General features: G+C 44.9%; 2 protein-coding genes across 5 annotated transcripts; both read right to left on the bottom strand.

Moving 5' to 3' along the window:
* Positions 1-80,034: 80,034 nt before the first annotated feature.
* On the bottom strand, positions 80,035-206,535 carry INSC (INSC spindle orientation adaptor protein). Of its 4 annotated transcripts, none has more exons than XM_070624376.1 (13): positions 206,409-206,535; positions 172,846-172,946; positions 146,239-146,584; positions 145,183-145,235; positions 143,947-144,070; positions 130,593-130,706; positions 122,941-123,066; positions 104,185-104,356; positions 99,946-100,124; positions 91,195-91,261; positions 87,782-87,937; positions 86,133-86,209; positions 80,035-80,647 (listed from the first exon to the last, which is right to left on the bottom strand). In XM_070624376.1, the coding sequence occupies exons 2-13, from the start codon at positions 172,899-172,901 to the stop codon at positions 80,519-80,521; spliced, it is 1,599 nt and encodes a 532-aa protein (XP_070480477.1). In that variant the 5' UTR covers positions 172,902-172,946; positions 206,409-206,535; the 3' UTR covers positions 80,035-80,518. The 4 variants fall into 4 exon arrangements, with proteins under 4 accessions (XP_070480477.1, XP_070480478.1, XP_070480479.1 ...); XM_070624377.1 differs by having other exon boundaries at positions 206,308-206,424; XM_070624378.1 differs by lacking the exon at positions 206,409-206,535 and adding an exon at positions 202,808-202,904.
* Positions 206,536-231,140: 24,605 nt separating this feature from the next.
* Positions 231,141-236,149, bottom strand: LOC103565273 (calcitonin gene-related peptide 2). The gene is made up of 5 exons (XM_008541274.2): positions 235,941-236,149; positions 234,753-234,847; positions 234,365-234,508; positions 232,176-232,360; positions 231,141-231,594 (listed from the first exon to the last, which is right to left on the bottom strand). The coding sequence occupies exons 2-4, from the start codon at positions 234,836-234,838 to the stop codon at positions 232,201-232,203; spliced, it is 390 nt and encodes a 129-aa protein (XP_008539496.1). The 5' UTR covers positions 234,839-234,847; positions 235,941-236,149; the 3' UTR covers positions 231,141-231,594; positions 232,176-232,200.
* Between the last annotated feature and the right edge of the window lie 48,841 nt (positions 236,150-284,990).

The following is a 284,990-nucleotide window of genomic DNA, read 5'->3' as shown; positions in this document are numbered from 1 at the left end:
GAGAATGGCTTGGTCCCTTTTGCTTCTGATAAAGAAATTCAATTACCCATTATCAGAGTCACACTGCCTAATACTAAAACGCCTAAGATGAGTGCTTTTGTATTTAGTAAACTGCACAGCTTGTGAAAACCCCCTCCAAACATCTGGCAAGAGGCCCAGCAGAGGTAAGGCTGAAACCTCTAATGACAGCAACATGTAAACAAGTGTTTTGTTTCAACTGATAATCATTAACTTCCAGTGTCAGCTCTACCCCCAGAGGTCTGGTTCCTCAGCTTTGCAAAGGCCTCTGGGAAACAGCAGCTGGGATGGGGCCTGTGCACAGCCAATGGGGAGGGAGAGGGCAGGCAGGCCTGTCACTACCAACCTGGAGAGGCAGGAGGTGACAGGAGAAGCCTAGGAGCAGCTGCCTCTGATGAAAAGGAGCAGAATCGGTGAGTCCTACTCTCCGTTTCAGGGACTTTGGTGCTGGGAAAGGATTGACTCTCAACCATGCCACTGGCTGATCGTGTGACCTATGGAAGGAAGCCTCAGTTTCTCCATCTCTCAAATGGAGTTAACAAAGGCTCCTACTTTATAGGACGGTCGTGATCGGTATGTGAGAAAAGATGTGCCAACAAGGCTTCTGGCACCATGCTGACTCACAGACAGCAGGCGATAAAGCAAATTTCTTTCTCCATTCTTCCCTTCACACACTCCTCACTGGGACCTAGGCCAGTCATCAGACCCCTTTCCTAACTCAGTAAGTGAAAGCCGTTTGACCCCAGGATCACCGGGCTGAAGTTTCTGGTGTGCATGCACATAAAAACTTAAACAAAATCCCCTAAGAGAAGAGCTGGATTTTCATTCTTTCTAACTATTAACAAATATTGATGTTGCGTAATCCTTCACACTGTAGCTCGAACCCAAATATCAGTTCATTCAGCAAACCCTAATTGGGTAACTGCCACGTTCCAGGCAGTGTGTGCAGGATGATTTAGAACTGTGTCTGCCACGTGGGCTCTCCTGAAAGCAGACACTAAGACAGACATTAGTCGGGGGAGGTTATTAAGGGGTGTGTTTAGGGTCTACACCTGTGAAAGGGAGACGTTAGGAATTGAATTATGTCCCTCCAAAATTAATATATGGAAGCCTAACCTTTCATGTGACTGTATTTGGAGAGAGGGACTTTAAGGAGGTGATTAATGAAGTCATAGGGTGGGGTCCCAATTCTACAAGACCAGTGTCCTTATAAGGAGAGGAAGAGACACCAGAGCGCTCTCTCTCTCTCAGAGTACAGGCAGCAGAAAGACCACATGAGGACACAGCAAGAAGGTGGCCATCTGAAGCCAGAAAGGGAGATCTCACCAGAAACCAACCTTGCCAGCACCTTGATCTTGGACTTTTAACCTCCAGAACTGGGAGATAACCAATTTCCACAGTTGAAGCCACCCAATGTGTGGTATTCTGTTCTGGCAGCCTGAGCTAATTGATGAGATGAAGGAAGACGGAAGGGGCAGAGGTGGACACTGAGCTGTAATGCAGGCCCAGTCAAGACCTCAAGTGGCCCCATGGGAGCTCTGGACCTGGGATAGCCCTTCAGATGCATCTCCAGCCTCTGAAGTGAGGGGCTGGGCCTTTACCCCCACTACATTGGATGCAGGCTGCGGCTGAAAAGAGGCAGTGTCTTTCAGCAATCCCCCCAGGAGGCTGGCAGGACTCAGTGCGCCACAGCACCCCATCACAATGGAGTTCCCTACAGAGCTGGTGAGTCGTGCTTCTTATCCAGCACCCACCATGTGCCAGAAGCCTCACAAATGTCATTTTATTTGATTTTCACAGAACTCCTGTGAGATAATACCGATTTCACAGAGAGGGTGAAATAAGTTGCCCAAAGCCACAAAGCAGATAACTAATGAAGGCAGAATGGAAGAAGATGCCTCTCTTTTCCAGCAGCCCTCCCCTTGCCTTTCCCTCATGCTGCCTGCCCCTGGACACCTTCATCTTCCGCACGAAGTCCTCCCTGTCTGCCTCCAGCAGCTAAATGTGCCCACCGCACCTTGTGCATCTCTCTTCAAAGCCTATATGACTTTGCCTCATAACAATCAAATTAGTTGACACTTAATCTGGTATTTACCATGCCTGGGGCACTGTTATAGCGCTTTTCATACATGAATTTATTTAATCTTTCCAACAGTCCTCTAGGTATCATTTTCATTATTCTCATTTTACTGATGAGAAGGCTAATGAGACACAAGGCTGTTAAACAACTTTCCCAAGATGCCCAGCCAGGATGTGGACCCACACGATCTGGTTTCAGATACACTACTACCCTGTCTCGGGGTTATAGTGGTCGTGGCTGCCTCCCTTCTGGTCTGCCTATCCTTGGAGAATATGGCCGAGTTTTGTTCATCTTTTCCTCTCCAGTGCCTCACCTGAGAAAACATATATCGGGTTCTTTGTAAGGTTTTCCTAAACAATGGAATAATGACTTGTGCAAGAACACATTTAAAATAATTTGATTTAATTTATATGGACAAAGCCTGGGAGAAAAGACTGACAAATAAACTCTGTTTGTTCTGTTGAAACATTGAGATCGTGAACGAATTTTGAGTCTTTTAATATCTGGATGTCGATAGAATATTGGTTTTTAGGAGCTCAAAATGGAAGACAGCAAATCTCTTCACTTCTTGTCACCTTTACAGAGCAGACACCTATTACATTTCCGATGGCATTGCTGCTGGAATGCAGGCTTCCCCAGGTCTATGAGAATCTGACCCAGATCACGTTGCAGGCATCACAGTACGGCAATGTCTTTCCAGGGGTCACATAAGCTATTCCAAGATGAAAAGATCAAAACTCCCATCACCATAACACAGAAGTTATTGATAGCCAGCAAGGGTGTAAAGAATATCTCAGTGGCCATTTCAGCCCGCTTCTAAGTGAACTCTAATGACTGGACATATTCCCAAGTCTTCAGACCTTCTAGCCACTAGGATGTTTAGATGGCCAGACCCTTATGCACACCATGCAGCTGACAGATAATCAAAATGAGCCAACAGCGGGAGAGGCTCTGACAGAAAATACACAGACTCCTCTCATCTCTTACACTTGAGGTTCACTCTATATTCGTTCATTCGTTCATCAGAGATGCTTAGAGTCCTACTGTGTGCCAGGCAGTGTTCTAGGCTCTAAGGAGACAGCAATGAACAAGCCAGACGAGTTCCTTTCTTTCAAGGAGTTTATAGTTTAGTGGGAGCAGACAAACAGTATCAAACAATATAATTTCAGCTCGTGATAAGTGATCATTTCTATACAGCAAATCGAACAGTGTAACGTGATGGAAAGTGAACGAAGTGCAGGGAGAAACTGGTTTCTGCAGGATGGTTGAGGAAGGATTCTCTGAGGTGACATCTGAATTGAGACCTGAAGGACAAGAAGTAGCCAAACTTCAGAAAATCTGAGAGAACAGCATTTCGGGCAGAGAAAAACATGAGTGCCAAGTTCCCGAGGCCAGACTCAGCTGCCAGCCTTCCTGGGACAGGAAGCCGGCCAGTGTGGGAGGGGCAGAGAAGCAGGAAGGAGAATGAGATACACGGCCGGAGAGCAGGCAAGGGACAGACCATCCAGGCCCTTCCAGGGCAAAGGTAAGGAGTTTGGATTCCACTCCTAGCATAATGGGGACCACTGGAGGGCTTTAAGGAAGAGAGAAATATAATATGATTGAAGTGTTTAAAAGGCCACTCTGATGGCTGAGTGAAGAATGAGCTGTAGGTAACAAAAATGGAATTTCAGAGACCCAGTTCACTTTCTACTATCTGGTCTGCTGATTTGGCTCCTGTTTCCAACCCTGCCAAGGAATTCAGATTCCCCGGTTCCTTCCACCCCAACCCCCAGCTGCCCAGTACACGCTACTCAGCTGTTGCTGCTGGGCCCTTTCAACCACCGTCCCACCTGCCCAGCTGGCTCTGCACAGGTGGGCATCGCAAGGGTCTTCTAGATCCCAAACGGCAGTGGTTTATCTCTTAAATGGCACTTGTAAAACCCAAAAGTGTCAACTGCAGGATTCACGAAAACAGAGAAATAGCTGATACTGTTCATCGAGGTTTCTCCAATGCTGTGCAGAGTGGGTGCTCCGAACATACTGGTTGGATGAACAGATGGATAAAGACGTGCTGGGTGCTCATCGCCAGATTGAAATGGAGGGAGCCTTCACTGATGGAGGAATCCTGGGGAGAAGTTGCAAAGAAGGTGCAGCCCAGCAAACACCACCTTATCTTAAAGGCTCCACATTGGCTGGGGTGAAACTGCTCAGAGACCCTTCCTTGGATCAGGTGGGACCTGCTAGGCTGCCAGCCTGGTTCATTAGTGGCCTGACATCACACATCTGCAATTGGGTAATTTCTATGTTAACTACCACCTCCCGCCATAATGAGAGCTCATAACTATGTTTTATATAAGGCCGATTATGCATTTGCACAGAGCCCATAAAGGTGCAGGGATTATAAACTGTGCTGGGAGCCTCTGGTACACCCATCAACTACTCCCCAGGCCAGCCCTGCCCGGAGGGATGCTTTTGAATGAGAAAGGATGGGCGGGTTGGGAGGGGAGGAAGCTGTGAGTGCAGGACTCCTGGCAGACCAGGAAAGGTTTCCAGGATATGTCCCTCTCCTAAAGCATCCTACTACTAATTTATTCTAATTCAAGACAGACTCAGAGCTTGATGAAAACATTAGGGCTAGGAGAGGGTCATTTTTGAAGCTCCTTTTCATTTTCTTAATTTCTCTCTTCCTCTTTCCTATTTACATATAAATGTATAAACATATGCAATGTTAGATTCTGCTTTTATTGAATTTCTTTGGAAGGAGGAGCCCTTGTGTCTGGGCTTGGTGATGGGACAATAAAGGATTTTATAGGACTGGCATAAGGTCTAAATCCATAGACTTGGGTGCTGTTATCATTCCCACACTTACTAGCTGTGTTACCTTGAACCATTTGTATACCTCCCTGGGTCTCAGTTTCCTCATTTGTAAAATGGGATCACCATAATTCCCATTTTGGACAAGGTTGTTTTGGAGATTAAAGTATAACAACATGTATTGAGACTGACTCGTTTCAGGCACTTTCTGTGTAATTCATTTGAACGTCTCAATAATTCTTTGTGGTGGGCACTAGTGATCTCTCCAGTTTTGAAATGTAGAAACTGAGAAGTTAGGGGGTTGGCTCGAGGTCACAGAGCTGGTTAGTGATAGAGCCAAACTCAAGCCCAGTCAGTCTGACTCGAAAACCGAGAAGCCAGTACAGTGCCTGGAGCATAGAAGACACTCAAAAAATAAATGACAGTTCCTGTCATCATTTTTACCAGCTTTAGGCCAATTCCATGAGTGAATTTTTGTTGTCGTCATCAGACCTTGGAGATGGCTTCTGGTCCTTATTAAAAGCGCTGGAGACACACTGAGGGGCCCTTGCAAAGCAGAGCCAGGGTTACCTGACACCCCGGAAGGTGGATCCCTGGGCTACTGAGGGGACAGATAGAGCTCCAGAAGTGAGAAGAGACAAGGATGGCAGGAAAAAGACCAAAAATCTGGACTCTAGTCTCCATCTGACATTTGCTTACTGTGGGACCCTAAGCAAGGTCAGCTGACTGCAAGGTTCTGCCCGGGGGCTGGCAGGGGCTGGCTGGGCTTGCTCTGGGACCAGACGTGAGGAGTGAAGCACAGGGCAGAGGAGCCAGGATGCTCACACTGAAATATGGCCTAGACTAAGCAGGGGGTCATGGGCCCCATCCTGCCTGGTTTTCTTCCTAGAGGTCACCCACCATGTTTGGATGGTCCAGCCTCGCTGTCCTGAGGCAGCCAGAACCTCAGCTGCAGAGACCTTGGTAAACAGGGTCAGGGAGTCAGAGCTCTGGCCTGGCCACCAAGGGTCTGCGGCATACCCCAGCCCAGTCACAGCCTCCCTCTGGCCTCAGTTTTTCCCATCTGAAAAATATGGGGGTCAATGGCTCTAACATCTTGAAAATTCCATGTCCCCAGCCTGACTTCATCCACAGCCCTATCCCAATATCCTTAGGGCAGAGCGATTTCATTTAGGTCAAATGATTTCCCTGCATATAAACAGGAGTGAAACAAAGGCCTCCTTTCTTTGAGTTGTTAGCTCTCTCACACACAGCCACACACACACACTCACACACACACGCATGGACACCCTCATAATGCTTATACAGCCCACCCCCCACCCCAGTCATGCACAAAGGCACACACACACAGGGCGCAGAGGCACAAACACCTGGAATCTCTAAGCTGCCCCCTCCCCCGCCCCACTCCTGCTCACTCCCCACCCCCCACCCGCCACCCCTTGCCAGCTCCCCTGCTGGGAAGCTGAGTCCAGAGCCGATGCCTCTGGGAGTCACCTAACCTGGTGGGCTGGTGCCACCCAATGGTCAGGATCAGAAATGCATCCTTGGTTCCAAGAATCAACAGGGATTGGAAAGGGTCCAGGGTCATTGGGTCCATTCCTCTCCCTGTAAGAGGCTGTATCCAGAGCAGCCTTAGACAGATGAGGCTTTCTGTGGTCTTTAAAACCTTTCAAACAAGGATTTCCTTACATAACACGCCTAGTTTTTCTCCAAAGACCAGGGGATTGCCATTGATACTCTGGGCAGCCTCGCACTAGAGCCTAAAATTATCGAGTACAAACTGTGTGTTCAGCACCATTTTAGAAGCTTTATATGCACTATCTTTTTCATCCTCACAACAGCTGTCTTTGTAGGGCATGCGTTATTGTCTTCATTTTAAAAAGCTACAATAAAGAAGGAATGCCACTAAGATATGACTCTGACCCTGTCTGATTTAGCAGCCACTTGGCCATCTTGGACCTCAGTTCATCATTTGCATATGATTGGTTCCAATCATTCATTTAATTGTTCGTTCCTACAGTGAGCATGGATTGAGTACCTACTGTGGACCAGGATCTGTGTTAGGGTTGAGAATTCAGCATGCACCAAGGCGTGGCCTTTGCCCTTAAGGAGGTTCTAGTCTTATGGAATCAATGACCGCTCAAGTCCTTCTAGGTCCCCGACTCTGTGACCCTACTGCCTCTTCTTTGCCTGACTGGACAAAGGCCCTAAGGAGAGGGTGAGGCGAGGAAAGTGAACAAGCTATAGCCCAGGGTAATGAGGCAGCCAGCCCATAGTGCAGGCGAGAGGTCAGTGTCCTTGTCCCAGAGTCCGCCGATCACACCGTGCTGGTCTGAGGCTGGAGTCTGGAGTTGCCTCAAGCCTGTCTAGGGCCCAGACTCACTCAAGAAGGAAGGGGAAAAAGCTGTGGTTATCTGGCTTCAGAGCAAGTACCTTTTGTGCATCACCAGAGGCTTCTGGGAGTACATCAGAGAGATAAGAACCAGAAGTGGGGAAGCGTGTCAAGAGCTGGAAGATGAAGCGATGGGACAAAGCTTCAATAATAACTGTGGTTGTTACTACAGCTCATTAGTATGACATTCGCAGCCCCTGTAATTTGATTCCAATCTGCTTCCCTAGTCATCTTTCTCTCTGTTTCCTCACAGATTCACACTGCCCCAGACTCACTTCCTATGCCCCTAAACACCCCACAGTTTATCAGTTCTTAACATTTGCTCTTTCTCTTCTAACTAATGGACGAGGTAATAGGATACCAGAATCCTAGAATGTCAAGCACTCGAAGAAATCATCTAGTCTAAACCTTGCCAGTGAGGAAAATAGGACCAGAGAGGGCTTAAGACTTGTTGAAGGTCACACAGCCAGTGAGTAGCACAGCCGGGCCTAGAATTTAGGTACTGCTTTTCAGTGGGAAGTCTTTTTTATGCTTTCCCTCTTCTTTTCCATCCACATGCAACTAAATACTGCTGAGAGTCTAATTCAATTCTTAGACATCTTTTTATCCTTCCTTTCTTCTTCACCTCCCCTATTCAAGCCCCACTAGAGCGTAGGCCCCTTGAAGATAGAAAATCTCTTTCCTTTTTCCAAAGTCTTAATACTTAGCACAATGATTAGCATGTAAATGCTTAAGATTGGATGAATGGATGGATGGATGGAAGGATGGATGGAAGGATGGATGGGTGAAGTCTTTTACATGGGATTTCTACACTTGCCTCTTACTTAGTCTCCCTGTTTCCAATTTCCCCATAATTTTCCTTACCCTCCACAGTGGTATTAGAGTGACTCTTTTAAAAATAAAACTGAGTCTTTGTCTTCCCTGTGCAAAAGCATTTGAAGACTTTCCTATCACCCAATGGGTAAGTCAAGACCAGTTACCCTACAATACTGTCTAATTGGGCCTTTCATCTATCATACCAGCTTCACGTGCTACTAACCTTACAAACACACATAGGTACACATCTGAAACTCTCGAAACACCTGACAACTTGCCATTCCCTGAATGAAGAATTCATTCATCTCCAAGACTTTCTTATCCCATTCTTATATCCTCAGATTCCTTTCCTGCCAGCCCCAGAATCTGTTAAAATCCTGGCCAACCTTCAAAGCCCAGTTCAAATGCCACTTCCATGAAGTCTTCTCTAGCTCCCCTGAGGAAACCTTTGTGCTCAGAGCATGCAGTCCTTCAGGCTTTGGTAAGCATGGAACTCCTCCTTCTGCCCCTCCTACAGTGACTTTTCAAGACCTTTATCCCGGGCATTGTAGTTAGTTGTTTTTATGTCCATCGCTCCCAATAGACTCTTGCCCACGGATCTAAGGATTTGACACAAAGTAAGTGCTTATTCGGCATTTGTTGAATCGTTCTTCTTACTACACCATATGCTCCAATTGTCCCTGAGGGTGCAGTTATATTTCATTCTAAAACCACTTAAGTTCCTTCCTAGGCCATTAGAAGCAGGGGCCCTGCAGGAGCTGAACACAGTGTCTCCAGAGAGCCACAGCTCCAGGGCGGGGACAGGAGGAGATTGTGAAGTTGAAAACAGTATGTAAGCAAAAGCAGGTCACTTAGGGAGAAGGGAGAGTCCAGGGAAAAGAACTAGAGCCTGTTGTTGGAAGACCCAAGGAGTCAAATTTTGGCTCAACTTAAGATCTTGTTCTTGATGAGAGCTGTACGGAAACAGATCAGGTTGCCTCAGCAGGTAGTGAGGCTCTGGTCCTGCGAGTATCTAAGTAGTGGCTATAGATGACCTCTGAGGACAAATCTGAGAATATAGGGGACCACAGCAATGGGAGTGAGGTCAGACCACATGACTTCTAAGATCTACTCTGGTACTGACAGCTTGGGATTCCATCAAACTTCTCAGGAGTGGCCCAAGCAAAATTACCAAAAGCTAGAGTTGACCATCATTGCTCTCCCCCACCCCTCATTTCAGTGCTCCCTCTCACCTCTCTCTCCCAGGTCTCTGCCACCACAGAGTTGCTAGGGGCAGAAGATGCTCTTGGTGCCCCTCTCATATGTCCTCAGCCCACCCTGGAGGTCACCTGTATCTTGATGGATAATTCTCATATACACTGACCTCTCAGAAGGCCCCAGTGGATTGAGTAGGATAGTGGGATAGTGTGAGGCCCAGGTGCCCAAAGTGGTAACCTGCTTACTAATGCCACTTTCATTGGCTCCTCTCCTTTCCTTGTTCAATTCCCCACTATCTTACTGCTTCCCGGAATCACTTTCTAGTCTACTAAAGGGGAAGGCCACGTGAAGGTGGAGGCAGAGATTGGAGTGGTGCAGCCACAAGCCAAGGGATGCCTGGCGTCATGAGAAGCTGGAAGAGGCAAGGAAGGATTCTCCTCTAGAGCCTTTCCAAGGAGCTGGAGTCTGCTGACAGCTTGGTTTTGGATTTCTGGCCTCCAGAACTGTGAAGGAATACATTTCTGCCATTGTAAGCCCCCAAGTTTGTTGTAATCTGTTATGGCAGCCATGGGGAACTAATACAAAGGCATTATTGTCCTTATTTTACAGAAGGAAACCAAGGCTTACAGAAAAGGGACCTACCCAGAGTCATCCAGCCAGAATATGGCAGAGCAGGCATTTGCATCCAAGTCTATCTGATGGCATAGTGGCCACTCTTAACCATCACATCAAGAGAAATAAGTTTACAATGTGCCCAGGACTGTGCCAGGCACGTTGTAGATGCTCATAGACTGTTAATTGGCTCAGTCTCTCTAAACTTTCTCTTCCTCTTGTCCATTCTACTCACTGACTGTTACTAGGTAGTCAAGAGTTAATCGATATCCATGTTCCTGCTAATCCATAAGCTCTCCTGAAGTGGACTTCCACATACGATACAATTACACGTCTAGAAGGTCCTTAAGAATCAGCTTGTCTAGTAAGCATTTCAGCTCCATGGCAGCTAGTAGAAAAGATAGATTGGGGCCTGTACCTTGAGTTAACGTCAGTCTGAATTGAAGATGTGCCAGCATCATCAGGATAGATTCTTTAATTAACCTGCTAATCCTGTCAGGGATTGGGTTCACTCTCTTTCTCCAGAAATGTGCTATGTGTCTCTCCTTTCACCACTCTGTCATTTGCTCTATTTTAGATTCAAGGTGTCCTTTCAGCTGTGCTTTAAAAGACTCTCTGTCCTCTAAGTCAACAGCTGTTGGAAAAGTGGCCCTTCAAACAGTATCTCATTGCTTAACCACCACAGCTCTTCTCACAGTGTCTGCAGAAAGCAGATATTCAGCAAGTTCGAAGCAATAAGTACATTTTGAGCAACTGTTGTGTGCTTGGCCCTCATCTGTGCATTACAGAAGATGCATAAGACAGACCCAGATCCTGCCTTCAGGCACCTGGCTTCAGAGAGGGATGAAATGAAGCAGGTAGTGTTTCCCAGTCTTTTACTTCATGGTAGGCACAGAAAATGACAATAATTTTAAGGAAAAACTGTGATAAATTCACAAGGCTGCTAGTAGTCACAGACAACCAGCCCAGGAGTTCCAGCGCCCCAGGTCCCACAAAATCACCCCACAGGAGGGGGGAACCAGTCTCCCCACACATTAGTAGTCTATTCACCATATACCTTTAGGGAGATATGCTGGTAGAAAACCATAGTTCTCATCTTTGCTCTTTGCAGGCATTTGTGTTCCACCAGTTGGATGTGAATTCTGCAGTTAAAACCCAACATCGGCAGTAAATTTCCAATTCTGAGACTAAATCATATTAATAAGGAACGTTTCTTTAGTGACATCCTTTTCTCCCACAATTTTTTCTTTAAAAGTTCAGATCCAGCTACCTCTAAACTGCTAGACTGGGCTCACAGGAAACAGAAGGAATGGGCAAGGAACAAGTTACGAACAGGAACTCAGAGACAGCTGAGAATGTTGGGTTCTATAGCTTGTTTTGTTTCTTGTTTTGTGTAAGGACACGGGAGCGGTTTTATACTTTGTAGTCTGGTATACGCGTTTAGAAAGAAGTTCTTTCAAAAATTCATAGAAGGGGCCCCGATTTCCAGGCATTCCATAACCTGAACAGTGTTTGAAATCTATTGAGAGTATAGAGGCTAGCGGTCCAAAGTCAAGGTGTCAGCAGGGTTGGTTTCTTTCTGAGGTCCTTGGGGGAAGGATACGTTCTAGGTCTTTCTCTCCTTGGCTTGTAAACGGCCATCTTCTCTCTGTGTCTTTCCATATCATCTTCTTTCTGTGAGTGCCTCTGTGTCCAGACTTCCTCTTTTTATAAGGACATCAGTCATATAGGGTTACAGCCCACTCTGATAACCTCATTTCAACTTGATCACGTCTGTAAAGACCCTATCGCCAAATAAAGTCACGTTCTGAGGTATTAGGGGTTAGAACTTCAACATATAAATTTGGGGGAGGGGAAACAATTCAACCCATAACACGCATCTGTGAATGTGGAGCCCTGGACTCCTTTATCTCTAAAAATCCTTGTAGCATTAACATTTTACATTTCTAGAAGTCCAAAACCCCCAATATCCAATCAGTGCATATTCGTTAGCCGAAACTCAGCTCCAACCCACTCCAAAGATGTGGAATTTTACATCCCCAAAACTGCAGTGAGGAAATAAATCAAACTTTGGAGAAAATACATCAGCTGCCCGTGTCTACCATGTTTTGAATTTTGAAAGCAGTAATGTGGAGATATTGAAGAGGACCATCCGGGCTTGATATCCACCACAGTCTTTCTAGCATATTTCCTGTGGCTGAAGGTTGACGAGGTAGCAAATTTTTTCCATCATTCTTTGCATAAACACTTATCAAGTAACTATTATGTGTCAGCAACTATGCTGGTGCTGAAACAAAGGTGAACAAGACCAACATTCCAGTGGAACTTACATTCTATTGTGAGTGAATGAGGGTCATACTTATTGCTGGCTAAATCCTTCTGTTCAGATGGAGTGGAGAGGACAAGAAAAGGGGGAGATGGGGATACTGAAAGATAATTACTTCAACGTGAGGCTATTCCACCCACAATTAGGGTGTGCCCTGGAGGGAGCCTGAAATGGGCAATTGCCCTGAATCTACTATTCTGAATTGGCTCCGTCCCCATTGGCATCTCATAAGGAGCTTCTCAACTTTCTTGAGTGTGATTCTATTGGATTTTCAAGGGTAATTTTGACTTTGAGATTTTTGTCTTAAACTTTGGAACCATACACACACACTTCCTGAGGTAAAATCAATTAACGTGCCAGTTTATGGACCTATGATCAATGACCAAGTTTGGTGGTTAAGGGTGCGAGAGAGAGAGAGAAGATGAACAGTTTACAAAAAAGGGTTAGCAAACTAATAAACTCTCCATTCTCTTCTCCAATCCCACAAACTAGTGTTACTTGTTTAAGGAAGCAAAGCCCTGTGCTTAGAGTGGAGGTTCTGGACATCATGGTGCTGTGCTGGACTTGACATTCCCAAGTACCAGTTACACGGTGCATGAAATGTAAGCCTAGGTGCAAATCCATACACAGTTTGGACAAAAGTCACGTCGAGACTTTTATCTCAAAGGCATAAGGATTCTGTCCCAGTTCCGAGTCCACAGTAGGCCCTTGATTAAAATCTCTTGGTTAAAAAAATTACCTTTCATTATGATGCGTTTCCTCATTTTTCTTCCATATTGAGAGTGACAATTTCCATTTGTGATGATCAGCCACAACATACATGCAAATGTGCTAAGTAAAATTAGGTGTATCAGAGTCGCTGTCTTATAAAAGACCGTTTTACATCCTAACCCAGCAAGCGGAGAATTGCTTCTGCTCTACGTACTGTATGCAAATGCTCAGATTATAGCTAATTATATTGTTGCAAAGCAGAGCCAAGAAACTGCTACAATACGCCTAGTCTCCTTGGGGAACACGCCATGAAAAGAACTTTTTTTTCTCCTTTGTAAATTACACTATGATATAATTGGGTCTCACTGTTCGTGTAACACCCCGCTCAGGGATAACGCAAGAGAAACGAACAATGTCTTACTAGGTCCCTGTTAAGATCATTAAATGTAGATCACAACACGCTAGCAGGCGCCCAGATCTTAATGTGTCACAGTAACAAAACCAGGAAAAGAAAAAAGTGACAAGTTGCGTTATATTATTTTTCTCTTACAATGGAATTTAAGGTAATAAAGTGTTAATGAATTCGGCCCAGTGTAGTTGGCACTGTGAGAGAACTTTTTTTTAATTTTTTACTACATTGTAGGAAAAATTGTCATATTCTGTTAGGCAGCTGTTTAGAGAAAAGCTTTGACAGTGTATAATTGACTCTATTTTTACTGCATTTTCATACAGCATTGTTAGGATTATATATGTACTGTACTGAGTTCTGCTTTTCAGTTTTACACACTAAGAAATTTTCCCCTTAGACAATTTTTTGCTAGGGATGAACGAGAGCCCAGCTAGCCAGTCAAAAGTGGCACATCCCCAGCTTCTCCCGTTGGACATCCTGGCGGCAATTATGGAATTATTGTCGGAATGCTTTCCGAGGGAAGGGACCTCTAAGATCGACCCCCTCTGCCTACAGCTGGAGTAATACATAAATATACTTCTAAAATTACACACATGTGCACAGCGCACCAAAGTGGCAACAGTAGTTCTCAGAGGTTTTCTCTAGGAGATAAGAATTTGACAATTGTGGGTGATTTTTCTCTCGCTCGTGTTTTTATTTATTTATTTATTTGCATTTCTCGATTTTTTGTCAATAGCCTCTTTCTCCTGGGGGGAGGGAGGCGTGTTTGTAATTAGCCAGGTCTCGGCCTCCCATCACAGGGGTTCTCCTTTCTGCCATGCTGATTACGTGTTGCAAACACACGGGATGACCACTTTAGTCTAAGATCTTGTGCATTTTAAAGCTTAGTTTTATTTCCCTTTATTTCAAATCAAGGTGTCATAGGTTCTGAGAAGATATTCCACGTTTGTGTTTGTGTCATTTTTTCTTCTGCTTCTCACTGTAACAATGCCTCTCAGTTGAGAGAGCAGTGAGAGAAGAAATCTTTGACAGCAGATCGGCAGGGGCCCCACCCATCAGAAAGGACATGGCTACAAACTTCCTGTCCTGCCATCCTGGCATGTCTGGCTTGTCATCAGCCCCAGGTAAGACCATGACCTTTTGGAGTCAGAAAAGCTGTGTTCTAGTCTTGGCTGCATTATATACCAACCGTGTGACCTCAGGCCAGTTAATTTCTTAAAGCCCTTTCCAATGGTACCAACCACTGAAATACCCACTAGGGTATTATGAAGGTTAAATGAGATAATGCATTTATAAAGCGCTTAGCAACATGCCCAACACATAGTGAGTATTCAATAGTGATTGCTATAGCTGCTATGATCCATGACAGACAAGGACCCAGTGTATTAGTTGTTTTTTTTAATAAAAGGGAGGCATTAATACTTTCGTCTTGACAAACTGTAAATTGATTCTCTGACTTTCCCACCCCCACCCCCGTTTGTGCACCTTCCCCTTGTCTATTCATATTTTCCCGTGAACTTGTGGTTGCTGCCAAATGAGTAGAGTGAAATGGGAACTCAATTTAATTGAAAATGCATGTGTCAATGTCACAATGTGAGAAAGGTGCCATCGTTCAGGCCATCACTTCTTATCACGCACATGTGGGTGTTGACACACACACACAAACACATTCACACACACACACACACACAGAGTAAAACACACTGCCTGTGTCTGAATTCTTCTGTGGATCTCCAAGGAAGGAAAGGCCGCTGTTTCTCAGTGTGGAGGTGATCACATGCTGAGGCGAGATGACGACTTTTCTAAGAGTGAGAATAATAGTACAACTTCCATAGCGCCGTTCCATGCTCTTTATACAGTTACTGGATTTACCACTCACTGTTACTCTACAAGGTAGGCAGTATCATGATTCCTGTCTCACAGATGAAGAAATTGAGGAACAGGGAAGTTCAATGACTTGTCCAAGATCACACAGAGAGTAAAGGACTGAGCGGATATTCACCCAAGAAATCTGGCTTCAGGGAATACACGTTTATCCTTCTCTTATAATCTAACATCTACTCTTATTGAGCATTTGCTCTGTGCCACCCTCTCTGCATTTATGGTATCTCATTTACCTACCCTTACTCAATATCACGGAGTTAGTAAGGGCCTATCTGACTCCAACATCATGCTGTTAGCACTTGGAATGTGCAAGTGAATGACAGCTTTTGAGGGAACTCTGGGAGACCCAGCTCAAGTGCCACCTCCCTCAGAAATATTTCCATCAACACCTGCCTATGCTTATCTCACCTTGTTGGGAACCCACACAATACTTAACACCTGCATCTCAAGAGTTTGATGCCTTTGAGGTCCACAATTGCAAACATGAGTTACTTGAAGCTCCCTGAAGAAAAATTTAAGTCGCTTGAAAGCAGGGCTCATCTCCTGCCCCTGTCATATCCGCAGAGCATCTGGCACAGAATTCGGTACATACTGGGTAATCTCTCATCTTGGGGAGGACTTGATATGAAATCTAAAGAATGGGAGTACCACATAAAAGATCTAAGCAGTCTTTGCGGCCCAAATTCTCATGCTTTGTCCATGCTCCAACCATCCCTTCAGCAAGACAGAACCTTGTCACTTTGCATCAATAGCAAAACTCACAGAACAGCAGAGACAAAGTCATCCTCAGAATAACTTCTAATGATGAAGCAAGAGCAGAGTCAGGAGGCATCTCTGATGCAAGTTTCATGCTAAGTTGGTTAAAGGACTCATCGAACTAGTGCATTATTACGTGACTAATTTCTGAGTTGGTAACAGTCTGGTCCAATTCTCTTACAACCCTGTGGCCATTGCTATTACCTTGGTACTGTGTCTCATGAATTCTTCTAAGTGGTCTCCCTGTCTTAGAACATGACCTCTCCTTTCCATGCCATCTATGGTGAAAGCAAAAAGCTGTATGATCTCCAAATTCATTTCCTTTTCCTTCTGGGCACACAGATGGATAGCATTCTCTGCCCTTTTGCAGTTAGCTGGGACCGGACTGGATTCTGACCAATAAAATGTAGACTGACATCATGCATGCTACTTCCAGTGTGGCCCATAAAAATCCCCCACCTGTGATCTTTCACTCTCCTCTCATTTCACAGTGATCATATATTGATATGGAAAATGGGATCACAAAATGGAAGAGCCCAGGTTACGGAGTCAACATTCGGCAAAGAGCTGCCTGACCTCACTGAACTATGAAGAGAGAAAAATAGAATTTTATTGGTTTATGTCACTGATCTTTTGGGGTTGCTCATTATAGCAACTGGTGGTTAGTTGCTCTAGTGATCTCTCCATCTTGGCAAATTAGTCAACTTTAAGTAAAGCTCCAATCATATACACTTCCAGAAATTACCAGGACTTTTCCTTCCCACAGAGGAGAGTCTTCTGGCTGAGGACCATGTCTTATTCATCGCTGAATCCCCAGTGCTAACATACCACCTGACCCAGAGAAGTCGACCAGTAAACCTCTCTATTTAGTAAATATTTGAGAGTGCCTACTGTGTACTTGACATCCTCCCAGGCACTGGGAAGACCAGGTGAACCAGACGAATTCCCTGATTTCCCAGAGCTTCTACTCTAGTAAGGGATACGGACCACAATATACCAACAAAAACATATTTTAACATAATTTCAGATACTCGTAAGTATTGTGAAGGAAATGAAATGAAGCAGTGGTGTAGGGCTCAACATGGAATGGAGGGCTGTTGTCCATAAGTTGGTTACAAGAAGGCTTCTCCAAGGAGATGACATTTAAACTAAGACTTAAATTCATTTATCCATACATTCATTTAACAAATACTTCTTGAACGCTTAATATGCGTTACTCACTGAGCTAGGAACTAAAAACTGAAAGATGTTTGCTGAGTGTACTAATGAATAAATTTAGCATGAAATCCAATTCTTTATCTTGGCCTTCATGACCTGGCTTCAATTCACTTTCAAGAAAGTAAGAGGATCAGGGCAGTGAGAAGGGAGAAAAAGACAAGGACTAAAGGTCAAAGTCAGAAACAGAAAGGAAACAGAATGAGAGGGAACACAGAAAGAGGAGTGGTTTGACCCCTTGTCATTCTATTCTCTTTGATCTGCTGCCTCTGCAGCCCCAGATAGCAGGCTTCTCCCGAGAGATCTGGAGGCTTCCGTCCTGGATTGTCACATCCAACTCAGTGAGAGCACCTGGGATCCCCTTCCTACTGAGCCCCTTCATGCCAGACCGGCATCTTCAGCAAAGTGCTCCCTAGACCCATCCAACTCTTGGGGTCCAGATAAGTCCCCATTATCTGAGCTGCCTACACTCCTCAGGTTTCTTCTGAGAACTGGCTGCTTCCGGATCCATCTTTAAGCATTCCCAGAAGGCCCTGGTCCATGGCCGCTAAACAAGGGAGGGATCTCCCAGCGACTCTTGTTGAGGGAATGAAATTCAATATTACCCTAGAGAAATTCTCAGGTCTCCAGACAATGTCCAGCCTATAGTCTTGGGAAAAGTTGTGCCTAGTGCCACGGGTATTTATACCAAGTTTTCCTTCATGCCCTGTAGGGTTCCACTTATGGGCTATGACTCTTGAGGATATGACTTCCAAATATCCCAATGACACATCATCCATTCCACAAGCAATAGAAATGTCCTAAAAATGTTATTGTATGAGAGTCTAAACCACACACCACGGCCTTCTTTTTTACTTGAAGGACAAAATATTCCTCTCTGACCATATATTACTCTTTATTTGTCCTCCGCTCTCATCATTTCCTGTCTGATGCCTTATGTTCCAACCACAGCAAACTATTCCCAGAACAATACTAGCCTTTTCCCTCCCCCTCTCTCTTTCTTTCTGCCCTCCCTCCCCCGGCTCTTCCTTTTCTTCCTTGTGCTCTCTCCATTTCCAAGTGTTTGAAAATGCTATCCTTCTTGCTGGAAAGTCTGCACCAGACCTGTTCTTTATTCAGTTAAATTTTTATCCTTATGGACCCCATTCAGTATCTCTTCTTTTCAGAAGCTTTATATGACCCCTCTAGATCAGTAGCACTAGATCTCAACAGTAGCACTATTAATGCGTTGAGCCACATAATTCTTTGTTGTTGTGTGGGGCTGTCCTGTACATTAAAGACCTTTGGTAGCATCCCCAGCCTCTACCTTCTAGATTTCAGCAGCAAACCTCCACTCCAATTGTGACCACCAAATATGTCTCCAAACATTGCCAAATGTCCCCTGGGGACAAAACTACCCCCAGTTGAGAACTACTGCTCTGACTGGAAAAGGATAGTCCATCCCTACACCCCTATAACATAGGGAACTCCTGTAACACCCCTCCCCCGTCTTGGCATTCATTATACTGGGCTGTAGTGTCAAATTTCCTCCCATTATATTGTGAAAACACAAAGGTAAGGATCTATATCAGCACGTTGATTATACCTGGCACATGGCAGACTCTCAACAAATGTTTATGAATAAATAAATGCATGAATGTTAGATCCTCAGGAATAGAGCTGATGCACCTCACCTCCCCATGCATCCCTTTAGAACCAGTCTGAGCTGACTGGAGCTATCCATTCTTCCTGATTCGGGTCCTCTCTCTTTACTGGACATTCTAAGAAATTGGACTTTTATGATTATAGCCTGCCTCTCACCCTGTGCAGACCCTTGTCTTCTGTCAGCATCCCAGTCACCAAGAAAGTCAAGTTTTTAATTGTCTTTATAGGACTTAGTGTCAAATTTAAAGTCGAGCTTAAAAACTTTGGTCAACCCCTCCCCAACCCCTTCATGGCAAAGTACTGCTCCTGCAACCTCAGTTCCTTGAGACAAGCAGCCTTGCTCTATTCATTTTTGTATCTCTACCCACACCTAGTTGTCCACCACTGTTTCCTGTGCATCCACACTCATGTGGGAGGTCAACAGGGCAGTATTTGCTGAGTATGTGACAAGCACATGCCACTCTAAACTCTGTGACAGCAAAGAGCTTGTATGTTCCCAGTGAATCTCCAAAGCTCTTAGCACGTAGAATGAATGAAACAATGAATGAATGAGTGGTTGGTTTATTAGATGAAGCTCTGTTCCAAGTGTTTCATATATGTAGTTTAATTCCATCCTCATGGAAAACCCATGATTCAAGTATGGCTGCCCTTTGTAAATCAGATGAGAAAAACTGAAGCTCAGAGCGATCATTTGATACTAAATCACACAACTAAGAAACAATAGACCCAGAGTCCAAACCTAGGTTGTCTTGACTCCAAAACCCATGCTTTAAATGTTTGCCAAATGAATTGAATTGAACTGCATTGAACCTTCCAGGACTGATGATAACTGATCATCTTGACTGGATTCGAGGTCCCCAGTGACTTCAGGGACTCTTCTTCACAAAGGTCCCACTGGGTGTAGAGGTGCTTCAAGAACACAACTGGGGCATAACAAGTCTCTCTTGAAATACATTTTCAACTCTGAACTGCTGCTGAGCTCTCCTCACACCCAGCTAGGAAGGAAAGGGTCAAGAAAGCCATACTTGAAGAGAGAAATTGACCAGCTTGATTTGTCTGAGGAAGACAAGATGGGGAGGGGGCTTGGAATGAGGTCAGAGGAGGAAGAATTGAAGCTAAAAGGTCTGGAGAAGATGCCACTCTGGGGGCAACAACCTCTGATTTCACAACTCTGCAGGGTGGTCTCACAGAAGCAGTTTTGGGTTTGTTTTGTATTGACCCATGAGGCTAACACAGAACAAAAGACTCTGGTTGAGGGTCAGTAATAATGGAGAGTTCTTTATGGTTAACACTAGAGAGGGAGGGAGGAAGGGGAGGGAGAGAGAAAAGGGAGCAAAAGAAGGAAGGAAAAGGGAAGGAGGTGGAGGAGAAGAGAGGAGAGGAGAGGAGGAGAAGGGAGGGGAGGGGAGGGGAGACGTGAGCTATCTTGGAAGAGTCTCTATTCCCTGCAAGCTATCAAGCCTATCAGAACGACTTCCTGTGAGGCCGGTAGGAGCTCAACATAGTAGCTAGGATTATAGTCATTGTCATTACAATTAATATTGATGGAGGGAATTTGAGCGTGGGGTGGGGTTGGACTGATCTTTAAGTCCCTTCACACTCAGGAGCCCTGTTCTCACTCAGGAAGCCCCGAGTGGGATGCTTCCCTTCTGTGTAGCAATTTTGCCATCTCACCTCCACTGCCCTTCACTGCTGTCTCTTCAATCTTTCCACCTCACCAATTCAAAATACTTTCCTAACACATGACAATAAAGTGCAAATAGCAAAAATCAAGTCCCAAGTTTCTGTCAAACCACCTAATCATAAAACTGCCAAAGTCAAATGCAGAAAGTCTATGGAGTAAAACTCCCGTTACCATGAACACCTGACCTGGGGCTCCGGCAGACAGCTGGGAGTGACCTGGGCCATCCTGACTCTGGACCTAAGTGATTCTTACAGAAATGTCTTCTGAAACCCCCGCCTTTCCTGGGCCTCCATAGTGGCTGTCCCAGCACCACCAGAGACTGGCTGGTTGGGCGTGAGCTGGGTTTTTTTCATGTCAAGGGATCAAGGTAGAATGAAGCCTGGCCATGTAGAAGCCCAAGACACAACCTGAGATGCCAACGTGTAAATGCTTTAGGAGGAATGGAAGTATGAGAGTAGTCCCCACCTGCAGTCCAGTTACAGCCAAGAGATGTCCCAGCAGGACAGTGCCATGCAGAACCAACCCCTCCTCTTCACACCATTCTTCCTAAGTCACTGGGTCACTGGCTGTACAACAGACATGCACGCATTCTGTTGTAGTGCAGTATACTCATTCTGAAAATATTTATTGAACAGTTACTATATGCCAGGCAATTCCACACACAGATTTGTATACCCTAAACATACCTATGTGGCTGCGTATGATTACCAGGACACACATAGATACACAAGGATACACAAAGACACGTATTCCACAAATGTCAGCACATACATGAATATCTACGCAAACACAGAGCAGTGTCATGTACGCATGTACATAGTCACACAAAATTGTACATCTTACATTACAGTCTTGGTGCAACTGACAGAAAACCCAACTCACATTGACTTTAATTACAAGGAGAATTTATTGCTTCTAGAATCAGGTTGAGGTGGGACAATGAAGCTGATTGCAGAGCAAGGATGCAGCTGGGTCTCAGGAACAACTGAACTCAGAACCTTGGACTCGATCAATTTCATAATCCACTTTGGTCTCTATTTCTCTCTGTGCTGGCTTCACACAAAAAACATATGTGTGGCCAAATGTGGGAAATATGACTTTTATGTATGGGAGACATGGACACACATTTCCTGGTCTGTAACCATAGACCATGGTAGATAGAAATTACTACAAGTGCTTTCGGGCTCCAAGACCAAAAGTCCAAGGGACAGGACAATTGATCCCAGTGCCCATTTGTTTTAGTCAGCTTAGGACAGGTTATGCTACGGTAACAACAACAAAAAACACCCTAAAATCTCCATGGTTTAATCCCACAAGGTTTATTTCTTATTTGTGTTACACGTGTATCATGGGCTGGTTCTGGTCCATGACATGTCCTTTCTGGGACCCAGGATGATGAAATAGACTTTATCTGAATATTGCAAGTCTCATGACAGAGGGAAAAGAGAAGAGATGGCAAGTCATGCCAGAGCTCTTAGGAATTCTGCTCAAGTGTGGCATGTGTCACCTGGGCTCTCATTCCATTGGCCAAAGGAAGTTATTCAGCCATTCCTAACATCATTGGGGGAAAAGAGACAATGAAAGCTTTGAATAGTAATCCAATCTACTACACCGTCTCCTGACCATCTGTGATCAGGTGAGTGGGAACTAGAATTGGCTCACCCCTTGACAAATTAAATTGGGCCAAGAAGCAGGACCAGGTTGTGCTACTATTGGCTCCAGCAGTAATGCTGTGAATAAGATGCACCAAACGGGGATTGCTGGCCCGATAATACCACTATGCTATAGAGATATCTCAGACGAACTAATTGCAGACATGTGCTCAGCCCAAAAAAAACCACATGATGTACACACACACTCATGGATATGGACACACATATGCATGCATATGCACACCTATGAACCTGCAGCGGTGCCTGTGTGTTCACACATACATGCACCCTGCACATGTTGGGGTCCAGTCTGTCCTCATTTACATGTTAACCCCCACACACACGCCACCCTCAAGCACACATGCACACTCCAGCTCAGCGGGAAGTGGCTGCTTCTGCCGCTGGAGAGATCAAAGACAGCTGCTCCCTCTGCATATTTAAGGAGCCCCTGCTGCTTCCCTGTAGCTCTTAGCTGAGCCCCCTGCCTAGCGAAGCCCCACTCTGGGAAATGCCTCAGACCCCCAACTCCACCCCAGGGGAAAGGTTTTGGAATCTAATCACTTCCCCAAGCCTTTTAGGAAGAACCCAGTGAGAAGCCCCTGCAGCCTGGAGGGGCAGACTGGCCCCCAGCTCTAGAGCCCTGTGCTCTCGTCAGGCCTATCAGGTAGGGTGGACAGTGCCCCCGGGGCAGCCCAGCTCAGTCCCAGGGAAGGAAGGACTGCCATTGCCCATCCACCGAGAACTTGTATTTCCTCCTGAGGAATACTCATGCCACCCAGAAACTTGACTTCGGATTTGAGTCCTTGTGGAACAAGTCCCAACAGGGAGCTGAGCCTCAGGCCACAGTCCTGACTTTGCCACAAACTCCTTTGAACCAGTCACTTCCCCTGGGGGCCTCAGTTTCTCAGAAGAGTCAACATTCATCGCTCCTAGAAATCATCCAATCCAGGAATGGCAAACACCTGGCACACTTACTGCTGCAGTGACCCCTCCAACCCTCGGGGGACACGGCCAATCTGCCCCAGCACCCCTTCTAGCCAGGTCTGAGTGCAACTTCTGAATAATCATACACAAAATGCTCTTTGTAGAGATACTGATTCATGAAAAGAAAGCTATCACCAGTCCAGATCAGTTCCTAGGCCTTCATTGAATCATGAAGAAGAGGAAAATCTTCTTCTAATCTCCAGAAGTAAATTAGGAGGTTGAAATAGATGAACTCTCAACCCTGCCCCCAACCCAGCTCTCATCCAAAAGAGGCAAATGGGTTTCATTCTATTTTCAACTTTTGATTAATTGGCAAGAGCTGCGTGAGACGGTTTTGAGAAGACGCCCCAAGACAGTGCCTGGTCTGGGTAGGACAGGGCGTCATGATCAATTACCGACATCTGCCATCAACACAGGCATGCAGAGTGGGCCACCAGGTCCCACTCTGGGCTAAGTCACATTTATAATAGGGGCAAATGATGCCCCCTCCCACACATGCAAGATAATAATCCTGAACTATCTGTAAAAGGAAATATGCTTTTTCCCAGGAGTGGCGATGCTTTGGGTTGAGCCCTGGGAGATGTGTAGAAGTCTGTTTAAAAAGCCACTGCCAAGGACGAGCTAAGTCCTGGACTCAGTAGCCAACCAGCCTTCCCTTACTGTCTCGGGTCCCTGCAAAAGTCCGTTTCTATTGCTGATTCAACCTGCCCACCAGAAAAAACGGGCATAGTATCCATACTCTCTGGTTCCTTTATGTGATAATAGCAATACCGAAACAATAACAATGTAATAACAACAATTTATTGAGTACCTACTGCATGTCGGGTACTATGTGTGGCTCTTCACACATAGTGTGTCTAACTCTCGCAACACTGCTGCAAGCTAGGTTGTATATTCACACTTTACAGATAAAGAAAAGGACCATCAGAGAAGTTATGTGACTTGCTCAATATCACTCAGATAGTAGGAGGGTAGGATTTGAGCCCATATCTGACACCAAAGCCTCTTTTCTTTGTACTAAATAATGATCAGATCTGTTTAGAACCAAAATAAGAAACAACACAAGGGGCCGTCCGGGTGGCGCAACGGTTAAGTTCGCACGTTCCACTTCTCGGCGGCCGGGGGTTTGCTGGTCCGGATCCCAGGTGCGGACATGGCACTCCTTGGCACGCCGTGCTGCGGTAGGCGTCCCACATATAAAGTAGAGGAAGATGGGCATGGATGTTAGCTCAGGGCCAGGCTTCCTCAGCAAAAATAGGAGGACTGGCAGTAGTTAGCTCAGGGCTAATCTTCCTCAAAAAAAAAAAAAGAAACAACACGAGCCCTATGAGTAAGAAACTCAGATAGCTTTGGGGTGTGTGCAGAAAGAACGGGATATTAATACCCAAATCTTGACAGCATTTCTCCCATCCCTCACTTCTTAAATTCTGCACCTACTTTTCAATCAAATTTAAAACTAGAGCATAGGTATCATCCAGATTTCCAGGTTTTATTAAACAGACATTATGAAAATTTTATTTAAACTGCTGAGTGCTGTTTATTAGGATTTTTATTCTCTTTTATTTTTTACCACAAAAGCATTACACCACTAAGAAGGAAAATGGAAAAAAATATTAATAAACATACAGAAGAAAATAAGAAATACTCCTAACTTCCACCAGAAATAGCCGTTGTTAATACTTTAGCGCATAACTTTCCAGAATTTTTCTGTACATACTTTGTTTATGTGAATTCCTACTACAATACTATTTTTATAATCTTCCTTGTCTTTTCATGATCTCGTGTTATTAATCTACTCTATCATTTTAACTCACTGGTTAACAGCACATTGTGTGGATAGATCATATTTTATTTAACCAATACCTTTATTGAACATTTAGGTTTTTTTCACTTAAATGTCATCATCATAAAAAATATTATGACTAAATCTTTGCTTATCTTTGTGGTAGGTAATTTTCCTAGAACATTCTCCTAGAATTTGAGGGTCAAATGTTACCCAATCCAAACAGCCCTTCAGAAAAATTTGCATCAATTTACAGCTCTATCAGCTTCTTCTGATCTTTGCCAATCCTGGACATTGCAGTTTTAAATCTCTGACTGCTTCTTAATGCTTGTGAACATGAAAGCAGAGTGATGCACTTTGGAGGGGTCCCATGGGGCACCCCGCGGGTCATTGGCTTTGATTGTGAAAATGGACATGTTGATTTATTGAAGTGGACAAGTGTTAGCCTCACTTGAAAAGAAGGTGTTGATACACCGGATCACATGACAACACTCCGCCACACACACCACCGTATGGACCCAGGCGTTATATCCTGGCGAGCGCCGCCTTCCAGCCAGAAAGCGAGCTCTGTGAGGGCAGGGTCTAAGCCATGTTTGTCTCTGCAACCTGCCAGGGCCTAGTGCTGACCCTGCACCAGGGCAGTATCTCTGAATCTGTTGTCTTCATCTCTGTCAATCATGAGATAATCAGGGGTGAAAGCATGCAGCCTGAGGTCCCACTCAGAAAACTGGAGAGGAAGATGGCCTGGCCCAGGGAGCAGGCCTGTGGTTTGGATTCAGGAATTATGAGCTCAAGTTCTGGCTCGCCTACTTACTTTGGGTAAATTCCTTAACCTCTCTGAATCTACTTGCCTCATGTAGAAAAGGGGGCATCAACACAGACTCCATACAGCTGGGTTAATTAATTAATGAGATAATATAAGTGAAAAAAAGCCTTGCAAATGGCACTGTACTCATGTTGGACTATCATCATATCAAACACTTGGAGTTGTTTTACGAATGTCCTTCACTGGGGAGAAATGCAAACTCAGAGTTCATCACTTCAAATTTTTCTCGTCCTTTTAAAGATTCCAACAAGTAGTCAGAGTTTGGATCTTCAGACAGATCTGAGTTGGAATCCTGACTTTATTCATCGCTAGCTTTCTGATCTTGGAGAAGTAACCTAAATTTTCTGAATCTCAACTCTCCTTGACGGTAAGATGAGGACAAAAATAGTGTCAATTTCACAAAGAAAATAATGTGCCCAGTGTGAGGACCAAAGCAGACAATATATGTGTAAGTGCCTGGCCCAGTCTGGAGGTATAGCAGGAAGTCAAGAAATATCCCCTTCTCTCTAAGAACTGTAAGTAGGATTCCCCTACTAATAAGCCTCAGCCTTATAGCTGTCATTTTTTGTTGTGTAACAAATCACTCCAAACTTATTGACTTAAAATAACTACCGTGCATTTAGCTCAGAATTCTGTGCATCAGCAATTGGGCTGGGACCTGCTGGATGGTTCTTCTGCCAGCCTCTGCTGGGCTCATCCATGTGGCTGGAGTCAGCTAGCAGTGAAAGGCCTCACTTACATGTGGGCAAATGGCTGAGTGTCAGCAGGGGCAAAGGAGGTAACTAGGCCATGGCTTGCATCATCCAGCAGGCTATTTGAGGCTTGCTCACATGATGATAAGCGCAGATTTCCAAAAGTAGCAAGAGGGCAAGTCACTTGGCACACATTTGCTACTGTCCCTCTGGCCAAAGCAAGACATGTGGCCAATCCCAGCTTCAAAAGGTAGCGAAATAGACTTGGCCTCTGGATGAGAGAAGCTCCAACATCGCACCGCATAGGGGTGTACGTACTAGGATGGGAAGAATCCATGACCACTTTTGCAGTTTGCCTCACAGGTGAGTGATTCTTCCAGGGCCATGTGCATCTTATGGCCCACTAGCTCCACAGAAGTAAATATCCTCTATGCGTCTCAGGAAAGGCTTCCATACCTTTCCCAGCATTCCTGAAAATCAGCGCCCAAATGGTGCCGTGATCTCCAGCCTAGAAGCCTGCAAGCAAGAGACAGAGACAAAAGAACAAATGCTTAAATTATCTGATGAATGTCAGATACATTAAACTAATTTATGTAATAATGTAAGCACAGCGATAGGAAGGTAATATGAGAGACATAAATTATACATTATTATTGTCAGCTCTAGCACTTATCTTAGTAGCGTGTCAAAATACGTCCTGATACGTTAACATTTATAGAAATGAACAACAAGTGCTGTGCTCAGGGCTCCGGCAGTGGGAAGCTGGATGTCATTTGCATGTGTGCACCAAGCCATCAGTGCCTTTCCTGGGAGTGACAAGGTAACGAGAAGAGGGTGCCCCTGAGCTTAGCTCCCCTAGAGAGCGCTGGGCTCGAATCCCCCTGGCATGGGTTCCAGGGGGTGGTTGATGTGGGAAGCCATGAGAGAGCATGGTCTTGGTGTCAGACTGACAGCTTACCAGCTCTTTGATCTATGTCATTTCACCTCTTCAAACTTCAGTTTCCACATCTGTGAAATGGGAATAATAAATCCGTCCTCAAAATATTGCCATATGGATAAAATGAAATAATTTTGTTTTTCTTCCCACTGAGGCACCTCTTGGCTAGTGGTGATAGGGGATGTATCTAAAGCAGTCTTAAATATTGGGAGCCTGAAGGAAGGCTGTCCCGCTCACCTCGAGCACTGTTAGTGACTTCCTAACTATGGTTTTGTTTACTTATCTCCATTTTATCCACAAGATACGGTCTGATGTTTCCTTTTGCCTGTTGTGTTATAGCCAGACTATAATCCTCATGCCTGGAGTAGAACACCAAAGTAGAAGACTAACAGCATCCTCCCAGGGCTGGCAAGGTCTGCAGGAATTGTGGGTTGATCTTGGACACATCCAGGGCCTGGCCTCTGAGGCAGGAGAGACTCAGAAGTCTCCAGATATTAGAGGAACCTACAAGTAGGATAGCTCCCACAGGGACATGCAACCGCAGGGAGGGGAATCCAGCCTACAGGGCCAGGCAGATGGGCAATCATCCACAGCAGGGACAATCCAAGAATGACAGCCCTGCCCAAGGGAGCCAAGGGTGGCCCTCCAGCTAAACCAGAGCCAAGTCCTGAGCGTAGGGAACTCCAGGGCAGGGGGACTGAGAGGAGGAGACGGTAGGAGCTTGGCAGACAACTCCAGGAGGGACATTGTGTCCAGCCCTCAGAAGCTCACGGTGTCCAGCATGGGCAGAATGAACCAAAGCAGTTTCAGTCCTGCCTGCCCTGTGTACCCACTGGTCACGTGGGTAGGCTGAATCTATAAGGGGACACAGGGGTCACTGAGTCCAGAAGGCTTGAGTTGGAGAAGTAGAAGCCAGAGATGGGGGAAGAGCATTGGCCCTGAGGCTGGAACCAGGACCCCTAGAATCTACCTCCTTTCCCTGTCTTTTCTTAAGACCCCTACCTTCTAGGCCTACTATTCCTTCCATGCTTTGAACTCAGGTGAGTCCAGATCCCCTTCCACACCTCCGTCACTCCGTTCAGAACAGGAGTCAAAAGGTCGTTCCACTTAGTCCATGTGCCTTCTGGACCAGCCGCCTCTCCGGGGCTGGGACTGGGGTGAGGCAGGCAAGGAGCTTAGAACACACATTTAAGGAGGCGCTTCATCTCAGGTTCACACAGGTGCAGGCCTGGCACCTGAGGGAAAGTGCCTTCTTCCATAACATACCCTGCTTGCCTCCCTTGCCTCACCCTAGTCCTAGCCCTGAGCCTTCACCCCCCAGGGCCTGTGTGAGGAGTCCTGGGGTTGCAGCAATGAGCATCCTTAGAGTTTCCAGGTCAATCCTCAAGGCTACAGCATGCTCTGCTCTAACAGGCCACATTGGGAAGAGGAGAGCCACTCAGATCCCCACCTGGGCAGGAACACTTTCTGTTGGCCCCTTATGGTTCTTGCAGAAATAAACACAGACACTAATGCTTAAATCCAGTCCTGCCCCTCCCCTATCTAGGAGGCCTCCATGGCAACCCCATCACCCACGGACTAACATCCAACCTCCCTAACTTGGCATTCAATGCCACTGTCTGTTCTAGCTTTTAGCATGCTCTGTTGTGATCACTCACTCTGCAAATGGACCGGGTGGTGAGCATCTCCAGGGCAAGCATTACTCTCTTTCCCAGTGCCTGGCAAGAGGTATCTGATGAGTTACTGAGCGCCTCTTCTGTGCAGATGCTGTGCCAGGTGCTGGGTAAACTAGAGAAATCACAATAGACTAAGCCCCTGCTTTCATGGAACTTATGTTTTATTTGGGAAACACAAAGGAAGTACAAATTAAACACATAATCTGCCACATGGTACACGTGCCGAGAAGAATGAAAGCCTAGCAAAGGGACAGTGAGACAGAGTAGGGGCTGCTGTTTCAAATATAGTGCTCAGGGAAGGCCTCTCTGCGCAGCTGCTATTTGGGGAGAGAGCTACAGGAATGAAGGGAGCAAGCCATGTGCATATCTGTGGGGAGATCGTTTCTGGAGCGCAAACAGCAAGTGTGAAGCCCGACATAAGTGTGTGTGAAAGGCACAAATGCACGCCTTCCCTCACACTCCCCGACAAGGCCCGCACTTCGGTCACATCAAAAGTGATCTTCCATAACTAGAGAATCGCACATGCTGTTCCCTCGACTGGATGTGCCTATTACTGTCTCTTGTCTGCCTGGAAAACACCTACTTGTTCTTCAAAACTCGTCTTAAAATCACTTGTTTGCAGGCTTTCCTGACAGGTAGGTACAATTGGCTTCCTTCTCTTCTGTGCTCTCCTAGCATTTTGCACATCCTCTATTATAGCCCTTTAATAGGTTTGCCTCCTCTATGGCCCGTGAGTTCGCCAACATCAGAAATCTTACCTTATTTTTCTCCATTTCCCCCATGCTCCACATACAGCCTGGGCCATAGTAGGTCCTCAGTCAAGATTTGTTGGACGAATGAATGAACAGATGATTCCGCTTGGTCCAACATGCAACCTTATTTATAAGTATTCCTGTTAACACTGATCAAACTTACCTTCATGACTGTTCCTTGGTTTCTAAGCAAATTACGTGTCTTCCTCTTCCATGGTCTGCTTTGCAGGATGATGAGAAAGGGCTGCAAAGAGAATAATAAGAAATGACTCCCTTCCATAGATGCATTTCCAGGTTAATCCTGGGCCGAACATCATAAAAAACCAGTCTCTAACAGACTAGCCTAATTCAACAAGTGAAAATAAATAAATCCTAGCACTATGATAGCAGATTTCAAAGAAAGAGCTCCACTATTAGAATGCGACCTCCTTGAGGTCAGGATACTTTTTTAAAAATGAACTTTGTATCACCATTTGTCCAGCAATGCCTAGTGCCTTAGATGAAACCAGAAATTGTTTGATGAATGAAAAGTCATGGGTCCTTCTTAGGAGAAAATTAGTGGAGAAAAGACTCCTTTTTGTTGAATGTATTCTAGTTGGTGCGACCAGCTCAACACGTGACATTCAGCGAGAACAGGGGTCAGCAAACCATGACCCTGAGCCAAGCACGGCCCCTGACTCCTGTTTTTGTAAATAAAGTTTTATTGGAACACAGCCTCCCTCATTTGTTTACCTATTGTCTGTGGCTGCTTTCACATTATGATGGCAGAGTTAAGCAGTTGTGATAGACTGTACGGTCTTTTATAGAAAAAGTTTTCTGCCCTCTGAATCAGAGAATCATGGAATACGATGAATAGCCCAGCGCAGATTGCCATGTGAGCAGACCCTGAATCCTGAGGTAAAGACTCTGTGCCATTTGTCTCCTCTACTGTAGAGACGGTGCCTTCCTCAACTCAGTGTTCTAGGCACGGTGTTGGTGTAATGACACAGACCCTTCACCACCCAAAAAGCAGGCTTCAGCTGGGAGACACGCCAAGCCTCTTTGCATCTGATCCACAAGCCCCTGACATCCAACCAGCAATATCATTTTCCCCATCTCCTTGCAGAGCCAAGCAACTTTGCCCACCCATTTGCCATTCGACAAAGTCTTTTAAACAGATGACTTTTAATAAGTTAATCCATTCATTGTCTGGAGCTCTGAAAACTGACATAAAAGCACAATGACGCCTAATTAAACTTGTTCTGTGAAAACTAATTTGTCAAACCCAGAAGCACAGTTCATAGATAAATGCTAATATTTGAAAGTCAAATTAAAGTTGAAAAGGTTTGTAATAACAGTTAATTAACTCTTGTTTTGTTTTCCTTCACTGCAAACTGGAACCAACTGCATTTGCGGGCGCCTCTTTAACATTTTGGACCACAAAGATAAAATTCAAAGCTTTGAGATACGCCTTTGATGTTGGTATTCTCTGCAGATTTGATATTATTTTAAGTCTCTTTGTTTAAAAATTCATTTTTATTATCCCTGCATGAAATGCATGGCAATTCCCCAAATAACGAGCCATCAGTGCAATTAACATCGCCGATCGACACCAGCGTCCTGATAATTAATACAGACGCGCTGCCTCCCCAGCGAGAACTGTGAGGGCTTGATTTTTCAGAGCAACTGTTCATTTACAGACTCAGCTTCAACCTAATGAAAATGGATTGTGAAACTTTAATGAACAAGACTTTGCTGTCATAATAATAAAGACTTTGAAACAACGCGGAGGCCTCCATAGCAAGCGTCTGGCGCTGTGCTTGTTGCTACGGTACATCAAACCAATTAAGCCATATGATGAATATTTACACCGAGGTTTTTTTCAACTCTATGACATAAGATAAACTCGTAAAAGTGAGCATTAATTCTGCATCAACAGTTTCTGACATTACATCGCAGCAAAGACGCATCTGCCCAGCCAAAAGCCTGTGTCTGCCCACCTCTGTTTTGTCTTAATAAATGTCAACAAAGGATTAGAACATTCTGAAAATCCAATTTGCATGCATGGGTAGTGAGTACTGTGCAAGGAAAATATCTTCCTTGAAGTGCGTGTACGTTTGTGTGTGTATGTGTGTGTGTTTTGCTTGTGGGTATGTGTATAATAGTACCCAGGTGGGCTTGTTCTCTCTGCCTGCTTCTCTGTGCCTGGGGGAGTGTGTTCCTGCCTTGTGCACACAGATCTGTGGCAGTGTGTGGGTGTGTAACAGTGCACAAACTCACTGCTCTGTGCATATATCCTATTTGTGTGTACATTTCTGTCTCTGAAGCTGTGTATCAGGGAGCGATTTTCTGGGTTTGTTTGGATTTGTATGACTTTTCCTACTCTCCATTCAACAATATTTACTGAGCATCTATTGTGTACTAGACAATGCGAAGCTACAATGGTTATGAAATCATTGAAAGCATCTCTTCTTGGGGAGCTATGGTCTGGTGGGGGACTCTATACATCGATTAATATCCAATCACAGTAAAGCATGCTAAGTGCTAAGATGAGAAAAGGAAAGAGTGTTGTGGGTGTGCATGGCAGGGAAATAGAACATAAATAAGAGAAATTGGGAAAGACTTCTCAGAAGAAGTGGAACTTAAGCTGGGCTTGAAGATAAGGAGGAGTTATTCAGGCAAAGAAAGGAAGCCAGATTGTATGCATACATGGACTGTGTGCATGGCAGATAGATTTTTTCCAGGGTCTGTGTGCATTCCCGTGTGTGTGCTTTGAGCAACACATGCATGCATGCACTTCTGTGTACCCAGGCCTCAATGTCTGAGAATCATAGCACTTTCTGGCAGGAAATATCTCAAAACCAGACACCATTCCTCTGCATTGTGAATGATGCAACTGGAAAGCAAAGGACCCTGGCTTTGGGAGGCCCAGGGCAGCGACTCTGGATTCAAAGATCTGTTACCACCATTTCTAATCTAACCTAAGTTTGCAAGTCAAGCTTTCAGGTACCCATGATTGCCTCAGGTTCTTATTGACAGAAGCGTAGAACTTCCCAGAGGCTGATGGAAGATGGAGTGACCCTCTGATTTTGAGCACAAGTTCAGTAGCTTAGGAATTTTCAAGTTGGGAATTTCCAAACAACCTTAGCCCAGCAGTTAGTGTCAGCCACAGACAAGTCAATCAGACTACAGTAACTTCTGAATCTAGCTCTACTCCAGCCATACCCAGTTGTGCAAACACATATGGACACAAAAGAACAAGTCCTGACATGAGCATGGTTAAAAAAAAAAGTCAAGGAGTTAGCATTGCTCCTCAGCTGCCCCAACGCCTCTCAGACAAGCTGTCTCAGAGCAGAGCAAGAGTCCACAAGTCTTCTAGTTGGACGATAGTTTGTAACTTATACTATTTGTGCCCAGAGTGCATCCAGGTACAAGGAAGAACGCAATCAAGATGCGAACCAGCCGAAAGAGCTGTCACAAACCCATATAGTTTATCCACAGGAAGCCCTTCAGGCATTTGGAAACTCATTTTACTCACGGAATTCTTGGAGGTTCTGTTCCCAGACTACAGAAGAGGAAGGCAGTCAATTAAATTTGTAGAGAAAGCTACTATTCGCAGATGCATCAACAGAAGTGATGAGGTTTGTTCTGGGGCCGTTTATCATGGAGGCAAACAGTCCTACCCATCCTCCCAAGGGCCTCTCTGAGTGGCGGATGGTGTTCATAATGACAACACCGAGTCCCCAGGAGAAGGTTAAATCATACTCAGTTTCCACTGGTGAAGAAAGGTACAAATATCTGCTGCAAAGCAATTTTTAAGAGATTTGACTGTTTAAAGGGTTAGCCCTTGGCGCTCCAGGCAGTTCAACTATCCAAGTTCAGACTCACTAGCGTACACCGAGTGCCAACCAGGCATTGCACATCTGGTGGTATTTTTACCAGTCATAGAATCCTTACCAAAATCCTGAGAAGTAGAATTTATTACCCCCATTTTAGAAATGAGGAAATCGAAGCAGAGAGAAATTGGGCAGTAAAGGGCAGGAACACTTCTGGTTCTCATTCTTTATACTTCTAGATACTTCTTGCAGAACAATTGCCCCAGGGTTTCAGAGACATGAGGTCTTACAACAGAAGCTTAAAATTTTCCCACACATCAATCAGCAGGCAACACCATCACTCTTTGAGGGGCTGTCTTTCTTTAGCATTTATAAAAATCCTCTGTCAGCATCATCCTCCCAGCGTGGCCTTCCTCTCAGGATCAGCAGAAATAGGGGCTTCTGAAAACAAAGCCTGAAGAAACATTAGTTTACTTGGAGTGATGCATAAGAGGACACAGACCGCCTTGACACAGCAAAAGGGTTCAAGGAAAGGAAGTGATATTTATGCTTTCCCATGGGTTCTCTCATTTAGCCTGCACCACAGTCCTATAAACATGTACATCTGTAGTGTGCATATGTACATAAATGCACACTACAGAATTGATCTATGCTGTGCCAGGCACCATGCAAACGTTATCTCTACTCTTTATGATACAGCAAGCGGGTAACATGACCCCAGGAAATCTAGGGTGCAGAGAGGTTTAGCAAGTTGCCCATAGTCACAACGCTATGAGTGGTAGTGCTGGGATTTGAAGACAGGATGTCTGACTCAAAATCCAGTGTTCTTTCCATTATGTTGTGCTGCCTCTGAGACTAAGTCCCCAGGCCCAAAGCAGCTAAGCCTATCACATCTTCAGAAAGTCCTTGCAGTCTGAGGTTCATGATACGGGAAAGAGGATTGGTTGCTTCTTATCATGGGCTACTGGTGCAGCCCAGCTGCCTGGCTGTCACACCCTGAGTCTTGAAGGGTGTGGGGAGAAGACCTAGCTCTGTGCATCCTAAAGGCAAAAGGGGCTCGTCACCCATTCTAGAGACTTAGCACAGAGGCTCCCAGGGACCTATGGACCTCAAGCATCATCTTGTCTAACTCCTTTGCCCCACCCCAGGGGCCTCTATTGAAAATTCTTCATGGCTACAAATTTATCTCAATGAGGTCCATTCTACAGAATGAGTTCTTGTTCTACAGAATTAAACTAGAGGTAAAATGCCTCTCTATAGGTTCCACCCGCTGGGCCGACACCAAGTCTCTCCTCCATGGGACCCCCTGGTCACTCAGGAGGTGGAAGCAGTGAGGACATGTGCTCCCCCTCGGGATGTATACCTGGGATCTGTCAGTGGTCTCCATTCTCCTCAGTGAGCTTCGGTGTGTCTCAGACTTGCAGACGGGGAGGCAGGCAGACTGGTGCCGAGCCTTGGGTGATCTGACCAGCCCTTTCTGCAGTGGGGCTGAAGGGAGGGCACGTGCTCTGGCCAGGATTGAGCCTCTATAGCCTCTGCTGGGCAGACCCTCTGAGAAAGTCTCATTCCATTGGACAGAGCCTCCTCTCCATCCTCAACAATGGGATCTAGGACCCGTGTGAATCATCACCTGTAGGGGCCATAAGATCTATCAAGTGCTTAGCAAAGTACCTAGGAAGGTGTGCCCACTGATGTATGGCATTATTATTACTATTGTTGTTGCTGTTACCTGGTGATAGCATCTCAGGGCAATTAGCAAGGGGGAGGTGCTAAGGCTCACCAAAGCCTCCACACTGCCTTTGATGAACATAAATTGTACTAATAAGGAAATCTGGGTTTTAATTACAGTTCTACCATTAAAGATGAGGAGGAGGAGGAAGAAGATGATTTTGATGGTAAAGTCCACAACAAAAGCAATCATCGTTTCTCCCACATTATAAACACCAGGCACATTGAATCGGATGCTTACAACAATCCTGAAAAGTGGATACTATTCTTTATGCCCATTTAACAGATGAGGAAACTGAAGCTTAGAGATTACATGACTTGCCAAGGTCATGTAAACAGCAAGTAAAGAGATTAGAATCTTGGTGGTCCAGGAGTCCCTGAGCCCTTGCTATTAATGCTTTTGTGATAATTCTTGTCACCAACTTGCTGTGTGAGTTTGGGCAAGACCCTTCCCCTCCCTCGGCCTCAATTCCCCATTGCCCAGGTTTTCACAGCCCAGTAGGCCTAAGATTGACTTGAGAAGGCAGTGGAGGTTCCTGGGAAGACCGAGTCTCCCCACTGAGCATGCCACCCTCTACCTTCCTGCATATGAATTCTCTCCTGGCTGCCAGGGCAGCAGTCAGGCTCATCTGAATATGTAAATCAGAATTAATTATTCAAGACTGGGCCTACTTTGCATACCAATTCCATTTTCTTCTGTGTGGGAAGGTTCTCACCCCTTTTAACAGTTTAGAATAATGTGCATCAGACCTCGAAAATGAAAACAAAAGTCTAAAAAAAAAAAACTGGAGGAAGAAGGGATAAGCTGATTTCTTTTTCTGGTTGCTCTCCCTGGCTAGGGCTAGGCTTGGATGGGCTGCCTGGAAACCAGGGGGCAGAGGTCCCTACAGGCCGGGATGTTCTCTGCCGTTAATGGTGAACAAAGGGTTCTTGAATTTCTGGATCATGGATGTCTTTGGGAATCTGATGAAAGCTGTGGAGTCTCTCCTCCAAAGAACAAAATGCAAATCTACAAATGTAGCATACAATCATGGAGTGTTCTCTGAGAACCTGGAACTCAGCCCTGGACCCCTGGTTAGGAAGACAAGAATGGCTCAAATCAGAAATATTGTGGGGGATGAAGGCCCATTGGATTCCTGGGCCTGCAGGTGTGTCACTGAGAGTTAAGGAAGATGCCTGAGGCAGTGGCCTTCTACCTGATCCAACACAGTTTACCTGAGATGCCTAGAGACGCCTATGGCCTTCATTGAGATCAAGGTGGACAAGGGCTCACCCCGGGGCACCAAAGCCTTGATTGGTTCACCTGAGAGTATATGCTGAAGAAATATCTTCAACTACATTTCTGCAGAAGATGTAAAAATACTATTTATAAATCATACTATTTCGTATGATCACAACTATAAAAATAACCACACAGAAACAAAGATGAGAAGATCAGTAAAATTTTTGTGGAAGTTATTGTTGAGTATAACAATAGGTGACAGTTCTCTTTTTGCTGATTTTCTACATTTTCCCAATTTTCTTTAATGAAAAATTTTGTCTTATGATGAAAAACATGTAAAGCTTACATTAAAAATTACAAAGCAAGATCAATGGGTGGCCCATGATTAGTCTCGGAGAACAGAGAAAAGAGGGGTCTATCTACCAGGACATTAAAAAAACAAATAATAGAAGTTGGATTAACATGGAGGCATGGCTGTGATACCTGAATCCAAGCAGAAGAAAGGAAACTAGTCAGAGGAGAAACAGAAGAATGAACCATATGCTCAGAGAGAGGCAGACAGCAGGATCCATGCTGCCACTCCTCTGCTGCAAAAGAGAGAAAAAATCACACCCTGGCTCCTGACTCCCCAGGAGACCCGGCTGAGTTCTGTGATGCACCTTTAACCTTTCTTTTTGCCTAAGCTGGTTTGAGTGGGCTTGGTCCCATGTAACCAAATAATACCTAAGACAGTGTGAAGCTGGACAGAACAAGTGAGTCTACTCTACGATTGAGTGTCTGTGACATCTGAGTGAGTGTGGGTGACATCTGAGAAATTATGTGTAACATCTGCATGGGTGTGTTTGTGTAACAGGCTGAGTGTGTGTAACATCCAAGCGTTTGTGACATCTTGAGAGAGTGTGTGTGTGAGATCAAAGTCAGTGTATGTAGCACTGGAATAAGTATGCATAGTTAGCTGGAGTCAATAAATGTTTAAATCTGTGACCTGTCAGTTGTAATTTCTATCAATTTCCCCTACACAATCTGGTCTTATACTCAGCCCAAGGGTCTCATCTCTGTAAATCTCACCTGGGGCCAGGGCAGACTTTCTCTGCACGCTTTTCTGCCCAGTTCCACAGGCGTGGAAAGAAGAGCAGCCAGTCAAGTTCATCCCCTCCCTGCTCTTCAGACAATGTCAGCTGATTGTCAGCAACTTCTTTGGGAAACTGAAGCCCAGAGCCAAGGAGCAGCTCCCTCTTGATCTCAACATCAGGCTAGGATCTCATCTGATGTTCAAAGCAATCCTTGGGTGTTGTCTGGCACAGATGACTATTCCCATGTCACAGATAAGTAAAACTGAGGTCCACAGTGATGAAAAAACTTGTCCAAGTCACACGGGTTAGGAGCAACCAGGAGATGAACTCAGTTGTCCTGACTCCAGAGCCTGTATCCTTCCCAGTATGCCACACTCCTCCCAACTAGACTCTGCAGATGTCATGGTCAGTTTCTTTCAGCCCTAATCTAGTCTCTGTTCACTTCCATTTTCCCGTCAAGAGCTCCCAGATGGGCATCCATTGCAACACTGAGCCTGTGGCAGCAGGAGTAACCACAGACACTCCTTGCTGGTGGCTTTGAGCCCACTGGCACAAGAGTTGACATAGGGATGGACACTGAGCCTGCAAAATGTACAGGCCTATACCCGAGCGGCGCTGGCAAGGCAGGTTCATTCTGCTGCTTTCTTGGGATTGATTTTATTGGGAGAACTGATGACACAAAGATTGCTGCATGACAAAGCCCTGATAAAAGTGTTTCATCAAGGCCGATGCAGAATCTAGAAAGCCTAGGAGAGATGACCTGGTTGAGCACTGTAGCAGGGATATGTTTCTAAAGCTCTTTCGGGAAACTGGAGAGACTCTAACTGTATCCAGTGGGTGTAGGAAGGCATCTTACTTGGCTGAAGTCTAGGAGAAAAATGTATTGTGCTGAAGCCACTGGGGTGTGTGGCATTGGGGGCTGAACTTGTTTCATGCTGTTTCCTTCCCTGTTGGTCCAGTGAGACCTGCCCAGCCATGGAGCCATCTGCAATGATCAGTAAAATTGTGTGGGGAACTCCAGTTCCATTCCCCAAACTATGTCTGCTTTTCCCAGAAGTAAATGCCTACAACTGTGCCTGAGACTCCAGTGGGAGTTTTCTCTCAAGGGGACCCTCTGGCTCCAACCCCATCCCCACCTGGAGATCATTCAGAACAATGTCCTTCCTTATCATCTCACTGTGAATAAATCCACCAGAGCCTTTCCTGAGAGCAGGGTTTTATAGGAAGGATGTGGGGAGCGTATAAGGAAGCTGGCTAAGGCGGGAGAGATGGAAAATGTGGAAAAGTAAAGGCAGCAAGCTGAAAGCCCAGAAGACACTCTTCCAACATCTCAATTTGCAGAAGGCCTGTCCACTCACGTTTAAAGTGGAGACGCTTGTGGCTGAGCATTAATGAAATGATTTCGACATGTTGGGCACAGTTATAAGCACTTTGTATCCATTAACTCTCTTAATCTCTTTTTCTCTCCATCTCTTCAGCTCACTACTTTGCACGGATAAAGTAATTCATGGGCTAAAAGATTACCAAAATGGCTAAGATAGATAGGCATGATAGTGAGACAGTAAGAAGAAAAAGAAAAACAGGTATCTCATTTGTGTCACTGCCATTAGCTTTGAAAACATTTTCTCCATAAACTATTTTCAGTGGATCTATTTTATCCTTGCTCTGTTTTTCCCACCTGGCTAGGAAACCATCAAATGAAAAATAGTAGATTTCTACTAGAAATAGAAGACAAAATCACAAGCACCATTATTAATGAGGTGATTTAAAAATATACATATTCAATCAAGAGTAATTGGGGCTGAGCATAGTAAGTCATGGAAAATTATAAGCTCTGCCCACTCTAGGGCATGACTGACTATTAAAATTTTTTTCACACCATTGCCTACAGAAAGCAACTGGGCACCATACCACTAGGGAGGTGACAGCAGAATGGCCTCACTCCCTAAACAGGCTTACAAAAAAGAGGACAATCGGTTGGATTGCTGAAACAAACTTAACCCTTTCGTGGCACGCCAAGCGGATTTTTGACAAGGAACTGTCAAGAGTTAACTCCTCAAGGGCAAGTCATAAAACAGCTTATTCATTTGAAAAACGTTTATTGAATACCCATTATGCACTTTTGCATTAGTTATCCAGTTTCCTTTAATTCTGAAAACAGATATATGTAGCCCATTTTATTCATCCTTGTTCATAAAGGCAGAAACTGGAGTTCAAAAAAACCAAGGTTATCTGCTCAAGGTCACAGAGAGAATCTGCTGTTGTCTATTTCGGCTCCACTCCCAGGGATCTTCTCGAGACCCCATAGACACCTGGTTTGCTCATTCTGCTTCCTCCAGCCACAGTTGATAAAGACCAACAAACCTCGGTTAACCAGAACCCCTGGCACCTGGGGATTTTCTTTAATGTTCTTCTCCGCTTTATTTAGAGTTAAAGACATAAAGACAAAGGCCTGCTATTTCAACTTTGGTAGCTGAGAAGTTTGGAACAGTGTCCGCATCTGTTTTTCGTACTGGCTCATGCAGAAAACCTGGTGAATTTGAGTCTTTCTAGGAAGGTACTACTTGCAGAAATGGTCTCTTTGAACATAATTTCTCACTGTCCAGGACTAGGAGTGGTGAGACTCTCTGAATGCCCAGGTTCTCTTATCCCTTCTTCCTGCCATCCCTTCCTTTTCCCCTATCCCCATCACATGACAAATTGGGATCCAGAGAGAGGCAGAGAGTTGGCTGACTTAGATATGGGCTGATCCTAGCACATATCTTTTCTTTCTTACTAATAAATCCTTAATATGAGGCTGCTTCATTGTGTTATGCCCCATATTCCAAAAAAAAAATGCAGAGGGAAAATAAAAATTCTGTATCGGTGAAGTGTTTGATTAGCTAGGTTCTATGTTGTCAAGGTTGGAGGCCATGTTGTAGGATGTAACGAACTCTAAACCAAGAATTGGTTAATGAGGGTTCCAGCCTCAAATTCACTGTCTATTACAAGGGTGTCCACGGACATTTATTTGACCTCTATGAGTATAAATTTCGTCAACTTCAGGTGGAACTAACAATACTTACTTCTCAAGATGGTTGTAAAAATCAGGTTATATAATGAGTATGGAAGTACTTGGAATATTTAGAAGTGCTGTCAAAATTGCAGGTGATTCGTGCTTGTGACCTGGCTCAACAGCATCCCGTCTCTGAGATGTGGAATTCAAGCATCATCAGGACCATAAACGAGTAGCACGAAGAGAGCAAAGGCTTTGGGACTGGATTGGTGCTGGTTCAAATACTGAATCTACCACTTGCTAATTGAATGCCCTTGAACAAATTAATTATGCTCGCTCAGTCTCAGCTTTTCACCTATAAAGTGAAAATAGCAATACTTTTCTCATTGCGTTGTGGAGAGGACTACAATGGTGTGCTGGTAAATGTTTGACAACCACCCTTCTGAACTAAAAAAGCCCTGGTTTGTAACCCATGGTATAAACACTCGCACTGCAGCTGACTTCAACTTACCAACGTGGAGTCACCAGATGCTGAGCCGGGAAGCTGTGCGCACTTGGATCTTGCAAGCTACCCTGAGCCAGTGCCAGCCCACCTCTCAGATTAGATGAGTTAGTGAATGTGAAGACCCAGGACAGGTTTCCCATTTACTGGGAAATCAATAAATGGTTATTGACTTTATTTTGCCTGGGCCTGTCCTCCGAGACTCAGAGTCTGAGGCAGACACTGAAGCAAGCTGAAGGGGAAAAATCTTCAAGCAGATTCATTCCTGGGGTAAAGGAAATGAGGCTGGTAACCGGAAGGAAGGGGCCTGGTGCTGCTGCGAAGACAGATGACCACAGGAAGATAACCAGCAGGAAAAGGAGTCGTCGTCCCCCAAGCCCTGAATACAGTGAAGGACTGGAATTCATCCTTGGTCTTGGTATCATCCAGATCCTCTTCATTCTACCATCACCTAGGTAACTGGGGCAGTGTGGGATTGGTTGCCTGGCAACAAAGCCCACCTCTCTACTCCTGTACATAGCCACATGCCCTGACCTCTGGTGACATTCCCTCCCCACAGGCCACTGCCTGTCCCAGCAACACACTTCTCCACTGCTAGCCCCTGCCCCTGGCTGAGCCAGGCCCAGGGCCCATTTAACCTGAGTACTCCAGCCCAGAAATCCACAAGGCGGCCTGCACTCTTGGAAGAACAGCACCAAAGACAGAGAGTCCAGACCAGGAGCCAGAAGCCTTGGAGTCTAGTCTGAGCTCCATACACGATCAGCTGCTGTGGACTCTTCGACATGTTGCTTGAGTTCTCTAAGTTTTTGTTTCTTCATCCCTCAGAGGAGAATTCCCTCTCCTCTGTACAATGGGAATTTTCTTTCATCTGCAAAATGGGGGATTATAATGCCTGCTAGGCCTACACACAGAGCTGTCCTCGGGTCCATGTGTGTGGAAAGTCCTCTGATGTACATCGAGTGCAAGGGGAGATGAGGTGATTATGACAATCGCCAGCAGTGCTGGCATCAAACAGGCTTCCACCTCTTCAAATTTCCCTGAAGTTAGGCTGAGGCCTTGGCACCAGGAAACCAAGGGATGAGAGAAGCCAAATCTCTTCCAGGACAAAGCGGGTAACATATTCTAATGGATTCTGAGAGGGTTTGTGTTCCTGCCCTTGACCATTGTAGAGCCATTTGTACAGGCAGCCCAGAATCCTGCCCAACAGCTCTCTCTCCGAGAAGAAAATTGGCAGCCCTGGGAAGCGAGCAGCTCTCAGGTTAGACTTGATTAGGGACCAATTTGGGCCTGTTAGCTGAGCCTCCAGTATCATCTCAGCCAATTATTGGCCCAGCCTGGCCTGCAGCTGGCTGCTCCCTTCCAAGCTGGACACTTTTATTTCCAGCAGAGCTCTCCCTGCGCCTGAGGCAAGAGACCAGGGTCACTGTGGCCCATTAAAAAGATGGAGAGAGAAATAGCTCACTCAGTAAGGTAATGGTGAGGGTGGGCCTTGAGCTGGAGCTTTAATTAAAAAAAAAAATCCTCAATAAACAGTCTTGTGCCTCACGTGTAGTAAGTATGGGAATTTATAAACTCTCCCCAGCTATGGGGCTCCGATGACTATTAAACTTCTCGTCTGGCAGAGGAATTTCACCCTTACGGGCTAACTGTGCTACTCCATCTCTGCCAAGCCAAACAGGCTGGCAACCCAGGAGGGAAGCAGTAACACTGTGCTGTGACCGCCCCCCACCCTCCGAGAGCTCCTGGGGTCCGGCTGCCCCCGCAAACAGTGCTGGCCCTTAGGAAAACCAGTATCTGCCAAGACTCTCCTTCCTGCTCCTCTCCCTGACTCTGCGGGAACCTGGCACTCACCCGGCCTCCCTCCAGTCAAAGCACTGCTTCCAGCAATGCAAACGAGAAGGGTCAAATCTCAGAATAATGTGTTCGCTCTTCCCCTGGGGCTGGGGCTGCCTTATATATTTAACAGCCGTCATTTTTCAGCATGGCATTCAAAGCCCCCCACAGTCTGGCCCCTTCTTCCTCATTTCTGGCCACTCTCTGCTTCCCACCTACCCCTCTATGCGCTCTCCTTACTGTCCCCTGCCCTTGGACCTCTGCTCGTGCTGTTCCCTCTGCCTCGACGCCCACTCCCCTATATTCTCCCCTGGTGTAGAGTGGTCGTTAAGTGCACGGACCCCAGGGCCAACCTAGAGTTAGCACCCCAGCTCACCAGCTGTTTTTCTTTGGTCAAGCAAAACCTGTTAATACTTCAGTCTCCTCAATATAAATTGGAAATTATGGTACCTACATCACAGGGTTATTGAGAGGATTAAACGAATGTATGTGCGCATTGTGTTTGGCGCCTAGTAAGCATTATATAGCTATTTGTTGTACTATTATCCTTTAAGACAAAAGCAAACCACAGACTGCAGGACAAACCCAACCACCTGTTTTCATAGATAAAGTCTGGCTGGAGCACAGCCACAGCCTCACCCACTGTGCCTGTCTTGTCTAGGATTGCCCTCCTGCTACAATGGCAGAGGTGAGCAGTTGTGACAGAGGCTGTAGGGGCCCCAAAGCCTAGACTATTTACTATGTGCCTCTTTACAGAAAGCACAGAGCAGTGCTTTAAAGACTCAGTTAAAGAAGATGCTGACTAACTCCCAGCTCCAGGCTGCATTAGGTACCACCCTTTCTGTCCCCGCGGCCCCAGCCTTTCCCTTTTGCACACTTCTCACAGCACTGCGGTGATCTTCTGGGGTGTCTGCTTCCACCATTGGGCTGTGAGCCCCTCAAGGGAAAGAATCCCATTTTCTTCACTTGTTTTTCTTCTGTAGGTCATAAGAAATAAATTATGAATAACGGATGAACTAGGAAGGGGTCATCTCTTGAGCCACAAAGAGACTCAAGCACGAACCTAGCAAGCTGAACAGTGCTGCCCAATTTGGGATGCGGCAGACCCAGCTCCTGAGGGGGTTCCTGTGACTCTTATATAGGAAAAGCCTCAGCCTTGTCTGACCCTTGTCTGTGCTTCCCAAAGCAGAGCCATTTCAGATTGAAACAGCTTCAAAAGCGTGAGTTGATGATGGAGAAGGAAGAACAACCTGGGTATCGACTCACAAGTTTTCAGTATGATTAATTCTCAGTGTTTCAGAGTCTCATCCCTCCTCCTTCACATCTTTCGGTAACTTGGGTATATTGCTCAGCAGCGGCTCACCAAGTTATTCACAGGAGCTTTCAGGGAGTGTGCGGTGAGGAGGCAGGAACAGAGCTGGGGGCCCAAGAAACACAACAGGAAATAACATTCCCAAGTGATAAGGAGGCTGAGAAAACGGAAAGATGGCCAAGTCTGAGGTTTGCTAGAACTTTCTTCTGCATAGCCTTCAGTTAAGAAGGACTTCTAATCTGGAAGACAAAAGTGGTGGGAGAAAGAATGCTATGACCTTGATGAACACCTAACGTCACATTCATACAAGCAGGAGCTATTAACTCACAGCCTCTGTCCTGACACCGGATATGGAAAGTTCTCTATGCATGATAGAGATTTAGTGATGGGCAGGCAAACAAACACAGATTAAAAAAGGAAACTCAGTCCCTGCCTTCAGGGAGTCCGTCATCTAATGAGAGGTTAAAACCAATAGGATTGTAATTGTCCTTGTAAACCTGAGCAAAAACCCAACCAACAGTGTGCACAATGAACCCCAGAGACTAACTCAGTTTCTACTACTGTGAAATCTCAGTCTAACCAAAGATTCCCAGCCAGTGACGCACTGACTGTAAGCAATATTTGAAACAATAAAACCTCCTGTAACAGGAAAAGAATTCAAAGAAGCCCTTGGGGTCTTTGTAAAAAGGTTTGGCCTATATAAACACTTGCTGCATAATTGAGTACCCAAGAACATTGGGCAAAAGATTAGGTGATGTGGAACTTTGGCAAAGTTGCCAAGAGGACCAAGGGCAGCAGAAATCCCATCGGAAGGTGCCACAAGCTCAGCATTTTCTGAAGCGTATTTCTTAGGATATTTCTAGATATTTTACTTAGAAAGTGTTAAGTAGGTGTCTTGACAGTAGAACCTTTAGTGTGGTCTTATTTAGTGTGACTCTTAGAAAGAAAGAGAATGTACGGCATTTCTTAAATAACTTATATGTATTTGATCAGGGAACACGTTTTCTATAAAGTATCACCTGGCTCTCATGTCCTGCAAGGCACAATTAGGGAAACGATAGAAGTGTTGGTAATAATGTGAGCTCTTTGAGGAAAGAGAGACTCATCTCTTATGGTATTGCCAGTGCCCCGGACAGAACCTGGCAAAAAGCACTTAGAAAATATTAGTGGAATGAACGGACCTAAAGTAAAAGCTGATGTCCTGAGTTTAAGGCACAGGTATGTCATTGCCTCAGGCTTCCATAGACTTTCTGTAGCACAGAGAAGGTAGGGAGAGGTTCTCCAGTCTCTGGTCTCCAACTGAGCTCAATTTATAGCACAGTGTTTTCTGGAAGAAACTAGGATAGCTTGTTCATCAGCTTCAGATAAAGGCTACCCCTCCTTGAGAGATGATTCAGTCAGATACCTCTGAAACAGGAGAGCCTGTGGACCCTCATTCAGAACCTGAATTGGCCCACCAGCTCACAGCTCCGCTGAAGGAGCCGTCACACAAGGGAAATGTCATGTGTCAATTTCATCTGAAATTAGCAGGTTTTCCCGGCCGCTACCATTTTAAAGAATCTTTTAGTGGAAATACTCAGGCCAAATAATTTTTAATAGTCTACATGAACAAAATTCTATAACACTCTTGCTGCACCCTTATATACACTATTAAAGTGCCTGAAAATTATAGAAATTATTTTATCGGCTACATTAATTTCCTCTTGAAACATCTCAACATATCAACTCGAAATTAAGCATCAGCATTCTGCAGTTGCATTTAAATATGTTAATAATCACAGGTAAATAAACCCAAAGCTGAAATTGTCTACAAAGAATGGAGGGCAGCTTGCTGCAGGTTCACAAACACAATGTAGGATAATTATATGCTAAAACACTTAACCTTGGGAACACACAGAATATTTACAAAGATCAATTGCTCATAATAAAAAGAAAAAAAATTTAATCAAATGAGAGAGTTATCTAGTAAATGGTTAGCAAACTTGATGGGAATTCCTTTGATAATACCATTTCGATATGATTAGTTGTACTATTTTTACATCTTTAGTAAACAAAGTTTGATTATACCACTGAGCTCCCTTTCTGCAGAAATATTACAAACCCATTAGTGGCTAAGAAGAAAGTGTAGAAGGAAGATTCAAAAAATGGTTTTAAAATTACAACCCACCCTTATCCCCCTTCTCCTTGTTTTCGGGATTTACTGGTTGTGAGGGTAGCCGTAACACAGTCCCACAGACTCAGTGCATTAAAAGACAGAAATTTATTTTCTCACAGTTCTGGAGGCCAGAAGTGAGAAATCAAAGTGTCAGCTGAGTCGGTTTCTTCTGAGGCCTCTCTTCTTGGCTTGTAGATGGAGTCTTCGCCCTGTGTCTTCACGTGGTCTTCCCTCTCCATCCATCTGTGTCCAAATTTCCTCTTCCTGTAAGGGCCCCAGGCACACTGGATTAGGGCTCACTGTAGCGACCTCATTTTAACTTAATTACCTCTTTCAAGACCCCACACCAAATACAGTCACATTCTCAAGTACTAAGGTTTAGGATTTCAACATATCAATTTGAAGGGAACATAATTAAGCCCTAACACTAGTACACCTAACTAGTACACCTAACTAGTACACCTAACTAGTACACCTAACACTTCTCTTCCTCCATTTTTTAAAGGAGACAATATTATTGTCTTAAAAAATTTCCTCTTAAAAATTTACATATGCACCCTTCGAATCTGTCATCCTATCAAATTACAAACATTTCTATTGATTTGATCTCCTAAATTTCTCTCATCCCTCACTTAGGTTCTCACAGCAGCTTTTTCCCTGATTGCTCCCGACATCCAGCAGCCAGAGTGATCTTTCTAAATATAAATCTTACAGCTTCTTCTCCGTTTAAAACCTTTCCTGGATATTCAAACATCCAAAATTCTAAGAAGCTAAAAATTATACCCCTGTGGATTTATCCAAAAGAAAGAATTGGAAAATTACACAAGTATGTACTTGCAAAGATTTTTGTTACAGAATTGTTTACAATAAAGAAAATTGAAAATCGCCCAAATCCCTGATAGTAGCAGACTGGTTAAATAAAATCTAGATGTGTGTCCACGCAATCAATTACCACGCAGCCGGAGTATGTTTGCTGATAATGAAAAAATGTCTGTCCTCTATCAAATTGAAAAAAAAATGTAAGTGTATATATAATATGTTCTTATTTAACATATAGATGGATGAAAGATGGATAGATTGTGAGATAGAGAGACAGACAGAATTCTGGAAAGATATAGATCAAATTGTTACCAGTGGTTATCTTTGGTGGTATTACAAGTGATTTTTTTGTGTCTGTCTTATTTAATTCTTCAAAAATATATATTGTTTATGTAATAAAGAAATTAAAGTTTAAAAAGCAAAAACTCTGCTAATTTCTCCTTCCTCACAGATATAAATTCAAACCTCTTAGGATGACACCCAAAGATCCTCACCTGGAGCCATCGTACGTTTCCAGGTGCATCTCCTGTTACCCACCCTCACCAGCCCCAACCCCTCCACTCCACCTCTCTCTATTCCCCTAGCGTGTCATGCTGTCTCCTATCTCTGTGCCTTTTCGTTTGCTTTTTCTCTACTGAATTGCTTTTTCCCACACTTTTTACCTGACAAACTCCTATTCAATCCTTTAAAGCCCATATCAAACATCACCTCCTCTGTGAAGTTTTCCCCACCCCTCAAAACATGGTTCCTCCCTTTTCTGGGTCCCCACAGTTCTTTGTTTATGCTTCTACCACGGCATGTAACTTCTTCCATCTTGATTATTTTTTATGTTCCTTTCACTACTCTTTGGGAACCTCAAAGACTATGTGAGGATCTCAGGAGTTAAAGAGCCCAGGAGAAGTTAGTCCCCACTGCTGATGTCGTGTCCTTGCTGGAGGGCAGAGTGGGAGGACTAAAGGAAGTCTTTAGAACTCAGCTCCAGTCCCTCTTCCTTGGGCAAGCTTTCCCACACCACTGCCACCCTTTCCTTAGGCTAGACCAGGTCCCTGTAACATTCTCTGGCTATTCCCTCACCGATTACTGCCGGCCTCCCTCTTGAGACTGTTTTCCTTCTGAGGACGGGGTCCATGCATGCCCACTGTGCTGCCCAAAACATCCTCAGTGCTCAGATAGTTCTTGAATAAATGAGTAGTGTCCAGCCTGGTGCCTGGCCCACAACACTCTCCAGGCGATGTGTTCTCTTCCCTTGCCCTCACCTGCTATTACAAAGACTGAATATTTCACACTCTGTCCTGAGACTAGGAAGTCCCCGCCCTATACAGGGGACCTAGAAGAAATCACATCACTGCTCACCTTGAGAATGATTTTGAAATATTTCCACCAGAGAAGTTCTTTTGAGGCTGGAAGAAGCTCTGGCTCATGCTTTGTAATGGACTGTGACATTTCTCTGAGTTTTCTTTATAGCTTTTCCAGGAAGGACTCCTTTCAGGACCATTAGAAGAGTGTGGACAACGATATACACACCGAAATAAAAGCACCAGAAGGAAATATAATAAAGTGTTAACCCTGGCTTTCTCGGGGTGTGGTGCAGTATGAGAGATGTCTCTTCATACATTTCCGTAGTTTCTAAATTTTTCATATTGAACATGCATTGTGGTTAGAATAATAATACAGCATTATTATGAAGAAGAAGACAGTCCTGGTATGTCTGCAATGACACATGAGTAAATCTCAAATTGCATTTTCTCATTGATACACATGGATATAACCCCATATCGTGGGAGAGTCAGCCTTTAGTGGATGTTGGGTGGGGGGTAAAGGGAGAGAAAATGACCTCGGGTCAGTGTCCTTCATGGTCACCTGCCTGTGTGGGGCAGATCAGAAAGCCTGGGCCAAATAAGCCAGAGATGGTTTCCCTGCCCAGGAAAGCTCGGTGGGTCTCAGGATGAGAGTCACTGAGCCTCCGGGAACAAGGAAAGGTCTCTGAGCCCCTGCAAATATTTGAGAACAATTTTCCTGGCCTCCACTCTCAGGTTGTTTTGTTTATTTTTGTTTCATTTTTGTCCGACTAACCCCCTCACTTGAGTCAACAATTTTCATATGACCTTCTTTCCATCACTCTGCTTACCTGCATCTGGGGCAGCCCCCAGTATCAACTCTCTCTCTTAAAATATGCCTCCAGGTCTGTCTTGACTGCAGCAGGCTGTATCAGAGCCATCACCGCCCTTGTTTGGAGCATATGCATGCATTAATCTTACGACCCAGCTACAATGGAGAGGATAAGAGCAGAGAGTCTGGAACCAGACTGCCTGGGTTAAATCCAGCTCTGACGCTAACTGTGTGACATTGACCAAGCTCTTTGACATCTCTGGGCCTCACGTACAAAGGTGAAACTAATGGTACCTAGCTCAGAGGGTAGCCAGGAAGATGAACGGGGTTCATCCGTGTAGAGCACTTAGAACAATGCCTGGCAGAGGAGAGTGGTGCAAGCATTAGCTGTTATTATTATTATGACCAAAATTGCTCTGGCTTTCACTGAGGTTTCTCTGTTTTGTTTTCGCGAGGAGAGAGGAGTTTAGCTGCTAAACTCTCCCCCCACCACCACCATTGACTGACATAAAGATTAAGGTCAGGCCCCCTCAGATCTTGGACTTTCCCCAGATGGGAATTGCACAATTGATTTTTGAACCCAGAGGCAGCAAGATGAATTCGCATATTTCCCAAAGAAATCTGAGAGAGAACATGAGAGACAGGCAGAGAAAGAACAGTGACAGAGAGAGGCAGAGACAGAGAAAGAGAACAGATTGAAACTGCTAGTCTGGCATCAGGAATGAGGGCCTTGGAAAAGCGGTTCATTTCCCAGCTGGTTTTTCTTTCTTTTTTTTTTTCTTGGTGCTTTCCTTTTATTCATTTGTGTTCACACTTCCCCCTCTTGTGGATTATCAGAAAATCACAGGTGCTCTTTGCTTTCCAGTGGATTTCGAAGCTGGTGAACTCTCAGGGCTGGCAGTTCCGGCCAAGGCAGCTGGGTCAAAGCAGGGAGGCGAGGCGAGGCTGTGTAGTAGCCACACACATCACCTGCTCCCTATCCCAGTGTCATGTGAGAAGAGAGAAGCTGCTTCTCCAGCATCGCTAAAGAAGAGCTTGGTAATGAATGACAGTTCCTCTCAGGATGCCCCCAAAAGGCTTTGAGGAGGGCGTGGACTCATTTGGGGACAGGGCAGTAAGAGGGAAAAATGATACAGCAAATCCAAAGGAGGACTGTGTCCCTCACTGCTCACAAGCACCTTGTTCCAAGCTCCTCTGTGCCTTTGCTCTCACTGTAACTACACCAAGTGCCCATCCTTCAAGAACTAGGATAGATGTCACCCTTTTCATATTTTTTACCAACTCCTCCTCAGACACTTACCCCAGTGGAAGTGTTTTCTCTCCTCGCTCCTCACAGCACCTTATCTAGGACTCTAATGTGACACTGGTCAGATCTATGGCAATTATAGGTGCCGTTGGCTCAGCATCCCACAAGACAGTGAAGAGGAAAGAGAAGAGGCTGGGTTTCATGACTCCCCAAAGACCCAGCCTCCAGCATAAGCCTGCTCTATACGACGGGCTGAGAGAACACTTGATGAATGTTCCATGGTCATGCACTTGGATGTGTGGCCTCAGCCACGTGCAATGAGTGTCTCCATTTCATGATAGAGGGGCCAGGTGAGGCTGCATCCGAGGGTAAACTATAGTCCCAAAGTGCATTCATTCCTTCCATGAGGACTTCCTAGACAAAGACAGTTTCAGTTACCTACGTCTCCATTTCAAATTTATAGCCCACCTGCATTGGAAAAATATCTACATCTCCACAACGTATTCTCTAAACGCCTCAGAAGAAAAGGAAGGAAAGGAGGGAGGAAGGAGGGACAGGAGGAATGGAGGAAGGAAGGAGAGGAGAAGAAGAAGGAAGGAGAGGAGAAGAAGAAGAAGAAACAGCAGAAAAGGAGATGAGAAAAGAAGTGGGGAAAAACAGAGAGAAGACAGCATAGGTCGCAGTTGGTGAACCTAGTTGCAGGGTATATGGATAGCTAGTGTACCCTTCTTTCCATTTTTCTGCAATTTTGAAAATTTTCAAAACAAGAAGTTGGGAAAAATGCAAAGAAAACCCCAATATTTAAAGTGGTTTGCAAGTTTAAAAATAAAGTAAATGGCAAAGTAAGAAATAAAATCAGGACACGGATAAAAGCTAGTCTCTCAACCTAGGGACCATCAATGGGCTTTAGGGGTGACAAACCTCAGGAAATTTTAAGTACAAATGCTATGTTAGTGCATTTTTCTAGGAAGGAAGTTTACATCTTTCATCAGATTCTCCAGGGGTTTGTAACACCCCATGCCCCTCAAAATTGTAAAAGCAGTCACCTAAGGGAACTGAGAGAATTGCTCATACCAGACACAGGAGACTCAGTGGCTGTCGAATGACTGAAGTAATCAAATTTGAGAGACAAGAAATACCTTGGAGATCATGCAGCCCAGACCTCTACGTCCAGATGGGGAAACTAAGTCCAAAGAAAGGTCAGTGAGCTTGACTCCAACAAATTTAACATGTTTCACTGGCTCATAAATGACAACTGGGCCCACAATGCTCTCCTTATGCCAAGGGAAATTTTTTCCCCTAGAAAAGCCATGGTGAAAAACATTAGCAGACAATGGTCATTTGTTGGCCCTCCTGGAAACGGACATGCATCTTTGTCCCAAACCAGATGACTGCATTCTTATGGAGCTGATTGCAAAGGAAGCCTTGTCAAGGGGGTTATGGGTGTCTCAGTGGGACTGGGGACTCTCTCAGCTGTAGGGGAGAAGGAGCCGGCCGCTAACTAAGATTGATGGGTGGTACGAGCCCTGGCAGGCCAAACACAATGCGGGACGGTCAAGTGGGGGAACAAAATTAGTTTGCAAGATTAGAACGTATTAACACAAGTCAGACAACTGTCATGTCACAGCTCTTCACTGTAATGCTGATTGGCAGGCAAGCATTTCTGATTCTGATGGCCATGGAGCCGAGGCGTCTGCAATCTGTCTCGCATGACATCCACCGGCTGGCAAATCCCCCCTGCCAGAGAAGTCAGCTTTTCTTAGAAAACTGTGTCCCTTGGGTCTTGTTTGGCAGGCCCCCAGGCCAAAGGTGCACGGTAAGATGGAGAAGGCAGGGAAGATATGGTAGCTGTCAAGAATTTCAGCTGAAGAGGAAAGGTAGGCTTCCAAAGCTCCATGAGACAAGTACTTCCGGATCGCTCAGAGGCCAGGAACCCGGATGAGGATGTCAGGGAGACGCAAGAGGCACCATAATCCCTGCCTTAAGGAATGATCAACTTCACTGGGGAGCCAAGACCTACACACGTGGACAAGTTCAATAAGGAGGCAAAGCAGGCCAGAGTCAGCAAGGCCATTCCCGCCCAAGCCCCATCCAGGTCATTCTAATGAATGCCTGAGACCTGAGATAGATGTTTAAATGGAAGTTGGAGATCAGCAGATGTACTCTTGAACTCACTATGGGTTGCCAGAGGAGGGAAGAATCAGGTATCAATCTAACCCTTTCAGCCTGAGCGCCTGGAAGGATGATGCATCACCATCTGAGATGAAGGTGACTGTAGGAGCACAGGACAAAACCTTCCTGGATATGAAAAAGCATCCAGGTCATCTGACATAAAGACTTTTATCTCAAGGAAAATGTTTACATGTAAGTCTTTAGTGAAGAATTTCAGAATAATGAAAAAGCTAGCGCTGTGAAATTCTAGAAGATCATCTGTCTTGAAGAAGACCTCAAGGTTGATCAATTATACAAAAGAACCATGATGATTTACAAAATTTCGTGTATACAGATGGTCAACACTTTGGCCCTGGGGAATTTGAGGATAACCTGGCCCAAGGATGCAGTGTTGGATAACCCCAGGGCGTGCCATTTAACTATGCTACAATGTGAACAATACGCCCTGGGAATTGTGCAATACAGTGGCCTTGGCTTGACCAATCCAATTCTACTTGGAAGGGTTGTGGAAAGAGAGAGAGGAGTGAATCTGTACGAGAGGCACCCGGAATGAAAAGCTTCCTTGGTGAAAGTGAACTGTTGTGTACTGGAACTTGCCGTGGAATCAAGTCTTGAGGTTGGTTTCAAAGCCAACCTGATAAATAATGTAGACAAGTTGCTCTTTTATTTCTGGAAAACCACAAATCTTGGCTATTAGGCAAAACTTTGACTCCCATGGAGCTGAACGATGAAGACTGGTTTTTTTTTTTTGGTTTTTGGTTTTTTTGTTGTTTTGAGTACTCTGAGTGCAGGAGAGAAAAATGTGGCAGTGCTTTGGCAGACTCTGTAAAGCTCAGTTCTCCAATTGATGGGACTTGTAAAGTCCTGACGGCTTTGTTGCCCGTGTTGTACATAGCAGCATGATTTGACTGGGCATATGCCATATCTACACTGATAGAATTAGTGTCATTAGTATTATTAACATGCATGCATTCTCCTTTTTGTTCTCTGGACCTGTTTGGAGTTTTTAGACAAGCAGACTACTGGTGAGACCTCAAAGTGATGACCGTGTCCATTTTTAGTTTTAAAATGAAAGCATTTTATTAATAACCATGCTTGGGACAAAGTTGGAGAAATAGAAAAGACATCTTAAAATAGTGTGTTTCAGAACAAAGTGAATTTGGCTTTTGTATGTGCAATTTTGGTATGTGATATTCTTTATCTCATTTGTTACAATCTTTTGTTATGTTTTAGTATTTTGATACAGCTAATTATAATAAGCTCTGAACAATGAAGACTTGAACAAAAGAAATAGACGAGAAGATGTCACGTGGGATGGTGTTCAAAAGATGACCTATTTTATGCTTTGCAAACCGTCTTTGCACAGTGGGGTCTTCCTCACCACTGCTATTGAAGAAATTTTCATGAGAGTCTTTGAAGAAAAAGAAACAAAATCCAAAAGACACCAGTAATTCCAATTGCCTACAGGTGGAGAAAAGAAGCACCATGCCACAGCTGAGAAAGAAAAAAAGGCCTCCAGAGAATGGAGAAGCTGAAGGCATCACACTGCAAGTCCCTAAAGATGCTTGGGGGGCCTTAGCCATTTGATTACAGATTAGAAAAATAGACATTATTGCCTCAAAAGGAGGCTCAGAAAATGTAGGAACAGCCTTGAAGTCTCATAACTGTGGTTAATTGAATATTTAATAGGCTACTTTAATATATAATAGGCAAAGATTTAATCAAAGTACCCATTCCAAAAGGATAACTGAGTATTCTGAATGTTCGAGCACCTGGAAGGGAAAAAGTATTACTGTACTGATATAATAATAACCACTAATGAAATATCTATACCTTTGAAGACAAAATTGTTGACATACTGAGTAGAGTATCATTGTTTCACAAGCAGTGACTGCTAGTTCATTGCGATATTTTATCACAAGGAATTCAGATTCAAATGAACGCAAAAATGTAAAAATTGCAGATTACCCCACATTTCTCTATGAATAACAGATGTGACAATTTCTGTACCAACTTGAAGTTAGCAGTGTAGGTATTTAGAATAATTCTTATTTTCAAACAGCATTTTTTCAAGAAACTAAAGCTACGAGAAAAACTGCCACAGTATATGTGCTGTCCATATAATTTTATAAATTTCGGCTTCCATGGCCACTGTTCAGAAGGGTTACATTGAGGTTACAGGACTGTTCTAAAAAGGCTGTGAAAGAGTGACTGAAATATCACATAGACAGAGCCGGGACAACCAGGGAACTCAGCCAATCATGAATCTTTCTTTTGTAAACTTACTTGAAAAAGTTCGAAGTGGTTGGAAGAGTGGACTGGATGTTACAATTGGGACTTCTGGAAGATTTGGAGAAAACATACTTTCTTCTGAGACTTGTTCACTTAATGATGAAAAATGTCCAAGTTTCTCATTAGCTGTGTGTGCTGGAGCATCCCATGGCTCACTAATCTTGAATGCCACTGTAACAGTGTGCTCTTATGCCAACAGGATGTGCGTATTGTGACAGCTTGTAATTTCAACATGGGATTTCACACAGTCTGCAGTAGCAACCAAAGCATATGGAGAAAACACTGGCCTTTTTTCTGGCCCCTAGTTCCACCCATTTAAGAGAAGTTCTACTTGCCTTTCGTAGCTCCCTCCCTGTAAACTTAGTGATCCATTCCTCACATAACCAGGAAGTCGCCACTTAATTAAATATAGAAAACAATAAGTGGACTGAAAATTGCTAACAGACTCCTATGAAGTCCAGGGCAGTTCCTAAGGCATCTGGAAAAGTTTCTGTTCTGATGGGTGTCCCTGACATTCAAAGCTTGAACAATGTGCAAAGTGGCTCTTTGAGATCGCATCATGTCATCCATCAATTAAATTCTATCCCTGACCAAAGATGAACACATGTGACATGTTCCTTCAACGCGTAACTTAAAAGGTGGGTCAAGAACTGGTCTGGAGAATGGAGACGCCTTCGTTACTTCCTAACGAACATCTGGAGAATATGAATCCACAGCTGCCTTCGTCTATTTCAAAGCTTCCTTGATGACTCTCTTGTCCACAGCCCTTCTTTGGCATACTCCCTGTGAATGACCATGTTATCTCTCACTGAAGGTGGATTCAACTTTGAACTTTCCTTCTATGTGTGTCCAAAATCAAGGCTAGACAAGGGCTTCCCTTTATTCCAATGTAGACTTTAAAAAAACCTGCCTCTTACCTTGATCCTATCTGGTCTTTTCTAGGTATAGTCTCATTAATGAGTAGTGATCAATATTTCTTTTTAATGTACTTACTCTACTGTATTCCAAAATTCCATACTATTGATGTAAAAACTGTGAAGTCTCACTCTTCTACTCTTAATTGAAAAGAAAAATCCAAGAAATGATCTAAGTACTTTATATGGATCTTCTTCTGTCCCTATGAAGATATCAAAATGACCTCGTAAAACATCTTACTTTGATGTGAGCCCTAATGGTAACTCTTTGGTGAACAATTGGTAAGATGCTGCTTTTGGCCCTGGTTTGGTATGATATGTGGCAAAACTGTGATGTTTCTTTCTTCTACTCTTAATAGTAAAAAAGTACCTGGGAATGCTTGTATATAGCCTTAAAAATATCAGAGTGTTCTTCAGTGATGTTTCAATGAAACATTTAGACAAAGGATATCATGTACCTTTAAGTTTCAGATATATTTTACTGTGATGACTGAAAAAAATCTATTGCTAAAATATAAGGATACAGGAAGATTAGATGTTAAAGAAAAAAGAAAGAAAAAAATATCTACCTAAAAAATACCATACTAAAGTAATAATAGGGATTTTTAAAATAAAATATAAAGTAAACATAAATTGAGAGAATACACATATACAATGAAACATCATTGAAGAACAGTGGTCCTAATATCTCTTTTATCCCTTCTTCTGTTAGTATTGGAGTACTTTTTCCCTCATTAATGATGTACAGATGTGTGACATTTTTCTTTTCTTGTGACTCAGAGGAGCATACCTTGTATTTATCATGAGACTTCACCTTTCTGTAGACAAATAATTTTAGAGCCTACGCAACAAACTGCTCTGTTTTGGGTGTCATTCTAGAAATGTCTTTATTTTAAGGTATTGTATTCCCTTCTCCAAAAATACAAATAATCTGCCTCTAAGGATAAAATTAACTGTTGGTTAGATTATCACTTTGTCTCCACATCTAAGAAGCACTTTGAGACTTGATCCTTATATTCTGGTGGAAAATCCTCCTGTTCCTGGAAATCATGTCAGAACTTGAACAAATATCTGTCTGTGGTCTCAGGCCTGATGGACTTTGTTCCTGAGTACCTGAAGAAATTTCTAGCTTGAGAGAATCACAAGTCTCTCAGAAAATTTCATTTAGACAAAGGATTTCATGTACTTCTAAGTTTCAGGTAAATTCCACTACGATGACTGAAAAAAAAGCTATTGCTAAAATATATGGATACAGAAAGCTTAGAAGGTAAAGAAAAAAATATACACCTAAAAAATACCATACTAAAGGAATAATAAGAATTTTTTAAATAAAATATAAAGTAAACATAAATGAGAGAATACACAAAACCATGAATTAGTTCTTTGAACAGACTAGTAAAATTTCCAAACTTCTGACAAACTTAATCAATACAAAAAAGTAAAAGCTCAAAAATACTAGAAAGGAAGAATGGGACATAATTCAGATTCAGTAGAATTTAAAAGATAATAAGAAGATATTATGAAATTTTTACACCAATAAATAATTGAAACATGAATTACAAAATCCTCAAAAAATACAATTCACCAAAATTGACTCTAGGAAAAAATGAAAAAGGTGAATAGTCCAATAACCTTCAATAATTGAATTGGTAAATTAAAAAAAATCTTCCCACAAAGAACACTAGATTGTCTTATTGATTCATTGACTAATTATTCAAAATATTCCTATCTTAAAAATTATTCCAGAAAGAAACTCACATAACTTTTATTAAGAGGACAACATAACCTTGATTTCAAAACCTAACATGGATAAAACGAGAAATTTGATTGGTGACAAAGACACGCTACAAGGTCCCCTGCCTGAAATACATCCTTACAGAAGTCTATTTACAGTCAAAGAACACAAATAAAGACTTTAGAATACATTCATTCCACCCAACTTACACTTTATTACTGATAGATATTTTAATTTTTGTTTTCTTAATCCACAAAACATTCTTACTGTTATTTCACACAGCGTTCGCGAAGATTTAACCAGATATTTGCCACTTTTTTTCCTTTTCATCCTTCTTCCCTCAGATCTTCCTTCTAGGATCACAATTCTTCCGCTTAAAACACATTCTTGAGAATTTCTTTTAGTGAGGGCTGATTGATGTCAAATTCTCATCGTTATTGTTCATCTAAAAGTATTATTCTCCCTTTATTCTTGAAAAAGTCTTCCAAGCAGTTATTTTCTCTCCATATATGGTAGGCAAAACAATGCTCACTCGGCAAAGATGTCCACGGCCTAGTGCCTGGAACCTGTGAATACGTTAAGGCCAAAGGGAGTTTGCAGATGTAACTGAGGTTATTGAGCTTAAAAAAAGAAGAGAATCCTGGAGCATCCAGATGAGTTTAATATAACCACATGAGCCTTTAAAGCAGAGAGCTCACATGACTGAAGTCAGAGATATACAACAGAAGAGGCAGAGGTGGCAAAGGGGAAGGCAGAAAGATTCTAAGCATGAGAAGGATCTGAGGCTCTATTGCTGGCTCTGACATCTGGGGGCCTGTGCACAAGGACAAGAGAGAGGCCTCCAGGACCTGAGGGTTGCCCCCAGCTGACAGCCAGCAAAGAAACAGGAACTTCAGTCCTACAGCTGCAAGGATTATGCCAACGACCTCAATGACCTTGGAAATAGATTCCTCCCAGAGCCTCCCAAATAAGAGGCCAGCTGGCTGACATCTTGGTTTCAGCCTTGTAAACCTCAGAGCAGAGAAATTGGCTGAGTTAGCCTGGACTTTTGACCCTCAGAACAGTGAGAAAATACATTTGTATTATTTTAAGCAGAGAAATGTGTGGTCTTTTGTTATGACAGCAATAGAAAACTAATACTACGTTGACAATATCATTCTACTGTGGCTTTCATGTTTGCTGTTGAGATACCAGCTGTTGTTCTAATTACCTATTTCTTTTAAAGTAATCTTTTTTTCCTCTGCTTATCTTTAAGATCTTGTCTTTGTCTTTGATGTTCTGTAGTTTCGTTTTAATACGTCTACATGTGGATTTCTTTTTATTTGCCCTCCTGGGAAATCATTAGTTTCTGAATGAGGGAGTGACGCCCTTCATCAATGCTGGAAAATTCTGAGTCCTGACATCTTCAGATATGGTGGCTGCTCCTTTCTCTCTTTTCTCTTCTGTAATTCCAGCTTAATATACGTTGAGCCTATTAACTCTGTATTCAATTTTTCTTAATTTCTCTTCCATATTGTCCATCAAAGACCCTCAGATATACATTTTTTTCATGCCTTCCGTTCATCAGTTCACTATTCAGCTGCTTCTAATCTGCTTTTAAAACCATCTATTTAGTTTGCATTTTGATTATTTTTAGTTTTATTGTTTCTATTTTAAATTCATTTGGTCATTTATAATAGTCTTGCTCTTTTCCAATGTTGTAAATCCTTTTTATTTCTCTAAAAATTAAATGTTTTAACTTATATTCTTACTTATATTTGATGCTTTGAATATCTATAGTCAATGTAGGACTAGTTCTGTTTTTTTTTCTCAGAGCACTTCATTTCCTTTTGTTTCATGTAAGTTTTTTTGACTGAGTTCATATTTCTTGGAACTTTATCTGTGGAAATGCTTTGAGGCCTTTGAAATTGTTTCTTCCAGAGAGAATTGTATTTTCATCTGATTAAAGGACTACTTTAATCAAAATCCTTGGCCTGGAGATTTTTTTGAATCACTCAAATCATGTGAACTCAGGCTGCAAGTTCATGCGAGAGCCATTTTGTGGCACAAATTTCCGTCTGTGTTGGTGCCAAGAACCAAGACAGGAGGTTTTCCTTCCAGCCTCTTGGGTCAGAGGCTTGAGCTTATTTCTGGCTCGCCTCTATACTGAGGATGCAATCCTTTAGAGCCCAGCTTTTTGCTGGCAGGCTGGTCTTCAGACTCTCCTCTCCAGGCAGGCTCTGGACTTGGTTTAATTCAGCAGTGCCACATGAGGCTCTGAAAGCCATCACTTCTTTTCATCTGGTTTAGCAAATGCCCTCCTGGTAAAAGCCTGCCTCTTGGGTTTCTACTTTCACTTGGTACATGGCTTCTTATTCTCTTGCCAGCTCATTAGAACCTTTAATAAGATGTTGTCTATAATTTATTCACTGTTTTCAGTTCTTTTCAGTGAGGGCCAATCAGGCTACCTTGTATCTGGTGCCCTGCTGGAAATGGAAGTTCCAGGTGCTCTTGCCTTTCTGCGAGGTGAATTCCCCAAGGGGAGGGCTACCACCAGCCTTTTCCTCTCTCTCGGGTAACTTCTGAAGCACTAGGATCCAGCAAGATGGGAACCCATCCTACACGCCAGTAATTAGGCCAAGCTGACCTGTGTGCTTCATGCTGCTGGTTCCACTGTCCTCTCCCTTGAGGCCCAGTCCCTCTGTTCCCAATGTGTCTGGTGCCCCTGCCATGCCTACTCTGCAGTTCTGAATCTTCCCCACCCCCCATCCTGCTGACCCGAGCCCGTCCAGCCTGACTCCCATACCCGGCACAGAGGAGGGTCAGACCTGACTGCGCCTGATCTTTAACTGCCTGTATCCTTTCTGGGAGCTCCACCCTGTTTTGCTGCTAACTTCCCCCTCCCTCCCAGTGTCCCTTGGGACAGACACTGCAGAGCTCTGTTTCCTAACCTGTGCTGGAACCCAGTGCTGACAACAGTAGGTTCCAGAAGGCAGCATGTAGTAAGAAAGGAAGAAGCACAAGTTTTGGAACCAAAAATATCAAAGTTTACATCCCAGATCTTCCACTTGTGAGTGAATTACCACTTAAATTTTCTAAGCTTCCATTTCTTCATTTGTAAATATATCTTTGTCAGATTATTGGAAGTACCAGAGATGATAGATAGGAAGCATCTGATGCAAAACAGGTGTTTAATTAGGTCCCAGGTGGCTGGAAGAATACAAAGGTTGCGGCGTTTCTGGGGTTGAGACTGTTACTCTGGACTTTGAAGACTGGACTTTGAGCAATTACAGAAAGAAGAAGTCTGCTGTTGGATATCAGCTCTGTTGGAGGAAAGTGATATCGACTAACTGAGGCCAAAATGGGATGTGGACTAGTGTGGAGTGTAGAAAGGACTGAAAACTCAAAACCTGAAACTAAAACCAAAACTCAGAATGTGGCAAAAGAGAACTTGGATCAGAACTAGCAAACAAAGCCACAGGAAAAGCATAGGAAATATTTGACATTTCTTCACTTCTCTTCCCTCCCTCACCGCTGGCAGGGATTAATGACAATGAAAATAATGATAATAGCTAAATTTGTTACTGTTCCAAGTTCTTTAGTGAATTAACTCATTTGACCCTAACAACAACTCCAAGATGCGGGTATTGCTGTTGTTAGCATTTTATAGATGAAGACACTAAAAAAAGCACAAAGAAGTGGAGCAACTCATCCAAGATTAAGCAAGCAGCAGAGCAGCCTGGCCCCAGAATCCAAGCCCTTAGCCACTTCGATACACTGCCTCTCCAATAAGAGCATCCTGTCCTGCTCTTCTCGGACTTCTCACCAGTAGCTGTGCAGGAAGCCACTATCAATTAATGGAGTCGACACAAGGAGTGAAACCTAATTTCCATCTTTGGTCTAAAGATTCCTGGCTTGTGGCTTTAAGTGCACCTAGTGAGCTGCATTGGTGGAGACGCTAGGCCTCCGATGTCTTTAGATGCTCTGTTGTTTGTAGCTTTCCCTATGTAATTATGTTTAAGTTAACTACTAGCAAACTAGCCGAGGCGCTCCCGGAGCGTTTTACCCTTCCTCCAGTCATGCACCTGCCTCATCCTGTCCTCCCTATGAGTTTGTGTGTCTGCCTCCAACACTAGATGTGCACTCCTCAAAGGCACGTAGAGAAAGTGCTCTATTTTTCTATTTTTCTGTCCCCAGGTCTATCACAGTCTCCATCACATCCGTATAACCCAATTACCATTTTAAATTCACAAATAAAAGCAGCAATCATGACTAGCATCTTGTTTTGTACCTTCAGAGTGCTGGGCCCTGTGCCAGACACATCCATATATTGTTTCTAATTCTTACAACAACCCTGTGAGCTGATATTATTCTCATTTTATAGATAAGGTGCAGAGATATTAAATAATAGTCCTAGATTAAACAGTAAGCGGCTGAGCCAGGATTTGTATCTAGATCTAGATGGCTCCCATAGCTGCATTCTGTCCTGTGACATCCAAAGAGATAATAAACATTTAGGAAATGAATAAATTTGATCACACATTTCATTATGAGCATGTTTCTCAGCTATATTCTATCGTTGTCTTTTAAATTACCTGGTCAAGAGCACAGTAGGTGGATGTACGCTGCTGACATTTACAGTCACTAGCCTGTGTCCCAGGAGGGCAGACTGGGTTAGAAACCTGCCTCTGGCATCTAAGAGAATAGAGACCAAGCAGGACTCAGGGCCTTGGGAGTGTGGGCCAGGTTCTCCAGCCCGGCTGAGCTGGGAAGTGCCTCTCCCCTGCGCCGTGCCCATTGGATCTGTGCCTGCCTCGCCTATAAAACCAAAGCTCCAACTCTGTCACCTTCACTTTTTACCCACTGACCATTCTGCCATTTTCACCTTCTGATTCTCTCCTGCGTCAGAGCACAGAGAAGGGAGTCAAGTCCAAACACTGGGATAAAGGTAATTTCAATTGCTTGGGTACACAAAAGAGACCTAAGTAGAATCTGGTCAATTTTTGCATCCAGCAATTGTAATCAAATGTAAACCATCTTCTAGAAGGAAAAATGCGTGGGCTTTCAAGTCAGACAAAACCGATTCCTAGCCTGGATCTGCTGCTTACCAGTCATGAAATTTGGGGCAAAATATTTAACTTCTTTAAGACAAAATTTCTCATCTGCAAAATGGGCATAATAACATTTGTCAAGAATGAAATCCAAGGAGGCATGTGAAGTGTCTAGCACTTTAATGAATGCTCTCTCCTGTCCTCATCCTGTCTCCAAAACAAAGAATCTGAGAACTAACTTTTATCCCACAATAGAACCAATGTGAATGAAATTTGTCTAAAAATCCAGTTTCAACTCAAATCATACAACTATTTCTTGTGCTGGGAGAGTACGCAGGAGAAGAGATCAAAATTTAGTCATTTACGTCATGATCAATAGTTCCTTTTCAGGAGAAAAAAAGCAATTTTACTACTACCTACCAAAGTAGCTTTCAACATTTTTACCAAATGGGATTCAGTATTTTTTAAAGATAATCCCACTTTTATAAAAAATTTCCCTGTCAAACTGCAGGTGTGAATAACAATTCACTTTCTTGCCTTTATTAAGCAGCAACAAAATCTAATCACTATTAGAGCTTTCGATTGGCATGTATTCAGTGTGCCCCAAGCAAAGGAACTTGGCATCTTAATTCTCTGAACTGCCTCCTCTTGGTTCATAGATTCCATTTACATCATTACTGACTCCTCCAAGGTTCCATAGAACCCGTTAGATTGGAATCTGATTCTGGAGGGATGTTCAGGGAAATAAACCTATATCTAGAGCCCACTGACCAGAATCGACCAAGAATTCTTTTCCTGCTGCCCAAGGACACAGCAATTGCTGAGTCGGGCCCTGAAAACAAGGGCTTTGTTTTGTCTGGTTACCACATGGCCCCTTCCTTTCTCTTTGGAATTTGACAAGCAAATTGGCATTTGTGTTGCTGAGACTGTCATAGAATAGTGATTGTTAATTATACCCTAGATGTCCTGCCTCATTCTGCCATGGATGTATTATGCTAAATGTGCGCAGTGAGCAAAAGATCTTAAATTTGATTTCAAGTTGCCTATGGCAGCATGCTGCCAGCCCCGCCCCAGGGCAAAGAGCTCCTAAAGCTGCCTGTTGGGAGCTCTTCTGCTCCAGGATGCCCGGTTCTAACTCAGACCAGAAAGTATTCGAAGGGTCCAGCAGATGTCAGTATGAATTCTTGAGTCTCTCCAGGTCGAATATTAACACGTCAAATTACATCATCCACTGCCCTGGAGAGCTATCTCCAGACAGGGTATTGTATAAGCTTTAGCTTCAGAGATGATAGTCTCCATAAAGATCTCCTCTAATTGGTAAAATTCCGACCTTACATCTCAACCCTGAAGCAGGATGAAAGATGCAGTCTCAATTATAAAGAACCTTCAAGGGATGAACAAGTGGATAAGGTGGCTGCTTCTAAAAATACATCCAGCCTATGCCAGCTCTCTGCTCTCCTCTACGTAGCTCGCCTGGATTGATTCCAGCATCTTCAGTCTCTTACTCAGCAGCCTCTCCCTTTATCACCAAAGATGGAGCAGGGCCTTAGGTTTATTACAGCTTTTGAATCAGCAACCAAAGACAACGTACCCTGCTCGCCTTATGTGTGCTGGGACGCTTCTCGGAATATCCTTTGATTCATTTCGGGGTGCTTTACATATTAAGAAAAGTACAGAGGATAATATACAAGTACTCATGTGCTCACTAACCAGATTTAACAGCTGGTAACATTTTACCATATATACTACAGATCTTTTATTTTATTATCAATCAAATGAAGGTCTCATATATCCCTCCTCAATCCCATCCCCTCCCCCACTTCCCCCAGGCATAAGCATTGTCTTGAAGTTCACGTGTATCATTCCCACCTGTGTTAGTTGCCTGGTGTTGCCATGATAAAGCACCACAAATGCATTAGCATAAGCAACAGAAATTTATTATTTTCCAATTCTGGAGGCTAGACATCAGAAGTCAAGGTGTGGATAGGGCCATGCTCCCTCTGAAGGAACTTAAGAAACGGTCTCTTCCAGGCCCCTCTCCTGGCTTCTGGTAGCTCCTTGGCTTGTGGCAGCATTGTGCCATGTCCGTATGGTGCTCTCCCTGTGAGCAGGTCTCTGTGTCCAAATTTCCTCCCATTTTTGGGGTTGGGGGGGTGAGGAAGATTCACCCAGAGCTAACATCTGTGCCAATCTTGCTCTATTTTGTATGTGGGATGCTTCCACAGCATGGCTTCATGAGTGGTGTGTAGGTCCATGCCCCAGATCCAAACCTACACCCTGGGCTGCTGAAGCAGAGTGGGTGAACCTAACCACTACACCACTGGGCCGGTCCCCAAATTTCCCCTTTTGATAACGACACCCCTCAAATTGGATTAGGGCCCCACTCTACTCCAGTGTGACCTCATCCTAACTAATTACATCTACAATGACTCTATTTCCAAATGAGGGGTCATTCTGAGGTGCTGGGGGTTAGGACTTCAACACATGAATTTGAAGGGACAAAATTCAACCCATAACACCACCCATGTATTAATACTTTCACTACATATGACTTTTCCACAATCATATATAGGATTTTGTGTATATCAACTTTTATATAAATGGTATTATACTGTATGCATCTTTTGTAACTTTTTTAATCCAACAATATGCCTTTGAGATGTATCAATATGACAAATTTACAGTACTTCATGTATAGTATTCACTGTATGAATGTATCACTATCCTCTCTATCCTAAAATTAAAAATGTCTACACAGTCCAAAATGTCATCTGATCAGTAAATAATAACAGATACATGAGTCTTGAGCTTGGACTTCATGAGCTGTCTGGTTCCAGTCCTTGCCAAGATTATGTGAATCTTTAATTGAATTTTGTGATCCTGCAACTTTGTGATTTCGGGCCCCAGCAGGTTCCATTGTTAAGGAAGTTTCAGGCAGCACGAGGAGAGCCACTTAACTGTTGGGGAAGATCACTAAGCAACAAAGAAGAGAAGGAAGATATTGTAATTGATGAATAAGTATTAAAAGTTTCAGTTTGATTTTCAAGAGCCCTGGGGTGACAGCTGGATGTCCTCAGCCTGTGGGATGTCCCTGAAGGAGGAAGGCAGAGGCTGGAGATGAAGTATATTCCCCACTCCCTGACTCCTGGACTGGTCTTTGGGGCAAGACATTGATCCCACTGTCTTTTGATCAGAAGTCATAGTGAGCAGCCAACACTGCAAAGGAGAGTTAAATAGTGACCCGAAAGCTACAGAAAGCTTCCCAGACATTCTTGCAAGTGAACAGCCTGGAGCCTCACCTGCTTATCTGGGGTCTCCTTTGTCCAGGGTTTTGGCCGTGGCTGACCTAAGGTTCAGCAAAGTGAAGGAAGTCTTGATCTTAAAGGCAGAAGATGCAGCACAGATGAGATGGGCTCAAGTGGTCACCCATGAGGAGGAGAGGAAGGCCCAGCAGCATGAGCAAGTACTCCACAAGGCTGTCAAACTCAGGTGCCGAGAGATAGACAAGGAAACGGCCATCCTGGGAAAGTTCTTAGAGAAAGTGAAAACATCCACTGGTCGTTTGACTCAGAGCTGCAAGCATGGATGGAATGATGGGAGCCTTCCTGAGGAGCAATCTCACAGGAAGAGATGTTGACTGCCTTTGCCCAGGCCACTTTCTTCCTGTTTCATGGTGTGACATCCGGCATCTGTGAACATCTCTGCTTTTGTGTTCCTCCATCTTTATTACTCTCTGAAGAACCTCTACAGGAGAGTTCCACATCACTCCTAAATACTGGAAAATCAGATGAAATTTGTCTTCTGGAAGTGGGAAATGAGGTTGGATGTGAATTTTAAGGAAATATCTCCACTTTCTTTGCCTGCCACATGAGCCTTTGAAACGTCTTGTTCAAAATTTGGGAATTCTCTTCAAGGACCTCCACAAGCAAAGTGGCAACCTGGTGTGAGGTGGTGACTTCCCTCAGATGGGTCATATGAAGACTTTGTCAAGACAAACCATCTAAATAGAACTCCCCACATGAACCTTTAGCTTTAGAAATACTTTAGAAGTATAGGTAAGTTTATTAGTAAATTTTAACATGTTTGAGGTCTAAAGAATACATTTTTCAAAGGATGTTAAAAATTAGCACGCCCCTCCCATCACCTCGTACCTCAAGGTGCATATGGATTGAATAGAAAGCACAGCATGGCTGCAAGCCTGTGAGCAGCCAAGCCTGAAAAATGGACCCGAAAAAGACCCCACCAGCCTCTCCCTCCCTGCCTTCCCTGAGGGCAGAAACTGGAGGAGCCTGGCTCGCAGTAGTGTCACCCCCATATCCCAGCTGTCATCTCTGGTTACTGTGGCCTGTTCAAATGAGAAATGACCCTATTTTGAAGGTTGATGGTGGGATAAGCTGCAGAGGGACTGATTGAGTCTCAGGGTGGAGAAGAGAGAGGCCGCAGGCTTTCAAGAAAATGCCATGTAAACAATGTAGGTAAACTGACAAGATTCTTGTTTCTATGTGACGCCAAAATTTGAAAATATGCAAAAATCCCTTATGGATTTTTTTATGGATTTCTATGTGGACTCTGTGGTTTTTCTTGTGGGCCTCAAGCTGAGACTCACACACATGCACATGAGCACATCTAAATATTCTACAATGTCTGCTTTTATTAGTCATGCATAGCCCCAAAAGTGTGTAAGAGAGGCCAGCCCCATGGCCGAGTGGTTAAGTTCACGCACTCCACTTCGGCGGCTCAGGGTTTCGCTGGTTCGAATCCTGGGCATGGACGTGGTACCACTCGTCAGGCCACGCTGAGGCAGAGTCCCACATGCCCCAACTAGAAGGACCCACAACTAAAATATACAACTATGTACTGGGGGGGGGGGGGGGTTGGGGGAGAAAAAAGCAGGAAAAAAAAAAGATTGGCAACAGTTGTTAGCTCAGGTGCCAATCTTTAAGAAAAAAAAAGTATATAAGAAACCACAAATAAAAACCATGGTGAAGAACATTATAAGATTATGGACATAAATAGAACCTTTACAACAGGATCATCAGAAAACTCTAACAAAAAGAAATTTTAAAAGAATTGTTTCAAAAGGCTGTCATTGCTTTGAAACAGAACTGATAACATACAGCATTTACCTTGATTTGTCTTTGATGCTTTATGCTGACACTAGACTAAGGAGTAGCTATTTTAGAGATTTTCATGGTATCGATCCTGAACTGTAGAGGATTTCTATTTTGATTTGTTAAATTATATTTCATTGTCTCATTCCTATTCTCTTTTTCTCTGAAATAATCTTCGTGTCTATTACCACAATTTTAACAAATTGAACAAATTTTGACAAATAACTAAAGGTTGTGTATCAGTGCTTAAAAATTATTTAATTAAAAATGCAAATGATTTTTTTCAAATAAAGAGAAATTTGGGAATTTGCAAAAGTGCTATACTTGTATTTTTAAGATCAAGCATGGTGTTTGGGCTTTTGCATACATGAATACAATAAAATGCATGTGCTCCAAAGCAGAATGCTCATGGGCTTTGACGTCAGACAGTTTGCATAAATCCTATCTTCCATTACCAGTTAGGTGACGCTGGACAAGATGTAGAGTCTCTCTGAACCTCAGTTTCCTTATTTGTAAAAAGGAATTTGTAATGACTTAGCAGGGTCATTTTAGAAATGTAGTGACATATCGTATGTTACAGTGCCTGGCAAAAAGCAGGGGCTCAAAACAAATGGCAGCTATGGTATAGTAGTTGTTATTTCTTGGATGCAGGTTTTAGCTCTTTGATTAATTCACTGTGTAATTTCAGGCAAGTCTCTTTACTCCTACGAGTAGGACGTTGAGATGGAGCCAGATGGTCTCTATATCTCTTGCAAGATTGAAGTCTCTGTTTCTAACATGCTATGGGTCTACACTTGAGACACTGTCAGGAAGGACCAGGCAACCTGAATAGATGCAAAGGTGGAATTTGTGGACTTGAACTGTAGCCACATTTATTGAGCACTCGTCATGAGGCACAATTCTAAGCCTTTTCCATGTATTGATACATTTAGTTCTCACAACAACTCTATGATTAAGGCACTATCATTCTTCCATCTTACAGATGAGGAAACTGAGGCACAGAGAGATTATGTACCTTGCCCAAGGTCACACAGTTAGTAAATGGTAGAGCCAGGATTAAAACTGAGATAGACTGCAGAGCTCAAATTTGCTTTAACCACCATACTTAGTTTTTTTTAGGGATTGGCCTACCAACAGCTAAAATCACAGGTAATCCCAGCACTTATTCATGTTTACTTTTCTTTCCTGGGTCTAGAGTAGACCCTCACGACATGTTTTCTGGAGGATGATGGTTCTACAAAAGTCCAGAGCTGTATCTACCTTCTAGTAAGTGTTGGGTGCTAAGTTCCTGCTTTCTTCCCAATTAGCCCCTGAAGTCAGGCAGATGTGGGTTCAATCCCCTTATCAGTATTAACTATTGGGTTTTGGCAACATTACTCAACCTCTCCACACCTCCGTTTTCCCATATGTAATGGAAGGAATAAATAAGAACATTAACAATAACACCTAACTCACAAATGTGAGAATTACCAGAGGCGGTACACAGTAAAATGCATGCAGGAGGCACCCACTACAGGGGATCAGCATTAGCTCCATTCTTGGGGACAAACTTCAAACGGAGTCACTTCTCCCTTGTTCTGAGCCCCAGAATGGGATTCTCTGCCCCGGGGCCTCTGTTATGACTCCTGTCTGGGGCGGTCCTGGAAGCCCAGAGCTGCTCACAGATACAGCCAAGCACACAGTCCACCCTCTGGGCCACTGCAGAATCGGTGGGACCTTGAGGATCTCATCAGCTGAGGCTGAGTCATAGCATCCTGCCTGCCCAACTCTTTGCAGCCTAGAGAGGGAGGGTAGGATGTTCTCCCCACACCTATGGGTTTAACTGTAAATTCCATCCATGCCTTGACATCATCCTTTCATTTCTTTTAAATGTTCTCTTTCAAAAGTTCCACCTTTCTGAATAACGTTATTAAAAAAAAAAAATCCATCCCTTCAAGTCTTTGACCTGAGTTTTCCATTCTGTGTCCAACTTCCTTTTCTTCCTCCTCTTCTTTTCCGTATTAATAAAGTTTCCATTCTGTGCAACATGATCTCTCCATGCTATGAATGTGTGGGTGTTATAAAAAGATATTGTTAAAGGGACAGTAACTATTCTGAAGTTTAATATAGCCAGAGAAAGGACTTAATGGAACTGTGGGTCCCCAAGGGCAGTATGCTCTCACAAAGGATCTTACAATGGAAGCTTCCATGGTGTCATCTGTGTTCCAACACTTTTGAATAGGCTCTGGTTTCCCTCAGCCTTAGATCTTCCCTTACTGTTCTTTTTTATTCTTATTAAGATGTTATTTCTTTATTTTTAAGGTTCACAGCAAAGTTGAGGGGAGGGTACAGAGATTTCCCATATACCCTCCGCCGCTACACAGGCATAGCCTCCCCTATTACCAACATCCCTCACCAGAGTGGTGCATTTGTTACAACTGATGAACCTGCACTGACACATGAAAATCACCCGATGTCCATAGTTTACGTTAGGGTTCGCTCTTGGTGTCGTACATTCTATGGGTTTGGACAAACATATGATGACATGTGTCCATCGTTATGGTATCATACAGAGTATTTTACTTCCCTAAAAATTCTCTGTGCTCTGCCTGTTCATCTCTCCCAACAACCACGGATCTTTCTGCTGTCTCCATAGTTTTGCCTTTGCTAGAATATCAAATAGTTGGAATCATACAGTAAGTAGCCTTTTCAGATTGGCTTCTTCCACTTAGTAATATGCATTTAAGGTTCTTCCATGTCTTTTAATGGATTAATAGCTCATTTTTTGATGCTGTATATTATTCCATTGTCTGGATGTACCATGGTTTATTTGTCAATTCACCTACTGAAGGACATCTTGCTTTCTTCCAAGTTTTGGCAATTATAGATAAAGCTGCTATAAATATCCATGTACAGGTTTTTGTGTGGATATACGTTTTCAACTCCTTTGGGTAAATACCAGGTGCATGATTGCTGGATTGTATGGTAAGAGCATGTTTAGTTTTGTAAGAAACAGCCAAACAGGCTTCTGAAGTGGCTGGTACCATTTGCATTCCCACCAGCAATGAATGAGAGTTCCTGTTGCTCCACATCCTCATCAGCATTTGGTGTCGTCAGTGTTCCAGGTTTTGGCCATTCTAACAGGTGTGCAGTGGTATCTTGTAGTTTAAATTTGAATTTCCTTGATGACATATGACATGAAGCATCTTTTCATATGTTTATTTTCCATCTGTATATCTTCTTTGGTGATGTGTCTGTTAAGGTCTTTAGCCCATTTTCTAACAGGCTTGTTTGTTTTCTTATTTTTGAGTTTTAAGAGTTCTTTGTATATTTTAGAGAACAGGTCTCGACTGGACGTGCCTTTTGCAAATATTTTCTCCCAGTCTGTGGCTTGTCTTCTCATTCTCTTGACATTCTTTTGCAGAGCAGAAGTTTTTAATTTTAATAAAGTACAGCTCATCGATTATTTCTTTCATGGATCATGCCTTTGGTGTTGTGTCTAAAAAGTCATCGTCATACCTAAGGTCATCCAGGTTTTCTCCTATGTTATCTTCTAGGAGTGTCATAGTTTTGTGTTTTACATTTAGGTATGTGATCCATTTTAAGTTAATTTTTGTGAAGGATGTAAGTTCTGTGTCTAGATGCATTTTTTTTTTTTTTGGCATGTGGCTGTCCAGTTGGTCCCACCTTGAAAAGACTGTCTTTTCTCCATTGTATTGCCTTAGCTCCTTTGCCAAAGATCAGTTGACTGTATTTATGGAGGTCTGTTTCTGGGCTCTCTATTCTGTTTCCATTTATCTGTTTGTCTATTCTTTTACCAGTACCACACTGTCTTGATTACTTTAGATTTAAAGTCAGGTAGTGTCAGTCTTCCAACTTTGTTCTTCTCCTTCAACATTGTGTGGGCTATTTTGGGTCTTTTGCCTCTATATAAACTTTAGAATCAGTTTGTTGATATCCATAAAATAATTTGTGGAATTTTGATTGGTATTGCATTGACTCTATAGATAAACTTGGAAAGAACTGACATCTTGGCAATATTGAGTCTTCCTATCCATGAACACATGGAATATCCATTTATTTAGTTCTTTGGTTTCATTCATCAGAGCTTTGTAGTTTTCCTCACATAGATCTTGCACATATTTTGTTAGATTTATACCTAAGTATTTCATTTTGGGGGTGCTAATGTAAATGTTATTGTGTTTTTAATTTAAAATTCCACTTGTTCATTTTGGTGTATAGGAAAGCAATTGACTTTTGTATATTAACTTTTTTTTTTTTTTGGCTGAGGAAGATTCACCCTGAGCTAACATCCATGCCAGTCTTCCTCTTTTTTTTTAGTACATGGACCACCAGCACAGCTTGGCCACTAACAGAATCTTTGCAACGTCTTCACTGTCAAGCAGGAGTGGCTCCTCCATGCCTTCACAATGCGAGCAAGAACCTGGGCACCAGCCTAGACTTTGCCTCCCTTCCCCCACCCAACACTTGGTCCTGTGCTGTCAGTCACTCACTCCTATCAATTCCACCTCCAAATCTCTACCTACACCTCTCTCTAACAGAGTCTACACCTGGGAACTGAACACAGGCCACCAAAGTGGAGGGTGCTGAACTTATTAAGCGCTAGGCCACCAGTGCTGGCCCTGTATATTAACCTTGTATTCTTCAACCTTGCTTTAATTGCTTATTAGTTCCATGAGTATTTTTGTTGATTCTTTCAGATTTTCTATGTAGACAATCGTGTCATCTACAAACGAATATACTTTTATGTCTGCCTTCACAATCTGTATACCTTTCATTTTCTTTTCCTGTCTTATTGCATTAGCCAGAACCCCCAGTACATTGTTGAAGAGGAATGATGAGAGGGGATAGTCTTACCTTGTATCTGACCTCACTGAGAAAGCTTTGACTTTCTTAGTGGGAAAGCTTCAAGTATGTATTAGCTGTAGGTTTTTAATAGATATTCTTCATTAAGCTGAGGAAATTCCCCTCTATTCCTGCTTTACTGAGTTTTTATCATGAATGGGTGTTGGGTTTTGTTAAATGCTCTTTCTGCATATATTGATATTGTTCTTGAGATTTTTTCTTTTCAACCTATTAATGTAATGGATTGCATTAATTGATTTTCAAATGTTTAAGCAGATTTGCATACTTGGAATACATCCCACTTAATCATGGTGTATATTCTTTTTGTACGCTGTTGGATTCAATTTGCTAATGTTTTGTTGAGGATTTTTTGCATCTATGTCGATGAGAGATATTGGCCTACAGTTTTCTTGTAGTGTCTCTGCCTGGTTTTAGCATTATGGTAATACTGACCTCATGGAATTAGTGAAGACATATTCCCTCTGCTTCTATTCTCTGAAAGAAATTGTAGAGAATTTATATAATTTTTTTCATAAATGATTCCTTTTCTATTCTTTGTCACAACTTATATTAGAAAATTAGGCTTACATGCCTCCTGTTCCCAGTCCTCCTTATATCCAAGCAGAAAAACTAAAAGGGTGTGGAAAGCTGTCATTAAACAAGAAAGTATATTTTCTTCCATTTGGCACATTTTCTTTTTACCTTCCCTTTCAAACTCTTGCCCCTTGACATCAAAAGAACGTTCCGTAATAACATCCCTTCAGATCATCTTTCTAAGAAACACAATTGCTGAAGTCCCACTCCACCACAACTGGTGGCTGGAAAGGTTAGAGATGGGGCAGGGGTGGGGTGGGAGCAGAGGGAAAGGGGCCAGGTATGTTTTCAGTTCTGGAAGTTTCATTTTGATGGGAGTGGGATATGGGGAGATAAATGGGGCTGAGAGGGATTGACACACTGGATTTTCTAAATGTGAGTGAGCCGTTTGGAGAGAGTCTAGAAAATGTGAACATGACTGGGAAAAAAGTATATCAGATCGAGAGGACTTGCCGGAAATATAACAAATGTGGTAACTTTACAACATGCCTGCAAATTACTGGTACTCTTCCCGTCAAACAACGGAGCTTAACTCCCCTCCCCTTGAGTCCCTTGAATGTGGGCTGGACTTCTTATTTCTGATAAAGTGTGGCAGAAGTAATCTAAGTGACTTCTAAGGCTAAGTTATAAAAAGGACAGGTTCTGTCCAGCTCTATCACTCTTGGATCGCTCACTCTGAGGAAGCTAAACGCCATGTCTGAAGGACATTCAAGCAGCCTCCGCATGAGCCGCCACCTCCCTTCTGCATGAAGAGAAACTGAGACCTCCCACCAACAACCTGCACCCACTTGCCAGCCCTGTGAGCGAGCCACCTTGGAAGCAGATCCTACACTTCTACTCATGTCTTCACATGACTGCAGCCCTAGCCAACATCTTTTTTTTGTTGTTAATAATAGTTTTTATTGAGATATAATTCACACATCACAAACTTCACCTTTTAAAAATGTACAGTCCAGTGGTCTTTAGTATATTTAAGACTTGTGCAACAATCACCACTAGCTTTCATCATCTGCAAAAGAGACCTCATGCTCATTAGCAGTTGCTTCCCATTCCCCCTCCCCTAAGCTCCTGAGAACTGCCAATCTACTTTATATCTGTGTGTATTTGACCACTTTGGACTTTTCACACATATGGAATCATATAAAATATGGTCCTTTGTATTGCCTTTTTCACTTATCTCACTGTTCTCAAGGCTTGTCTGTGTTGCAGCATGTACCAATACTTGACTCCTTTTTTATTGCCAAGTAGTATTCCATTGCATGGCTATACCATATTTTTTATCCGTTCATCACCTGTGAACATTTGAGTTGTTTCCATTTTAGGAATTTATTTATTTTAGGAATAATGCTGTTATGAACATTCCTGTACAAGATTTTGTGTGGACATATGTTTTCATTTCTCTTGAGCATATACTTTGAGTCACAAGGTATATGCTAGGTCACATTGTAACTCTATGATTAACATTTTGAGGAACTGACAAAGTGTTTTCCAAAATGGCTACACTATTTTACAATCCCACAAGCAATGTATAAGGGTTACAATTTCTCCACATCCTTGCCAATACCTATCATTGTCTGTCTTTTTTAATTTAGCTCTTCTAGTTGGTGTGAAATAGTATTTCATTGCAATTTTGATTTGTATTTTCCTAATTACTGATTATGTTGAGCATCTTTCTATGTACTTTTTGGTCATTTATATGCATTCTTTGGAGAAATGCCTATTTAAATCCTTTGTTTATTTTTTATTTGGGTGATTTGACTTTTTATTGTTGAGTTGTAAGAGTTTATTATAGGTTCTGATATTAATTTCTTATCAGATATATGATCTGAAATTTTACTTCCCATCACCGGGTTGACTTTTCACTTTCTTGGTGTTGTCCTTTGTAGCACAAAAGCTTTTAACTTTGAAGAAGTCCAATTTATCTACTTGTTCTTTTGTCACCTGTACTTTAGGTGTTATATCTAAGAAACCATTGCCTAACCCAACAGTATGAAGATTTAACTCTATATTTTCTTCAAAGAGTTTTATAGTTTCAGCTCTTACATTTAGGTCAATGATGGATTTTCAGTTAATCTTTGTGTATGGTGTCAGGTAGAGGTCCAGCTTTATTCCTTTGCATGTGAATATCTATTTGGAGCTTTTAAGGGAATGCCAACCCGTTCTGGCCCCTCAGTGGCTACCAGCTGCTAGTTTTCACAGCAACTGTGGTTGCACAGTTGTCAGCTTTCAAGATCCACAGAGCTGTGGAGGGGGGGATGGGAATCAGGCAAGTTAAAACACAGCAAACCTCATTGTTCTTGCAGAGGTTCTGTCATTTTTCTTGAATAAACACTTCTTGGATTATTACAAGCCTTTCGTTAATTTCCATAATTCTGAAAAAGTTGATTTTGACAATCTTTGCCAGTGTTCTCATTGCTTTTACAGAGGAGTGGATTTCGGGGAACCCCTACTCTGCCATTCTGGAAATGCTTCCAACATCTTTATTGTAAACTCACGAGAAAGCTTGAGCCATAACCACTGAACTAAGCCATTCCCGAAAACCTGACCTGCAAGAAATATAAGAATAAACGTTTTTTGTTGTTTTAAGTCACTAAATTTGGGAGTAACTTGTTTTGTGCAATAGAGAACATGCAATTAATCACCACCTTCAAAGTTTTCAAAGGCTGTCATGCAGAAAGAGAGGTGTTCCCTGACATCAAAACTAGGACTAGCAGGTGAGTTTTCAGATTATGGCTTCATGCAGAGTGGAACTTTATGACCTTGAAGATTGTCCAATAGCAGAATGAGGTGATGGCTTTCATTGGAGATGCTTAAGCAATAACGGAGGATTCCTTTAGAAGGATATTGTCAAGGGGGTCCCGGCATAAGAAAAATGAGGTACTGGATCATTTATGTGGTCCTTTACAACTCTGAGATGATAACCAAAATGATGGCAGTAATGATGACGACAAGTTACATTTGCACAGAACTTTACAGTTTACTAAGAACATACAAATTATCTCCCTTAATGTTAACACTAACCCTAAGAGGGATGCCAAGCAGGGAGCATTATCACCTTATAGATAGGAAAACAGAAGCTCATAGAGATAGCATGCCTTGTGCAAAGTCAACACTAGGGAAGTGGTGGAGCCAGGATTCAAACTCATGGAGAAATCCACCTGATTCCATTTCGTGATGGTTCTTTCCACCACGTGATGCTGCCTACCTATCCTCAAATATCTGGATGTCCAGGTTTCCTTATCTGGGCAGCGCATGTAGCTGCACTTTCTCCAACATGTGGATTTCCTAAAAACCCATTCCCAGCCTTAATTCTGTGCTAGGGCCCAGAGAGAGGAGGATTTCAGCCAATATGCGTGTTCCTGGCCAAGAAAATCCTAACTTTCAGATCAACCAGCCACTCTCAGTTCTAAGCTAATCTATATGAGCTAACTTGTGTCTGCATCTGACCACTGAGGCCTTTATGCCATGGCCTCAATCATGAAGCGTTAAGGTCATCTAGCTTGACAATGCCCTGCCAGGTCTAGTAGCTGTCTTTCACAGAAGGCAGGATGAGAGTCAGCAGGGTGAGACTGCCTATGGAAAGACCACAGGGCAGAACCAATAACTGATGTGGAAGGTGGAACCTCTTCTACGTTCCCCTGGAGCACGTCTCTGTCCACAGCCTTTGGTCCCTTCTCTGCCAAAAAGCCTCAACTCCTCTCTTTATAGACCTCTTGTGACTTGAACAGTCTATTGCATTTGATCAGCTCTGCACCAACTTCTAGGCCCCTAGAATCACTCTATTCAGACAGTTCCTTTATATCTCTGTCTTCCTTGCTCTGAGGCCCGGGACACCTTTCTCTCTGAAGCCTGGCTGCAAGGACGGATGCCATTTCCCTGTACCCGTATCCCACTTTGTTTCCTTTCTCTAAAATCCGTCCTATAAATCCTTCAATTGACAATTTGCTGCAATCCCAAAGTCATACTGGCTGCTTTCCATGCACCAGCTATGTGCCAGCACCTTAGGGAGGAGGAAGAAAGAATGTAGACTTTTCCACCTGTGCTCATGATTCTGTTAGTCCCCGTCCTGACCTCACCCAGATACCTTCTCCACTCTTCTTTATGCTACTGTCTCCCTCAGAGGCTGATTCCTGAAGATTCCATAACTCTGGCTCTCTCACCAGAGAATTTAGCCAATGGAAGAAGACACCTGTGGGAGATCAGAGAGTAAGAAGAGAGAGGTCCAGGCATTTCTTTCCTGCTGCCTCCCTGCCAAGGCTCCATGTCTCCTCAGTGGCTGAGTCCCTACAGCTCCCACCAGGTGGCCCTTCTGCCACAAGTCCAGCTCTCAGTGGACTTTGGCAACACTTTTATCTCACCTGACCCTTCTGCCCTGAGGATGGCAGGAACTTACAATTGTAACAAGTCTCTGTGTGCCTCAGCATTCCTCAGTACCTTCCTTATCTCTGATTACAAGTTTTCAAATAGTCTATTTATGAACACTTCTTTTTTTGAACCATCTGAGTTAAATTCTGTTTCCTACTGGAACCCTGACTGATAGACATACACCCCCACAGCAAGTGTTACAGTGTAGAGACTTTCAACACATATGTCACCCAAAGGCTGCTTCTCTCCTTTATTCTCTTCAAGTTCTGTCATGTTATCGACCAACTAGCCTAGTACTGAGGAAGGGGCAGAACTTTGACCTTGACCCAAGAGGTTTAGTCCTCATTCTGTGTGTTTTTGGGAAAATCAATTGCCTCTCAACACAGGACTCACTTTCCTCAACTATGAAACGAAGTGTTAAACTGGATCAGTGGTTCTCAAAGTAGGGCACGCCATTGTGGGGGGTCCCCAAGACCCTTTAGGGAGTTCTGTAAGGACAAACTATTTTCATAGTAATTCTGAATTTGTTTACCTTTTGTTACTTGTTGATTTGTGCTAAGGGTGCAAAAGCCCTGATGGGTAACATTGTACCTTGGCGTGATCAAGGCAGTGGCGCCAAACTGTACTAATAGTCATTGTTTGCTTCACTGCCACCTACTTAAAGTCAATTTTTCAAGTGCCAATTTCATTAGGACTATCTTTGATGAAGAAGTAAAAATTATGAATTTTGTTAAATCTTGAACCTTTAGTACACATCTTTTTTTTAATATTCTGGGTGATGAAATGAGAATTAGACTTAGGGCGTTTCTTCTGGATGCCAAAATAGGAGGGGTATCAGTTTCAAGAAAGAAACACTTGTCTAATTGTTTGAACTGCAAAAGGAATGAGTTGCTTTTTCCATGGGACACTATTTTTATTTGAGAGAATAACTGGCAGAAAAACTATGGTCACTGAGACTGAGGTGTTTGATAGACATTTTCAAAAAGATTAACAAAGTGAGCTTGTCACATCAAGAAAAACAACTGACAGTATCTGTTGCCAGTGATGACACCTGAGCTCTCAAGCTTGATAGCTTCTCAGTACTTGAAGACTTTTCTGATGAGATCAGTTGTGATGGTAACAAAAGTTTGTGTTGATATCACAAGATGAAAGACACCAACATTTGGACAATCTGCATAACTCAGTGAGATATATCAAAAACCATATTCCTAAAAGTGAAGATTTTGCATAACGACTCAGAAGACCCTGGTTTGAATCCAGGGTCTGCCATTTACTTCCTACATCAGCTTCATTATCTCATCTGAAAAATATGTTTTCTCATCTGTAAAATGGGTGTAATAGCTAACTTAGGGTTTTATAAGAACTGAATAAATAATATATGGTAAGAAACGTTAATTTATATTCATGTTAATATATAGAATGATATAAAACAAGGGCTTAGTACATGGTAAATACTGTACAAGTGCTTGTTACCATTATGATGATGATCATCATCTTCACCATCATTTTAGGTGGGAGGACCCAGATACCACTTTTCTCTGTATCACAGAACTTCAGAGAAAAGGCTCTGGTACTAGATCTCACCAGGTTCACATCCTAACACCACTTACTAGCTAGTGACCTTGGGCAAGTGATTTAATAACATAGTTGCAATCTCATAATTTTATTATAAGGAATAAATAAGATAATGCATGTAAGATGCTTGCCCAGGACCTGATACATTAGGTTAATTCATTTAGAATAGTAAAAGAATTCAAGAAGTGTTTCTTGAATTGCAGAAAATCATGTCACAATATGGTGCTATTAAACCTTTCAAAAGGATTCACGGATTTTTGTGAATTTCAAGCACTTGTATTGGTAAACCAGCTCTCTGGAAAAAAAAACAAAAGCTCTGATTTGTAGCATCTGCCAGTTTCTGTGGTGTAAACACTCCCACCATTGCCAGTTTCAAGCTACTAACATAAGGTCACTCGATGTGGAGTTGGGAAGACACCCTCACAACTGTCCCTTGTGAGCTGGTATGAGCTGCTCCCACACACCACTACTTTCAAGGATCCTTTTGAAGAGGTATTATTCACTAAAACCTCATCTGGGGACACTGTTCACCATGAGCTTACACAAGAGCAGGGAAGCCAAGAGCTTCTGGAAACTTTGAAATCTTTTTGGTTTCTCACTAAATCACTCAGAACTTGACCCATTTATATACCTATGAAAACAATACAACTGTCTACTCAGTTTTAATGGTTGGAAAAGTTTTGTGGCATGAAAACTTCAGAAGCAAGAAGCTAGTCTAAGATATAATTTAATCAGAAAATCCAAGACACATTCTGTTTGATTCCATTTATTAAAGAATAAAACTTTCATTCTAGTATATTCTTTCCTACTATGAAATTCATTTAAAATCTTTTAGAAAGAACAAATTCAACTTAAAAAAAAAAACTGCTGGGCACTTAAAATACTCTGGTTCCCAAGTTAAAAAACAATGAAGCCAGATTATGTAGCGAGAACAGAGAAAGCAAGATGAAGTGAAATCACCCATGACAATCTGTCACATTAGCCATTATGCATTTCAACATCTGTAACTGAGAAGTCACAGAAGTCAAAAAGGAAAAACAAAGAAGACGCCCAAGGACCACAAACTGCCTGATGATGTTGCTAGAATATTTAGCCCTCTGTCTATTTCATGTAAAAAATAAATTAAGTATAAATAAGGAGGTGAGGGGGCTGGTGTGTACTCAGGTGTGTTCACAGGTGTGTACTCAGAGGGGGCATGAGAATGGGGCCAAATGCGTTTCCTCTCCCACACTCCCTACACAAAGCTCTCCTCCATGTTGCTGCAGAGTAAGAAAGAGTCTACAAGCCGGGGCTGGACCAGCTGCTGGAAGTCGGAGTCCTGGAGGCCTTCTGGACAGACGCCGGCCAATCTACGCAGAGCAGCCTGGGGAGGAAAGAAAAGAGATGATACAGGTCAGACGGGGGGCCCTGCTCAGGTGCATGTATTTCCTTCAATTGCCCTGAGAGATGCATTTCAGGAAGTGGCTCATTTACCAGCCAATTTGAGCTGATCATCACAAACACCTTAGTGATCTGGTCATTTTGGTCCTTGGTCACCATAGCAAACTTTTCACTTGGTGACCTGATTCCATTTGCACCTTGGTCGCTATGGTGGATGTCAACTGAAAATCGTCATGATCTTAATAATGGTCTTGCCCTCTTGGTTTTTCAGTCATCTTAGGAACCCAGTTGTTTTAAAGATCTGTCATTTTAAGGGTCTGGTCAACTTACTGATATATGTAAATTCAAGCTATGTTCATCCTAGAGACTAGGACTGCCAGAAGCATCAGTGGAATTATATTCTTGCTTCCAGTTCCCTGGAGGAACCTCAGAACAGCAAGGACTATTCATCTATGCATACCTTCGGCAAGGTTCTGAGCAAAGCATTGTGGGATGCGAGGGAAGAAGAGAGAAAGAGGAAGGAAGGTCATAAAATTGAAGGAGATGCAGAGTCTGCCACCAGGACGAGATGAACAGGAAAGAGAGGTGCAGGCAGAGTGGAACTCCTGCCCAGGCTGCCGCACACTGGGCATTTCAGTCTCCCCTGAGCAGGCCAGCCTGTTTACGTCCATGTGCCCTTGCCCAGCTCTTCCTCACGACATGACGTCCCTCCTCACTCTTTTCTGGCCAGCAGTTGCATTCATCCTGCAAGACCTGGCCCACTGTCACCTCCTCTGTGAAGCCCTCCTTGATTCCTTGAAGAGACAGTCTCTCCCTCCCCTGTGTACTCACAGCCCCTGGGCTGACCTCCACCTTCTCACGCTTGACTGTAACTGTTTTATAGGTGTTTACCTCCCACACTAGACTCTGAGCTCCTCCAGGGTAGAGACTCTGTTTTGTTTTTCTCTGTATCTACAGCAGGTAGCACAAGAATCGGCACAGGGCTCAATAAACGTTTGCTGAAACAAAACGAACAATGAAGTGCTTTAAAATCGAGTTCTACGACTAGAGCTAACTGAAACTGTAAAGGTAAGCTGTGTGCCTCCCTAGACCTCTTTCCCGGGAAGCTGAGGCCATGCATGCTAAGCGCTCGGTGAATATTAATCCCTTCCCTCTTCTGGAGCCTGTGCACAGCAGGTAACAAGGTTGAACTCCAGGATGCCCTTCCCCTGGGAAACAAAGAGGGGGGGAATATCTGGAATAGCAGAAGAAGCAAAGGCAAAGGAAGGCCAACACTTACTACCTACACATAGTATTTCATTTAATCCCTAGAGGATGCTGCAAGGTATCATAGTCTCTATTTTGGAAATAAGGAGACAGAGGCTCAGAGAGGGAAAGTGGCCTTTCCAAGATCACACAGCAGTCCAACTCCAGGACCCTCATACCTACACACACATGGAGGACGCTGCAAGTCCAGGACACTAGGTCATATTGAGTACAAGGCAGGCAGGGAGCTTATTACCTAGACATGGGGGGTTCTTATGACTGAGAAATCAGGCCATGCTGGTGAAAAGAGAGGATGGCTTAAGCTAATTATTAGACTAACAGGTGCTGCCATGTCCAAGCTGGATCAAGGAGAAGTGACGTGTGCCTGTGCACATAAGCAGGGTCTGAGACACTAGTGGCAGGAAGCAGACTCCACAAGACTGTCTCTCCTGGGGTGTGACCCCCCCAAGGGCTGAAGAGGCTGAACTCCATAGCACATTCTGATTCTTCTCGGCTCCCACTGGGAGAAACAACCCCATCGCCCTTGAGTTGTCACAGTAAATACGGAACCAGGGATCTTCAGCAGAGGATATGAGACCATTGATGTATCTTACGTGATCAGGGATGAAAATAAAGCAGGAGAGAGGGAAGGACAGAGAGAGACAAAGAAATAGAGAGAAAATAGACCCATGAAGAGAGAAAACGAGATAGAAAAGGAAAATAGCAGAGAAACAGAGAAAAAGAAACAGCAGAGAAATGGAACAAGAAGGAAATATTCAAACAGCGAGACAGAGATAAACTTGGTGAAAGAAAAGAGACCGAGAACACAAGGGAGATGGGGAGAGAGAGACAGTGACAAAGCAAGAGCGAGAGCACCCTGAGGTGGGAGGGCAACAGGAGAGAGTAGGAGGATGCGAGGAGGCAGAAAGGGAGGAGAGGGGGAAAGGACTGTGGGGGATAAAAAGAAGAGGGGGAAAGGAAAGGAGGAGAGAGAGAAACCCTAAGAGAGGAGGCAACCTCCAGAAAGAGAGAAAAGCAATAAACAAAATATGAGAGAGAAAAACCTAGAAACAGACCTGAAAAACCAGAAAAGCAAATAGACACCCTCCTCTCCCCAGGGTCCCCAGAAAGTCTGCAGGATGTGAACCCAAACCAACTCAGAGCACCCTCCCTCAGCATCCAGGGGTGGAAAGGACCCTTCACCATCGCGAAGCCTTCCTCTCGGCCTCTGCTTTCCTTGGAGGGTTGACAGCCAGTCACCCCAGGATCTCATTCCCAGACAGTCTGAAACACTGAGCACTAAGCCAGCCCAGCAGCCCACTGACAGCGCTTCATTAAGGAAAATCAATCCTGTTTGCGAGAGGCAATCCGTGCTGCCACTTCCCCAGACCAGATGTGGGAGATGATAATTGAAACGTCCTCCCTCCACCTGAAGAGAGCCTTTGACAGTGGGAAGAGGCCTCACGGGAGTGCAGGACAGGGAGCTTCCGACTCCATCTGCCGGGCCGGCCTCCACGTGGCCCCACCTCACCAGCCAGGGGGCCATACTCAATGTGGAGCCCCTTCTGGGAGCCGAACCGGGAACACCCACAAACACGGGCTGGGGCAGGGGGCAAGGAACGGTCACCAAACCCAAGGTCCTGTGGAGATACAAAGAGCTGGGAAAGGGCCCTGGCCCTAAGAGGGTTCCAGGCTAGAGGGGGAGAAATACAAATCCTCCGCATGAGGTGAGTTAGGGAGACCAAGGCTGTGAGACACGGAGGGAGAAAGTGTGGCTGGAAACAGATGGTCTGGTAGACAATTCGAGATCTTCAGCATCAAGCAGGCCTGTGTTTGCCTTCTAAGAGCCTCTCTCATAACATCTGGAATACCGGATAACACAACCTGCCTGTTACTAGGAAAACAAAATCCGGGTAGGCAGGCCCAGCCACACGCTGTGTACTCCGTGTCTCTGAGCCCGGGAAGCCCCTCGGAAGCTTCACGGAGGAGAAAGATTTTGGCCTGAGCCCTGAGGAGGGGCAGGCACAGTTGGAGAGAGGGCATCTGCAAGGGCCAAGGGACAAGGCACGGTGTTGGGTGGCTCAGGGCACTCTGGGCCAGCTGAGCTGCACGGGGCCTGGAGGCGGTGGGAAGCCTTCAGACCCATGGTGGGTGGGAGCCAGACTGCGAAGAGCTGAGCCCATAAGTACCAGGGAGCCATGGAAGGGTCGATCACAGAAGTGTCATGATTGCAAACTGTCTGTGAGGAAAACTGGCCCAGCACCCACATGGAGGACGGATTCGGGAGGGAGGGACCGTCTTCGGCATCCAACAACACATCCACAAGGAGAAAAGTAATCTCTTTTCCACCAGAAGGTCCTTCTAGTGACTGGAGACAGCGGCCAAGCCCTTCTGTGTGCTGTCATTCAAACCAACAGTGGAAATGGAAAAGGAATTGTGACAAGCCCACTGAGCTGTGGAGCTTCAGTTTCCCAACTTTTCTTCCGGGCCTCTTCAGCATCAGGCCATGGCTGGTGCCCAGGTTGTGAAGGTAATGGTGGTTGGGGCCGAGGATTACGTGTTTGCCCAGGTATTGTCTCTCTCCGTTTTACTCACCAGACCAGACAGAATTACAAGGGTCTGAGAACTCGGATGAAAAAAATTACATCTTTACATTCACTAACCTATTTCACTTCCTGAAATAGCATTCGCTTCAGTTGTGAATGTAGCAACAAAGCATGAAGTCTCAGCAAGCCCTGCGACTTGCTCACCAACAGACATCACAGATGCGTTCATAGCCCATTACACTGCTGGAGGTACCTGCATATATCCTGAACGCTCGTCTCCAGTCAAGGTTGCCATACTTAGTAGACCCACTGCTAGATACTACTTAATGTATGAATTAAAAAGTACTTATATTAATATATCATGTTTAAATACTCCAATAATTATTTTAATAGAATTGATTTCCTTTTCAATTCTATAATATTTTATTTCATGCATTTAAAACACTATTCTGAAAAGAGGCCCATAAGCTTCACCCGATCACCAAAGGCACAAATAAAGGTTATGGTTATTCCACATGTACCAGAATAAGAGACCATGAGAGCAGAGATTTTTGTCTTTTATTTTTCCACAGCTGTATCCCCATAGCCTTAGAGAGTGCATGGCCCATAGAATCACTCAGTAAATATTGATTGAATAAAATTTACAGCACTTAGTGACCTACCCAATGTCACACAGCTCCTTAATGGCAAAACCAAGACAGGTGTGTCTGAGTGTAACACCTGCTGTTTCTGCCGCCACACAATTCCCATCAGGAGCTCCCAGAAAGGAGATGAGCTCAGCTAAAAGAAAAATGACGGGGTGAGGCAGGGGTGTCACTGTTTCACTGTGAGACAGCTCAAAGGACCTTTAGATGCGTCACTTCTCCCTCACTTTCTCTGAGGACCAGTCAAGGATCTGGCACTCCCTTCTGGAAGTTAAATGGCCTGTTTATACAACACCTTCCCTGCTCCTTGATGCTTCCAACCAGAAGCTGCTCTGCTTCGGGATTCCTTCCAGCCCCAGCAGGGAGGAGTGTAGAGACAACGCACGCATTCCTCACCTGGTCCTGCTCATTGTTTCACGGTGGGCCCAGGCATCAAAGAGGAGTTGGGTGGGGACCTCCTGAGACGTACTTGCCTGGTTCAGGGTGAAGATTCTGGGGGCTGCCTGAATAATACTCTCTGTCCTATCCTTTGGCCTCCAGAACTCTTCCACAAAGGAGGGGGGAGCTACACAGCTGGAAGAGCACCGGTAGAGGGGCTCTGTCCAAGGACGAAAGGAGGCTTTTCTCAAATGTCTGCTTTGGAACAGGCAGGAGACATCCATCCCCGAGCTCTCACGCGCTGTGAGCGCCATGGCATCAAGGACACCAGCTACTATTCTACCGGCGGTCACTCTGGTTTTCATCTGCGGTTAAGATTTCCCAGAATCTCAGAGACTGGTTACTAAAACTGTGGGTGGGGGCGTTCCCCAGCCCGCCATCTTTCACATATGTGACCTCATATAATTTTCTTCACAATTTTATGAATTAAGTGAAACAAGTATTACTCTTATCACCATTTTAAAGGAAGAGAAAGGTTGACGCCCAGACAAGTTTCATGGCTTGCCCAAGCCAACTGTGGCATGGCCCGTTTTCCCAGCCCCTGGTCTGCAATCCCAAAGCCCAGGGAGGAAGCTAGGGACGTCTGAGAACTCACCAGGCAGGCCACCAGCACGGCGTCACTGCTGTTCCTCTCGGATGGCGATCGGCAGAGCTCGATGAGGCGGGACATACCTGCGTGAGACAGGGAGAACCTCACACCCAGGACGGGGAGCACCTGGCCAGGCCTGACCTAGAGGTGCTCCCCCCTGCATCTCTCACATGCAGCCTTCTGCATGGAACCTTATCGAGGAACGTGGCCCTCAGGGCCCGGTCAACCCGCCAATCAGCCGCAGAAGGGGGCTGAGCCCACCTGGAGGAGCTTAAGGAGACTTTCTGCTCCCTTGGATGCAAAAAGGCCCTGGTTAGGGCCAGGATGAGCTGGAGCATCAAAACCAAACTCCTTAGTGCCAAAACACTGGCCAGGACTGAGCTCAGCTAAGGTGCAGAGGTGTGAGCAGTAGAAGGCACTGCAGGTCCTTCTGAGAAAGAACTTCCTGTGTGGATACTTCTGATTTTACTAGAACTATGTTTAACATTTACATCAGTGGAAATTTCCAGTACCTTTTTTTCCCAATTGCGTAGTTCAGTCAGAAAATACATTGTGGATAAAATTACAGAAAACTGCACATTGAGCAGGTTCACGTTTCCTAGGCCTTTACAGAGGGAAGTTTAATAAATGACTGCTTTTCAATGCAAATTGGCTTTTTCAAACTCTAAAAGCAACAACAAAACTCATTGTAAGATAAAGTAACAAAAAGCACGAGGACACATTCTACATTTATCCTCTAAAAAGTCTTTACAGAGCTGGAACCCTCTGCTGTCGCAGGGCCACCTCTTGCTGTCCTCGGGGTACCTGGATGATGGGTGCCACTGCCAAGCCGATTCCCAGGCCTCTCTCTGGAGGCCCCTCTCAGCCTTCACACTGGAATAACTCCCCAAACCACAGCTGAAGACTCAGCTCCTCTTTAAAACAATCTTTGACCCACACAGATAAATGTGGGCTCCTTCCCTGTGTACCACACGTGCCGTGGACAGGGTTTGAGCGTCACTCTACGCCACTCTCGTGCAAATATTTGTTTCCATAGCTGCCGACCTCATAGGCTGTGAGCCCCCGCAGTCAGGATAATGTTGTAATCAATTCTATATGCCTAGCACGCAGGAACAGAGCCTAGTATAGAGTGGGTCCTCTGAAAATATTTGTTGGGTAAGTAAGTGACTAACTGAATGAATGGGTGATTTAATGAATGGACTAATAAGTTAATGGACAATAAGTAAAGTAATGAATGAGTTAGTGAATGAATGAACAAAAGGATGAATTAATGAGTGAGACAATGAGTAATGAACAAATGAGTGGATAAGTAAATAAATGAGTAAGCGAATAACCAAATGAGTGAATGAATGAGAAAAACGAATGAGTGAATGAAAGGATGGGGTCTTAACTACCAGGAAGTCTGCAGGTGAGCCACTCTTCTGGCCCACTTAAACCTCTCTGGGCCCTTCCCCTCTCTTGCTTCAGCCCCAGGTTAAAGCAAGCTAGACTAGGGGCTGCACCCTGGGCCTCCATCCCAGTATTTCTCAGCACCCAGAGAGTAGGGCTCACCCCAGCCAGCTCCTACTCTGAGCCCTCGGTTGCCACTGTGAAATCAGGGCCACACCTGTCCCCAAGTCCCCCGCTCCACTCCTGCCACAGCCAGCATCACTTACAGCTCAGCCGCACAGCCTCTCGTGCCACTTCCGGGTCTCGGCTGAGACGGGCCAGGGTCACTGCAGCCTTCTGCTGGACTCGCTCGCAGGCTGCCACCTCGGCAGGGGTCCCAGACCTTGGCTTCTCGGACAGCATGCCCATGATAAGCTGGACCCCTGGGTGGGAAGTGGTGAACAGTTGGTCCCCACCCCAGCAGGGAGGCTTCCCTTCGGGGCCAGCTGGATGGATGGCTGCAGGGCTCAAGCAAAGGCTGTCAGAATGACTTAGGGGTCTCAACCACAGGGGGAAGCTGGGCAAGGCTTCTCTCCTTCTGCCCCGGGGGTGTCTCTGATTCTCTGTACCAAGTTCCTAGACTTGGAGGGGCCATCTGGAGGACATCCCTTTTTATTTCTTTTAACGCCATTACTGAACTTTCACTACATCCCTGATGCAGTGCTAAATGTACAGTTAATGCTTGATCCTCTAACACCTCCCAATAGCCTCAGGAACTAGTTATATGGGAATTCACTTTGAGGCCCAGAGAGAAGTGAAGTGTCTTGCCCAGGGTCATGCAGTGAGTAGTTGGGGAGCTGGTATCAGAACTCAGATAATCTGGTTACTCTCCATCACCTCTTCATCTCTGATGTCGGCTGCATCTGACGGGTCCAAAGATGACGGGTCCCCCTGATGGCGGGTGACCCAAATCTAGGCTGGATAATCACTAGATCAGATGCTTTAGAGGGGATTCATGCACTGGAAGAGCGTGGAGTAGTTGGACTGGGAAATTTAGGCCTGAATTGCCCCATTTCTCCCTCCTAAGGTTCAAGGGACTCTGCAGGCCCTGCCTTGGGCTCTTATTAACTCTGCCACCACATGCTCTAATCTTGGGGCCCAGGGCTTCTCTCCCAGACCCACTCCTTGGCTGCTAAATGGAATAGGCCTTCAGGTTCCCTATGCCCACAATGTCCCTAAGACAGTGCCTGTTAATATCCTGAGGTATGTATGTATGGCCGGGGGGCATAAACAGGGGATACCAAAATGACAATTTCAGGAAGTGCTACAAACTTAAGAAATTTTACTAACTCCCTTGGTCAAGGTTCTCATAAAGAAGCCGTTTTCCAGACTGCAGCTTTGTACCTAGAATCTGCCAAAGAAGAGTTTCTCATATGCTAGGAGGAAAGCTCCACAGGGCAAAGATTTTTGTCCATCTCCTGCATGGATATATCTAAAGTACCCAGAATAGTGCTTAGCTCAAATATTTGTTGAATGAATATCAAATGAGTGAATGCAAATGTATTCATGTGAAAAGCCTTATAAACATATAAAAACAAAGTTTCCCTTAAATATACATTTTAGAAGTCTTATCTAGAAAAAGATGTTATGCAATCGGGGCTGCCTAGGAAAATCTAGAATATGTTTCCTAGGTTCTGGCCAGGCTCTGCCAGAAAAACTGCCTGAAAACTGTGGGGAGTTACAGCTTAGAGAGCAGCTCCCAAGGCCATGTTCCCTCCCCAGTATTCTTGCCAGCTCAGCCCCAGCCCCTGAGGGAGAAGCAGAACCAGCTGAAAGGGGACTATTGATGCCAATGGGTTGACAAGCGAGAGCCTGGGCGGCCTCCCAGTGTGAGGATGACCAGTGGTCACATTCTCTGACCTCCTGGTATGGCCCCCTTCACCCAGGGCCACCAACGACACTCACACACAATTCAGGGCAGGACAGAGACAAAATCACCAGGCTGCCGGGGGCAACGTGCATCAGTCTCAAGCATCCTGGTAAGAGGAGTGCCTTTCAAAGCCCAGCCTGCACAACGGGGCCTACTCTGTCCAGTTCAGGAGTTCTGCTGTCTTCTGGTGGCCCATGGTTGTGTCATCACCATTGCTGATCCCTCAAATCCTGCTCCACTTGGGTAAATAGTCTCTTCTTCAAACTCTCCTCAATTAAACCCTGCGAGACTGACACCGTTTCCTGAAAGAGCAGATACACTTAGCACAGTGCTCGTTCTGTGTCAGATACCTTTCTCATTTGCTTTATATTAATCCTCACATCATCCTTATGAGGCAGGTATTATGTTTGTTCCCATTTTGCTGATGGAAAAACAGAAGTCATACAGCCAATAAATAACAGAGCCAGAATTCAAGCTCAGACAGTCTGTTTCCAGTTTTCACGGTCTCAGTTACTGTGCCATCCTCCCTCTGTGGCATTATTTTATTACAGGTGTCACACTTTTGGCACCTTATCCCTTTTGTCTTCTAGACAGCGAGACCCTCCATTGTTAGCACAATGCCAAGCACATAGTAGGTCTCAAAACTGCTGACTGAATGAGTCAGTAAACAGCACTTTGTAAACCATAAAACCCTCTATACGTGCCAGCTAATCCAACCTCAGGTCCGTGGGCCTATGGAGACCTTTTCCCATTGGCCACTTGAACATGAGGCTCTGAGGGCTAGAGAAAGAGGCCACAGATGATACCCCTCAGCCTCTCAGCCTCAGCTGGCTCAGTAAAGTTATTCATTATTAGCTCAATCACATGAAATGAACACAAAACGATGCCTTTCAATTAGCAATAAAGCAATGGGGGATGGGGAATGTGTGTGTTTGCTAAGACAGCAGGCAACCTGGGAGAAGGGGCTTTAACAAGAGCAGAGGCAGCTGGCCCAGGCTCCCAGCTCACTTGTCCTCATTAGCGTCTCTGGTTTCCAACCGGTTGCTAATTGCTCCCTTATTTCCTAGTCACAGGAAGCCCTCCCCACTCTCTGTCCCCAGCTGCAAGGCAGCTGACCTGTCCTCCAGCAGAGACTGCTTAGATCAGCTTCCTGGCCAGGGAAACCTGGCCTCCTCACCTGGACATTGGTGACACCCTCAGCACAAGGTGGGGGCCGGGGAGCAAGTGGGGAAGGGATGCTCTGGGTCCTCACCTGAGGGGTCAAGGGATCCGGCTGGCCCTGACCTGCTCGCCCACCTCACCCCTTTCCAGGCACTTCAGCTTTCTAGTGAGGCCAAATCCAATACAATAGAAATGCCTTAAAGTTAAATGCACCTTTTTGTAAGAATAAATTTTTACTTCTTGGATCATAATGAAACCTCTGTCTTCTCTTCAGCATCCTAGTTAAAATGGTAACTGCCACCCCTACTCTGGGTCTACCTTACCCCTTCCTTGCTTTATTTTCTGCATGGCACTGTCACCATCTGATATTCTCTTTCTTCTTGTTCATTGTCTGCCTCCCACTGGAATTGAAGCTCCGTGAAGGCAAGCAAATATTTACATATTGGCTCAGTTGCACACAGAAGCACACGTATATGTGCTCACGCAACTGTGGAGACCCACCTGTACACATTTACACACCTACACATAGGCCTTCACACAAACACAAAGGCACGTGTTCCTGTATGGCCACACAATCCATGCAACATGCACACTGCTGAAAAGGCATACCATTCTCCTGAATGATGTCAGAGGCGCACTGCTCCAGGACAGACATGTTCGCCAAGATGGTCACAATCTGAAAAAAGAGAATTGAGAAGCTAAGAAAATGGGCACACCTGAGCCAAAAGGTGCTCCCTACAGACCGGGGAGCCAGAGGCTAAAAGCCTTCCTTCAGCCCGTGACTCCTTACTGTCCACCTGGCCCATCTTTCTATGGGATTTTCTTCCATCCCCATGGGCTCCTGCCACCAGATGTGCTTCCCCAGTGACTGATGTCCAATCCTCATCATGTGGCCCTAGGATGGCCCCCAGGCACCCAACGAGCCCACTGGAGAGAACAGCGCCACCTGAGTGAAGATGGGGCTCCCGTCATTTTTCTGCAGGGTCCCTCTGGCCCCAGACCCTGAAATGCAGATAGAACTGGCCGGTTCCTGGCTACCCCTACCCTGGGTTGGGTTCTCCCCATCCTAGCTTCTTGCCCTGAAACCGAACCCTACCTACTTTCAACTGAAATTCATGGAGACTAAGGTGAAGTTAGAGAACATGAGCAGGATAAAAGGGCAGGATTACATCCTAAGCATCAGGTATTATATGGAATCTGATGAGAAAGCTCATGCTCAGCTGCACTTGACAAGTCTGTGGCCTCCAAACCTTGCTTTTGGTCATTGCTGAAGGGCTTTACTTGTAGTGAAGAGATGCTGACACCAGGTGACAGTGAGCCTTGCTACAACCTCATGGGCTGGGGGGCCAACAGCCCAGCCCATGCCCACCCCTTGGCAAAGTCAAGGTTGCAGAGAAAACTCACAGCACAAAACTGGAATACGGAATGGACCATCAAGGGACCCACCGCAGACCCCAAACTGTACAGGGTAACAAAACACCACCAGAAAACACTGGAAACTTGGCACCTGTTAATGCAGATACCGCCATGACCGTGTTCCTGACACACACAGCAAGAGGAAAGTCCACTCGCTTCCACAGAAGCCGCCAGCACTCTCAAATGGTAATTAAAATAAGTAACAAAATAAAATGAAAAACGCTTCTCGTTGGTGTAGGCCTCTCTCTCTTGAAAGGTTTCTTCAAAGCTTGTGGCACAGTGTAACTGCAGGCCGTGCCCCCGCCTCTGAGGCAGTGGCTGGCAGTCCCCTGAGGACGGTTCGGGCAGCTTAAATATTGAAACTGGATAACGCATAGTAATGTGATGCTACCAAGAAAGATGATCCAGATGTTAAGAGGCTCAATATCAGCATGTTATTCTGGATAATGAATGCATATAACAAATCTGTTCTTTAAACAGAAACAAAAATGTTTGCCATATTAATAGAATGTCTATCTCCCCTTTCTTCACTAAACACATGTGGAAAAGGGATACATATTCTCAGGGTGCTGTGGCATCCGTGTGTGTCAGCCCCTTCCAGCTCAGACCTGTCAGGGGCCTGGTTGGGTAAGCAGGACTTGGGGTATTGCCAGGGGAGGGGCCAGAGAGTACCCCAAAATCTTTACCCCAAAGACAACTCTGCCCCAGTGGGATGTTTTATGAAGAGAGTGGCAATCTCCCATTTGCATTTTAGGAAGATAATGGAATTAAAGGAGATTTAGTCCTTGGAGCTCCCCTCTCCCTTTAAGATCGTGAGTGTTTGTGGGCTGAGTGGAAGGACTTAGAGGAAAAATATGGGTTGAAGAAGCAGTCAAACAATCGAAGGTTTCCCAAAAGGCAGAAAGTGCACAGTCTTACGAGGAGGGAGACACAGGCCACGTCTGTCAGACTGCAGTTCATGTGGCCTTCTCTGGGCTGAGAGCAGGAGCAGGGAGCACGGCCTCTGTTCCCACCACACAGGGGCCGCTACACACCAACCATCACCAGCCTGGCCTCTGAATAAAGACACTAGCTTGACATACAGATCCAAAAGAAAAGGAGGGAAGGAAGGAGGGAGGCAGTGGGGAGGAAGGAAGAAAGGGAGGAAGGGTAAAATAAAAAAGGAAAAGGAAACCTTTGTCGGCAGCATCGGGTTCATTACACGGCAATTATGAGCTGTGTCACAGGCACAGGTAGGTCTTTGTGTCAGACTAATTTAGATCCTGTTAATGAAAATTACTTCCTCTTTGCAGAGCCTGTACCCCATGTGGTTTTCTGAGGTTCAGATGAAGAACTCAATTAAGCACAATTTGAATAAACGCCAATTATGCCCTGCTTTGAGTACCCCTTTGGAAACATCCTTGTATGCACCGTGACGTCGAGGGGAAGGGGTCACCGTTCCTCGTGCAGTCAAGCCCAGGCCTGGGCTTTTAGGGACAACCGTTTACCTTGCTGGTACGTGATAGCAGTGCTGTCGGCAGACAGAGAACAGGAGCCGGCAGACAGTTTTCCCTGATCCGGGCTAATTCATTCCTGTCTGACGGTTTTCAGTTAAGTCCCTTTCCTCCTAAACAAGGGGCACTACTCCCTCTGCAGTTATTTGTCAAAGATGGAGATCAGCCTCAAGGAGGCCCCAGTGAGAGGCAGGTAGTGTAGTGGCTATGGGCATGGATCAGCCTAGTCCCAAATCATGGCTCTATCATTTACTTTCCCCCTGATCTTGGCCAATTTGCTCAAGCTTTCTGTGCCTTGGTTAACGAAGGTCTATTCGTTTTCTATTGCTGCTAAAACAAATGACCACAAACTTAATGGCTTAAAACACCACAATTTTACCTTGCGGTTCTGGAGGCCAGAAGGCCCAAGTGCATCTTACGGAGCTAAAATCAAGGTGTTGACAGAGCTGCATTCCTTCTGGAGGCTCTAGAGGAGAGTCCACGTCCTCCCCTTTTCCACTTTCTAGAAGCTGCTCACATTCTTGGCTCTTAGTACACGGTCACTCTGACCTCTGCCTCCTCGATCACATCTCATTCTCTGACTCCGCCCCTTCTGCCTCCTTCTTAAAGGAGCCCTTGTGGTTACATTGGACCCACATGGATAATCCAGGACAAAATTCCTGTATCCAGATCCTTCACGTAATCCCATCTGCAAAACCCCTTTTGCCATGTAAGGCGGCACATTCACAGGTAGTGGGGATTAGGATGTAGATATCTCTGAGGACCATTATTTGGTCCACTACAGAAGAGAAAAATAAGATAATTCCTAAGACTGTTGTGTGTATTAAATGACCCAATGTTTCGTCAAGCACCCAGAACATTTGTTAAATCAAATGAGTCTAACCTGCCTCTGGAGAACAGAGCCCAAAAGTACCCAGGCCTCAAAGACTGTGTTAAGCAATACCTCCCAAGGCAAGACCCGGTGTTGACAAACGTGCTGCTAACGTGAGATCATCCCCAAAGGGAGGCACGATCCCAGAGCAGGAGCTCCTCCCAGCAGAGAACCCAGCCAACTGTGTGCTTCCTACCTTCTGTGGCACCGGAAATCATTTTTCCTTTGGCCTCCCAAAGACTGACTGACCACCTTAGGAAAATTGAGGTGAATAGCAAATTGAACCAGAATGGCAGAGGACCTCCCGTGTCACTGATTCAGGAAGAAATGGCCCTGTGTGGGAAGAAGGCGGCTGGCAAAGCCTTTTGACGTCAGCACACACATGGAGGAAAAGGTTTGCTCTGTGCTGGCCCAGGGCAGGTGAGCACTTGTCGACAACCAGCCCCACGGCGCGCACCAGGCTTGTCTCACATACGCAGCAATGTCTGCCTGGGATCCACTCCCACTCTACCTCTGTCCCCTTTGTTTGCTTTGTTGTAAACCAACACTGAGGTCCATACCACATAAAAGACAAGCGAGGATTACGCAGGAGACCCAAGGAGAGGCAGGTGCTCTGATCTAACAGAACTTGCAATACAGAAACTCTGACTTAGATTTAATGAAAAGTTATGATTGCTTTTATGCTGTGCAGTAATTAGGACAAAAAGGCCAACAGTTCATGAGACTGTAATTAGAATTACTCTTTAATTGCTAGATGGAATATTTAGATTTCTATTATCACTGTGTTAACTCTCTAGAAGCTAGAGCAACAATGTCAACTGCAGCCCTGAGACCAGCCAGAAAAATGCCTCTCGGGGAAGCTCAGGGCTTTTCTCTGCCCTGCCATCAGGTCTTCCCTCCACACCACTCCTCTGCTAAAGAGCAGGAAGAGCAGAAATAATCGAGGCCAGGACGCAGGTCTGAAGAATGAAGGGGTCTGAGAGAGGAAGGGTGTGGTCTCTTTAAACACCCTATCTTCCCCAGGCCAGCAAACCAGGGGGCCCAGGAGAAGGTCCAGCCCTCTCCTTCTCCTCCTCTCTCTGTTGAGCCTCTCTCTCCGTCTGTTAGGTTTTGTCTGGGGGGCCCAGAAGCTGAGAGCTGGACGGGTGTAGAGACCAGGAGGGCACCTGCCCAGGCCTGAGACAAGCACACTGCTCCCGCTCTCTGGTTCTGGGGTCTTCTCACTGCCAGGCCTGGCTGTCCCTCCTCACTACCAGAGAGGAAACACTGGTGGGCTGAGATTCCGGCTTAGGAGAGAGAGCCACAAAGGCCATGGAACTGCCTTGGATGTAGGTCCTAAGCTGTTGGCGACGGGGCAGAGGACTGTCTCTGGGGACTGCGCCGAGGCTGGGGTGTGGGCCTCACGGTATTAGAGAGCGGGTAAATGCCAGACCACACTGTCTGCCTCGCTTTCCCTTGACTTTTAGGGAGGGGATTATGGGGCAGATCAGGACCAGGTCCTGGTTTCCTCCAATCCCCTCCAGATAGGTCTATATGTATATGTATTCATACGCAAATAGAGGTACCAACCTCTTCAAGTGGCTTATAGTCCTCATCAGCCCCTCACACACACACACACCTCGTAGATACCCACACACAGACTGAAATAACACACACCACCCATTGACTCACACCACACTGCATTCACCACCACATTAACTACATTTCCTGACCCTTTCTTCTGGCTCCAAAGCCGACCCTCCCTGTCTCAGACCATCCCAATCCCTGGTTCTATCAGAGCCCCCTGCCCTACTTGTGTTTGAGTATCCACTTTGGTTCTAAGTTCTCTATGAGCATTATGCATTTATGAACATAATGACACAAGGAGGAAGGAAATATTATTATCTCCATTACATGGATGAGGAAATGGTGGCTCAGAGAGGTTAAGTGATTTGTCTAAGGTCATACAGCTAGGAAACGGCAGAGCCAGGATTTGAACTCAGGTCAAATGAACTCAAAGCCTATGCTGTTTCTACTGTGTCACATATGTCATATGTATATACGACAGCGGTTTACAAACTATAGAAGGCTTTTGTGGTGTGAGTCAAAATTAGCATCACTAGAAACTGGCATTTCTGAGAAATAGACTCCAGAAAATGATATTCACAGGGAGGTCTCAGAAATGCTACAAAATCCGGGCATTCTAAAATGCCAAGAAGACACTGCGCTTTCACGGGAAGAATATACCAGCACCTCTGCCTCTATGAAAGCAATGAATTTCTGAAGGCCACAAAAAGTCATGCTCAGTGAGAGGGTCTGTTGTGAGTTAGATGAGACAGCCAGGTCCCTTTCACCCTAGGTGGTCACTGATCAACAGGCAGGCAGGGTGGGCGAGGCGAGCCAGCACCAGCACCGGCACCAGGCAGCCCCCTTCCCACCACCCCAGGCCTCACCTGTGGCTGGATTCCCTGGGCAACATGACCCCTGGAAAATACTTCCGGGGATGAAAACGCAGGCCACACAGAGGGCTCCTGAGGCAGAGAGTGCTCCTGGATGCCTGGCCACATCCGGCTCCCCCAGATTAGCAGAGGGGGGAGGAAGAGCCCAGGCCGCAGGCTGCCCTCACCCCTGTCCACACCCCAACGGGGCTACAGGATAGGCACGGCTGCGGAGGCTTCTGCTGGACAAATTAAGCAGACTCAGCTTGTGGAGACGACGAAGAGATCTCACTGAGATGTCCAAGCGGAGGTGGACAACGTGTAGATCCGGAGGCCTCGCACAGCGCTGGCGTCACTGGCAGATGTATTACCGGAAGCCTCAGGGGCATTTAATCTCCTAAATGCTTCAGGGGGCGGTGAGCACTGCAGAGTCTAATTCATCTTCTTTGTCTTCATTACAGAGAGCCCTCTGAGTGCCTTAATCCTCCCTATGCCACAGGAAAGAGCCATTTGTTTCTTTAACAGGTGCACTCCCACTAGCTAAGCGGTTGCTCTGAGCCAGGGCAGAAGGTGAAGCCATCCTGAGGAGGGTGGGAGACGGGCCTGGCTCAGACCAGAGTCGGGGAGGGGGGGAGGACAGGGTTGGGGGAACAGAGCGGTTGGGAAGTGGGCAGGAAAACTCCTGACTCCATGTTCAGAAAGAACTGCCATCTGCAGAGAACTGGACCACATTCTCGCCCCACCCCGAGTCCCCTCCTTCTTGGGAATCAATGGTGTTTCAAGAGGCGTCCAGTCACTCCTCATGATGAAAAAGGGTCTCTGCCCATAGAGCCACAGGATGTCTGAGCTGGAAGACACTATGCCCATATTACAGATGGAGAAACTCCACTCTGGAGGTTCCCTACTCAGGGCTGTGTGCCACACACTCCAAGGCCAGGAGCAATAATAACATTCACAGTGGCTTCCATTTATTTCATGTACCAAAAGTTTATATTCATTAGTTTATTCATTCTTATTTCAACTTTGGGAAGAATGTGTTATTCAACCCCATTCGCAGATGAGGAAAGTGAGGCTTGGAGTGAGCTGCCCAAAATTACATGATTATTAATAGCACAGAAGCTTTGAACCTAGGTCATGTGACCCAGAAATCCCTGTTCTTATGGCCTCACTCCTGGATCTTGTAAGAAATGACCAGGGTTGGCCACAGGAGAGGCACTTGAAGGCAAAGGGACCTAAAATCATGTTCGGTAGGTGAGAGACCCAGCAACTGGAGGTGTCTAGCTGAGGAAGGGCAGAGCAGGAGCAAGGCAGACAATGCAGATTGGGCTCTCCAGCTCCATTGCCCACAGCCAAGGGCTGAGACTCCAGTGGACATTGGACATGCCCCCTCAGGAGCCAAGTGACCACCAGCCAGCCCAGTGGGCCATCACTCCTTGTCTGTTTGTACTGTCATAACTTTCCTCTATAGGAGGCTTGCCCAACTCTAAGAAGTGAGAGATTAGACTGGAAAAGAAATGGGGAACTGTATCATGCATGGCTTGGAAGGCCAAGTTGAGGACTTTGGATGTGCTCTTCCTTGGGGCATCAAGTTTGCAAAATAATGATATTCCTCATTTATTGAGGACTTAGCAGGAGCTAAGCATTATATCAGGTCCTATATATGTATTAGCTCACTGACCCTCACAATAACCCTGCAGGGTAGACATTCATGTCTCAATTAATATATGAGAAAACCAACACCAAAGAGGCTGTGACTTGATGAAAGTCACCCAGTTAACAAATGGCCTGAGCAGGATCAACCCTCCGTCTCTCTGACCCCACAGCTACACTACCTCCACTTCATTTTCAAAGCAGGTAGTAGTTGAGAGTCAAAGACTAAAGTCTAAGTCAGGCCAGGATTTAAATGCTGGCTAGCTACTTGCCAACTATAAGATTTTGGGGACATCCTCTTGAGCCTCAGTACTCTTATCGATAAAATGGAGCAAATATTATCAGCCTTATAGTATTATTAGAGCCTCACATGCAAATGCTTATATACTAGAAAATTCTCTCTAAATGGGAGTTTCTATGATCAGAGATTCTAAGGATAAAAAAGAACTGATGAGGTGCCATCCTGCTTCTTCTCTTTCACTCCCTAAACAAGCATTTAGAGAACTTCGCCATGGCCAGCTCTGGGCTAGAGGTCTTAAGAGATCCTGGTGAAGTACAATCATGGACCATGCCCTCAGGGGAAAAAACTGACATGAAATAACTAGGAAGAAATAAATATCATTGGAAAAGTCAACACTGCATTGTGAGACGTGGCCTCCGAGGAAAGGAGGCAATTCCAGAGAGCTGGAGCCATCAACGAAGGCTTTCCAGGAGCGCTGGGTTAGGAGCTGGGATGCAAAATTTTTGTGGCAGCTTCGACTAGGGGATGAGGCTGGAAGAAACAGACAGGGAGGGAGGCCAAGATGTAGACAGGGATGAGCTGGGTTGGAGGTTGGGGATCATCTAATGTAGAGCTGGGGCGCCTCATGGAATTTATAGAGTCCATCAGCCCCACCCTTTGGTAGGGAAATGGCAAGCTGAGTATGGCAGAGGTGGGACAGGATATAATTCCATAACCTCAGAGCTCAAAGGCCCTTTAAAACCCCTTCATTCAATGTTTTCAAAAACGTTTAGCATTAAAATCGTTTTTCCTCAAACAAAACTTTACATGGAGCTCAAGTATATGAAAACATTGAGAATGACAAGAGGAGTTGAGGCCAGAATCAAGGCTCTGCTCCAAGCCCCTGTTTTTGTGGAGTCAGAGAAGGGAAGCAGCTCGCTGCAGGGTACAATGTCAGACAGGCACCAACAGGACTGGGAGACAGAGCTTCAGAGGAGGTCCAGGGATCTTCCCATGGTGTCTCCGCCTCCTGGGATGGACAGGTGTGAATGGAGAAAGAGAAAGGCCCTACAGTGGTTGGGAGGTGAAAAGTGGGTAGAGAGGGTGCTTGTGGAGATCCTTCAAGGGCAACAGGGCATGTTGAGAACACTTTCCTTTACTGTTCTACAGAATGTGACCAACAGGACTGACTGCGTGATGCCAGGCCATGTTGTGTCCCTCTCCCCAGTCCTGGCCTCCCAACCTCTGTCTTCAGGTCAGGGCCTTGTTCTTGGTCCCACTTGAGCTTCTCACCTGGTCCCGGGTATAAGGCGTGTCCACTCTCTGCTTGTCACTGCAGGCTTCCAGGAGGACGCGGATGGCATTCAGCTGCAGGAGCATCTCACAGGCCATTGTGTCAAAGAAGGTGATGTTGGCAAGGGCCGCAGAGGCCAGCAGGAAGACTTCTCCAGATGAGGCCTCTTGGCACAGTTCTGGATGGCAAAGAGGAAGAAAAGATCTTCACTGCTAAGTGCTTTCACATCCTATCTCATTTGGTTCCCACAACAGCCCTGGGCGAAAACTCATGCAGGTGTTATAATATCCATTTTACAGATGGGGAAGTAGTTACTACAGAGGGAAATTTATCTCTCTAAAAAGGTGGCAGAACTGGGATTTGAATCCTGATGTGTGACTCCTGTTCATTCCTTCGTCCAGCTATTATTTACTGAGTGAGCACTGGGAATGAGGCACTGCTGGTGTCTTGGGATGGCATGGTGAACAAGAAACATCGGGTCTTTGCCAGTTTTAGGCTTACATCCTACTAGTAGGCAAGAGAAAATGAGTTTTTAAAAAATTAATATAAATAGTTGTAAAATCTGACCAATGTAAGAGAGAAAATAAACAAGTGCTAAGAGAGAGAATAACTTGAGGTCCACTGGGGTGCATAAGGAAGCTCTCCTTAGGAATGAATGTACAGCTAGGACCTTGAGAAGAAAATGAGGTCAATCTTGAAACTATTTGGAGGATGAGTATGTCACAGGCCAAAGGAACAGCGTTTACAAAGGCCCTAAAGCAGGAAAGAGCTCCTAGTCCATTTGTCTCCGGTAATGTACACTAGACTGCCATTGAATTTGCCTTGAGAAAGAGGCTGAAGTTAAAACATAAAGACTCTGCCTCTCCAGCTGCCAACAGCAGAGCTTCATTATTTCTTTTTGGTCCCAAGAGAAGGGTCATCTGGCTGCAGAAAAGTCCTACACCAAGCCCCCGAATGTCACGCTCATTCCCTCTGATCCTACTGGCCATTACTAGTCCTACTCAGATTCCCCAACTTGCATCTGTAATTGTACTGATGGGTTTGATGGGTCTTTAAGGAGGAGGAGCTCACCCTCAACCTCTGCATCCTTCCACCATCTAACATCCTCCTATGGGCTCCGCATGATCTGGAATGGAGGCAAGAAAGGGTTCTGCCCATGGTACCACCCATCCACCCCAATGGACCTGACTTCTGACCCTCAGCTCCAACTTGAGCAACAATCAGGGTGCTTCCTGGGTCCACGCCCTCTCCTACTGATAACATCTCTATGAAAATACAGGAAGAGAAGCCACACTTCAGGGCAATAGCCCCAGGAGAGACAGTTCAGGAGGCAGAGTTGAGCTATATCCTATCCTGATCTCTAGTTCTTCCTTCCAGACAAAGAGTCTATACTTCCACTGGGCTCTGATATTGAAACTAGCACCTCTTGGCACCTTCCAGAGAGTGCCATTACTGGTCCCTAACTATAATGGGAGAGAAAATAACATTAATTGAACCACCTGCAGTGTGCCTTGCACTGTGCCATTAAGTTCTGAGCACCCTTAAAGTAGAAAATGGTTGCCTCTGTTTACAGATGTAGAAGCTGACACCCAGAGAAGCTGGTAGGAGCAGCAGTAGCTACCATCCGTTGAGTATTTCCTCTGTGCAAAGCACTGCTATTCATTCTTACATCATTAAGTCATTCTATCTTTACGACATCCTAGATTTCATCACAGTTTCTAGACAAAGGAACTGAGGATTCAAATGTTAAGTGATTTTTCAAAAATTATGAAACTGAGGACTTTTGGCAATTGTTGGGGCCTAGAAGCAAATCCAGGTCTGGGTGACTCCACAATCCCCATTCCTTCTATACTCCAGGCTTCCTCTTGGCCTCTTTGACTCAGCCCCAGCGATGCTCCTGCGGATCTAGGTTTCAGTTCTGTCAGGAGGGCAATGTCTGTCTCTGGGCGGCGCTGCTCCCCGAAGCCCAGAAGTGATCAACTAAACAACTCAGAATCTTGATCTAAGTGCCCAGGGCTGGGACAACGGATTAGCCAAGGAATTAAGAACTCGGTAATTCCCCTTTTCCAACGACTGTCCTATCCTCTGACTTGAGGGGAACCACTGGGTACAGCCAACCCCTTCCAGGCCACCTCCCTCCGTCCAGGGTTTGGAGTAAGACCACAAGACTCACCGGCCCACTTTGCTGTAAGATTTCTTAAAGGTCCAAACACCCACCCTCATTCTTATGCAGCCACCATTGCTGCCGACACAGCAATTATTAACACAACCGTCTAAGTGCCATTTAATTTTGGTGCGCATTTATTTAAACTGCAGTCTGAGTCACCTGGGAAGTGTTAGGAAGATTAAATTGAGGATTCCAGTGGCTCATTTATAAATGTTTCCAGGGAATGGCAAGAAATTGGAGGGCTTATTCCCACCAAAGAACAGAGCCCTGGCGTCCTGCCCAGAAGATACATCCCATCTGCTGACTCTCCGAGCAGACCCCACGATGCGTCTTCCTCAGGGTGAAATAAATGAGGAGACTCCTCTTCTCCAGGGAGAAAACCAGTCTGGGCAAAGAAGTCGGAATGGACATACGGCAATAGTGAAAGGTCATTTGGACTATATGTGTTTTGGGATGCTTATTTGTTTTATTATGTTCTATCATTTATAAATTGGGAGATCTTCCTATAAAACTTAGGATTTTTGTCTTATCTTTAAAACCTAGCCTTTTCTATGTGGCAACAATCAACTGGAGTTTATCAGTGACTGCCTCCACTTTAGTCAGTGCGCCTGCTTTTCAATTCCATACAGGACTCAAATCTGCTAATTTTCTTCTTCCATCTGGCTTCATCAACTCCTTTATGTTTCCTCCCCGGCTCCAGTGTGAAGTATGAAACTCCTGGCTTAAGTGAATCCTAACATTGTTATGTTGCCTCAAGAAAGTTCCTTAACCTCTCCGGGCCTAGATTTCTTCTCCTATAGAGTTAGCATTGAACTCTAGGGTCCCTTGAGTTCCATCCAGCCAAGACTTTCAACAGTCAGCTTCCATGTTTTCTCAACTTTGAATAAATGTGGATGTTGGCAAATAGACTTATGCCAGCCTGGCTCGTGGGTGCCACTGCCCCAGGGACTAGAATCAGCCAGGAAGTCAACTTAACTGATGCCTTGGATGTGCAAAGTACTTGCAGATCTTAACATTCTAGAGCTAGAAGGAGAAATTCTAGAGCTTGAGAGAAATGGTTCCAACCCCTTCTTTTATGTATTATTAGGAAAATTGTAAAATGAGCTTTCCAGTGTGACCTGGCAAGTGAGTGGCAGCATCTCAGACAGTGTCTGCACAGGGCTCTTGGTCAATAGCTACTCACTGTGTGGACGAATGAAAAGACAAAAAATCCAAACCCGAGTGTTCCAAGTCCAGCGTCCTGTGCAGCTCCTAAATTTGTGCAATTCCAGATCCCCCCAGCCCTGGTTTGGTGACTCCCAGAGCTACTTTACAATTCCTGAAGTTACTTCTCATTCAGTTTCAAAAGATACGGACATCGAGACAGTGCCAGAGACAGGGATAGAAGTAGAAACACAGATCATCACCAGCACTTATAAAAGAAAGGACGTGGTTTGTAAAACAACTTTCCTGAGGATTGCTATCCAGAAGAGTCCTTCTAGTTCCTGCAGTTTTGCGAAGGAAAGCTGGAGGAAGAATGTGTTCTAGATATCAGGCTATGATTCTCCAGCCAGGACTTCACATGTCCAGACGGGAAACCTCGAGGACTCAAAGCCTTGCAGGCCCCATAATGTGAGACCAGTAGTGAGACTACAGGCAGCAGACTGGGGTGAGCCAGCGCTCTCTGAGAAGCTGTTTGCCCCCGGTCATTGCTGCCACATTCGTTGGGTACAAGACACTGAGATGTCAGGAACAAAGGCCATCAGAGTCTTTCTGACCAAGGATCTGAACCTCAAAATTAGAGACCTCACTCCTCCCCGGGGCTTTTCCTGGTCTCCGTTCTCAAAGGCCAATTAATCCCAATCTGACCTCACTTCAAGGAGCCTCTCGGAGGGCTGCACGCATTTTAGTAGAAGACGACACCAGAACTCTTTAAAGCCTGACTCTTATCCTTCGGTGGTGGGATTTCACCTCTTGTGATCCTCTGTGTAGGAGATGTGTGAGGTGCAGGGGGACCTTCTAGTCCCTTCCTGAAGACAACTGTGACAAGGCCCCCTCCCCGAGCAGTCCCTTCCGGCCCAGGATGACTCACTGACAAGAGCTGTCACGATCTCCTCCATGCTCTCCAGGAAGCTGCTGAGGTGCTGGGTGAAGGGCAGGTGTGGGGAGGTGACCTGGGCCACCACAGCCGCGGCCTCAGCCCGCGTGGCCTCTGAGTGGCTGTCATCAGTCAGGATATCGGCCAAGCACAGAACACCATCCACCTGCAGATGGAGAGAGAGCACGTCCCTGTGCATTCTGGGAAAGCACCACTATTCATGATAGTAATGAGACAGAGACTCAAGCCCCCCTACGTGGTCCAGTGCTGGATGCCCCGTGACTCTGGGGGCCTATCCTTTGGCTCCAGCAGAGATCAGCGACCTCCCATGAGCTTCCTATATAGCAGACATCAAGCCAAGCATCTAAGGGCGAGGCCCTGGTCATCTACCACAGCCAACTGGAGCAGAAAGATCAGTCACTTAGAAATCTCACATCCGAGCTCTCATCCTGGCTCCCTCTTACTTACATTGCATGATTTGGCATTAGTCACTCAGCCTTTCTGAGACTGTTTTCTCATCCACCAACAGGGTGTTGAGTGGGGCGGGGGAGGGGAGCTTAAAGAGATGAAGTAGGTGATGCTGAATCCAGAAGAGATGCTCGACAAATCTTGGCTCCCTCTTCCCTCCCTTGCGCTAGCAGCAGGCTGAGCTCAATGTCTTTCCTTCCCCATCTTGCCCTCCACCATCCTCCCCTATAGAAAGAAGGCCATGTCCCCGCAGGCCTTGCTCTCTCTGCCCAACCAGAGAGGAGCAAACCTGGGCATGGCGGGACATGAACGCCAGATAAAGACTTCAGCTTCCCAGTTCTGCCCCAATCAGATCTGCTCTTGGCATAAGAGCAAGCTCTTATGAGAGAAGAAGCTAAAAAAGAGCTTCCGCTTATTCAGTGTTTAACAGGTGCCGGCTACCACTCTAAGAACAGCGCATATGTTATTACACCATTTGATCCTTACAATAACCCTCTGAGGTCAGCGTTAGGATTACCCTCACTTACAGATGAAGAAACTGAGGCACAAATGTTCATTGACTTGCCCCAGATCACAAACTTTAAAAGTAGCTGGTTTGGGATTTGAACCCAAATGGTTTGGTTTCAAAGCCCCTGGTTTTGAACAGGACGTTATGCTGCCTTCTCAGAAGCGACATCTGAGCTCAGACCTCAGCCTCCATCAAAAGTCAGTAGATGAGACCTGCTTAGAGGAAAGGGAGGGTAGTAACCTGTGAAGGTTAGCTCCATGGGCCTACTGCAGCCCCTCAGGTGCCCCAGGACACGAGCCTTCCTGAGCGCCCCGCCACCAAGCGCCAAGGAGTCCTTCCCTGTTAGGAGCGGGGCGTAGGGATGAGGCAGAGAAAGAACCAGGAAGAGGTAAGGTGAGGAGAGGCCTGTGCTGATGCTCCCCACACCTGCCACAGGCCTGAGGCTCCTGTCCCTACACCCTCGCTTCCTGCCACTCAGCTTCAGCAGGTCTCCGGAGGTCTGCGTTTCCTTTGACTAATTACCCCCACTGAGTCCTGGGCCTCCCTTTAGTGGCTCTTGGGAGCTCTAAGGTCCATTAGCTGTGAAAGCCTTTGGCAGTCTCAGACTCAAAAGAGACAAATGTGGAAACTGTCCGCAGTAAAACTCACCTGGATGTGCTTAATAAAAGAGAACAAACAGCAGCCAGGCAGCCCCTGGCAGGACTGGATTCATGCCTGGTGTTTAACTGACAGGCCCTCGGAGAGAGGCCTCACTTGGGCCCAGGGAAGGAGGGCGGGCCTTCCTCTGGGCCTAGAAACAGGAAGCAACCCTACCGCCAACATAAGGAACCTCTCAGGCCTGTCTGGCCTTCACCCCTTTTCCTCCTTCCAGCACCATCCAAGGCTGTAGCTAGGGAGCTACAGGGTCCCTAGTGGGGGACTGTCTCAATCAGTCCAGTCTTCCTAATCTCGTCTTGGATGCAGATGAAGTGGCATCCCCAATCCAGCTGGGAACACTGGTCATTTCCAAACCAGACCCAAACCCAGTCCCCAACACATGCTTGGAGAAGGACCAATCTGAACACAGTAGAGAGGCCAAGGAGTTGATGGTCCCTGAGGGCCTGGTGCCACCCAAGGCCTGGATGCTAGGCCTCCTCCCAGCCCAGAATGCTGCTCGGCAAGCCCACTGAGCACATACTGTGTGCCAAGCCTTGCACAGGAGCAGAGGTGAACCAGGGCTGGGTGTCCCCTGCAGTGAGGGAGGTGACTCATCCACAAATAACTGTTACACGGGTGACTTCAATGAGGATCCTCCATGGGGAGACCTCCTGAAAGCCGCCCTGACTTAATGCCCACACCCCAGCTGGGGGAGATAGCCCTCCTTGGAGCTCATGCCCACTCACAGTCTGCTATCCTCGTAGCATTTATCACCGTGATGGGCCCTTTTACTCCAAGTGGGGTCTGTGGACCAGCTGCACCAAATTCCCTGAGAGTTTCTTCAAAGCACATTTTTGGTCCCACCTAGACCTGTTCAATTGGACTCTCTGGGGAGCCTGGAATCTGCCTTTTAACAAGGTCCCCAGCTGACTCTATGTGCCAGCAATTTGGAGAAGCACCGCTGTGATGAGATTCTCTGCTCCCCTGTCTGTCTGCCTGTTTCCCTGGGGGCTCTGCAAGCCTGGGGACCTCGGTTTGTCTGCTCGTGGTACTCCAGGCCTGGCACGCAGTAGGCTTTTGGTAAATGAGGACTAAATGCAAGGAGGTAAAACTTGGCTGCAGACTTGAGGACACACTTAGACAAGTAAAGGAGAGGAATGACATTGTGACATCATGAGCAAAGGCTGCTTAGGAAAGGCAGCTTTGGAGAAACAGCCAGAAACATGGTATCCACAGATTCCTGACTCCGGGAAAATGACCCTGACCCCAGCCTGGTGAAGACCCCGTTCCTTCTCCGCCCTCAGGTTTCCCAGAGAAGAGGATCTGGGGCGTCCTGCCTAGCCAAGTGCCCACTGTCTTGATTTCCTTCTAATTTGGTTTATATGCTTCAGATCTCTTTTGGTAGCTTCCTACTTATGAAATATATCATCCTTTCAAAAGAGAATATATATATATATATATATATATATATATATATATATATAGCAAATTTACAAGATATTAAAAAATAATAAAATGAACACCTACATGTGTTTATGTATATGCCTAATAGCCAGAAATTCTAATATTAGTGATAAAATACAACCAGAAAGCCCCTGTTCACCATTCTCGATCTCATGCCTCTGCTTTTCCCTGATGGATAAGCCACTACCCTGAATTTTGTGCTTATTATTCCATTGTTTTCTTTAGAGATTTATTGCCTGTGTATATTGTTTAGTTTCACAAGGTTTTGAACTTGACATAAGGGGATCATACTGTATGGTGCTTTTGTCCCCAGGCAGCATTATGTTTGGGAAGCTCCTTCCTATTGTTGCATGTGGCAAAGTCCATTATTTTCACTGCTGTGTGGTATTTCGTGGTATAAATCAATCACAATTCATTTACGTATTCTCCTGTCGATGAATATTTGAGCTGTTTCCCAGGTTTTGCTATAATACAAATGCTGATATGAATATTCTTCTAAATGCCTTCTGGCGCACATGTGCCAGAGTCTCTCGGTGTCTCAGTCTAGGAGTGGAATTACTGGCTCAGAGGGATTGCACATCTTTAATTTTACCAATGTTACCAAACTGCTTTGCAAAACAGTTGGAGCAATTTATACATTCCCACCAGCAATGAATAAACTCACTTAACCCCATATTCTTGCCAACATTTGATACTGTCATATTTTAAATTGTTGCCATTTTGATGGGCGTGTAAAATTTTTATTTTAATATGCATGTCTCCTTACTATAAGGAAGCTAGGCGTCCTTTCGTATGTTTTTGATTTGCTCTGATTTGGTTTTTGCCATTTGGATGTCTTCTTCTATGAACTGCCTGTTTATGAGTTTTCCTTTTTCTATTGGGTAGATTGTCACGAGGGCCAATTTCCCAGGCCTTTGGCTCTGATGCTACTGACCTGCCACTTAGCCTTCTGCCACCCACCCAAATTGGTCTCTGTACCCATCACCATCTTGGCAGCTCCAACCCAGCCAGCTCATCACAACAGGAGGCCCTGAATGCCCACCCCGACCCCCACCCGGGCTCTGGGCTTCCCAGTGCGCGAACCAGTTCCAGTAGTGTCAGAACACGCAGGGCTCTGGACTCACACCTACCTGCGTCTGAATCCTACTTCTGTATCTTACTAGCTGGACAATTTTTGTGCCTGCTTTGAGCCGTTGTACATAAACTAGGGATAAAAATACCAACCCCAGAGGATATTGGAATCATTTACTGGGAGAATGCATGTACAGTGCCTGCCACATGGTGGCGCCATCATTCCACCTCATCTCCGCCTGGTGGTTGTAGGCAGTAACCCTAGAGGTGAGGCCCTGAGTTAGCTCCCCTCACTTCTGCCACCCCAGCCAAGGTCTCTCAATGGGACTTCTCTCCAGGGCATCTTTCTGCAGGCTCCTCTGGGACTGAGACCCCATGGGGAACCTCAGCCCTTTGGGTTGGGGCCTCCAGGTTTACCTGCCTCTTTGGATGTCCTTGGATCATGCAGCCCAGAACTAGAACTTCTAAAAGGTCAGTGACTCCTGTTTTAATTCCTAACCAGGAATGATAAGATGAACAATTACAATCTCTCAGAAAGAAACAGAAAAAAGTAGGAGGGTCCCTGTATCTCTTTATAGTTCCACAGATGCTGACTGAGCACCTATCTCGTGATGGCGCTGAGCAAGGTCCTGATACAGAGATGAATCAGCAAGAAATAAGAGACAGAGAAAGAGAGACAGACAGACACAGAGAGAAACAAAAAATGAGAGAGCGAGAGAGAGCATATGCTTAAGAAGGATTTGGGACCTCGACCAGAGCAAAGCCCAGCCCCTCCCCTGCGGAGAACTCCCTCCATCTTGGCCCTCGCTCCTTCCTGGGCCTCCATGATACCCTACTTTTTGGGCTCAGCTCCTCCCTAGTTAACTGCTTCTTAGCCCCAGGTTTTCCTGTCAGCCCACTTTGTACCATCTCCGTCAACAGCACCCTAACCCAAGGGACCTCAATGACTCCTACGATGACCCCCAAACCTAGCCTCCAGCCTGGACCTTCTTTTCTGAAATCCGCATCTACATTTCCAACCTACTACTGGATCTCTTTATGTTTAATTCTCAAACTAAGTTGCCTGGGTATTCCACGGCACCTCAAACCTGGTGCACTCTACAGCTGAAGTTGTCGTCTTCCCTGTCTTCCCTCCTCACTCCCGTCTCAGACCCCTCTCAGAAGTGACTTCCTCTGTGAACACGGACCTGAGAGCCTCTGTTTTCTCAGCTGCCACACCACTCTGGTCTGACCACAGCTGGAGCACTTCCCATGTTGGAATTTCCTCATCAGTTTATGTGCCTATCCCCACACTAGATCTGAGCTGCTCGGGGCAGCTCCTGTACTGAATCATCTCTCTGGTCCCCAGCACCCAGCTGAAGCCTGACACACACAGTTAAGTTGTGAAGTGTGGGCTGAATGATGAAAAAACAGAGGCCCAGGTTGGGGGAGAGATTGCCTGGACCACGAAGCAAGTTAATGCTAGGCTAGGACTCCCATCCTGGGCTCCTCATTCCTCGCCCTGCGCCCCCTCTGTGGGGCCTTTGGGAAGAGCGACGAAGGGAGAAGCTAAAGAGATGGCCAAGTCGGTGGGGGCTGCTCAGCTCAGCTCCTATGACGGACCGTGTCATAGAGTAGCTCAGCCTGAGGCCAGCTTCCTCAAACACTGGTCCCATTTCTGGAAATTCTCCATCCCCAACCACCCACTTCCCATCCCCAGTCATAACCTTAATGATGCCAAAAGAGCAATCTAATCAAAGCACTTTCACATCCCTAAAGAACTGCTGCTGGAAGCACTTAGAGGTAATTAGCTTTTCCATGGAGTAGGATGGGCCTGGGCCCGAGGCCAAGCTTTCCTCATGGGAGGGCACGCAAATGGTGACAAGGATGCTCTGGCCTGTCATCACCTGGGCAGCAGGGCCGATGCACCTGGAGTCTGGACATGGAGGGAGCTGGTGAATGCTGACATTCTCCCCAGGAAGTCAGAGAAGAAGCATGGAAGCCACACGGTTGAGAAACCCAAAATATACAGTAAACATCACATCAGATTTTTGAGCAATGTTCTCCTACTGATTAATGGAAAAGCATCAGTGCTGGCTTTTATGCGAATACCTAAGGGACACAGGCTGGTATACAAAGGCCCATCACCTATCATGGGTGCTGGGCTGCTGTTTTCCAGTAACTTTTTGCACATTTAGTTTTTAGGGAGAGAAAGAGGAGTTAGCTGCTGGGTTTTAACAGTTAAACAGAATCATGAGCGTGCTTCAGGGGAGGGAGCATGACCTAAAGACCCCCAAATTTCCTGCTTCACCTTTCTATCCACTCAGACACCTAAAGTCTACAGGAAAAAAAAAAGAGCAGTTGGAAGCCTGCTCATGGTTCCAGGTAGAACAGATCTGTTGGCCCAGGGTGCAGCCAGAGGGAAAATTCAGTCATAGTCAGAGATGGAAGCAAGGGTCATGCCCGAGAAAGCATGTGTGAGCCAAGGGACAGGGCGAAGCATTAGGGGTAGTAAATGAACCCCAGGGCCAGAAGCAGGATCTGAATGTGCATGTAAACTGGATCAGTGCAGGATCAGGACAAAGTCTGTGAACAACACAAGGGGTTAAAGGCTCACTTTATAAAATGAGGCATTTGTTTTAAGGATTAGTGGCAGAGCTGACAGCTCAACAGAAAGCTACAGAAAGTATAACGGGCCTTTAGGAGGCTAATATTATCCTCCACCCAAACTCACAGATCCAAGATCCCATTCAACCTCTTTTGCTATTTCAAACAAGAATCTTTGATTAAGAGCTAAGTTCCCAAATGGATAAATACCGGTGTTAATATGTAATAAGGAATGGGACAATGGATGAAAGGGATGATATAGCCAGCTTGGCAAACAAGTCAGTAAGGTAAAGAGAGGCGAGTTATTGAGGTGGAGAGAATTCCAGGATTGGGTCACTTAAGGATATAAATAGGAAATAATTTCCCTGTCAAGCAGATGATTTTCCTCAAAGCTGATAATCAAACGACGCTCTGAAGGCATTTAGAGGGGGGAGGAGCGAAGTTTGGGAGAAGGCATCAAAAGGTCACTAGGAACAAGCCCATTTCCCCTTGGGTTAGGGTTTCTAGGTTTGTGCTGATGTGAAATTTTCAGCAAAGCACTACTGGGCACAGCTGGCATCTGAAATGCACCCAAAGTGCTTCTAGATTAGTGGTTCTCAGATGATTAAAATCATCTGGGAAAGTTTTAAAACACTAATACCTGGGCATCACCACCAGAAATCCTGAGTTAATCTGTCTGGGGTGGAGCCTTGGCATCAATATTGTTAAAGACTCCTCAAGTGACTCTGATGGAGATCCTGGGTCGAGCGCCACTGCTCTAGAGGTCCCTGTGATGCACTGGAAGTTCACAATCCCGGGGGAGATGAGAGCCTGGGTTTACACCTCAGCTGTGCTACCTGCTGAGTAGGTGAAGTGAGCAAGGTACTCACCTTCTCTCAACTTTCTAATCCTTCATATGATAATAATATCGTACTTAATAATTAAATAGTGAATAAAATATTGAAAGTGCTTCTCCTGAAATCAGTAACAAGACAGAGAGATCCATTCCAGCACTCCTATTTAACATTTTATGGTGGCCCTGGCCAATGCAGTAAGACAAGAAAAAGAAATAGATAAAACAAACAATTTGAAAAAAGGAAGTAAAGTTGTCATAATTTCCAGATCACATGATTGGGTACACAATCCGAATCCACATAAAATCCAAAAAAATCTACACACCATTAAAATTAATAAGTGAATTTAGCAAGGTCATTAGGTATAACATTCAAAATTGTACTTTCTATGTATTAGCAAGAAAGAATTAGAAAATAAAAATTTTAAAATAACACTTACATTAGTATAAAAACATACCTAGTATTGAAAGTAGACATTTAGTAGTTAACATGATGTAGTCTATACAGAAGTTGAAATACAATGATGTGCACCTGAAATTTATGTAATTTTATAAACCAATATTACCTCAATAAAATTTTTTTAATTAAAAAAACATATACCTAGAAATAAGTCTAAAAAAGATGTGCAAGATGTCAACACTGAAAATTCAAAACCTTGCTGAGAGAAATTAAAGACAATCTATCTAAGTAGAGAGATATATTACATTTATTGGTTGGAGTACCTTATACTGTTTAAGATGTCAAATATCCCAAAATTTATTTATAAATTTAAAGAAATCCCAATCAAATTTTCGGCAGGTGTTTGTGTGGAAATTAACAAGCTGATCTTAAAATATATATAAAAATGCAAAGAACTTAGAATTACCAAGATAATCTTAAAGAAGAACAAAGTTGGAGGATTTATTCTACAAAATAGCAAAATTTTATTATAAACTACAAAGACTCAGACAGTGCCATATTGGCACAAGGACGGACAAAAAGACTAATGGAACAGAAAAAAAGTCCAGAAATGGACTCATACATATGTCGTCATCTTACAACAAAGGCACCACTTTAATTCAGTGATGAAAAGATGGTCTTTTTGATAAACGGTGCTGGCTCAACTGAGCATCATATTGAAAACACTGAACCTTGAACACCATTAAAAACAATTAATCTGAAGTAGATCATAGACCGGAATGTGAAAGGTAAAACAATACAGCTCCTGGAAGAAAATATAGGAGACTATCTTCATGAGCTGGGGGAAAACAAACATTTCTTAAATGGACACAAGAAGTATTAACTACAAAAGAAAAGCTCAATAAATTGGACTTCATCAAAGTTAAGAATTTCTATTCATCAGAAGACACCATTAATTGAATGAAAAAGCAAACTACAGGCTAAGAGTCTATATTCTCAATAAATGTACCCAACAAAGAATTCGTATGCAGAATATATTTTTTAAAGTTTATAATTCAATAAGAAAAAGACAAACAACTCAATTTCTTAAAATGGGCCAAAGTCTCAGACAGACATTTCACAAAAAGAAGATAACCAAATGGTCAGTAAGGATATGGAAAAATGCTCAAAATCATTACTCATCTGGAAAATGAAAATTAAAACCATCATGAGAGATCACTATGTCTCCAAGCAGGTCACAGTCAGGGCACCTCCTTGTCAGCTGTCACAAGGCTGCAAACTACTTATCCCGACTTCTGAAGCGTCCCAAAGGAGAATGAAACTCTCCTTTGGCAACTGTGGTGTTCATTATCTGTGTCTTTCCATCTCTCCTCCATCTCTCCTCCTTCTCTAAGTCTCTTCCTCTTTCTCATCACTCTTCTCTCTCCCTGTCTCTCTTTGTCTCTGCGCGTGATCAGAGGACCCACCACGTCCTGTCAGGGGTTGGTGGACGTTGTGCTTTGAGGGCTGGCCTGCTGCCAATACTGTGCTGTCAGTGCCAGGCTGTTCCCAGGAAGTGGGTCCTCCCTAGTCAGATTCTGCCCCCAAACCTGCATCCTCTATCATCTTCTCAGTCTCCTCACCGTCTCCTTTCCCTGCCCCAGAAACTTCCTTTCCCCTGCTCCTCTCCAAACTAGCCCTTGCCCCACTCCAGAAGCTAAAGGGTGAAGACAGTAGGCCCCATCCCTGCACCCATCCAGTGCCCTGAGTGACCCTTGCTTCCCTGCAGCACAGCTTCCCTTCTCCCAGCACGAGCATCATGCTGACATCTGATTTCTTATTCATTTTCTGCTCTCGCCAGGTTGCTGGGGGTGCAGCCAGGAAGCCCGCTTTGACCAACATTTTACCCTGCTGAGCTTGGAACCCCTCGTCTCACCAGACACACACACACACACACACACACACACACACAGGCCTCCGTCTGTGAACTCACAGGGAGAGGGAGGTGCCCAGCTCTCTTCTGACAACTCCGAGAGGAACACCACCCCCTCAACACACACCCAGTCCCAGAGAAGAGGCACCAGAAATTGCAGCCCAGCCAGCTGAACACCTTCTAGCTTCTGTTAACCACATTTGTCTTCCAAAATTATTGCACGTGGCGCACAGACCAGCAGACCAGTATCTCCCTCCACCAAGTGAGAAAATCGAGACTCATGGGGATTAGGAAACTTCCTGTGGCTCCTCAGCAAACCGGTGGCAAAGGAAGGGCTGGCCCCAGGTTCTCTCTGATGACCCCCAACCTGGGGACAAGGTCTGTTTGGGGACCCAAGAACATGGGTTCAGGGCTAGAGGAATGGGGGGCGGGGGGAGCTAGAACAAATTACCAGGGTTAGATGATACAAGAGGGGGCTCAGGGCAAATCCCACATGAAGATTTGTAGTCATTCTGTCCTTGCTGAGGGACAATGTCTTTGCTCCCATCCTGCCACCCCACACAGGGGCCTGAAACTGCTCCCAGAGGCCCTGCCAGGCTGTGTCTGAGTGAAGTCAGGCACCTGCATCCTGGTGTCAGCCATGCTGCTAACAGTGGGCACGTGGCATGTATGTCCTTCCTCCCTCTGGGACTCTATCCTCCCATCTGCAATGCGGAATAAGGCACCAGAGCTCTTCCAACAGTGTTTACTCAGTCACACAGCCAACATTGTTCACCTGTGTGCAGCTTCTTCTCTGATGGACCAAGGGGGCCGGACGGTGCCTGCTGGTGGGGAAGCTCAGACTGAGCTCTGAGGCCAGGCAGGGGGAACACGCTCCAGGAGCAGCACTGAGCATGAGCATGGTGTGAGCACCCAGAGGAAGGAGAGCAGTCGGGGAGGCTGTCCAGGGAAGGAGTATTTGAGGCATGTCAGCAAGTGCAAGTGGAACACTCCACTGGGAGACCCCAGCCCAGGCAGGGGCTCCAAGACAAGGAAGCCCCTTGGACGCTCAGGGGAGGAATCCAGCGGGAAGGGGGAAATAACTCACATTTATGGCGCACTGACTCATTGTGTCCTCACAAACTGCAAGGCAATGATTATTGCTCTGCTTTCCATGTGATGAGCCCAGGGGTGGGAGGGGTGTGAGAAGGTGGTGAAGCTGGGCATGGAGCCCAGACCTGTGTACCACACAGGCAGTGTGCTGGAGGCTGCTTGCTGGAGGGCACCTTCAGTGACAGGCCGATAGGTTTGTATTTTGTCCAGTGAGAACTAGGGGGCTTATGAAGCATTCTGCTCCAGGAAAGCACAGGACACACTCGCTGGGGAAGCCTGGAAGCTAGAGACTTGTTAGAAGTATCCACATCCTCCGCCTAGAGGAGGCTGGCTCAGCCGGAAGAAGCGCCTGTTGCCTCGAATTTGCAAGCCCCCGCCCTCTATGCGCACACACACACATGTTACACAAGGACACATTGGCCCTGACCACCGTTTTGGGGCCCAGAGCCCACCAGCCTGGCCAGCTCCAAGAGAACACAGCCCCAGGCAGCGTGGCAGGGCTGCCGCTGCCGCTCTGGTCCACCAGGGGCCGCTGTTGCACAGCGCATGGGGACCCGGCGAGGCCAGGCAAGCGCAGCCTCCGCCCGCTGCCGCTCTGGCTGCCGGGAGGCCCCGCGTCTTCTCCAAACTCAGGCTGGACCTTGCCTGTGGGATGCAGCCCCCCGGCCAGCCAGGCCTTCCTGCAGCCTGGGTAATACTGGCCCGTAATCTCAGCGTGAATCCTCGCGGGGAGAGGCGGAGGGGGTGGGACAGTGTGCCTAATTTTGTTCTGTCTCTTCACACCCTGGCCTCCTTCAAGTCCGCCCAACCTCTACCTTCAAGGCAGATGGAGGAGGTTGGGAGACTTGGCAGTGGGGAAGGGAACGAGCCACGCTCCCTCTAGAAAGCCTCTTTGCAGGGCTGGGGAAGGTGACCATGGCAGTCCCCACTGCTGTCTGCCTGTAGGCCAGTCACAGCACAGACAGCTGACCTGGCACCCTGGGATTCTCTGCGCAGTCCTAGCTCATTCTCTGGGCAGGTGAAGGCCTAGCTGATAAGCCTAGGTGGGTTGAGCCCCAAAGAGGGATGGGGAGGCATGTGGATCTCCATTCAGAGGCATTCTCCCTCTCTCGAGGGGATACTCCTATATACAGAAGGGGCTGCAAGTCAAATTCACCAAAGATTTCTTACCTAGCATCCACAGCCCCTCTCTCCCCACCCAGCCTTACATATGAGAACTCACTCAATCCAGATAAGCAGCTCCCTCCCCCTGGGGTCTGCCTGCTATGCCACTACCTCTTTCAGCTAATGGGGTGGGGTGGGGAGGGGCTTGTAGCAAACTGAACTCCCATAGGGCTGGGAGCAAAAGATTGGGGTTCTCAGCCCAGGCTCTGCCTCTCCCAGTGTCTCTATGCTTTCTAGCCTCAACCTCCCCTTCTGTAAAATGGGTGTGACCATCTCTCCCTGCCTTCCTTGCAAAATGATTGTGAGAATCAAATAAGCAAAAGGATAAGAAAAACTGGTTAACTTTTCTTTTTTGCAAATATTACCTATTTCTGACCTTCTGCAACTCTACAAGGAGCAAGCAGTGGAGAGAAATTTCTGTAAAACAGTAGCTGGAATGGCAGAGCTCCCACCGCCCCCCTGCACCCCGCTCCTTCCTGCCCAGGGTCTCTGGGGTTTCAGTAGCTGGGTCCAGGCCTCCCTGTCTCTGTCTCCAGCCAGCCCTTCAGATGTTAGGGCATCTCAATCCCAAAAAGCTGCCCCAGGAAACGGGGTAGGGAGTGAGGGAGATGCATGCAGACAGGCAGCGGTTTCCCATCTCTTGCCACTGATGAATTTCTTCTTGGACTTGAAATTGAGCCCTCCTCCTCCTGTTCATTTTTAATTTCTCCATCGATTTTCATTAAATTCTCCCCTTGGCTCCAGCACAGGGTGAACTTCTTATTTGAAAAATAAAACAAGAGGCAGGGGGTGGTAATAAAAGGAAGCTCTCTGGAAAGCAAGATTGTCTCTGATCTCAAGGCTGGAGGAGGCAATTGTTAGAACCACCTTGGAGGTTGTCTGAGGCTGTCTGAGCACGGGGCTTTGAGTGTCCCCCACCTATTATGGCCCCGGATCTGTTGGTTCCTGCCCCTCAGGTCCTCGGCCCCTCACCTGGATCACAGCCCCCAGTCCAGCTCTACTCCACAGCCCCCTCGAACCCCATCCTGGCCCCTGGCCCTGTCCAACCCCAGCCTCTGCACCAACAGTGCCCTAACCATCCCTTTAGCCACTTGGAACACCCAGAACTCTGCCAGGACTGGTGCAAAATCCCGAGGACTCAACCTTTTTGGGGTATGCAGAGTTTTCCCCAGATGAGCCTGAAAAGTTGGAGACAAAGGGGCAAGGAGGAGGGACGAGAAGCAGACACAGGCTGAGTGCTTCCTCCACACAGGCTCCAGGCTGGGGGCCCCACCCCCACTGCTGCACTGCATCATCACGGTGGCCCCACGAAGGAGGGGTCGTCCTCATTTTATGAAGAGGAAACTGAGATCCAGAGAGGAGTGACTTGCTCCCTGGCCCCCTTGCAGCCTCACCCAAACCCCACAGTCCTCTCTTTTGTTAGTGCCCATCCACCCTCCCAGCTCTAGTCCTCCAGGAAGGCTGCCCTGACCGGCGCAGGCAGGCTGGGTCACCTGACCACCCAGGCTGAATTGGCTGCATCGGCTGTCATCAGGCTATGTGCTCTGGGGCCCTCACTCCCTCCTTGGCCTTCATTTTCTTCCTCTAGTCTTCTCCAAGGTCAGGTCCAGAGGACACCACCTCCTCTTCTGGGCTCCCTGAACTCACTGAGCTCCTAAAAGGCTGATAGCCCCACCGCCGACTGGCCAGCAGAGTCCCTCTGCCTCTACCACGGCCACTCTCCCCAGCCCACCTGGGAGCTCCTCCTTGGCACTCTGGGTCCAGCCTCACTGCTTCCTTGGTCTTGCCTTCACCAGCACCCCAGGCGGAGGTGGTACTGTGGGCCTGTGCCTCTCATGGCCTGGGACAGCCCTTCCCACTGTGTGTACTGCTGGGCCTCTCCCCACTTGGCCATCTAGGGAGGCAGGGAACACAGCTGCTTGTCTCTCCTTCCCAGAGCCCAGCACGGGGACTGGGGGTTCAGGGGTGATTGTCTGCCGAGGACACAGGGAAGGCAGGACAGACTTCCTGAAACTCGCTGATACAGGGGGAACACGATGGTGAGGAGGCCACAGCCAGGATGAATCAGACCTCTGGAAAGAGAGAATGGAGGCTTGAAAGACCCTTCCGATACCTCTGGGGAGGGCTTTGCTGTGTTTAGACATCTCCAGCCCTGCTCGGGGAGCGTCCATGTCTGCCCTCTGCCCAGATCAACACCCAGAGCCTGGCTCCCAGGGAGCTGTTCCTGCGGTTCCCACCTCAGAAGGGCCAGCTCTTCCCAGGGCAGCACAGTATAAAGAACATGGGCTTTGGAACCAGCCAGACTTGGGTTTGGACCCAAGCTGAGGACACACAGTCTCTGAGTCTCAGTTTCCTCACCTGCAAAATGGAAAGGTTGTGAGAACTTGAGTTCCAGCCCTACCCAGCTTCTCCATCCTGTGCACCGGGTGGCCTCTTTGCACGCTGGCCCCTCCTGCTGGCATGCTAGTGCTCCCTCCTCCAACAGACAGTAACCTCCCTGAGGCCTCTGATTTCCAAACCCCAGAGAGGAGTCTCGGACCTGCTGCAATCACATGGCCACCATTTCTTCGGTGACAGGTGTTTGCCAGGCACCAGGTTACTGTACGTCTGTTCTTCTCGGACAGTCCTAGGAGGGAGACGTCATCACGCCCATTTGACTGATGAGGAAGTCATGCTTCAGGGAAGCTAAGCAACTTTCCCAGGGAAATGCATCCAAGATCATAGGTAGAGAAGTCTGGGTTCCAACCCAGGAGAGCCTGGCTCTCAGAGGCCATGGTTTCCCCACTGCGTGAGTGAGTTAACTGAAGGAGTGAGCTGAGTAAGTTAAAGTAACTGACCAACTGGATGACAGAGAAATGAAGAAGCCGATGATGAAGTGACTTCCTGTGAGTGAATGAATGAACCCTCCACTGAGTCTTTGACCACAAATGCCCCAAAGCCAACAGAGCTGGGCATCACACGGCAGGGCTGGGGACGGATGGGGGTGCCTGGTGACCCGACTAGACCCACACCTCCGCTGCTGAGGTCTGTGCATGATTTAATGAACCACCTCAAGGTTGGATGGGAGTGGGGGGAACCACATGACAGAGATGAATTTCACCAAATCCGGTGCATTTCTTACTGCCAATTAATTAAGCGAGCCTCAGCGTGGTGGCCAGGCCAGTAAATCAGGGGAAGGCTGGGACTTTGACATTATCTGATTAGGGCATGACTGTGCCGGGGGAGTGGGCGGCTGGCAAGAGCCCCTGGGCACTGCTTCAGCACCCCACCTTCACCGCCCCCTCCCCCCCCCCCCAGTCCTTGGATTTCCCCACTGTAAGCACTGACAATGGTCCACCACACCACAGCCTGAGGCCAGCGCTCAGCCATCTGGATCACAGATGGTGACAGGTGTGGGCCAAGTCCTCCCTGGGTGTCTCTGGAACTTCTCAGAACTTGGGAAGCAGCATGATGCGGAGGAAAACAGTGTGGACACTGGCCTCACAATATCAGATTTAGGTCCTGGGTTCGCCTAATGGTTCGCGGCCCAGGCTGGCTCTGACTCGGCAGAGCTGCTATTAAATTACTGCAAAGCCATTTATTAGCTGTGTGCTCTTGAGCAAGTTGCTTCAAGTCTCTGAGTCTCCCTTCCTTCCATAAACAATGAGGATAATAACAGTGCCAATGGATTAACGATTAAATGACACAAGGAAAGGAGGGGCTTAGCAAAGTGCTCGCCCAAAGCAAGTATGTGGTATGTGGTAGGGATTGTCCTTTTTGTCATCATCGTGACATCCTTATTACCTGATAGAACAGGGGTCCACCAACATTTGCTGCAGAGGGCCAGATAGTAAATATTTTTGACTTTGCGGGCCCTATGGGCTCTTGCAATGATCGATTCTGCTGTTGTGAGGTGAAAGCAGACACAGACAACCCCTCAACAATGAGAACAGCAGTACTCCCATAAAACTATGGATCAAAAATTTGAATTTCACATAACTTTCCTCTGACACAAAACATTATTCTTCTGATTTTTTTCAGCCATTTAAAAATGAGAAAACCACTCTTAGCTCATGGGCCATATATACAAAAGCAGGCAGCAGGCTGACTCTGGCCCGCAGGCCGCAGCTTACCCCCTCTGCTCCAGGAGGCCAGCTCCATGGGGACAGGGGTTGTCTGTTCTGTTCACTGCTGCGCTCCCGGCACCTAAAACAGTGCCTGGCAAACAGCAGAGAGTCAATAAATATTTGCTGAATGAGTGCATTACAAGCCATTTGATTCTGTGCAACAAGTCATTTCACCTCTATAGGCCTTGGCTTCTGCATCTGTGCAATGGGGATGCTTGCACACAAGGCCTCAAATGTGCAGGCATCCAGTGAAATGAAAATGCATGTGGAGCTGCTGTGCAAGCCCCACAATTGCTGTACAATGTAGTTGCTGTTTCAGGCCCCCGGGGGGCTCTTCCCCTCTCCCTCCTACTCAGTGCCTGGCACAGAGCGGGTGTTTCAGGAGTGTCCATGTCTGGAAGGTGTCTGACCTGGAGGACGGGATGCCCAGATAGGCTTCCTTCTCCTGTGCCAGCTGGGGGTGGAGGATTAGGACCTTGGCCAGGAGCAGCAAGGTGGCGGCGGTTTAGCTGTGGGGACCTTTTGGGGCTCTGAGAGTATCTATGAGACCAGCAAGGCGGGAGGCAGACTGGGGATTGGACTCAGACAGACGGGGTCCAAATCCTGGCTCCGAAACTTACTATGTGATTTTAGGCAAGTCATTTAAACTGCCTGAGCCTCAGTTTCCTCGTCTTTAGGAAGGAGATGTGAATAGTGCTCACCTTACCAGGTTTTGGTGGGTTAATGAAGGGATGTGTGGAAGAGGCTAACTCAGTCTTGGGCACTGAGTAAGCACTCAGATGATGCTTGTGGGGCAGGTGGCCCATCTGGCCTGGCCAACATGCATTTGTGCCTTCTGGCTTTGGAGCAGCATCGAGAAGGTGGAAGGAAAAATTACCTCCAGCGTTCCCAGCTACACAGGTTTTCAACTCTAAACAAAAAACCCTGCCGGTTTTCTTCCCTGGATTGAAATTTCCCTGCTGCTCTGCAAACCCTCTACAGCCAAGAAATCCACTGCTCTTAGAGGATCGGCAATTCCAGTCCCTGCTCTTTTCTCCTCCTATTCTTCCTGCCAATAAGTGTGAAAGAAGATGAGAAACAAATCCTGCCTGGCCATTTTTCCACTGTCCAAGGAAGAAGATTTTATGGGAAAAGAGAAGATTTTTCAGCACATGAAGCTGGAGATGCTCAATGCATTTGCTTCATGAAGTCTGTCCGTCTATCTACCTATCTCGCCACCGCCCCCTCCTCCATTTAGCCATCTAGGTGAGCACACACATACAAAGGCTTCCGACCCCGTGGGAGGGGACACTCTATTCAGAGGAACTGGCACTAGCTCCTCCACTACCTTGCTGTGTGGCCTCAGATAAATTACCTCCCCATTCTGAGCCACAGCCTTCCTGTCTATAAAATGAGCAGATTCCCCATCCACTCTCCATCCGCAGCTACGAGCATCTCTGAGCCGTGATCCTGTGACCCTGTCTCTCACTAGATTTGGAAAGAGGTCGGGCATAAAGTAAGATGACCATCTGTCTGGGAGTCCAGACCAAAGTCAAGAAGCTGGGGGTAGGGTGTGGGTTTTCGGGGCGGTCGGGACCAGAGTGTGAGACACAGATGGAGAGCAGTTTGCTTGTACCATCCCCACATAGACCAGTCACAGGAACAGACTCAAGGTACTTCCCCCAACCCTGCAAGCACCACAACTGTCACCAGGCCATATCAGGCCTTTCTACCTTTCTTCCATAAAAATTTTCAGCATCTTTCCTTGAAACTTGGTTGGCCTGGGGTGGGCGGAGTTAGAGGGGAGGTGGTGATCTGACAGGCCCAGGCGCCTCAGCTCCAGGCCAACCTAGGGCGACATGACTCGTTCCAGCTCTCACCTCCCACTGGCCCCAGGGTGCAGGGCTGAAGCTGCTCCTCCACCGGGACCTGAGTGGGTCTGAGCCTGCAGAAGGGCCCTCAGGCACTCTAACCAGGAGGGTTGGGGAGGCCTGGACTGCCATTTAGGGATTTCTCAACCAAGGACACGCTTGGCCTTAGGCCTCAGTTTCCCTTACCCAAGCCCTCTAGCCCCGGGGGAGCCCTACCTGCTTGCCAAGGCATCCAACCCCACCCTGCTCTTGCCCGTTCTGTCCCCGAGGAGCTGGATCCTGTTCCTCCTGCTGGGGTCCTGCGGTGAGCGAAGGACCAACTGCCCCGAACCTCGACACCGCTCCCTACCTGACTTGCCTGCCTCCTGCTGTGTTCCACCCATTGGACTCTGTCGGCCACTCCTCCCAGGAGGTGCTGAGCGCCCCTCTGGGCCCTACCTTTCCTGCCCGAGCTCCTCAGTCCCCAGCCCCTTCACGTCTTCATCAACTTCCCTAGTCAAGATCCCAGCAGCCCCATCTGAATGAGGCCTGGGAAAATGAGGGGCTCAGGGGACTTGCTCCCTGAAGAGGCGCACATGGCCCCCAGGAGGTCTGTCCCCCTCCACCGTCCGCCTGGCTCAGGCACCTCAGCGCCCCCCCAGCCAGCCAGCTTGGCTCTTACCTTCTCCAGCTGGTGGACGCCCTCTTCCACGCAGCAGATGGAGGCCAGCGTGCGCAGTGCCTGGGGGTACAAGCAGCGGAAGCTGTCCTGCCGGCAGACCTTGAAGAGCGCCACGACCCCACCCTCCTGCCAAGGAAAAGAAAGTGTCACAGGACCTCACTGTGTGACCTTTGCTGGGCTGGACAAGAATAAGTGACATCCCTCAGTCAGCAGTATGCTTTTGGGTCTATAGGATGGGAAAATATGCCCCGTCAAAGTATGCTGCTTTGGCGTAAGGATTATTTTGAGCTAAAGGTAATTGAGAAGAAGCAGAACAAGAAAAGATCTCTGCCCTCCCCCATTTGCTTAAAAGTAAGACATAAATCTACAAAGATGCCCCCCTCCCCTCTCTGCCAGGAAAGACAAAAGTTAATCACCCAAGACAACTTTAGACCGTTCTCAGCCTGGAGACAGCACTGGAGGAATCTACATAACTTTACTAACCAGACTTTATCTATGATTAGTTTCCCATATATTTGTCTTCCCATAATTTGCCACCCCTAGAGACTCAAGGTCCTTTTCCTTTATCGTGTCACTTCTCTAAAAATGTATGGTTCCTTTGCTAAGATGCTATATAAGCCCAAGTTCTAACCAATCCTTTGAGTTACTCATCTCCGATGCTCTCGTGTGTGAGCGAAATGCATATGCTAACAAACTTCTGTTTGTTTTCTCTTATTAATCTGTCTTTCGTCAGCCCAATTTACAGGGCACCAGCCAGAGAACCTAGAAGGTAGTAGAAAAAAAGATTTTTTTCCTCCCCTACAGTTCCTACGCACACACACTTCCCATGCTCACATGCATGCTGCAGTGAAATGCTATCTCCAGAAATAACGTCACCCTCGATAGTCTAACTGGAGGTGGGATCCCCCAAATGCTTCTGGGGCTGGAGGGCAGGCATATTTGCTAGGGCCTGGCTCAACACCATCCAACGCTGCTCCCACACTCCTGGCAACTCCTCTCAGCAGTCTGCCATGGAGCAAGCCTGGAGGCATCTGAAATAGGTTCTAGAAACAAATCTAAGGCAGGTGAAGGGAACTAAAGCCTAGATGCCCAGTGCTGGTTCTCACTCTGCCCCCACCCACCCGTTACTTCTCAGATTCTCCCAACCACCATGGCAGGCCCACAAAAAGGAGTTTCATTTATATCAATGCTATAATTTATTCCCATTTTGTGATGGAAAAAATTGAAGTCCAGATGGGTGAAATAACTTGTCCCAAATCCATATTCTCCTTGCTTTCACTCTTTTACTCCAGTTTGTGGAAAAAAAAAAAAAAAGCAAAAAACCTTTAGGACCAATCAGCCAGCTCTCGAATGTGAGTGTGTACTTTCTGTTTTGTGAGCTCTGTTCGTGGAAGCCCCTTGAACTTGAGGAGACTTCCCAGGAGAAGTCTGGGAGGACTTCTGGGAAGAAGCTGGGAGTGAGTGAGGCACTCATCCTAACTGGTCATATTTATTCCATAACAGTCACTGGAGCCACCTTAGTTCTCGGAGCAAAGTGAGGCAGCTAATAGATCACAAAGGTGACTCATCAAGGTGCCCAGGAAACTGGTGGCAACACCAATGCCGGCATCCAGGGCAGGAGAAGCTGGGTACCCCCCAGCTGGCTTTGTCTGTTTCCTCCTCTCCCCTTCCCTGAGGGCTGGAAGGTCCCCAGGGGGTGGCAGCAGTGAAGAATGTGGGAGCACGTGATCTGACCTTAATCCTGAGGGACACTCCCCTTTAACCTCCCTTTTGCTGGTTCTGACTAAGCCCCTGCTCTCTATCCCCCAAAACGAAGAAAAATGTTACAAGAAGAAGATGGGTTCAGCTAAATACCACCCCCTGTCTCATTTTTTAGAACTCTTTCAACAAAAAATACACTGAGCACCTCCAACGCACCAGGCGTTGTCCCGTGTTCTGAGGACGCAGCAGCAATGACCGAAAGGACAACGAACAAGCAAGTGGAAGGGGAAGTGAGGACCACCACAGCCCAGCACACACTCACTCAAACAAGTCACCCCAGCTCTTCCTTCTTCTCACCCACAAAAAGGCACAGAGACCTTTTCATCCTAAGAGTTTAGCAACATATTTTTGCAGAGACCAAGATGGAAGCGTCCGACTTAGGGGGAGCTGATCATTTCTGACATTTTATAACCAGCTAAGAGTGGTCCTTAACTTTTATATTCTTACTTCCTTTTGGGTTGTTCATTTGGTGGGAAAAGAGTACAGCTCAGGGCTGGTAAATTCATTCACACAGCCAAAAAACACTAATGGTTTATTAGATGGCAGATACTGTGCTGAGCACTGAGCACGCTGCCTCAGTCCCCATCCACACTGAACTCACAGTCTGGCAGGAAGACAATTTTAAAAAATACAAATCTGCATAGACAAGCAGTGTAATGGGGGGGCTGCAGGTTTAAAGGATCACAGAGCAGGAACCCCTAACATAATCTGAGGGGGTTTGCAGAAGGGTCAAAGAGAAACACTGTGGTTTTAAATGCACATCATTACTCCGATAAAAATACGCTCTGGTACTGGACAAGCCCCCCTCTGATTGCATGCTCCACAATCCTTTATCCCTGCGCTTTATTCCCAGGGCTCCTCAGACATCTGATGAGGGTTCTGCATGAAGATCCTACTCAGAGAGTCACTGAAGTAAAATCGAGTTACTCTTTAAAGTGAGAAAACAGAAAGCAGAGTCCTAAGCTCTTTTCAGCCAAACTTTATGGTCGCTAATGACCTCCTTCCAGATGTAAATATTTAGATACATGTATATATATATATATATTTATTTATTTATATTTAAATATATATATTTATATTTAATCATATATATTGTATAAATATTATTTATATAAGCAGAATAATAGACAATAAATGAATGATAGATATGATAAATAAATGATAGAGAGCCATAAATAAGTGATAGATAGATAGATATTTACGTCTGGAGCAGACAACGAAGACATGATGCCAAAGAACGCAGGCTGAGAGCCAGGATCCATGTGGAGCCGTCCTTTGGCTCAGGAGGCACTGAGCCCAGCATAACTGTATTTAAGCCTCTGCATGCATTTGCATTGGATTCTCATTACATCCTTTCCTAATCCTATGAAAAATGGCCTTAGCATTTTTAGCTACTGGGAGAGGAAGGAGGGACATCCTGAACCCAGACTGAGGGGATTCTGGTTCAAATCCTGGCTCTGCTGCAGGTTACCTTTGGCTGAAAATGGGGTCCTGACAGCTACATGACAGAGCTGTTGGGGGAGCAATTGACTGAATGTCTGTGAAGGGCCTGCACCCGGCTCTGGACGGCAGGGTGAGGGTCAGGCTGTGGACAGCTTCCTGGTTGGAAGAGTGTCTCATACTCTCGTGAAAGGTGTCCTGAGGGCTGGGACACGTGGCAGCAAGAGGAGGAAGGACGCTACAGAGGAAGTGAGGTAGATTAGTGGCATGGACCACCCTGAAGCCCCCATCAAGGACCCAAGAGGAGCACCCATCTTAGAGCAGAGCCCAGAATTGCTGGAGCTAGCAGAATGACACTGCTGGCCAGAGCTTGCTTCATTTTATAGAAAGCTCTGGGCTCAGAGCCCAGTTGTGTCACGGTATGCATTATTCATACAGACTTGGGATAGCCCGTCATAAAGCTGGAGGAGGCTACTTGTGGGGTGCGTAGGCTAGCAGTAAAGGGAATAATAGAGGAGCTGGGGTGGGGGCAAGTTTGACAAAGCACACAGAATTTTCTGTGCTCTGTACTCAGGAACGGATGGGGTTTGCCACCACCATCATAGGGAGGACTGGCTTTATTCGGCCTTCAGAGGAACCCAAGAGGCTAAGAGGACAGACCTCAGACAGGCTGCCCAAATCATCCCCTGGAGACAGTTCAGATGGATGGAGGACCCAAAGACAGAGCACCCTGGGCCCCAAAGAGGTGGCTGGGAAAGGTCACTGGGAGGACCTGCCCCATCTCTCTCACAACGTTGGGCGCATTTCCTGAGCATCAGTGGTGAGAATGCTGTGCAGGGTGTACCAGGGACTCCCAGCCTATACACCACCGTCAGGACTTCAAACCCAACGCAGTGATCCCGCGAGAGAAACCAATCTCACCATCTTCCAGGCTGGAAAGGTGAGAGTCATCACCGAATCTTCCCTCTGTGCTTCAACCTTCTGTCTACTCTCTCCCAAGGACCAGAGACACGAGAAGCTGAGATTAAGATTCTGGAGTCAGCAGATCCAGTTAAAATCCTAGCTCTGCACTGAATGTGGGTTACCTCCTCTCTGAGCCTCTGTTTCTTCATCTTAAAAATGGGAATGATAATTATAACACATCATACGATTATTCGGAGGGTCAGATGACATAATGAATGGAAAGCTTAGCACAGTGCTTGCCGTATAGAAAGGATGCAGTAAATAATAAAGGTTGTGGAAGGGGGGAGGAGGGCAGAGGGAGGAAGGGGGTGAGAAAGAGGAGGAAGGCAGGAGGAAGGGGAGGAGCAGGTGCTGCTGAGAGGCAGGTCAGAATAGGAACCAAGAGCCGAGCCTCTGCTGCCGAACAGCCAGGGTCAAATTCCAGCTCAGTCACTTACTACCCGTGCGACCTTCTAGCTGTCTCAGCTTCTCCACCTGCACATGGGGATAAGTACTATCTACCATAGAGGATTGTCATGAGGTTTAAATAGATTATTAAGTAAAAATCCCTTAGAACATTATCTGGCATGTAGTAAATACTATATAGAGGTTTATTTTTTATTTCTACTACTACTAAAGCACCACCACCTCTAGCATCATCAAAGGTGACCATCTCTAGCTCTAGAAATCTCAAGTTCCGGGGGCCGGCCCAGCAGCATAGTGGTTGAGTTCATGGGCTCTGCTTTGGCAGCACGGGGTTGGTGGGTTCAGATCCCGGGTGCAGACCTACGCGCCACTCATCAAGCCATGCTGTGGTGGCATCCTACACAGAAGAACTAAAAGGACTCATAGCTATGGTATTCAACTATGTACTTGGGCTTTGGTGAGAAAAAAAAAAAAGGAAGAGGAATATTGGCAGCAGATGTTAGCTCAGGGCCAATCTTCCTTGCAAAAAAATTAAAAAGAAAAGAAATGTCAGGTTCTCCCATTTCTTCCCTACTCCTGACAATGCCTCCCAGTGCCAGCCTTCACCAGCCTCATGCCTGGCGTGGGCACGCTGACTGTTGTGTGTTATACCAGGAGCGGAGAAAGAGGAAATCCTGATGAAGAGGGAAACAGAATTGTTGAGACAGGGGCTTCGCCTGGAAGGGGAAGCACCCTAAGTCTCTTAGCCAACTGAGCTGGTGAAATAGAAAGAACATTGACTCCGGAGCTGGACGAATGTAGTTTCACAAGTCAACTGCTCAAGGTACTCAAATACCGTGAGTCCTGGTGTCCAGTAAACAGGGTCACTGAGACCCATCTCAGAGGGGGCCTGTAGCTAAGATATGATGACTGCTGATAGTGCCCAGCACCAGGCCTGGCACATTGAAAGCAACCAGTAACAGTCATTCTTGTTGTTGTTATTATTCATATTTGCTGAGACACATGTATTCCTTGGGTAGGCTCTGGTAGGGTATAGCCCATGTCCACACTCAAAGGGCCATCCAAATCTTTACACAACTACTGGTCGCAGTTCTTAAGAACCCAGGCTGGTATTGGGATGGAAGATAGTTGAGTAGCTGAGGAGGGGGTCCCCGCCCAGGCCTTCTCCCCCGCTTTCTACCACTGGAAATATTTGGATCAATATTTAACCAGACATAAGTTCTGGTTCCCATAGGAGACCAATGCGACCTTTGGCTAGCCCCTCTCTGCTTTTCTGAAGTGGAGCACAACTGCAGGCAGCGGTAGGAGCCCTCTACAACTCAGGCAGACGGAGCTGGGCGTGTGAGGCCCTGGAGCAGACCAAGAGCTTTAGCAAAGTTTCCTTCCCAGGAAACTTGAAGGCCTGTTATTTCCAAAACGTAAAACCTCTTCTGGCCCCATGCGCCACTCAGAAGAGGTCCTTGCCCCTTCGACACCTCACATCCACACCGGGAGCCCAAACCCAGCCAGTATTTGCGGCTCATTTTGAAAGGGGAAAATAGTCATCGTTCCAAAAGAGAGCCAGCTAATTTCTGCTTGAAGGCAATCCAACTGATGTTGAATCAGTTTCAGCCCCAGGTTGGAGCCCCTCTGTGTCCCCCACAGCTCCAAGGAGACAGACCTCCGGAGGGTCCACACCCTTGACCAAGCTGAATGATGGAGTCACAGAATCCCTGGAGAGGACCAACCTGATGCCATCCTCTTCATCCCCTGGGCCCCCAAAACACCACAGGCTTTCCAAGTTAAATCACTCTCAGAGAGAGTAATGGTCGCCAACCTAAGCAGCACATTAGAATCACCTGGAATGCTAAAATATCCACCCCAGGCTCCATTCTCAACCAATTAAATCTGAATCAGAACATTTTTAAAGCTCCCTAGTGATTCTAATGTGCATACAGCGTTGAGAAATTCTGAGTCACACTTCGGCCCAAGAACCTGAAGGAAGGATTGAATCAGAAGCCACCACTGTGGGCCTAGACCGTAAACTCTGAATTAAAGAGCAGGGTTCCAATTCTGACTCCTCTCTTTAACAATTGTGTCTCCCTGAGCGAGTTCCTGAAACCCTTTCTTCAGCTACAGATGGGAACAACAAGGTACTTACTTCATAGGATGGTTGTGCGATGCAAAGGAAATAATGTATGTGAGGCATTCAGCATGGTGGACAGCAGTGCTCAAATGTTAGACCTCTCCCCTCGCCGGAGTTAACAAGCGTTTACCCTGCTCTTTAACAGCTTGGATCAGTGATTCTGAGAGTCTGACCGCGCCTCAGAAACCCCTGTCAAGCTTGTTGAAATGTAGTTTCCCAGATCTTACCTCAGGACTTCGGTAAATCTTGGGTGGAGCAAAAGTATCTAGGTTTTCCAAAACCTCCCTGAGGAATTGGGATGCAGAGTTAGGACCAGGACCCACCGAGCTGCAGCATCTTCCTGTGCCCGGTGTCTTAAGTCAACTGAAGGACACAACTTTGCTTCCAATTAGATCACTGGTTCTATGCCCAGTGATGATGTCATTTCTCAAGTAAAAACATGAAAATGAAACAGACCCTAGTGAGGTCCTAGGATTACCAGTTGGCTATATTTGCCCTAAATGTTTGGACCTCAAGTGCACGGGCAAATTGACCGTGAAGCCAATGAATTACAACTCCCATTGTAACTGAAGAAAACCACTGTCCTTTTCAATGTTTCCTTCCCTTTATGTAGTAGTGGAGTGACTACAGGAATTTTGGGGGTCCAGCCAAGAACTTGAGTTGGGGGATATATTCAGCTTGGGTTTGGTGTGATATGTGGAGATGAAGAAGGAGGGTTGATATTTATAACAGACATCATTCATAAAGAAAGATGATAAGCAGGGAATAAAATCAGAGGGATCAGCCACTATTAAAGATGGAGACACCAAGGCCCAGAGAGGGGAGATGACTCTTTCAACATCACACAGCAAGCAAGTGCTGGAGTCAGGACAGACTTCCTGAGCCAGCTGTCCCAGCAATCTAGTTTCCTCACACTCTCCCTAGGCCAGTCATTTTGGCCCCAAACCATGAAGCTCACCTTGGCTATGATGCGGCACAAGGCAGCTCCCTCCTGGGTCAAGCTGAACAGGTTCCCTGTGGTGGATTCCGTGGTGTAGATATTGTCCGAGGCATCGATTTTTCTCACCAGTGCCTACGAAAAGAGAGCAAAGTCTGATGGTTACTCACCCCCATCTACCCTCTGCTCATCTTCCTTAGTGGAATACCAATGGGTCCATGCTCCTAGGAGCCCCCTAAATCTATAATCCTGTCCCATCCACCATCCCACTATGGGGGTGATGAGGTTCTAGCTTTGGGAAAGACACGAGTCAGCATGAGGTCTGAGCTCCATTTCAGAAATATGGGATAAATTCAAACCCTGGGGTCTGGACCACAAATGTGCCCTGCTCCAGTTGATCAGAAAATCAGCTCTCAGCATTGATGGTCCCAGCAAGTACCATTTTGTGGTGCTACTGGCTCCTAATGAGAACAGAAACCATTAGATAAATAAATAAGCCATCAAGTTGAAAACCAATGAGTTGCTACAGCTATGACTAAAGAGTCAGCTCACTGTGGATGGCTAGCAGCCAACGGGAACTCCAGCTGAGCGATGGGTTCCGGGCTTGAGTCAAGAGAAGCACTCCACTCTACGAGAGTAGCTAACTGCTCAGGGACATTCCACGGGGTGTCTAGCCAGGCTAAAACAGCAACACGGGGCATCCTGTCAAAAAGTGGATAACTCTGATGCTGGACTGATCAAGGCTGAGGGATCCAAGGCTGGTGGTGAGAGGGCAGGGATAACCGAACATAGGACCCAGGGAGGCCCAGGAAGAAAAGCAAATGGAAAATGTTTCAATCAATAAGATATGAAGATTATTTCTAGAAGAGTTTAGCTTATTTCTGAGATAAAGCTTTTCACGTATCTTAAAACCACTCGATAATCAGCCATTTGCTTTGAAGCATGTGACTCATTGATTATAAATGATTCCTACCTGCTAATTCCTGCCAGTTTCTTGAGTTTCTCCTGAGAGGTGTGGAGACAGAGGCTGGTGAGAGTTGCCTCTGGGGGCCCCATGCAAGAAAGTAAGGCCTCCCGACATGGGTGTTCTGAGAGCCATTTTTGCAATTTCAGTTGCCATGTATATTTTAATATAGCAAATGGATTTGTTTTTAATTAACCCTGGCATTATGGAGAAGACACTTAAAAAGAAATGAGGAGATCTTAGTTCTAGTCCCAGCTTGCATTTTTAACACACTACGTTGATGAGGAAGTATGTATACAGTTAAAAGTGTGGACTCCAGAGCCAAACATCCTGGGTTCAAATCCCCACTCTGCCACTCTGTCGATGTGTCCTAGAGCAAGGAGCTTAGCCTTTCTATGCCTCAGTTTCCTCATCTGTAAAATGGTGGAAATGACCGTGTCTATCTCTTACAAGGGTTGTATTCATCTCTTAAATTTTCCGATATATATAAAAAACTTCTAGGGCCGGCCCCGTGGCTAAGTGGTTAAGTTCACGTGCTCTGCTTCTGCACCCCAGGGTTTCACAAGTCTGGATCCTGGGCGCAGACCTAGCACCATTCATCAAGCCATGATGAGGCAGTGTCCCACTTAGCACAACCAGAAGGACCTACAACTAGAATATACAACTATGTACTGAGGGGCTTTGGGGAGAAGAAGAAGATAAAAAGGAAACTTGGCAACAGATATTAGCTCAGGGCCAATCTTTAAAAAAAAAAAGGAACGTCTAAAGGTACCTGGCACACGCAAACAAAATAAAGTTGTTAGCAATTATTATTTTGTGATCCTAGGCAATTGAGATAAACTTTGTAGGCCTCAGTTTCCCCATTTGTAAAATAATTCAAATTAAGGAGGTTTGAGGCTCAAGGTAAATGGCTCTCTCTTTTTTCTTCTTTATTTAAACTCATAGAATTCTTCACACACACGATATGCTAATCCTCTACATATGGTAGTCTAAGATTAAGTGTGTATTTAATCAAGCTACATCAAATATAAGAATTATTCCCTAAGATTTGATAGATGCCTCTTGTAAGATATTTAACAAAAGGTAAAATTAATAACCAAGATTTGTCATACAAATCTCTGTAATGAATGGGCTTCTTAGAATCTCTCCCCATCATTACCGTAAGCAGTTGCATGAGTGACACTAATGCTTGCGTGAAAATGCGGATTTCACATATTGGGGTCCTGTACCTAAAGGGTAATTACCCAATGTTCCTGATTAGTGTTTGCAGTTGAAGCAAATTAACATTAAATTAACCAATTCAAACCCAATGTCTTTTTGCAATCATCTGCTAATATTAGACCATTTACGTCTGAGAATAATTTCTTGTTAATATCTATACGCATGTATATCGTAATTATGCCTCAGATACGTCTCAGTGAATCAGCTCTCTGACAATGAAAAGTTGTAAGCATCCTTTTCACAAGGATAAACTTGGAAAGATATGAGATCAAAGGTTCCACTGGAATCGTCCAGGCCTTAAGTGTCACAGTACGTCAGAGCTGGAGGTGCCTTCAGAAGTCTCGTCCAGCTCTCACTTCAAGGTAGAGAAAACTGAGACACAGAAATCTGACCAAGGTCACACGTGTGCTAAGTGGTGAATTTGGAGCTCAACCCTGTGAATCCGACTTCCTGTTTTTAAAGTCAGAGAACCCGTCTCCTGCAACAGCGGCAGGACCTGACCTGGGCAGAGATGGAGAGCTCAAAACAAAGAGAACATTCAGCCGCATTACCAGCTCTCAGCAAACTGGAGAGCGGTTCTTCATCCCGGCTTCCATTAGCATCTACGAGGCTCTACCCTATGGTGGCCTGAGCGCCTGCTGCAGGGGGAAGCGTTGACTGAGAGCCCCCGCTGCTGCCCCTCTGGATCCACCACTGTGTTCTTGCTGAGGTCATACTGCCCCTGAGCTACTCCCAGCTGTGACTGAGCACAGCCGGGGCACTCCTGTGGGCCCATGACTGCAGGTCAGAGGACTCTCTAAAGGGTGACTTCGGCTTGAAAGTTCCGAGTCTTTCCCTACTCAATTCTTCCTCAGTTGTCAGACCTGAAATATGGTTTTCCACGCATGTTCCTGCTTCCTCCTCTTCACCCTTCAGAGGCATCTCTTATCAAATGCGATCTTGGAGTCAGCTTCAAACTAACACAGTCTCTAAAATCAAGTTTTTTCGGGAAATCAAGGAAGAACCAGAGAAGTTTCAAAAATTTGCTTCAGCCTATATCATGAGAAGGGTCATGAAAGAACGGAAAGAAAATAAAGAAGATAGACCAATTAGGCTGAATGACAGAACTTTTTTTTGGTGAGGAAGACTGGCCCTGAGCTAACACCTTTGCTAATCTTCCTCTACATTGTATGTAGGATGCTGCCACAGCATGGCTTGATGAGCGGTGCGTAGGTCTGCACCTGGGATCCAAACCCACGAACCCTGGGCCACTGAAGCAGAGTGCACAAACTTAACCACTATGCCACCAGGTCGACCCTGACGGAATTTATTTTTAAGACAGGCTGGGCCAATATGAAACAAAAAAATAACATCTTGAAGACCAGAAGAAAGTGATAAAAAAGGATTACGGAGATGCATGCAATCTAACTGCTCTAAATAAGAATTCAAAAAGGAGGATAGATTTTTAATTGTATCTTGATCAGAAAGAGCGACTGCAACCACATGAAATTTATCAGGAGAGGTAAGCTCTCAAATCAGCCTGGAATGAGTTCTTCTGAAAGAGCCAGGAATATGTTGGGAAGCCTCTTCCTAAAGCTTCAGAGAGAGAATCAATAGTTAGACATCGTTAGGGTAGCCCAGCCATGCAAAAGGGTTGTGAAACTGTGGGCAGACTTGACAGGGTCTGGTGGATTCAAGGTGGCCACACATCTTTGCTGGTCCTCCACAGAGAGGTAATTCCCTCCCTTTTGAATTTGGATTGGTCTCAGTGACTTGCTAGAAACCAGCACTTAGAAGTAATGTTCCAGGACTTCCAAAGCTAGGTCATAAGAAACCTTGCAGCTGCCACCCAGGCTTCTTGGAACATTCTTTGCAGAGTCCTGAGCTACCATGTAAGAAGTTTGAGAACTCTGGGACTCACGCTGGAGAAGCAATGTGTGGGGTCCCTGATCAATACTCTCAGCTGAGCCCCTCCTTCCAGTCATCCTCTCTAAGGCCCCATACACGTGACGAAGGTTTCCAAGACTCTCCAAACCACCTGGCAGCTGAACACCATCAAATGACCTCTGTTGATGCCACAGAGAACAGAAGAATCATTCAGCCAAGCCCTGCCAAATTCTTGGCCTTTAAGATTATGAGATATAGGGCCAGCCCCAGTGGGGCTCACTCAGTGAGTTCAGCTCACTCTACTTCGGCGGCCCAGGTTTGGTTCCCGGGCATGGACCTACACCACTCATCTGTCAGTGGCCATGCGGTGGCAGGAGTTCACACACAAAAAGAGAAAGATTGGTGACAGATGTTAGCTCAGGGTAAATCTCCCCCAGCAAATAAAAAAGCTAAAAGAAAAAATTGTGAGATATAATAAAAATGATTGCTATTAGGGTTGTTTGTTATACATTTATAGAGTCTAGGACACGGGAAAAGACTATAGAGATCAGTATGAAATATTCAAAGGACGGCTAGATAAATTTCTAGGTGAAAGGTTTTGAAAATGAGGATATAGTATTGCCTGTGTCCTAAGAAAACATATTGAAGAAATGCATGAATTAGGACTGATGGGAAAATATCTCCTGAATGGGACTATCCAATTCAGGGAGGCAAATATGGATAAGATCTCTTGGAACAGGAGGTTTGGGGCAGACTCAGACCTTAATTGGTTTCATTTCCCTCAATAAGAGAAAAATCTCAAAATCTAAAATCTCAAAATCTAAAAGAGTTTTTTGGAAAAACAAAAGGATGTGGCAGAAAGGAAAGGGAAGTCAAAGTGGGACAGCTGCTCAGATCCAGCAAGTATGCTGATTGCATGAGTTTGAAAAGGAAAGAGACCCAATGGGAAGCAGGGTAAACTGTTAGAGAGTCAGCTGAGGCTCCCTGAAAGGAGCAGAGGGTGAACAGAAGAAAAGAGAACACTGAGGCAGAGTTCATCACTGCAGAAAAAGATGCAGCAGAAAGAAATGCTACTCAAGGCTAAAATATTCAAAAGATATGGAGGTCAGTGTTCCGAGAAGCACATGGCAGAGGGACTGGTCCTCGGTAGGCCCATCAGGGGCCAGACTTCAGGAGCATGAAAGGCAAGTCTCCCTAGAAGACAGAGGTCTTAAGGCCTAAGCAATTCTCTAGCAAGAGTCAAGGCCAAGAGCCATCATGCTATAGAACTAGAATGTCTGTGTATCCTATGCCAAATTTTTTCTAATTTAGCTCTAAAAGAATTTTTAAAAAATATGACCCCTTGCATAGTTTTAATTTGGCAAGTAAAATTTTTCATCATAAGTTTAAAGAAAAGACTTGGAAAAGATGTAATTTCCAGCAAATTGTAAATACTGACATAAAATAAATCCATTACATCACTCTTTTAGATGTATTTAAAGGAATCTAAATACCAAAACTACTTGATACCACCATCATCCGCTTAAAAACACATTAATAATCTCCTTCTTGAACATTTGAACAGTTTGCATCTTTCTTTTCACCCTTAAATTTATATCCCATTCCAATTCTCCCTCAGAATTTATCTCATTGTAAGACATTTAAATTTCAAAGTGTTTCATTGATCACCCTTATCATACTTATCATTGAAATTTGAAATTTCACTTTGTTTCCTGTGACTATAAGGCCCTAAGAGTTTAAAAACAATCTCTTTTTGGTTGACTTACTGTTACAATTATTATCAGTACAATTGGTCAAAACAACGTAGATTTTAAACTTACATAATCATAAAACAAAAATGAAAATTTTGTTATAAATATATCTTGAGATGAATGAAGTTGTGTATCCTTTTCAAGTTTTCTCATTCATTCATGCATCTATGATTGAATATTGACGTGCTCCATTTTTAGATGTAAACCCTGAAAAATCTTGTTCCCATAAATCCATAGAGAGCAATGGGAGGAGTTTGTGCAGCCAAGGTGCCCGATGCTTTGAGCACATTCTGAGTTATGTAATCACATGGCGATCTATCATCCATCAAACACTGTTCTTAATGATCTGCCAGCTGATAACCTCTAAATTGGTAGAAGCAAGGGATGGGAAACCATTTGACTCACAAAAGCATTTGTTCCCCCATCTCTAGAGTTGTTAGTTACTATTCAATTTCTGGGAAGAATTCCAAAAGTACTTTACCAAGACTTATCAAATAACTATCAATTATACCCATCACTCTTCCACTTAGAGCACCTTGGGTTTTCCGAATTATTCAGGCAGGATTAGGAAAATCAAAATATTATTAATTTCATTGCCAATACAATTTTTTAATCAAGTATTTTTGTGTGTTTCAAATACATTTTATCAAAACCTTGAAGCTACAGCTTTTGCTGACTTAATTTATGGAAAATACCCACCCTATAACCTAACGGTAAAAATAGTTCTTTTAGTCAAGCCGGTCAGCTCAGTCAACTTAACGTTTTCTCAATATAGACCTGACTTCTTTTCCAATTAAAAAATGTTTGCTATACTTTTCAAGAAATGCTAAAAAACACTGACAAATAATTATGGAAATCACTCTCTAAGAGAAAATGCTAAAAGCTGTCAATATTAAAATAATGTAGGTCTAAAATAAAATTTGACTTATTTGTATATGCTATAAAGCCAAAATAAAACAATTTACTAAACTTTTAAAAATGCAAAGTAATACGTAGCTAACATTGTAAATTAATTATAAATCTAGGAATATGATGAAAGGCATTATATTCCTTCAGTAAATAGCTGTGGATATGTAATGAACATTGGTGTTCATTTTAAGGAATAATTAAATAAGATCTGAAAATAAAAATATGAGAAATCATTCAGTTATTTTTATTAGCTTTCATGATCAAACTTCCCTATGTACTTAGAGAAGGGAAAAGGCATTTACTGCTTAAATATAACTAGTCCAGCTGCTAGCAATTAATTTTACCTTTTGCTAACAGGAAGTAGAAATTAGTATTAATATTACATAAAACGTCCTGACAAAATAGGCTTTAACTGCTTTCTTAAATAATGTGCACCCAATCTGAAAAAAAAAAAATTCACATAAAACTTATATCTGTGGATTTTATCCAATGTATCTTGAAAAATTTGGTTGTCCTCAAAACTATTCCAGTTACATTGAAAAGAATTGGTATCATTAACCTTTAGAGTCTTTCGCTCTTCAAAAATACGTTTTTTTCCCAGCTAATGACATATCCTAAGGTTGAGCATGAAATGTAGCTGAAATGAATTGCTTGCATTTAAATATGTGCCCCCAAAAGCCATTTTTAGTGTTTGATGTATCCTACCAATGCTTTCTTTGCTTTGTCCAAGGAGACTATCCCTCAAGAGCCATGCAGGATTTCAGAATAAATGGAGATGGAAGGGATAAGATAAATTAGAAACTTTCATAAACACCCCTCCAAAACACACACACACACACACACACACAATATACTCTACCACATATCTGGATTCAGAAAATACCCACACTGGGCAAATACACAATGTCTAATGTCTTTCTCAACAGAAATAGGTAAAAAACATGGAAATAATTCACAGAGGCCTAAGGGTTCGTGGTTCATGCACAAAGGCTTCCTCTTTCCCAGCTTGCACTGCGAGGTTTTTGCACAGCCGGACAATGCCCTCTAAGATCTGGGCTGAGTGAGGAGTCCGCCTTTCTTTTGGACAGTAATAGAAGGGCTATTAAAAACTCTGTGCATTATTAGGAGCATCATTTTTAGGAAAGAAAACAAATGAAAACTGAAGATCTGGAAACTGACTTCCGTAAAGGTATACCTGTTAGGATTTCTCCTAGGAAATCTTTGGGAACCTGGAGAATGCAATACTATTTGAAGTGCTTTGAAGACCACCAGCCTAAGTCACTTGAAGCAGTGGCACAAACAGGTCATTTAGAGGGGAGCTAGAAATTGAGAAACGTTGAAAATGCTGGATGGGAAAGAATGCAAATCAAGCGAGTCCATGTGAAGGAATTATAAATGCCTGACTTTGCAGGAGGAAAAAAACGGATCTAATGCCCTTCAGTGAGAAAGGAGACATTTTTCTCCCATATATGGTAAACATCGTACCACAGTTAACCTATGGTGGATGCTTTCCCCCAGTAAATGTATGTCACAGATCCTTGTGGATGGTGGACAACTGAAATAAACTGACATCCTGCCACAGATGCAACCAAGACAGTGTCTGTCACCCACCCTCTTTCTCTCAACTGCAGAGAGTGTCTGTTAAGGCCTTCGGGAGGCCGACAGGCAGAGTCCTAGGAGAAATCTCACCTGAAATTCCTCTGTAAGGACTGAGGATGGCCTGTTTTAACTCCTGTGAGTGTAGGCGCAGGGCTGTGAGAATACTGTGTATCCAAGGTACTACCTCTCCGGGCCCTTCCAAGTACGGTCGGAAAAGAGCCGTACAAATTGAGAAGGCCTGAAGGAACCCTCCCACTGCTGGAGAGACGGTCTGGATTCAGCTGCCGAGGCAACACGGCTCCCCACACACACACTGGGATGAGACCCTCCTGGCTAAGACGAGCAGAATAAGAAAACTGAAGCAAATTGTATTAAGCTAAGAATTTGGGACTTTGAATTATTCCTAAGAGTAAAGGGATTCAGGTTTTTGCTTTTTTCCTTTTATTTTATTTTCTCCCAGGGAACTTTAAAATGAAATTGGAGGCTATTTTAAAATTTTGAACGCCTTTATATTTCTCATCTGGCAAGTATGTTTGGATTATCTTTATGCTGCCATTTAATCGTATTGCAGCCTCTGATTACGATAGCGGATAATACAGCTGAGCAAAATCTGAGCATGGGAAATAGAAAAGGAAAGCAAATTTTGAGCATTGGTTACAAAAGCTCCTTAGGGTTAATTTAATAAATGTAATATTTTGAGTCATTTCTGAGCCTTCTGAGAGTAACTTCTAAATTGCCCACTGAGATTCCAGAAGGATCCACAAAGAAGTAGAGGTTGTCATTTGGGGGAATGGCTTCATGAAGGTGGGAAAGGACTGTCCCCAGGCAGCTCACCTCTTCCTCCTGGGGGCCCAGCCCCTCTCCTGCCTGACCACAGCCTGATGGATAAAGCCAATAAGATAACAGGACAAGAGCTGTGAACTGCTGGGTACTTGGTCCCCACTCCTCCTGTCCTCATAGGTAGGGATTTCAGCACCATCACCTCTGCTGGCCTCACTCCCTGTCACCTCACTGAGAGAGGAGGGATGAGTTAGTGAGTTTGGAAGAAGGAACTGAGTATGTTCATCTTAGCACCAGTCTCTCTTCTCAAGAAGTCTCCCTCTGGTCTGACTTCTGTCACAGGATAGGTGGTTGTCCCTCAGGTAAGGCCTGAGGTGGTCCAGCTCTGCCTGGGATGGGGAGGGGAAATTCAGCTGTGAGATGAAGTTTTAACAAGCTCACTTAGCCTCAGAGCCAAAGATACATTCCCCAATCAGTTTTATTAGAATAAAGGCGCTATTTAACCTAAAATAAAAATTGCTTGATGGAATAAAAGGATGAATGAACATAACACCTAGCCACGTGAAGCAGAGACATGGATTCAAAGGTACAGGTGAGAGAGTCGCCCTACTAAGTGGAGAGTCCCCTAGAAGTCCTCTACGAGTGAATCAATTTTTAGAAGTCATCTTCTCCTCTTCCCTTCCACAAGGCTAATTCTTTATTCCCACATAGTCTAATCATAAACGCTCATTAATTTCCCATTGGTGGCTTCTAACATTTAAGCCTTAAATTTTCCCATGCCCATCAAGTAGTTAAATTATCTTAATAAACAATTAAGTAAGTGATTAAGAGTTCTTTTAGCAAAGCTCATTGTTGGTTTCTCTTAAGGCAGAGCAAGTCTCGTGAATAAGACAGTTGACACAATCAAAAGAGTGCCACCAGTTACTCATGTGTTGTCTCATTTGATCCTAACAACAACCCACGGTAGAGATGAGGAAACTGAGGGCCAGAGAAATTAAGTCACTTGCTTCAGTTTGCATATCCAGCAAGTAATACAGTCAGGATTTGAACCCTGAGATGCCTCCAGACTCCAAGCTCAGTCCTCCACCGCACAATGTCCACGTTCACAGAATTATATACTACCAAGATTGGCAGAAACCCTGCAAGTCATTCAGTTCAGCCTCCAGCTACTGCTGATGTCCTCCCAGGCACGACTTGCCCATCTCAGGGATGGGAAGTTCCTAAGGTGGGCTTAAGCCCTATTGCTTCACAAATTTCCTTTTTACATGGACTTTCCTGTAGATTCACTCCACTAGCCCAAGGTCCTTCTTCCCTTTGGGGCCCCAAAGCACAGAACTTCCGAGATAGCAGAGTGTCCATCCTGAGATTAAACATCCCCTGTACCTCCAACTGTTCCCCACATACCCTGATCTTCAGCCCTTCCCCACCCTCCCAGGAACCCCCCAGAGCACAATCACTGGCAACGACACTTCTGAGGCCTGGCACTGGACATAATATTCCAGGACGGGGCAGACCAGTGCAGATTATCACTGCCTTCATAGCAAGCACAGCTCCCCCGTGTAATATTCTCTTACGGAAGCGGGTGGGAGTGGGGTGGGAAGAGCATTCTTCCTCTGCTCAAGAGTCTACCTGGCTCCCTAGCAGAAAAAAGAAAACGCATTTCCCAAATTGCATTTCTTGAAACACCAGCATCCCAGAATAAGTGTATAGACGCTTTAAGAATTAAAAAGATCTATGATCATGTAAGTTTGGAATATACTGCTTAAGATTCATTCAATAGTAAATCTTTATTTAGTGCCTATTGCATGCCAGGTACTGTTCTAATCACTAGAGATGCACCCATGAACAAAGCACATGCAAATCCCTATTATGGAAGCTAGAGTTCAGACAAGAAATACTATGAATGTGGGAGGACCTTTTAGAAGATTTGCAATGCAGAATGGCACATTATAGGAGAAATTCTGATGGAAACAAATGGGCTTAATTTTATTTCTGTCAAGATATCCCAAATATAGGGTCTTTGTATAATTAGTAACATCCTAAGTCACTAGCTTAGGAAATACACACTCACAAGACTGAACCCAAATTACCCTGCCTTCAGCCAGCGTATCTCCTTATGTCACTGCTGTCCTGTATGGAAACTGCCTAATGTAAAAAGAAGCTAAAGATCAGCCAAAAAATATTATGAGCATGGCAAGCTCACCCCATAGGAGGACTTAGAGCACACCATGGGGCATGCTGGGAGGAAAGGGGAGTTAACAGGAAGCCAACAAATATGTAGAGGAATGAAGGACAGAAATCTGCCTTCTCCACCAGGGGAAGGAGTCCAATGGGGGACCAAATTCTAACACCAGAGCAGCTGACCTAGCTCAGTTCCCAGGCCAAGCATCAGTGACCCAGGTGGTCAGACCTGGGGATGGGGCAGGACTTAGCCAGGGAAGCAGAAGCACTGGAATTCCATCTTGAAAAAGGTCAGGATAGGGCCAGCCCTGGTGGCCTAGTGGTTAACTTCAGTGCACTCTGCTTCAGTGGCCTCGGTTTGGTTCCCAGGCACGGAGCTACACCGCTCTTTTAGCAGCCATGCTGTGCTGGCAGCCCACATACTAAAAAATAGAGGAATATTGGCACAGATGTTAGCTCAGAGCAAATCTTCCTCAGGAAAAAAAAAAAAAAGATCAGGATGAGGAAGAAACAGAATGGACCCAGTGCCCTGGGAAATCAGATACATAGTCCAAAAGGCCCAAGTGGGCTCCTAGTAGCCCAGAGGGCTTTTCCCAGGATTCTGTGACCTAGAGCATCACAAAGACACCCAATCCCTTTGCGCCCTGGTAGACAGAGCTGATAACTACTTCTAAACCAGCCGGCTTCCATTTACAAGCCAACGTAACTGTTCCGTTTCAGTCCTTTTCATTGAACCTGGAACTTCCAGACAAGAAGGCAGAAAAATGGCATAAAAAGCATCAATGGGTACCAGGGCCCCTGCTCAAAAATTCCTCCAGACTCCCCTCCCCTCACGACTAACTTCAATATTCCTTGCTCACAACTCCCTCAATTTCTTCACCAATTTTCACCCCCAGGGTCCACTGGGCCCCCTGGGACTTCATGGTTCAGTTTGGGACACTGGCTCCAGCTTGAACCACTGTCTGCTCCTATGTGTGACTGCCAGCTCTGAGGGCCTGGCCCAGCGCCCCAGCCATTGGCCCTTCCTTCCTCTTGTCCCAGCCTCTCAGGACAGGGAGCATGGCCTTCGCAGACCCCCTGGGCCGGGAGCGTAAGAATGCAGGGAGCCAGCTGCACTGACCAGCAGGTGAGCTAGGCCAGAAGGGCCTGGGCCCCGTGAGAAATGAGCCAGACACACAGGAAAGAGAGGAAAGAAACTCTGGGCTCAGTGGAGAGGCTGAGTCTGGAGAGAAGCCGACATGAGAAGGGATTTGTTATTTGTGGAAGGCTTTTATTTGATGGTGGGAAAAAAATGGCAAATATGTAACACAGATTTCTGTAACTATAAATAACACGTAAATACCTTTCATAATGAAAACCTTATGGAATCTGCTTTTCTGGGAGCCTTTTAAAATAGGAAAAGGCAAGAGGGGGAAATAACATGTATTTAACCCGTGCTACGTGCTAGCACTTTCCGTGTGCTGTTTGCTTACTCTTCTCACTTCTTTTCTGGGGAAGGTTTTCACTTTTTAGATCAGGAAAAGGAGGCTAAGAGGTTAAGGAACTTGACCAAAGGCCCCCGGTGAACCACAGTTTAAAGTGGATCTTCAGGCTCCAGGGCCCTTGCTCTTTGTAGAATCAAATGGGGGCCTGCCTGGAGGCAGCCGCTGCACTATATGACCTTTCTAGAATCTTCTCTATTACCAGGATTTCCAGAATTGGCTTGTTCCCTGCAGGTGCCTTAAGTCTTTCAGGATAAGGATCCACTGTGTACACTGTGAACGTAACTCCACAGAGAAGATTTCGGGTGAAGGGACAATACTGAGAGTGCAATCGGGAGGAGCCGGGCTCTGCCACTGCCTGCTGTGTGACCTTGGACAAGTCTCTTTCCTCTCTGGGCTCCAGTTTTCACATCTGGAAAATGTAGAGTTGGCCTAAATCCTGGGAAAGGCTCCACTCAGCTCTGACAGTCCGTCTTTCAGGGGATGAGTTCACTTTATGGTCTGAGTAGGAGGTCTCCCAGCAAAGGTCACTTCAGAGCTTCCCTCGGCCTGGTCCAGTCCCTCTGCCCACCTCCCCAGGAGTCTACATGAGCGCCCCTCCCTACGGGCCGGCCCGCACTGACCTGTACCTCCCGGGTCAGGGCCAGCTCCAGCAGCTGGCTGAAGTGCTGGCCCAGCGTGCTCAGGGTGTCACTCACGCAGGCCTTCATCGACTTCAGGACGTGCTCATTCTCAACCTGGAGGCACCTGGGGAAAAGAAATCATGAGGTGGGCCACTGGACAGGGCAGGTGGTCAGCCCAGAGCCACTTCGGGGGCCAGATCCGGGCCTGCCGCAGGCCTGGTGTGTAGCAAAAGCAGCCTCGGAATATACCATAGCTGGCTCGTCTCCTGGCCTCCAAGTGTTCAGAGAAGTGCTGGCCTGAGCTGGGAGCTAAAGTCCATGTTACAGGGAAGAGAGGCCATCAGAATGTGGCCAAACCTCTGCCTCTGGGGATCTCCCAGGCAGGACCTGCCATCATGGCAGCCAGGGTCTAGGGATGGGGGATGGGAGCAGCAGAGGGGGCGTGCTGGTGAGCCAGGAATGCCAGCGCTCCCCCTAAAGGTCTATGGCACTGCCGGGGCCCTTAAGGAAGGGCCGCCTACAATGTGCACAGAGGACCCTTGAGGATTTTCTCCCCAGACAGAAAGAACAGGGCAGGATCCCAGTGGCCTGAGAATGTTCCACACCGTAAGGCCAAAGACTCCATGGGGGCCCAAGGGATGCCAAGTTCCAGGGTTTTCTTTCAGGGCCTGGGGGCTGGAAGGGTGAGGGAGAGTCAACCTACACCTGGGTGTGTATACACTGAGGTTGAGTGTGTGTATGTGTCTGAGTGCAAACGTATGTGTGTTTATATGTGTGAGATATGTTGAAGAGGGCACGGGTGTATTTCTGTGCTTGCATGAGTGTGTGTTTACATATCTGTGTACGAGCGAGTGAGTGTCTGTGAAACCCTTGTCTATGTGTATGTGAGTAGAAGTGTGTGTCTGCCTTCACCTTGCCTTGACTTTGGGGACTGGGGGCCTTCCCAAAGCTGTGGGAAACCTTTTCCTTGTGACCAGCCCTCAAGAATCCTCTTTCTTCCTATGCTCGGGCCTCTTCTCTGCTGTCTGCATTCTCCCTAGGATCTGAAACTGGGGCAGAAGATCCCAAGAGATTCTTTTAACTTTTCTTATAAAAGTCAGCAAAAGGGAACTTGCAGAACAGCACCAGCCCTCCCTCCCCCCACACTCGCTCTCTCCCTCTGGGAGAAGATGTCAGCCCCGTCCCCTGCCTGAGGACAGGCTGGCAGTCCCTGGGAGACCCAGGGTCCAGATTTACCTCTCTGTGACTGCTGAGAGCTCTGAGCATTTCTCCATTAGCAGCTTCTCAATCTGTAGAAAAACAGATCAAGTTTGTTCAATTGAATAAGCGTTAGTCGAGAACCAACTACTGTGCTGGGCCCTCTGGGGCATAAAGACAAAAAGGCAAGGCACCTGATTGGGGAAACAGGCATATAAACTGGGACACAGCATGAGGTGGATGGCAAAGGAGATCACTACCAGCTGCTTTGGGAAGTCAAAAAATAAAACTGAGTGACTAGTTATGCTGGGGGATCTGGGAAGCTTCAGAGAGGAAGGGGCATTTGAGCTGGGTTTCAAAGAATGAATAGAAGTTTACTGGCTGCAAAGTGGAGCAAGGAAAAGGGTAAAGCATTAAGGTGGAAAGAGAATGTCAGAGGAAAGAGAAGTCATGGTAAGGGGGATTTTCAACAGCTCACTTTGGGCTGAAAAGATTCAGAGTCATGGGCTTTGGAATCAGAAAGGCTTAGGTTGAATCCCACTTACACCATTCACTGAGTAACTTCGGGCAAGTTACTTAGGCTCTCTGAGTTTCTGTGTCCTCATTTATAAAGTGAGGACAACAACACTAGCTAACGTTTTTAATCAACTTTTTTTTAATGTTTTACACGTAATAACTCACTTGGTCCTCACGACAGAGTCATGAAATAAATGCTATTATTATACTCATTAGGATGACAGAAGTGGGGCACAGAGAAGTTAATTAACTTGCCAAGGTCACACAGGAGAGCGACATTTGAACCCAGGCACTCTGGCATTAAAGTGGGTATCCTTTGCCATTGCACAGCCTCTCACAGTGGTTATGTCTGCATCACAGGTCGTGCAGGTTAAATGAGATGTGCATAAAAACACCTAGCACAATTCCTAGCACAGAGTAGATACGCAGCAAAGGTCCTTACTGTCTTCCCCGCTTTATGGGAAGAGGAGGGATGTCCCTGGGGCAGGAAGAGTTCAGACTCCACGCAATTCAGACCCACTCTTCTAGAAGGCATCCTCATTGCAAATGCCCACCCACGCCCATCCCAGGGCAACCAACCTGGCCCATCTCCTGTGAGGAGCTCCTGCTGCCAGTGCTGTACTCGCTGACCATGGAGCGGGCGTGGCAGGTCAGACGCACGCTCATGCTATGCACGCGCGCCCAGCGGTCCTGGGCCAGCTTCTGCCCAATCCTGCGCAGCTCGGTGCTGATGACCCAGCCCCGTTTGAGCAGCAGCTGCAGGGGGTCTCCGAGGCTAGGGCCACCTGCCAGGATGAGGTCACCCTGAGCATCCTCCTCCAGGCTGATGGGCTTCGCTTGCAGGACACACATGCACTCACACTCGGTCATGAGCTTCAGGTCCTCCATCCAGCGCTGGACCGAGTCCACCTGCATCAGGTGCAGCCTGCAGCCAGGGAACAGCACCAGGACGGGAATCAACGCTCCACAACTTCCAGAGGTTTCAATTGCAAGCCATCTGATGTTTATTCAACACCTACCGTATGCTCAGCACTGTTTCTTGCGTTCACTTACCTAATCCTCTTATTTCTCATTAGGTCCATCTCACAGATAGTAAGACTGAGGCACAGAAGTTTTGGGGGCAGATGAGCAGACAAACAACAGGCAATGGAGTCTGACACAGTAGGAGATGATCTTTGCAATAAGAGGAAAAGGGGAATAGCCTAACATCAAATTTAGTTAGCTATGGGACAATTACATGTTATATAGTGTGCACTTCTTTAAAATGATGCTTCCCAAAAGTTTATAGCAAAGAAAAATGCGCGTACTAATAAAGTAACATGGGGAAAGCAGCCTGCAAAAATGTAAACACAATTATTATAACTATATTAAAAAGATATTTCTAGAAAAAATATTTGAAGGAAAGATGAATGCTAATGGTTCCTTATGGGTGGCAAAACGTAAACCTTTTTCATTTTTTTCAACTTTGGTCTAATTTTTAAATTTTCTATTGTGAGCATGCATATTACTTTTTTTTTTTTTTGAGGAAGATTAGTCCTGAGCTAACATCTACTGCCAATCCTCCTCTTTTTGCTGAGGAAGACTGGCCCTGAGCTAACATCCGCGCCCACCCTCCTCTACTTTATATGTGGGATGCCTACCTCAGCATGGCTTGCCAAGCAGTGCAATCCTAACTAGCAAACCCTGGGCCACCGAAGCTGAATGTGCAAATTTAACCACTGTGCCACTGGGCCGGCCCCTGTGCATGTTACTTTTGTAATGGAACAAAATTAACTCTACTAGTACAATACGAGAATATAGATTAGAGCCTGAGATCTTTATCAAACGAAAGTCACTCTAAAATTCACTTAGTCAAATAAAATCCAGTCATATCAGATCACTAATGAAGCACTGAACGTGTGTTGAGTGCCTTATATTTAATGTCACAAAAGTGCCAGGCACTGCGGAAAAAGTGGAGATGCACACGCCCAGCCTCCACTCTCATGGAGCTTTTGATCTGCCCAAAGAATCAAGACAAAGTAATGATGAGTTAAAAAACAATGGATTTCAACATCACTTGAAGATGACGACAGAAGACGAGATGCACAGTTAATCATTAAGGCTGGGCTCCAGTCCCTTAGTCTTCGGCTTTGGCTTGCAAGAGTCTTCTAACTAGTCTTTCTGTTGCCAATCTTACCTGCCTCAAGCCATTCTCTGTCTGCTGCCAATCATTCTCTCATTCTACAAATAGGTATTCAGCACCTACTATGTGCCAAGTACTGTTCTAAGCCCTGGGCTGTAATAGCAAACAAGTAAATAAAAAACATTTCCCTTGCAAAGGTTACATTCAAGTGAGAGGACAGCCAACTTTCAAAATAAATAAGCAATGCATATAATACGTTGGGGGTGGTAGGCACTATGAAGGAAAAGAGTCTAGGAAAGAAAGGTAGAGAGTGCTGGGGGTGGAAGCAGAAGTAGGCATTGCAATTTAAAATAAGTGGATTGGAGAAGGCTCATTGAGAAAGGGACATTTGAGCCAAGACTTGAAAGACATGAGGGAGCAAGCCATGTGAATATCCAGGGGCAAACTGTTTTAGGGAGTGGGAACAGCAAGTGAAAAGGCTCTGGGGCACAAGTGTCCTTGAGATGTGTGAGGAATAGTAAGGAGGTCAGAGTCAGCCAGACAGAGAGATGGATGGGGGGCGTGAGGGGAGAGCAGTGGCGGGTGGGGATGAGGCAGACCCTGCAGAGCTGTGTAGGACAAGGTAGGACTCGGCTCTGATTCTGAGCACAGTACACAAAGGGCACTGGTGGGGCCAGCGAGGTGGGGCGGAACTATCAAGTAGGACAGAAACGAGAAAGGCACGCTGCAATATCGTGGTTAAGATCACGTCTTCATATTCGCTGGTATTTAATGAGGAGGAGTAGGACTTTCTGAACGAAGCAACTGTTTAACTCTAAGGCTTTTAAACGTAGTTCTTAACCACAAGGCTTATAATGTTTAACCACGGAAAGTGTACATGTGGTTTCTTATAGCAAATTGCCTTTTAAAGCGTTAAAAACAAAAACTCACCAATGACATTTCTCCCTCTCCCTTCATGAAAACAGCTATTATAATTTGTAAAGAATTTGAACATATATATATGTGTGTGTATAGAGAGAGAGAGAAACAGAGACAGAGACAGAGAGAGACAGAGAGTCACCTGAAATCACAGCGCCCTGGGGCCCATTCTGTCTTTATGACCTCATATTTAACTTTACATAAGTGGGATTGTATCACGTGTACTCTTTGATCATAGATAATTTCTACTCTTCTCACCTTATTATCTCTCCCTCAATCCTTGCCCCCGCAACCCTGGCCAACTCATGGTAACCTAGTGAGTGTCATTCCATATTTTTCTCCACACTGATCCATTCCTATATGGGCTTATATCCCGTAGGATCCTAAAACATCCTTTTCAATGTCTGAAAATTATTCCATGTTATAGACATACCACAATTTATTAAACCATTTTCCCAGTGTTGGCACTCACTTTATTTCCAGTTCTTGACCACTATAAACACCCTTATACATATGCCCTTACATATCAGTGTCTTCATTCTGGCTAGATCCCCAGGAGCAGAGTTGTAATTCAACAGATGCAGTCATGTTGGCTCCCCAAGGCAGCAATGCTTCCCATTCCCCCAACAATGGAGGAGAACTTTCTGTATATATATAGTTACTCCCCTTTGTGAATCTTCAGTGTTCCCCACCACCGACCATTGCCCCCGTCATGGGTCAAAATTCCTGAGGCTGGGAAAGGGGGGCTTCCGAGATCTGGCCCCAGCCTCCTTGCCACACATCTCCCTTTTCCATCTTCCCCCAACTCTTAGCACCCTTGCCACATACACGCTCTACACTCCAGGACACTCAACCTCCCTACTTCTCAAACATACTACTCTCTTTTACCATCCCCTGAGGCCTTGCACAGACATTGCTTCTCTCAGACACGAATTCCTTTTCCTTCTTCTCTACCTGGCAAGCTCCTACTCACCCTGCAAGACCTAACTCTAATGTTACTTTCTCTAAAAAGGCTCAGCCAGAGCTCATCAGCTGCTCCCCAGGGCCCCTGCATGTCTCTGTGCGTCCTCCAACAGAGCACTAATCATATTCTGTTGTAATTGGTGTGTTTGTCTGACTCTCCAAGTCCTGTGAGGGACAGTCCCTCATATCTAGCTTATTGCCAGTGCCTGACACATACCAACCGCTCAGTAAATGTACGCCAATGAACGAGGTACCAAACGGCAGGCATTTATTGCCATACCTCTGCAGAAGACTCCACATGCATCCACCACTCGGGCTGCCCAGAGAGTGCCCTAAGATCAACGTGACTGGAAAGGGAATATAGAGGATGAGAAAACATATGAACATCACGTTCTAGAGATACAGACCTGGGAGACAAACTGACCTAGGGGCTTTCAAGAGGCAACAAATGAACTAGTCACTCACTCACTGACTCATTCACCCATAAACACTTTGAGGTGGACCTCTGTTGTTTTCGTCTTCCCAGCATCTGTCCTTCTTCTGTCAAAGGCAAAGACAAGTTACATTAGCTGCCTCTTTGTGTGGCAACCTAGCCTCCAGCTTTTCCCTCCTGTTTGGGAAAGGTCCTTCCTCCCAAACACAAGGGTGGTCCTCTGGTGACCATGTCTGCGCTGTGTGAAGATGTCCCTCGCCATAGCTGGTGTTTGATCCTCAGGTGGGCTCCTGAACCAAGCTCCAATTCTCTCTCCCCAAATTGTCAAACTTAGAACCTAGAGTTTCAGAGACTGGAGTTGTTGGACGTGGGTCATGACGTTCATGACAGCAACTTCAGTTGCTGCGTGAGGAACCCCAGGATCATTTGGGGACAGTGGCATAAGTCCAAGAGTTAATCTCTATTAATTGTAACCAAAAGAACCTTTTCTAAAACTCAAGTACACAAATAAATAAGCAGCATTGAGTCAGTGCCATCCCTTAGAAAAAAGGTTTTCTGGGAATTCAAAGAAGGGAGCTGTCCCTTCCAGTTGGAGATCAAGGCAGCTGCCTGGGGAAGGTGGCTTTAGAGCTGGGTGGGGTTTGGACAGGTGAAGACAATGGGAGCATATTCCGGGGCGAGGGGGGTGGTCAGACAATGAGACAAGGAGTAGGTGAGCTGGGCTAGAGTTACACATTCTGGAAAAGAGGGAGAGATGAGAGGGAAAGCTGGGAAGGTGGACCTGGGTCCTGATCTTGAGAAGCTCTGGATGCGAGAGTAGGGTTGGGCACTTACGCTGGAAGCCCTGAGAAGCTGTGGAAGGGTGGCAGGGCCGGGCGACAGGGCTGGAGGCCCGTGGGCTTGAAAGACTGCTACATCACAGCACTTGGGACACAGGAAACACGTGGTGGAGGATGGGTCCCCCGATGTCTTCCAGTGGAAGAGCTCAGGGACCCCCAGGCAGGAGATACTCACACCCCTTTACTTCTGGCATGGATGGGAAAGGGCTGTGGAAGAGCCAGGAAGGCAGAAAAAGGGAATGAGAGCCACCAAATGCCTCCTACCTGGGCCCACCCAGGAGGCCTGATTAGATCGGAAACACATTTTCACCACCCCCTCCACCCCAATGCACACAGATGCATACTCAGGTCTTGCTCTTTAAGATCTTTCAGAATTAGAAAGAAAGTGGATTTCAGAAACTGTTAATTAAAACCCTAGTCGATTTATCACTCTGCTGGTAAGGGAAATGGAATGACAAAACTATTGATCTCCCCAGTATCTGAGTATTTGCGCCTCAGAGTGTCTGCGTTTGTGGACATGAACTCATCCGGGAGTCCGCCTGTATTACCTGTATGCCAGTGTCCCGGGGTCTGGATGTGAGTTTGTGCATCTCTACCTGCGCAAACACTCGGATAACTGTCTGCATTTACAGGGCTTGCGTCAGATAAACTCCACAACTAAAAACACATGGGGTGGGGCTTGAGTGTGAGCTGCATTTAGTGACTCAATTCCAAAGAAAAGAGAATAGAAAGTGGAGAAAAAATGTAACTCTGCCGTGGAGAAGCCTGGCAAACAGCACCTCAACCAAGCGGTTAGAGCGAACCTCACACTGAGGAGCCGTGTTGATAGCATGTACCCCTGATGTGATGCGATGACAAGGACACTTCCCCACTGGGGCCGTCTGCCCCCAAACACATAAGCTCAGTGTCATCATGCAAAAAACATCAGGGACCCCAACTGACGGACATTCCACAAAATATCTGACCAGTACTCCTCAAAACTGGCAGGGTCATCCAAAAAAAGGAAGACTGAGAAACTGTCACAGACCAGAGAACACCAAGGAGAGTGATGACTAAGTGTAATAAGATATGCTGGATGGAATCCTGAAACGAAAAAGGACATTTACGGAAAATTAGAGAAATCTGAATACAGTCTGGAATTTAGCTAATAGTAACAAACCTGTGCTGGTCCCTTAATTGTGACAAACGTACCATGCTCATGTAAGACGTTAACAATCGGGGCAATTGGGTATGGGGTATATGAGAATGCTCTGTACCATCTTTGCAATTTTCTGTAAATCTAAAACTTTTTAAAAATAAAAACGTTTCTTCAAATAGAAATACAGGGTTTGGGTTGGGAGGTAGAGTCCAGATGAGAAGCCTGAGGATTTTTTACCCCGTCCTTGCAGAAAGAATTTCACTTCCCTTGCTTCTTCCCTGGGCAGAAGCACAGGCTGAGACTGGCCATCTCTCTGACTTTGTGCCACGAGCCCCATGGAAGGAAGACCTAGAGAATTCAAGCTCCAGTGAACAGGGAGGTGGAACCCAGCTAAGGAGCCAGGAGTGGAAACGTCCTCAAAGAACCTGGAAGTGGAAGGAAAGAAGGTGCCCCGCTGGGTTAGGGGATGAAGTTGTTCTCTTGAGTCAAAGGAACACACAGCAAGCCTAGCTGGCTTTGTCTTCCGGTCGGCCCCATTATCTGCCCTAGGGCCCCCCAGTGGCTGGATCCCAGGAGAGCCTCTTGGACCTGCGCCTTCTGTGCTCAGCTACCCCAGGGATGCCTCCCTCTGGCTCAGTCAGGCCCTCAGACTGCTCATAATGAGCCTGCTCCCTCCTTAATCGCCTGAACAGGCTTTGACCCAGAGCTTCCCCGGGATGGGACCGAACGGCCTATTGTGTAAGGGGCTTGAGCATAAAAAGAGCTTCCCCAGGCCCAGGCCAACAAGGCTTGCATGCTAGCATGTGGGGCAGAAAGAGCCAGCTCTGCTCCTCATAACCTGTGTGATCAGAGGCTGCGGCTGCCTTTATTGCCCCCCTTTCCTGAAATTCTTACTGAAATAACATACATACATAAAAGTGAACAAATCAAAAGATCAAGCTGCAGTTTGATGAATTTTCATAAGGTCAACACACCCATGAATCCAGGAACCAGAAAAAGTCTCCCCTGTGGCCCCTTCTGGTCACGCCCCAGTCAAGATAACCAGTATCCTGACCTTTAGCAACATGCATCAGTCTTTTGAGTAAGTTTCTTAACCTCTCTGAGCCTCAATTTCTTCATCCGTAAAACAGAGACAATAATATACCCTCCTGTGCCAGGCTGATGGGAGAATTAAATGAAGTGGCGAATGTGAAGAGCCTAGGACATTGCATGGAGCAAAGGAGACGCTCGAAAATGTTAGCTCTCTTTGCTGCCCTCCCTCACAGGTAACACTTTAGCACCTGTGATAATGACTATAATAATGGTAGGATCTTGGGGCATACTCCACGTGTTGAGCCCTGTGCTAAGTGCTTTACATGAATTATTTGATTTATTCCTAGGGACAATTGTCTATTAGGTTTTATTATTATTCCCATTTTACAGATGAGAAAACTGAGATGCAGAGAAGTAAAATCATCCAGGTAAAAAGCAGTAGCACTGAGGTTGAAACCTGGTCTCTCTGACTCCAGAGTCTACTCTCAGCCTCCACGTTTGCTGTTTCCTACTCTGCCCACCCCTCAGAAAAAACAGAGGAGTAGAGAGCAAGATGTGGTAGCCTTAACACAGGGAGACAGGAAGGACCGTTTTCCCAAGCAAGAACTTCAAGGCTGTTTATGAGCAAGAGGAAGATGAAAGGGAGCTGTGAGCCGCTGCATCTGCCTACAGCTCTGGAGTGGCAGCAGACCAGGATCCCAGGCCCCACAGATGCAATTACTGCTTTCGGGCCAAACCCTCTCCCGGCTGTCCAGCTGCCGGAGCCGCCTTCCAGGGTGACAGCCTCAGAAATGAGGACAGACAGGGGGCGCCTGTGGGGAAAGCAGAATCTGGTTTTCTTTAAGAATGAGCTTAAAATAACTTCTATTTCTAGAGATTGGTTAAACAAATGCCCCCTCTTTCTCCCCAAGCAGCAACAAAACACGCTGAGAAGAATAAATCGAGAGGATTATTATCCCCGCTCAATCTCACTCAGTGGCTGGTCCCCAGGCCCCGTCAAGCTGGCACACCCCACTTAGGTTTAGGCCAGTTCTGACCAGGGCAGGGAGACATCAGGAGGTCCTGGCCCACCAGTAGGTGGAGGGCAAAATGTGTTGGCTGCTCAGGACATATATATCTCCCACCCAGCCTGACTTCGCCCAGCAGGCTGTGCAAACTGAGCTGCCCAGTTACAACTAAACCATTGAGATAATAATATAATGATCTTTAGCTAAAAAAATAAAGAGAGAATTGAGTGAAAGCAGCTCTGAAGTCACAGGGAAAGAGATGTAGACAAAAGCCATCACCAGTGAATAACTAAGATGCACTGGACCCTTACTGCCCCAAAGGCTGTAAACTTATCATACGTTATTTTATTCTCGCAAGAACCTGATTAGGAGCACATTCTTACTGTTCCATTTTACAGATGAAAATGCAAAGGTGCAGAAGACTTATGCGATTCAAGAGAGCCAGAACTCCATGCAGGCAGCCTGATTCCAAAGACTGTGTGTCTACTGGCCACACATTACAGCTTCTCCATCTGCCTCTCTCTTCCGTCTGATTCTGAGATACCCTCAAAGGCAGGCACTGTCTGACTTATCTCAGCATCACTAGCACTCAGCACAGGCCCTGACACATAGTAGGTATCAATAAATATTTAATTGAATCAAGTAAACAAGAGACTGCCTGGGGAATACGGATTATAAGCCTTGTCACATGAGCTAAAAATATTTTCTGACCTTGTAGGATGCCACCAAAGATGAGCATGATAGCCCTGGCCTAGCACGTGGGGACCCCCTGCACTCACCCCTTTCTCTGTTCCAGGACTACACTGCAGGAGATGCAGAGTCTGTCTTTGGCTAGGCTGTCAGGGAAAGCATAGGCGATTCTCTGCTATACTTCTTTCCTAGCGGTAAAAGTTTGAGAGTTGGGCAAGTAACTAGATCCCACAAAAGACATTATAATAAAGTTTCTTGTTTAATAGTTTCTTCTTTTAATATTTAGTATTTAATAGAAATACTTAAAGCCAGTGCCAGTAGAATCAGAGGGACCTTTTGTACGTGCAACTTTCCTACATTCCACTAAGCAATGCTCTGGTTGGGTAGAGCTTGGACCCTAAGCAATTACTGTCCCAGTTCTCATATTCTGGCCTGAGCTTACAGGCAAACGGTTTTCTGGTGAGGTGTGGATATATGTACTCAAGCCTTGGAGAAGAGGCTGAAGGTAGATCTGAGCTCCCAAGGTAGGTGCCTATCCACATCTTACAACAGTAACAAGCATAAACTCTTCTCAACCAGTTCAACAAGGTTGGAAACATTAAGCAGAGGCTCTCAGACAATCCCTGGTCAACCTCGTTCAGTGCAACACTAGTGATGCTGACCATGCGCCCGGCCTTGTGCTGGTGATCTCGCCCTTGGGAAGCTCACACAGTCTCATAGAAGAGAGACAACAAATATAACCCAACTCCACTCTCACCCCAACACAACATGCCATCATCTCAAGGATTTCCAGGAGTCCCCAGAGTTCGTCTCACATATATTCCCCCAAAAACACTAGTTCAGTCAACCATAGGTGACATTGGGTGATTCTGACACCCTTTCTTCCCTTAGCACCTTACACTGGGTATTATTCTAGCTGCTAAGTCCTGCCAGTTTCACCCAGTATGGCTGCCTTTCCTTCTGGGTAATGTCATGCTGTCTGGATTCTACTAGACGTCTCAGGCTGTCACAGCCACCACTTCTTCTTTTCTGCATCTTCTAGGTACAGTCGTACCACCATCAGAGTCAGGCATGTCACTGGTCTTCTAGCCATCATGTGTCTCATGTTGGGTACCACTCCTCCCACCAGAGCATGAACTCTGGAGCTGGACTGCCTGGATTAAATCCCAGATCTGCCACTCACTGACTGTACCACGTTGGGCAAGTTACATAACCTCTCTGTGCTTCAGTTTCCTCACTGGCAAAAGGGAGGGATAGTAATACCTAACTCCTAGGCTTTTTGTGATTATTAAGTGAATATATATGTATAAAAACATATACGCACATACACATATATGCATGTATGTGTGGAGATATATATTTGCTTAGAATAATCCCTGACAGGCAGTTTTATATGTGTTAGTTATTATTAGAGCAGTTTTAATTAAAGAAGCTGTATCATTAGAACTTAGCTACTTAAAAGTAAGAGAAATAAGGAAAACTCTAGGAAGATGGCAGTGGTGGCAGCATAGTTTCTCAGTCTCTCCAAATCCCCACATAAAAACTGACAGAGCAACTAGATAATAAAACAAAAACCCCATGGATGATATTTACAACAAAACTAGATGATAAAATATCCACACAAACCTGAAAATACAGGAAGTGGGGACAAACCACCTCCAGCTTCAAGACCCGCTTGGTGTCACCTGCATGAGAGAAAGAGGAAGGAAGCAGTAAGGGGCACCTGATGAACATGAGAAAGGAGAACCCCAAAGTAGCCACTGGGTGTTCACTGGGAAGCACAGGATGACCATTTGAGGACAGTAACTGAAACTAGAGGGGGGTTGCCTCTCTCATGAGGTGAGGGCATAGCACCCACTCTGAACACTCAAAACTGAACCAGCAGGAATCTTTTCTACAACAAAGTGCCAGGTGGAGAAGAAACTTCTGGGAGTGGAATTGGAATTGAGCAGGGCAGGGGCGCAGATACAAAGGATGCTCAGATCAATGTGGGGGTGGAGGCAGAGCTGGGAACTCTCAGAAAGAAGAGCACCGTATTTTTGAACCCCACACAAAAACAAAAGATGATGGAGCTCTGTGAACTTAGAACAGCTTTCCTGAACCTGCTGCCCTGTAGAAGCTCGAGAAAAGTAATTTTACATAACAATGAGCAACAAAAAGATTACTCAAGTCCCATCCTCTACATAGTTATTTTAGAAAGAGAATAAAGAGCAGAATAATATCCCTACGAGGAGAAAATGCCCAGAAAATGCTCACAAAACAGAGGAAACTATAACTTACTATCTCAAAATCAGCTCCTAATTTTCAAATGATATAAGATAAGAAACAGAAGCATAAAACCTCAGAAATGTCCTAACTCAGGAAAGAATTAAAAATAAAAGAGAAATGCCATTTTAGAAAAAAAGACTAAACAAGGAAAAGCACAAGCTAATGTCTTTATAAATCAAGCGCAAAAAGAAGGAAACTCAGAAAGTAAAAGAAAAAAGAAAGATACAAAGGATTTGTGAGAAAGCGACAAATATTAAAGATAGCCAAAGAAGATTCAACATACACACAAGAACAGTTCCTGAGGAAGGAGCTCAAAACTCAGGGACAGAATACATACTCAAAATCATAAGTCAGGAAAACTTTCCTGGAAAAATATTTTTTTTAGCTATGTATTGAAAGAGGATACTACATACATGAAAACAAACATACATAACGTATTCTAGTAAGATTTTTGGGCTTTTATAAAGAAAGAAAGCAAATCCTTTGTGTATCTAGAAATAAGTGCATGGTACTTATAAAGGACAAAAAATTATGCTATGGTGTGTTTTTTTTGAGAGCAATGCTTTATACCAGAGAAAAAAGCAGAGTAACATATTTAAAATACCCAAGGAAATAAAGTGTGAGCCAAGGGTTTTATATTCAGCTAAAATGATTTTCAAGTATAAGGCGAGAAGGAACTCTGACTCTGGTGGCAGCAAGGATGTTGGAGAATAATCATTCAAGAATAACTAAGAAGATAAAATCAACAGGACTTGGACACTGACCCAAATGGATGATGAGGGAGAGGGAAGAGTCAAAGATGTGACCCAGATTTTTGACTTGAGCAGCTGAATGGATAGGAGAAATAAATTCAGAAGACAGGAAGGTGGGTTCAGTTCGAGGCATGTCGAGTCTAATGGGCCCACCATCTCTTCTTTTGAAAAAGTCCAGTCCTTCTCAGCCTGGACCTCCCATAGAATTTCATTGCAAAAATTTCCAGGCGCTCCCTGCGTCCACACAGAGTGTGCAGCTGACATACTCTCACAAGTTCCACCTTGAATATTCATTCCTTCATTCAATAAATATTTCCTTGGTGCCTACTATGTGCCAGGAATTGTTCGAGCTGCTTGGGATATATTACTGAGCAATAAAACAAACATCTCTGCCCCTGTGGAAGAAACATTACAGCAGGAAAACAGACAATAACAATAAAGGTAATACATTAAAAAGCATATAGCATGTTAAAACTGGTAATTTCTACTAAGACATAGAGTTAGAATAAGTGGGGAGAAGATTGTTCATGTGGGAGGCAGGGAGGCAATTGCCATTTTAAATAAGCAGTCGGGGTAGGGCTCCTCGAGAAGGTAAGACATGAGCGAATGCTTCAAGAAGGTGAGAGATCAACCTCGCTGAAACACAGCGCTGAGCACTGCAGGCAGAGGGAACAGACAGCGCAAAGGCTCCAGGTGGGAGCATGCCTGATTTGTTAGAGAAACAATACAGAGATGCGTGTGGCAAGGGAGTGAGCAAGGGAAAGACCAGTAGGACGTGAGCTCAGAGAAGGGACTCAAGCCAGATCATGTAGGGCCGGCCTGGAAGCCATTGCAAGCACTCTGGGTCTCACTCTGAGTAAACAGGAGAATTCCTCCAGAGACATCCAAGTCATTTGTCAGCTGGGTCCACCTCACCCCTATGCTTCTCTACAATGCAACCTGGAAGGCTCTCTCTCACTAAAGACTTTATAAAAACACACATAGATTAATTTAAATTGACTTAACCTCTGCTATGCAGTGAATTATAAACTGTTTACTAAACAGTTAATTTAAGCATAATTATTTATGCAACAAGCTATAAATAATTTACAGTGCGGTTAGGGTATTGACTTCCAGCCCCTCCTCACCAAGGCACTGGCAAAGCCCAGCCATCTGTGACTAAAGGAAAGGTTGCTTCTCTGATCTTGTTCAAATCTTCCAATGTTTTCGTTGCCCTGCTTCTGACCCACTTCTGAATCCCACGCTGAGCTGCAGAGGTCTTTCTGTGCATCAGGGCTTTTGTGGAAGGGGCAGACAATTCTCCATCTCTCCATCTCTAACCACCCAAGCTCACATTTTAAGTGTAGAGCCTTCACAACGTATGGTGTTGGACAGCTGACAGCGGTCCTGCCCCTAACTTGCAGCTGACCGGGACCAGGAACAAGGCTTTCACTCCTGCAATGGACTCTGCAAAATGCCTCCTGCACCCCCGTTACTCTGGGAACGGCCTCTTTCCCCCTGTGATCTTTCTGTTCTCTGCCGTCTCCTGCACTCACCCTCGGCTCCAAGCTGTAGCATTGTAAAGAGTTTTCAGATTGTTGCCAGAAATCCTCATTTTCATTATTCATCCTACCCACCTTGATATATGTGTTTCCTCCCATTTTCTGTCAATTAAATGGTTCAGTACAACCTGGCAAGTGAGCTGATCCTACATTTCAGGTATTCCCAGGAGTGCTGGGGAAGGGAAATGGGACCACCAATTCACCTGGAAGCTAAAAACTGTGAGTAATTTGTGAAAGGGGCCCGCATAATGGCACTACAGTCACTTCGCCCCGTCCACTTCTCCAGGTTGGGATCTTCCGTCAATCTATAGGAGGGTTTGAAGCTAGGGAAAAATCTGACTGCTCTAAAAAATCAATTTAAAAAAGTACATCTAGCACAGTTCCAAGCATGCTGTAAAGAAAACTTCATCGGGTACCTTCTGTGTGCTGGGCACATAGCAAGGCTTGCACATACAACATCTATCTTGTATTCACAGGAAGCCTATTATCCCCATTTTACAGAGGGGAAAAAACCGAGGCTCAGAGAGGTTCCCACAGCCAGTCAATGGCAGAGCCTAGACTTCAGTCCAGGTCTGCCTGGCTCCAGATCCTGTGGCCTCACCTCCTCCCCTGTCTGTCCAGCACCCTCACGGAGCACATAGTTGTTTCTGTCTCAGAAAGCTAAGGAACAGGCATTTGGCTCCAGGTAACTGTTTCCTGCCCAATGAGCCAATGTGTACATTTAACAGCTGCCTCCTCTCTGATGACTCAGAGATCATCTTGTTAATCTTTCAACCTCTGGTATTTTCAATGCCCTCAGAGGGAGAGAGCACACCACTGACACTCCCTGGCCTCTCATTATTTCACATCTAAAAAAGGATACATGTGTGCATGCATTGCCAGTGTGACCATGAGAGCCAGCATGAGGATACTAACAGGCAGGACACCTGAGGAGGAACCATGACCTGTGTCCTTTTCCTACTTTCACCTCTTAATAGCTGTGTGCCTTTGCACATGACACTGACCTCTCTGAGCCTCAGTCCCTGACCTGCTCTCCTCCTCATTTCCAACAACTGTCCCAGCCACGCTGAGTTCTTTCAGTCCCTCTGCTGTGACTTCCAGCCTCCCAGCCTTTGCACGTGCTGGTCCCTCACTCCCCATTTCCTCTCCACCTTGCTGACACCTATGCATCCTTGAAATCTTGGCCTAAATGTCTCTTCTAAAGTAGATTTCTCCGACTCCTAGATGAGACCATGCTCCATGTGTCTTTAGTACTGTGTCCTTCCCCCATCGTGACATGGGTCTCAATTGTTTGAACAATTTGATTAAAGTCCACTTTATTCACTGGACTCTAAGCAGGGCAGGGCTTATGTCTGTCCTGTCCTCCTTACATGCCCCCCCCACCAGCCCTGGACCTGAAACATGGAACAAGTTCAGCGCATATTTATAGAATTGAATTAAGTCAAAAAATCTAACAAATGGGAATAACAACAACCTGTACAGTTGAACTGTCTCTTTGGGTTGTTGTGAGGGTCAAGGGAGATGAAATTCATAATCATTATTGCTAGCATTTATGGAGGCTGGGCCCTGTGCCAACTCTCATGTGGACAGCTTCACATACGTTAGCTCGTTTAGTTCTCACAATGACCTGTGGGGGAGGCACGCTTGTTTTTACAGATGAGGAACCTGAAGCTCGGAGAGGTGACGTGAACTATCTGACGTCACCCAGCTTGTAAGAGGCAAAGTTTGGCTGTGAACCCAGCGCATCAGACTCTAGACCTCGTGTTTGTAAATGCTCCTGTAAATTGCTTTATGAAAGGCAGTGCTCTGTCCAAATGGCATGTTTGGTACCGTCAGGTACAAATTATAGATGCATTCTCACATGTTCAAACTCTGCCTTTGCTTGTGCTCAAGCTTCATGGCTATAACACAGGACCTGAAGGGTAGACTAAAGAGATTTAGCTTGGTCTTGCCCATTCTGTTCTGCTCCTTACTTTCGGGAGAGTATTTTCATTTGCCAAAGTGGAACGTTTAGGAGAATTCACAGATCTCACATGCCAGTTGCCATCCTGGTACCTCTGCGTGGTTCTGAGAATGCAGGTGAGAGGACAGTTGAGGGTCACATAAGAACAAAGACAGAGAAATGCGTTAGGTGAGAAATGCATTCTGAGAAATGCGTTAGGTGATTTTTGTCGTTGTACAAACATCATATGGTATAAGTACCCAAACCTGGATGGTAAAGCCTACTACACACCTAGGCTAGGTGGTACTAATCTCATGGAAACACTGTCGTATATGCAGTCCATCAGTTGTTATGTGGCACATGACTGTACAGAAATCACTACTAGAGGGTTTCCAAGAGACAGTCTACACCATCGGCATGGCTCCATAGACTCCCCATCAGCCTCCAGCCCCCTCCACTCGGACCCCTTTCCTCCCCCACACCCTTGCTCCACCTCAAGCCTCAGCCTCTGACCAAGGGTTCTCTATCCCCAGTTGTGGGCAGACTCCATGGACAAGATATCCTCCACCCTGGGATGTACTGGCAGGGCTCCTCTCCCAAAGGGCCCCCAGATTCAGAGGCCAGCAGAAGTGGCCTGTCCCACCAGTCCCACAGCCAGTGCGTGCTGGGGCCAGGCCCAGAGCCCCAGTGTCCTGGTATTTTCTCTGCACCTGCTCAGCACCAGCCTGTCCTAGGAGCTGAGGCTACAAAGTTCAACAGGAGAAAATCCTAGTGCTCACACAGCTCAGCCAAGCCCCTGAACAGGCAAGAAATCACCAGAAATCCAATCTGGTAATAATTATAATAGTAGCTAATATGTTGGGGTCCAGCAATGAGCAAGGCATTGTTCTAAGCCTTCTCTATATATTATCCTTTAATCCTCCTCATAATCCTGTGAGAGAGGCTGTTATCACCCCCACTCACAGACAAGGAGACTTCTATCAGGAGAGGTCACATGGTAAGTAAGTGGTGGGGTCATTACTCAAACCCAGTCCCTAGAGTCCAGAGTCTCTGCTCTTATCAACTAAACACCACTCTGCCACTAAGAAGCTGTGAGCAGGATAGTGCAGCATCACAGGAGACGGAGGGCCTGACTCCGCCTGGGAATATGTACACAAAGGAAATGACATTTGCCCTGGTTCTCAGAGGGGAGGAGTTAGCCAGGATGACAAGGGTAAAAAGGACCTCCACACAAATGTGAAAAGGCCTGGAGATATAAAAACAGTAATACAACAAGAAGTCTCACTGGACTCAAGCATCAGGGGTCCATGAGGGGGTGGCCAGGAAGGGGCCTGAGGTGAGAAACAGGGACCAGTTGATCAAAGACCTTGAATGCCAAAGACCTTGAATGCCATTAACCCTGAAGCTGATTTGGAGTCAATGAAAAGATTTTTAGAGCAGGGCAGTGGCGTCCTTGTGCATAATGTTAGTAGAAAATGGACTAGAGCAGGGTTAAATCTAGACAGGAGAGCGAGCTGTCACGAGATGATGGTTATAAAACAGAGACGGGACAGAACCCTGAACTAAGGCAGGCACTTGGGCTAGGATGAAGTGGATGATCTGGAAGGGAGGTGAGAGGATCTGAGGGTGAAGCAGAAGAAAGAGCAAGGCTGACTCCTGGGTGTCTGGTGTGGGTGAGATGGGAAACCCATCCAGGGAGGAGGTGGTTTTCATTTTACTTGGTTTCAGGGTGAAGCACTTTGACAAGTGGGGTACACAAGGCCGCAACAGAAGTGGGGGCCAGGCCCTGCAGAGAGGTCCATCGAATGGGCCCCAGGCTTCCCAAGGAGGACAGCAGGCCCAGTGAACCCCGCATGGCCCCGCTACGAGCCGGTCCACTCCCAGCTGTGGTCACTGTGCCGCCACATAATGAGCTGCTCTTCTCAATTTTGGAGTCTAGGGACTGTGGCTGATTAAGGTTTGGACTGTGTTAGCGCTGAGCATCCCGTAATTGCATAGCTTGCCTGACTCTCTGTCATTAGCTCGCTGGTTCTCCATGCTACCCCTCTCCTATTGGATTTGCTGAATGACCCTGACATGAAAGTCTAGTAAAACAAGGCAGCTCTAGCTGAGTGGTGGGGGCTGCCTGCTGGCCCTGCCCCTCGAAACTTCCAGTGCTTCCACCATCCTTGGCCATGAACTTCGAGCTGCCATGTCAGTGTGCACGACATCTTCCCTTTGCACGTACAGACTACTGATCTGATTACTCACACAGAGGAAGGGAATTGAACACTGAGGTCAAAGCAGATAGACTGGCAATGAGTCACATTCCCTTCACGGTGGAAAACCACTGCAGTCAGGAGCCATGTAGGGTCTCCCTCCAAGGAGCCAGAGGGGCCAGGGGCCAGGACAGAGTTGGATTTCCTCGGTCTCCACAGTGAACTGGAACCCGAGCCTGATGCTGTAAAGATTGCCCTCATGCCTGGGGAGCAGGGAGGGCACCCCAACACTGAACAGGGCTCCCAGGAGCTCTGCCCAGTTCTCACCAGAGCCCCTGAGAGAAGCAGATGCCTACTCCCCCAGCTATGACCCCTTACTCTCTGACGGCAGCTTTCCTGGACATCTGGAAGGAGGTGGTGGAGCCCCCAACTGGGCTTTCTGGAGTCTGGCAGATTCCAAACACAAAGCCAGATGTAACCACCATCATCTCGACATACCAGCCTACTGGTCAGTTGATTTTTTTAAGCTGGAATTATCCAGGGTGGAGTTGAGATAGAGGAAGAGAGTAGTATAGTCTCATACCAAGGAATTACAGTATGAAACAACGGGCTCCCTACGATATTTCCAAAGTCAGGGGGAACTAGCTACCCACACAGCAAGCAGGAAAAATTAGCAACAGTAGAGGGCCTTCTGTGTACCTGGAAGCCCCCCTTCAGCCCACACAGTGGTTTTTGATGGCTGGAGATTATCATCCCATTTTATAGATGTAGAAACTGAGGCTTACAGGCATTCCATAACTTGCCCAAGACCTCACTGCTAATAGTGATAATAAAGCTAATCACATTCTGGGCACTGTGCTAAGGGCTCGGTTCAATCTTAACTGCTCATTTAACCCTCACAACAATCCCATGAGGTTCATGTAATGAGATTTGGCAGGTGAAGTGACTTGGCCAAAGTCACACAGCGGAGAAGCAGAAACAAGAGCCCGGCAATCTGAGCCCAGAGCCTTGCTCTTATCTGTTATGCTGTGCTCTTTGAGAGCTTCAGCAATGTTGCTGATGCTCAAACCCTCAGATCCACAGCTGGGGCTCTTTCGACTATGCTAGCCAGCCCTTAGGTGACATAACGATGCCTTTTTAAAGCTTGTGATCATTTACAGACTCCAGGATGTCTAGCCATTTTTCAAGCCCTTGCTTCATTTCTTTCTGGGAGAGAATTGGGTGTGTGGTGTTTAAATTCAAGACAGAACAGCCAGCCCACTGGCCCCATCATCACAGATCTCTGACGAGTTTGCACCAGACACGTGGCCAAAGCGGGGAAGCCGGGGAGGCATGCCAACAGCGTGGGGAGTGACCCCTTCAGGACTCGGCCGCAAAGGGCTCTCTCCACCCCCTCACTGGCCTTGCCCTGCCTCTGCTTTTGCCCCCTTCCTTCTTCGAGCCAATCCCTGGGGGATGGTAACTGTGCCTGACCCTTCAGATGCCAAAGGGAACCATTTTTCCCAGCTCAGCAGACCCCCGCCCTGGCCCCCAGCTGCTGTCCCAGTTCCTCATCCCCAGCTAATCCTGCTGAGCTGGCAGCCAGTGTTCCCCAAAACTTTGAGTGTCAATAGTTTATGGAAATCTATGCCTATGCTCTTGTTGGCTCATCTTAACCTCCTTTCACTGAGAACGGAACTTTATTCCTTCAAAGTCTGGAATTTAGATTTCCCTGCCTTACTCTGTTCCACGTGCTGTGTGAAGCCGAGAGTTCTCCATAAAGGAACACCTCGCTAAGCCAAGAACACCTAGTCATGGTTTCCAAACTTTACTGAGCACCCCAATGTGCCAGGCACTGGGCTGGGTGCTGGGATCACAAAGGAGAGATGGTGAGACTATGATCTTTAAGAGGGCAGGACCTTCCGTTGCACAGTGACTTAGTCCCTCCCTCTTGCGCAGCACCCGGCTCATCACAGGCACTTGACAAACATCTACTGAATGAATAAATGAGTGACTGTAAATAAACCATTATAGTTCACCATGCTACATACGGCATTTCGAAATAAGTAGAAAGAATTGTGGGAGCACAGAGAAGGGATGCTTAGCCCAGGCTAGGGCATCTGAGAAAGCTTCCCAGGCCAACACTGGAAGGATGCCCTCAGGGTCACCAGGAGAAGAAGCAAAGTTGGAAGATGATAGGGTTTCAGACAGAAGAAAGGGCATGTGCAAAGAAGTGGAGATGTGGAACCACATGTTGGGAACACGGCAAGTTGCTAAGTGTAGCCAGAGAGATGGAGATGGGGTCGAAAATAAGGACTTCAAATCACCAAGCATGTTGGAATGCTAGCATCCGTGGATTTATCTGTATTGTATCTCATCAAAGCAGGGCTCCCTATCCCCCCACAGAACACTTCCCTTGGCTGTACCAAAGGGCTTCCACAAAACCTGAACAAGCCACCCCCTCAGATGTGGAAGGGGCTCCCAAGCTAGTACGTCTTGCAATTTCCATCCCAGCTACTAGGCAAACACTAGGCCTCTTTGTACATTTCAGAGGAAGGAATGAGAAGACCTTGTTTTTGTCAATAGCATTGCTTTCCCAGCCCTGATGCACTAAAGTGGAATATTTTTGTCCAGAAAAGGGAACAGACTATCCAAAACTCACTCATGAACTCCTAGAATATTAGAGCTGAAAGGTCCCTGGGGAAACTTTTGCTCACCTCCTCATCCTCAAATAAAGAAAGTAAAGCTCAGAGAGGGAAAAGGATTCTCCAAGGACACACAGCAAGTTAGTGCAGAGCCAGGGCTGGGAAGGAACGAAGGAAGAAAGGAAGAAAGAGGGGAAGGGAGGAAGAGAGAGAGGGAGGGAGGGAAGGAGTAAGGCAGGGAGGAAGGGAGGGAAGGAGGGAAGGAGGAAGAGAGGAAGGAAGGAAAGAATTAAAAAAGGAAGGAAGGAGGGGAAGCCAGCCTCTGGCTCCTGTCCATGCCCCCTGCACTATGTTCTCCTGCAAGAGATTTAATGATGAAATTGCAGAGATTTTTTTTCCAGTGAACCTAAATCCAAAAACTAAAAATATTTCTGAATTACTATTCTTTAGAAGGAATAAAAGGTCTCTCCAACTCTCTGACTCGATCAACGAATTAAATCTTTGGCTTCCACTCAGAAAGAGTATTTAAATTAATCAAGATAAAACTCTAGCTTACTCTTTCCCTCCAAGCAGTAGTTTTCTACCAAAAACAATGAGAATAGCTTACTGGAGACAAAGGAGTGTCTTGGAGAAAGGAACAAAATCCAAGCCATTTCATTTCTCGCCTGAGACTCTTTAGCTATTTATCATTCATTCATCAAACATTTATTAAACATTTATTCATTGCAACAGCCACGTACTGAACTCCTACTGTGTGCATTCTAATCATAGCCAGGAATTGAATTCAACCATCAGGATATTTATCATGAGTAGGAAAAATGACATTTACATAAATCATTATCATACAATCCAGGGCCTGGCCCAAAGTTCTTAGTCTAATGTAAATCTCATTCAGATGAATGAATGAATAAAATTGATGTCTATTAGAGATTACTGCTATACGAGAATTCCACTGGGGCTCAGACACAGAACTTCTAGGATTTACTGGAGGCTGGTGAGAGGATGAGCTTAAGAAACACAGCCCAGGGAGGGCAAGACTCTGCATTGGGTGGGATGGGGCCTGAAGAGTATTATGACAGCTCCATTCCCCTCTCTGGGCCTCAGTTTCCCCATCTTATCATGAAGGGAGGGCACAGATGGGCTCTGAGGAAACTCCCAGCAACAACCTTCAATGCCTCTACAATACCAGCTCCCGGCACTGTCTGGGAATTTAAACCCAACCTCTCTTCTTAAAAATAACTCTTGACTCATTGTCCCTCTGCCTTCACAAGGTCCCGCCTTGTGTTTCTGTGGATTTCTCTTGGGAGACGAGAGAAGGGAGGGAATTTGGTTCCAACTTTGATTGGGCTTCCTTTTGGTTTAAATAACAGAAAAATAGCCAATTATCCCATTGACAATTACAGTCTGCACATCTCACCACAGGCCCAGAAAACAGCCCAGCAGCAGAAAACCAGCCACAGACCGGGGTTGCACACATGCAAGCCATTATCTACTTGGAGACAGGCTGGCCTGCGACGGCCCCCACAGGCTCAGGAAAGTCGGCAGGCCAGGGGCGACCCAGGAGGCCACCTGCCACTAGCTGTAGCTGAATCCGGCGCTGGCTTATCAGACTCCAGGTGGAAGAGAAACCAGGTGAGAAAGTGATTCACTCACAGTGAGAGGTCCCAAGTGAAAGACCCAGGTTGCTGTCCAGCCTGCATCGCAGCTCACTTCCTACAAATCCAGGCCCGATCAGGTCAAGAGATAAATGAGTGAGCTCTATGAGGGAACGGACCACGCCCGCGTGGATCACCGACATGTCCTTAAGCACACAACCACCATAAAGGCACATGATTGGCACTCAATACATATTTGTAGAAAAATGTTGATGAAGGCTAATGAATAAATGACTACCGGGAAAAATGAGTGAACGATTAGTTTGTGCCACGCCTCCAAGAACATCGTAGAGTACAGGCCAGCTCTCAGGTTCAAGCACCACCTGGGAACATGTACCCGAGCTCTGTTCCTCCTCAGCTCTGTCCTCAGATGAGTCACTTCACCTCCTCAAGCCTCAGTTTCCTCATGGGATAGACATTGGGATGTGCCACCCAGGTTCCCCTTTAAGGAAGGACTTGTTGCCTCCAGCTGCTGGGAGTATCATTAACCAACAGCCTCCAGCTGTCAGGTCCTCCAGATACTGTCTTAGAGCCACCTCACCCAAGGTTATGCCTGCCCGGAGCCACCCGCTGCAATGCAGACCAAGGCAGGATGTAAAGGCCCTGGCCACTTAAGCCGAAGAACAACAACTGTGATCCCAAAGCTCCCTGTGGGGTCAGCTGAAGTCATCACCCAGCCTGCACTGCAGCTCCCATTCTTGAGTCTGCTTCCCTCCTCTCCCTTCCACAGCTGTGGATGCCACAGGCCCTCCCTAAAACCATCCTGAACTCTAAACTCCATCTCAAAGGCTGCATCCCGGAGTGCCCAATCTGTGACCCCTCATTTGCAAAGCAGAGACAATAACAAGTATGCAGATGGGCTGTCAGGAGGACTAAATGGGTTGCTGTGTGTAAAAGCACCCAGCTCAGAGCAAGTGCTGGATAAGAGCGAGCCACCTTCATGATGGGGGTCAGCAGAGGCCAGCTCTTTAGTCAGCATCCCCACCCGCATTAGCAGGAACCCAGAGAGAAAATGTCATGGTGTTCCAGCTTGATCGGTGGGTAAGAGAAGTAATGGAAGAAAAGAAGGAGGGAGAGAGGAAGGGAGGGAGGAAGGGGACGTCTGGACATGGCCCTGTGTGTCCCTCAGACTGGCCTCCATCCCACCCCGCAGGAACCTGTCCATAGAGATGGCAAGGTCAAAGCACTGGGCTATGAGGATCCCTGCGGAAAATGAGAGCCGTGCTATGAAGGTGGAGTACCACCCTGAGAGTGTGCAGATAGGCGCCAACACGCTGACCACCACAGCTGGCCATCATCGCTGGGTCCAGCAGCACCTCCACCATGCCCAGAGCCCACAGGAGGCTCAGCACCCCAGATGCAAAGATAGGAGCCCAGAGACCCAGGAAGAAAACGAACATCAGCCAGGGACGTAGCAGCCACGGTCTCCTGCCCTTCATGCCCACCAATAAATCCTTGAGTCTGCAGGGAAGTATCTGGACCTGAGCTGCAAGTGTTTCCCCTGCTGAGGAAGAAGGGGGGTTTGTTACTGTTCTGGGATGGGCTGCTGAAATGTGGGCTGTGCACTGCAAAGCACCCTGGGCCCTAGAGACACCTTCCTTCCTGGACCTCAGCACTTACTCAGCCTTTTAAAGCAACAACCACTGCTGCCCTGTTATAGAAGACAAAGCTGGTGCTCAGAGAGGTTAAGCGACAGCCAAAGCCACACAGCTGGTAAGAAGTGGAGCTGGGATTTGAGACCAAGGCCTTTTCCAGGCCTATATGCTTTCAACCACTTAGGCCTACATGGAAGATTCTAAGAGTAGGATTTTGTTCTTTGGCTCATTTGTTTTATTATTTTTCAATATGAAAGCTTCCAGGAGACTGAGACACAGTCAGAGTTGAGAACCCTGTCACATCCCCTCCTGTCACCCACGCCAATCAGCATGGGACCCCAATCCCTGGCCCAGAACACTGTGCTCCCGGCCGTCCACTCTCTTCCAGGAGCCCACACCCACAGAAGCCCTTTTGGATGCTGCTTACTCATAAGGGTCTCAAATACCAAAGGCCTCACCCGTATGATTCACTCAGGCTGCTGGATGATCCCACGCAACTTGATGGTATTTATTTACTTTGTATATTGAGGTGAACGACGGCACTAGAGTGAAATTCAATTTCAGCAGAACACGACAGAAAGAAGTCAATTATCCAGCATTAATTATGTATCTGGGGACAATAACCAGGGTGTCATTTCCCACAAGAGAGGCCTCTGCAGCTTGGAACAAGAGGAAAGAAGAGGTGGCTGCTATTATCTGCCCATAGTGCAGCATGAGATTGACAAAGTAACCCTCTGACATCCCGTAAATGCACATGAGCCTTGTCTGGGAACATGGCCCATGCACCAGCCCCCAGAATGCCCATGATTAATAGGCTGGTAGGCCCAGAGGTTGCAGTCCCCCCATGTTCCGGGCAGGCCTGAGAATGCCAGCCTGGGAATATTCAAAAGCAACGACACCTTGCCTCTGCAGCCCACCCGCCATCAGAAGCGTGAGGCTGAAGACATTCTAAAGAAACATTTTCACAGGTCGTGGTGTTTGTGGCCAGAACTCTCGGAGTCCTGTTAGTCTGGGGTTTTCCTCCCAAGGTATTTGCTGTACAAGATCAGTGAGAAACCTTATCCTGCCTCCAAAAGGGTAATAATTCGATTCCTAAATCATTGTCATGTAATTTAACCTCCTTTTATCCTTAAAACTTCTGAGGACGTTGGAAGTAGGGGAGAGAGAGTCAGCGGTTCCCAGGGGCTGAAAGGGTGCCGGGATCTGATCCACCCCGGCCTCATAGTCTCGGCTCCTGGTCTTCATCTGAAGAAGTCCACATGGGCTGAGCAGTTCCCACGTGCAGGCAGCTGCTTTATACAGATTATTGTAAATTCTCATAACAACCCGATGACATTAGCATAACTATCCTCATTTCATACATAAAGAAACTGAAGCCCAAGGTTACAGCTAATAAGTAGCAGAACCAAGAAGCAAGCTGAGGCAGTCCCCACTCCTAACCACCGTCCTAAACTGCCCTGTGACAACAGTGTCCCTGCCCCCAGCAGGGGCTCTGCTCTGACCATCCCAGGACCCAGGAGCCCTGTGGAGGCGTCCCAAACAGATGTCCCCTGCTGCCAGAGCTCCCACTGCCCATCTGGCTACACAGTTCCTGACTGACTGCCCCGGCAGGACAGGAGCCGGAAGACTAAGACTCCACTTCATCTAGAACAATCACGCTTCCTCTTGGTTTAAAATACTAGGCTGCTGGGAGCGTCCATCTGTGACTTACTATTTTCTCAGTGAGGTCATTTGCTGAGAGTGAGGGGTCAGGAGAGGGATTTCTGGAAGAATTCTCTAAGATCAGCTGCATGAAGAGCCACAGTGGGCCTCTGACATGCAATACTCACTCAATCAATAACAGCTCCTCTTACATGGCGCTCACTATGTGACAGACTCTGCATATATTTACTCATTTAATCTGCACATCAACCCTATGGAGCAGGTACTATTATCACCCCTGTTTTATACATGAGGGAACCGAGGAGCTGTTGGGGTTCAGGAACTTGCACAAGGCCACACATGGTGAGAGGTAGAGCCCAGCTCTGAAGCCAGGCAGACATGTGTGACGCTTGCTCATCTCATGAAGGTAAGAGCCAGTCTCCATTGCTGAGAACGCACATATATCCTGACAGGTTTGCATCTCACCATCTCTGGGCTCTACCTCAGACACACTGTGTGGAAAGATACTTGGGTCGCCCTATGATCCTTATCCTCAGCGTCACGCTGCATAGGAACTTCTTAACTACACCGCTAACAGTGTTCTCCGCCCTGAGTAACATGCATGAGCTGCATTTCATACCTCAAACCTCTTTATAATGATGGCTTTGGAGAAGCAGACTAATGCCGTCATAGAGGTTAACCCAGTTCTAGTTGATTTTTAGCAAAGATTTAATAAATTTTTCTGATTTTAAAAGCAATACACACTCACGAAAGAAAAACCCTCAAAAACCAAACAAACAACATAGAATGACGTAAGTAAGTTGATATCTCCTGTAATTCAGGTGGGGGTCAAGGATGGAGTAAGGGAAGATGTCAGCGCTACTGTGATACGTAAAAGAAAACAACGACAATGATTTAAGAGCCTTGAAAGGGCCACTTGGATTCTGTTGACTCAAAACGGCCCCATCAAAATGTCTCAGCCAAAAATAAAAAAAACAAAAAGTGCTAAGCAGAAGCCCTGAGCCCTCAGGTTCAAGGTTCCTCCACAGACCAAACTTGCATTAGACTGACCAACCAGTCCAGTTTGCCTGGACCAGGACACGGGAATTTCAGTGCGAAAATCAGGACAATCCCGGGCAGACAGGGACAGCTGGTCATCACAGATTTGCTGTCCTGGTACTTCTACCTTTGGCTCTGGCTCAAGCGTCTAGGACCAGCCAGGTGTCCACACTTTTAAGCTGTATGAAGGCACCTCTGGTGTCCCCGCGTCTCTCCTTCTTCTCACCTCATCACCTGGGCTTCACCTTCCGCTCAGTGGATTCCTCCCTCCTCCTCCCCACACTACCCACTCAGGGCACAAGTATTTCCCAAGGATCAGCTCTGTGGCCAGTCCTCTCTCTGGTGCTCTAGGGAAAAGAGAAGACACCTAAGGGTAGAGTGACCCCTTCCAAGAGGCTCAGAGAGGGCCTTCACTCACCCTGAGGCCCCCAGTGGCTCCAGCCTCCTGGCCCAGCTGGGATCAGGAGCCTCCTCTGGGGTCCCTCATCTTAGCAGCGCACCCCACTCCATCCTTTGTTTCATTGTCTGCCTGCATCTTAGACTGCAGCTCCTCTGGGGTGGCACGTGGCTGACTCCTCCGTGTCCCAAAGCCCAGTTCCACTTGTATTTGCTGAGTGAACGTGTCATCCCAATACCTCGTCCTAAGCTTCCTCTCCAGGACAGCGCAAGGAGAGATGGGGCCACCTGCAGCCTCAGGATCCTGGGGCTGGGCCTCAGCCAGAGTCCGGACGGGGCAGGCCTCACCCTTAGAGACGGCCATGGGACTTACCGCTGACCCGGCAGGGGCATCGAGTCCAGGTGGCGGCCTCCAGGCAGGGCCATCATGTTGATCCCAATCTGCAGCAGAGCCTGCCCACAGCGGTTGGGGCCCTGGAAAGAGAGGGCAGGACGGGGTCAACGAGGCCCCGAGAGAGGAGGCGCAATCACTTTCTCTCCTGGATCCTGGCCACCAGGAGCCAAGGCAGGTGTGGAGGAAAGGACCCCAGGCCTTCCTCTGCTTTCTGAACCAGTTTACACTCTGCCGTCCTCACACAAGTAATGCAGGACTCAGATTGGATGTTGGTTCTAAGTCCCCAGCCCACTACGAACCCCTACAATCTTTTCTTATGTCTCATTGCCAAACATTTGCCTAACCCATTTTTCTTCTTGCCCAACACTGGGACACACAGACCAGCAAACATTGCATGGGACATACTTGTACTTAAAAAGTATCTATGGTTTATCTGAAATTCACATTTAACTGAACATCCTGTATTATTTGCTAAATCTGGCAACTCTACATGCTAATTCCCTAACCATATATCATCATAGCCCTGGGTTACTCACTTCGATTGCGTCTGGGAAATGTGACTCTGTAATAGGCATGGTGGTTGCTTCCCCAAATCCATTCTACTTCGCATAATGCAATTTCACCCAAACTGCCAGTAATCAGTTCAGGAATGGGCATGGGGTTCAGCTGGGACCAATGAGCCATGAAAGGACTGCTTCTAGGAAAAGTCTTCCTTTTCCTAACCATAAGCCACAAGGTGGGTCAATATCTCTCCCATTGGACCCGAACAAGTGAGCATGTCACTTTATTGCTGCTAGAGACCATCTGGCAATCAAGAGATGACCTAGCTGGAGACGAAAGCTGGCACACAGAGAAAAAATCTGGGTCCTTGATCATTGAGCCACTGAATCAACTAACCCTGGAGTCGGGCCCACCTCTAGGCTTCCCACCATGGAAGATAATGAGTTCTTGTTGAAGTCACTTTAAGTGAGGATTCTGGTTCTGTATAGCCCAAAGCAGCCTAACTGATAAAGGTGGACCACATTCTGAGGGCTCCAATCCCCAGCGCTGAGGACCCACTTGGCTTGCGGGCACCTCACAGGTTGGACTAAGACAACAGTGTCCTTCTTCCTCCACAAAACCAGCTGCCCACCTGGTTGTCTCCTCCTGCCTCACCTTGTCCCTTCCCTGTCCCTCCCTCTCTGCCAACTCCTTCTCCAAGTCAATGAGGAAGCCCTCCCTGAGGCAAACGGAGATTCTGTCACCTTTTCTAAGTAAAGCAATAGAAGAGAAGGTTGGCTGTCACCTGTCATGCCCTGAGCTTGAGGGCAGCAGATTTCGAGACATTCAGAGAAAACACAAATATGAACTTGTGGAAAGATACTGCTAAGGAGAACAAGGTAAGTCCAGAAAAATTAAACTCTTATTCCATGATTACAAGTGACCCTTACGAGAAAAGAGCAGAGGAGGACTTCAATTAATAGTGACGTGGCTGGACATAAAGTACTCCTTATGACGCCTGTCATGAAAAATAAAAGAGTCGATCTCAAAAGAATGGGGAGGCAGGAGTTCAGAATAAACTAGAGCTCTAGATAATTCCAGAGACTCTGTGCCACTGCCTGTTTCCAGGTCTGCGGACCCCACTAGACTGGAGTCCCTTGAGGACAGGGACTGCTTGTGTTCCAGGCGCTGAGCCAAGGGCCACCCCCTTAGCAAAGCACTGTGTGTGTCTCTCAAAATAATGAGTGGAATGAATTTTTAATACATTTCTGTTGAGCCCTAATTCTTCATCTTCAACTGAGAACAATTTTACAGGGCAATTATAACGATGACAGGAGATAAGGAATATAGATACGTCAGGCCAGGGTGAGAGTTAAATAAACAGTAACTGTTATTATTAGGATGCCCTGGGGGTGTGCTGCATGTTCACCCCTGGTCAGCTATGCTAGGGGAGATGGAGGAAATTAGATAAAGGTATAAAGCACGGAGCACATGAGAGTGCTCAGTGAGTGCTCCCTGTCATCAGTAGTGTCACCATTGTTATTTCTATCATTATTTCCATTATTGAGAAGGTATATTTTTGGAACCCAGTGAGTCAGCAGCCTGAAAAGGATAGCACAAAAGAAAAGCTGGAGACAACGAAATGAGGTATTTGTTCCCTTTTTGATACCTTTGATTAAAGAACCAAAAAGGGAAATACCAGCTTCTCAAAGTGAATGCTATGCTGTGATCAGAGAGCAGTGAGCAAGCATCTCCATTATGGAGAATAAAAAGGGGCAGAGTGAAAACGGCGAAGAGGGAATTAAAGCTTAAGGCAGCTGAGGAGAGAGAGACGGTACGGAAGCTCAAAGTCCTTTAAAGTGTGGACCAGGAAGGATTCTGTAGGACAAGGTGAAGCATGCCCTAGCATATTGGAGGAATCTCTGGACCTGATCCAGTTGTATCTGGGGGACCAGTCATGAGCAGAAGCCTGGATGCAAGCAGGTGTTCTGAGTCTCTAAGAGGCAGATTCTAGGAACATAGCTTGGTGACTGCAAAAATCTAGAACAGATTCCTCATCACTGCTCTGTGAGCCCTTCAGACAGAAGCCAGCTGGGGCACAGTAGGAACAAGTCATGACCGAAGATCTACTTCCTTTTCAGTAGGGACCACTGGGCACTTAGCTCACGGGAATGCAATAAACCTAATACACCTTGATTTTGCTAAGCCCGCTGGGGAGATGGCCTTGATCATCCATTGCATCCATGGCTTCCCAGCAGTTATACGGTGGAGCCCAGTAGCTAACAAAACCTGGGTTCACATAATCGCGTGTGATCCCACAGGCTGGGGAGGCCTCCTGGGGGCATCTGGGTGTGTGTGTATCACCACCCTATTCACAGACTGTGTTAATTAGGCCCGCCTCTTTTCTCCAGTGGCACCAGACTCCACGATGTCTGAAACCACATCCTGCTCAACGTGGGACTGGGCCCAGGACTTTACATAATGGCCCGCATGGTCGAAGCCGCGATCGTGAATCAGATAGCAATCAGAGGAGCCACAGCTCACGTTCACTGGGGATAAAAGAATATCTGGAAGGTGAGGCAGAGAATACCAAGAATTCAACCCAGGGGCCGTCCCTGCGGCCGAGTGGTTAAGTTCGTGCACTCTACTTTCGGTAGCTGAGGGTTTTGCCAGTTCAGATCCTGGGTGTGGACCTAACACTGCTCATCAAGCCATGCTGAGGCGGCATCCCACATAGCAGAACTAGAAGGACCTATAACTAGAATATACAACTACGTACCAGGGGGCTTTGGGGAGAGGAAAAAGAGAAAAAAAGATTGGCAACAGATGCTAGCTCAGGGGCCAATCTTTAAAAAAAAAAATTCAACCCAGCTGATGTTTATAAAGTGCCTCTAATATAATAATAATAATAATGGCAATGATGATAATGATAGCTAATATTTATTGAATGTGTACTACGTGCCAGGCACTGTTCTAAATGTTTCATATGGTATTAACTCATTTAATACTATCATCATCCCATTGTTACAGACGAGGCCTCTGAAATTCAGTGGAAGTGTGTGCATTGCCCAAGATCACACAGCTAGTAGGTGACAGAGGACTCGTATCCAGGTTTTATGATTGGAGGGGAGGTGCTGGAGCAGTGAAGACGCTAAGAGCAACAAACAGGTGACATGTGACATGTGCAGGCTGACTGCACTCCATGGTGGCAACACCCAGCCCCCACCCTTCACAGACAGCCCAGCCCTCTTCCTCTCACCAGTGCCCCCACTGCTCCCACCTCCCAGACTGTCAGTCCTCCAGCTTCCTCTGGTGCTAGCCTTTAATGACACAGCCAGAGGACAAAGGAACAGTCCTGAGAGAGAAGAAGAAAGAGCGAACACTGCACACGATAGCAGGAGGAGGAGGGGCACAGAGAGTGGGGGCCTCTCTTCTGCTCCTCATTTGTTGGTTCCTTTTGTGACAGAGTTAGGGGACCTAAGGGGCTGTGGGGGAAGAGACCACAGTCCCAGCTGAAGCCTCAAAGTGTCACCAGTTTTACAGAGAGACCTTTTTAAAAACTGCCGCCTCCAGGGAAGCCCCCAGAGCCTGCTGCCTCTGCAGCCACCCCCTCCCGCGGCCCTAAGTCGACTCCTCTTACTGGGGAGAGATTCAGAGTAGAACCCCTCCAAAGCTACACAGCGTGTCAGGAAACCAAGAAAGCACTGAAACCAGGAACCAGTTAGCCATTGATGATTAAGTAGCTAGGAACTAAAGGTTTTTTTTCCTTTTTGCAACTATTGATTATAGCTTTTAGCTGTTTAACCCACCGTTGTTAACTGTGCTGCTTAGGCAATATGCTATCTGATTCCCACTAAGATCCTATGGAGAACATCTCCCTGGAGCCTGGGTCACCATGGTAATGGGTATGTGAGCTGTTTTTCAGGAATTAGAACCCCTTGTCCACTTCAGGCCAGTTGAGACCACCAACTCATCAACTGGACCCGCTCAGATGTCTGATAAGTGACCTTTTCATGTCAAGAGGCTAAAAACTCCACCCTCAGATCAAGCCAACGCCACCATTTTGTGAGCATGCGTCCTATGAAGAGGCATGGAGTCTGACTACGCTTGCGCAGATTATCAATTCCCTCACCTCTCCTCGCCTCCAATCACGTATCTCCACATTTCAGACCACCTCGCCCCCATCCATAAATATACCTGAGTCCCTATTTTCAGGGAAGCAGTCTTGAGACTCATTCTCCAGTTTCCTCACATGGCTGCCTCTCTCTGCTGCAATCTTGTCGTCTTGGTGTTTGGCTTTCCGGGTGACGGGCAAAAACAAACCTGGTGTGGTAACAGCACTCAAGGTAACCCCTTTGCCCCACGCCGTCTGTCCTCACTGGTGTTGCAAATAGAACTTGAATTTTGGAGCCTGATGGATTTGGATTCAAATCCTGACTCCGTGCCTTATTAGTACCTGACCTTGGGAAAACCATCCACCCCTGTGAGTGTTGCTTTCCTTGATTATATCTGCCTCCCAACAGAGTCACAAGGGTGAAATGAGATCACTCACAAAAGTCCCCGATCATTAGTATAACATAATATAACAGATAGTACACACTGCAAATGACATTTCCATCAAAGACGGACTGCAAATATGACGCTCGTCCCATAAGGTTAGTACCACAGAGCCTACGTGTGTAGTAGGCTATACCATCTAGTTTTGTGTAAGCATACTCCATGAGTTTGCACAACTACGAAATCACCTAATATCACATTTCTCAGTGCATGTCCCCGTCATTAGGCGATGCACGACTGTAATAATAAGATATAATATCATATGCTTGGCACACAGTAGCTTCAAAGAGGGAGCGTCCTTCCTTGTGGAAGGAGGAGTTGAGAAATAGGTCTCTGGGCAGAGATGCTGCGTTGCCCATGAGAGAGGTGAAAAGGACACACACCGGAGCGACCAAGAAAGAGGAAAGGCCATCACCTCCGCCCCCTGCCCAAGGGCCTTCCTGATTCACAGAAGATCCCACCCTGAAGCCTGCAGTCTTGGTTCTGCAGGGCCCCCGGCTGCACCTCCCCCACTAGAAGCAGCTAGTTTACAAGAAGGACTTGAAGCCTTAAGTGTCTCTGATTTAATTCAATGCCTGCTGCGACAACTGCTCATTTGGACAGCTCATTTCTGCTTCTGCATCCCATTAGAGACAGCCCTTGCTCACCTCCTTTTGACTAACAAGCCAGCCTGGGCTCTAGAGGAAATGGAGGCTATTTACATTAAATTATTCCATTAAGAACCAGGAGCAAGGGCAGCTTCTGCCGTTGTCTAATGGGCCAATCCGAGCAAAGCTCAAGGCAGGGCTGGGATTGTTTAATCTGCAGATCCATTAGGGCTGTCAACAGGGCCCGGACGGTAAATATTGCGCAAAGCAGTTAAGCTCCAGCAGCGCTGGGTACAGGGAGGAGGCAACTGAGGGCAGGAGAGGAATGGGACTCAGGGATTCAGCCAAGTCCCTTCTTATTTGATCCCCTACCCCCTCGTGGTTTCTCCTCCGTAGGATTTATCACAATTGTAATTAAACATTAACTGTGAAATTAGCTTATCGTCTTTGTCCCCCGAGGATCCCAGGGCAGGGACTGGAGGTCTGGGCTGCTCACTGCTGTGTCCCTCCGCCTCCCGTGCCTGACAGCGCCCGGCGCACAACCATCAGATCAGTAAACACCTGTTGACCGGCTGGGCTCTTGTTGAAGGAACCTAGCTTTCTCATTGCTAAACGGGAGACCAAGATACCTATTTCACCACGTTGTTTTGAGTACTCAGTGAGACAATATGGGAGGGCCTTTTGCAACCTTACGCACTGCATAGAAAGGGCTCTGCTCCTAACACCCTTTGAGACAAAGCCCCCTGTCCCTCCTGAGTTCTTGTAGTCCTCTCTGTCTGGTTGTACCCAGCTGCGCAGCCCGCCTTCCCACTCCCAGCTCTGTGCTCATCAATCTCCCAGACAGACAGACAGGTGGGACAGCAGACAGTCCCAGTGGTGCATGAAAACTGCAATAAGAGGTAACCAAGGAGATGCTAAGGGAAGTCCAGAGGGCTTCCAAGCCGTCCTAGGTCAGAATGGAAGGTGGGGAGAAGGGGTCATGGAAAGTTTCTCAGGGCATGACCCCAAAGCTGACACTTGAAAGAAGCACATGGAAAAGAGGAAGGAGAAGGAGCCAGAAGGAAGGTTATATGGGCAGAGAGAAGAGTATGTGAAAGGCATAGGATCGGGAGTATGGTAAAATTAGGGAACTGCAAATGTTTCTAGAACCCTGGAGCCCTCTGGGCTGGTGGTGGAGTTTAGAGGAAACTGTCCCAGTGGCATAGAAATGCAGAAAAAAGAGTGGTCACTTTCAGCTGACAGACTTCTACGAGGAAGAGACACCTGAACTGGCTCTTAAATGCAGAGTGGGATTTTGCCAGGTACAAGGTACAAGGACCTTCAGAGCCAAGAGAGCAGTGTGAGCTATGGCACGGAGACCAAAAAATGTAGCAGGTATTCAGGGACCCAGATGGCTACCAGGGGTTGGGAGGGAAGGTGCCTCTATGGCCCTGCACATGAAAGGAACTGATTCTTTGGACTCTATCCTGTGGGTGGTAGGGAGCCAGTGAAGGTGTCTGAGCAGGAGAGTGAAATGATCAGAGTGGCACTTCGGCTCCCATGGTGAGCAGTGGAGTGGATGGACTCCAGGAAGTGAGACTAGCAGAAGAGGTTCATTTAAGAGACAGATGCAAGCTCCCAGGGGAGCCATGAAAGCCCTGGGGCTGAAGAGGTAGAGACCTGGTCATGGAATGGAGGGCTGCCATGAGCTTTGGGAAGTAATGACAATGAGCCTACATTCTCAGCTCCACTTTGGGCCTCTGACTGACCTGTGGGAGGGTGGCAGTGGTCATCAGAGATATTTCCACGTTGCTAGCTGTGGTGGCCAGCATCTCACAGCAATCAGACACTTTAAGAGCCCTCGTTCCCAGGGGAGATGCAAGAAACCAAGCAAGCTGCCACCCAGCCCTGCAGCATGGACCGAGCCTCATGAAATATAGAGAGCTCTGGGTCCCTGAGGAACCCGATGGCCCCTCACAGCTGTCAGGCGACAGAAGCCAGCAAGCAGGTAGAACAGACCTCAGGGCTCACCGAGCCGGGCCTTGTCTCCTCAGGTCCTGAAAACCCTGGCCAGACAGCCCAGAAGGACTGCGCATCACGTAGAGGGGGTCCATCCAGACATCAGCCCCGCCCTTCAATTCTGGAGCCAGAACAGTTTCTGCAAAGCACAGACAAGGTCCCGAGCATCCGCCTGATTAGCTGGATACATCTGCTTTCTAGGCTTCACCCAGGGATCCCATCTGCACAAACATGTCCATGAACTTGACAGGGCAAAGACTACAGCTCCCAGCCGAAACCCAGGCAGCCTTCTTGGAGGAGTTCACTTCATAACCTGAGAATATTAGAACCGGTACAGGGCCTTAGAGATTACCTCCTTTTAATGAGAGCCATGATAATAATAATATTAAAACAACAACAATAATGAGGAGGACAAGAGGGAGAAACACTCATTGGGTGATAACTATATGTCAGGCACTGTTCTAAATGCTTTACATTTAATACTCAAAATATCCCCACGAAGTCGGTTACTACTGTTATCCCCATTTTCAGATGAGAAACTGAAGCACAGAGAGTTAAACATGGACTGATGGAGAGACACATTCAGAGAGGGAAAGAGATTTGCCCAAGGTCACACAGCAAGCCAAGCTACACCTGGGACCTGCACCCAGGTTTCCTCACTCCCATAAACTCCTCCCATGGGAAATCCAAAGCAGCTTTTGCGTGGTAGGAGCCCAGAGAGACCCACTCGGGTGCAGAGTGATTCACCGTAGGAAGTCAGTGGTGCCGCAGTTCCCCATCGGTAAAACAGGATGCTCACTCCTGCTCTTTCTCCTCTGCTGTGGTTACTGAGCACAGGGAATGGACAGTGGGCAGGGAAATTCCAAGGATTCCTGGTCTGATTCAGCTCAGCCTGGGAACAGGACAGGCAGGTTGACTCAGAGGTGCCCATGAGTCCCAGAGGTCGGAGAGAAAGGAGCCCAGAGTCAAGCTCTCCTCACTGAGGCCCGCGTGCCCCAGTCCCTGACTGATAAGACCACCCATCCTCAAAACGGCTCCAACTTGTGAAAGCCAGCCCACAGGCAGCCTCCCCTGAAGGGGCTGTGGGGGTCCTGGAGGGAGGCCCAGGCTCTCGGAGCCAGGAAAGCCATGTCTCCCCCCACCTCGTGTCTCAGAGTGCACCCTTCCTGGCTCTGGAACTTCAACACCCCAGCTGCCCATCAGAGGGACGCCCAGCCCTGAGCTGCACAAGAAAACTGCAGGTACTGGCATCTGGGAGCTGCCCTTGGGGATTTTTGAAGGTCAAAAGTGAGAAACTGGTGCCCTAGACCTCCAAGACTTTAGGCAGAGGGCAGCTCCCGATGGAGGTTCAGCTGGGCCTTGGGGCCGCCCCGACCCAGAGCTCTGTCAGGTAAGAATGCAGCTTTGGAGTCTGACTGCCCCACTTCAAATCCAAGCTCCACCAGCTACTAGCAGTGAGCCCTTGGGCACTAGGTCTCCTCATCTGTAAAGCGGGCTATGTAATAAGGACAAACGAGGATGAAATGGCACTGCAGCGCAGACCGGTGAGACCACATATGTGAAGGACCTGGCACGCAGGGCACTTGATAGAAAGATTGGTTCTCGTGTATTCTGGTGAGAACAGTAGCTAGCAGCAGGGAGGCAGCCAGATGGAGGCCATTCTGCCTCCTCCTCAACTCTGTCCAGCTAGTCAACTGCTTTCCATTCTTTAACTTTTTAATTATCCCTTCTTACTTTCGAACTTTTCCTGACGTGAATGTTAGCCAATGTTCAAATGTTCCTTAGCTTTGATTTGCAAAAACGAGAGCCCTCTCTCACTGGGCCCAGGTCCCAGGGTGCTAAAATTAACAATCAGTATACTTTCAGCTAATGACTTACTGGCCATGGCTGCCATGAATAGACATAACTCTCGGATAAAGGCCATTAGAGAAAATTGAATAGCTCCAATGTGGTGAAAATTTGGATACGTCCTGTTTCATAAATCACACTCAGAGGTCACACCGGGCAAGCTGTTTCCCTCTCTGAGTCATGGGGAGGACCCAGGTTGAGGGGTTCTACATACCCTTGGGAAAGAGGACGCAGGAGAGGGAAGTGTACAGTCTTTTGCAGTTTCACTAATATGATTTTCTCTTACTTCTAAAGCCGTGAGCAGACGGCAGTGTTATGTCAACAACCATGATAATCCAACCTTCTCTGATTTTATTTCCTCCCCAAATCCTCCAAACTGGAGTTTGCTCAATAACATTTGGAAAGCAGCATGATGAGGTCATGGAAATCCAAAAGGTCAGCGCTGGGATTCCAAGTGCAGTTCCGCCCCTTACCAGGCCTCTCTGACCTTCAGCCTCTTCCTTTGTAAAATGGGGACAGAACCTACTCTCAGGATTGTTGTGAGAATCACATAAGATCATGTAGCCTGCATGATACTTAAGAGCAAGTGAAATAATAATACCATAAGCTACTTTGACCCGGGGGCCAGTAAATGGTGCTACATAGGAAGTCTCATGATATCCATCTTTTGCGTCCAATGAAAGATCTATTTTCTACCCAGACCTCAGGCCCAGAGAGCTCCTTCTCACTAAAGGGATTAAAAAGTAGAATATATTAAATACACTGGGAGGAAGAAAAGCCTTCCACAGAAGAGGTTTGATAAAGACCTAGCACATAGAGACCACGCTTTGAATAAGCACAAACAACAACACTAAGACATCTTCTGTGGTTAGCAACATTGGCCCTGAAGGAATAATTAACATCCTAGCTCATACCCTGTGTGACCTAAGTTGTGTGGGGCATTCAAAGGAGAATCCAGCCTGAACCACAACCTTGGCTCAGCCACAAGGGCAAAGGGTTCTCATCAGCTCATTAACAAAAAAGAACCAGAAAGAGAACCAGAACCTACCCTAGGACCATTGTATGTAAATAGAATGACCCAGAGTGAGAGCATAACACAATCATTCTCGACAAATCCTATTGTCACTGTCATAACATCCTCAATGGATAAAGAATCCATTATGTTGGGCGTGGTATCGGGTACATAGACCACATGGTCCACATATGACTATTTGAGTTAATTAATTGGGGCACAGAATGGACCAAACATGAAAGCAGTCCATTCACAGAATGCTGTCTTATCAAGGCTCATTTATGTCTAATCTACCACATGTGACAGCAGCATCTGAGCAGTGCATTGCACAGTGTCTAACACAGAGTAGCAGCTCAGTAAATGTTAGTCATTCCCCAACAGTGTGTTCCATGGCTCTGCAAAAGCATTTTGCTCTTCCGTAATTCTATGCATTGGTCATGGCACCCCAGCACCCAACGTGAAATCTCCTTAATTCTCTTTTTCTATCTCCAGTTAACACCAATGTTTCAGGATTCAGCTGTAATCCTACTTCATCTGGGAGGCCTTCTTCAACCACCCTAACCTATTGTAATTTCTCCACTCAAAAAGTTACCTAGGAATTAATAAAATGGTGAGGTCTTGAACAATTTTAAATTATACTGTAATAGAAGGCACGTTTCTCCATGATCTCTCTCTCTTCCCCTTTCTGCATATTGAGTTATGCCAGAGCAACTGGAAAGCTACAATGTGGCAAGGCCAAAAGATGGAAAAAAGATGAGTCCTGAATCACAGTTTGGAGTAGAGCCACCCAACCCCCATCAGTCTGTGGGGTAGGCAAGAAATGAACATAATGTGCTAAGCCACTAATATTTGAGGAGTCCTTTGTTACAGCAACTAATCTTCATTAACCTGACGAATTGTGAGAATTAAAGTAAATGCTATATTTAAGGCACCCATAAGGGTGGTGGACACAGAGGTCTCTCAATAAATATCAGTTCCTTTTCCCTTCTTCCTTAGCCTTGGAGGAGATGGAGGAATAGTGTATGTGTCTACTGACAATTAACCCTCTGGACACTGATTCTTGTTCTTGCACACCACAATCAGAGTCCAGAAGCTGATGAGGTGAGGAAGGGATGGAATAATTACCTGCCAACATTTAAAGTCAAATCAATTCTGAGACTGAGATCCTGTTTCTCAACCACTGCCTTCTCTGCTCACATACATCCATTCACAATAACAGCTAAAATTTACTATAGTCAGGTACTTCTAAGATTCATTTTTTCATATTTTAACATCTGAAATTGGGGTGTATGTTTCAGTTAATGGCATCTTGGCATTTTGTCATAGTTTAATTGGAAGCATATTTTCTTTTTTATGAAATAACAGGGCATCTTACAATCTATGGCATCTTAAATTCAATGAAATATGGTATTGGGACTTAACCATGTGCCAAGCACTCTTCTCAGTACTTCACATAAATAAGTCCATTTATTTCTTAAAAAAAAAAAATCCAAAATAATCAGTGCTACTATTATCTCCATTTTCAAGATGTGGAAATGAAGACCCAGAAAGATTCAACAATTTGCTAAGGTGCAAAACTAATAAATTGAGTGAGGTAAAAACCATACCCTCTCTTTAAGGTCCTCTATTCCATGCCACTATTTTTTAGCACCAGATTTTTAGTTGACAATTGAGCCCTCTTCTTATAGAGAAAGCTCGCACAAGAATTTTATGTTCAGCAATATGGTAGACCAGATATTCTAAAATACTTCCCCAAGGGAAGAATTTTAAAGGATTGATAAGGTGTTCTTAATATTTTTAAAATACATTGCTGAGTTGGAAAAAATGTAAGAAATCTGGAGATCCCAAAGCAAAGCAAAAGCAAGAACCAGGAATAATAAGCAAGAGTTGAAGGGAGTTGCTGCCCTGAGAACATCTGCTGACTGCTGTGTCCCTAAGCTTCTGTTTCATGAGTGTATGGAACAGAGCAGACCAGGGACAAGCCCAAGGACTTCCCAAGGGAGAGAATCAAATAAAGGTTCAGGAGGCCAGAAACTCAGGGTAGGTATAAATAAGGAATAAATCTTCTATATGGAAGGTGTCAGCAAGAAAAGTTTTCTGTCCCAAACTTGGTGCTGGGTAAAGAGAAGTGAAATTTCTCCTGAGAATGAATGTCCACAGTAAGACCCTCATAAAAGTTCAGGGCCTGAATTCATTTTATCTATGAGGGGCAAAAAAGCTCAACTAGAGAATTTAGTATCAAGAAATAAAAGAGTCTTGGAAGTATTTTCAAGGAGCACAGGCTATAAAATATGACCAAGCAGACTTGAGAAAAAACCGCATAGAACTTCTATAAATTAAAAATATACTAATTAAAATGAAAAACTCATTGGACAGATTAATCAGAGCTAAAGAATGAACTGGTGTATTAAAACATAGAACAAAAGAAATTATCCAAAAATGCAGCCCAGGGAGAGAAAATATGAGAGAACTAAACCTGAGACATAGAGTGAAGTAGTCTAACAAGTATTTAATCACATTTCCAAAGGGAGATAATCAAGAACAGAGGAAAATGTGATATTCAAAGAAATAGTGGCTGAAAAATTTCCTAGAATTTTTAAAAGACAAAACAACTTTCAAATCCAGGAATCCCAATGAATTCCAAGTGGAAAAAATATAAAAGATGTACACACTCTAGACAACTCATAAGACTAAAGAACACCAAAGACAGAGAATAGGGGTGGGCCCGGTGGCACAGCGGTTAAGTTTGCACATTCTGCTTCTTGGCAGCCTGGGGTTCACTGGTTTGGATCCTGGGTGCAGACATGGCACCACTTGGCAAAAGCCATGCTGTGGTAGGCATCCCACATATAAAGTAGAGGAAGATGGACATGGATGTTAGCTCAGGGCCAGTCTTCCTCAGCAAAAAAGGGGAGGATTGACAGTAGTCAGCTCAGGGCTAATCTTCCTGAAAAAAAAAAAGACAGAGAAGATTTTTAAAGTATCCAAAGGAAAAAAAAAAGAGAGAAATTAGATTGACAAGTGACCATTTAATAACAATGATGAAAGTCAGCAGACAATGGGGAAAATGTCTGATTACAGAAAATAATTGTCCTAAAATTCCATATCCAGAGAAACTCTCTTTCAAGAATAAGGATGAATTAAAAGCATTTTCAAACAAAAATCCCACACTAAAGAAAATCCAAAGGATTTATTTCAGGCAGAAAGAACGTAATGCCAGTTGGAAGGCATGAGACGCAATGATGATGAGCAAAGCTACTTGTAACTATGTGAGTAAATCCAAACCAACCTTGACTATAAGAAATAATCATTTGTAGGATAAGGAAAAAAAGATAAATCTAAAATATTGTACATAAATTCAGAAGGGGACGACTAAAGCAAGTTAAAGTGTTCTAAGATTCTTTCACTTGGGAAGGAAGAAAATAGAGATGTAAATTAACTTTAGGTTTTTAGGTTACTATTAATGCTGTAATTTCTAGGGTAACCAACTAAATGAATATACATAGAGAAAGAAATATACATTACACTTCGAACACATAGAGAAGAAAAATATAAATGAGTAATAAAGAAAAATAATCCAAAATAAGAAAGAAAGAAGTGTGAGGCAGGAACATCAACATAGAACAGTAATCAGAGGAAGGGGAAATGGACTAAAGCAGCCACTTGTAAGCAATGATTATAAAGAGTGCATTACACACACACACACACGACACACATACACACCAGAAAAGAGAGAGAGGGAGAGAAAGTGTGCTATGTGCTGGCTACAAGAAGTAGCCCTAAAACAGAAAGACCCAAAACAGCTTAAAGTTTAAGGCAACTAAAGACATACCATAGAAATATTTACCTACAGAATTCTCATGCTAATGTATTCATATAATACAAAACAAACTTTAATACAATAAGTATTATAGAGATGAAGAGATTCACTACATAAAAATAAAAAGGTCAGCTCATCAAGAAGATAGAATAATGAGGTTGTACCCAATAACAATAAACGTCTTAAGAGATACAAAGTAAAAACTAATAAAACTTCAAGGAGAAATGAGCAGTCCAGAATCAAAAAGGGAGATTCCAACACAATTCTGTCATTAATTGATAGCTTAAGCAGAAAAATTATCAGTAAGGTATAGATTTGAATTGCACAATTAAGTTAGATTTAATGTTTATGAGTAGAACACTACATTCAACTTATCAGGAAGACATACTCTTTTCAAGGATTCGTGAATCTTTCTCTTTTTTTTTTCTGATGACTAATGACTAGATCTTAAAGCAAGCTTCAGCAAATTTCAAATGATTGGCCTCTCTACCCCAAATAAATATCCCCATACATTTGGCTATTTTAAACATGCAAATCACAGGTGAAAGAAGAAATTAGAAAACAAATCTGAATGATTATGAAAAATACACATATAAAAATCATATAGTATATAGATAAGTAGAATTAAGAGCAAAAATCGCAGCCTTAAATTAGCAAATAAGAAAATCTAAAAATTAGATGAATTTCTAACTTCTAACAATATAGAAAATTTAAGAAAGAAGAAGACAATAATTCCAAAGAAAGCAGCAGGAGAAATATAGTTAGGATAGGAGCTGTTATTAAGCAAAATGCAACAAAAACACAAAATGAAACACAAACACAAATAAAACGATCAATAGAGTTAAAGTTAGTTTTTGAAAACACAAAACAGACAAACTTCTGGTAAGATCAGAAAAAAAAGAAAGAAAACATAAATAATCAACATTGGCAACAAAAGGGAATTTATCACTACAGATGCAGCACAGATAAAAAGAATATTGTGGATATTATTATATGGATAGGAATATTATGCAACATCATTGAAATCATAAATAAACTGGATAAATTCCTAGAAAAATACAATTTACCAAAATTGACTCAAGAAGAAATAGATATAACTTATATATCTATAGTTTATAGCCACTGAATAAAGTAGTCAATAGTTTAAAATCTTCCCATAAGGAAAACAGCAGGCACAGAGTTCACAGATGAGTTTCTGACATTCAAAGGAAAGATAAATGTACCCAAACTCTTCCAGAGAATAAGAAAAACCACACTTCCATTCATTTTATGACATAATTTTAATACTGAAACTAAACAAGAACACAAGAAAAGAGATTTATAGACCAGTGTGGTGGATAAACATAGATGAAAATATACTAAAAAAAATATTATTAAACAGAATCCACCTATATGTGAAAAGGGTAATACATCATGGCCAAGTTGGGTTTAGCCTAAAAATACATGGCTGTTTTAATGTCAGAAAATAGATTAATGAAACTCACTACATGAATAGGCTAAAGAAGAAAAATCTTATGATCATCTCAATAGATGAAGAAAAATAATTTTAGAAAATTTAACAGCCCTTCATAATATAACCGTTTAGCAAACTAGGAACACAAGAGACCTTCCTTAAACTCATTAAAGAGCATCTACCAAGAAAAAAACATAGCAGGAGCAACATACTTAATGACGACATGTTGAAAGTATTTCCTGTGAGATCAGAAACAAAATAAAAATGCCCGGCTCCCATCAACTTCTATTCATTACTGTATTACAGATCTTAGCTAGCGTAGAAAAAAAGAAAATGTGTAAGAATGGAAAGAAACAAAACTGTCATTATTTGTCGTTTATATGATTTTCCACAGGGATGGCACATCTGCCGGTGCACAACAGCACACAGCCAAGGGGGCAAGTGGAGACTGAACTCCACTTCTGCTGTGCCCACCCAGCCACCACCCTACCCAGGGCTGGGTCCACCAGACACCATGGCTGCAGTCCACTAGGCAAGCCAGGTCTCCATGGGTCTCTGTCTTCCCAGACATGCTGTCTTTCCCTAATTCCTATAAAAATGTAGCATGAACTGGCAAGTCCCCCTCATTGTCAATGTAGAAAACCCAAAAGTATCAAAACAAATATTTTAATTCATAAAAGGGCTTAGAAAGTTGACTAAAAATGAATACACAACAGTCAAGTATAGTCCTAGACACCAGCACAAACATAAAGTGAAATTCAGGAGAGAGAACATTAACAAAAGCAACAAAAATATATAAGGTATATAAAATTGAATCTTAAAATGTACAAGCCCTTATTGAGAAAATTATAAAATATTATTAAAAGATATTACAGAAAGCCAAAATAAATGAAGAGGTATTTCACATATATAGACAAGAAAATGTCAATTCACCATAAAAATGATTATAGCTTCCATACAATTCCAACCAAATCCCACTGGATTTTTTCCTGGAACTTGATGACTTGAATCTGAAATGTATAACCAAGATTATTCCTAAAAAAAGAAAAAAAAATGAGGAGACTTTTCCTGCCAGATAATAAGACTTATTTTCAAATGGTAAACACAATGTGATATTGACCCTGGAATAAACTTAGAGAATTGAATAGCGAGCCCCAACTTAGCCAAAGCACGTGTGGAAACTTGATTAATGACAGAAGAGGGGGAAACAGAGGGAGACAGAGTCAGAGCACACACACATCCCAAATCACAAGCAGAAAGTGAATTAGGGTCAGGAGGGCAGGTGATGCCCACTATTGCTTCTGTCTGCTCTATGAGGGGAGAGCTCCTTCTGGCCCACACACTCCTGCCCCTGAGATTCTCTCTCACCCCAGAGCAAAGATCTAGCTGGTTTGAGCTAGAGAGAAACAGCAAGAGGGTTGCTCTAAGAGCCCCCTTCTGTGGACAGAAAAGGCCAGCCCACCTCCAGAACAAGCAGATGAAAAAGCTTCTCAAAATGAGAAAAGGAACGTTAATTAAGAAGATCTGGTATATGATCCTTTTAATGTGCTGTTGAATTCAGTTTGACTGATCAAGTGGGATTTAAGCCTGGAATGAATGGCAAGGATGGTTCAACATACACAAATTAAGACAAATGATCCACCACATTAACAGAATAAAGGATAAAAATCATATGATCGTCTCAACAGATGCAGGAAAATCATTTGACAAAACTGGAGGCTCTTTCATGAAAAAACGTCTCAACATATTGAGCACAGAAGGAACATACCTTAACATAATAAAGACCAGCTATGACAAACCCACAGGTAACATCATATTAATGGTGAAAAATTGAAAGCTCTTTCTCTAAGGTCAAGAACAAGACAAGGGTGTCCACTCTCACCACTCCCATGCAACATAGTACTAGAAGTTCTAGCCAGAGTAATTAGGCAAAAAAAAAAGGGGGGGGGGGAAGGCATCCAAATCAGAAAGGAAGAAGTAAAACTGTCTCTGTTTGCAGATGATATGATCTTATATACAGAAAACCCCAAAGACTCCACAAAAAATCCATTCAACTAATAAGTGAATTCAGTTAAGTTGCAGGATATAAAATCAACATGCAAAAATCTGTTGCATTTCTATAGACTAACAGCAAAGTATTTGAAAAAGAAATAAAGAAAAAAAAAACAAACAAAAATTCCGTTTACAATAGCATCAAAAAGAATAAAATACTTGGGAATAAATTCAACCAAGGAGGTGAAAGATCTGTACACTGACAACTATAAAACATTGTTGAAGGAAACTGAAGACATAAAAAAAAGGAAAGATATCCCATGTTCATGGATGAGAAGAATTAATACTGTTAAAATATCCATACTACCCAAAGCTATCCACAGACTCAACGTAATCCCTATCAAAATTTCAACGGCATTTTTCAAAGAAACAGAAAAACAATCCTAAAATTTGTATGGCATCACAAAAGACCCAAAAGAGCCAAAGCCACCTTGAGAAAGAAGAGCAGAGCCAGAGGCATCATACTTTCTAATTCCAAACTATATTACACAACTACAGCAATCAAAACTGTATGAAACTAACATAAAAACAGACACATAGACCAATGGAAAAGAATCAAAAGCCCAGAAATAAACCCCCATGTTTATGGGTTGACCATGTATATGGTCAACTAATATTTGACAAGGAAGCCAAGAATACTCAGTGGGGAAAACAGAGTCCCTGCAATAAATGATGCCAGGATAACTGGATATTCACATGCAAAAGAATGAAATGGACCCCTATTTTACACCACTTACAAAAATTAACTCAAAATGGATTAAAGACTTAAATGTCAGACCTGAACCTATAAAACTCCTGGAAGAAAACATAGAGAAAACACTCTCTGACACTGGTGTTGGCAATGACTTTTTAAATATGACACCAAAAACACAAGCAACAGAAGTAAAAATAAAGAAGTGGGACCACGTTAAACTAGAACCTGCACAGCAAAAGAAACGATCAACAAAATGAAAAGGCAACCTATGGAATGAGAAGAAATATTTGCAAACCATATATCTAATACGGGGTTAATATCCAAAACATATAAGGAGCTTATACAATTCAATAGTACAAAACAAAACAAATAATCGAATCATTTTAATGGGTAGAGAGATTAAATAGACATTTTTCCAAAAAAAGACATGCAAATGACCAACATGTATATGAAAGGTGCTCAACATGACTAATCTTCAGGGAAATGCAAGTCAAAATCACAGTGAGCTATTGCCTCGCAGCTGTTAGAATGGCTGTTATCAAGAGGAAAACAGATACACAAGTGCTAGCGAGGATGCGGACAAAAGGGAACACTTGTACACTGCTGGTGGGAATGCAAATTGGTACAGCCACTATGTAAAATAGTGTGGAGGATCCTCAAAAAATTAAAAATAGAACTACCATATGATCCAGCAGTCCCACTTCTAGGTATATATTTGAAGGAACTGAAATCACTCTCTCAAAGAGAAATGTGCACTCCATATTCCTTGCAGTATTATTCAGAATAGCCAAGACATGGAAACAAACTAAGCATCCTTCATAGGGTGACTGGATGAAGAAAATGTGGTATACATGTGCAGTGGAATATTATTCAGCCATAAAAAAGAAGGAAATCCTGCCACTTGCCACAACACAGATGAACCTTGAGAACATTACTGTATGATCTCAAAGCTGAACTCATAGAAACAGTAGATTGGTGGTTGCCAGTGGCTGAGGGGTGGGGAGGATGGAGAGATGTTAGTCAAAGGGTACAAATTTTCAGTTATAAGATGAATCAGTTCTGGGGATCTAATGTGAGCATAGTGGCTATAGTTAACAGTGCTGTATTATATACTTGAAAGCTGCTAAGAGAGTAGATCTTCAATATTCTCACCACAAAAAAAGGTAACTATGTGAGGTGATGGATGTGTTAACTCATTTTATCATAGCACATTTCACAACATATACGTATATCAAGTCATCATATTGTATACCTTAAACTAATGCAACGTTATGTGTCAATTGTATCTCAATAAAGCTGGGGGAAAAAGGGAGAAAAAAAGGAAGACCTCGGCTTAGCCAGACATGCACCTCCCCGCTAAAACAGCCTACTGCGCTCACTAGTGCGGGATGTGGGAGGAAAGCTGCTCCAGGGGCCCTGCTCTGTGCCCTGACCTGCCCTTGCGTATCTGGGCACAGGGGCCAGCACAGCCCCTCACCACCGTGCCCGGGTCGGGTGGGGCCGCTCCAGGCTAAGAACGCGTCAACCTCACGTGGCACAGGCATGTGGGGCAGATGCTCTCATCCTGATGCTTCTGCCCCTGATGACGCCCACAACCCCCACCCCATGCCGTCCTTCTGACTCCCCTTCCCAAACCCAAAAGGTGGCACAAAAGGACAGAGACCAGCAGCCCAGAAACCAGCAGCCTCGTCTCAGCTCTGCCAGTAACCAACTTTGTGAACTTTGTCAAGTTACCTAACCTCTTGAGACTCTTTTCTCATATGCAAACTGAAGATAATAGTATATCTTTGATTGCCTGGCACAATTGTTGTAAAGACCAAAATATAATAAAGAAGATGACACTGCTTTGTAATCCCTGTATGAGGTCATAAAAATAGGAGGGATTTTGTTAGGCAATGTGGTCTATGGAAATGAGTCTCTTGAAAGAACCAAACAAATGAATTTATAAGGGTGGAAATTCAGGCAAAGCGAAAAGTGAGCCCAAGGCCAGGATAGAAATCTGGAAGTTAAGGTCTTAAACAAAATTCCTGTTAGCATAATGTAAGCAAGAAACCTGGAATGTTATAAGAGGACAGGTCCTTGGGAATTGTCTTTTCCAATCCTATTGATTTATGCCAAGAGAAACAGAGACCCAGAGAGGGCAAATGACTTGCCCAAGTCACAGAGCAAATTTGTGGCTGAACCCAGACTAGAATCCAATATTTTTCTTCCCTTCCCCTCATTTTCTGTCTAAAACCTGGCCTAGTCCATGACGCCACCTTGGAGAACATAATTACCCCATATCTAAACAAAATACCACTGCCTTCCCCAGGACATGCACTGAGGCATGCTAAACTTGGGGACACTTATTTTCCTGTGTCTACCAGTTCAGCTTGCTCATGAGTATAACTCACACCCCTCCATGTGGAAATCCCTCTGCCAACTCCACAGCACAAGACAAACCCAATGTGTTGACCAAGAGCTTAAGAACCAATTACCCATCCAGCACTGATGCAGACCCTGGAGCCTGGGCGGGCAGGGGCTATGGCCCGAATCCCTCTGACTTTTCAAGAAATTGTCTCCAGCTCAGCCCTCCCCACTAGAATCCTAAATGTGGGGATGGAGGCGCTTCAAAGGACAATTCCATGTGAAATCCTGTTGTTAAGTCATAGACTTCTGCAAGCCGTGAGGAGACAACAGGACTTCTTCTTATAGCATTGTCCTTCAGCTCCTTGGGACAGCAGCGGAGCAAATATGTGGGTCTGGTGAAGTCCCTGGGGACCCAGCCTTAGGCCAGACCAAGCACTGGATTTAAGACCCAAATGTGCATCCCAGGTGCCCATCTGGAGGCTGTGAATCCCCTGTGGGCTGCTCTCTCTCAAGCTGGGCAGGGACTTTCTCTCTTGCAGTGACCCAGGGCACAGGACATACCAGCCCCTCACCCACACCTGTCTCCTCTCCCTCGCTCTCAGAGGCACCTTCACGGCAGCAGCCCCCTCCACTCACTCACATTCATGGTCCCAGTGAGCCTTTGCCAAGGGCTGTGAGGATAATTGAGGCAGAACTGGTCACAGGCTAGGCCATACGAGTGCATGAGGGATCCGGAGCCAGGCTCTACCCCCGTCCACGGTCAGGTCTTTCTGATCCCACATCTGGTCCACTCTGAGACCAGTCTAACACCAGCCTTGGTCTGGGTCAAGAGGGCATCTGTTCTGCATCAGGCCCCAGCCGGATGATGGAGAAGTAGATGAATAAAACAATTTTCTTCTTCTTAGAATTTCCTCTTCCATTGAAAGAGATACATAAATGCATAATTAAATAAAACATAGTAATTCCTCCAACATGAGTTCAAATAAGATGCTTGACCTTTCTCTGCCACAGTGCTCTGTGTGGCCTGGGACAATTAATGCCTTTTCTGGGCTTCCAATTTCTCATCTGTAGGAGGAGAGAGCTGGGTTAGACGAACTCCTACTCTGACTCTATGCTCCTACAATCCAACAACGCCTCCCCAGAAGCTTCTAAAAGAGTCATTCATGGCCAGAGTCCATACCCAAACCTTTCCCCACTTGCTCTGCCCAGAACCCAGGCTGCTCTGTGTTCTTTGTTCAAAGGTGGCTTCAAGTTACAGGAGACATCTGGAGTTTGTCCCCATGACAGCCACTCGCACCACCTGCTGCTTCTGTTAGCCATGAGAGCCCCCGCATCATTGCATACTTGCCCACTGTGCATCTGGGGGCCACCCCAACAGTCCTCCTAACCTCAGGGACCCTGCTGGCCATAAGGCTAAGAAGGCTTACACAAGGCAATTGTCTTCTTGCTGGCCTCCGAGCCCCCAGCATCCCTCTCTTTATGCTGATGTCAGCTTCAGCCTCTTAACACACAGCTCTCATTACACCATCTCCCTGAAAACCTGTGATGTCTCTCCAGTATTTCTCACCTCAGGCCTGAACTCCTCAGCCTGGTGCTCATGACTCCCTAGACCCTGTCTCCAGCCCACCTCACCTCTTTTGGCACTAATATCCCATACACCCAATGTGTCCCTTAGGTTCAAGCTTCAAGGCAAGCTCCCCGCTAGTCTTCAGGCCTGACTTGCTGTCCCCACCCATCGAGATTCACCTTAAATGTGGCCTCCTCCTGGAAGCTTACACTGACCCCCAGAGCACAGGGCACCCAAATACTGAAGTGCTGACACCATTCGTCTCGGGCTTACCAGTGCCTGCTTGGTTTTCTAACTGACTGCTGATCTCCTATGGGTGTATCCTGTCTCCCCTGCTAGGAACAAAGTTCTAGAAGGATCTGCCCACATCTACCAGCATCTAGCATAACGCCTTACATGTAGCAGGTAAAGATTTGTCAAAAAGCAATGAAGACAGCTGGACAGATCACTGAGGGACAGAAGAATGGATGAATAGCCAGGAAGAGCCTCAGGCATAGGCAGTGCTATGTAGACATTGGTGGAATAAAAAGTGAAAAGGAAGGATAAATGAATGAATAAGTGGACCTTGTGCCAGCCACCTACGTCTCTCACCTGTGTTACTACAGCAGGCTCCTACCTTATCTTCCTCCCCAATCTCAAGAATGTGTTCTCCTCACAGCAGCCACAGCGTGTCATTTCCCTGCTCAAAACCTTCCAGTATCCATCCACGTCATTCAGATTGAAAGCCAAAGTTCTCCAAATAACCTACCTGATCTGGCCCCCGTTATTGCGCTGATCTCAACTCCCCGGACTTCCGTTTCACTCGCATCACATTGACCTTCATCCCGTCATACTGACCTTCAGGGCCCCCCTCACACGAACCTCAGGACTTTTGTCTTTCTTCTGCTATTTGACTTTTCTGCCCCCAAATATTCACATAGCTCGCCCTTTCACTTCCTCCTGGCCTCTGTTTAAATATCTGCTTATCAGAGAGACTTTCTGACCCTGTTTAAATGTACAAACCCCCTCCCATCCTTAGACCTCCCTTGCCATGCTCTATATTTCTCCGTAGCACTGAAAACCGTCTGCATACTGTATATCAACCTGTTCACTGTCTGTCGTCTCACACCAGAAAGCAAATTCTCCCACAGCACACGTTCTGCCCACTGCTGTATCTCCAGTGCCAAAAACAGTGCATGGCACAGACTAGGGGCTAAGTAGATAGTTAGTGAGTGGATGAATGAGGGAGAGAACAAGTGAATGAGGCTGTAACTCGGATCCTTGGCATCTTCGGGCATTTTTCCAAGATGCTCTTATCTGACGTGGCTGTCATTGTCCTGTGTCTGCTCAGTTCCAGCCTGCTCCATGTCATGGCAGATGGACGGCACACATTCTGGGGGCTCTTTGTAAATGACGAACCTCAAAGAACTGAAAGAGTAGCTTCTGGCGGGGCAAGGCCAGGATTAGTCTACTGCCTGGTTTCTAAACGCCACATTTTTAAATCCTGCTCTCTCACCCTCCGCCTAGCCTCTCTGCAAATTCCACAGGGTTAAAAGTGCGATCCTGGTAGAAAATGAAGAAGAAAACAAAAGCATCCTCTTTTCCATGGTGGGGTTCATAGGGAGCTATGTTTCTCCTTCCCCTCCAGGCCTGAGCCTGGAGCACCTCTGCAGAGCCCAGCTGCCACTTTCTATCTCTCTGATCAAGGAGCCTAATTCCTAAGCTCTCATCACCACTGAAAGAGCGGACAGGACTCTAGAAAAGCAGAGGTGACATAAGAGGAATAATCAGCGTGGCAGGTTCTGGTCTCCCTCTCTTCCTGTTAACACCCTGCAGTCACACATGGCCCAGCACTCAACCAGCACAGCGACATCTCCCCACCTCGATGGTCTCCTTGCCTGGGCTTCTGGCTGTGAGGACCATACGAAAGAGAGGTGAAGGAGAGGGGGTGACAGTGCCTTGAGTCCCACTATAAGTCCAAAACAAAGTCTTGTTTGTGGATGGATAGGTGGGTGCCGAATGGGCTAGTAGGCAGGTAAGTTACTGCGTGCAGGCAAAATAGATAATTGAATAAGTAAGAGAGGAATGCAAGAGTGAGTGAGCCAGAGTGACTGAACGGGCTCTCTGTCCTAGTGTTAATGGTGTCTTTGCAAGGATGGCTCACTGGGCTTGAGAAGACCCTCTCTCCGAATTCTCTTTTAGGCCCATGTCTAGTGCAGTCTCGGGGTGAGGAGGAGGTTGGCAGCTCCAGACTGATGTGAATCAGGCAAGTAACTCTCAAGTTCCCAGGAGTCTTCATGATTTGTAAAGATCGTGGTTTGTACAGATCCTTTGTACAAGCAGCCAAGTCAGGACCAGCTGGAGGCCCTTGGACCTCCTACCTCATCTACAAACAAGAGAGGGGTTGATGGAGAAGCCATAACTCAGTGACGCCATTTGACTGAGCCAGCTCCTCCAGGGAGCTCCTAAGAATCATCCAGAAACTAGACATTACCTATCACCAGTCCCCTAAAACCTCCTGAGTGACAACGTAATCTGTCTGCCCAGAAGGTGGTAAGATCTTGGAGAAGCAGAAAGGCACCTCAAATACAACATGTCCTAAAATGAATTATTCCCTCCTCAGATCTGCTTCTCCCCTAGAATTTTTATTCTACTGAATGGCACCACCATCCATCTCATTTCTCAGCTGATAAAACTTCATTCATTAATTCATTCAACAAACGTTTGTGGCATGTGTCAGTAACATGCTAACTGAAAGGAGGCACATGGTGTTTTATAACCCCTTATAAAATGGGATTTGACCCAATCAGGGAGGTCATGGAAGGGACAATTGAGCTGAGAACTGACAGATAAGTAGGAATTCAGTCTGTGAAGACATGAAGGAAGGGCATTCTAAGCAGAGGAACAGCAAATGCAAAGGTCTATGGCAGGAGAGAGCCTGACAGGCCCAAGAGACAGACAAGGCCAGTGCAGCAGAAGACAGAGTAAGGAGAGTGCTGGGTAGGAAGATGGAGGAGACGGTAGCAGGGGTCAAACAAGACCTTGCAGGACCTGTTAGAGTTGGTCTTGGAACCAGCCCGTTGCTGAGTGGTTAAGTTCACACCCTCCACTTTGGCGGCCCAGGGTTTTGCCGGTTCGGATCCTGGACGCAAACATGGCCCTGCTCACCAAGCCATGCTGAGGCTGCATCCCACATAGTAGAGCCAGAGGAACTCACAACTAGAATATGTAACTACGTACTGGGGGACTTTAGGGAGAAGAAGAAAATAAAAAAAGAAGAAGATTGCCAACAGACATTAGCTCAGGTGCCAATCTTTAAAAAAAAGAGAGAGTCGGTCTTTATCTTAAGATCAATAGAAAACAAGTGAAGTATTTTTAAGGTAAGAAATGACACGAACCGAGTTGTGTTTTGGAATGTACTCTGGCTCCTGGGTGGAGAATAAATTGCAGAGACCCCACGTGGAGATAGGTGAACCAGTTACGACGCTCCTGTGGTACTCCAGTGAGATGAAGATGGTACCTTGAACCAGAGTAATGCAGGTGGAGATGGAGAGAAGTGACAGATTTGAGAGAGATTTACAAGAGAGCATCCAAAGACTTGGTGATGGAGTGGACACGGGCTTTGAGGGAGAGAGGTGCGAAGGGTGATTACCAGCCCTCTCTGACTTGTGCAGCTGCATAGATGAAGGAGCCAGTCAATGAGATCTGAAATACCTGAAGAGGACCACACGTGAATAGAATAGTGCAGAAGAATAATGCAGAAATTCCATTTTGGACATGCTGAGTTTGAAGGCCTTTGAGACATCAGTCTGAGAGACCCTTTGACTCCTTAACCTCTGCATTCAACCTGTCACCAGATTCCACCTCCTCTCCACTCTGTCTTAATTCAGATCCTTATAATTATTTCCTAGATTATTAAAACAATCTTCAGGCTCTCTCTCCTGTTAATCCATCCATTCCACACTTTCTAAGGATTAATGAGGGAGGCCCTCGCTGACCAGCCAATCTAAAATACTCTTACCCTACTATTCTCTATCTCAGTTGGTTTGGATTTTTTTCTTTATAAAAATATATCCTAATTTGTTGTATTTTTCATATAGAAATAAATATGGACATATACATCTACGTCCTAGCTCTGCTAAGAGGGCATAGAAGTAATGACACACTAAAAGCAAGGGGCACAGGTAGCCCCACACCTTGGTTTCCAAATGCCATTCTCCACTACAGGGAACCAGGTCTCCTTGGAGAAAAGGCTCATTCCAGGGCTGGAGCAAAGAAAGGATGAAATGAGCTGGAACATCTTGCCACTGCAGATAGTAAGGAAGGGCTGAGAGAATCACGGGGACAAGTCAAAAAGAAACAGGGGCCGGTTCACAGAGCCTCCCACTGATCAAATCTGGGGCAATTTGAACATCAGAATAAAATATACTAATTGATTATAACCCATTGAATAAATTAATTAAGAATCCATGAGTCCATAGTAATGAAAGAAGGAAGGGAGGAAAGAAGGAAGAAAAGAGAGAAAGAAAGGGAGAAAGGAAAGAACTTTCTCACCAGTGTGTGCCAACTAATAAATACAGAAGAAATGATGGATTCAAAAGTATCAGTGATGATAAAATTAGTGGGTGAAAGTTTGATGAGGAACGGGCTATTTACATAATTTCAAAATATCGCTCCACAAATTACTTATTAATTACAAAGGGAAAAATAGTAATTTCATAGTGGAGAAACTGGTGAATATCATCGCAAGCAAGTGACGAAGGCTTCCATCACCAGCACTGGGACAGTCCCCGCATCCCGTGCCTGCTGATACGATAAACTCGCCTCAGTGGTATTCCTGCCCAAAATGCATAGCTTGAATCTAATCATGCAGAACCATCAGATAAACCCAAACTGAGGGCTAGGCAACATAACAACTGGGCTGTACTGCCCAAAGACATAAAAGTCAAGAAAGAAAAAGTAGAGGAATCGCTCTGGATGAAAAGAGACTGAAGAGATACGACAACTAAACGCAGTCTGTGGATTGGATCCCAAATGGGGTGAGAGAGGTAAAGACATGAGGACAGAATTGTACTGTGGTAAGAGAACATCCTTTTTTTAAGGGAATACACGTGGAAGTATCTAGAAGTAAAGAGACATCACGTCTCCAATTTACTCTTAAATTGATCAGAAATATGAATATTTTCTATGTATTCATATATCGTATGAACTGCACACAAATAAAACTATAAGTACAATAACAAATGAGCAATAAACTATAAATTATATAGACATATAAAATATACGTAAAGAACAAAAATAATGTATTTTTATGTTATTGGAGAGAGAGAATGAAAGCAACAAAGTAAATGGAATGTATTATAAACAATTAAGGGATATGGATAAAGAGGGGTTTCTTCTACCAGTCTTGCAAATTTTCATTAAATTGATATGATACCAAAACGAAAAGTCACATAAAAATTATTTGTTTTATGTTTGTTGAATGAATGAATGATCCCATATCCAACCATGACCCTCCCCTGCTTAAAATACCTCAGTGGCTGCCCATAACCATCATATAAAAATTCAAACACCTCAGCACAGCCTTCAAGGCCTGACATCCATCAGTAGCCCTTTGTAATGTCTCCCATCTCATTTCTCATCAGTACTGACCATCCACACTACACACTCCAATCTTACTAACTGCTTAAAGTCCCCCACGCTTACCATACTAGACAGGGCTTCTGTGCCTTAGCATGTGCTGGCCTCTCAGCCTAACATGCTCTCCTCTTATCCCCCTGGCAACTTCTTGCTGTGTTTGAAGATCCAGACCAAGAATTTTCACCTCTGGGAAGGCCTCTCTGATCACCCTAGTTGGCGATGACACTTCTTCTGATCCACCAATACCTCCAGTACCCACCATGATCATGTCCCACAGACAGCCCTGTCACTCTTGGTTTACAAGGCTCTCTTGCCACATGGTCTGATTGCCGCATGAGGACCAGGATAGTCCCTACTCACCTGTGTGCCCAGTGCCTTGCACAGGTCATGACACATCACAGGATCTCAATTAATATTTGAGGCATGAATAAGTGAATAATAATGTCTGAACTTTCTGCATCTCCCAAGAGAGCCCCTGACTTCAGTTTTTTTCAATATCCTCAAAAAATACGGAAGAGTGAGGGAAATCATTTTACACACAAGGAAAGTGAGCCCCCAAGGGTGAGATAACATAGTGTACACAGAGGCTGGGCTAGAACTGGACTCCAGATCTCTTGTCAATCAATCAGTCTGGTGTTCTTTTCCAGAAGGTGGGTGGGTGGGACAAGAAGGAAGGATATGCCATTTGTGGCTCACCTGTTCTATGCTAGACACCATGCTTCAAATAAACTTGCTAGCTCTAGCATCACCATTGCATTATGAGGAACCCCATTTTACAGATGAGGAAACTGAGGCTTCATGTCAACACTGACTGCAAAGCTGATGCTCTTTTCTCTGCACGCTGTCAACATGTGTGGCCCACCTCTGACCCTCCATCAGAGGACATGAAATGACCTGAGTTGATCATTCTGTCCCTCAACCACGTCTTTTAAACCAGCGCCACACACATGCCCACAATGCAGCCACACCCTCAGACCACAGGCAGCATTTCACATGGTGTCCAAACCCCGGATATTTGGTTTGTAAGACAAAACCTCCGTTCCTCCTGCAGAAAGTGAACACTGTACCCAATTACCCAGCCAAACTGCTGACGCCTACAGACGCTGCATCACGCTGAACAGGGTCTGGTCTGCCCAGAGACGTCCTCAGGGGATCCAGCACTCCCCTAGAGCTTGGCACTGAGGTGATCATGGAGCTGGGGGAGGGAGGACCAGGCTGGTTGGATCACAGAGTCTGGGTGGAGACTTGGTTCCCAGGATGGAGATTGGTCCAGGGGAGAAGTGAAGCCACAGAAGCCCAGTGCTGCCCACTCGGAGGGAGGAGGGGATCCCTGGCCCCCACCCCCAGCCCAGGAGTCCTTCCCCACCCCACCCCTGCTTCCCACAGAGCAGCTCCATCTGAGGCTGGGAAGGCCAATGATGCTGATGACGTTCAGATCCTGGAGCCAGACAGAGAAGTCGGGCACTTAGCCCTTCCCCAGTTGGCCCAAAGGGGTGACTTTTCCTGCTTTCAAGGTCTGTGAACTGAGGAGTGGTCAGTGGACATTCACCACAGACTCCAGTGTCAGACAGACCTGGGATGGAATTGTTGCTGGCTCTGACCTGGGGAGAATCTTTTAACCTCTCTGTGCTTCCGTTTCCCTGCCTTTAAATAGCAGTCCCTGTCTCACAGGGTTGTTCTAGAGGATTCATGAAACAAAAGACGCAAAGGGTCTGATGAAGGGGTTGGCCTTTAGTACATACTAAATAAATGGAAGTCATGTGCGTAAGCCTTCCCCCACAGAAGTTCCGACCACCTCACCCGATGCGCTCCTGCTGGATTTTAAACCTGTTTCACTTGGTTGGGCTTAAAGTCCAGAGAACAACCAGAATCCTTAGCAGAGATGCAATCAAGTCTTAGTCTTACCTTTTTGAGATGCTATTTACCTGGGAAGGAACAAACTCCTCACCCGCACCAGCCCACCAGCGCGTCACTCCATGCCAGGCGTTAGAGTCACCTTCACCAGCTCACCAGCAAGTCATTCCACGCCAGGCATTCCCAGAGCCTCAGGCCAAGGATTCCTCTTTCCCACTTGGTCACCAAATGCTTCTGGGATGATTAGTCTTAAATGTGGGCAACAGCCACCAGTGTGGGGTGACCTAAGGCCTACTGAGAAGCAATGTCCCAACACGATGCCTGAAGGACCCCCATGAGAGTCCTTCTAAGCCTTCTTTAGTGCTAAGCACTGTCCCCACTGTTCCCCTTTCCAAACATCAGCAGCCTTGGGCAGGGTAAGATTATTGGCCTTGGCGTGAATTAGAAGTTTCACCAGCTTTGCCATTTGGCTAGAAAGCTGCCCTGCATTCAGTTGTCCCTGGTGACCCACATCTCTTACAGGTAAGAGGTAACAAATAATTCCCTAGCCACTTGGCCTACTTGGGACCCCCTTGATGGGAAGGAGGAAGGAGTGAGCCTCACAGATCCACGAAGAGGCAGAAAAGCCGCCTTGTGTTTCTCCACATTCCCAAAGCCGTGTTCCTTGTCCTGAACTCGGGCTTCAGAAGGACCATCCCTGATCAGAGACCGCGTGGTCCACGCAGAGGGAAGCAGAGCTCAGGTCCAAGAGATACAGACCTCCCAGCAGAGCCCTGGGCCTAGGCAGGGTCACATGAAGAAGGGGTGGCCATGGGGCCAGGGCCAGGCTTGGGGCAGGAGTCAAACTCCTTCGGGCACCCAGACACTCACGCTTTTGAGACAGGGAGGAGCTGGCAGCTGAGGCACTCAGAGCAGGGGGCATTTATCAATGGCCCAATTCATTCTCAACAATCCCCATTGTCTGAGCCAGGACAGAGATGGGCATTATCTCTCAGAGCTGCAAGGAAGAAAAGCCCCAAGACATGGTCACGAATCTGAGTCCAAAGATACAGAAGCCAAAATTGAGACATACGGTTTGAAAACCAGCTGAAATATTTGAAATTGAAGATGTCTCAAAAAAAAAACCATGCAACATAGCTCCCAGCCTCAGAGACCAATAGAATGCTTAACTGCTGATTCTTCATTTATTAATCTAATCTCTTTCTACAAAGGATGCAAGAGTTTACAGCTAAAGATGTGCACACTGTAAAGTTGTTAAAGTAGAAATTAAAAGTCAAAGTGAGGGTTCCAACTAACACCGTTACTAGGATGGAGCAATACGATGGACTAAGAGCTTCCTAAGAGCCAGAGTAAGAAAGGAAACACACAGGTTACGCCATGTGCTCAAGAGTCACAGAGACCTGTAGAAACCCCTTGAGCACTCTACACTTCAATTTCCTTGTCAGGAAAAAAAAAATGGGACTATTAACCTAATAAGGTTGTTGCAAAAATAAAGCATATGTTAAAGACTCCATAAATAGTTGTCGTTATTATTACCATTACTCCGCTATCTGATTTCTCTCCTTTAAACTGGAACTGTGTTCAATTGTGGGGTTGCCCTGATGCTCTATGATTCCTCATGGTTGCTCTGAAATTCTGATTGACAGGTATATGTACTTGATTTATTGAAAAACGGGGAAACAGCCTGGGACTCACCACGACTCCTCCAGTTTTCCAGAGTCTTTTCTTGAGTCCCAAGGTGGCTGGGGACCCCCACACAGGAGGAGGCTGGGGAAAGCACGCAGACTTCCCTCCATCATCACCTTCACGCTGCAGAAAGGCTGCCGGGCTCACCACAGCCTGCCCTTATTTAAGCTTCCCCAAGAGTCAGGCCGAGGCCAGGCCAGGGAAGGGAGACCCCAGCACCTCCCTCAGGAGATGGCTGGAGCCCACCTGCTCGCCTGCAGATTGGGGCAGTTGGCAGGCTGAGAGCTCAGGCACTCCTTGGACAAACCATAAACACCGAGGAAGAAGAAAACCAATGTCATCTTTCTAACTTCCCACCTGACGGAGCACATTTAGTGTGGGCACCTCATTGAAGCCTGTCCAGAGGAGAATGGCCAGGATGGGAGAGGTCTAGAGGCCATGATAATAATAATAATAATAACAACAACCAGCTGATACATGGGGCACCCACTCTTCCAAGCACTGTTTAGTGTGTCCCCAGAAGTCCTCAGGGGAACAAGAAAAGAGATGGCCACTGGAAGAGGAGAGAGGAGCAAAGCAAAGGCTAGCCCTCCTGACCCAGCCTGCGGAGGGGAGACCCAAACACGGCTGATTAAAACCAAAGAAGAGAAGGAATTGGCCCAGCTCAGCTCACCGCTCCTCGCTGTCAGACAACTGCCTGGGCCCAGCTTGCAGGCTCACTGCTTTTCTGCTGCAGGGGGTCCAGAGTGTAAACCAGAGCCTGCAGCAAATCACAGGTGCCGAGCTCGCCTCAGCCTTCCAGGCTGGCCCTTGCACTTCTAGGAGGGCAAAAGCTGCTTTCGAGTCCCAGAGCCTGAGGGCCAGGTTCCAAGAGTAGCCTCAGTTCCAGGTCAAATGGAACAACCTGAAGGCACTGTACCACCAGCTTCCCTGACCGCCCCAGCCAAAGCTTCTGACTTAAGACATTCCCGACCGAGGCCAGATTTTTGGGCTCATTGTCCAAGGTGCCATATGTTGGCTAAAGGGGAGCATAAAAGGGGGCCTGGAGGCTGAGAGTGGGTCAATCCAAGGGCGCGTGTTTGTGTATATGCATATCTTACATGGGTAGGTGCATGTTGCATACATGTCACTGTCCACATATACATGTTGCAAGTGGGTGAGTGTTTGCGGGGATGTCCTGAGAGGAAGTGTGTGCAAGGCTGGTGTGTGTGGGCAGGAATGCGTGGACACGTGAGGAGCTGTGTGCGCATAGGTGTGGGTGCCCCGCGCGTGTTTGTGGATGGACTTGGCTGTGTGGTCCGCTCATCCCCTTGTCCTCCTGCCTTTCCTCCTGGCATGAGAGTGGGGGCCCCCCTGGCTGTCTGCCCAAGCCTGGCCAGCCAGGTAAGGCTGTTCAGAGTCCCATTCACTCCAGTGTTGGCTCTGAGCTCCTGTCTTCCTCAAAGTCCTGAGAAACCAAAGCTGCATGACCCACAGAGAAGACGCCCGAGTCGGGGACAAGTCAGGTCACCCTAGAAAGGCTGGGTTCAGGTAACACTTCTTACCCCCAGCTTCTGCCTTCCCCCGCTCACACACGCATGCATCCATCCACACACGCACCCGCTCAGCCCACGTGCAGCCTTCCCACCCCACACGCGAATGCACTTCCAGGAGAACAGACACGGTCCACACAGGGCAGCACGTGCCACACAGACACACATGCCACCTGGGGGCACACACCAGGCCCACACACACTGACACTCTCCACCCACACTTACGCCCTGGGACACATGCTAGAAAGTTCCACATGCTACCACACCGGCCCAGACACACTCCCTCCAACTGGCAATCGCTCCACTCACAAGCACTCACACTGACACACATACCTACTATCCAAATAGTCACAAACGTGCTGTGTCCCCGACTAGGCTGGCAGATCCCGCACCGGCCCCTGAGCTGTGTCTGCCGGCGGAGCGCGTTTACTTACTCTGAGCGAGTGGCCGGACTGGAGGGCGCAGCGCGGGCGGTGGCGGGACGCGGCCGGGCTCCGGAGGCCGTGCGAGTGGCCCTCTCCGCCGGCCCAGCCCCGGGGGCCGCCCGCCCCGCCCGCCCCCGGCGGCGGCAGGACCTTCCACAACAGCGCGCTCGCTGCCAAGCCTCTGTCCCGCGACAGCCACCGCTGCCTGGAGTCTGGCCGGGCCGAGAGGCTATTTTGGTGCCCCCGGAGGTGGAAACATCGCTCTCTCGTCTGTGGGGAGCACTGGAATGGGGACGCGGTCAGGGCTAATTAGAGACCTGGCTCACCCCGGGGCCGGGGTGGGGGGAGTCACGGCTGGCAAGCCCCCGGGAGCGTCGGAGCCGACCCGGCGGGGGTGCCCACATGCGCCCCGCGTGCCAACATCTGCACAGGGAAGGAAATGCCCCGCGATCGTTTTCCTTGGAGCTGAAACTGAACAAGGAGGGGTTTGGGCGCGGTGCACACGTTCTGCCTAGGGAGCCGCCAAACTTTGAGCAGCCCCCAAATGCCTGGAATGCGATTTGGTTTATTCACCACAGGTGCTTCCCTTTGGAACCTAAGCCACCCAGATAAAATCACCCACCTTCAGGTTGCTGGTCTGCCAAAAATGACAGACGATGCTTGCAGAGACTCCTTCTAACTTGGGGCACGTCAAACTCCCTCTCTAGACTTCTTTGTGTCAGATGGCCAAGTCTAGAGAAGCCTGATTCCTACCCAAAAGCTCAGGAATGTTGCATTCTTGAACTGGAGGGAGGCTGCAAGGCCATTCCATCCAGCTCCCTGCACCCAGCCATGAATCCCCAGCGGGTGGAAGGGGGGGCGCCTGGAGGGCCTCTACCCACTCCCGCTCTCGGGCATCGCCAGGGAAGAGCAGCCCCTAGCCTCCCAAGCTTGAACACTCTTATTGGCAGGAAGTTCTCCTTGGCGTCTAACCTAAATCCCTCATGTGCAAACTATGCCCACGTGTTCACATTATGTGTTCAGGGACAGGGAGGCCAGCCCCATCTCCACGACACAATGACTGCTCCCAGGTCCATTGCAGCCTCCTCTTCCTCGATGTTAGTGTCCCTGTCCTTTGTCAGGCCCTGGCTAAGAATGACTGGCCCCTGGGACTGGACACATGGCAGCTCCTGCCATTAGCTCAACTGCCTCAGTGGTTCGGGCACGCAGGCTCTGTGGGTGCGCAGTCACTCCCCTCAGACAAGCCAGCTTCGACTCCAGCCTCCATCCATCTAAGACAACCTGATTCTAGTCTCCAGACCCTTGAGAGGGGCTTCAGTTCCTATCTCAACAAAGGCCATCTTAGGGCCTGGGGACAGAGCTTGGGCCCCCAGCCACCCACCTGGCTGGGCACTCGCACTGGAGCCACAGCCTTCCTCAAATGGGGAAAGTTTGCAGAATCTTTTCTCTGAGTCAGTTTCTGGTGGGTCAGATAGTGTAATAACGTAATCCGGACTTTGTCCTCAAAGAGACCTGACTTTACATCCTGCCTCCACTGCTTTCTAGCTGTGTGTCCTTGGACAAGTCACTTAACCTCTCTAAGGCTCAGTTTTCCCATATTTTCAGTGAGGATCATGATAATCTCTGCCTACCTCATAAGGCTGTTAAAAGTATGAGATGAGATCAGGGATGTAAAAGTATCTGGAAATCTAAGATGTTTTTTAATATGCTAGAAACAGAATGAGGCTTAGATCATAAACAGGATAAATGTTAGCAAAAAACCTCAGAGATCTTTTATTTCTAGGTCCAAACTCTGTGCCTGGGTTTCAGGGCAAGAGAAGAACAGTTTGCTAGGAAGGATTTGCTAGATGTTTCTTTGCAGCACTTGGTATGAATGCCCCCCACCCTGCATTCCCCAACACACACACACAAGCACACACTTTCCCAGATACATACAGCACAGCCCAGCCTCCTGGGTTCCTGTTGGCCCCATAGGCCCCATAGGCTCCAAGGGCCTGTACCCTCACTGGCTGCCTCTCCGTTGCCAGGGGGCCGCCTCATGGCTCCAGTCTTGGCCACAGCACTCCAAGTCTCCCTAGAGAGGCCCCTGCATGCAGCTCCTCTCTCCTTGCCCATCCTTCTGGGCCATGGCCCCAGCAAGGCCTGCAACTTAGGGCAGAAGTGGCAGAGGCCTTCTCCAAGCCAGTTCAGAACTGAGGCTGCCCAGGGGAGCTCAGAGTTGAAGCCTCACCCCCGACCCCCTCCCCGCTGCCTGCCTGGCTTCCCAGTGCTGTCCTGTTTAATTCTTAATGGAAATTCCATCCCCGGCGCTGGCCCTGGCTGGCTCAGGGAGTCTGGGCTTGGGCCAACAGCAAACTCCACCCAGAGACAGGGGCCTGCTTGGCCATATAAATGCAGACACGCACATGTACACATGTACACGCACACGAGCCAAGAGACATGCCTGGAGACATTCACAGACTCGGAGATGCTCACCCGGACACAGCCATACACAGAAAGACCAAACGCATTATCATCACTAACGTTTATTGCATGGTACCAAGTACTTTGTAGGTATCAACTTCTTTAATCCTCACAACAACACTAGGTTCTGGTATTATTCCCAATTTACGCATGGGGAAACTGAGGCACAGGGAGGTTAGGTAACTTGCATTAGGCATCTGGTAATAATAACCTAACACAAGAGCACCAGGAACTGTGCTAAAGAGCTTATGCACATTTTCATTTTGCCACCACAGTAACTTTTTGTAGAACTTATTATTATTCCCATTATACAGACAAGGAAAATAGAGGTCAGGTGGTTTGAATCAGCTGCCTGTGGCCTCACAGCTTGTGAGATGAAGGGAGACTCTACACAGATGTGCACGGGAGCCCCCTGGGTGAATGGGGAGGCATACGGATAGAGAGAGACATGCACACATTCGGAGGCACAGCCACAATGGTTTCTTCTACCAAAGCAGGTGCCTCAGGAATGGTCCAGAGCTGGACGAGACAAAGGTCCCCTCTGGCCTGACTCCATGTTCTTCTTCCCTCCCAAAACCAGCTCCACCAGCTTCACAAGTCACTTCCGGAAGAGCAAGTTCAGACCTAAATGAAGGAAAGATTTCAGGTTTACGGTTCAGTCAGCCAGGTCAATGGTCAACCCCCAGCCTCAGCTCCCAATCCGGTTTGCACAGCATCCCCTACATGGTCCCTGGAAGAAGGCTCAGGGGCGCTCTGCTGAAGGGATCATGTAGGGTGCACCTCAGAGGCTCTGGGCACTATCCAGAGGCTGGCCAAGGAGGGCTCTCAGTCCACTGGCCCAGATAAGGCTGGACAGAGCCCACAGGACAAGGCCCAGCACGAGAGCCAAAGCCCCAGGCAGAACAGAGACTGCGTTGCCCAGAAGAGCTGCAGCCACGCTGCAGAGAGATGGTAAGACTTTGGTGGGGGAGGAATGGGGAGAGGAGGGGCAAGGCCACAATGGGGGGCAGGTAGCAAAGTCCAGAGCCCCCGGAGTTGAGGGAACAGGCCTGCAGATGAAGAGATCAGAAGAGATAGAAGTCCGGGGACTTGCCCACTGCTTGAAGTTTCCCCACTAAGCTAGACATCTCCAAGCAGAGGCTGTGCTGGCCTGGGACTCCTCCCAAGCAGTCCCACTAGCGAGCGCCCAGGAAGGCCTGTCCTATCCAGGGCTATCTCTATTGTCTCCCGTGGTTCCCCCCACCCCATCCCAGGATTCCCCATTGTTTCTGCTGTCATGAGCCCATCTACTCTGTGGTCTGAGGGCAGCTCAGCATGGCACCCTTGTCGGGGCATCTGCATTGGAAAAGAGTTTTTCCAGACAGAAGTGTTTAACCCCCACCAGTGAACCCGGAATGGGGTGTCAGACAGTGGCTCTCAGAGGGGGAGACGTTCTGAGCCTGATAATTTGCATTTCAAAAAGTTCCCAGGTGATGTGAATGCTGCTTATCTGGGGGTCACACCTTGAGAACCACTGCCTTACAGAATAAGAGAAAGTCAGAGGCCATTCCAGCTCGAAACTAAATGTGTAACCCAACTTCAGGGTACAAATAGTTTCGTCTGAAAGGTCCCTAAAGAAAGAATCTACATTCCTGTCAGTAGTTTGTACTCTCCCCTCCCCAACCTCCATCTTCCCAGCTTCTGCACCAGCCCTGCTGTCTGCTGGTGGATCTCCCATGGGCTCTGTGGTGGCTCTCTCTGCCTCAGCACATGGCATCTTCCACTCTGTCCTCCACCTGCTCAGAGAAAGTTATCAAGATGAGGGATCTGCCCCAAAATAGCTGATGACCAGGAAGGCTCTCAGGTCCAGGGATGGAGATATCAGATCAGAAAGTCATGATGACAGCAGCTGAAATGCCAGCCCACCCAGAGAGATGAGAGATGGGCAAGGATCCCAGTACCCAGCGCTGCAGCCTCTCGTCCCGCAATCACTCCTGCATCCCTAAGACATTCACATGGAGACGCTGCCCTGCCTCCAGAGTGATGGCACACCAGGGCACTCCAGGAGGGCAGGGAGAAGTGAATCCGGCCACAGAGTACCAGGCAGGCTGATGCGGACACACCACTGACTGACTTGAGCAATGGCCCGCCCATCTCTGAAGGCCTTCCTCTGCAAAGCTCTCGAAAGGGAGAATTTCCCCAACTCCCAGGGCCAGTGTGAAAACCTATAATATGATTCGAATGAGGCCATGGAAGGGCTGGAAAGGCCCTCAGAGATCTCCGGTGGGCTGGAGCCTGGGAGCACCCCTCTTCCCAAGGCCATGTTCAATGACGCTGGCAGCTTGAAATTGGCCCCGGTGGGAGTTCTCAACACCACAGAACTGGGCAAACACTACAGATCAGGGCATTTTGTATGCTACTTTGCTTTGCTTTGCTTTGCTTTGGAAAGCCTGTTGTGGACCATTTACCAGCACACCAAGGCGCACGTGGGTCTGTATTTTCAAGTGTTTCAAGCAATTATGATGCAGGCCCACTCTAAGAAACACTGGTCTAGTGATGAGGTTCTAATCCAAACCCCTCATTTTACAGATGGGGGAACTGGGGCCCAGAAAGGAAAAGGATCTGTGGTCGAGGTCACTGTAGTAGGTCCCTTGTGGGATCACAGCTGCTCAGGTTAGGGCAGTGGGGGCTGTGGGGCACCTTGCCCATTTTCCTGACCCGCTCCTGCATCCTCACCATGACACACCTGCTGTGGCTTATTGGCTAAGAGAGGGATGGGAGGAAGGTCCTGTCCCCTGTGAGTCAATGAGAGTACCTCTCATCAGCATTTAGATGTTAGGACTAGAGGCTGTTAGTGGCCAGATCACCTGACTGGAGTGCCCTGGATAGCAGGCAGCTGAACTCCAGCTGCTGAGAGCCCCAGGGCTGCCCTGTCCTTCTAGGCCTTAATGTTCAACTGTTCACTGAATTCAGGGAAATTCCCGAGCATGCTCCCAACCAATTCCCTGTCTTACTTAAAGTAATAAGCTTACTTAGAGCAAAAGCCAAAGAGCAAGTCAGTGAAAATAAGAACCCAAGATTCTTGCCCCTTTGTCTTGTCTTGCATCCAGCCTTAGAAAGGATGCAAAAGCATGAGTGAGTGTGCAAATATGCAGGTCCCAGGGTGGTGGTTTTCCAAGAGTGATCCTCAGCCAGGAGCATCAGCAACCCCTGGGATCAGATAGGAAATGCACATTCTCAGGCCTCACCCTCGAAATACTGAAGCAGAAACTCCAGGGCCGGAGTCCAGCAAGCTGCATTTTAACAAGCCCTCCAGATGATTTGGATGTCCACTAAACTTTGAGGACCACTGCTTTCAACCACAGAGGGGCTGCAGCTTCTGCCCCCCTAACGATAAATCAAAGGCTGTTCAGCTCAGGAGGACAGGCCATCAGGGTGCCAGGCGAGCACACCCCTTCCTGGGCAGCCTCCTCAACCGCACCCTCCTGGGGAGGCTTCACCATTCCAGCAGTGGGCCTGCATCCTGAGCTGAGATGGAGGCCCTCTTTCCGAAGTCTAAGGGGCAACATCTTTCCAAAAACAGCAGGACAACCTCAGCAGAGACACGGCAGGCCAATGCTCCTCTGTCACTGTCTTGGCACCTAATTGAGGGGGTGACTCCGTGGGCAGGGGCTTGCTCTGGCTGGCCTGGAGACAGCTTCAGATGTCCTTCTGAAAGGAGGCCTGCCAAGGGCCTGGCTCTAGAAGCCACTTTGCCTCTCCAGCGTGAGTCTTCTGTTTCTTCCATGTCTTGTGCTCCCAGGGTTCAGAGGAAAAGATGAGGTTTGAGGGTAATTGAAGAAGTGAGGTCTTGGGGAGAAGGGAAAAATAGCAATAAAAATAGCCACTGCTACATTAACAGGCATGGCCTGCTTCCTGTATACCAGACCTGTCTCTACTAAGCACTTCCACGCTTTACCTGGTTTGTGTCTCACCACAATCTAATGTGGTCATTACTACCCTGCTTTAGAGGTAAGGAAAGGGGGCTGAGAGAGGTGAAGCAGCTCGCCCAAGATCACACAGCCAGTGAGTGGAAGATCAGAGATTCATACCCACGTCTGTCTGACTCCAGGTTCCACGAGTTTCACAGGGTACCACACAAGGACACAGGTGCAGAGGTTCACCGAAGCAGGAGGAAGTGCTCCTGCTGCAGAGATGGAAGGCCAGGTGCTGGCTCAAGTAGGATATGGGATGAGAATTGGCAGGGTCCTTTTCTAAAGGGGGAGGCTGTGTGACTTGGGGTGAATAAAGGGGCAGAAGTGGGGGTAGGGCCTTGAGTGACTGTGCAAATATGCAGGTCCCAGGGTGGTGGTTTTCCAAGAGTGGTCCTAGGCCACTTGTTGTCAAGGAAGGAACAGCCCAGCTCCTCTGAGAAGTAGGGGAAGGAGCAGATTAGGAATGACAGTCGTGGCCAGGCTGGAGCTGAAAGACACGCATTTGAAATGAAGCCAGCGGGAGTAATCACATAAGCCAGAACTCAATGACTCCAGATCTGAGTTTGGGGACAGGGGCTGACTCCACGTCTGAGATCTGAGAAGTGTCCCAAACAGGGATTGCAGGGCGCTTACTGTCTATCCGGGGAAGGGGAAACGACTGAGGCCCTGCCTCACCGTGGTTGGAGGACACCTTATGTGTGGCCCTTTGTGCGCCACTATGGAGAACGTTGCTCCCAGCCCCGGCAGAACGTGACCCAGGTTCCCAGAGAGAATGGGGCCTGTCAATAGGCAGTCAAGGGGGGCACTGGGAGCCACTGAGCAAGCTGTGGAGCCTGGTCGGGAAAGAACTTCCCCCACCCAGAGAGTGGGAGGCTCTGCGACTGGTTAGAGTTGGAATCAAGGCAAGTCATTAAATGGCACCACCTCCACCCGGCTGATCAAAACAAAAACCTGAGTCATCTTTTTATTCCTCTTACCTCCCCATCCCCCTCCCCTGACATCCAAGGGGTCAGCGCATCCTGTCTGCTCTACCTCAGTCCTGAATCCCTCACCATCCAAACTCCATTAACCACGAAGCAGTCAGAGTCATCCCTTAACAATGCAAATGAGATCACGTTCTCCAACCTAAAACTCTTCAGCAGCTTCTTATTATTGCACTTTACTCTGGCTCACAAGACTCTACATGATTCTTCTCTCATGCATTAGGGTCTCAGGTCACATCATCTTCCTGAAAGAGGTCTTCCTTGACCACCCAAAAGAATAGAACCCTCCCCTGTGATTCCCCTGTTAATACCACTTATCACTCTCCAAAATTTCCTTGTTTATTCACTTGTTGGATTATTGTCTGTCTCTCTCACCCTCTGCTCCACAAGAACAGAGGCCCTACCTTCTAGTGCGGTGCCTGGGACATACTGGATCTTCGCTGAACCACGGTGGAGTGGTTCAAGCGTGGCGGAGCAGAGAAGTGGCAGAGATCATCTAGGAACGAGATGCTAAAAAAACAGAAAGAGCTAGATAGAAAAACCAGCCCCTGAAAGGAAGAGAACTTGGGTTTCCAAGAATTTTCCCTGAAGAAGGGCGTTTGCATTCCTGGTTCTTGAGACCCAAGAGCCTCCTTGTCCTGAAGGTTCCATGAGACATTCCTATATTCTAAAAACATTTTTCTTTTTTCCCTTAAGCTGACTTGAGGTTTTTTTTTTTTTAATGTTGCTTACAAGTTAAAAAGTCTTAATTTGTACCACCTCCCCATGTCTCCTTGGTGAAGACAGCACCAAAGAAGGCCCAGCAGTTAGTGGGACAAGCACATCATGAGGGGTAAGGATCCGAGGCTTAGCTCTTACCTCTGTGAGCCCAGGTGACTGTCTCTCCTTCTCTGAGTCAGAGCCTACAGCACCTGAGATCTAGTCTAAGTGTCCTCCCAGGTGTATCTGACAAGGACTCTGAGCCCATAAAGTAAGGAAAGGGTCATCTTTCAGGCAGAATGCATATTCTGTACATTTTCATATGCCAGGCAGGTCCCAGCAGGAAAAGAAGTCCACTCAGATGGGATTTGGAAGACAACTTAATGAGGGGCTATTTATGGTCAGAGTTAAGAGATAACAACTGGTTTGAGGTACCCAGGGATTGATGACTGTGGGAAACTATTATCACATCTAAGTCTGGCTCCACTGGAACCATGGAAGAGGCTGTGGAACCCTGGATGAGGTGATGACCAAACCATGACAGCAAAGTGGAGAAGAAATTCCCCAACCTCTCTCTGCTCCTCCTTCTGATCTCCAGCCAGTGCAGCCATTGGCAGAATCCAACCAGAGAGCCCAGGGGGCTTGAGTGAGAATCAGCTTTTCAAGACACAGAGCAGAGCAGAGAAGGATGGAGAAGCTACGGGGGAGGATGCACGGTACAAATGGAAAATAACCAGAACCCAAGAGAAGAACCGAGACCTACAAACTCTAAATGCCCACAGCCTCCCTCTCATTTAAATCTCTCTGTAGAAGTCTCCAGAAAGCCACTAAATTGCCATAATGGTCTTGATAGACTCAGATTTACAGCCTTTGGCTAAGGGCCTGCCAAAGACAGGCAAGAGCTTTAGCTATGCCATCAAGCACACGCAACAGCTGCCACAAGAGCTTCCAGAAAAGTTTCACCAGTAGATGAAAACTCTGACAATTTGAATAATTGAAGAGCCTTAATGCCAACTCCAAGATACATTATTGAGGATGGATGGATAATTGCCTAGGAAGGATCCTTCTAATAGAAACCATACCCAGCCTAGGACTCTGCAGGAAAGAAAAAACCAATCTACTTTAAATTTCCTGCAATTAATGCCCACCTATGACTTAAAAGATCTGGCCTCAGACCAACTCATCCTTTCTGGAGGGAAATTCTGCAGAACCCATCCATGCCCGAATCACATGACCAAGTCACATACCCAAGAAAAGCTGGGGAGAGTGGGGAGGACAGGTTTCAATCCAGAAGACTAAGACCCTTGCAAGAGTAAGAGCATTCCCAAAGAAAGAATGTGCTACTTCAGAACGTATTGACCTCACTATTGCCGAATGAAGTTTAGTTCAGCAAACAATGAATGAAGGCCAGCCCTTTGCCTGCTGCTACGCACATCACTTGGGATACAATTGATCAAGCCAATATTTTACCTTGGGATGCTTATATTCTAATAGTGGAGAAAGAGACACGAATGGACCATTCCCATACTTGGAGATAATAAGAGAGTGTGCTAAAATGTTTCATCATAATTGTGGATTTGCGATTTACATATTTTGAGGCTGTGTTATTAGGTGCATATACATTTACAATTCTTATATCCTGTTGTCAAATTTTAAATTTTATTATAAGGTGACCCTCATTATCTTTATGATGCTTTTTGCCTTAAAGTCAGTTTTATTCAAAATTGGTATAGCTACGCTACCATTATTTTGGTTACTGTTTGCATGATAAATTGTTCATTCTTTTACTTTTGCCCATTCTTTATTCTTATTTTTTAGATACCTCTTGTAAAGAGCCCACAGTCAGACTTTTTTTTTAAATCCAGTTAGTGTAAGTGGAGGTGAGGAGGTTATGTGTTTTGCAGATAGTTATCTGTGAAAAGAGTTTTCTAAGAAAAGGAAATAAAGCAAAGGCTTTAAGGCAAGAATGTATCAGGTATCCGAGCAAAAGCAAGGAGACTAGTGAGATGGAGCCGAGCAAACAAGGGTAGGATGGAGGTGAGTAGGAGGATATGAGAGCAGAGGTAGATAGAGAATAGGTGAAGCGATCCCCTTGAGGAATGGAAAAGGGCTGAGATCCAGTGCACAAATGGAAGAAAAGGCTCTAGCTAGGAGCATGGAAAGTTCATCTATGGCCATTAGTGGGAGAAGGATACCTGGGAACAGACCAGTAATGGGTAGGAGTTTTGGTGGAGTCTGTGGAGGCTCTTTCCTGATAGCTGTCATTTTCTCAGTGAAGTAGGAAGCAGGGTCAGGAGCTGAGAATAAGGATGGTGGAGGCGGTATAGGGGTTTTGAGGATAAGATATGAAATAATGATCTACAAGTAAATGAGAGAATGAATGTACTAAGGACATGTGATGTCCTGGCAACAATAAAGGCCTAATTAAAGCTCATGGTCATGGATTCATAGACTTAAAAGGAGGCAATCAATCAATATGGTTGTGCATTTTTCTCCAGGCATTAAAGGTCCTTGGTCCAGATGCCAAGTTTCTGAAACCTTCTCTACCACATTCTGTTGAATGGTCATCTGGCCTCTCCTTGAACACCTCCGGTGACAGGGAGCCTATCACTTCCTATGAAGCCCATACTGTCATTAGACAGCTCTGACTGTCAGACAGTGTCCCCCATATCGAGCTAGCATTTCTCTTCCTATTTGTTCCCCCCATATTTGAGCTTCTGGGTCTGGATCTGTTGTCTGTTGTTTACGTAGCTCTATCTCCCCCTGTGTCTGGTCATCAGAAATTTGACAGCATATCCAGTTGGTGAGGCTGGTGGGAATGCAAAATGGTATATTGCTATATCTACCAAAATTACATGTGCATTTACTCTTTGACTCTACAATCCCACTTCTAGAAAGGATAAAAAATGGTGTCACATTAGATTAAAATTAGATTAAGATGATGCCAGATTGTGCCCATGCACATTCCCCCTAAGGACATAAATATGAATATTTTGAAAAATTCAGCTCCAAAGATGATTATTACAGCATTTTTACAATAATGAAAATATGGAAATAATTTACATGCATATAAGGGATTGATTAAACAAACTCTGGCACATTTATTCAATGGAATGTGAAACGAACATGAAAAATGATGCAACAGAAGAACATCGAATGACATAGAAAGATGTACACTGAAAAAGGAAGGTTTCGAAGAAGTAAGTTTGGTGTGATACAATTGTAGATATATGTACATAAGATATAAAAGAAAGAATATACACCAAACTATTAACGGTGGATTTCTCTGGATGATGAGATAACTATGAAACACACTCCACCCTTTTTTTTTCCTCCTTCTTGTAATTTCTAAATTTTCTATATTATTTTATTTTATAATTAGAAAAAGAAATTATTTAATTTTTTAAAATAAACTTTTAATTTTAGAACAGTTTTAGATTTACAGAAAAAATTCAAAGATGGTACAGAGACTTCCTGTATACGCTGCACCCTGGTTCTCCTCTTATTAACAGCTTACATTGGCATGGCACGTTTGTTACACTTGATGAACCAATAGTGATACATCATGATTAACTAAAGTCCATACTTTATTCAGATTTCCTTAGATTTTACCCGACGTCTTTTTCTCTTCTAGGAGCTCATCCAGGATACCACGTTACATTTAGTTGCCATGCTTCCTTAGGCTTCTCTTAGTTATTTTTTTTATTAAAATACAAACCCTACCAGCCCTTCCACACTGAGTTCAAGACTCACTCCTCCATAAAACCTCCGGAAGGTTGTCTTCACCCACCCCCACCTCGAGCCGGGAGATCTCTGAGCCTCCTCTGAGCTCAGACAGCGTTTTGAAATATTAAATCTTAGTGAAGAAAAAGGCTCAGAGAGAAGTGCAGCCTGTGTCAAAATGCGGGGGTCGCCATTCATGCCCTTAAAGCCTCCCCCCAACCACCATTCCTCCATCTCTGCCCCAGCCTTTCTCCTTCAAGGGAAATAAGGCAACAAAATGGATCTCAGGCCCCGGGCGTCTTGGTCAAGGTCCCTCGGACAAGAGGAAACTTCCAGTCGCCCTCTTCTCTAAGGACTACCATCTGCCCCTGAATCCTAAGTGCCTTCCGTAGGACGGTGCCTCACCTCTGTGAGAGAGGCGTCATTACCACAAATTTACAGGCCAGAAAAGCAGGGCTCTGAGAGAGTGGAGCATGCGAGGTGAACCTGGGACACCGGCCCGGACGACGGGGAGAGGGGATCGTGCCAAAGACCGCTTAAGCGCCTGCTTGGTGCGCCCTCTGGTGGAGAAGAGGTTGCTTTGCATTCAGCGGGAGGGACCGGGGAGAGACAGATGGTATTTCAAGATAACGCCAGGCCCCTAAGCTTCTATTTTTCACATCCTCACCCGACATCGTATTAAAATGCACCTGTATCTCACTTTAAATATAATTTATATACAACTACGTAAGAGTTGACTTGGAGTAGATCAATGGACATGTAGATCTTTAAATAAACATTTTTTTATCTGTTTTACCATTTTCATATCTTGAAGCCAATCACGTACTTTGGAAACTCGAACATTTTCATGTGTTCTTGAAAAGTTTTTATACCTTTAGCTTGTTGTTCTTAGAGCTGATAAGAAGTGCAGACACTTGCCACGGTGGATACGTCTCAGGTTGTGGGTCGCAAGGAAGCAGCAGGAGCAGGGACCAGCACTGTGACCACAGTCCGGCTTGGGGAAGGGCCATGTGGATGGGGTGATGCTCCAGGCCTGGCCTGAGAGGTACATGGAAAGGCGTGGGACATGTCCAAGCTTCTCACTAAACTTCACTTCCTCATTCTGCATCCCCAGTGCAAGCACCCTACTGGACCAGGGCAAGTAGACTATGGCTTCTCCTTTATATATAAAGTTTTTATATAAGGATTTTTATTTATAAGGTTCTCTATATATGGCTTCTCTAGCTCATGCAGAACAGAGACCCTCCCCTAGGCATCCACTGAGCTCAGCTGAGACTGTCTAGAACTTTCATAGATCTTAATGAACCCAGATGGAGAACAACAGGTCAATAAAAACTGAGGGAATAGGAAATATGGCTTTGCTGTCCTTTGCTGGGTTTGCCACAAGGAGCTCATTCCCAGGGCTCAAAGGCCTATAACATTTCACTTCCATCCCAGAGAAATTGCCATCAACTAGCTTCAAAGGGTGGCCTCTTCCCTGGCTCCCAGCCTGCTCAGTTCCCAGCCTGCCTCCACCTGGTCAGTGTCATCTTAACACCCATCATCATGAGCCTCCTCCTGGCCATCCCAACATCACTTCCCTGAAATCAAGACCAAAGAAGAGATCAATTCCCCTCTGGTCACCTGGGCTTCTTCTCCCAAGTTCTAGTCTCTGATCTGAAAAACAGGCCTGTTCCCCCAGATATCTGGGACAAGGAATAAGCTTACCCTACAGGAGAGACCTTATCTCCTACAGAAGCCTCTGGCTTTATCCTTTACTGTCATATCCCTATAAGTGAGTTCAATCCACTATATTCATTTAAGAAGAGTTAAAAATTATATAAGCAGTGTGTCATTTCCTAACACAAGGCACATCACACACTAGAAATTTTCTCTTTCTCTGCAATGGTATAGTGACTTTTACTATCCGGATCTGAGGGAAACTCAAGAAACATCAGATGGACGCTGTTCTCTGGAAAGGGTTATTCTTTTCCAAAGCAAACTCCGAAAGACATCTGCTGCATTGTGTTACCTTGTATTCAAACTCCAACAATTGCCAAATCTAATTATTCAGCATGGATCTCTCATAGCTGAGAGCCACTTGGAAGTCCTCAACTCTATGTGACTCTGGAGGCTACTGTCCGTTTTTGAGGGGGAATGGAGGCATCTAGCATTAAACCTTTCTTTCCTATTAACCCCTTAACCTCCCATTCGGAGAATTCCTTGTTGTGCGTAGTCTTGGTGGAAGGTGGTGCTTGCTTCTCACAATGGAAGCTGAACTTCTCCCTGACCCAACACAGTGGGGACACAAGCACATGGGGTGGGCTCAGGTGAGTGAATGACCCGACAATATAGAGACTGGAGGTCATACTCATCACAGTAGTAACAGCAGCATAAAGATCCCTGTTCCCACTTTGTGACGTTTTCTGAAATTTTGCTGGCTAGTCCTCAAGAGCATCCCTAATTTCTTCCTGTTTCCTGGCTTTGTCCTCCACTTACCCATTGTAGTAGGCAGCCTCCAAAATGGCCCTCACTCATCCCTGCTCCTAATACTCCTGCCTTTGTGTAATTCCCTCCCACATCGTACTAGGGTTGGGCTGTATGACCAGTAGACTATGGCAGAGGTGATTTGGGTATCTGTCTTGTGCTCTCATTCTCTCTTCCCACTTAGCCATCCTCCTCCTTCAATCTGTCGCTCTGGGGTCAGCCATCACATGAACAACCTTAGGAAGAGGCCCCCACGGCAAGAAACTGAAACAGCCTGAGAACAGCCACATGGGTGAGCTTACAGCAGGTCCTGTAGCCCCATTCAAGTCTCCGGAGACTGCAGCTCTGGCTGACATCTTGACTGCAATCTCATGAGAGATCCTGAGCGAGAACCACCTAGCTAAGTCACCCCTACATTCTCATCCTCAAGAATTCAGCGAGGTTCTGATATTCTTCCAACAATATTGTCTTCCTGCATGAGAAAGCATGAGTCCGTTTCTACTCCTTGCAGCCAAGAACTTTAACTGCTACACAGATTGCTACCCTAAGTGGGGTGCAGGAAACAGACACTCAGGGAAATATGCAGAATATGGGAAATGTAGGATCATTTATCTAGCTGATGTGTGGCAAATAGCACAAAAGCCCATTCAGATTGCAGAACGGGAATCCAGCAACTATGACACTCAGTAAGAAATCGGTTACCTGGAATCAAGTTCCCATTAAGTGTAAGGGTATGGAGAATCCAAGGCTCTCAGGATGGAAGTGGATGCTTATGCCACTAAAATCCCAAAATTCTCAAGCTCAAGGCCTAAACTGAAGCTCAAGGATTTTCCATGACAGTGGTAGAGAAATTTCTCATCAGGTATACGGTCAACATGACCAAAGCCCAAACTTGAAGTTTGAGCCTTCTGTCACAGAATTATATCAGATGATCACCAGGTGTCTTATGTGAAATTAGAACATTAATCAGGAATGAGGATGATCTTGAGATATTTGAAAGGAGATGTTTGGATCGATTTAGGAGGATTTCAAGTATCTAAATCTCCACTCCTCTACTGAGGCTATAATACCTCAGAAATATCCATATCCAGCTCAGAAGGCTGTTTTTCCCTTGCTTGAAGATACTTTTACATTGCAACAGAAGGCCTATTCCCCTCATGCCTACTATATATGATGATAAATAGATGATAGATAGATAGATAGATAGATAATGATAGATAGATGGATGATCAATAGATAGATGATAGGTAGATATAGATAGATGATGGATAGATGATAGACAGACGCCTATCATCTCCTATGTATAGGATATAATACTATCCTATATCCATTATACATGTTGCAAATCTCTCTACTCATTTGTCGATTGTTTTTTCACTTTCTTTGTTACATTCTTTTAAAAAAGTAGAACTGTTTAATTTATTGACTTTTTTCCTATGGTTAGCACAATTGAGGTTGTTTAAGATGCCATTTTTACTCTGAGGTCAGAAATATTTCTCTTATATTTTCTCCAAAAGTTTCTAAATATTTGCACTTCACAGTAGAGTCCCTAACCCGCCTTGAGTTGATATTTTCCAAGATATGAGATAAGATAAATTTCTCTTTTTTTCCCGTAAAGATAACCAATTGCCCAAACACCATTTACTGAATAGTTTCTCTGTCACAGACCAAAATTTTATATATGCATGTCTCTATTTCTGGGATCTTGACTTTTTCTACTTGCTAATTGTAAGGCCAATACCATTTTATCTTAATAACTATAAGTTTGTAATGAGTCTTAATAACTGATAAGGCAAGCCACCCTCAAAAAAATTTATTATTTTTCTGAAGCATTTTGGCTATGCTTTATCATTTTCTCTTCTATATAATTTTAGAATCAACTTGCTAAGTGCTAAGGAAAATCTTATTGAGATGTTTATTGAATTTGCACTGAATTTAATTATGGGATATGTGGGACATCTTGGTTCCAAACATATAGGCCACCTTTATGATACTGAGTCTTCCAACCATGCACATGGAGTGTCTCTCCTATTATTCAGCTTTTTTTGTGTGTCTCTCAGTAAAGTCTGATGATTTCCTCAGTACAGGTTTTGCACATTCTTCGGGTAATTTATCCCTGGATTCTTTATATTTCTGTTAATATTGTCATTGGTAGCTCTTATTTACCATATTAAATACATTTACTATAAATTAGTCAATCAGATATATATTAATCTCATAGCCAGCCATTTTTCTAAATATTTTTATTAATTCTAATAACTTTGTGTATTCTTTGGGGGATTCTGTGTACATCACTATGAATACTTTCCCCCTTGTCTTTAAGGTTTCTTTTCTCTTTCTTGTTTTAGTGAATTGGCTAGGACCTCTTGTAAATTGCTGAATAGAAGCAGTGATGGTAGGTTTCTTTATCTTTTACCTGATTTTAAAGGGGGTGTTTCTAAATGTTTCTGCACTAAGATTGGCATTTGTTGCAGGCTTTCGGTAGATACCTATAATCAGGTTAAGAATGTTCCTTTCTACTCCCTGATTACTCCAGGGTTTTCTCAGATAATGTCATCTACTGAGCTAATCATAATATTACAGAATTTATGATTTTTTAATGGATTAATGGATTTTCAAATGTCAATTCACTCTTGTGTTTTAAGGGCAAGCAAATGTTGGTCGTGATGCACTGTTTTATGCATACTGTTATATTTTGTTTTCTATTATTTTGTTCCAAATATTTGCACCTATATTCATAGGTGAGATTGAGCTGTAATTTTTCTTTCTCATAGACTTATTGTCTGGTCTTATTATCTTCGTCACACTGGCCTCCCAAAATGAGCTGGGCAGTATTTCTTCTTTTTCTATTCTTGGTAAAGTTTTGTGTGTAAAGGAATAAGTTTTTTGAATATGTAGGAGAATTCATCTGTAAATCCAACAGGTCTATGTTGTGATTGTGATAAAATTTTACAAAACTAATTCAATATATTACAGTTATATAATTATTCAAAATTTCCTTTTCTACTCGAGTGAGTTTTAATAGGTTTTATATTTTCTAGGATTTCTCTGTTTCATCTGCGTTATAAAACTTACTGGCATAAAGTTTGTTGTAGCGTTCTTATACGATCGTTTCATGTCTGCAGTATCTACAGGAAAATTCTCATTTTTATTCTTGACATTATCTGTGTCTGCTCTCTTTTTTACTACTCAGTCTCACTAGATGTTTTTCAATTTCATTAGTCTTTTCAAAGAACAAACTTTTGGCTTTGTTGATCCTCTTTGTTATATCTTCATCTTATAGTTCATTAATCGCTGTTTATATCTTTATTATCTTCTTTTCACATTCTCTGGGTTTTCTTTGTTTTTCTTTTCTAATTTCCCAGTTTGAATGGCTCAGTTTAGGTGTTCAATTTAAAATTTAAAATTTAAAATTTAGCTCATTTAAATTTTTCTTTTCTAACATTATTATATAGGGCTACAAAATTTTTTAAAGTTACCACTTTCATTGCATCTCCAAATTCCAATGTGAGGTATTTTCCTTATCATTCAGTTATAGATATTTTAAATTTTCCATTTAAGTTTTCTTCTTTGAATCCTGACTTGTTTATAAACCTTGTATCATTTTCAAGTATTAAAAATTTTATTATTATTATTATTTTCTTCCATCCTAATTGCATTATGATCAATAAATGTGCTGACCAAGATGGCATAAGCCCACTATAACCTGTCTCTCTCACTGATTGCAACTAAAACCTTCAGACAGAATATAAAAAGGATTTACTTGAGGATTCTTAAAAGTAAGCAATGGCAGGTGCATTAGGGAGGGAAAAAGAATCACAAAAATGCCAGTAAGGTCAACTGTTTCTTTTTTCTCTTTTATCTTCTAAACTTAGCCCAAGGGTGGTCTCAGTCATGGAACCATGTAGTGGCCAAAGACAAGAAGACCCTGAGAGAATCTCCCTCTTTCTGTCCAGAGGAACAAGAAGAGGAGTCCCTTCAGCCTAAAGTCTCCATTGTTTTTTCTTCCTATTTTCTCCTGGCCCTGTTTCAATGCCAGCCCTTGTCAGAGCTGCAATGCCAGTGTTGGCAGCAGTGCAGGTAGATAAAACCTGTCTCTCTGATAAAAGGTACCATAAAAGGGGTGCCAAAAAATATGTGAAGAATTTCTTTTCTCTCTCCCTTGTCTCTTGATACTTTGCCCAAGGGTAACTTGAGTTCCACAAACTCAAGCCCATGCAACAGCACGTTCTATGAGGCGATAGTGAACACTCTCGAAATCAATGGAAAGATACCTATTGTTAGCAGAGAAATCAAAACTATAAAAAAGAACAAAATTGAAATTTTTAAATTGAAAATATAATATTGAAACAAAAAAGTTCACTGAGTGGGCTGAATAGAAGAATGTTGATAACAAAGGAATCATGAAACTTAAAGACAAATCATTAAAAATTTGTGTAATGAAGAAAACAAAGAAACAAGATCTACAAAATGAACAGAATCTTAGGAAATTGTGGGACGATATCAAAAGGTCTAACGTGTTACTGAAGAACCAAAAAGAAAGGAAAATACTGGCACAGAAAAATCAATGGCTAAAAACTTCTCAAATTTGTTGGAAGACATGGATTTACAGATTCAATAAACTCAGAGAACCTCGACCAGGAAAAACATTTTTAAAAAATCATAGCCAGACACATCATAATTGAACAGTAAAAAATAAAACTTAAAGAAAAAGCTTGAAATCAGCCAGAGGAAATAAAGCATTATGTATAGAGGAGCAAAGATTAGAATGAATGTAAATTTCTACTAAGGAACCATGGAGGCCAGAAAAGAGTAGAACAACATCTTAAGAATGCTAAAAGAAACAACTTTCCACTTGTAATCTGATATACCATGAAGACATCCTTCACGAATGAAGGCAAAATGAGTTATAGCAGTGAAAACGTTGGAGTAAGGGCCTCCAAAAATACTATCCTTCAAAAAAGCAATGAGAAAAATAACAAAATTTTCAAAATTCACTTTTTCTAAACTCTAGCAACTGACCAAAGGCTTGCAGCAATCCAGGAAGCACGCATTCAAGAAAAATAGCTGAATTGCAAAATAACAGTGAACTTTGCGGTGTTTTGGCTTGCCCTAGTCCCAGGCACCAATCTCCAACTCTGTGGTAGCTTTGAAAACTAGCATCCCACTTTCTTGGTGAAAACCATCAACATCAACCTAGCAGACACTGGAAGGAGCAAATGAGGATGGCTTTCCTTCAAAGCCTCATTCCCAGAGTATTATTATTTTATCTCTCTGGTCATTCCTTGGAAGACTCCATTTGCCATGCCGTCTTTATTTGATCTGATGTGGAGCTTGCCCAGTGCAAAAAGCCCTTTCCCTAGGGGCATTTGTTGGAAACAACTACAGGCAATTCCTTAAATTCACACATGCCTGAAGTGGTGGGGAACACCTGGGGTAAATGATAGACTAAGCAAAAGTATTCAGGGGAAAATCTGAGGAATGTGATGTGTATAGGAGCTTTGAAAAGTTCTAACATATTTCTGGAAATACAGAAGTCACACACATGTGTGGAGTGGTGTGCATGCTCAGAAAAGACCTGAGACAGCCCTGAGGTCTCACCTCTCACTGACCTTGAGGTGGTGTACAAGCAGGAAGTCAAGACTAAGGCAGAGTTGTCAACTGCTTGGCTGAGTGTGAAGGCAATGCCCCAACACGCACATAGAACCCCTTGGCAGAGACTGAGAAACTTATTTATTCTGGATATTAAGGAAATGTTTGTTCAATCATTAAGTGACTACTAAGCTAACCAAACAATCTTTTCCCAAAAAGTAACTCATAACAGATCATAGACCTAAATGTAAAACACAAAACTATAAAATTCCAAGAGGATAACATAGGAGATAATTCCTAGAAGATACCTTCGGTTTAGATACAACACCAAAGTCACGATCCATGAAAGAAATAATTGATAAGCTGAACTTCACTGAAATTTAAAACTTTGCCCTGCAAAAGACAGTATCAAGAGAATTAGAAGACAAGTCACAGACTGTGAGAAAATATTTGCAAAAGACGCATTAAGTAAATTCTCCAAGATATTTAAAAAACTCTTAAAATTTAAAAAGAACTGAGTCGAAGGCCTTAACAGACACCTCATCAAAGAAGATATACAGATGACAAATACACATATGAAAAGATGATCCATACCATATGTCACCAGGGAAATACAAACTAAAACAACAATGAGAGACCACTATACTCTGATTAGAACGGCCAAAATCCAGAACACTGACAACACCCAATACTGCCAAGAATATGAAGCAAGAGAAATTCTCATTCATTGCTGATGGGAATGCAAAATGGTACCAGCCACTTTTGGAGGACTGTCTGGTGGTTTCTTACAAAACTAGACATGTGCTTACCCTACAATCCAGCAATTGTGCTCCTTGGTATTTACCCAAAGGAGCTGAAAACTTATGTCCCTACAAAAACCTGTGCATGAAGGTTTATAGCAGCTTTATTCATAATTGCCAAAACTTGGAGGCAACCAAGATGTCCTTCAATAGGTGAATAGATAAACTATGGTACATCCAGACAATAGAATATTATTCAGTGCTGAAAATAAATGAGCTACCAAGCCATGAAAAGACATGGAGGAAACTTAAGTGCATATTACTAAGTGAAAGAAGCCTATCTGAAAAGGCCACATACTGTATGATTCCAACGATGTGACATTCTGGAAAATGTAAAACCATGTAAACAATAAAAAGATCCCTGGTTCCCAGAGGAGTCAGGGCAGGAGAGTGGTGAGTAGGCAGAGCACAGAAGATTTTTAGGGGAGTGAAATACTCTCTGTGCTATTATAATGATGGATACAGGTCGTTATCCTTTTCTCCAACCCAAGTGTCCTTCAACATCAACAGGTAAATGGATTAACTGACTGTAGTACATCTGTACAATGTAATACTACTCAGCAATAAAAAGAAATAAAATATACATGCAGCGACATGGATAAATCTCAAATGCATTATGCTAAGTAAAAAAAGTCAGATTCAATGCTACTTACTGATTCCATTTATACGACATTTCGGAGAAGGCAAAATTATATTCAGAGGATCTGAATAGACATTTTTCTAAAGACGGCATACAAATGGCCAACAGGTACATGAAAAGACACTCAACGTCACAAATCATCAGGGAAATGCAACTCAAAACCACAATGAGATGTCACCTCACGCCCGTTAGAATGGCTACTTTCAAAAAGACAAGAAGTAATAAGTGTTGGCAAGGATGTGGAGAAAAGGGAATCCTTGTGCACTGTTGGTGAGAATGTAAATTAGTGCAGCCACTGCGGAAAACAGTATGGAGTTTCCTCAGAAAATTAAAAATAGAACTACCATATGGTCCAGCAATTCCACTTCTGGGTAATTATTCAAAGGAAATGAAATCACTATCTCTACTCTACTCAGTATCACTATCACTACAAAAAGATATCTGTACCCCCCTGTTCATTGTAGCATTATTTACAATAGCCAAGACTTGGAAATAACCTAGGTGCCCATTGACCAATGAATAAATAAAGAAAATTTTATATGTATATATAAAACATATATTATATAATATATAACATACTTATACCTGATACATAATATATAATAACATATATTATATAATGTTATATATATAACATTATAGTATGTGTACACATATACTATAATGTTATATATATAAAGAAGATAAAAAAAGAAGGAAATCCTGTCATTTTTTTCAACATAGATGGACTTTGAGAGCATTACGCTAAGTGAAATAAATCAGTCAGAGAAAGAAAAATATTGCGTGATATCACTTATATGTGAAAACCACAAGAAAAAAATGGAACTCAGAGAAACAGAGAACATGCGGTTGCCAGAGGCAGAGAGTAGGGGGATGGGAAAAATGTGTGAAGGTGGTCAAAATGTACAAACTTCCAGTTATAAGATAAATAAGTCCTGGGATGGAATGTGCAGCATGGTGACGATAGTTCATAATATTGTATTATATATTTTAAAGTTTCTAAGAGAGTAGATCTTAAAAGTTCTCATCACAAATAAACATTGTAACTATGGTGATGATAGATAGTAACCAAACTTGTTGTGGCGATCATTTAGCAATATATACATATATCAAATCATTAAGTGTTGTACACTTAAAACTAGTACAACACTATATGTCAATTATAAAATTGTAAAAAGTAAAAATAAAAAATAACTAGGGACAGAGGACCTAACAGTTGTTTGTAGCGGTCGAGTGTTGAGAAGAAGCTCAGACGCTTTTGAGGAGTGATGAATCTGATTGTACCTTTATTGTCACAGTGATTACACGACTCAATGTATTTGTCAAAACTCATAGAACTATACATCAAAAAGAATTGACTTTTCTGTATGTAAATTTAAATACTATGTTTCAAAAGAGATCCTGAGGCTGGGACTTTGCAAACCGCATTTTCCTTTGTCAGTGGATTATTAGAGCCAATTCGTCTCTGCCAATTGAGAGTACAAAAAGCAGAGAAGAAGTCGTGAAAAAGAAGAGAACTGTTCCTTTCAATTTTGATTTCTGTCTGTCAGCATCACCCACAGAGTTCCTTTACTCTGGCAGGGAAGCTGGTTCCAGTGTCCAATTTTGTTATGTTTTTCCACACTCCTAGAACAGCCTTGTTGCACCCTCTCAAAGATACCAGCATCAGCCGACCTCCCTTCTCAGTGGTCTGAGAATCCTTCTCCATGTTTCTAGATGGAATTACCCCACCTCTTCCCTCTGCTCTCCCAGCCCTTTGGGTGGCAGCTCTTCCTTCTCTTTTTATCTCTGCACTACTTCTCGTTCTCTTTGGCCTTTTCAGTACTTGACTACCTGCTTAGTCAATTTCTTATCTTATTCTGTCTGCTAAAATTACTAATGTGATTTCTGTTTTTCTGACTAGAAATTGACTGATAGAAAGCTGAAGTCTTTCCCACGCCCTATAAAGTCCCCCAGGATCTGTCATCCCCGTTACTACCCTGACCTCATCTCCTGCTTCTCTTTTCCCTCAGTCACTGATTCACAAGATATACAGAAGATAAAGAAACATGTTAAACCTCACCACAGAGATGTAGTCATCAAAATTCAGAATGTGGGAAACTCTATTGGACAAATAATCTAGTTTCTCCAACAAATAAATTGCAAGAGGAAAATACACAATGGAGGGGGAACTTCTAGATAAGAAGGGCCTTAAAACATATCAGCCAGCAGCAATATGAAGACCTAATCTGAGCCCTGACTTTATATATATATATATATATAAGATCATATATACGTATACATAAATACAAGATAATCGCAGAATTTGAACTATGACTGGATGTAAGATATTACAGAATTAGGAAATTACTGTTAATTTATTTTAGTTGTTAAACGGGATTGTGGTTACACTTAAAGAGTTCTTCCCATTTAGTCCTTCCCATAAAGATACATGGGGAGATATTTATGGATATATTGATATAATAATATATGGGGTCAGGCAATAGATGGCACATAGATATAACAACATTGACCATATGTTCGTCATTGTTGAAGCCAAGTGTCTCAGTCAGTTTGGGCTACTATAACAAAATACTACAGACTAGATGGCTTATAAACAACAAATATTTATTTCTCACAGTTCTGGAAGTTTGGAAGTCCAAGATCAAGGCACCAGCAGATAGAGTGTCTGGTAAGATGCCCATTTTCTCATTCACAGCAGTCTTCTTACTGTAACTCATGTGGTGGAAGGAGCAAGGGAATTCTCTTGGGCCTCAATTGTAAGGACACTAATCCCATTTGTGAGGGGAATATCTTTATAACCTAAACACCTCCCAAAGGCCCCACCTCCTAATACTATCACTTTGGGGTTAGGTTTCCCAACATATAAATTTGTGGGAGGACACAAATGTTCAGCCTATAGCACCAAATAATGCGGAGAGGGGATTCATTTTATTAGATAAAGACTAGGTGGTTCATATGTTTAAAATTTTCCATTTTTCTTCAAAATCTAAGAGTCTACCCATGTGAGACCGCTAGGTCAAAGAATGGTTCACACATCTCCAGAAACACCAGGAGCTATTGTTGAGAAGCATATAGTACAGTGGTTTCAACTGCAAACTCTGGAAACCAACACCTGTGTCTGCCCCCATCTGTCTGTGCGACCGTGCACTTCACTTCTCTGTGCCTTTGTTTCCTTAGATGTAACGTGGAAATAACAATGGTATCTACCCCACGGAGTTGTCGTGAAGATTAAATGAATTAATAGGTATAAAGTGCTGTCCTAGAACACCATCTGGCCCATAGTAAGCACTTGGGAAGTGTCAACTGTTATCATTATTAGTAGTAGAAGGAGTAGTGGTGGTGGTAGTAGCAATAAGAGTAGTAGTCTTACTACATGGAAAAACAAGCGGAAATGAACAACCAGGGTCTTGAAACACATGTATCCAAAATATGTTTTTAATCTTGATGAAGGTCACAAATGGCACAATATTGACATTTCCTTAAACAAATTATACAATCATGTTCTTAGACAACAAGGCATAGCATCACCGTTACCATGTGTCCCCAGAGGCCACAAGAGGCAGCGATTTCTTGTCCCCTAAGGTTTGGCAGAGCTGCTGCGATCAACAGGATGGCTCTCAAAGAACCAGTTTGCTACCAGATAAGCTGATGAGAGATGCCATCACATCTACTGCACATGGAATCAAATGTAAAAAGGATGCACAACAGATATGGAATTAGCTTATTTTGCATTCAGTTTCATTCCTTTCAAGGGACAAAGGTGCTTTTTTCAATATCTATTAGGATGCAAACACATATATCTTCCTAGGGCCTTCTCACCAAGCTGTTGTCAACAGAAATTAATAGAAGTGGTGAGTTCAGCTTCATGGTAACCTGAAATGAAAATAAAATAAAAAAGAAGAGGAGGAAGAAGGTGGAGGAAGAGGAGAAGGGCAGGAAGAGAATAGTCACCATTATTACTGAAAAGAACACGAATTTATAGACATGCTTCTTTAACTAAACACCATTTACAAATTATGGCTATGAGATGTAAGCAGGCTTTTAAGGCAAATAATGGTAAAACAATTCAGGGGTCACTCTTCATATCAGCAGGGGTATTATGATTACAGCCCCCTGGTCCGACTCTGTGAACACTGAACAAGCGTCGAGGGCTTTCTGAACCTGGGTTCATTCATGACGAGCGGCCCTGGCTAGGTTTGCAGGGCCCTCCCTTTCTGAATCCAGCAAGCATTGTTTTTTCCATTTCTCTGCTCCGAAAGATGACACTGCATCTCTGCAGCCTATCCTAGAGCTCTGATTTCAAGCTGACTTGTAGAGGAACTCATGACCTCCGGAGCAAGGATGTAATTGGAGAGAAGGGACCTGAAGAACCTACCATGTCCAGTGGGCTCCAAAACATGGATTGTAACCCCCAAATCCCTTCCCCTCCCATCTGACAGTACAAGGGCAGTTACCTTCTTCCTGGAGTCATTTCACTGATCAGGCCTGAAGGTCCCTGCGGCGACGGCCGAAGGCTTCAGAGCCCACATCGGTGGGCACAAAGTTGCTCTTCACCACCCCTCCAGATCTGCTCAGCAGGCCTGCCAGCCGATGGGTCACACAGGTGGCAGTGTTGCAGGATCTCTTCTGGGCAGTGAGGCTGATTTGCAGGATGGAGAAAAAGAGAAGGCCTGTCAGTGAGAGGAGCCTGCCCCCATGGGACCTTCATAAAGAAAATTGCGGCTCTTTGACACACCACTTAAGAATAAATGTTTCTCCTAAATGTAATTATCAAAGCTGTTAGGGGAAATGGCCTGGCAGCCTTTGCTAGGAGCCCTGCCCAAAGACCTTCATGAAAAAACCCAGTTCTAAGGCATGGACCACCTGCTGAAACCCTGCATTTATTATCCCTTACATACAGTCCCTTTGGGACCAGGAAGGAGTGGTCAACAAAGGCCCAGCTCCACCTAAGACACATGGGAGCATATAGAGGCCATACCTTAGCCACGAGCCCCGGTGAAACTCCTTTCCATGGGAAAATGAAAATCCCCTGAAGTCTCAACTGGAAGAGGCTCAGAGAACAAGGTTTGCAGCATCCTCCCCTGGAAGTTCTTACCTGCTCCACAGCACACCTGTTCTTGATGCTGGAGCTGGTTCACGGGACCATTCACCAAGCCCTATATCCAACCACCTTGAGGCCAAGACTACTTTTAAACATAGGCCCTGGGCACTCTCAGGACTTGCACAGAGACCAGAGGAATGACCACCACAGCGAAAATCCTTTTAGAAAATAGATCTATTCCTCAGTAATGAGGCGTGAGGGATGAAGCAGGAATTGGAGGGCTCTGCCATGAAACCTTCTGGGGCCTCATTGTTTCTAACCTAGTCTATGAGTCCTGCTCTCTTTCCATCCGTCCTGAGGTCCCCGACATTCTCTGCCATAAGCAAAGCTACAAATACCAGCTTGAAGAGCAGCCAGGGTGAGATCTGCATGCATTAAGTTCATCAATGGGAGCTGGAAAGGAAACCAGGGAGAGCAAGGGGTCCAGTTGGCATCCTGGGACACCCCAAAGTGAGGGTAGTGGTCCCTCTCCAAACAGATAGATGTGTCCTTTTTCTTGCCAGGTGTTTCAGCCCTGAAGCCAATGCCAGAGAACGTATGAAAGTTCTTCAGGTCCTTGAGTGTGTGCCCAGCACACAGTTACTCAGATTACTGCACTGCTTAGCTTTGGGGCTGTCGAGGCTGCAGGGAACAGACATGCCAGACAATACCATGCCCTGGGTCTGCCCCCACGGGCAGTTATGCAGAAGGTTAGGCCAGGGAAGAGTCATTTGGAGCCGGTCAGGTGGGGTAGGCAGGAGGGCAGCTCAGGCTTCGTCCACTAGGAGAACTCAGAGGTTCACTGAGCCAGAGCAGGCTCAGTGGGGAAGGGCTGTGGTGGAGAAGCTGGGACCTTGTCTGGCATTCCACATGCTGCTCAGTCCTTCATGCTCTGCAGAGAGGGTCTCAGGGGGGATGCAGGGGCAACACGTGCCTCTGTCCGGGCAGTGCTGGGGCCAGACCAGGGACTGGTGTGTCTCCAAGCTCAGGGTGCACAGGGTGGTAGAGCCGGGAAGGGTGTCTGGCTCCTGACAACATGCACATCTCCATGGATCCTACACACCTGAAGACCCCAGACCTACCTCCAACACTGCTCTACCTGAGCCCACCCTCTGCAAGGCCTTTGGCTTCACCTTGCAAATGTGCAATGAAGGCACCTTGCAGGTGAGAGAGAACAACATATGCAGGTTAAGAAGGTGGAGCCAAATTTCCAGAATCTCCTGAGATATATAAGGTCCATCTGCTGGCTTAGCACTTACCAGTCCTACGTCATCCAGTGCTGGGAGGTCTCCTCAGTAGGGCAAGACCATTTCCCCGAGTAAGTGATTCCACACCTCCCCGTTTCACTTCCTAACAGCTTTCAGGAATGGATCTTTTTAATGTGTCTAACCACAGTCCCTCCAGCTGCACCTGGACCTCCGTCTTCCATGGAGCCTGAGAATGGTTGGGCCCCAGGGCCTGGTGAACAACGACAGCCTGCTGCACTCCTGGGCAGATGTTGTTTTTCCTACCTTTCTGGGACATGTCCTCCTGGATGTTCCACGGTGGGATGGGGAGCCTTACCTGGAGCCCTCCATCTCCTGTTCCTGCTCCTGCTCCAGCTCATTGGTCTTCCTCTGCACATATGCCTTCACCAGTGCAGCCAGCAGGAGGCGCCCTTCCTTCTCACTGAGTGCAGCCGGGTCTGGGAGGCTCTCCAAAGAGGACCTGGGGAGCAGAAACCAACCCAATACAGGCTCAGAGCCTCTGCCTGCCTCCTCCCAAGGATAAGCAGCCAGGCTTCCTGGTCCCGGTGACTTCCCCTGAGGATATGCACCCCCCCAACACTGAATCAAGGCCAGTGTTCACTTGAATCACCGTGAGCCTTGCTGCTGTGACTTCAGAGGCACAGAAATGCTGGATTCCAGGGGCAGTGGGAGGGGAGTGCTCTTGCAGCTTCAGGCTGTCTCACCTGAGTGGTTGCGCCTGGAGGCTGCCTGCCTGGCACAGGACCAAGATGCTGAAAGCCAGGAAGGAGGAGGGCTTGCCGAAGCCCATGATGCCTCTCTGTAAAGGGAGAATGACGTTACCGCTGCACCAAGACCAAGCACGGCCTGGAGCCCACAGATGGGGGTTCCAGTCCTGCCTCTGCCAGGATGGCCTTGTGACCTCAGGCAGGTCACCCCACCTCCCTCTGCCTCAGTTCCATTCATTTGACAGATGGGTGCTGTGAATCTCAAAATGTACATTGCAGTGAATGGCTTGGTAGAGCAGAAACAAGCGACCTGGAGTGAGGGTGGGAGGATTCTGGTTCCGTTCTGTGGAAAGCCAGGGAGAAGCCACACACCTGAGCATACACACAAATCCACACCTTTTGCCCTATGCAGAAACCAAGCACGACCCACCCTGCTGCAGACTTGCTCTCCCATTGCGCCTGTCTTCTCAGGGACCGAGAAATCCAGCACCACCTTCCGTTCAGCTGGACTTCGCGCTAACGGGTAGGAGACGAAAGCGGGAAGGGTGAATCGGAAAGCGGGGCTAATCTCCTAGACGTAGGTTTGGATTTGGGGAAGTTTTTAACCTGCCAATTACTGGTGTCTTTGGGCTCTGCCCGCGCAGCCCGCCTCTGCTAGAGCGCAGTTTAGCTGCAGGTGCTGGGCACCAGCACCCCGAGGGGCGCGCGCTCTCCTGGTTCCCTGACTGCGTTGCCCCAGGAGCGCGCCAAAGCCCCAGGGACGCTTGCTGGCTGGAAGCGCCTTAGAGGAAGACTCAGGGTTCCTCCGTCCCGGGAGCCAAAAGAGATGCCTGAGGATACAGACCACCAGGGCACTCCCAGACCAAACTCTGGCAGGATCCTTCACGCCAACAGGCATCAACACAGGGGCCACAGAACCGCCTACCCAAGCTCGCGGAGCTTCTAGCGCCCAGGCAAAGCCCTGGGGATTCCAGAGGTTCCACTGGCGCTAGTTAGAAGGAAACGCGCTGACAGCCCCAGGCGCCCGCCTTCTCCTGAGTGGGACAGAGGACCAGGAGCACCTGGCTGTAGGTGGGCCGAGATGGCCACTAGAGGCAAAAGAAAGGCAGGCAGGCAGATGAGGCAAACGGAATAAACTAACCCTGAGGCAGTTTATTAGAGTGAGCGGAGCGGGAAGTTCCTCACCTGGTGACCCGAGTTGCAGGAGAGCGCGAGCGGCCTGTCCACCCGGATGGACACAACGCCTGCTGTGGGCGTCTTCCCCGCGGAGCTCTCGGCTCTTATTCCAGTGACAGTGGGAGGGGGATCCCGGCGAGCCCGCGCGGCCAATCCAAAGTGGCCAGGACCGACCAGGCTCCGATTGCGTCATTGCTCGCTGTCTCCGCACCGGTCGTCTAGGGAGGGGAACCATCCGCTCAGGCTGTCATTTGCAATGAGGTCATTGCTTAAGGAGCGGGAGGGCTGCGAGAGGGTGGAGAGCCTTCGACGTCCTGAAAGTGGGGAGAGTTTGGCGCCACCGATAGCGAGCGGCCAGAGCCTCTCTCACTTTCTTGGTGCCTGAACTTCGGCCTCGCATCCTCTCCTGCCACGCCAGTAGAGACCCCGCCCGGGCCACCTGGACCCCCAGGAAGTTGAACAGTTGTCCTGGGTCCTGAGGGGATCTCGGCTGAAATAGCCCACGGTGGAGGACGATGGCGAGGGAGAGGGGTCTTGGGAAACGGATCTCTTTGGACCAGCTGGGGTACTCCTGGACCATCCTCCCCTCCCTCCCCCCTCGCCCTGGCGCCCTGGGCCCTGCAAAGAAGTTGCTTTGCTTTCAGTCTGACAGCCAAGCCTCCTTTGCCTCACTCATCTGAGACGGGTAGGAGTGAGAGAGGACTGGGAAGGGAGCTAAGCTGGCACTGCCTGCACAGAGGGCTAGGCATCCCCGTACCCCGAATCCTCGACTGTGGGTTCAACATCCCCCACCCTAAAGGGGAACCCTCCACTGCAGCGCCGCCGGAGTCGGTTTACACAGTTGCCTGGCACCTCTGGCTTCTGTTTGCCAAGCCGCTGGGCCGGACAGCCTATCCGGGTCTGCCAGGGTCGCTACCTCTCTCGCCCCACATCCCGCCCCACTTCCCTGAAGCGCTTAATTGCTGAGTGGGCCGGCGACCAGTGCCGACCCACCCAGGAGATCCGGCGCTGCAAACCCAAAGGGCAGCCTTCGGACTTTCACACAGGCGCCACTCGCAGCTGCTGGAGGGCCTGTGCGCGCGCTCGCGCTTCCCGCTGGGCGCACGTCCCGCACTCACTTATCTGGACCCGGGCCACACGCACTGCCTTTCGTATTCACATACTGACGCTCCCCTAGACAGGCAGTACTCACTGCAACAAACGCGCCCTCGCGGGCTGTTCGCAAATAAGCGCGCACGCTGCAACCCAAACCAACCTCGCCCAGACCCCTTGTTTCTATTTTCTGAATAGGCACGTTTTATGTACGTAAGGGTCCCCCAAACATGCACATAGATACACGCACGCCCACGCATCCGGGCTCAGCCTCTCCCTTTTTTCTGAAGGAAAGCCGGGTTCTCTGAGTCCCGTGCTGCGGGCCGTCGCTGCACCCGGGCTCGGGGGAGAAGATCCCAGCTCTGGCCTGGCCGACTGGGCGTTGAGAGGGCTAGGGTATAGAGGTAGTGGGGAAGAAGTGAGGGAGTGCCACCCACCCTCGGGGCCTTAGGCTGGCGCCCGCTGGCCTCTCTTGAACTCAGGAAGCCTCACCCTGGGGCGCGAAGCCAGAGGTTAGCGGGATCCCCACGGCTGGTGCTTATTGCTTCCGCAGGTCAGAAGGGAGCCCAGAGGATGTCTGTCTAGGCCGCCTGGGTCTTATTTTCTGCGGCAGGACCCTGCTTGCGGGGCGAGGACGGGTTGCCCTCCAGCACCTGTCAATCGAAATTCCAGGTAACACCCCCAAGAACCCCGACCACCGACTCCAGCGACTCTTGCCGGACCTGCTACCCCAGCGGGCAGAGCGCACAGAGGTTGCACGACCCGGAGTCGCCTCCACCCGCAGGAAGGCTGCGCGGCACCTAGAACGTGGTTCCTGGCTGTGGCGGACGGGGAAACGTGGCAGGACGGCTCCCAGGACCCTTGTGATCCGGCATCAGGAAGGGCTGCTCTCGGAGGGGTTCCTGTATGATAGTGGGAAGGTCTCTCTGCCCCCAAACTGTTGGGCTCGCTTTTGGATGCAACCAGGGACATCGAGGCGGCCTTTATTAGGGGGCCCTAACTCCTAAAGTCCTGAAAATACAAGGGGAGACTTCTGCATCCCTCTCCCTGATTCTTGCCAGGGAAAGGAAAAGCGCAGCTGGGAGGCACAAGGGGACAACCGCCTCTGCCCTCTATACCGCCTGTTCCCCGACCACCGCCACCGTCTCTGTCTCGGAGGTCTGGCAGAGCATGCAGCCCGCCCCATCAGCTCCTGGCGGCACTACTCGCCACAGAGCTGTGGGAACCCGGAGAAAAAGGGGGGCCAGCTTGGGGGCCGCGGAGAAGGCGGGATCGGAGAGAAGGTCTGGAAGGCCCCAGACCCTAGAGCTCCAGGCTCGCTAACCTCAATAATGTTATCAGTGGCGCTCTGAGCCGAGGGAGCCAGCTTCGAGGGCGGGATAGTCGGGGAGGAGTTTAACCTTCCCAGAGGCCCACATATATGAATTTGGGGGGAGTTTTGAACCCTTGGGGCTGAAGGCTGGAGAGCTGGCAGCTTCTCCAGAGACTATGTCACTAGGACTTTTCAGAAGTGTTGGGACCGAGAGCCGTGCCGCCCCCGAGTGGGGACACAATCTCCGTCTGCGCCCTCCGCTCCAAAGGCGCGCGCTGGGTGGTCAACCCAGCGCAGAGCTCTAACCTGGGGTAAAAGTCGGCAGAAGTTTCTATAAAGGCCCCCAAGACACGGATCCCTGCCCTCTGACAAGATAGAACGCTTGCCCGACCCGACACAGATCTTAACACAAATATGCCTGGTTCCGTGCTCTGAAAATTTTCTTGGTGACTCCGATGGGACCAGCTATTTTAGCTCTGAGCACCCAGAATTATTTGACCTCATCTGCTTTCTCCACTAGGGGCTTTGCCCGTGTTTGGCGAGTAGTAGGTACACAATAAGTGGTGAAGGAGAAGCGAGCGAGGGCATGCATGAAAGGGCGGTTCCATGGATTCATCACAGTAAGAGTCAGCAGGAAATCAGAAGCCAAGCTGAATTGGGCTGTAGACCACTTTGCATCCATTAGCTGGAAACGCAGATCGTTGATCCAAAGATGCACCTCTTTTTATTTAATAAAAGGAATTAATGCCCTGGTGAAAACTTTCTGGAATCTAATGTGGGAGGAAGTACTGAAGACTTCTCTTCGGAAGTCCACCGACTTGAAAAGCAAAACAAGCCAGTTTTCTTCAACCCATCCTTGTATTATATTAGTGAGTAAGTGGGGGGAAAAAGTAAAGAAAATAATTTCCTTTCTAAATCGAGAAAATTACATTTTGGTTTCCCTGGAACTGTTCTGAGCTTCAAGGCATTCCCAGACTAAGTAGCATGAGGATTGACAGAGAAGAGTTTCCCAGGAATATCTTTTGCTTTTAAATCATCTCAAATATTTTGATGCTCAGTTTAACTGTTTTATGTAATTACTTTTAAATTTTGAAAATGATAGTCATAAAATTTGAGAGAAATAGATTTCATGTATTACAGCTTTTGAAGTTTATTTTTATTTACTTTAACTTACTCTCTGTTTTCTTTACAAATTTCCTAAGAAGAATATTCCGTAGGGGAAAGGTTCATTCATTCAACAAATATTGAGGACCTACTATGTGCCAGGCATTGTTCTAGGCACTAGCAATTCACAGTGAACAAACAAAAACTCTGCCCTCCTGGTGCTTACATTACAATGACGTATTTCACGAGAGTCCTTGTTTATCACCCTCCACGAAAAGAAAACACATCCCTATACTACCCACATCCTCAATACAATAGTATCGTTTATTCATTTGTCAAATAGATATTCAGGGTTTATATTCTTAAGCCCATGTAAATACTATTCCTAGCTGAGCCAGATCTGGTACTTTGATTACATTTCCCTGTACGTTTGTTTTATTTTCACTTAGTAATTTCCTCTCTTTTCCTTTGTTTAATTTTCTTTCTGCCCATCACTTGTTCATTCCTTTTCCTAGATCCTGTTTGTTCCTCATCCTCGATTTACTCCCTCATTATGGTAGAGCACATTCACCATTATATGGCAGATAGGTTTTGTGGAAGTAGAATTCTAGCTTAGAAACCATTTTCACTCAGAATTTTAAAAATATTCTCCATTGTCTTCTATTTCCAGTGGTGCCTTGGTGTGGACTATTTTTATTTATTGTCCTGAGTACTCAGAGAACACTTGCAAACTGAAAATTCATGTCCTTCACTTCAGGGAAATTTTCTTGCCTTATTTCTTTGATAATTTCCTCCTCTTGGGTTTCCTGAGTTTGTTTGTTGGTGTGTTTGTTTTTTGTTGTTGTTGTTGTTCAACTTTATGGGAGGTTTTTTTTTCAATTTTACATTGTTTTTTAATTTCTTGATCATGCTTTTTATTTCCAAGAACTTTTTTTTACTCTATGAATGTTTCTTTTTACATCCCCCTGTTTTTATTTAATGGGTGCAACATCTCCTCCCAGCTCTCTAAAGCTGTTACACGTAGGTTATTTGTTTTGTTTTTCTCATATTAGAGGCTATTCTGACATTTTTCCTGTTGATTTATACTTAAGAGGGAAGTAATAAAATGCTAATCAGAAGATGGGGATGGGAGAGTCACCCATCAATGGGTCTGAATATGGAGTGATTCGATAGGAAGCAACCTTGCCATTTTGTTGGGGGTATCCTAAACTATGAATTGCTGTAAGTCTTTTCCCTTGACTTTTTGTTGTCCCTAAGAGAAGTCCTCCAGTCTCCTGCATGGGCCAGTGGGAGGGAGGTTGGGGTGGAGTATAAGCCAATGAGTAAGGAAGGAGGCTGAAAGTTTTACCATTCATTATGGTAACTCTCCAGTCTTTTCTGGGACCCAGGAGGGATAGTCATCTAACTTCAGAGGATATAGAAAGGATTCCTGGGTCTATCTACTCCTTTTAAAGTCTTGCAATCACTCCAATTTTCAGCCCATCCTATAACTCCACTAACAGAGACAATCGATTGCTCAAAGCCCTGAGCTTGTTTGGGATCCTTGCTTCTTGATTTCCCTGCCCTTCTAGAATTTATAGTAGAAATGTATATCTTTACACTGCTTTCTCTTCTGCCAAACCAGTTAAGAAGACTGGCTGAGGGGTAGAGTATGCAAAGTCCTCAAATTAGACGCAATCCACTGATTCCCTCTCCCCATCACAGGCCACATGCCTGGAGGCTTCTTTCTCCAAACACCAGAGAAACAGAGATGCCAACATCCAACCCACAGAAGTCCCTTCTAGAGAATATTTTTAGAGTTGTCTTTGCCTGCCAGAGAATGAGCAAAGTGTGGTGGCTCAGGCCCAAGCTGGTCACTCTGAGAGATGGACAGATTTTGTGAATGACGTCAAGGAATTACTCAGGTTGGGTTCCTCTGAGATGATTAAAATTCTCTCTTGGCTCAGACTCACAGGACGAAAGCTGACTCTCTCCTCCCTGTCTGAGAGCATTGTTCCACACTGCAAAGGAAGTAGAAATGCAGGTCCTTAAAACTTTCTTGTAAAGCTAATGAGAGCAAAATCCCCTGTCCTCAACCCTCTCAGAAAAATGAAAGTTTTTGCTCAGGTAAATTCCCACGTCACTGAAACATACTTTAAATGGAAACAGAACTTTCTCAAAGCCATTCTGGGAGGAAACCATTTTCAAATGCATTACATTCTCCTCTTAGCCTTCTCTGGATGACTCACAGCTTTCATCAAGAGAACATCAGTCACAGTGCTGAGTCCTGAGGGATCGCCTGAGTTGGCTGGGCCATTGACCTCCATACCTGCTGACCCCAGTTGCTGTGCTGTTGAGCTCTTGGTCCATTGTTCTCCATTTTTCTATATTCATATTAGCATATTTAGTTATTCTTATTTGGTTGACTATGAGATGCTCATAGTCAGGATCTCAGGATCATGTTTTTGGATTTTGATGGTTTTTTCTGGTCACTGTTAAAATATCTGCCTCTGACCCCAGACCCAGTTTACCTGCACTTTCATCTGCTAATTCAGTGTCAGCAGGAAAATAATAGAAGTGTGCTCAATAGACCTGGCTGGAGCAAATCAGAAGTAAGGAAGGTTGGAGGAAGGATCCACGTGTCTCTCTTCCGAGTAATGCTAAAGAGCTCGAATGTATTTTCCCATCTTTTCTGGCCCTCAACTATGTCCTATGTAGAGGATGTTTCTGGATAGGTGAGTGTTTCTACAGTGTTAAGAAAGTTTGAGATAGACCATAGGTTTAAAAGAGGGACTTATGTAGCAATGCTGTCCAATAGAACTTTCTGCAATAATGCAAATGTCCTGTAATGGGAATGTCTCATTCCTGCGCTGTCCAATACAATAGCCACTAGCCACGCGTGGCTCTTGTGCATGTGAAATACAGCTAGTGCAACCTAAGAGCTGAATTTTTAATTTAATTTAGTTTGAATTAATTTAAATGTAAATATCCACACTTAGCTAGAGGCTGCTATATTGGACATAACAGTCTACAGTATGGAGTAGTGGTCCAATGCATAGGTTCTGGAGCCAGGCTGCTGTTGTTCAAATTCTGGCTCTCACACTTCGTTGTATGACTACAGACAAATCACTTGAATTTTCTGCACCTCAGGATCCTCCTTTGTAAAATAGGGATAATAATATTACTTATTTCATGGGACTGTTGTGAGAATTAAATATGCAATTAATATTACAGTGCTTAGAACAGTGTATGGCAACTAGTAAGTGCTATATACATGTCAACCATTGTCTTCCATTGGGTTTCTCCAGAAGCAGAAGCCAAGGCAAGAATTTGGGTACAAACCATTTCTTTGGGAGTTGCACCAGTAAGGGGACAGGGAAGGGAAGATAACCACTAGAGAGTCCAATAATAAGCAGGTTACTGCTGGAGGCAACTGGGGCTTTATCCTGCTGGAGACTGTCTCGGACACAGTACAGGGAAAGCCTCAGAATCACCCCACCCAACAGATGATAGGTTAGGTTATCCACCAACTTCAGTCCGTCACCAGTTGAAGGGGTGCTCCCAGGGGTGCCAATTCCCCAACACATCTAACCAGTCCTTCATGGCCACACTTCTATGGCCACAGAACATTTCCAGGCAGAAAGTCACAGGTGCTTGCAATAGAAAGTTACAGGTGTAAATGGGAATGGTAAACAGCGGTGGGGTGCTAAAACAGACCACTAAGGCCCATATTATTATTATAGTCTTCCACTGCTTAATGACCCTCCCTAGAAATAGGCAGGAATAAATTTCCCATCCATCATACCTTGTGAAAGATCAGCAAACAGGCTGTGATATGCTAATGTAACCTCGTTGGCTACCCCCCCCCCCGCCACATCTGATTCTTAAGGTCTTTTCTTAGAGTATCTAGAAAGCCCTCTGGTGGTCCGAGAGTCCTAGAGCCAGTTATCTTCAGTGTCTCTTTCATCAGTAGGCAAACACACAGAAAAGTCAGTGCCCTCTACTCCTTTGCAACAATAAATCAAACCCACACAGAGACCCTCTGTTCAAAGGAAAATATAAGGGATGTGCTGCCAGACTCAGCATGGGGCGGGGGTGGGGGAGGGGTTGGCATCTCAATCCTGATTTATTAGTTTTCATGAATTTGTTATTTCTTGTTGAACAGACCCTATTTTCTCAAACCCGGCACCTTGGAAATTTCCTTTGCCAGGAGATTACTGGAGAATTTCTTCTGTTTATTGTTGAAGATATTTATATTAGCCTTATTTTTGTGTATGGATGTTTTCAGCTCTCTACCTTGCTGAGTTAAAATTAAATTTTCATACTCACTCCTGAAAGGATGGAGGGCTATGGAAGATGGCAGAATGACTCTTAGCAATAATACAAATTGTTAATATTTGACATTGTACTCATCAGGGTGCCTAGTTGTATATAACAGAATCCTCTCAACTGATATAAACAGGACAGTATCTGTTACAGGGCATTGAGTAGCTTACGGAATTTTTTAAAAGACCAGGGAATCAGGTCTGGATGCCACACAGCCAAGAATAACACAACCAAGAGAAACCAAGCACATCATGGAAATGTTCCAGTGGGAAGTCCATTGCTGCTTACCTATGACAGTTATGACTCCAGGTGACTACTCCACGGGTGCCCTAGAATATCCAGTCTCCTCTCATGCAGCCGACATCTTAAAGTGCTCACTTTTGCTTTCCAAGTGTCCATGAATGTCTCTGATTGCCAGAACTGAAATTTTGTGTGGAACTCTAGCTGCAAGAGAACCTGAAAAGAAGTATTTTTAATTTTCTAAGCTCTAGAGGAAGGCTTGCAAGAAGGGGTTTGGATGGATATTGAGTAAGCCGCATTCAGCTTCGCTTGGATATTGGACAATCCTCTCTAATTCCATATCCCAAAAGGAATTTGGGAGGTTTTTCCTATCCAAATCTATTCTTCCCTCACTTTTACCTGTAATAGCAAACAGCGGCACCAATAACTCAATGTATTCCACTCAAAATTTAGGTATCATCCTTAATTCCTCCTTTTCTTTTATCTATATTCAATCCATCAGTAAGTCCTGTTAAATCTATTCCCCCTACCCCAAACATATCCCAAATCCATCCATTTCTCTTGCTCCACTAGTATCTTAGTCCATTTGGGCTGCTATAAAAAAATGACACAGACTAAGTAGCTTATAAACAGTAGAAATTTATTTCTCACAGTTCTGGAAGCTGGAAGCCTGAGAGCAAGGAGATCAAGGTGCCAATACAGTCAAGGGAGAGCCCTCTTTTGGACTGCAGACTTCTTGTTGTATCCTCACATGGCAGAAGGGGGCAAAGGAGCTTCCTGAGGTCTCTTTTATATGGGCATTAATCTCATTCATAAAGGCTCTAATCATCTCCTAATGGCCCCACGACCTAATCATCTCCAAAAGGCCCCATCTCCTAATGCCGTCACACTGGGTATTAGGATTTCCACATATGAATTGCAAAGGCGCAGGGAAAAACATTCAGACCATAGCAACTAGGGACCCTGGTCCAAGTCACCATCATCTCTTGCCTGTGCAGTTCCAGTAGTCTCCTAACTAGTCTCCTGGATGTGACTGTCGCCTCTGCAATCTCTTCTCTTAACTAACTAACTCTCAGAGCGATCTTTTAAAAGCATAGATCATATTGAGTCACTTCTTGTTCGTACAACTCTCCAATATAGTTACGATAAAAATCTAAAGACATTCGCACAGCATTTAAGACAGACATGGCCTGCCTCCTAGCTATCTCTCCAGTATCTTCTGATGCCAGTCTCCCCTCATCCATATACCCACACTGGCTTTTTGAAAAGTCCTAGAACTGACACATCAAGACCTTTCCCACCCCAGAGCCTTTGCAATTGTGGGTCATCTGCCTAGAAAAGTCTTCCTTATTTGTCAATCCTCCCCTTCTATGACACCACCCTCACCTAACACCTACATCCCACCACTCTTGATGGCTGACTCCCTTTCACTCTTCACTTTTCAATTTAAAAATCAAATGTCATCTACTTAAAAAGACCTTCCTGACCCCCTATCTGGAGAAGTCCCTTCAGTCTCTTTATGATATTAATTTGTTTCACTTCTTTTACAGAACTTACCATTCTCTGAAATTATCTCTGAAATCTACTGATTTGTACATTATTTGTCTCCTTTCACTAGAGTATAAGCTCCTTTAGAGCAGCCTCCTTGAGTACTTTGGTCAGCTCCAGTACCTAGAACAGTACCCAGCACAAAGGTGGAGCCTAATGAACGTCTGAGGAATCAAGGAAGCACATAAACACTGACTCTGCAACACTTAGCAGTATGTTAAGGGTTCTACTTACACCTTTTTACATAATCCTTGTGTATTAACTGGGTCCTCCAGAGAAACAGAATCAATAGGATGTATATATATTCAATATATATATTTACCATAAGGAATTGGCTCACATAAGTATGGAGTCTGAGAAGTCCAAGATGTACAGTCAGCAAGCTAGAGACCCTGGAGAACAGATGGTATAGTTCCAGCCCAAGTTTGAGTAGGAAGGCAGGAGAAGACTGATGTCCCAGCTCAAAGACAGTCACGAAGAGAGAAAGAATTCTTTCTTACTCAGTCTTTTATGATATTCAGGCTTCAATGGATTAGATGAGACCCATCCACAACGGGGAGGCCAATCTGCTTTACTCATTCTACCAACTCCAGTGTTAATTTCATCCAGAAACAGCCCTATAGACACGCTCAGAAATAACGTATAACAAATATCTGAGCATCTTGTGGCTCAATCAAGTAGCCACATAAAATGAACCATCACAACTTACTACAACCGTATGAAGTAGGTACTGTTATCTTTGCTTTCTGATTGAGAAAACAGAGGATAGACAAGTTAAGTTCTAGCCCAATGTCATACCTAGTAAGCTGAAGAGCAGGATTTAAGTATGGACAGTCTGACTCCAGACCACAATTTAAATATTTATGTTATTTGCCTCTCTCATAGCAATTATGTATTTTTAAGGAGAAGCAGGAAGATCTTGATAGTCTCCTGAGCTCAACCATGTCAATACGCATGGAGAGTAGAGCAAGGCAGCCAAAACCATCCCCCCCAGGTACTCAGCCACAATCATTATAGAAGGCTCCTGGGGGACCAAATTCACTTCTTTATAGACCATCGCATTCCTTTGATCATCTTTTTTCATCTCTTCAGTGTATCTAAAGACCATGGCAGCACAGTAGAACTTTTCAGTGAACGTGCCTCCAGTCCCAAGACCAGAGCCCAGTCTCCCACTAGTCGACCACTTCTCTGCAGTGGGTAGATTGCATGGGTCAGAGATGATGTCTGTCTTCCAGAAGTGAATGAATGAATGAACTGTCAGATGCAAAGGTCAGAATTAACCAAAAGTCTTGACCTAAGGGCAACAAAGGTGATAATTCAGTTGAATCCTGCGAGGGTGAAGCTGCTAGCCAAATTTCTAAGATTCACGGTGCTTAGAACAGTGCCTGGCACATAGTAGCCACTCAGCAAGTATTTGTTAAATGAATAATAGTAGTATCATAACTTTTCCTTTGCTCGTTTGCTTTGTTTATTCATCATCACCGCTGCATCGTTGGACTGTTGATGTGTTTAGATATCCAAGTTGATGATCTGGAGCTAGGAAAAACTGCATTGTTCTGCATAATCAAGGGATGGAAAATTGAAGTTCCCTTGGGGCAATGTGGAAGGGATGGGTAAAAGGAGAAAAAGGAGACAACTGATGCCCCAGATCTCACAGGGTAAAAAGCAAGTGAAAAACTCTTCCTGTTAGTTAGGGGATGAGGTAAGGGACAAAACAAATAATGAAAAGAACAGAAATGCCTAATATGAAAATTTAGCTTATTTACCTGGCAAGCTGTGATGTGCCTTCTCTCTTTAACCCCATATCTTTAACATAATTGACTATAATTTTTTTGGTTTTGTTGGACTGGATATTTTTGAGGAAATCAAGGAAGGGGTTGAGTCTTATCTCAGAGTCCACATGAGGCAGAATCAAAGACAGAACACACAAAACTGGAACCTAGAGACTATAAGGCATGAAATAAGGGTTTGAGCTGTATTTATTTTGTAAGGGGTTGTAAGTGGTTAGTAGAGCTCGGCTCACATCTGAGCTATACTAGGATCAGGACAGCCACTCAGTAAAGGGATTTCTCAAGGTCATTGCCTTCCATTCAGTAGAAATGGGAGTCATCCTCTACCACTGGGAGTTGTTCCCTGAGAAATCTTCATGCCATTGCATCAACCCCTTTGAACTCACCACGCCTGCCTGTGACTCACAAGTACCTTGTAGCAAAAGAAATCCAGTAGAGGGCAAAGTTCTCACCTTATCTTCCTTATTAAGAGCTTCAATGTTCTCATGTGTCATTTGGTAATTGAGACCGTCAATTAGTAGCCTCATCTCTGGTCTTCATTTTCCTCTCATCCATCTAAACTCAACCTTCAGGCCACACAGTGGAAGTCAACAAAATGAGGTAACAGCCTTCTACGTGAGTCACACTGGGTGACTGTGTTCAGAGAGCACTGTAGGGCGAGCAGCCAGGGTCCAGGCAAGTGTTTCAGCCATCCAAGAACTGGCATGCAGCCCAAGAAACACTCTCACCTGATGACGGAATAGTGGGATGAGTCGTGGAGGAAATAGTTCCCAACAGCTGGAGAAAGAGTCTCTTGGCTTATGCACAGCAATACTCTTGTCAATTAAAAATGTTGTCATCATTCACACTGCAATGTAAAATGCTTTTACACTGTGCTCACATTTCTACAGGCTTCCATCTACTCTGCACATTAAAGACATGACCCTTCCATGAAAAGGTGACATCTCTAAGTTACTATTCTTCCCAAACAGCCCTGTACAATGGACAGAAAATTGGTTGCTGGCCCTGAAAGGGCAAATGCAAGGAGGGAGATTTCCGTGAGCTATTTCTTTTTGCTGAGCACTCAGAGGAAAATTATAAGTGGTGGGAAGAAGGCTTTGTTTTCTAAAAGACTTTTAGTTATTCCTGAGAAATCCTTCTGCTTATTCCCGGAGAGAGGTCATCTCTTAGATGCTGTCAGTCAGACAGGGATCAGCAGCCAAGGAGAGGTGCTCAGAGAGATTTCCAACTAATGCAGCCAGAGGAAAACTGCCAAAGAAGCAGGGTTCCTTAGGATAAATAAATTGAAGGATATCTGGGGGATAAAAATAAATCCTTTTTGAAAATGAAAGATGAAGGGATGCTGTATATACAAATTGCCCTGTACATCAAATTCTGAACAACGATGTTGCCAGGGCTGGCCCTGCAGACCAATGACGCAAACAAATATCTTCTCAGACATGCTTGCTGGCCGTTTCCTCCAAAGCTATCTAACCTGTTTCTATCACCTTCTCATAGGACTTGCGAGAGGGTGCTAAACGAGATGGCACGTTGGTCATAATCCTGGTGGACCTGGGCTGAGATCTTCAAGATAAAAGACATCTCTATAAGGATTGGGTGAATACAACCCAAATACAGAGACTGGCAGAGGAGAGCTAGGTTGTCCAGCCTGGTGGTGTCTGAGAGGACCCTGCCCCACATTTTTAATTCCAGAAGCAATCAGGGCTGGGTGGTAGATCTCATTGTGAGACAGAGATCAGGAATCCACAAGGGGAGGGACCCCTCAAAAGGCTGAAAAATTTCAAGACATAGAGTATGGATCTCACCCCAACACCCTACCAGAAAATTGGGGGAACTAGAAGGCCAAATCCCCCACCCTCCTACTGTGAAGGTGCTGAAATGGAGTGGAGTGGTAGGCAGCTGATTTGTAGGGACCAGCACAGGAGTTCAGTACCAAACGTTGGGTGATAAGAGAAATAGAGAGAGTACTAATTTGATACTAGATGCGGATCCCGAAACACTGGTTCCTAGTTATAACTATTAGCAAAAGCATTGGTGGTCTGCAGGCAGAGGATCTACAAGGGCCCCAATGGGAGCTGAGCATCTGGTCTGAGGAGCAGGACAACTACAGGCCCTCCAAGGGGGCCAGACAGACGCCATCGAGATATATTCCACCACAGGAAGACTCTCCTACCATGGATGATTCATAATTAAAATAGGCAAACAGGAAATACAAGACAGGCTGACGGTGGGCTGTGTTGTTGTTTTTGCAATTCTTGAAGAACTCAAAGAACAAAACCCAAGAGACAGAAAGACTAAAGAGCTTCTGGTTGAATTCCGGATAGCCAAACAGAAAGTCAGAAGTTTTTGTGAGTCTTGCCCAGCCTTCCTTGTTTCAGCCCCAATCTCAACTATTTAGTCTACCAACAGGCTTAGTTCCCGGGCTTGGCAAAGTAACATGTGTGTGTTCAGAATGAAGCAAGCAGGTCAACAGCTAAGCCCTAAGGCAGCCTGACTTGGTTATTTCCCAGGACATACCGTTCCTTTGAGTAGTGCCACTCATAATAATAATAACAACAATAGAAGACAACATTTATTTCACAATTTCATACACCTAAGCTAAGTGCTAGCATTTGTTATCTATCATATTAATCTTCACAGCATTTGTTATCTATTTTATTAATCTTCACAACAACCCTAGGAACTATGTCCCATTAATGGTCCCATTTTACAGATGAGAAAACTAAGGCTCGGAAAAATTAAGCAGTTTTCCCAAAGTTACATGGCTATAACTGGATGTGACAGTATAAAGAAGTCTGACTCATTCCACACTCACTCCAACTCCTTTCTGGGATAACACTCAGCATCACAGAGGCTGGAAAATTAGAAAGTGCATTTCCCAGAGCACCTTGAAACTGGGCTTGGTGGGCAGCCTAGGTTCTCACAATCAGCCCCTGGAGGCAGAAGGGACGAGGGGGAGCCTCCTCGTGCAGAGATTGTACGTGGTGGAGACGTGTTTCTTCTGGAGCAGCTGTGTGGGAGGATCAGTTTCAGGTCCCCAATGTCACAGGTGCAGCAGCTGTGGAGGCAGTGGGGTTCCCCTAGAAGAGGCCGGTGGTGTGCTTCAGTGGTTCTCCAAGCTGTTATGCTCTGAGCTGTGTAGTAACCAGGCTTGGTGCCTTGGGCTTCCCCAAGTTTCTTTAACCTACCTAATCTCCAGTAGTGAACACTTTTCTGCTTAACGGACTTAGAGTGAATTTTGTTTCTGCACCTAAAAACCCTGAATAACACTGTGAGAGCTAGAATTCAAACCCAGGCTCATCTAAAGATAAATATAAAAATAAAAAATAAGAAAAAAATACTGTATCCTGTCACCCTGCTACCTATCCTCCATAGACTGTTCTACACTTTTTCTTTTTGCATAACACTTACCACCTTGTAATATACCATGTAATTTACTTACTTATAATGCTTATTGTTCAATGGCCTGTCCCACTCCCACCCAGTAAGAATGTAAGATCCCCAGGCAAGGATCTTTGGCCTGTTTTTCCAAAGTAAACCCAGTACCCAAACAGTGCCTGGCATATAGCTAGCACCCAATAAATATTTGCTGTCTTTGGATGTGCTGATTTTTATGTGGATAACTTAAAAAAAAAAAAACAGGCTCATCTGACTTGGAGCCCAGCACTTAACGTGGGTTTTATTGAGAGACAGAGGTGATCTTAAATTAAGGGAATTTATTTATTTTAGGAAACACTTAATCTAAGTTTGTTTAATGACTTAAGTCTCTGAGAGCTATAAAATGCTCCACATCTAACTACCCCCTGCACGTTCTTCCCTCATATATCGTTTGTCCTCCCACAAGGAAGACTGTCATGATTCCCCCTTCTTGTCACTTAATCTCGAGGCACCATATAGTTCCTCTACTCCAGCAATCACTATTGTCTCTGCTTATTTCATTGTCCACAACACCTATTAAACTGTAAGGTCTGGGGAGCGGGGCCAGGCATCCTACCCTGCTCTGTACTCCCAGCACCTATCACAACCCCTCAAACAGTGGATGCCCAATAAATACATGTGGAATAGATGAACTGTGGGAACAACTCCCACAGAGGGGCACAGCAAAGGGCGTTTGAAGGGGAGTGTATCCAAAGACCCATCTTTTGTATTGCATACATTTATTGCTGATAACTCTCTGCACGAGGGACAGAACCTTGGGCAACTGCAGACAGACAGGCTGAGAGTGCTCAGTAGTAAGCAGGTTATCAATACTACCAAGAAGCATGCGGTTAAGGGGGATCAATCTAGGTCACAGAACACGGGATGGAGATTCATAACCTGGAGAGTGAAACCAGAAGGTTTGCACAAGGGTCGTAAACGATGTGAAATTCTCACAGCTCTGGTTAAGGGCCTCGCCAATGCCGTAGGGAGACAGTGTTGGTAGTGAGGCCCAACACACACTGTACGAGTGCCTGGACAGTATGTGTAACACAAGACAATATTGGAAATATACACAGTATATGTGATTTATAATATAAACTACATATAGTATATATCATAAATCATATATATGTAATAAATATGTAAGCAAATTCTGAATACCTCCCATTTTCATATAGTCCATCCTTGCCAAATAAAACCTTGTTGCCTTTATTAAGAAAAATATTTTTTAAAACTTTTTCAATGTTAGGGAGTAATACGTGAATGAGGTAGGGCTATCTGAGGTCTTAGTTCCTGCGCTAGTGTTTTAACTGAGACTAGGCAGGCATCCTCTCCACATCCATACTCATCCCCACCTCTGAAAGAGGGGCAAAGATCTGTATTTAATATGAATTATTGCAGATGGTTGGCACTCTTTAGCTAAACCATCCCAATGATTGATTGTTTTTATTTGTTATATTGATATATGAATTCTCGAAGGATATAACTTACTGTTGTGGGGTGAATTTCACAAAATGAGAGCTCAAGCACCAGAAATACTAATTGGGAAAATTAATTTACCACTGCTGGTAAATAATCTGAATATCTCAATTAGTTGCAATAGAGGATTCCCGGGTATCAAAAAAGAAAGAACAAACAAAAAACTTTCCCCATTTCCAGATACAAATTAACATATCTCTAGTCCTCCTTGGATCCCTCTTATCTTCCACCACTGCCTACTCCCCATTCTTCCCCACAAACTAAACACACAATGTACCTACTAAACATATAATCTGGAGCTGGCCCTGTGGCTTACTGGTTGGGTTTGGTATGCTCTGCTTCAGCAGCCCGGGTTCACGGGTTCAGATCCCTGGCACGGACATAGACCACTAGCCAGCCATAATATAGATATATAATCTGAGCTAGTGGGTATTCCTGCTTTTTGTTTTGTTTTGCTTTTTTGCTGAGGAAGATTAGCCCTGAGCTAACATCTGCTGCCAATCTTCCTCCACTTTATGCATGGGTCGCCACCACAGCATGGCTGACAAGTGGTGTAGGTCTGCGCCCAGGATCCGAACCTGTGAACCCAGGCCACCGAAGTAGAGTGTGCCAAACTTAGCCTCTACACCATGAGGCCGGCCTCTCCTGCTTGTTTTAAGTTCAAAATTAAGCAGCTGTGAATTACAAAAAGGCATAAAAATTCAAATATCCTGACTTAACTAGAAAAAAATGGTTTAAATGCCTGTATGTTCAAAGAAATAAAAACGGTAAAGTTGCTCAAGAAAGGATAAAAATCATTTCCAGTAGGTTGAGATTTAAGTTATAGAAATGAATCAGGTAATTAAATTAAGTGTCAGAAAGAGTGGAGTTTTTTTTTTTTTTTCATTTTCTTGCCTAATACGCACACTTTATGAGAAGCTAATTCCACAGACCAGCGTGGTAATTTGTCCGCTGGGTCCATCAGACTCTGCAGTTGGCTTTGCAAGAACTATAAGGCTTCTAAAGCCAAATTGCCCAGAGCCTTTTATGTGGCAGGCACTTTGCTAGGTGCCCTAGGGAAAGCAAGAAGTATAAATGTTTTACGAGAATTCATGCTGGAAATGTATTCTTGATTATTCCTGTGGAATTTTCCAGGCAGAGAAGAGTCTAGTGGGGTATAGATCTGGGCCCAATCACTATTTTCTGAACACACCTGTACCAGACTCAGTTGACACACTATCCTAGAGTCGTGGCCACACCTACTTCACATCACTTGTGCCCATCCCCACTGCCAACCGAGCAGACTCAACACACTTCCCATGGTCACAGAACAGGTCACTAAAGCTGCCCTTCTCCACCACCAAACAGACAGATCAAGTGGCCCCAGACATAGGGCTAATTGAGAAGGGGGGACCAGCGGAAGCTCTGCTTCCCCAACAGCTGCCTAGAGCAAGGAGGCACCACACCCAGAAGTTCAGAAGAAGTAATGCCTCTTGGGATGGACTTAACCAATGGGAGAAAATGGGAGGAAGCAAATTGATGCATCCCCCTTTCCATTTCCTCCCCGCCCCACCCCTGCACCATGGACTGTTTCAAAGGTGCAGTAAGCGCTGGTTTGGCCTCTCTGAAGACATCTGTGAGGCCAAGCAACCCACCGTGTTTGTTATCCACGAGGTGCTGGCCAGATCAGCAACACATCCCCTTGTGTTTGCCCTCCCTCCTTCGCTCGCGTCACTCCTATTTTCCCTCACATCTACTTTCCTGGGACTAAAACTCTCCTCCAAAATGTTAGCATATAAGTTTTTGCCTCAAATCCCGTTTTCTAGGAAACTCATGCTAAGACAGTCCCAGCAGTGGCCCTGGGAAAGCAGACCTCACACCGGGATTTAGAGTTGGATTATTCACTGATCTGAAGGCAACAGGGACTCCACTGAGGTGGTAAGCAGGGTGGTGATGCTCCCCCTGCCCCCGGCATGCAAGCCATCACGATCCCTGAGGCTTTCTTCCACCTGTGGTTAACTGAGGTGCAGAACATCAGGAAATTGTGTAGTGAGGTTATCAAGTGGCTACTTCACTTGATTGGTATAATCTAATGCGGTTAACCCGTTTTAGGAAGAGAGAACACTCCGTATACCCTAGAGGGATAGTTATTTGTCCTTACTACAATTCATGCATACTATGGATATGAGTTTGCCCTCCCCGCTCAGCACCACTTCTCATGGACATAAGAACGCCTGGTCTATTGACATCGTGTCCCACACAACGTTGCCCAGGACGAGCATATCCATGTTACCTCAAAGAAAGTGCAGCAATCGGCTTTCCACGTACCCATCCCCAGAAGTGCCCAGTTTATGGAATGATGGAGCAACATGTTAAAGACTCAGATAAGGCATCATCTCAGGGACCTTCTGCCAAGTTGGGTGGGGTCCTCCAGGATGCAGCATAAGTATTAAACCAACAATTTATACATTGTGCTGTGTCTTCATTAGCTAGAAAACGTAGCTGAGAGGTACAAATAAGACTGGCACCTCTCACTATCACCCCAGCAAGCTACTTGTAGAATTTGTGCTTCTGGTCTCCCCGACCTTAGGTTCTGCTGTGGATCTCATGAAATCCTGTTGAACAAAAATTAGATATCTGGATTGTCAGAAGGACAACTGGTTAAAGGACAAAAAATGAAAGGGTACTAATTGATTGACATCAAGCTGGAGGGAAATTCGTAGTGACATGTCATAAAAGCTACATGAGCATTTGGATCAATGATTTGGATACATCTATTGAACAACTTGTTCAACAGAAATACGTGAGTATTCAGAGGACTCTCTAATTCTCAAAGGGATGTGCACTTATTACCAGATAATAGATGGTGTTAACATCAGAAAGAACTTTAGCTTGACATTTTGGGGAGAGTATAGTGAGCAACTTGAGATCCAGGGCTTCAGTCGACATACTTATATTTAAGGATATTTTGGGCACCCTAGTTTTTGTCTCTTTGGAAGGTATATTCCTGGATTCTGTCTTTTTGTGCTTTAAACACTTTACTGTTCCATTGTTTGAGGAATAATTATTTTTGTAGAGTTATTTTATATTAATAATACACAGACAGGACACCACTGACAACTCTACTCAGAGAAAATTTATGAATGTTACACCTATAAATTCCTAGGATGTCCGAATGATGGTTTCTGGCAAGAGTTTTAAGGAAAAAGAAGACATAAATCTAGTTACAAAGGAGAACCAGTGAAGTTGCTTAAAGTAAAAGGAGAATTTGATGTGTTACTAGTAAACATTCGCTAATGAAATATTCATAGAGACAGCTGTTCTAAGGACAAAGGTCTGTCTAAAGTGAAAGGATTCTATGAACGCGTGCAGTTCAATGGAACTTGTACCTGGAAGAATTGCAGTAAGATTCTGATGACAGAAAGGAAAAAATCCAAAAAGACCCAGCAAAGAGTGAATCAAGAATATCTGTGTTGAATGGATTAGTGGCCAGAAAACTACTTGGACGTCTCATTTGCAATATGAATGAACGAAACACCTTCTACATAACTTGCCTCAAAGTTTTTAGCCAGGGTCTTTTCCCAGAACACAGTTTCTAACTTCAGGTGCTAACTGTGCTTGGAGAAACAGGCCCTGTTGGGCTCAGTGTTGTGACTGTATTATGTATAACCTTCCACTCACAGGCAAAATACTTACATAATCGTATTTAAACTTTTTCTAAAAACCTTCACTGATTCTTGGTATAAAATGTGTCCCTTAAAACCAGCCTCTCATCCAGACCCTTTGGAGTGGTGGGATGTTGCATATAAAGAAATTTCAGAGATCCTGAGAGTACCACTCTGTTTTACGCCCTGCAGCATTCTGGCACAGTTACTGTGATACTGCCAAATATTCTATTCATGGGACAGAGCTGTTCTGTGGGCTTGGCAGGGGGAGATAGCTCTGTGAATATGAAGATGACACAATAGCTGGCAGGTGGCAACTGACGTGCCCATTCAGGTCTGTCAAGTGAGAAGATATAAGAGACATGGATACACTGGCTGGAAATTCAAGCAAGGCCTCACCGTGGTCAGTATCTTGGTGTAGCCTCTATATCCAGGCTCTAATTCTAAGCTTTGAAGCCTAGAAACTCAATTTTATTTCAGTGCACCCAGAGTTGACCATGCTTGGGGAACAGACCTCGTTTGGTGAATTGAACTCACCAAACACTGATGCATGTAATTTACAATGAAAGATATGCCTTCCTCTTGCCAAGGACCAGAATTCTATTCTGGTCCTGTCTGGAGCTGTCTGGAGCTCACTCTTCCTCATTAAGATACCCGAGGAACTAAATTACTTAATAGAATCTTTTTTAGTGAGTAGAAAAAAAGTGAGGTGCAGGAAATTTGATGGCCTACAGAGGTATTTCATCTGATCAATAGCAACACCTGGTAAGATCTTGCTTTACAAAAAAGGTTACTTCTTCATGATCAGAATCTTCTTCTAGAAAGTCTTCATGCCCCTCGGATAATGCTAAGCGTATACCGACAAATTGTTATTTTCCACTTTTCCAATTTATAGACTTCATGTGGGATAATCCTACAAAACACAACTTCAAATAGATTGCAAAATTTTTTATTTATGCAAATATTTATTTATTGCAAATTATATTTCCTTCCCCTGTAAAAGAACAGGGTAATATTGTCAGTCAAAATCCCAATACCTGGTGATGGGTAAGTGGTGGTTGAGTAATAGGGTAAATTCTAAAATAATTCTCTGGGTACACGGTAGAACACATTTTGAAATTGCTTGGGTGGATTAGGGAAAGGGGAAAGATGACTTAATGAGACAGTCAGTTAGTTTTGCAGTAGAGGGATGAACAACCAGAATCAAGAGATTATGTTTCTTTTGAGTTTGTGGCCATATTTTTCCGTATCGTTTGACACTTATAAATGCTGTCAGGATGGAATGTTTGTGGCCCCTTAAAATTCATATGTTGAAGCCATAGCCCCCCGTGTGATGGTATTTGGAGGTGGGGACTTTAGGAAGGAATTAGGTTTGGATGAGGTCATGAGGGTGGGGTCCCCATGATGGGATTAGTGAGGGGCCAGTGTTCTTTCTCTCTCCCCACACCAAGAGGTCATGTGAGCACATGGCAGGATGGGGCTGCCTACAAGCCAAAGAGAAGAGGCAAAAGGCATCGGAATGAAGTCTACCTGGCCAAAACCTTCATCTGGGACTTCCTAACCTCCAGCACTGTGAGAAATAAATTTCTGTTGTTTAAACCACCCAGTCTACGGTATTATGTGATGGCAGCCCAAACAGACTAAAACAAATGCCACCTGCAATAAGATCACACACATTGTTCTAGCTGCCTTCCCTGAGTGGTTCTTGCAGTATTTTTTGCTAGCATATCTGGAACAAGTTGATCAATTCTTAACCACTATTCCTTGGCAGGGTGAGTTGGGGGAGGGTAATGCTTAAATCCACCAATACGTAACTGCAAGTCTCTTTAATGGCATCTTGGAAATCTTCCAAGAAGAAGCATAAATGCCCTGGGTTCATTTATAGGTCATAATTTGTAATTTGTCTCTAGGGTTTTTAAAAAGAAGTATGTATTTATATTCAGATTGATGGTCCTGCATCTTTAACCCTGACTAAATAGGTTTGGGACAATGTACAGGCTACTAAAATTCCTGTGGTGGATATATTTCCTGAAAGCTTCTTTGAGCTCACCACTCTCAGGGGCTTCTGGTAGTAAATCACTGACTCTATGGAAATTCATCAAAAAGACCAGAGCACAGACAGATCTGTGGGAACCTGGGCTACAGCTGAAATGTGAGAGTATTGCTTCTATGATCCCATGACAGATTTTGTCCATGTTTGTTTCCTAAAATGTGCCAGGCCCTTTGCAGGGTTCTTTCCCTACGTTAATGTTCAAAGCAAACCTCTGCAGTAGATATTATTATATCTGCTTTACAGCTTGGAATACCAAGGTTCAAAGACATTAATTAGCTTTCCAAAGCTATCCATCGAGTATACAGTAAAGCCAAGAAACGAACTCTTAATCCTTACATTCCGTTTCCATTCTCTTTTCACCAAATCAAATGGCTTCTTAAATCAACCAAATTCAGATTCAAGAGTTACCCCAGCACCACTTATTAACGAAAAGTCTTCCCAGGAAATAGACTTCTCCCCCCACCTCCTCACCTGGAACTGCATGAAAAGACCCCTATAAAAAGGGTGGAGGACGTCTTGGTGAGGAAACGGGTCTACTTCAGTGCCCAAGAAAACTCAGCACATAGTGCTAGAAAGACTTGCTTGATCCTTCTCTAAAACCTTGAATCTGCAACTGATCCTAGAAAGAAATTGCAATAGATCTCTACATCTATCTCAAAAGACCACTCTTTCCATTTTTGAAAATTCCCAAAGGTTTGTATGTTATTCCGAGGCTATCAGCATGGTGTAGCATATGGTATAGCACATGCTGTTGACATCCTTTCTGAAGATCAAATTGTGGTTGCTGGCTTTCTGCATGCCCCTCAAGGCTTCAGTTCTCCAAGGATCCCTTCATCCCTTCGTTATGACAACTACAGTACTACATGATGCTCATTTGGGCCCTTTTTCAAATGTGTGGAAATATCTTGGCTTATGGACAGTTAGTGGGGAAAATATTAAGGATACACCAATAAACCAAAGACTAGTATTTTTAAACTTTTTGTTATGTGTGACATTCGTTCATAAAAACTCATGAGTCTGACATTTAAATTAAATCTAAATGCACACCATTTCTCTGCTCCTCTTCTCTCCAGCTCCCCTCACACTCCCTCCTTCTCTGCCCCCACTAACTTGCCCCTCTCCACCACAAGAAATCAGCCTCCACCTTCCCAAATGATAGTGTATAGAGTATAAAAGAAACTGCATAAGATAATGGACCGTTAAAAGTGAAGCTTTTCAACACAAATCAATTCCCTTGTAAGCCCTGCTGTACAATGTCTGACTTTGAATTCCCACTTTGATTTTCATGAATAATTTCACCCACATAACTTATGCTTCACAGGCTCTTTATCTGCTAATGGACAACCTCTCCTGCCTCCAACAATGTCTGCCCTGAGCATGGTATTTCTGGGACTCTGGGGTGGAGGGTTTCTCATAAATATTCACAAATAAAATACATTAGTCGCCACAGGGCATCCGCCACCACTCCCCTATGGCACCCACTTGGTGAGGTTTACTGGTACAGCCAACTCCCACAGATGAGCTTCATCCAAAGGGAACCATCGCCTTCCATCTGACCAGCAGCTCCTTGGAGAACCGTCTCTTCTCCATACTCAGTTCACATGCAGTTTGGAGAACTGACCTCACATCTCAGTTACAGACTAGGCATATAACTCAGCCTGATCAATAGAAGCCCCCATGCCTCTTAACATAGTGATTGCTTCAGAGACGGGCATGTAATTTAAGCCAGTACAATGAGAGCCATGCCTGGGAGTTTGCCTGGAGCTTCTGGGAAAGCAGTGCTCTTTTTCTTTGAGGATTATTAGCTGAAAGGAAAACATATGCCTGGGGCTACTGGCATACATCTTCGCCACCACACTGGGAAAAATCTGCTGAGAAAAAGGCTAACATAGAGGAAAGCAGAGTCAAGTAGGGAAATAGAGTCAACCCAATGACATTGCTTCAATCCCGGATCCAGCCACAGCTGAAGGCAGGGGTGCCTTCAACTTCCCATTTAGTCAACAAATCTTTTCTTTTCCTTTAAACTACTCTGTCACTTATAATCAAAAAGACTCCCGACTAATGCACTTAAATAATTGTATCTGCTCTTGGTTTGTAAAGCCTGAAATCTAATACAAAACACAAACCTTCCTAATACCTAGAGATCTACCAGAAATGAAATTTACTGTTTTTCAAGATCAAAATAACTTCCTTGAATGTCTCTTTCACCCTAAAAGTTTCCCTCTATTTGAGAATATGCCCCAGATCAAGAATGATTCCTCTTTTCTGGGCCTGGCTACACTCTGACTTGTTAAATTGCTTTGAGACGGAAATATCAGGACACTAAGGGTAAATAAAACAGGGCAGAGGGTTTCACATGCCCTTTTATTCCATATTAAATATAATGTCCAATAATCCTTTGGCTCACCTTCTTAGCATTCAGCCCTCTGCCTGGAGGCAGAAAATGTCAATTATTCAGGAAGCCTCAACCCCAGGCTGGATTGCTCATTCGTATTGGGGACAAATAACATCGGGTGGAGTGTCTGAAGCCTACAGCCGAGCCTCTATAGGAAATTTTTGAGTCATTTCTACAGCACAGTAAAAGAGGTGCTCTGACCTTTTATTACATTCCCTGAGATTGAAAGCAGAAGATAAATTCTATGCATAAACTCTCCTAAATTTAATCCCATGGAAACTTTGTTTGGTTGAAGTCCTCATTAGGGGAATCCAATTTGATCTTACACAAAGGGACACACTTCCCCTAAATATATGAAGACAACCATTCTCAATACTCTTCAAAATCACCAAGGGTACATGTTGTTCTTTCTAATACTTTCAAAAATAAATTTGTCAAACGGATAACTCTTTATTGGAGGAGGTGGAGGATTCTGTTTGGATTTTTTTTTTTACCTTTTATTTTTAACTAATTTTAAATTTACAAGAAATTGCAAAAACAGTACAGAGAGTTCTCCTGTACCCTTCGCCACTTTCCCCCAATGACCAAACCAGGAAATTGACATCAGTACAATACTATTAACTAAACTTCAGACCTCATTCAGTTTCACCTGTTGTTACATGTACGCATTTCACCCAGGGAATTTTTAAAAACATCTATTTCTCCCAGCTCCTCAGATTCTCATTCAGCTGGTCTGAGGTGGAGCCTAGGCATGAATATTTTATTAAAATTTCTCCAGGTGACTCTGCAGGCTGGGAACCACTGGATTAGAGAGAGACACGCATTCGATAAAGTGAACCAGCAACATGCCTAAACAAAGGAATGGAATTAGGATAAGTTCCTTATTTTCTCTCCGAGCAATCAGACAGATATTTTACGAAGTGTGCAGTGACATTTGTCCTATGACTTTAGGCACTCCATAATCTAAGAATAATGACAATAGATTAGTGACCTACTGCCCTTGAGAAGGAAAAAGTCATGATGTGGCAGTGTAATATGATATTGAAACCCCCAAGGTGAAGATTTTCTCAAAGATTCCCCTGTGACATTTCTATGTGATATCACCAAGGTCAGAGTGAATTGGACCAGGAGTCAACAGTAAACTAGACTCTATCCTGAGAATCTGAAATAGTGCAAAGAGACAACTATTTAAAAACAAAAGAAAAAAGAAAAAGGCAAGGCTCAGGAGCTATGGCATGGTCATTTTAGCCATTTGGACTGGGCACTAGGAGCAGGCACATGGAGACAAGATGCTACCTGAGTTTCTATCTGCTTTCCAGTTTCTAGTCCAGGCCTTCTGGGGTTTGGCTGCACTTTTGACCTTGGGTTCCATTTGTCACCCTACATCCTTTTAAGAAAATCATTTTTGTTTAAGCTCGATCAACTTGGTATCCAATGCTTCAGCCAAAGAGCACTAACTAATATACAGGATCTCCCAAATGCTGAATTGATCACCATTCACTTCACTTTTCTGTGCCTTTGCCCAGGTTCTATCCTCTGGCCTAAAAATCAGCAGCTCAATGGGGAGGGGCTGTGTTCATTCATCTCTGATTTCCTAGAGCCCAGTATAGTGTCAGAAACAAGGCAGGTGCTCACATACTGTGGCAGACAGAATAATGGCCTCCCAGAGATGTCCACATCCTAAGCCTCAGAACCTGTGAATGTGTTACCTTATGCGGCAAGAGGAACTTTACAGACGTGATTAAATTAGGGCTCTTGAGATGAGAAGATTATCTGGGTCATCTGGGTGGGCCCAGTGTAATCACAAAGGTCCTTATAAGAGGGAGACAAGCTGTTCAGAAAAAGTGAGAAGAAAGGAGATGTGACCATGGAACCAGATGTTGGAGTGATGTGCTTTGAAGATGGAGGAAAATACCACGAGCCAAGGAATACAGTTGACTTCTAGAAGCTAGAAAAGGAAAAGAAACAAATTCTTCCCCGAAGCCTTCAGAAGAAATGCAGCCCTTCCAATACCTTGATTTTAGACTTCTGACCACAGAAACTGTAAAAGAATAAATTTGTGATGTTTTAGGCCATTAAGTTTGTGGTCATTTCTTACAGCAGCAATAGGAAACTAATATGTTACTAGTCACTGACTGGTTGACTGAATGGCTGAATGAATGAAGGTATACACAATGCTCTCTCCAGAGCACTTTCCCGATTTTATAACCAATATAAACTGAGCTACCCGAGGTCTAGGCAGCAGTCAGACCTCTGCTTCCAGCCAGAGCCTCAATGGCTGGAGCCTCACAGAGTGCAAGTGATCCTTGACCACCTGCCAAGAGCCAATGGGCTGCCCTTCAGGGCAGGAAGGTGGGCCACGTGCCAGCCCCACCTTGGAAGGGGCTCCTCAGCTGCATCCAGACCAGCATCAGGTGGCCTTCAGCAGGCTGAAAAATAAATATCAACTCCTTCTCTTAAGCCACAGGATGAACTAAGGTCGAATTGTGGTTGTCTGCGAGAGGTAGGATTTTAGGTGATTTTTACTTTCATATTATGCTTCTCTGTATTTTTATAACTTTTTACACTAAATGCACATTTTTATAATGAGAAAAATAAATAATAAAATAATATTCCTTCCAGAAAAAGAAGCCCTCTTTGACCTAGGCTTTCCAAACGCAATTCCACATCCATTGATGGTTTTCTTTCTGGAAAACAAGTCAACAATTCGCAAGAACCATTTTGTTTTCAGAGGAAATGCATATTAAGATAAGAATGGAGTGTTATATGGGATTAGGCTGAATGTTTTTCTCTGACTGTCTCCTCTGATTGCAGTCAGCATCCACAGTCAAATGACAGCTCTGCACGTTTCAGGAGAGGAGCAAACAGATCCTGACCAGAACTGACCAGGACTCTGGCCTTTCCAAGGATGCCTGTGGCGTTATTTGCTTGTTAGTTTATTTAAGGCATCAGCAGACTTTTTCTGCAAAGGACAGATAGTAAATATTTTAGGCTTTGCAGGCTATACAACCTCTGTGACAACTACTCGAGTCTGGCACTGTAGCGTGAAGGCAGCCATCCACAACATGTATATAGTGTGGTTGTGTTCCAAAAAAACTTTATTTATAGACACTGCAATTTGCCTTACACCTAATTTTCACGTGTCACAAAATATCATTCTTCTTTTGATTTTTTCCAATCAATAAAAATGTAAAAAGAATTCTTAGCTCACGGACAATAGAGAGAAATAGGCAGCAGGTAGATTTGGCCCATGGGCTGTAATTTGCCAACCTCTAGTTCATATCATTCTACAAAGAGTTCAAAGAGTAGATTTTTACTCTCAAATAACTATGTACTATGGAGTTTTTCTTATAAAAATGTAGCTCTATTGTTTTTAGAAACACACATTAAAATCATTGTTTTAAGATATCATGGTACCTATACTATGATTATGCCTACATATTTAGAATCATTACATGATTAAAAGCCACTGATTGCCACTTCCAGTTTGTACGGTAGGAAAAAAGGAGCTTGGAAGTTGCCACTCCATCCTAACAAGTAAAAAGTTGAACAGACTGAAAAATCAACAACTTTTCTAAGATCCGTAAGACAAGCAAAGACACAAGGCAAACGGCTGCCTCCAAAATTAGAGAGATAGACAGGCAAATACAGGGCGTCACAGCTTACCAGGGCAGAGACACGGAAGGGGAAACCTCCTCGGGAACCAGCACTGCAGGAGGAAAACCTGAACTGTAGTTGACAAGGTCCTGGAGGCTCCACGTGGACAACTCTGGAAGTTAAAAACTCCAGGGGGATGTAGTCATGGAGGGCTCCACAATTTTGTGAGATTTATCTCTAGGAGCTCCACCAGTATCTCACAGTAAATATTGAAGAAACATCTCCTTGTGCTTCTGCAAGTGGGAGGGGAAAAGGAACGATTTTGAAATACACAAGATCATTCTATTTTTCTTAACAAGGACCGCCCTCAGGAGAAACTAGCTAACCAGAGCCTAACTTGATGGGGTATTATTGAACCCAACTGATCTGGGGGAAGGGAAATATCCAACTCCAGTCACCTCTAGACATCTCTCCCAACCGAGGGGAGAGGAAAAAACCTGAGAAACAGTTGTGAAGTTCACAGTCCAGAGGGATAGACTCATGAAAGACTGAGACCTAATTATAGGACTATGAATGGCTTCTCCTCCCCCCAGATCTGATCACTACATTACTAACGGCCTATTAACAGCAATTCCTTTTACCCAGTACCTAATGTCCAGCTATCAAGAAAAAATTACAAGGCATACAAAAAGGTAAAAAACAATATGAGTATACAGAACAAGCCTCAGAAGCAGACATGGAAGAGATGTTGGAATTATCAGATTGGGAATTTAAAACAACTATGGATTAATATGCTAAGGGCTCTAATGGATAAAGTACACAACATGCAAGAATAGATGGGCAATGTAAGCAGAGAGATGGAAATCCTAAGAAAGAACCAAAAAGAAATGCTAGAGATCAAAAACACTGTGATGCAATGAAGAATGCCTTTAATGAACTTATTAGCAAGCCAGACATGGATGAGGAAAGAATCCTGGAGCTTGAGGATATGTCAACAGAAATCTCCAAAACCGAAAAGCAAAGAGACTAAAGACTTGAAAAAACAAAAGATAATTTCCAAGGACTATGGGACAGCTACAAAAGGTATAACATATGCGTAATGGAAATACCTGGAGAAGAAAGAGAGAAAGGAACAGAAGCTATATTTGAAACAATAATGGCTGAGAATTTCTCAGTCATTATTAATGTCAGACGCCAAACCATGGATCCAGGAAGCTCATAGAACATCAAGCAGGATAAATGCCAAAAATAAAAAACAAAACCCTATACCTAAGCATGTCGTTTTCAAACTACAGAAAATCAAAGATAAAAAAAATTCTGAAAGAAGCCAGAGGAAATGAATCACCTTACCTATAAAAGGAACAAAGATAAAAATTCAGCCAACTTCTCAGAACTAATGCAAGCAAGAAGGGAGTGGAATGAAACATCTAAAGTGTTGAGAGAAAAAAATCCCAGAAACCTAGAACTCTGTACCCTGTGAAATTATCCTCCAAAAGTGAAAGAGAAATAAAGACTTTCTCAGACAAATGAAAATTAAGGGAATTAAGTTGCCAGTAGAGACTTGCCTTACAAGAAATATTAAAAGAAGTTCTTTAGAGAGAAGGAAGATAATATAGGTCAGCAACTCAGATCTACATAAAGGAAAAAAGAGCATCAAAGAAAGAATACGTGAAAATAAAACAAAAGTCACTAATTAGCAAAAAAATTCTCTTAATTATTAAAATACCATAGTTTATCTGATAAGATCGTGGGTAGGAATCTTACAAATATCTATTATAAATAATATATGCTATATGCTATATATGATATATGTGATGTGACAAAAGTGAACCCAAGTGTTTGAGTTGCCATTTAGCTATTCAACTATTGTCCACAAGAATGGACATGAATTGGTAAAACAAGAATGCCCCCAAGTGGCAGCAGCCATGGGAGATAGACTCTCTCCCACCAAAGCAGGCAGAACTGAATCCCTGTGTTGCCACTGCCAGGGCAGAATGCTGATGACCCAGACACAGAAGACAGAGTGCTCAAATTAGAGAAGGACAGGAAGCAACAGGACCTGGCAAGTAAAGAGCTAGGTCATTCCTAGGGCAATTAGAAATTATGCTTTGCAAAGTACATTGGAGGTAACAATACTCCTCAGAGTACAATTGATAAACACTGGACTCTAAGTGAACTTTGAGCAGGTTCATAAGCACATTAAGAATGGATACCCTGACACAAGGAAGGAGCGACTCGGGGAAATAATAGCCATAGTTAACATGTTCTGGGTGTTCTGAGAGTCCCAAATGCATGGACTCTGGAGCCAGATTACCTGGAATTGAACCCCAACTCTGACACCTGCTAGCTGTGTAACTTAACCTTCCATGCCATCTCGATGCTAGTATGAGGGACTAGTGTCTGCTCCTAGGGTTTTATGAGCAATAAAATGAGTTTATATATATATATATATATATGTGTGTGTGTGTGTGTGTGTGTGTGTTATATCTAACTGTTAGCTACTCCTATTACTACTTTTTAAAATTTTTGTTTTGAATACTTATTTTGTGCCAGGCTCACTGCCAAGATCGTGTGATGTATGAACTTGTTTCATTCTCACAACAGTTCTATGAATTACACAATAATTTCCCATTTGCTAATGACAATATTGAGCCATAGAGAGATTAAATAATTGCCCAAGAGTACAAAGCTAGTGAGTCTTGGAGCTGGACTTGAGCCCAGGTAATCAAACTACAGACCCAATGCTCTTCACTGCCTCCCAATGAGGAAGTAAGGCTCAAGATAAGCATGACCTGAAAAGGAAAAATCCATGCCATCTCTTCTACCTTAACTCCAGACTGCCCCCTCAACACCTCCATGTGGATGTCTAACAGGCCAAAATGGACCTTTCTCTTGAATTAGAGATTAAGGATTAACCTGGCTCAGCTGTATAGGCACAAATGAAGACGCCAAACCCCAGAGAACAGAAACCTGGTTTGCCTGCCTCAGGCAGTGTTCAGTATCCTTACCACGAGCTTACTCCTTATCAGCAAGAAGTCCAAGAAAGGAAGAGAGACAAACCTACTTTTTTATTGTAATGAACCTGCCTCTACTGCAGTAGTCTGACTGCTATTATATTCCCCTAAGTTACATCCATCTGATAATTAGCTCCTCCTGCTGTGGGAAGGAGTAACTAAAAAGGAGGGGAGAGGGAGGTCAAGGCTCCATCCTTCCAGAGCATATGCACGCGTCTTAATAAATTAAATTAAAAATAACAGTACATAATAAAAATAGATTATCCTGGAGTCATACATATAATTGAAGGCACTCTGGTTTCCAATTCCATAAAGTAGACTGAGATATTCTCAGTTTAGTCTTAGTTTGAGTTAAAGAATGCTCCTAGACATTGTTATAAATAGATTTCTGGACTGGCTAGACCCAAATAATAATTGCAGTCAAGATTCTGGTCCCTCAAATGAGTAATAAGAAGAAGAATACCATGTGCCTTTATTAAACATTAATATATGCCAGGCACCATTCTAAGATCTTCATAAATTGAATCATGTAAACCTTACTTGGACTTGGAAGGTTAAGGAATTTATTCAAAGATGCACAGCTAGTAAATAACAGAACGTGACTCAGGTCAATTCTGTCTGATGCCAAAGTCTTTATCAGATCATTAGACCTTAAAAACTTCACCCAAGTGGTGAGCCCCTGAATGTTTATAGAGTTTGATCTCCCACCTCTGGAGCATATACGTCTCACATGAACATTTGGATCGTTTGCTATTTCCTGCTCATCAGGAATAACGTGATGTCATCGATATATCAAACCAATGTGATATTCTGCAGAATGTCCAGATGATCAAAGTCCCTTCAGACTACTATACTGTGACCGAGAGCCGGCACAGACCACAGCGCAAGTTCTTGAATGTGAACTGTTGCTCATCCCAAATGAATGAAACTGCTTCTTGATTCTCCTTACTTATGGGTGTTGAAAAGAATGCATTTGCTAAATCAACAGCTACAGAACAAGTATCAGAACTGCATCTCTCAATCCTTGGGAGTCTATATAAGATTTGTTTTGAAGAAAAAACTCCAGAGCTTTGAAAAGGTTTGAAAATCACTATATTTGATTTAACTTAATTATGTAAGTAAGATGTTCCATGGGTTTTTATTTGTGTAAGCTGTCAAATACTAAGATATCCTGAAATTTCTCACGGCTTCTATCATTTTCTCAGAGATGCTAATTGAATAGATATGAGGTAGAACCTACATTTCCGCATTTTTAAATGGCTCCTGGAATAATTCGAATGATGATCACCCGTCACCACTGTGAGTGTAACCGATTCATTCATTCAACAAATCATTATTGAGTACCGACTATATCCCAGTGTTCCAGACACATTGCTTATGTACGTTAACAACTTACAGAAACACAGTATATCAAAATAGGAAATTAATGTTGGTATAATATTATTTAGGTCTAGAAGGTGATCTTTTTCTTCTTATCTTAGTTTTTCTAGTAGCTTTTTCATTTCACTCTATTGTAAAATCTGCTTCAGCCCATTTTCTTTAATTTCATTGAAAGCACAAAACTGGGCACAAGTTGAAATTTTATGTTTCCTAGAGTAGATGTTCCAAAATGTTATTTTCACCCACCTTTTGCATAAAATATCCCTTTCATACTTTTTGCTATGGAATGTTTGTGTGCATGCTGGTGTTTTCCTGCATATGTATCTTATAAGGAAAGTCTAATATTTGTCTTTAGTTAGTATGGATAGAATCCTTGTCTCTTTTCCCTATTTACTTGCACATTACTTTAATCTTTCCATTAGTACTAGAATTAGAGGGATGGATTTTTACAGTAAATATTCTCTCTTCTACCACCTAGCTTCCATGGTAGACGGGTGAGTGGGCTGGGTAAGGATTTGTATCTGTGTACAACTATAGTCTGGGAAATTTGACTCTGCGTTTTCTTTTTGAATTTTTTAAAAATCTTTCATTATCATCCATTTTTTGTGCTATCCTCTGTTCCATGTGGGGCACCTCTTAAATTTGTGCTTATTTTGCTACTTCTGATGTAGAATCTATTTTCAATATTGAGACTTCTCCTTAAAGGATTAGTGCACACTTCATTTTATGAGTCAATACTATTATTTCTGGTCCACAGCTTCAACAAAGGTTCATCTGTAGATCTCTACTGCTAAGGAAGTTAGCCATACAGTCTTTCTTTCAAAATCCCCTCCACTCCAAGTAAGATGATATCCATCCTGGCTGAAGCCCACTCATACGACTGGTATCTGCTTCTCTAGTTGAGAAGCACCACTGGGGTCCTTCTGCACCATCTCTGCCCACTTCCCACAGCCCAACTCATCATGCTCATGAGCAGGAGAACCATGTACTTGCCCTCGGCATCCTTTATCCAGAGATTGTATTATGAAGATGAAGCCTGGTTTAGTTTCAGCATTAATAAAGTTTTCTTTTTCTTAGGTGATTCTTTTGCTTCCTTTCAGTAAATATTGGGCGTGGATAAATGTGCAATTATACCACCATTTTCCCCATTAATCCCATTACTGTTATAATCAGAAACAAACAAAAAGCCTTTTTCATTGTTGAAAATAAAATCCATTAAAAAAAGGACATTTGACGTTAATTCTAGTTCCAGGAAATGCATTTTTTTACTGAACTATCTGGTTTTCTTCTGAATGTGTAACCAGTGCGTTATTATCATTTTTCTCCCATCTTGATATCGTGAGATACCTGAAGCTTCTTATTGATGGGATGTATTTTCTGCCTTTACCCTTCCTCACGTCATATGCCAAGCACTCAATAAAAAGAACACCCCTAAGCTTCATGATCCATGCAACCCACTCTGTACTGGACTCTTCATCCTGCTTCTCAACTGTTTAAAATTAAAAGGTATTTACAGATGTATCATTAGATCCAACATATTTTGTCACAAGAAGTTTAAGTTTACAGTTAATCTATTATGGTCAATACAATTTAAGTCAGATTTGCAACTGAGTTAAGCCTGAGAAAGATCTTCAAAACCTTTATACTTATTGTTCTTAATCCACCTAATCAAACTACTTAGAGTGTTAACAACAACCAAAAAAAAAGTTCCTGGAGTTCACTAAAGATAAATGCTTGAATCTGAGAAATTTTAATTGGCAACTATAAGACAGAAATGCAATTCTCCTTAATAAAATATGGAGTACATTGAATCATCTATGCATATATGGATATCAGTTTAGGAACTGGGTTTTCACAGGTGAGTGGAGCTAAAACTATATATTTTGACAGAGAGATCTTTCTTAGTTTTTATTCGTTTTTGGCAAGCAAATAACAAGAGAGACTACTCTTCCATTTTTCCAATGATCTGACTTATCTCTAGGTCAAAGGATCACTTTGAAAGTTGGTGGAAGAGAATTCACCTGGGGTTAGAGCTAGTTACTTGGGCAATCTCATGAGATGTGGCATCATTGTCCAGGTTGTGGTCTCTTTTCCTGAGTTGGTTTTATTCATGAGTCTGAGCTCGTGGACCTCAAATTCTCAATAAATGATACATAGCCAGAAGGTCAAATTTACTGATTTAAAGTAAAAACCATGGCCATGAGCACTGATCGGATCTTCCAATCTCATGAAAATATATTAATTTACAATGGAGGGTACACCTCCACAGTGAATAGTATGCTTGCATCTGCTTCTTGGCAGCTTGTTAATCAAGAAGCAAATTTAGAAATTAAAAATTACTTGGCAAGCACAGAAACTGTATAAACCAGGGAGAGATTTCATTCAAGTTATGATAAAACCCAATAAAAAATCTCTATCCCACAATAGAGATATAAGTAATGACCACTTTGGTGTTTCTCCAGATTCAGTGTTTCTCCCTCAGATTCAGTCTCTTTCCATTTTCTAGACAACATGGATAAACGCCGCCAAAATCTTCTTCTTTCACTCCATGTTTACCATATTTCATGCTGACTCTCTCCATTCTTTTGATACATTCTTTTTTTTTAAAGTATGTTAATACTGTCAAGTCTTTCTTTATCCATTATAGCCTAGAAGACATTTTATCTTTTAAGGTGACGTGCACAGATATCCTCTATTAGATATTAATTTTATCAATATAATTGAGAATGCTGAGAGAAGGTACTGTTATTATGACCAAAATACAGTACTACGAGCACCATTCACTAGTTTTAACTATCTTCTTTTTAGGATACAACTTAGCTAATGGGTCTCTTTGGTCTTGTCCTCACATATTAGCACCGTGTGAAGGAAGGGGCAAAGATTGGAGCTTGATCTTTTCCTTTCTCACTGCTGATTCTGTATGTCCTAGGATTCCGGGGTCTCCTGAGATTATTAGCAACCACAGAATTCTGAAGACAGGTTACTGGAGCTTTTGAAATCTTCCTCTTTGTGGTCTGTTCTTATACCGCTACCATGGAAACAGACGTCTCATTATTTTTGAACAGGTCCGTTTCACTTTAAATTAACTGCCATAAAAAAGAAGAAATTTGTTGTATGTGAAGGTAGCAAAATAATGTGGCTTTCAGTCAAATTATATTTCATTCACAACCACGGGTCAGGATAAAATTCTTAACATTTTTGAATCGTCCTGGATCACATAGCTTGTAGAGTATCATTTATATCCTAGTAACGTGTATATCAACTTTGCACGTAAGAGCCGAGATTCCCCACCTCACTAAAAAAAAAAAAAAATGCCGACAGAATCATGGATTTGCCATCTGTTCTTCTGATGAAAGCATACAGTAAATAAAGCTGAGTGTTAGAAATAGTGCAAAGCACTGATTCCTAATCTTTCCAAATATTTTTTCCCAGCTTTTAAAACAATCCCTGGGACCTCTCGGAGCATCAATACATATTGAAAGGATGAATTCACGAATGAATGAAAATTTCGATGGCTACTTACATGATAACAGTGGCAATATTTCTTACAATTATTGAAGCACATACGGATTCCTGAACCCTCTGAAACAACTCCTTGGGTTCCTTATGGTCTGCAGCCCAAAGATTGGAAACCACTGGTATCTTATTCTCATAATCTCAGGACCAGAAAGTTATCTAAACAGCTATTCTCATTCAGATCTGGTCATTTTAAAAGAACTCAAAGACATCATATATTCCCACAATTTCTTTCCATTGGGCCCAGAAAGAATTTTCTGAATTGCCTGAAGATGGAATGTTTCAAGTGGTAGTTAAATTCTCAATGAGACCCGAGTTACCCCGAAGGCAGAGACAACATCTCTCCTCATTGATAAAACATAAGTTTCTAGTATAGTGGTGAGCATGGTGAGCACACAATGGCTATTTGTTGAATAATTATTGAATCTCTGGATGTGTCAAGAATATGTCAGATCTCTACTAGGCCGGTATTCTAGAGAGGAGATTTAGGCATTGGAAGCATGGTGAACTTTACGTAACTTTAAAGGACCTTTGAAATAGTATAAAACAAGTCTAATGTCTCTATAGTAGGCTATCATTGTCCCAGCGGAGTCTCCTCCAAATTAACTTTCCAATTTCTTCAACCTCCTTCCATATGACAAGACTTTGAATCTCTTCACCATCCAGAATCAATATAGTGCTACAGTTTAGAATAAAATAGGAGTATTATTTACTGTCTTAAATCTTCACAATATTGTAGACTAAGATCGCATTAGTTCCTCTGACAACCAGATGTAGCCTCAACTTTGGTTGCAAGTGATAGAAAGCCAAAGGGAGAGAGCTTAAACAAACAGAAATTTATTGAAAGGATAAGGGATTTTGAAGGATAAAGGGTAAAGGAAGGGATTTTGAAAGAAGTTTGTACAAAGGACAATAACTGGGATTAAAAATGTTATTTAACCACACAGAAAGGGCAAAAAGTCCCGAGGGACAACTAGAACAAAGACTAGTTCCCTCCAGGACTCTCCTGCCCAGAAATATAAGGACAGATAGGTGCCATATCACACATCTCAATCACAGAAGCCACGAAGTCTCTTCCCATAGTTCCAGGTGACAAATCCTGGAAACAGACTTTGGCTGGCTAGTCTTTTTCAGGTGCCACCAGGGTCAGTTGGTTGCAGGTAATTTACTTCAGACATGACCAATATTGGTCTAACCCTCTGTGTTATCGTGGTTCTTAAGAGAAGAGCGGATAGTCAGACAGTCACCCTAGCTGATAACCAGTACGCTGTCACACTAGCAACAGATCTTAAAATCACAAGTGATTAAAACTACTGAATATTTTTCCCAAATGCATCTATGAGCCATGTCACTCCCAACCTTCCTACACGCATGTACAGGTAACTTTTGGAGACCAAATTGCACAGTTACATTCATTTTTCTTATGTTTTATTTATTAGTGATAACTTGTCTCTCAAGCCTCTGTTCATGTTCATTTTCCCCAAAGCCTGATGAAGAAATGTCAGTTCTCAAAGTTCCAATCAAGAGGAAATATATTACATTAAAATAGGAGGATATTGTTAGGCTAATGAATATATAGAGAAAAGCCATTTTATAAAAGATTCAGTATGTAAAATGTCAAATTATGTGGTTATACATTGTTGGGAATATTTTGCATACTGTGGGGTTTTTTAGGATTTTGGGGGGGTTTTTTGGTGAGGAAGTTTGGCCCTGAGCTAACATCTGTTGCCAATCTCCCTCTTTTTGCTTGAGGAAGATTGTTGCTGAGCTAACATCTGTGCCAACCTTCCTCTATTTTGTATGTGGGACACCACCACAGCATGGCTTGATGAGCAGGGTGTAGGTCTGTGCCCAGGATCTGAACCTGCAAATCCCAGGTTGCAGAAGCAGAGCATGCGAACTTAATCACTACACCACCAGGCCAGCCCCTGCATTCTGTGTTTTACAGTAGAAATAGAATGAACTGGCTCAGTAGAAAGAGGTAACTTAACTTAATAAGAGTGAAAAATATATCTTGGTCAGCAAGACACTTGAAGGCAAAAGCATGAGAAAGAAATCACACTTTTAATATTTTCTATTACAAGAGACAGGGCATAGTTGAGGTGAATTTTGAAAGAAGTGTATGCAAAGGATGATGACTGGGATTTTTAAAAGAATGGTTACAACAGTGGATAAAAGAGGATTTTCACTGATGAGAATTTCTGGGACCTGGTGCCCACCTGTTGTTTCTTCTACTGGTACAGTCATGATCAGTATGAATAAGACAAATATTTGTGAATCCCCATAGTTTTCTTGTACTTCTACTCAGCTTTTGTGCAGGGGAAATGCCATGCATTGTATATGACAAAACGTGCTTTCCAACAGAACACCTTGGATTCCCAGGAATCATAAAAGCCTGGAATCTCAACAACTTGTCCTACTCCTTGCTGTCACTGAGGAAGACAGAGCCCACCCAGAAGGGGTAGGCAGGAAAAGACACAGAAGTTAAAATGATACTATTATTTCAAGCCAAAATTCTCTTAAAAATTGTACAGTATTATTTAGTGGGGGTAGAAGTTTTATTCCAGTAATAAAAATAGTATGTCTATTTATGCTAAAAACTATACTTGTAACATTTTTGCTTGTTTAAAGTTAAAATGTTTGGAATTATGATTTCCCAAAACTGCTTCTTGAGAGGTATTTTAAAGAGATGAAAAATCAGACAACAAAATAAATAATTTATTCCTGAAACAAAAGCACAATACTACAGGGGCAGGCCCAGTGGCGCAGCGGTTAAGTGCACACATCCTGCTTCTTGGCGGCCCAGGGTTCATCGGCTCGGATCCCTGGTTCGGACATGGCACTGCTTGGCACACCATGCTGTAGTAGGCGTCCCACATATAAAGTAGAGGAAGGTGGGCACGGATGTTAGCTCAGGGCCAGGTTTCCTCAGCAAAAAGAGCAGGACTGGCAGTAGTTAGCTCAGGGCTAATCTTCCTCAAAAAAAAAAGCACAATACTATGCTTTTTAGTGGCTTGGAAATTTTAGTTGACTATGACAAAAACCTTAAGGCACACCAGCCAGCTGGCTCAGAGTTAGTGGCACAGCCTATAATACGTGATGTCCAGTGATGCAAGTGTTCTCTATCTTCGCTATTCAGTACAGCAGCCATTAGCCACATGTGGCTACTGAGCACTTCAAATGTAGCTGGTGAAACTGAGAAATAGAATTTTTAATTTTACTTAACTTATAGGAAATTAAAATTAAATAGCCATAACTGGCTAGTGGAGAATGCAGGTATAGTAGATTGACACCAGCAAGAAGAGTATTTTTGTTTAATTTCCACTAGGGGGCACTATCTACCTCAGCAGAAGCACTTTGTACATTGTTCCCTTTTTCCATCCGATAGTGAAAAACAGAATAATCAAGCACCATATTTCCAATTGTCTAGACGTGTTTTTGCCTCCTTCTAGATTGGTGCTCCCAGCAGCCGTTCAGGTGGTCTATCCCTTCATATACGACTCTTTCTCTTGCCTCATTTCATATACTAATGAGATTAGCCGTGCTTTTATTTTTTCCAGCTTTATTGAGCTAAAATTGACAAATAGAATTATAATATATTTAAAGTGTACAACCTGATGATTTGATATATGTGTACATTGTAAAATGATTACCATAATCAAGTTAACACACCGATCCCTTCACATAGCTGCCTTTTATTGTTTATTTGTTTATTTTTTTTGGTAAGAATTGGTAAGATCTACTCTCTTAGCAAATTTCAAGTATACAATACAGTATTGTTTTCTATAGTCACCATGCTGGAGACTAGATTCTCAGAATTTATTAATCTTATAACTGAAATTTTGTACTATTTGACCAACATCAACTCATTTCCCCCATCCCGTTGCCCCTGGAAACTACCATTCTACTCTGTTCCCATAAGTTCGACCTTTTTTTTAGATTCCACATATAAGTGATATCCACAGTATTTGTTTTTCTCTGTCTGGCTAATTTCACTTAGCATAATGCCTTCCGGTACATCCACATTGTCACAAATTGCAGGATTCCTTCCTGATACTCCATTGTGTTTGTGATATATATATACACATGTATACATCACATTTTTTCTATCCATTCATGTGTTGCTGGATAATTAGGTTGTTTCGGTGTCTTGGCCACTGTAAACAATACTGCAGTTAACATGGAGTGCAGATATCTCTTTGAGATGGTGATTTCATTTTCTTTGGAAATATACCTGGGAGTGGGATTGCTGGATCAAATCGTGGTTCTATTTTTGATTTTTTGAGGAACCTCTACACTGTTTTCCACAGTGGCAGTACCAACTTATATTCTCACTAATAGTGTACAAGGGTTTTCTTTTCTCCATATCCTCACCACCATTTATCCCTTGTCTTTTTAATAGATATCCTAAAAGGTCTGAGTTAATACCTCACTGTGGTTTTTTTTTTTTTTTTTGAGGAAGAATAGCCCTGAGCTAACTACTGCCAGTCCTCCTCTTTTTTTTTTTGCTGAGGAAGCCTGGCCCTGAGCTAACATCCGTGCCCATCTTCCTCTACTTTATATGTGGGACGCCTACCACAGCATGGCTTGCCAAGCAGTGCCATGTCTGCAACCGGGATCCGAACCGGCGAACCCTGGGCGGCCAAGAAGTTGAACGTGCAAACTTAACTGCTGCGCCACCTGGCCAGCCCCACCTTGCTGTGGTTTTGATTTGTATTTTCCTGATGATTAGTGATATTGAGCATCTTTTCATATATTTGTTAGCCATTTAAATGTCTTTTTTTGGAAAAATGTCTATTCAGCTCCGTTGTTCATTTTTTAATCCAGATATTTGGTTTTGTGCTATTGAGTTGCAAAAGTTCCTTATATATTTTGGATATTAATCCTTTCTTGGATGTACGATTTGCAAATATTTTCTCCCGTTCCATAGTTGGCCTTTCATTTTGTGGACTGTTTCCTTTGCTGTGCAGAAACTTTTCAGTTTGATGTAGTACTGCTTGTTTATTTTTGCATGTGCTTTTTGTGTCAGGACCAAAAAAATCATTACCAAGATCAATGACAGGGAGCTTTTCCCCTAGATTTTCTTCTTTCAGGTCTGACATTTAAATCTTTAAACTATTTTGAGTTTTTTTAATGTATAAAGGTCCAATTTCATTCTTTTGCATTTGGATATCCAGTTTCCCCATCACTTATGGAAGAGACTATCTTTTTCCCATTCTACAGTCTCAATGCCTTTGTCAAAAACTAGTTGAACATATATGTATGGATTTATTTACGACCTCTCCATTCTGTTCCATTGATCATTGTGTCAGTTTTTATGCCAATACCATACTATTTTGATTACTACAGCTTTGTAATATAGTTTGAAGTCAAGAATTGTGATGCCTCCAGCTTTGCTCTTCTTGCTCAAGATTGCTTTAGCTATTCAGTCTTTTGTGGTTCCATATCAATTTTAGATTGTTTTTTCTATTTCTATGAAAAATGCCATTGGAATTTTGATAGGGATTGCATTGAATCTGTAGATAGTAGATAATACTCTGAGTAGTGTGGACATTTTTAACAATATTAGTTCTTCTGATCCATTAATACAGGATATCTTTCAATTTATTTGTGACTTCTTCAGTTTCTTTCACCGATGTTTTATAGTTTCCAATGTATAGATCTTTCACCTCCTTTGTTGAATTTATTCCTAAGTATTAGACTCTATTCGATGCTATTTTAAATGGGATTGTTTTTGTAATTTCTCTTTCCGATAATTCATTGTTAGTGTATGGAAACACAATTTATTTTTGTATGTTGATTTTGTATCCTACTACTTTACTGAATTCACTTATACATTCTAACAGTTTCTTGGTAGATTCTTTATCATTTTCTATATATAAAATCATGTCTCCTAAAAACAGAGATAATTTGACTTCTTCCTTTACAATGCCTTTTATTTCCTTTTCTTGCCTAATTGTTCTGGATAGAACTACCAGTGCTTTATTGAACAGAAGTGACAAAAGTAGGGACCTGAGTCTTGTTCCCGATCTCAGATGAAAAACTTTCAGTTTTCCAAAAATGAATATGATGTTAGCTGTGAACTTGTCATATTAGACTTTATTCTGTTGAGGTACCTTCCTTCTATACCTAGTTTGTTGAGAGTTTGAATCCTGAAAGGATGTTGAATTTTGTCAAAGGCGTCTTCTGTATCTATTAAGATGGTCATATAATTTTTCTCTTTCATTTTGTTATTGTGTTGTATCACATTTATTGATTTGCATATATGGAGCCATCCTTGTATCCAGGGATAAATCCCACTTGATCATAGAGTATGATCCTTTTAATGTGTAGTTGAACACAATTTGCCAGTATTTTGTTGAGGATTTTTGCATCTATGTTCATCAGGGATATTGATTGTAATTTTCCTGTAGTACACTTCTCTTGCCGCACTAGCAGGGTAATGCTGACCTTGTAAAATGAGTTTGGAAGTGTTCCCTCCTCTTTAAGTTTTTGGAGGAATTTGAGAAAGATTGGTATTAATTCTTCTTTAAATGTTTGGTAGAATTAACCAGTAAAGCCATCTGGTTCCAGACTTTTCTGTGTTAGGATATTTGTGATTATTGATTCATTCTCCATACTCATTATTGGTCTGTTCATATTTTTTATTTCTTCATGATTCAGTCTTGGTAGGTTGTATGTTTCTAGGAATTTATCCATTTATTCTGGGTGATCCAATTCATTGGAATATAATTATTCATAGTAGGTCTCTTATGATCCATTGCATTTCTATAGCGTCAGTTGTAATATCTTCTCTTTCATTTCTGATTGTATTTATTTCAGTCATCTCTCCTTTTTTCTTAGTATAGCTAAAGCTTTGTCTATATTGTTTATATTTTTTGAAAACCAGTTCTTAGTTTCATTGATCTTTTCTATTCTTTCTAGTTTCTGTTTCATTTATTTCCGCTCTAATCTGTGTTATTTCCTTCCTTCTACAAACTTTGGACTTAGTTTGTTCTTATTTTTCTGATTCCTTGAAGTGTAAAGTTAGATTATTTATTTGACATCTTTCATTTTTCTTTTTTTAAATTGTTTTACTTCTTCTTCTCCCCAAAGCCTCCCAGTGCACAGTTGTATATTCTAGTTGTAGGTCCTTCTGGTTCTGCTATGTGGGATGCCACCTCAGCATGGCCTGATGAGTGGTGCCATGTCCATGCCCAGGATCCAAACCAGTGAAACCCTGGGCCACCAAAGAAAAGCCTGCAAACTTAACCACTCGGCCACAAGGCCAGCCTTTTACTTAATGTAGGCATTTATTGCTATGATCTTCTCTCTGAGAACTGCTTTTCCTGCATCCCATAAGTTTTATACATTGTACTTCCATTTTTATTTGTCTCAAGACATTTTTTGATCTCTCTTTTGATTTCTTCTTTGATCCATTGGTTATTCAGGGGCGTGTTATTTAATCTCCATATATTTTTGAGTTTTCCAGTTTCCCTTCTGTTATTGACTTCTAGTTTCATACAATTAGCATCATAAAAGATGTTGAATGTGATTTCAATCTTCTTAAATGTTTTAAGACTTGTTTAATGACCTAACATACATTGTATCCACATCCTGGAGAATGTTGTATGTATGCTTCAGAAGAAGTGTATTCTGCTGCTGTTGGATGGAATGTTCTGTATAAGTCTGTTAGGTAAGTTTTGTACTTTCGTATGTTTTCATGTTGCTAATTTTCATCCTTTCATTTCAGCTGAGAGAACTTCCTTTAGCATTTCTTGTAAGGGCAGTCTATGGTGATGATCTTCTTTGGCTCTGTTTGTCCCTCAACTCTGAAGGACAACTTGGCTAGGTACAGTATTCTTGGTTGGCAGGTTTTTTCTTCAGCACTTTGAATATATCATCCCACTCACTTAATGGCCTCCAAGTTTTCTGCCGAAAAGTCCACTGATTGTCTTATGAGTGTTCCTTTGTATATAGTGCATCACTCTTCTCTCTCTGCTTTCAAGATTCTCTCTTTGTCTGTAACTTTTGACAATTTGACTATAAATGTGTCTCAGTGTGGCAGAGGAAGTACCCACAAGCTCTTTCAGGCTCCTGGGAGGATCCCAGTCAGTCCCCAAATGAAAGCTAATTAGACGTCTGACCTTCAGGCAGCAGTTGGGAAAGTTGCTACCTCTGTGCTAAGCCTAGGGTGATAGGCTATTGCCTTGGGAAGTGCTTGCAACCCTGCTTTAAAACCACCTCTTTGATGCATGTGGTCTTGGGAGACTCACAAATGCTGAGCCTCATTTGCTCTCAGAGCTAAAATTTGGGTTAGTAGATGTATAGTCCAAATCCTTTACTCCTCAAGGAGAGACAAGCATTTGAGGGTTCCTTCCCAATTATAAGGCACTGTGCCAGAGTTGGAGCATATGGCATGACAGTGTCTCAGCTTTTCCTACCCTTTTTGATGTGGGTATTTTCTCAGTCACTTGATGTGTAGGAGTCACTCAACTAGTTTCTGGGTTTCCTCAGAGCACATTCATCTATGTGTAGCTATATATCTGGTGCATCCACGGGAGAAAGGAAAGTCAGGAGCTTCCTATTCTGCCATCTTGCTGACATCACTCTGCTGACAAGCAGTACTTTTAGCAAGATGTCAGTGAGGACGTAGAACTGATGTACACCTGAAGAATTGAAATTCACAAGCTAATGTTATGTAGAAAATGTTTAAAGTAAGTGAAGAAAAAAGTATTCTGCACAAGTCTGCTTTTCCTTAAACAAAATTTAAGGTTACATTTTCATTTAGATTTTTTCAGAGTCTTGAATATACTGATGTCAAGAATTTCCAAGATGAGGCTTAGTATTTAGAATGTTCAAGCTTATTTGACTATAGAATCTTTATTTGTGGAACATGAATTAACGTCTACCTAAGCCAGTGTTTTCCACAAAGCAGAGTTTGAAAAGCACTGGCAGAATTTTTCCAAGATGAAATTGATTTAATTATTGTCCTTCAGACATGTTCATTAAATTCTGTTATTTGACCACATTTTTGTTGTTGCATTCATCCCATAAATCTCCATTTGGTTCGTAAAGATTGTCCTCTTAAGTTATTTTTCCTTTGAATTATTTTTCTTCTATATTTTGATATATTCAATTCAATCCACCCATTTATTGAACACCTACTATGTGCCAGACACTATTCTAGGTGCTTGGTATATTACAGTAAGCAATACACAAGATTTATACCCACTTACATTGTAGTGGGAGCAGATAAATAAAAAAGTTAAACATATGGGTTGTCAGATGTTCATGAATATTACGGAAAAATAAAGCAGGTAATGGAAATACGCTCGCAATTTATATACAGTGGATCAAGGAAAGTCTCACTGGAAAGATTTCATTTCAGCAAAGACCAAAGAAGGTGAGGAAGGGAGTCATGCAACTATATGGAGGCAGAGCTTTCAAGCAGAGAGAAGGGTAAGCACAAAGATCCTTAAGTGGTAGTTTGCCTTGCACGCATGGGAAACCTCAACGTGGCTGAACAGGGTGAGCAAGTGACTGGGTCCTGGGACAAGAAGTTCGAGAGGTATCAGGGGCCAAATGTAGGGCCTTCAAGCACTTTTAAGGACTTTGACTTTTATTCTGAGGGGTATGGAAAGTCCTTCAAAGATTTTAAAAGGAAGAACAATATGATCTGATTTACATTTTTAGAGGATCACTTTGTGTTGCCAACAGACTATGTGGGGTGGGAGGAGGGTATGAGTGGGAGCAGGAAATCCAGTTAGGAAGCAACTGTCATTATCCAGCTGTGAGACTGAGGCAGCAGACCAGGGTGACACCACAGGATGTGAAGAGAAGTGATCCTGGATTTATTTTGGGGTTTAGAGCTGACAGAACTGCTCATCGATTGCATGTAATATCTTTTGCTGCCCTTCTCTAGTTTTCTCTCTGTTTTAGAAATTATAGACATACTTCTCTAACAAGGCAGAGAACAAAACAGAAGTATTGATTATCTTTTCACCTCCACTCCGCCTTAAAAAAGATAAAATCTACATTTTTATTTTTTCCCTTCTCTTCTCCAGTCGAAAATCAAGTCTCCTAGAATCAGAGCCTGAGGCAGGGAACTGTGGGGAAACAATTCCCTGAGGAAACACTCTCGGGAGAAGGGATGTGAGGAAAGCAGGAGAGGGCAGGGCAGAAGCTAAACAAGCGTGCTGTCTCAGCAGGGCATGGCTTCAGTCTGGTCCCAGAGTGGCTCTGGAGCAAGAAGCCTTCCACAGAGTTGTTTCCACCTGGAGGCAAGAGCATTGGCCTTCGATACCAGCTCAGACTTGGCGGGAAGCACAAGGCATAAACTGCATCAACATCCATTACATCTCCTATTCCCCATTTTTTCCTAGAATTACTTGTTAGGATCCAGATTGTCCTCTTCTTTATTTAACAATTGTATAATAGAAGCATTTTTTCCCCTTTGGAACACGTGCTTTTGGTGCCTTGTCCAGATTCCTCCCACAAGCAGCTCCGAGGGTTAGCGGTGATAGCTCACAGCCACAGCCTTCTCCAGCAGATTGCCCTCAGCTGATGACCGTTACTTTGCTGGGAGACGCCTTGGAGGTTCCCCCTCCCCCAACAAGGGCAGGCTTCACCCGATGACTGTCGGATACAGAGCACAAGAGCCCAGCGCTCTTGACTCAAGGTAGAAAAACGATGTGGAGCCATTCACCCTGCAGAGCTCCTCCTGTGATCAGACTTAGACTAGACTTTAGCCAAATCTACATCTTCGTTTGGCTTCCTCTCCACCCTATCTTGCTTGCCTCATTTTCTTACAGGTCTATTTGAGAGCACTGTCTCAATAAATCACGTGTAGAAGTGTTACCGGCACCCTGGGTTTTTGTCGTCCCCCAGGATAGAAATCAAGAGAGACAACGAGCAAGCAGGAGGAGTTAGAAAGTTTATTAGCTTGTGTACAAGGGAGCCAATCACGAAAAAGGTAAGAAGGGAGAGAGACAGAGAAAGAGAGAGGTGAGTGGCTTCCCAAATAGCCATCCTGTGGGGTTTTTGTCAGGCTGGGGCAGGGGTTGGGTCTTCCGACGGGCATGTAGAGGTGGGGTTGTGTTTGCACCTGCACTGTATCACAGCAAGTTACAACATGCATCGCATGTATTATTAGCATGCTAGGTCTCCACCCGTGGGTGTTATTTTTACTATGGTAATGAGACAAAAGATCGCTTTCAGCCAACTCTTGGGTGCTAGGGCGCATGCCTAAACCCGGAAAAGTCCTGAGGTTGCGGAATGTGGATCCTGGGGTCTCCATCTGATTCCACCAGCTTGCCGATTGGTTAGGGGCCTTATCTTGTTAGGCCAGGAGCCTTGAGGCTACAACTGTGGACCCTATCTCGTCAGGCTGGTTCCTGTCTCACAAGAATCCCCATCTCAGGCTCTGCTTCTGAGGACTCTTATCTAAGTCGTGGTCCTCTTTTATCTAATTAGGTGGATAGGGTGCCACTGGTTGCCACAGCCGGATTCTGGAAGTGAGGCTTGACTCATTTGTCGTCCCCCCCACCCCCACCCCACCATCCACTCTCAGCCCTCATCACTGGTAATCAAATGCAGTCCATGCTGCTTCTGAACATTTTTCTAATCCTGTGACTCTCCAACCTCAATATATACTGGGGTAGTTTGTGAAAATGTAGGTTCCAGGGCACTATCCATCAAAGATTTCCCCTCTGGCTGGTCTAGAAATCTGCATTGTTTTTCAGATGCACCTCCAGATTATTCTGAAGCAGGACAACACTTAGAGAAATGTCATTTTCTCCTTTCCAATCCCATTGCCACTACTTAAAGTGGAGTCCTTACTATTTCTTGCCTGACTTCTATCAAAATCTCTAAATTAGTCCTGGTATTTCACTCCTTTCTAATCCATTTTCAATTCCTGGTCACATATAATGGGAGCTGATCACTGAGTGGCCTGAAACACTCCATTGCTCCCCACTGCCCTGGATAAAGTCTAAATTCTTGACCATGCCATTAAGGCCCTCCACCATCTAACCCCTGCTTTCTTCCATCTGAAAGAAAGGGGGCCCAGTGGCAGTGTTCTCACCCTGGGGGCCAGCTCCAGAATCCAGCTCTGAGTCTGACCTAGAGTTCACTCTAGGGGTAGAAGAGTTCTTGATGAGTCATGTTGCCCCTGGGCACACGGCTTTTGAGGCCTCCATCCCCAAAGGCCCATTCATAGAACCTCAGCACCAACCTCCTGGTCTTCCCTGGTGTGGCCTTCTCAGGAAGGAGAGTACGGAATAGAGACACACAGTTTTGAAGGCAGGCAGGACTGCGCTTAGGGACAAACATACCTGGTTTTGATTCCCATTTCAGAAACTTCCTAGCTGCCTCAATTTAGACAATTTATTTAACTTCCCATAGGCTCTATTTCCTCATCTGACATACAGACATAAATATTTTTAAAAAATAAAACCCACATAGATTTGTTCATAAGATTAAATTACATAATGATCAAAATGGGTTTAACACACAGCACTAGACACATAGAAAGTATATGGAGGAGGAGAGAATTGCTTGGTTCCCTGTTCTGCTCCTGCCACTAACTTTGGCACCCAGATAAGCCTCTTTGTCTCTAAAATTCTTTGCCTGTACCCTAAGCCCCTACCCAGGGCTGCTGACCCCATGTGTTGCCTCCACAGCTCCTCTCATGGAAGCTGGAGCTGGCCTCACGCCATCTTCCTTAGGCAGGTCAATTCAACTTGGTTTCTTCACTTGAAAAATGAGAAAAACCAGAACTAACATTCATTGAGAGCTTATTTCATGCCAGGACCTTTACATTTACTATTTAATTTAACAGAAATACCCTGTAAATTTGGTATAATTATGTCTACTTTTTCAGATTAGAAAATTTAAACCAAGTGAGGTTATTACAAGTCCACATAGCTTAATATGGTGACTTTCAAACAATCTTGCTGACTCTTCTCTTTTGGATGATATCTAAAATGTCTCAAGTTTAAATAGTTGTAAAATATGTATTTTCTATCATATTATAAATATTGACATTTTGAGCTGTGACATTGATCCTTTAAATATATCCATTTGAATCTAAATATCATAGCAATATATGATATCATCCCTTTAAAAGAAAAGAGGCTCTTCTTTAACTGTCAGAAATTTTACACTGTTCCTCTTTCCTTGAATTTTATC

This window comes from Equus przewalskii, chromosome 6, assembly GCF_037783145.1.
Source record: "Equus przewalskii isolate Varuska chromosome 6, EquPr2, whole genome shotgun sequence".
NCBI classification, from domain to species: Eukaryota; Metazoa; Chordata; class Mammalia; order Perissodactyla; family Equidae; genus Equus; species Equus przewalskii.
This window is presented reverse-complemented; position numbering and strand designations above follow the sequence as displayed.

Coding starts and splice junctions, on each gene's coding strand:
- INSC (XM_070624375.1), bottom strand. CDS start 177,582: ATGAGTCTCAAGACTGCTTCCCTGAAAATAGGGACTCAG. Junction 100,125..104,184: donor GATCGTGACAGCTCTTGTCA/GTGAGTCATCCT, acceptor TTTGCCATCCAG/AACTGTGCCAAGAGGCCTCA. Junction 87,938..91,194: donor TGACATCATTCAGGAGAATG/GTATGCCTTTTC, acceptor CTTCCCACCCAG/GGGTCCAGCTTATCATGGGC.
- LOC103565273 (XM_008541274.2), bottom strand. CDS start 234,838: ATGGGCTTCGGCAAGCCCTCCTCCTTCCTGGCTTTCAGCATCTTGGTC. Junction 234,509..234,752: donor CTCCAGGCGCAACCACTCAG/GTGAGACAGCCT, acceptor TCTGCTCCCCAG/GTCCTCTTTGGAGAGCCTCC. Junction 232,361..234,364: donor CAGGAGATGGAGGGCTCCAG/GTAAGGCTCCCC, acceptor CCTGCAAATCAG/CCTCACTGCCCAGAAGAGAT.